This window comes from Dama dama, chromosome 15 (genome assembly GCF_033118175.1).
Source record: "Dama dama isolate Ldn47 chromosome 15, ASM3311817v1, whole genome shotgun sequence".
Lineage (NCBI taxonomy): Eukaryota > Metazoa > Chordata > Mammalia > Artiodactyla > Cervidae > Dama > Dama dama.
Genome location: NC_083695.1, coordinates 86,039,984 through 86,328,341, shown reverse-complemented (window position 1 = coordinate 86,328,341; position 288,358 = coordinate 86,039,984). Strand labels below are relative to the sequence as shown.

The 288,358-nt window shown below is 43.8% G+C and overlaps 1 protein-coding gene across 1 annotated transcript; it reads right to left on the bottom strand.

Annotated features, from left to right (window-relative positions):
- Positions 1 to 137,249: 137,249 nt before the first annotated feature.
- Positions 137,250 to 278,932, bottom strand: PLPP4 (phospholipid phosphatase 4). Its single transcript, XM_061163179.1, has 7 exons — positions 278,814 to 278,932; positions 221,626 to 221,734; positions 213,340 to 213,430; positions 208,556 to 208,619; positions 206,473 to 206,597; positions 151,421 to 151,591; positions 137,250 to 137,737 (listed from the first exon to the last, which is right to left on the bottom strand). Exons 1-7 carry the CDS (start codon positions 278,867 to 278,869, stop codon positions 137,538 to 137,540), a joined length of 816 nt encoding a protein of 271 aa, XP_061019162.1. The 5' UTR covers positions 278,870 to 278,932; the 3' UTR covers positions 137,250 to 137,537.
- Between the last annotated feature and the right edge of the window lie 9,426 nt (positions 278,933 to 288,358).

Below are 288,358 nucleotides of genomic sequence, written 5' to 3'. Positions count from 1 at the left end.
CTTGCAATAATGACACAATTTGAATGAAATGAGAGGATCATAACTGTTTGCTGCTCTCTCTGAACAAACACCGTCATCTTGTAACATCCCAGAGGCTCTGCCGAGAGAGTTTGATGATGCTCATGGAAGCACTTGTCGTGAGAATTGAGATGAAAAGACAAAGAATGGAGAACAAAGCAATTATTCCACTCAACAATAAGTGCCTTGAAATTAAACAATTGTTAGCAGTTAAATGACCTTATGGACCCGCACTCATTCCTATCTGTCACTGATGTGTGCTGTCTAATCTTTCAAATTGCTCCACTGAATTAAAATTTTTCTCTACACAGAATTAGAAAAATACAAAAATTAACATTAATTTTATAGAAATATTCTTAGATAGTCATTACTATGAAGATAATTATACTTTGTATTTATTCTTTTCTATTCTGCTCCAGCTTTGTTATTGTGGAAAACTATCTTCTAGTCTCCCTCACAACTAGACTCTCCCGTTAAACAGGACAGGAGACATCACTGAGTCTGGGGGAAAATGAAAGAGAAATGTAACACAGAGAATGACTAGCCTCCCAGCCTGCTACTACAGGGCATTTCCTGGCCCGCTGACCACGTGGACACCCCAGATGCTCTCTGGATTGATAGAGGGGAAAAGCTGGTTTTCATTTCCCCTCTTCAGTAGTATCTAAGTCTCCTTTCCTGAGTGTTCATTTCCTGGACCAATTTCTTCATAAAGTGATAGACAGTGGGAACCTCGATCCCACCTGCAGGGCTGAGGATGAATTCTCTGGCCTGCACAAGGGACCCTTGAAATTGTCCTATGCCAGGGTTGTTCTGTCTAAGTTGTGCAGCCTCACAGGATCTCACTGATGGGATACCTCTTAACCCAGGTGAGGCAAGATGGAGCTAAGTTCAGTCCAGTTTCTTTTCAGACCCTTCATTAGTGTTTAAAAATCTTGGGCTTCATCTTCATGAAGGTACTGTCACGACCATTTTACAGATAAGAAAACTGAGGCTCTGAGAAGGTAAGGACTTGAACAGAGCCACATCTCAGGAAGTGCCAGAGATTTCCGCCATTCCGACAAATTCGGAATTCCTAAAGTAAAAATCATCCTGACCTACCCCTCCAACCAGACAGGAATAGCCAGACTCGACCCTCACCCCATCTCAGCACACAACTCACCCTTCAGTGTCATCAAAATGAACTGACTCTCCAAATTCTAGAAGGAGGCCTCAAAAAAATTTCCAACCATCCTATCAGGACAGAGAAGTGTACATAAATTATTTTTAATAGCATTAATCTGTTTTATAATGACTCTCCAAAACATATCCATGGAGACTAATTCCATTCGAATAGTTTTAGAGTTTTAGATATATAGATATCTATATATCTAAATATATATATAGATAAATAGAATAGTTTTAGAAAACACTACTCTTAGATAAGGTAATAGGCTCCAGTTTAGACAATACAGGAGAAAAAAAAGAAAGAATAAACGATGCCCTAATGAAAGGGGCTGAGGATGGAGAAATGGAGAAGACACAAAGATTGGAAACGTTTACTGTGCAAAATGCTGATTTTACACTTGGGTAGGATCACTGATGTAACTGTGTCTTAAAACATCCCCTCCCCCAAAACAAACAAACAAACAAAAACCCAGCCATGTTGACACAGTCGCGTCACAATACACTGCTTTGGATCAAGGACTGATTAGAAAGCAGGAGGTGGGATGGATCACGGGGCTGATTCGGGATAGGAAGGATGAAGAAAGTGAGCACTGGGGGCTCGTTTGGATTCAGTGCTAATACATCCTTTTCTGTGGGGCTGCTGACCAGACACTTGGCCAGCAGGACAAGAGGACAAGCCTATCTCTGATCCAGGTCTTTTCTAGCACTGAGCCAGGGCACACAGTAGGTGCACAATGAATGCTTATCAAGTGATTGCATTTCAAGCTCGGTAAAAGGGTACCTATTTCTCTTACCAATTGCAACTAATATTTCTTACCCTCTCCTTCATGGTATAAGATATAATCAGTAAGAGTATTAACAGCAAGGGGTGAGTCCAGAGAGTAAATAAGCATGAACATGATGGGTTGAGGATACATTAGATTTAATTTTCTTTCTTTAATTATATGTGTCTATGGACATATACAGGGTTTCCCTGGTGGCTCAGAGGTTAAAATGTCTGCCTGCAATGCGGGAGATGGGTTCGGTCCCTGCGTCGGGAAGATCCCCTGGAGAAGGAAATTGCAACCCACTCCACTATTCTTGCATAGAGAATCCCATGGGTGCAGGAGCCTGGTACACTACAGTCCACAGGGTCACAAAGAATCGGACACATCTGAGCAACTTCACTTTCACATGGACATACAATTCATTCTTTAGAGGGAGAAAAGGAGGGAGAGAGAAAACACAAGTGAGAAATGCCAGGGTCCAGCCTCGGCAGGATCCAGGGGGTACCCTCAGGATGAACGGCGTTGGCGAGAGAGAGAGAAGACACGTGAGACTAGCCTTGATAGGGCCAAGTCTGCGAGGGAGAGAGAGAGGCCACAGTGCAGAGTAGAAGTATAACCTTGTTAACACAAAAATTAATCCTTCTGCAGAAGTTGTCAGTTGCGTTTATCTAAGAAGTTTACCCCACACAGACTCTGCGGCTTCGGTGAGGCAGCTTCTGCCTAGCATTCCTGGCTGACAATTAACAACCATCTCATTGTTACCACACTAGGGCTAAGCTCTTATTTCTCTAGATCTTTAACTATATTAACAGTGGTTTCTATAACACAACCTTAGCACATTAAAAGCAAAAACACAGCAAGCAAGCGTCAACCCAATAACCACATTTAGAATAATTTTTTAAAATATTTTCTAATAGGACTCCTTCACTCCTTAAAAAGGCTCTATATCTGTTAGGGCTTTTATATAATCAGGTTCTTTATGCTATTTTATGATTAAAATATTATAAGCAATCATGCATATTAGCACCAAGGGCCTAAATGCATTTGGCTAACAAACTACCAGCAAAGGAGCTTAAATTAAAACACTCTTTTCACCCTAAATAATCTCATAAAATACCACGACCCAAAAAACTTATAAAGTTCTAAATTGATTCTTATTTGGAAAGAAATCTGGGAAGGCCTTCTGCCTATGTTATAGAAATTAGGGAGTAATCTATTGAAGCAAGCATCAGAAAAACAGATATCCTCTTTAAGGTGAGTGCCGGGGCCAGCTTTGGGGCAGCTTTTCGGAATCCCTGAAAACCTGATCCGCCTTGCCCGTCAGGTTTTCTCCCCATGACCTTGTCATGGGTGGGATCTTATGAGCTAGCCTTTTCGGAATCCTTGAAAACCTGATCCGCCTTGCCCGTCAGGTTTTCTCCCTCATGACCTTGTCATGGGTGGGATCTCATGTGCCGGCTCCCGGCAGAGAAAGAAAGTGAATTGCTAGGAGTGGCCAACTTTGCGATTCCGCAGGGTGCTTTCCATCAGGAAGGAACCGAGGGGGAGTGCTGCAGAGAATCAAGAGTGAGGGTGTGAGTGGGGTTACAGTCTCTACACTTAGGAAGGTCTCAAACTGGCTCCCCACCTCCAAGGAGGATAAAACTGCCAGCCTTGTGGGTGGGATGACTCCATCCAGCTGGTTCTGCAAGCAGGTCCAGGACACGGAGGTAGTACCCACTCAAGGGTAAGCACGATCACTGGTCCACCCCATCACTTCCCCAAGGGCAAGGTCCCAATCTTGCTCATCCATCTACTTTCCAACCCTGCACACAGTTTGGTGCAATGTAGAAGCCCGTGAACCTTTGTTGAAGGAACAGATAAACAAGCGAATGAATAAATGAACACACTCTTTGTTCTTACACTTGTGGTTTGTAGAAACTGCTTTTTTGACTTTAGGAACCATTCTCTTTTGTTGTTCTTTGAATCATTTCCTCTGTGTTTTGTGACATTGCAACGCACAACCACCCTCACACCCCATATTCAAACCTCGCCTGAAATCCTTGTGCTGGGGACAAGTGCAAAAACATTTTAAAAGACACTCCAACCCTAGACCAACTGAAGTCCACCCATTGTGGCATGGCTTGAAGGTCTGTGGGAGGGAATTGATGTTTATTTATGCATCTATGATGTGAGAGGTTTATAACTTGCTTTATCCTCATTAGAAAAGACCCTGATGTTGGGAAAGATAGAAGGCGGGAGGAGAAGGGGACGACAGAGGACGAGATGGTTGGATGGCATCACTGACTCAATGGACATGAGTTTGAGTAAGCTCTGGGAGTTGGTGATGGACAGGGAGGCCTGGTGTGCTGCAGTCCATGGGTTTGCAAAGAGTCAGACATGACCAAGTGACGGAACTGAACTGAACTTATCCTCAGAAGTTTCTGACTAGAAATCTATCTTTTAAGATATTCTCATCCACAGAAATTTCCTCATTATACACAGACATTTTGAATGCCTGCCCTGACCACCTTTATGGATTTGATATCCTTATAGCCATAGACAGCACTTCTAAAGGACAACAGAAAGAACATAATGGGGCTTGACCACCTGGTATGCAGAGAAGGGTTCAGTGAAGTCAGTCTGAGGGTGTGCTGGGGCTGAGAAATGGTCTTTGGGGCCAGAAGCCCATCTCCACCCTCTCTTGATAATGACATCGGGTGAGTGATGAGAGGTGAAACCAGCTGAGTTTATCCACTAGTGAAGCAGTATAAAAGGCCAGCCGGCCAGCCTGAACCTATTACATAAGCTAACCTATGTCACACAGCATTGATTATGTGCCCAAGCTGTTCTAAATGCTTTGCACATTACCTCACTTAATCCTGAGGATCTGATGGGCTTGTCCACATCATCATGCTCATGTTACCCGGAAGACACTGGACCAGGAGCACTTAGTCCATCTTTCTGTCCTATGGCTTGTAGGCAATGGGGCCAGGATGGTGCTCGAGTTAGGTCATGGCAAGGTTGCAGTTCAGCTCAGTTCAGTTCAGTCGCTCAGTCGTGTCCGACTCTCTTGTCAAAGGCTGTATTATCTTTCTAGCTACAACCTCCTGGCACGAGACTTCACCTCTGACATCCATTACTTCTGTTACATGGGAAAATAATTTGACAATAATATCTATTTCATTAGGTTGAGCTGAAGATGAAAATGAATCACATCTACTGATGCTTGGCCCATAGTTTCTATTTGAAAAATGGAGCCATTTTATTAAGCGAAGGGTTAGGAATGGGAAAACCATGAATTTCAACGTTAATTTCCTTTGTATATAAATACAGGTTGGACTAACTAAAAATGCAAACCTGCTTATATCCATTCTCCTTTAAAAATCACTTTTATAAAATAAATGTCTCAGGGCTATTTCTTAAGACACATAGTTCCCAGGACAACTTTGGGTTTCCATAACTATCAGTCCAATGTATCAGTGTATTCATCCATTGGCAGGAAAGTTTAGTACTAAACTTGCTAGTCAGGTCTCTCTGGGAGGCTCTTTCCTAAGAATTTTTTTTGTACACTGAAAAAAATATTAAATATCCTTCCTCCTTCCCCATCAGAGACTATTCTATTTGTTGATTGTCTAACGTGTCCCAGGCAAGCTCCTTAGCCCTAGTATTGGGTATTCTCCCCCTCACAGCCTTGTGAGGAAAGCATTATTAACCCCATTTCGTGGAGAGGAAGCCTGAGTCTCCACGTGTTTCTATAATCTGCTCAACGTCATGCAGCTGGTGAAGGGTGGTGTTAGGGTCCCAGCTCCCTGCCAGTACCCAAATCCATGTTCCCTCAAATGTCTCCTATGCAGTATGCCAGGCTTTCTGTATCTTTGGGTTTTGAAAATTGTAAAATCTTTGATGTTTAAGTCCATTTTTGAATAAAAGATTTGAAAAATTAAAAATCACACTTTCCTATCCTACAATAGTAAATAAGGCAAACACGAACCATTTCTTCATGATCCAAGTTTATTATTATTAATCATCATCTTATCTCACAGGGGGCCATTTCTTCTATACACAATGCCCCAGTTGCTATGATTTGGAATACTTTTGCCTTTATATTTTCTTTATCAATTTTTGCTGAATTATTGTGAAATGCACTAGAGACAATATGATGTATTACTCTTAAATATTTCTGTATATACCTCTAAAAATAAGAACATTTTCCTATCTAACCATACCACCATAATCAAAGCTAACAAAGTGAATGTCATCTTATATAGTCTGTCTATATATTCAAATTCCCAAGTTATCCCAGAACTGTCCTTCTATAGCTGGTCAAATTCTCTTTTGAAATTCTTACCCGTGGGAGAAAATAGCTGATCTTATCTGAAAACTGGCATTTAGAGTCATGCCCCCATGCAGGGGGAGGTCGGAAGAGGCTTGGGTGACCACAGTGAAAGCAGCTCGTTGAAACACAGCAAAACCAGACCTCATGGCCAGACAGGAGATGCACCTATAATTGGGCAGTGTCACGTGTACAAATTAAATTTAGTATTCAGAACTCAGTGGGGTTTTCCCTGGGCTTGTTACCTATTGTAGCTGGTGCTGAAATGTCTAACCACTCTGGCTGCTGGAAGCATGAGTCATCTTCCCCTCTGGTGGACACTCAAGGTCACAGTGAGGTGTCAACCAGAAAGGGAACAGCCCCCTCCCAGCTCTGACTGCCTGCAGGGAGAAGTTCAAGGACTGCCAAAGTTGAATCTCAGCGCTCTAGGTAGGCAGGTATAGATTCTGCAAAAACTCATCTGTCCACCCCACCCCCCACCCCCACCCCACCAGCATCTGGTTTCCCTGAGGTTGAATGGACATGGGACTTTTAAAAACAAGCAGGACCCTTTGGGACTCCTGGGCACAAAAGCCTTTCTGTGTCCCCTATTTCTTAGTTACAGGACATAGGCTTCATTCAACCTCCATGATCTTCCCTGGAATCCAAATGACAGGTTCAAACAGTTGCTAATTCTGGGAGGGAAGGGGTTCTAGAAAAGGCCCTGATGTTAGAAAAGACCCTGATGCTGGGAAAGATGGAAGGCAGGAGGAGAAGGGGACGACAGAGGACGAGATGGCTGGGTGGCGTCACTGACTCAATGGACATGAGTTTGAGCAAGCACGGGGAGATGGCAAAGGACAGGGAAGACTGGCGTGCTGTGGTCCATGGGGTTGCAAAGAGTCAGATATGAATGAGCAACTGAACAACAACAAGAACAAAGGGAGCTAAGACAAGGGGGGAGCAGTCAAGAAACTATAGAGCAGCCTCAGGGCAGGGTCCTTGTTGCCCCTCAAGGGATACACATAACAATATCTTTGAGCTGATTTACAGATACTGATTTACAGATACAAATAGGAAAAGGAGTACGTCAAGGCCGTATATTGTCACCCTGCTTATTTAACTTCTATGCAGAATACACCATGAGAAACGCTGGGCTGGAAGAATCACAAGCTGGAATCAAGATTGCCAGGAGAAATATCAATAACCTCAGATATGCAGATGACACCACCCTTATGGCAGAGAGTGAGGAGGAACTAAAAAGCCTCTTGATGAAAGTGAAAGAAGAGAGTGAAAAAGTTGGCTTAAAGCTCAACATTCAGAAAACTAAGATCATGGCATCTGGTCCAATCACTTCATGGGAAATAGAAGGGGAAACAGTGGGAACAGTGTCAGACTTTATTTTTTGGGCTCCAAAATCACTGCAGATGGAGATTGCAGCCATGAAATTAAAAGACGCTTACTCCTTGGAAGGAACGTTATGACCAAACTAGATAGCATATTAAAAAGGAGAGACATTACTTTGCCAACAAAGGTCCGTCTGGTCAAGGCTATGGTTTTTCCAGTGATCATGTATGGATGTGAGAGTTGGACTGTGAAGAAAGCTGAGTGCTGAAAAATTGATGCTTTTGGACTGTGGTGTTGTAGAAGACTCTTGCAAGTCCCTTGGACTGCAATGAGATACAACCAGTCCATCCTAAAGGAGATCAGTCCTGGGTGTTCATTGGAAGGACTAATGCTGAAGCTGAAACTCCAATACTTTGGCCACCTGATGTGAAGAGTTGACTCATTGGAAAAGACCCTGATGTTGGGAGGGATTGGGGGCAGGAGGAGAAGGGGACGACAGAGGATGAGATGGCTGGATGGCATCACCGACTCGATGGGCATGGGTTTGAGTAAACTCCGGGAGTTGGTGATGGACAGGGAGGCCTGGCATGCTGCAATTCATGGGGTCGCAAAGAGTCAGACACAACTGAGCGACTGAACTGAACTGACAGATACTGAAACCCCCAACAGGTGGGAGAAGTTAACTGTAAGCTGCGCACAAACAATGCCTGGTTCTCCAGACCAGTTGGAACCAGGAGGTTGATGATGCTTACTCTTACTTATCTCACCACAAGTGAGAAGAATGCCATTGAGCTGATCACACCCTCTTTAAAACTCTTCACGACCCATTCCGGGTTGGGACACACAGTTTTGGGGGCATTAGTCCACTGCGGCCCCCTCTGCGTGGCAAAGCAATAAAGCTATTCTTTTCTACTACACCCAAGATTTAATTCGGTGTCAGGGTACAGAGGTCAGATTCGCTTTCACTTTCAGTTTGGAAACTAGGACAAGGTGGTCAGTCCACTCCAGGGGACCCTCTGTTGGTTCCTGGTAGTGGAGTTTTTACCTTTCACTTGGGCTGACATGTCCATCAACCAGCAGTACTTACTGAGCCCTCTTTCAAGTGTAGTAGAGCATTGAGGGAGGTGTTGAAAGAAGGGGGATGGGAACTGACATTGTTGACAACTGCTGTAAGGCCCAGTGAGTCACAGAATCAATGGATTCACCCCAGTGTTACCCCCACGGGGAGGGAAGTGGGGCTGCTTCTTCCCTGTTCTTCAGCTAGTCTCCTGCCCACATGTTAGAGTCACTGGGCAGTTGTTTTAAATCAACAATTCCAGCATCTCATCCCCCAAGAGTTATTTTTCAATCAATCTGAAGTGAAGGCCTAAAAAGTGCATCCATATGATTCTGGATACTTTTTATCCATAGATTCCAGAATAGGCTTGTAAGTTTCTCAGTGCAAAACTCTAGGCAGCCAACCTAATTGGCATACACAAGATAAGTGATTGGCCCAACTGACATGCAAGGTAGCTCCCTTCGAATAGAACCACATAAGAGCAGCCTTGCCAGGGAAGGACAAGCTCATGGGTGAGGACCAGGTACCCTGTCTTGAGATACCAGCTCTTTGTAGACTGCCCAGAATCCTTTCCCCAGAAAAGTGTGGAGGAAGCTCTGGGTCCAGCTGGCTCTTTATCTGCTGCTGCTGCTGCTAAGTCGCTTCAGTCGTGTCTGACTCTGTGCGACCCCATAGACAGCAGCCCATCAGGCTCCCCCGTCCCTGGGATTCTCCAGTCAAGAACACTGGAGTGGGTTGCCATTTCCTTCTCCAATGCATGAAAGTGAAAAGTAAAAGTGAAGTTACTCAGTCGTGTCCAACTCTTAGCGACCCCACGGACTGCCTGCAGCCTACCAGGCTCCTCCGTCAATGGGATTTTCCAGGCAAGAGTACTGGAGTGGGGTGCCATCGCCTTCTCTGGCTCTTTATCTAGCCAACTCCGAGTGAGCTACTGTGGTCATTCTCAGACAAATGAGCTTGTCACTCCACACTGCCTTGTAGGAATAACTGAAGGTCACTGTGGGTACCTGTTACCTAATAGCCACACACGTGTCTTGAATAAAAGTCAGTAAAATATGACAAGTGCTTATGAAAATATAATCAATACAGTCAGATAGACAATAAACAATATAGAAATGAAGCACAATTGATTCCTTAGAGCTGGGGTGGGCTTGGAAGTCTTCCTGGAGGAGGTGGTACAGATAGGAGAAGTCAGGTCCTGCTCAGAAGAGAATGGATTTCCCCATCATTACAGAAACTCATTTGGAGGAAAAAATATGGGTCTTCATTTTCAGACTCTTATATTTTAAGGTCACTGACATTACCAGTGACTATAACTTAGAAATTAAGAACATAAACTTCTGAGATGAACCACCTAGGTCTAAGTCTGGGTTTCTGGTTATGGGACCATGGGTAAGACAGAGTCTTTGTCTATAAAACTGGAATAACAATAACAATAAAATCTGCTTAATGTGATCGTGTCTGACTCTTTGTGACCTCATGGGGTGTAGCCTGCCAGACTCCTCTGTCTATGGAATTCTCCAGGGAAGAATACTGAAGTGGGTTGCCATGCCCTTCTCCAGGGGATCTCCCCAATCCAAGAATCGAACCTGGGCCTTCTGCATTGCAGGTGGTTTCTTTACCATCTGAGCCACCAGGGAAGCCCTAGTATGATTGCAGTGATGGTGATGAGATAATTCATATGGGGTGTGTATTACAGATTGTGGGACATAGAAAACTCCCAATAAGGACTGGTGATGACTATTGCTATTATTATTTATCAAGTGCTTAATAGGTTACATATGGATCCCATATCATCTCTCAAAAATATTAAGGAATGTTCGTGGTGAAATCATTACTCACAGAAGATGGCTGTCCATTAGGGGGATGGGGACTTAACTGACACTGACATTTTTGCCATGTTTTGAGGGTCATCAGCATAACTCTAGATCTATTTGATGTTTTAGTTTGCCAAGAGGAAGAATGAAATACCACAGACTGGGTGACCTAAACCACAGAAATTTATTTTCTCATAGTTCTGGAGGCTGGAAATTTAAGATCAAGGTGTTAGCAGGTTTAGTTTCTCTTGAGGTCTCTCTGACTTGTAGATGGCTGCCTTCTCACTTGGTCTTTCTTGTGTATGTGTGTGTCCACGTCCTAATCTCTTCTCATAAAAACATCAGTAGGACTGGACCAGAGTCCATGGTAATAGCCTCATTTTAGTTTAATAAGCTCTTTAAGGACCCTATCTCCCAATACAGTGCTGAGGTCCTGGAAGTTAGGGCTTCTGCAAATGAATTGGAGGGTGGGTGGGTATATACAGTCAGCTTGTAATTACTGAGATCTGTTTTCCATTCTGCTTCTATTGATACAGAGCAAAAGGAGGTTCCAGTGACTTTTTTTTTATTTATTGCCTGATTGGCAGGAACATCTGGGCTCCTTTAAGCACACATAACACATGGTTCAATATGCCCACTCAGCCTGGTGAGTCTGTCTAACGCGTTCATAGAAACAAACCAGCAACTATTCCCAGCATAAACAAACCACTCAGTACTAAAGTGCTTCTGAAAAGCGAAAATGAGTTTTTAAATATGAATCATTTGTTGAACACAGCCACTATTATCTGGAGCCAATATATCTCATTAATGGATGGGCTAAAAAATGAATTTATAGCCAATCTTGCATAATGAAATATTTGTACTCTTTATAATTACTAATGATTTAAAGCAGATCATTCCCTTGCTTAGTACATGGATTTTTCAAGTCTTTTATCTTAAATTAAATAAAAGAAAATCATGCTGATGATATTCAACCAAAACGAAAGGCAGAATAAAGTGATCTTAAAAAAAAAAAAGGTTTGGGGTGCACATGTGTGTTATGAACATGTTTTTTCAACTTTTACATTGCTGACAACCTGGGAACTTTTACAATGAATCATTCACTTGTGGTGTTCAAATGCAGAAGAGCTGTTCAAAATTGTTGAGTTACTAAAATTTAGCCTTCCCCGGTGGCTCAGACAGTAAAGGATCTATTTGCGATGTGGGAGACCGGGGTTCAATCCCTGGATCGGGAAGATCCCCTGGAGAAGGGAACGGCAACCCACTCTAGTATTCTTGCCTGGAGAATTCCATGAACAGAGGAGCCTGGTGGGCTACAGTCCATGAGGTTGCAAAGAGTTGGACACAACTGAGCAACTAACACACACAAAATTTAGTCTTGCAGAATTTTTTAGAGGTTTTTATCTTTTTCTTTTCTTTTTTTGCTTTGTTTTGTTTTTAAGGTACTTGGGGCTTCAAAATGTTTAATTTACATGACTATTTTCTTCAAGGCAGCACAAGAATGAAAATTAAATTCATTAAAAATAATTTTATGCCACAATAGCCTGTTTGCTTTATCTTCACCAACACACATGTACACACACACACACACACACACACACATACACACACCTCTTAAGAGCTTAGAAAACCCAGAAAGTGAGATTTGATTCCAAGATTATTTTGGAGATGCTGTGAAGTTTTTCAGTAGCTTGAAAAGGTTGCCCCAGTGAGGACAAAATGGTCCACCTTAGGCCTTTGGATATTTTGATTTACTTATGAAAAGTATTCACTATTGATTATTTTATTCTTCTATCAATTTTCCTTTCTGAGAATGTCTCTGACATGGATTTTAAGTGTCCCATTAACTAGAATCTAATTTATGGCCAGCCATGAGGATTGGTATCAGCAAAAAAAACTTTGTGATATAGGCTTAATTTACGTGACTTTATTGAGTTATAAAGTATAGATTAGACCTTAAAGCATAAATCTGCCCAGTAATAAGATAGCCATAAAGAATTGCTGTGTTCATAAGAGTAATGATATTCCCTTTCTTCTCATTTATATTATGTAAATTATTTTATGCCATAGCATCACTGAATACACACACACTAAAATGTTGGGATATTTAATCAGGAACTCCCTTTCTTTCTTGGCAAACAATTCAGTCTGGCTTGCAGTAGAAAGGCTGGGGGAGTGATGGGAGCAGCAGTATGGGTGTTGGGCCCTGGGGCTGAGCTAGGCGGATGCTTCGATATTACATCCTTGCTGGTGACCTTTCAGGGGCTCCAGCTTCCACGAACTTCTTGACTTTTAATCTGTTTGCACTTGACCTCTCAAGTCCCCAGGAAAAGAATGAGTTTATCGATCAGCCACCTCCATAAGGTCACGTGTTTTGGGAGGGATTGTGTAGGGACGAGTAGGTGAAAGATAGGGTTTCCCAAGGCAGGTTCAAGGGTAACAGAACAGAATGGCAACCTCAAACCCAAGCCTCTGGACTAGGACCACCTTGGAGGGATTAAGAAACTCATCCAAAGCCACACAGATAATAAATACCTGCTGTATGAGGTAATGGGGCTTCCCTGGTGGCTCAGAGGATAAAGCATCTACCCGCAATGCGGGAGACCCGGGTTCAATCCCTGGGGTGGGAAGATGTCCTGGAGAAGGACATGGCAACCCACTCCAGTATTCTTGCCTGGAGAATCCCATGGCCGGAGGAGCCTGGTGGGCTATGTATATAGTCCATGGGGTCACAGAGAGAAAGAGGGTTAAATGCCACCATATTAGTGTCTGGTACACTCAGTGATGTGGCTTTATTTTTTTTATTTTTTTAGTGATGTGGCTTTAATACTGTGTTATTTCCAAGGGCACAGCTCTGTGGAAACTTAGCCATCATTTGATGTTAGCAACATCAATAGACAAGGCAGTGAAATCACCCAGTTTGTGATCAACGTGATTGTCTCTTGCCAAATTTCCACTTCATTCTGTGTGAGGTAGATACACTTAAGCACAAAGAACTAGAGATGCTATAATTTGTTAATGTCTGCAAGCTGTTCCAAGCCTTTCAGAAAACTTGATCATTTCCAATATTCACAAATTAAGCATCCTGCTCTGATGCCTATGATCTGAAGAATTTCACTTCTGGGCAATAGAAGCCAGTCGGTGATTTGTAGGACCAGTGTCCACCTGCTGATCAATGCAGGGGAAACAGCTTTGCCCAGGCAGCCTGTGCTGCTCGCTAATCTGAAGGCTGGATGGGAATCATGGTCCTTTTCATTCGGATCAGCTCTAGATTTTTAGGGCTTCACTCTCTCCTCGTCCCCCAGTGAGAGAAAGCTATTTTGCTTCCACAGTGAGGGGTGAATAAAGCAGAGAAACACATTCCTTTTCTCATGCACAGATGTTGACGTTGGGGACAAATCATGAAAGGGGAGTGTGGAGAGTTGGGGACATTAAAGCCATGGGGTTCCCAGCTGGCAACTCAGCAGTTCTTCCTCGCTGGGTCCTGCGTGGAGCCTGCGCAGTGTTACAGCAGGGCCCCCCAGAGCATCATTTATCAAAGCAAAGACTGCAGACCTCCTTCTCCCCGCTGCGAGGCTGGCTCCCTACAGCGGCCCCCACCATCCCAGGAAGACCTCTGTGAACAGCATTTCTCTCTGCTACCAAGTCTCAGGGTTCAGACAACTCAGCCATACTCCACAGAGGCCACCTCTGTGGCTGGAGGGGCTGCAGTTCCCAGCTCATGACACAGGTCCTGCTGAGGGTCCAGGGGCAGCTCTGGAGCCTTACAGCTCCTTCAAGGGACCAGGAACTAGGCAGCGATGCAGAGCTGTCAACACACCTCTTCCTGCCATTCCTTCTAGCTCTGCCCTGAAGCCTCACTGACATGGTTAAGACATCCTTTCTCTGTCCCTCCCCATACCCCACCCCTGGGGCCTCCTAAGGGAATTTGAATTCTGCCCCTCATGTACTTTGACAGGACCCTGGGAGCAGTGAATTTGAGGAGATGGAGAACAAGTCAACTTTTTATCATTTTTCTTGGCAGTCTACTTGTGTGTGCTGGAGATTACATCAAGACCAAGGGGGACAGCTAGAGCAAGTGTGGGAGCTGGGAGTGCCCCTAGGATGATGCTTTTGATGGCAAGGAATAGACCTCCTGAAAACAGACTGAACAGAGTTTATATAGTAAAGGTTTTTTTCCTCCCGTAATAAGAAATCCAGAAGGAGCTGATTTGTGGGAGTTGGGAGAGTGGCCCAGAAACTCAGTGGTGTCTGCACACTTAGCTGGTGTCCCTGTTCTTTTCTGAGTCCAAAAGTAAGAGTAGGGTGAAGATTCATCCTATATCTCTCAGGGAGGGAAATCTTTCTAAAGAGATGCTTAGTATATTTCCTCTAAAGTCTCTGGACTGGTTCAATAACAGACGGGTTCAAAATTGGGAAATTAGTATGTCAAAGCTGTCTATTGTCACTCTGCTTTTATATGCAGAATACATCATGCAAAATGCCAGGCTGGATGAAGCTCAAGCTGGAATTAAGGTTGCTGGGAGAAATATCAATATCCTCAGATATGCAGATGATACCACCCTTATGACAGAAAGAGAAGAGGTAAAGAGTCTCTTGATGAGGGCAAAAGAGGAGAGTGAAAAAGCTGGCTTAAAACTCAACTATCAAAAAACAAAGATTGTGGCATCCGATCCCATCACTTCATGGCAAATAGATGGGGAAACAGTGGAAACAGTGAGAGATTTTATCTTCTTGGGCTCCAAAATCACTGCGGATGGTGACTGCAGCCATGAAATGAAAAGATGCTTGCTCCTTGGAGGAAAAGCTATGTCCAACCTAGACAGCATATGAAAAAGTAGAGACATTACCTTGCCAACAAAAGTCCATATAGTCAAAGCTATGGTTTTTCCAGTAGTCATGTATGGATGTGAGTGAGAGTGAAAGTGAAAGTCGCTCAGTCATGCCTGACTCACTGCGACCCCATGGACTATACAGTCCATGGAATTTTCCAGGCCAGAATATTGGAGTGGGTAGTCAGTCTTTCCTTTCTCCAGGGGATCTTCCCAACTCAGGGAATAAACCCAGGTCTCCCACATTGCAGGCAGATTCTTTACCAGCTGATCCACAAGGGTGAGAGTTGGACCATAAAGAAGGCTGAGCACCAAAGAATTGATGCTTTGAACTGTGTTATTGTAGAAGACCCTTGAGAGTCCATTGGACTGCATGGAGATCAAACCAGTTAATCCTAAAGGAAATCAATTCTGAATATTCATTGGAAGGACTGAAGCTGAAGCTCCAATTCTTTGGTCATCTGATGTGAAGAACTGACTCTTTGGAAAAGACCCTGGTGCTGGGAAAGACTGAGGGCAGGAGAAGGGGGAGATAGAGGATGAGATGGTTGGATGGCATCACAGACTCAATGGACATGAGTTTGAGGAAGCTCCAGGAGTTGGTGATAGACAGGAAAGCCAGGCATGCTGCAGTCCACGGGATGGCGAAGAGTCGGACAGGACTAAGCAACTGGACAGCAACAACAACAAAGTCTCTGGACCAAATTAGGTTTTATGACTGCCAGCAGATGAAGAGCAGCTTAAAAGTGACTTTCTGACACATTCAGCCTCAATGTATCATTGATGCAGCCCCCACCAGAAAGGAAATACAGTAGGAGGTGGTGACTGTAGAAGTGACAAACAGCAACGGTGCTGGACACTGTCATTTGTTAGGTTTGAGTGATGGCATCATATTTTTGCCTCTTGGCCTCAATATGATCTAAGAAGAAAATGCTTGCAAATGCCTATCTACCTTTCCTCCTATCCTCTCATTAGGGACAATATGTATTAAATCATGCAGCACTTCTTTGTGTGTTCATGTATGAAAATTCCATGTCAGATGTGGTTTACATATATATACAAGAATTAGCTTCATTTTTAAGGAAGCAACAAAATAGCATCCATAACTAGTGGTAGTATATACATGCTTTTATCCTTTTATTGAGTCAGAGGATTTGGACCTGGGATATGCTACTAATTTAAATATTTTGGCAAATTTGTAACCACAGTGATGAGAAACTCCAGCATCTCTTCCCAGTTCCTTTTGCCATCAGGCAAGGAATCCAGCTTAACGTGGAGAAGAGTTACTTTCACATGGGTCAGAAGATGTTTGAAAGAAAATATAGAAATATGTAAAGCATAGAAAATATTTATAAGATGTTATAGACCATACCACTGAATTAAAGAGACCTAAGGTTATCCCTTGGATAGCAAGGAGATTCAACCAGTCCATTCTAAAGGAAATCAGTCCTGAATATTCACTGGAAGGACTGATGCTAAAGCTGAACTGATGTGAAGAACTGACTCATTTGAAAAGACCCTGATGCTAGGAAAGATTGAAGGCGGGATGAGACGGGGATGACAGAGGATGAGATGGTTGAATGGCGTCACCAACTCAATGGACATGAGTTTGAGTAAACTCCGGGAGTTGGTGATGGACAGGGAAGCCTGGAGTGCTGCAGTCCATGGGGTCACAAAGAGTCAGATACGACTGAGTGGCTGAACTGAACTGAAGGTTATCCAAAGAAGGGAAAAGGAACCTACTTGGCAACCATTTTACAGATGAACTAACTGAAACTCATTGGCAATAAGTATTCAGCCAAGAGCCAGTATGTTGATCTGTCTGGTTCCAAGTACTGTATTTTTAATCACATCACCCAACAAAAACTCAACACCTTAGGAATTAATAGAGATTTTCTTTAAGTTTCTGAAGTGTGTAGTGAATGTTCTATTTTATGTAAATTATATTTGAAAATTAGACCCAATAACACCTGCTGTTATTTTTTTCATTTTTGCATGTGAGATGCTTGATATTCCTGAAGTATGCAAATGACAAGGCACTTCAGGATATGGAATCTACATCTGAGTCTGCATAGGCTGTTCAGTCAGGCTCAAGTCACCAAAACTACCTTGGGACAGAAAAGCACTCGGCATTACTCACCAGACAGGGGATGGGCTCAAAGGATGCTAACTCATCTGAAAGGTGCCAATTTTCCTTGATAGACCAGGCATAAATGCACTAGATAATAAATACCCACCTGCTCATGGCCAGAGTCACAGTTTGAGAGCTCTTCTATTTGCCCCAAATTTCCAAGACTCAAAATATCTAGCTGTCACTCTTTTGTTTATTATTTCTGAAGCAAGATGCATATAGTTGTTAACAAAATATGTGATTTTTCTATGGAAAGTCATCTGGCTGGGAAGGTAAAAGCTTTTTGGAATGGGTGACAATCTATTGCTTGTAAGTGAAAATTTCACTTTCTAGAATAATAGGGTTGTTCTAAGAAAGGTCCTCCTATAGCACATATTTGAATTCCATTGCTTTGAAGCTGAAGACACTAAAGCAGTGAAGGTGAGAAATTACCATAAAAGCACACACAAATCTAATACTTAAATTGTCCTGAGTATTCTTAAAACAAAATTGTTTATTGCCAAGATATTAAAATCTCATTGTGGAAAATTTTAATATGCAGAAAAAAGAAAAATAAACTCATCTTTAATTGTGTCACTCTTAAGTAATTATTTGGGATGTTTTTCTTGTAATCTTTTTTTTTTTCTTTCTATTTTTACTGTCAGGTTTTCCAAGACCTCTCATTCCTATGATATATTCTTACTTAGATCCCAGGATCATTAAATAAAAGAATATTGTAAAGTATGTAAAGCTACTAAAAGGCACTATAAATGGAATGACTTTTACAATTTAATTTTTATTTTATATTGGAGTGTAGTTGATTTACAATGTTGTGTTAGTTTCAGGCGCACAGCAAAGTGGTTCAGTTATATTTATACATATATCCATTCTTTTTCAGATTCTTTTCCCATGTAGGTTATTATAGAATATCGAGTCACGTTCCCTGTGCTATACAGTAGGACCTTGTTGATTATCTATAAACGGAAAGATTTTGATTGGAATTGTGTTGGGTTCCTAAGGTTCTCTCTCCACCTGGTATTGATAGACTTTTGAAAAGGCTTTCCCCAAATCAATTAACATAGTTGGGTATTAGCATGTCAGCAGGATGCGTTTTAAAACCCAAACCCTGAGGGATCACTGATCATATTGCTGTTTCCACACTAGGCCTCTCTCCCCTACACTGAACCGAGTGGGTCCTCGGTCAACATGTCGACTCAATCCAAGCGCACAGTTTCGAGTCTGTGCTGATGACTCGAGTCTGCGCTGTTCCTTCTGAAGCACATACAGTTCCGTCACGTCGTTCGGTCCTTTCGCAGACATTCTGGGCCCGGGACTGCTGTGATCTTTCTCCAGAAGAGGAACCTGAGGCTCAGGGAGCAAGACTGGAACACTCAATGAGTGTTGACAGGCCATGTCTTTGGACCCGGAGGCATAACCTTACAGGCATTAGGGAGGTTCTCAACCAGACCTGAGGTCCTCATTCTTGGAATCTTTCCAGCAGAGGTGATGTGAGGAGGCAGTAGGAGGTATCCTGAACTCAATGGGAGGCAAGACCAGATTATCTCTAATGGGTCTTTATCCTCTGAAAGCCTGTAATTGTATGTTCTCACCCTTCCTAATTAGTGCCGGTGAGGGATGATAGGTGAACACTGAATACTCGGCAAACAAGATGTTCTGCTCATAAAACTAGGACCCATGTGGACCAGTTTCAGAGGAAGATACTGCAACCTTATTGGAGATTCGAGATTGTTTAGGTCTTTTCCCAGTGGCACAGTGGGAAAAAGGCCACCTGCAATGCAGGAGACTTGCAGGAGATGCAGGTTTGATCCCTGGGTTGAGAAAATTCCCTGGAGAAGGAAATGGCAACCCACTCCAGTATTCTTGCCTGGAAAATCCCATGGACAAAAAAGCCTGGCGGGCTACAGTCCATGGGGTCGCAGAGTCGGACACAACTGAGCATGCACACAGTGCAATGAAAAACAAGCACTCCTGGGGCTCCAAGGGCAAAGTCCACACATTTTTATAACTTCTCTTGCTTCCTGCTCACCTCTGCTGCCCCCAAATGTTCAGGGCTTTCTTACCCTCCTATGCCAATGAACCCTTTCCCTGCCCCCATCCATATGGTCCTGTCTGTACTTCCACGTGCTGTCCCCCAGTCCTGACCCATTTGACCCGTCACATCTTTTCCTTTCCCGTGAAGCTATCTGAGGGTTGTGTCCTGTCTGATCTCCTTTCTCAGGAGGCCCTGCATAGATTTTGCCCTTTCTACTCTGAGAAATCAGGGAGAGGGGTGAGGACAGACAAAGCCACATGGGCAATTCTGAAATTGTTATCGGTTGGAGAAAGATGGGGCTTCATTTGTGGCTCAGCAGTAAAAAAAAAAAAAAAAAAAAAAAAAATCTGCCTGCAATACAGGAGATGCAGATTCGATCCCTGGATCGGGAAGATCCCCTGGAGGAGGGCATGGCAACCCACTCTAGGATTACTGCCTGGATAATCCCTTGGACAGAGGAGCCTGGCGGGCTATAGTCCATGGGGTCACAGAGTCGGACACAACTGAAGTAGCTGAGCATGCATGCAGGCAGGAGAAAGATGAAATCTGAAAATCCCCGCACGTTAAAACTTACGTGTCCTCTCACACAAAGGAAGGTACTGTCTCTGTGGTCTGTGTCCTGCAAGAACTGTCTAGTGCCCCTGAGTGCCTGTGGTACCTCAGAGTTGCCAACCTGCCACCATTAGCACGCAGGGACCTTCCAAACAGGCCGTCTCTGCAGTGATAATACCAATGGGAAGGAACGGGGGTGAGGGGGCCACGTGGGTGGAAAGGAAGTGGCTTTTCACTCTGAGGCTGGCCTCTGCAGCTCAATGGATGGTAGCACTGATGAGACCTTGATGTGAGGAAGACAACACGTGTGCAGAGAGGCTGCGTCTGTATCCACAGGGACCGAGATGGAGTCTAACTGCTCAGCTCCCATAGTGGCGTGAGTGGGCTTTGAAAGTCATCATTAACCGAAGCATTAAGGTAATGGAAAAATAATGACACACACAGGCCTACTGCTATCATTATAATGCAGGAATTAAATCAGAACATCTTTTTTCCTCACCCCCCTCTGCGCAGTTCAGAGAAGGCTCTTTGAGCTCTCTCTCAGATGGAGGCATGTTTAAATACTTCTGTAACTCTAGTTCATTATCTGTGCTGTGCTGCACTCAGTCACATCTGACTCTTTGCAACCTGCCTGAACCCCGCCAGGCTCCTCTGTCCTTGGAATTTTCCAGGCAAGAATACTGGAGTGGGTTGCCCTTTCCTTCTCCGGGAAAATCTTCTTCTTACATCTCTTGCGTTGGCAGGAGGATTCTTTACCACTGCACCCTCTGAGGAGCCCCAGGGTCATTATCTACCAAAGCTTAAGAATTCTATATGTGTGACAAGATGGGTTAGCTTCCTTCTCTGCCCTGTTTCTGCCTCCCTCCATCACCACTGACAGAGTGCCTGGGAGTCTTTGGCAAGATGAATAGAAAGGTGGAAAACTTATTTTGGTGGAGGTGGGGTGGGCCACACAAAAGCACATTTGAATTAACCAGGTAGGTTCCTTTGTTCTCTAAAAGCTCCAGTCTGAAAAATCAAAAGGAGTCTAAGCTTCCCACAGCTAAGTGTCTGCCACCTCCTCAGCAGAATGGAGCCTTGGGTGATGCTCAGACCCTGAAAACTCAATTTACAAATCTGGGATTGCAAATCTGGGATTTGCAACCAGGATACCTAGGTGAGAAAGGATGGCAGGGGAATCACCATGGTGAGACAAAGAAAGAGCCTGGAAAGAAAAGGAATGGCCAGCTGCTTGCCAGGTTGAAGTGACTGCACTGCCCTTTGGACACTGCGTGGCTAGTTAGCCAGATGTAAGGTGAGAGCTCTGGTGGTGCATGTTCCTAGAGCCCCTTGTCATTCAGTCGCTCAGTCATGTCTGACTCTGTGACCCCATGGACTGCACACACCAGGCTTCCCTGTCCTTCACCTTCTACCGGAGTTTGCTCAAACTCACGTCCATTGAGTCAGTGATGCCATCCAACCACCTCATCCTCTGCTGCCCCCTTCTCCTCCTGCCCTCAATCTTTCCCATCAGCAGGATCTTTTCCAGGGAGTTGGCTCTTCGCATCAGCCTAAACAGCATTATAACTAAGCATGTCACAAGTGCTCGACTGAGTCAAGTTTCACTCCATCAAAATGTTAAACTAGGGGAGCAATGAAGAGGCAAGGGAGATGGGATTGATTTTTGTGTGTGCCATGTTGTGCAGCTGCGGTATCTTAGTTCCCTGACCAAGGCTTGTATCCTCACCCGCTGCAGTGGAAATGCAGTCTTAACCACTGGACCACTAGGGAAACCCCAGGATTAATATTTTAACAATCACACTGTTTGTAGTGGTCCATTTTTGCTCTTGTGAAGGACTCTGGCCGTGAAAGAGTTAGTCATGTCCAACTCTTTGCGATCCAATGGACTGTAGCCCACCTGGCTCCTCTGTCCATGGAATTCTCCAGGCAAGAATACTAGGGTGGGTAGCCATTCCCTTCTCCAGGGGATTTTCCTGACCCAGGGATCAAACTTGGGTCTCCCGCACTGCAGGCAGATTCTTTACTGTCTGAGCCACAAGTCCAGCCCCAAATCTCTGATAACAGCTCTGGCTCTACACTAGTTGACTTTATGACCTCTTGCAGGTTCAACTGTATCCTCCTCTGGGAAAGATATGTTTATGCCTTAATCCCTGGTACCTTTGAATCAGATTTATTTGAAAACAGGGTCTTTACAGATATAATCAAGATAAGATGAGATCATACAAGATTGAGATTGGCCCTAAATCCAGGCTGGTGTCCTTATAAGGAGAGGGAGATTTGGAGTCAGGGGCCCACCCAGAGATAAAGGCCATGTGATAATGGAGGAAAAGATTGGAGTGATGCAAGCCAAGGATTGCTGGCCATCACCAAGAGCTAGGAAGAGGCCAGGGAGGATCCTTCTCTAGAGGCTTCAGAGGGAACACAGCCCTGCTGACACCTTGATTTCAGACTTCTGGCTGCTCAGCTGTCAGAGAATAAATTTTTGTTGCATTAAGCCAAGCAGTTGGTGGTGATTTGTTATGGTAACCCCAGGACACTGACACATGACCTTAAGGAAGCAGCTTAACTTTTCTGGTCTCCTGCCTCAAGCCTGTATTAGGAGGGCTCCCTCTTCTCTACGTCCTCATAGCTCCCTGTGTGAACTTCCCCCAAAGTCACATGCAGCATTCAGCAGTCTTTCTGTTCTTATGTGTTCAGTTTCCTTTCTGGAATCAGTCAATAGTTCTCTGATTGATGGGATAATCTATTGATCTCATTTATTTCTCTGTCTCTCTGGGCATCCCAATACCAGGAACACAGTCGATGGTTGGTAAATATTTGGGGGTGTGTATAACTATTGACAGCAATGCAGAAGAGTAGGTTGTAATGACAGTAACAGAACACACCTGGCTAATGATTGTCACAAGGAAGGTTAAACCAGGGCATGGGGCTATTGATTATCCTTGGGTGGAGGCTGAAACAAAGAGAGGAAAAAGAAGGCAGCAAGCAGTGAGTTGTTGGGATATGTACAGAGGTTGAAGACTCTAGAGACTTCTAGGCTGAAGACTCTAGAGGCTGATACAGAATGTCTTCTGTGGTCACAGAGAAGCTGCCAAGTGTTAGCAGCTTGGCCAGTTTTACCTCCACGAAGCCACACATTGTCAGGAGTCTGCATACACTATTCACCTCCCCAACCCACTTTAGCTCACCAACCTGCTCATAGCTCTCAGGAAAATGTCCTGTGGACACTAGTGATTATAGCACCTTCATCCCGAGAGTAAATCTTTTCCAACTCTACCACATGTCAGTTTTACTGAACACAGAACAGTGAAAAGATATGTTGGAAAGAAAATAGAAAGCTATGGGATGAGCAAGGGGTCTAGTCAAGGCTCTTCAATAGTATGAAACAGTTCAAGACGGTAGAAAGTGGTCTTGAAAAGAGTATATTACCTAGTTATTGTCTGTACAGGAAGGTGTGTGTGTGTGTAGGAAATACAGAGGTTAAGGATGAGGTACTGTGTCCCAAGCCTTTCTCCTTTAACTCTTGCATTGGTAGATATGTTTTCCTCATTTCATTTCATAACAATAGGGATAGAATTTATGCACAGAATATATTCTCTTAACCATGTTAATTCAACCTGGTTGCCTACAAAAAAAAGTGTGTTTTGGTTCCTGGGATAAGAATATATTTGATCTTTGCCCCCAGTTCCTGGCACAGAGCTAAAATTTCGATTTCCTGAGTGTTAAGGGTGAGAGGAGAGTCTTTTCTTATTCATAATAAGAATAAGAAACCATACCTGAGGGCTTCCCAGGTGGTGCCAGTGATAAAGAACCCACTTGCCAATGCAGGAGACATAAGAGACACAGGTTCGATCCTTGGGGTGCGGGGGGGGGGTGGGGAGAATCCCCTGGAGGAAGGGCATGGCAGTCCACTCCAGTATTCTTGCCTGCAGAATCCCAGGGTCAGAGGAGCCTGGTGGGTACAGTTCATAGGGTTGCAAAGAATCAGACTCAACTGAAGCGACTTAGCATGCACACACACGCACATGCAACAACTGAGCTTAGAATAATAAGGTGATTTTTTTTTTTGGTCCAAGGTTCATTGAAAATACTACAGTGCAGCAGAGTGATGCCAATGGCTCTGGGTGGTGTTCTGAAATCCATCCCAGCTGTAGGCCGAGTGACCTGCGGTTTGTTCAGACTGCCAAAGTCCAAGAGCTTCAGCTTTTTCCCAGTGTCAGGTCTGAGCGTGGGACTAACTGAAAGTGTCTGCTGCAACCAACGACACCGCGGGGATGGAATAGGAATCTCAGAATTCTCAGAAGCTTGGTCAACGTTTGAAAACAGGGATTTATACCTGCTGCATCTGCCTTTTCACCGCCCACTCACTCCCCAGCTTCTTTCGCTCTGTCTTGGATTCCTGAATTATCCTACTGAATTACTCCCTGGACGTCACACATGACCTCCTGTACATCCAACAGAACAACTTTTATGTCTGGTACTAATACAAGTTTTACTATTATCATTGTGATTTTCTTGTTGTTCCTGAGAAGGACAACACCTCCTCCTTCTCTTCCTCCTCGTCTATCCTCCTCTACAACTAAAGCATCCCGGGGTCTCTCACCACCCACCCAGGGCTTCCCACCTCTACTGCTCTGCCTCTTATTCCATGCCAGGCCTCCAGCCCTAAGCGCTAAGCCTTCTCCCGGTAGATGAGGTAAGCAGGTTCCCCAGCAAGGAGAACAGCAGCTCCAGAGCAGGAAACGCAGAAGCCAGAAAAGGATAAAGCCTCCAAGCTGAGATGCCAGAAACACCATCAGGGAAAGTCTGGGGCCCCAGTGACTAAAGACAGCATGGTAGTGCCCTGCTAGAGAGGGTGCTGGGGATAAAACCATCACACAGATCGGCAGGAGACAGAGGACCACATCTTGAACTGGGGCCTCTCCAAGAAGAGGCATCCTTGAAAGAGACAAACAGGGGGCCTTAGAAGTGATGACGACCCACTCCCATGCCTCTGTCTTGAGAAGTTTTCTCTGGGTTTGAGTCTCCTGGCTCAGGTTTCTAAAGCCCAGTGCTGGAAGGAGGGTGCTTCACTGCTCCAGACCCGGCCTGGACCTCGCAGATGGCACCCACGAGCAACCTTCTCAATCCTGAACATGTCTTTCTGCAAGAGGGCAGGGTGGGCTGGCAGCTGGCTCCTCTGCCAGTTCCTTCCAGCTCTGTACCTGTGTTGTGAAGATTCTCATGGAGTCTTGTTCTTTGGTCAGACTCTCCTTTTCTCTTTTGAAGCTGTACTAGCTCAGGTTTAGAATTTTAGCCCCAACTGTGTAGGACACTGACCACCAAGGAATACAGGGACTCCCAGGCCTCTCACTGAAAGATGAAGAGACCCGGCAAGGAAGGAGAAGATTCTGGAGCTAACCCAGGAAATGAAATTCAAACCAGGGCCCATGGTATAGTGCACAAATTCCACATCGAAGAACTCAGGCTCAGGCTTCCCAGGTGGTCCAGTGGTTAAGAATCCACTTTGCGATGCAAGGCACACCAGTTCGATCCCTGGTCTGGGACGATCCCACATGCTGCGGGGCAAGTGAGTGCATGCAGCACAACTCATGAGCCCACGCCCTAGAGCCTGTGCTTGGCAAGAGGGGAAGCCTCCGCAATGAGAAGCCCACTCACCGCAACTAGAGAGTAGCCCCCGCTCGCTGCAGCTAGAGAAAGCCCGCATGCAGCAGCGAGGACCCAGCAAAGCCAAAAAGATATAATTTTTTTTTTTTTTTTAAAAAGGACTCAGTCTCCTGCCAAGCCATGATTCTGTCCCAAACTCCAGAAGAGCCCAGCTCTGGCAGTTCGAATGAGGCACAAAATGCATTACTGAATGCAGAAATGCAGGATTCTGGTGTATTGCCTGTTTTGTAATGGCGGGGGATGGTCAGTTTGTGTTCAAATATATTCATCTTCAAACTCTCTGGGATGACTGAAACAGCTCAGTGGGGAGCTGAGTTGAGTCAAACTCAGATTAGAATTCCCATTCTTGTCCCATGACCTCCTTCCATCTAATTGTACCATCTTGGGACATTCTCCAAATTTTCTAAACCAATACTTTTTTAATTGCAAAATAGGGGTGATTCTCACCTCATAGAGATCTTAGGGAGATTTGATATAATAACATTATGTGATGATACAAGGCTATGTACTGCAAACATGGGAGGCGCTCAACAGCCAGGACTGTTCTGTACAGTTGCACAGGTTGTACACTGTGTGATGCCAAGGGTGCCACTTACACAGTTTTCACATCACCATTTGCTACAGCCTTGCCCCCTAATATTAGTTGCCTTCATCTCCTTTCCTCTAAATTAGAGTAAAGATAGAGTGAAAAGATTATAGAGAAGAGCCAGGGCAACTTTATAACTAAACAACCAGAAGAGATATATTAAAACAATAAGTGATATCCTTTAGATTCCTTTACTTGACAAAAGGGAGTCCATTCATTCATCAGCCCAACGTTCAAATATCACTTACTAAGTACTAGGCATGCTAGACCCACAATGGGGGTTTCGGTCTCATTTCTATAGTTTTTTTTCACACTGCCTCCCTGCACCTCACCACAGGATGAAAGTGAAAGCTATGTCCATCCAAGACCATGTTATTGGCTCCATGAGGGGTCTCTTCCCAAACTCAGTCTGCATCTCTTCCCTGATCACACACCAAATCCCCTACTGTTTGCCCAGTCTGTCAGTGCTCAGAGAACAGACCTTTGGTGCTTGTTAATAAGAGAGATTTTGGGGTCACTGAAATATTCAGAGCTACAGAATCTGAGCACCAGGAAAGTCTGCAGAATTCCACACAGCTTTGACTTTCCATTTGTCTCTTATGAGCCTGGCCATCTGCACTTACTCATGTTTCTTCCTAAAGCTGTCAAGAGATGCTTACAGCCAGGACTTTCCTTTTGGACATTAGTCAAATGTGTGAGAGCTGAAAATAAATAATATATTTTGGAAGCAGGCTTCTCTTCGCTGCGAGATAAAGTAGGAAATTTCCACTTAGCCCTGCACTTTGGGCATGGAAAAAATATAAGCAATTATTTTTCCTCCATTTTATACATGCTTTTCAAAATCAAATACATATTGCTTTCTCTTTGTCTCAAGTGCAAAACACACTTATAAGATCAATAATTCTTACCATTAATAATCAGACCTTTAGTTTTTCATTTCTACTAATTTTTTCAAAATTTTATTTAATTGAGGTTTAGTTGATTTATAGAGCTTCCCAGGTGGCGCCAGTGGTAAAGAATTCACGCCAATGCAGAAGACTCAAGAGATGCAGGTTCGATCCCTGGGTCAGGAAGATCCCCTGGAGGAGGAAATGGCAACCCACTCCAGTATTCTTGCCTGGGGAATTCCATGGACAGAGGAGCCTGGCAGGCGGTTGATTTATAATATTGTGTTAATTTTGCTGGAGAGCAAAGTGATTAAGATATATAAATATAAATATGTATATACATTCTTTTTCATATTGTTTTCCATTAGGGTTTATCACAGCATACCAAGTATGGTTCCTTGTACTGTACAGTAGGATCTTGTTTATCCCTCCTATACATAATAGTTTGCATCTTCTAATCCCAAACTCCCAATCTATCCCTCTCCAAACCCCTCTTTCCTTTGGCAATTGCAAGTCCCTTCTCTATATCTGTGAGTCTGTTTCTGCTTAGTCTGTAAGTTCATTTGTGTTGCATTTTAGATCCCACATATAAACTATATCATAAGGTATTTGTCTTTCTCTGCCTGACTTACTTCACTTAGTATGACAATCTCCTAGATCCATCCATTGTGCTGCAAATGGCATTCTTTCTTTCTTTTTTATGGTTGAGTAGCTTTCCTTGTATATATGTACCACATCCTCTTTATCCATTCATCTGTCAATAGACATTTAGATTGTTTCCACTAATTTCTGTATAACAATTTAAAAATGCAATTAACTGCATCAATACATAGAGATGTAGAAAGACATCACTCAAACCCACCTGGAGCGTGGCAGGTAGTGCCACCATGCTCAGTCCTTCCTAGTAATTTATCAGAAACTCATGTGATGGAATATTACACAGTCATTAAGTAGGATGAAGTGGTATGCATGCATTTATGCAGAAAAATATGTACAACACACTATTAAATAAAAAGCAGGCTATAAAACAGTATATAAAATAAAGTCTCACTTTAATTGTATATTGTTGTTTAGGATGTAAACAGCTAATATTTACTGAACACTTACTAGGTACTAGGCAATTTAAGATTTTACTCATGTTATCTCATTGGATCCTCCTAAAATACTGTAAGGAAGATACTGTTTTTATCCCAATTATATAGATGAGAAAATTGAATCAAAGTTTAAGTGAATTCTCCAGATCACAGAATCTGGAAGTGATGATCTCTTACTCTAGACCCCTATGTTCCTAGCTACCAGGCTATATAGATATATAAACCTCCTGGAAGTTTAAGGCAAGATTAATAGTGGTTATTTCTTGAAATGGGTCATTTTCTTTTTTAAGCTTATCTGTTTTATATATAATGTGTGTGTGTCTGTGTGTGACTATTAAAACATGTGAAAATATATATAATCCATATAAATGGATAGAGAGAAAATTATATATGTATATATATAGTTATGAAATGAATATCTTACATTGGAAAAATAATAACAATTAGGAAAAATAATACAATCTGAGGAAGGATTTTTATAAATCTTTATTTCTGTCTATTGACTCCTAGATGCGTTTCAGGGTCACTGTGTAGCACTGTATTTCATCTACCCGTAATCTTTTTAAATACTCCAAAGCCTAACTGTTTAGTTGCTTAATGAAAGAGATTCCCTTTGAGATTCTCTAACAAGTTAATAATGCCTTTCAGAAAGAGCTGAGTAACCAGTTAAGGGGAATTACAAAGGCATGACCATTTGCCGTTATAAGTCAATTTTGATATTTTCAGACTTTGTAATTGGCGGTGCTTTTTCCAGCTCTGGGGCAAACGAACATCTCACACTTCTCAGCTTGTCAGCACAAAAGAAAATTGTTGTAAAGCTTCGCATCCTGATATGCATTTCATTGTGAGAGGCTGGAAAACATAACCTTTCAAATGCTGAACAGACATTTTTACAAAAGGTCATGCTGACCATTGGAAAATTAGCTGATGTATATAACTCTATTCATCTTGGCAGTTCAATTAGTCTTACAGTTTTAGGGTATGTGAGTGAGGTGGAAGGGAGCAAAATCAATATGATGCCTAGAGTACAATCTCTGAATTTGAAGCAGTGCTAGCTTCCGAAGATCAGAGGAAAATGACTCGTGAATGAACCAGCACTGTGACTTTATGGAATGTTATCATCAGTGAGTCTGTCCGTGGCCATTACCTAATAGCTAGTCATCTCTGTGTGAGCTTGGGGCTTAGATCCAGGAGTCTGGCATCATCCTTGGGCAGGTTACACTTGGAGACAGAGTTCTCTTTCTTTGGTCCATAGCTTTAGCTCATTTATCTTTAAGGTTTATTGCCAGAGATATAGGACAACTGTATATTTTTAAGAGGATTTCAGGGCATGAAAATAAGATTCTCAGGATTACTGCTCTTTATCACAGCAACTGCCTTCTTAATGCTGGAGGAGATGTGGGCACCAGCTGGGACCCCCAAGCAAGAAGCCTGCCCAAGCTGCATTTATACTTCCGTCGTAGAAGTCATCACAGCCTGCCTAGTATTAGCTGTGCGTAGTTGTGGATCATAGCTTTCATAACAGTAATAAGAGTGGCTATAATGATTTCCTGCTACGTGCCACATGCTAGTAAGCTCTTTACATATGCTGCTTCATTAATTTCATCTCATCACCTGATGATACACTCCTCCTCATTATCCCCATTTGTTCTTGAGAATGTGGGGGCTCTGACAAGCAAAGTCACTTGCCCAAGGTTATCAAAGCTGCTGCAGAAGAGCAGAGTCGAGACTCATAATCACGTCTGCCCAAACCCAAAGCCCTGAGTGTTAAATCTCTATGCCGCATTGTCTCTGCAGAGCACCCAGGTGTGGTATGCTACGGCACAGCTAGTGGCAGGGGGTGATGTGGTGGGTGGGAGAAGAAGGGGTCATCATAGCAGCAAACCTGGGAGGTTTATTTCCAATTTATTGTCCCCTACCTCCAGCTCCTTCAAACCCAATACAATTCTGGGGAGAAGTTAGGGACTGACAGTTACTTTTAAGCATAAGAGAAAAGTTCTGCTGCCCTCTGTAGGAGAGGAATAGCAGAATAGGGAGATCGATTAAGATGTGTCTGTGTGTGCTAAGTTGCTTCAGTCATGTCTGACTCTTGGCAGCCCCATGGACTGTAGCCCGCCAGGCTCCTCTGTCCATGGGATTCTCCAAGCAAGAATACTGGAGTGGGTTGCCATTTCCTTTTCCAGGGGATAAGGATCTTCCCAACCCAGGGATCGAACCTGCGTCTCCTACATCTTCTGCATTGGAAGGTGGGTTCTTTACCACTAGTGCCCCCTGGGTTAAGACACCATGTTGTTTAGTTGCTAAATCATGTCATCGTGTCCAACTCTTCTGTGATCCCATAGACTGTCGCCCATCAAGCTCCTCTATCCATGGGATTTCCCTGGCAAAAATACAGGAGTGGGTTGCCATTTCCTTCTCCAGGTGATCTTCCCAGACCAGGGATCAAACCGACATCTCCCGCATTGAGAGGTATGTTCTTTATCACTGAGCCACCAGGGAAGTCCAAGACACCATGTGCCTCCGTTAAAATGCAACTATCAAATGTGATGATCTTGAGCAATGGTTTAGCAACATGACTGTCAAGAACCATGAAGAGCCGAGATTTTTCTCTGCTTGTAAATTAACAAGTCTCCATCGTTTAATGGTTGTTGGCAGAAGATACATACCCCTGGGTCAGAGACAAGGGACTTTATTACTCACAGCAATAGCAATAGCCGGAATATCAGGATTTGCTTTCCCACCAACTTCCCGAGCCCTGATTCCCAAAGGCTGACAGAAAGAGCAGAGATGATGCCTGCACTGCCGTCAGCAGTGGGCTGCATTTTCCTAGGAGAATTCTGAGTTTAGGAAACCCCTGCTCTCTGCTCCAGGGAGAGAAACCACCTCTTTCCTCCAAGGTTGTAAGCAAACTTGATCTTTGCTCTGAGGAGAGACACTATCTCTGTCCTCCAAGGTTGTTTGATGTATAAATGTCCTTGAACAAATTATCTGGGACAAAAGAACAAAGTGCCTCTGTTACCAAGATGAGCAGAAACATGAGAGATTCATGGGGAATTATTTCCCAACGATGAAAACACTGACAATATAATGTTTAGAAGGAAGTCAGAGAGCAGTGTAACTTATTTTTTGTAAAATGTTTAAATTTGTGTATATAGATATGCAGAAAAGTATGGAAGAAAATTCATCCAGATATCAATGGAAGATATTTTTTGTTGTTATTTTTTGTTAGTTATAAACTCAAATTTTTCTAATGAACATGGATTACTTGTGAAATAAACAAAAAATTTAAATTTTAAAAGGTGCCTCTGAAATGTCAATTTAATAACTGAGGGAGCCCCTAGCCTGTCCCTACTCATTTCCATTTGGGCATATAAAACATAGTGTCTAATCATGTCTTAGGGGAGGTAAGTATGCACTTAATATTTTTACAAAAGACCTTCCTGTTGACAGCACAGCTGGGGAGTTGTTGGCAAGAGAACACCTCCTCAAACAATGCAAATCACGTCCACATCAGAGCTGCCTGCGGATTCTTGTTTTCCGTGATGCCCTGTTACTTCCTGCCTGCCTGAGAGAGTAGCAAGTATAATGCAAATGTATTAAAGGGCTTTCTCTCTTTTACCCATTTTTGCCAAATATGGCAGAAATGTTTAGAATCTTTTTCATATTTACATTGGCTTCATGAATCTAAATAGATTTCTCCAAAGTGTGCTTTCCTTTTCCTGCATGCATTTGCTCTGTATGACTGTAAGTGTTGTGAATTGCTTTATAGTAACCATTACCGTTTTCCACATTTTTTATGCTTAGTCCACACAGCAAACTTTGGTTTGATTTAATGGTTTGGACACACACACACACACACACACACACACACACACACACACAGAGTTTCTCGTATTTAAACGGGAATAATAATTATCTTATAAACAGTGGGTAGGATGGGAAAAAAAGAGCTAAATTCTCTGGCACAAGGTCTGGCACATAATTGCTACACAATTCCAAACTTCCTACAGCAACTAAATAGTATTTTATAACTGACAGAAAATAAATGCAAACTCTTATTTTAAAATTTCTTTAATTATTCCACAGTTGACAATTCAGTTAATGGGTCTGTGTGTGTGTCCCAGTTGTTGCTGTTCAGTTCCTAAGCTGTATCCAACTCTTTGTGGCCCCATGGACCGCAGCACACCGGGCTTCCCTGTCCTCCACTGTCTCCCAGGGTTTGCTCAAACTCATGTCCAATGTACAAATGTATACACACACACACACACGTATGTTGTTTAAAAGCATAAAAAGTATATTTTCTAGTAGCCGCATTTAAGAGCTATCAAACTCTTTATCTCTAGAAAAGAGATTACCTCTTAATAAGCATTTCAGCTTATGATGGGTACTTGCATAAATTGATCAGACGTTTTTAAACTGATTTCCTGGGATCAACCAGCACTTAATTAACTTATTCCATCACAGAAGAGCATCGGGAGAGAGAGTGTGTTTATCCTTTTCCTGGGGCTCTCTCACAGTTTTGTTAAGATATTTGGTGGCAAATGTCAGAAACTGAATTAGCTAAAGTACAGGGTGGGATTTACTTGAAGACGCTGAGGTAGTAACCTCTGAAATCAAAGAAAAGGTCAAGCGACACAGGGGTCAGGAGGGGGGAGAAAAGGAGGACTCTCTCAAACCCCAGTTCGTGGGCTTCCCTGCTGGAGCCTCTTCATCCTCATCACTCAGCTACCTTTCCCATGTGCACTCTTTCTCAGTTTCAGTTCTCGAGAGAGAGGAGCTGAGTGGTCCAGCTTGGGTCGGGTGTCCACGCCTGCTCCATCATCTGTGACCAGGAAAGCAGGGTCTCATCATAGAACCATGGCTCCTGGGGGTCCCAGTGAGTGTGTAAGTGTTTTTGGGTAGGTGTGCTTAGGTGTGAGTGACCAGGGTGCTGTGATGCAGGGATGGTTCTCGGGGATCTGTGACTGGACTGACGTCCCCAAATGTCTTCTCCGCACACACAGTTTTTGCTCTAGAGGGGTAGAAATTTCCCTTCCTCCTATAATTTAATAATATTGTTCCGAGGTCACCTCCCCTCTCTGGATCTTGGTATCCTAAGAGGGAAGTTGCATAGGTGATACCTAAGCACCCTTTGAGCTTTAACACAATAGTTCACCCAGCACCTGGGGAGTCTGTCTCAGTGGAAAATTCAGCTGTTCAGGGTGGGTGACAGGTCCCACTTGGAAATACCTACTGCCTTTTGTAAAGAATGAATCATGTTTCAATAGATATTCTTTAAAAAGAATAACCTTTAAATTGCTTCCATGTCCTAGCTATTGTAAATAGTGCTGCAATGTACACTGGGTTGCATATGCTTTTTTGAACTACGGTTTTCTCAGGGTATACGCCCAATAGTGGGATTGCTGGGTAAGACAGCTAGTGGAAGCTGCTTATAGCACAGGGAGCTCAACTCAGCGCTCTTTGATGACCTAGATAGAGGGTGAGATGGGGTGGGCAGGGAGGGAGGCTCAGGAGGGAGGAGATGTGTGTATACATATGGCTGATTCACTTCATTGTACAGCGGAAACTAACACAACATTGTAAAGCAACCACACCCCAGTTAAAAAAAAAATAGTACTTCCCTGGTGGGTAAAAATCTGCCTGCCAATGCAGGGGACACGGGTTTGATCCCTGCTTCCAGGAAGATTCCACCTACCGTGGAGCAACTAAGCCCATGCACCACAACTACTGAAGCCCTCGCACCCTAGAACCAGTGAGCCACGACAAGAAAAGCCACGACAACGAGGAGCCCGTGGACCATAGCAAAGAGTAACCCCTGCTTGTCGCAACTAGAGAAAGCCTACGTGCAACAATGAAGATTCAGCACAACCAAAATTAAAGTTAATTAATTAAAAAATGATAGTAAAAGAATAATCTGCTGTAGTATGCCTGTGATTGCCTGCATGCCTGTACCGGTCATCTCTGCCATAGTCCACTTCCTGCAATTAATTGACCCCGGCCTGCAATGGGCTGGAAGGAGATGAGTGAGACTTAGGGCTGGAAGGAGATGAGACTTAACCACTGGCCGGGAGTCAGGGACCCAGATATTGATCCTGCATCTGCCTTTACTACCGATGGAGACTCGGGTACAGAGTATCAACTGTCAGGACTCTGATTTCCTCATCTTTAAACTGGGATCCAAATCCCCATCTTCTCAAGGAGCTGGGAGAAGGCAGATGGAATGATACATGTGGACATACTTGTGACGTCGTAAAGTTCTATGCAAATGTTAAATATATTCTCCATTTTTAAATCTGCCTATCATGTCTCTTGGGTGTGTTAAACCACACGCATCTGTGCTTCTAATCAACCAGAGACCCCACTTTCTCTGGGCCATGTGGCAGAGGAACAAAATCTGTGGTTATTTTCTTTGAACTACACTTTGATTTTAGAAACTGCGACATCTTCAGAGAAAATAAATATTCTGTGATATTCACAGCTGTACCCCTATGAGAGTAATTAAGAGAATCTCAGAGGCAAAGTTATGTATAAAATATCCCCAGGAGAGTCATTTTTCCACTGAACTATTCCATAAAGATGAGAATCACTCCTCACACACTCCCACCTGCCCCAGTCTCGTCCTGCAGACACAAAATACTTGTAGTATTATTGAGGTTACTTGCATTTTGCTACAAATATGAATATTACTTAGTGTTCTAGGCCCTTAAGATTTAATATTTACACACACAATGTCAACCTTTCTGATGGCTCATTGGGGAAAGAATCCGCCTGCAATGCAGGAGACACAGGAGACATGAATTCCATCCCTAGGTCAGGCAGATTCCCCTGGAGGAGCAAATAGCAACCCACTCCAGTATTCTTGCCTGGGAAATCCTTTTGTCAGTGGAGCCTGGCAGGCTACATTCCATGGGGTTGAAAAGAGTCAGACACAATTTAGCAGCTGAGTGTGCACATGTATAGTGTCACCACAAATAATTAAATATCATTCAGAAACGGTAAATAATTTGTTTTCCTGCAAAAAGTAGCCTTAAATCTATAAAAGAAACTTCCCAGTCCATGGGTTCACAAAGAGCAGGACACGACTGAGCAACTGAACAACAGCTCTGAAGATAGTTCATACCTCTTGACTCTCAAAGGAAATTAACATTTCTGACCATGGACCTGAAGTACATCCTTGAGTGATGAACCCAACTGTCCTGGACCAGCCCATCTCATAGGGAGCACGAATGACCATGCAAATTGTTTCATAAGCCTCATTGTCTGGCAGCTGAAATTCCAAAGATGAGATCATTGGAATCATCAACAGCTACAGAGGGGTTAAGGAGGATTAGAAAGGGCATTTGTGGGACTTCCCTGGTGGTCCAGTGGTTAAGAATCCACCTTGAAATGCAGAGGACACACGCTGGATCTCTGATCAGAGAACGAAGATTCCACATGTGGTGGATTAACTAAGCCTGCACGCCACCACCACTGAGACCCAGGTGCTCTGGAGCCCTTGAGTTACAACTAGAAAGTCCATGAGCCGGAACAGAAGACCCTGTGTGCCCTAACTAAGGCCCGACACAGACCAATAAACAAAATAATTAAAAATATAAAGGATCTATCTTTTTTAAAAAGGCATTTGTTTATAGAAGAGGTGGCCATTGGTGATTTCAGTGACATCAGACCACATTGGCCAAATAACAGGGCACAGAAGCCAGAATGCAAGGACTTAAGGCTGGTTGGGATGCTGAGGAAATGGAGTCAGAGGTACCCACTTGCTTGATAGACACATTAGCAATGAAAGGAAGGAGAATAACACAAGAACACCTCAAGGGAGGTGAGGTATTTATTTTCTTAGTTACTTACAGCCAAAACATGCCCATGTTTCAAGGTCAAGGAGAAGGAGCTAATGAGATCCCCCAGCTGTAAGCTGTGCAATCTTGGACAAGTTAACTGACTTTTCTGAGCCTAAAAATCTGCTTCCTTCCATAAAGTAGGTATAATGATACTGCATATTGATACTATATGTTTCATTGGTAATGCGATAATTTGTGAATGCTTAGCTTTACATTGTATATGGCATCCTTTAAGCGATTGACAAATAAGGTGATGATTAACAAAGGGAAGGAGCTGGAGGGGGAAGAAAAAGAGGCAGCCAGAGCAGAAACTGAGAGGGAAGAGGAGAAGGAGATGGTACTGGAAAGGCTGGAAAGGATGCTCTACAACCAGATGGAAGAGGGATGGATGGCAGTTCACACAAAGAGGTGCTCTCCTGCCAAAGAGTGGGCAGGAGGGGAGCCTTCCGAGGGCCATTCCTCATTTCCTTAACAAAGGACACATGGTTTTCTTTGAAACAGTAGCAAGAAGGGGACAGTTAGAAGGAGAAAGTTTCAGGATTGCCGATGTGAAGCGCACACTAAGGCTCCACAAGAGGTGAACACGTTTATAGAGTAGCCACGAGAGTCTGTTCTAATCAGAAAGGAAGTCCAGGTCAGAAGTGCAGGTGAGGGCAGAGAAGAAGTGCAAGGGAGAGAGAGCAGAGTGGAGGTAAGGACAGTCTGTCTTTCCTTTTTTTGTCTTTTCTTTTTCTTCTTCCCTCCTTCTCTCTCCCTCCATCTCCAACCTTTCATTCCTTCTTTCCTTCTACCTTAAGGGGTAATAGATTGTAGAAAGAGTTCTTAATTGTTCCTCCTGTACTTCCTATCATCTTGTAAATCCTAAAGGATGGATGTCCAATGTATAGGTTCATGTGGATATACTGAGCTCTCTGGAAGAAGGAGCTGTAAAAGGGGAAATAATAGCAAAATTAATGTCAAAAGTTTATAGTATTAACATTATAATATACAGTCTGAAAATGGATCCCAGAGCTGGAGAAGCTTAGGTATCACAAAGAAAAATGCAAGCTTAGTGGGAAATCTCTCCCAGGCTGGGATCTTCACACACTGTTTACTCTGTTCTGGGGGTTTTCCTTGTGATTAGGTTATTAAAATGCAATGACTCTCCCTGTTCAGACTACTGAGGCAATATTTTTTTTTCTCATGCACAACATAGAGATAAAGTTAGAATTAAAAGTTAGAATTAAAAACATGACTTCACATATAATCTAAAATACCTTCAAATGAGTATACCAATTTATTGAGGAAACGTTTTAGTGAGAACCGGCTATATGCTGGGCTTTCCTGGTATTGTGCATTTAATGGGGAGATAAGTCTCATGGTTCCTATGATTATGGGCATCCATCATCTTCAGAAGAAATTCCAGTTCTGGACAACATGGCAAATTAACAAAAGTAAAACCCTACTCTACCAGGGCTTCCCTGGTAGCTCAGCTGGTGGGAGACCTAGGTTCAATCCCTGGGTTGGGAAGATCCCCTGGAGAAGGGAAAGGCTACCCACTCCAGTATTCTGGCCTGGAGAATTCCATGGACTGTATATTCCATGGGGTTGCAAAGAGTCAAACACGACTAAGTGACTTTCACTTTCAAACCCTGCTGTGGACACATGAAGGAAAAAAGCAGAAGACATGTGGATGGGTCCTAGCACTTGACATCAAAACCATGAAAACTTGTGGGAACACAGAAGGTGGATAAGGCCTTATGCAGAAGAAAAGTGACAGCCCAGATCAGGAGGAGCCCAGGGAGGCAGGTAGGTGGTGAGTCTGGCAGGGCTGGTGGAGCGTGCCTTTTCCGTCTCCCACCTTGACCTCAGTAGACACTGGCACTTGTTCCTTAGTGGCAAATCAGCTTCCCAGCTCAGCACTCATCAGAGGTCGCTGGGTGACACTGGGGCAGAGCCAGAGCCCCTCTGTGGTGATAACAAACATGGAGAGGCTGGCCACCCCCTGAATATGTCCTCCTCCAATAAGCAGTTCCCCAGGTTGTCTGAGGGTGGGGGTCCCTGGGGAGTATGAGGGTGGGGTGGGATAGGAGGAAAGGGGAGAAGTGCATTGGGAGTGGCTGATTTCTGTTTGCAGGATCTGCCAGAATCTGTCCAGAAACACTCCCTACCTCACAGCCATATCTTCGACTTTCCGTCTGGTACACATTACATCAACTGAAATTCCCTAGGCAACATGCATAGCCAGAGAGAAATAACAAGACTTCTGCAGAGCACATATACCCTGAAAGTCTAAGTACTGAAAACCTCTACTGGAGACTTTTAAATAAGTCTGAAAAATATTATCTTAAAAAAAAAAAAAGGAGGAGAGATATTTGAAACACAAAGTAAGAAGATGAAGTTGTGAATAAGAAGAGATGGGAGATCCAGAGCATGAAAAATGGAAGTTCCAAATGAAAAGCCTAGTAAATGAGTAAGAGAGCTGAATGGATACATCCAGTGAAGACAGACTGATTCAGGAAAGAGAAATGAGGTGTGGGAAGAATGGGTGAGGAAAGGAATTAACACATTTTCTGTGTAGATTTGCAGTGACTTCCTATTACTTCTTCCTTACAAAATAAAAAGCATAGCCATGAGAACCAAAACAAAGGCCTTAGACGAGACCAAGAAGACAGGATGAGTCAGGATGAGATGTATGAAAGTGTGTGAATGCTCTTCTAAGGGAAAAGACGTCAATAATAATCATACACATAGCAGATAAAATCTAATTAACAAATTATATAATAAAAACCATGCATTCTGGTAAGGGGAGGGGAGAAGGGATGAAGAGTGAAGTGGGAGGGACTGTTCCCACTTATTAATCTTTGGGGTAAAAAATACACTCTCAAGTACATACAAAACATGTAAATCATTGAGAATGTGTCCCTTTGGATCAAATAAACCTCCTCTTGGACCTAATTTCTGAAATCCGTGTTCAGTTTAAGGTCTTATTTCCAATGACTCCTTCTCAGAATCTGACCCTCCCATACTCAAGTCACACTTCCGGAATAGCTAAATGCAAATTATAGAGACATTCTTGGAATATCGTTTCCACTATTTTTTCCAAATCCTCTCTTGGATCATTAGATTTTGGGTTACAAACCCTCCTGGGGAAGTTTCCATGCCATTGGTGTTTCTGAGCCTGGTTCATTGACTAAGAGGACCACTCATAACTAGGATGATACAAGCGCCACTCTGCAGGATCACTTCCTCCCATCTCTCCAGTTCCTGGCCCTTTTCTCCACAATGGCTTTTATCACAGTGGTTCATCTGAATTCAGTTCATTGGTCTTCCTCTAACTAGCCGAAAGTGTCTCATTATCAGCCCACGCCTGGTCAATTATCGGATTACCTCCAGTATCAATCAACAAGACATCTCCTCTGATTTAATTTGTAAGCTCACAGCACCAAGACAGCATGGGGTGCTTTGCTGTCAGAGATTTATTAGGGAGAGAGGATTTATTGCCCTGTCAGTGATATTTCCTTCATCCTTATCAGCTTCTCATTAGAGTTGGTTAAACTGCTATTGTGATGCACACTATAGACTGGGCTTCCACTGGAAAGGTGTTTTGTACTCTGGGGGACTCAGTGACATCATCAGCGTGCAAGGAATAACTAGGAATCACACGGGAGAACACTGACCATAATAGGCTGGGGGAGGGTGATGGGAGGCTTGGAATCTCCTTCATGCTTTGGGGTAACTGAACTTAATGACTGATGTTTCAAAAGATCAAATTAGACCTTGAATTAATGTTTTCTCCACAAAAGTGATGTCAAATTTTTGATTCTTTTTTTTTTTTTATGTAGTCAGTAATTGGGCATGGTTGAATCTTTAAAAGGACAAGGTTTTTTAAACAAATTGTGTTTCTTCATTTGGTTACATTTCTTTTCAATTCAAGGTTATAAGAACTTTATGTGTTCAGCTTTTACTGAGCACCTATTATATTTAGAGTTTATGCTAGGTATTAGGGATATTGTTGCAATGAAAAAGAAAAAAAGAGGAATGAGTATTTCTTTTTCCCTCTCCTGAGAACAAAGAATGCAAAGAGAACAGTGAGCAGGCCTGAACATTTCTAGTTCTTTTACTTTAAATGCTCCTAACTCTGAAGGTCTGGAACTAAGTTTGCTTTTCTGCCCCCTAACTCTGCAGGAGCTATACTTTGCACTTATTTTCCTTTGATTCTATGCTAAATACACCCCCATCTGGTGTTTACCCTTACAACACCCTTCCCCTTGTAGGTACATATCAGAAGGGAGGCTACAGAAACCACCGAAATGTCAGACTCAATTAATGGATTACTGTTGCCAGTTTATGACTGTCTTTGAAACAATGCAAGAGGAAGAAATCAAGATCCTATCACCTTTGTTCTTCATCACTGACTCCTGAGTGCGAGCCCTTGCCTTATATAAGCCCCTAGACTCCTCATGGAGCAGGAATGGGGTAGGGGGTGGGCAGAGTTCAGGAGTCTACTGTTTACCCCTCTCCACTAGCTGGCTTGCTGAGAATAAAAGCCACCTTTCTATTCCTCCAAAATCTGTCTCTGTATTTTTCATTCAGCTTCAGTGGGCAGAGAAGGCCAAGATTTTGGCTAGCAACAATACTAGGCCAAGTATATTGATTTGTTTATCTGAAAACAGGAGAGTAATAGAATTCTCTGAAGCTCTTCTGGGGCTTCCCAGGTGGCTCAGTGGTAAAGAATCTGCCTGCCAATGTAGGAGATGAAAGAGACAGCAGTTTGATCCCTGGGTTGGGAAGAGCCCCTGGAGGAGGAAATGGCTACCCACTCTAACATTCTTGCCTTGGCAATCCCATGGACAGAGGAGTCTGGAGGGCTACAGTCTATGGGGTGGCAAAGAGTCAGTCATGACTGAGCAACTGAGTATGCATGCACGCATGATACCACAAAGTTCTTCTAACAGGTAAGATCTTTGATTCTGACTGTGCTCTGAAAAAGAATCAAATAAAAGCTGTACCTTCTCTTAGAAAAATTTCCTGAACAGATATAGTGCTGGATTTCTCAGGATATGCTCTTTGCTTATCTTCCCCCATCTCAACTAGGGAATGCCAGTGGGTCTTTAATTCAGACCCTGAATAGAATATATTATTTGAATTCTCTTTCTCAGCAGAGGTACAGGAAGCAGACCGGCCAAACCCATGAAAGAAACTACAGTTGACCTTTGAACAACGTGGGGGTTAGGGGCGCTCATCCTCCATGCTGTAGAAAATACGTTTATAACTTAGGTTGGTCTCTTCGAATTTGTGGTTCTGTCTTAGAAGATTCAATCAGCTCGGGATCATGTCATGCTGTAGTATTTCTTATTGAAAAAAAATCTGAGTATAAGTGGACTCATGTAGTTCAAACCCGTGTTGTTCAAGGGTCAACTGTATATTACTATTTTAGGTATTCACTTTTCTATTTTTTTTTTTTTTTTGGTTATGAACCTATCTCTATATTACAATTTTAGGTGGAAAAGCACCTATATAATAGCAACTAAATTGCCCTTCTGTCTTTCCAAATTGGATAAGTGATACTTCGACTAAAAAATAATCCTCTGGGACTTCCCTGATGGTCCAGTGGCTGAGACTCCACTCTTCCAATTCAGGGAGCCTGGGTTTGATCCCTGGTGAGATAACAAGATCCCTCATGTGGTGACCTGACACAGAAGAATAGATAAACTAAATAGATTAAAAAATCATAATCCCCCGAGGCAGAGAGGAGGGAAGGGGAAGGGAGAGTTAAATTCTAAGAGCAATATGCCAAGGGTCACATTTCCAGGCGTGAGGCAAATTCCAGGGACTAGCTCCCTGTTTGCAAGTAAAGCACATTATTGCAAGGTCCTGCAGTTAGAATTTTACATGTCTTTACATGCTGGCACATCTGCTTTCAAAAAGAGTTTGGCATTCCTTTTAGGTGTGAAGATACACCTGTTGAATGATCCAGAAAGTTTATCACCAGACAAATACCCTGGAGAAGCTTCTACGCAAGTATTCCAATGACCAGTAGCAAGAATGAGTTTAGCAGCAAACTGTAAACAAACCAAATATCCATCGGCTCATGGATAGTAGAATAGGTCCATCATGTTGTGGTTACATAATGTCTTACTACAGTAATCAGAAGGATACATTTCAATTATAACACCTGCATAAATGAAGTTCACAAGCATCAGAGGTGGTTTTATAACAGTGGATTTACACAACAGTGAAGAGAAGCAGACGGTCATGAGGGCGTCTCTGGTGACTCAGTGGTAAAGAATGTGCCTGTCACGGTAGAAGACACAGGTTTGATCCCTGGGTGGGGAAGACCCCCTGGAGAAGGAAACGGCGATCCACTCCAGTGTTCTCACCTGGACAATCCCATGGACAGAGGAGCCTGGTGAGCTACAGTCCTTGACGTCACATAGAGTCAGACACAATTGAGTTTTCATGCCTGTGCGCAGGCTCTGAGGAAAGTGATGGGCTTTGCTTAAAGTCTCTGAACAGAGAAAGGGTCAAAATGAAACCAAAATAGCAACAACCAAAACAACAATTATGTAATGATTGCCTTCTATGCCCAGGCATTGCACTAGGCATTTGAGATATATCAGTAAACAAAATAGATAATATATAATATTGGTGAAAAGAGACTTTTTTGCTTTAAAATATTGGAATTTATTACATATATATTTATACATACAAATATATATAAGTGGAATTTATACATATACATATATATATTACATATATAATGCATTTGTTAAGAGATCATCTAGATACCGTTATAGGTTAAGAATTAAATATATATAATGCATTTGATAAGAGATTTTCTAGATCTCATTTGTTTCTATTCAGACAGCAAACATAAAGAAATCATAGAGAAATTAAGGTGATACATAGCATAGGGCAAGGGGAGTCAGGAGTCTGGAAACGGGAGGCAGGTTTCGATGAGGGTGGTCAGCGTGGGTCTCATGGAGAAGGTGACAGGGGGGGCAAAATCTTTAACATCTAAAGAAAGAATGTTCCAGGCAGAGGACCATAGGTGCAAAGGGCCAAAGGCAGTACCTGTGTTCAATGGAGGGGCACGGCCAGGGGGTGGAGCAAAGTGAGTGGGGGAGAAAGCAAGAGAGGAAGTCGGAGAAGTCATAGAGAGATAATGATCACATAAGGGCTTATGTCTCAGGCCTCCGACTCCAAATCCAGAGTTATTTTTGCCATTTGCCCTAGAAGAAATCAGAAGGAGCGCTCGGCATCGAGAAACAATCATTACAGTTAAAGATGAAGTCCACATAAGAAAGTCTGGATGCCATTTAGATTCTAATTATTTCCATATTCCACTCATTAACTGTGTAAGTGAAAGCAACTTACACAGGAGACACAGGTTCGATCCTTGGGTCAGGAAGATCCCCTAGAGAAGGGCATGGCAATCCACTCCGGTATTCTTGCCTGGAGAATCCCATGGACAGAGGAGCCTGGCGGGCTACAGTCCACAGTGTTGCAAGGGGTCAAACACAGCTGAGCGACTGAGCACATAAACCAACTTATGCATTGTGGCTAAGGCACCAGTCACTTCAGGGTAGCTTTTAATGAGCTTGACCTAGAGTCAGCCTGTATTTTCTCCTATAGTGAACACTCAGTTTAAATCTTAAGGGAAAAGTAGAAAATACTTTGAAGTTTCTCTGCCAGTCATTAAAATAGCTTATTGGGTCCTTCAGTTTTCTTCCCTGGGCGTTACTGGTTTGAACCAGTTCCTCCCTACGTTGCAGAGGAGAGGGATGCATCCTTTGGCTGAAGCCAGAATTGGGGATGGCCATGACCTTCACTTCAGTTTCATTTCCCCATGGAAAGAATTTGCAGACACAAAACTTGCTTTATCATGGTGATCACAAATTGGCAGGAAGATTCTAGCTCTTAATGAGAAGCTGGAATAAAACAACATGCGTGTGTCATTGGAGAGGAAGGCTTTTATGCACAGGCCCCAAAGGGAAAGACAAATGTAAACTCTCTCAGAGCAATACCAGGGGAGAGTGGCTGCCTCCCAGCTGTAATAAGTTTTACTTTGCTGCCGGGCAGCCCCAGTCCAGCCACTGCACAGGAAGTCTTTAAATAAGCATTTGCACAGAAAGCACATGAAATCATTGCCCTGAGTATTGACTTGGAGGTTTATGACGGTCTTAAAGGCCAGTCACAGCACACAAACTCCAAGATTCTCTGTTGGAAAGGGAAATTTATAGGCCAAGAAACAAGCAGAATGGGGGTAGTTTTATAAACCTTAGTCTCAAGTATAAATAATTGATAAACTTCATCCTATGTAAAAGTATAGTCTTTATTTCTGCAGGCATGGGCTTTGAGGTCAGACATAAGTTCAAATCTCAGCTCCATATTTATTGGTAAAGAAGTCAGAGTAGTGGTGACCTCTAAGAGGCGAATGACCCAGAAAGACCACAGGCACCTTTCTGGGAGTGATGGGAAGATTCTATCTGGGTCATTGTTGCAGGGATTCCCACATATGTTTAAAGTCATTGAGTGGTACACTTGAGAATTGTGTAACTTACTTTACAGAAGTTATACCTCGATTAAAGGGGAAAAAAAGGAGAGGAGGAGGTGGAGGAAAGAAGTGGAATGAACTTCCCAGAGCTCAACATGTTCAGGTAGAATACAGATCACTATTAGGAATACTATAAATGTCTCTTTACTTCAGGAATTAGGATTCAAAGATCCACGTTGGGTTTCTCACCTTGGTAAACATACAGAGGACATTCAGACTGGAGCAGTGCTTCAGGAAGAATGGAGTAATGCTGGCTATTTCGTAAGGAAGAACTCGAGAGAGATTGACTGAGCAGGAGGAGATCTCTGCAATGGTCTAGAGGTTTCTGTAAGAGTCTTGAACAGGGTTTCTTAGCCTCAGCTCTATTGCCCTTTTGGACCAGAAAATTCTTTGTAGTGTGGGACTGACTGTACACTGTATGCTATTTAACAGTCTCACTGACCTCCACCCACTAAATGGCGGTATTACCTCTGCAGTCAAAACAGTAAAAAATGTCCCCAAACATTTCCAGTGGAGCAGTTGGGGAGGAGCACACCAGAATCCCCAGGAGGGTCTTTAAAACTAAAGATGCTCTTCCTCCAAGCTGGATACCAAGGTCAACCAACTTCATTCTCAATCCCTTTCTCTATGATCTAACTTTAGCCAGTTAGATATAACTGGAAGTCTTTCTACAAAGTGCTTCCCTTTTTTCACTGAAACATACACATGATGGCTGGAGCTTCAGCAGCCATCTTGCAACCATGAAATCGAAGTCAGGAGAATTCTAGATACTTTGGTGCTGACATGTGAGTGACTGGATCCAGTGCCAGGTAGCATCCACCTGCAGCCTTTGAAAAATGTAAAAAAAAAAAAAAAGCAAATAAACCTTTTTTGGTTTAATCACTCCAGTCAGGATTTTTGTTACAATTTTTATAGTCAAAAGCATTTGTGATCAATATAGCTTTTTCCAGTGTTTCCAATGTCCTTCTCTATTTTCACCATGAGGATCACTGAAGTGATCCACAGTTACAGTTAAGAATGCATTATATGTCTCAGAAATGGCAAAAATCTTGGTCTAGTTTGAATTCTCCTAGCCCTAGCTGCAATTAGAATCTCCTTGGAAGTTAAAAATAATACTAATGATGATGATGCCTGGGTCTCACCCCAGACAATTTAACTCAGCCCATGTGAGTGAGATTCCATTTCCATTGTGTTTAGTGCATCTACTAGCTACATCCTTCTCTCCAGATGTATGGAGGGTCCAAGTGGGGTGAAGATACAGTCTTATGACAAGGTGAGGTGCATTTCCCCTGTCCCCAGACCCAATAGGCAATATGATGCCCTGGCTGGTCCATGCTCTCCTTCTCAGCTGCTACATATTCTTCCCCTTGTTGCACTGACTGCATTCTCCTCAGTGTCAGGGTAACATTCTCCCATGTGTCTGCTCCAAGAGTGTATCTTTACTTCATTCATCACCATTCCCTGGCACATAGAACATAGCATCTCACTGAGAGTGATCAGGAGCCAGGTACCAAAGTTTGAATCGGTCTTTACAACCAATGCTTTTAACCCCCAAAAAAGATGCTCAAAGGGGAGCCCCCCTGGCACAAGTGATGTTCCCATGAACCCCGACTACAGGGACCTTATTTCTGCACTGCAGCCAAGAAGGTCTGATATCTCAGAAAGAGATGAAGGAGAGCAAAGTGGTTATGGGCACGGCATGTTCGGATCCTGCTGTGAGCAGGAGACAGTAGTTAAGAAAAGAGGCTGAGATTGGGCTTCTCTGGTTTCAAATCCTTCCTTTTTGTCCTGGAGCAAGTTACTGAACTCTTCTAAGCCTCACATGCCGAATGGGAATGGATTACATAAATAAGGCATATTAGGGCAGGTATATAGTAAGGACCTAGGATGATACCACTCCCAAGGGCTGAAAATGTGTTCTTGGAGGACAGAAATCTTATAGGTTACAATGATTTGTGGTTCTCCAAAAAGGCCAGGGAGGACTTCCCCAGTGGCTTAGAAGGTAAATAATCCACCTGCAATGCCGGCGGTGCAAGAGATGCAGGTTTGATCCCTAGGCCAGGAAGATCCCCTGGAAGAGGGAATGGCAACCCACTCCAGTATTCTTGCCTGAAGAATATCCATGGACAGAGGAGCCTGGTGGGCTACTGTCCATGGGGTTGCAAAGAGTCAGACATGACTGAGCGACTATCACTTTCACTTTCAAAAAGGACAGGGAAGCCTGGAGTGCTGCAGTCCATGGGGTCTCAAACAGTCAGACACAGCTGAGCGACTGAACAACAACAAAGGGTCACAGTACATAAACAGCAATTTAGCACATCTATGGGATTAAAATTTCATGTGGAGGGACAGTTAGGAAAAATGCTGCCTTAAAAGGCTCCTTAAGGTGTGGGAGTCAATAATGGAAAAAAAAGGCCCAGCAACATTGGATCAGAGCCTGTTGATTAAGGTGTCTTTGGTTCTGAGCCCTGGGTCCTGCTCTCCCCCTCTCCCCTCTCCCGCTCCCCTTCCCTCCCCCTAAGGCAGGCAGGTGCAGGCATCCGCAGTGGTGAGCTGGCTATGTCGGGTACCAGGTTTCACATCTCTCTTTGCTTCTTGATTCGCAAACTGATGACCCATGAACCAGCAGAAAAAGCACTTACTTCAAACCTGATGGATTGTAGCTTTTCTAGGATTTCTTTCCAGTCCTTCATCCACATCCTTCACTTCGTCTCATATTAAGTTCTTTAGCTTGTATTCTTTCCATGGTTATCTTTTCTCCTGAGACTTTTGATTGTTCTTAAAATGGCCTTTAAAAAGCCCGCAAGGATTTATTGCTCTCTATGAGGAGCGGTCCCCAGAGCTCTGTGAAGTTAAGGAGATTCTTCAACTCTCACTTCTCCAGGATGCTACCTCCATCAGTAGGTGGAGGTCTGCTGATTTTAGAAGTACAAACTCTTTCCAAAGCACGGCCCCCCTGCTGACTCATGACTTAAACCAGAAAAGTAGAAATCAAATGATACCCCAAAGTCAAGAAGAATAGATATCAAAACTCCTGCCCTGTCTCTGGTAGGAATATGTGCATTTAATACAAAGATATGAACCCACTCATTCAACAGCTCTATCCAATGTTCATGCTAGTGTGTGGCTTTACTTCCCTATTTGCTGCTTTTCCCAAACTTTTTTCTTTGTACTTCATAAATCACATTTATCTAAACACCTTATGACTTTCCAGGCTCCCACTCATACACCTTGTTGGGATGGTGTTAGCTATCTTTCCATGAGGATATTTTAAAATTCAGCATTAATTACAGTAATTCCTTCTTCCCATCCATTCAGGCACTTGCAGAAGAAGTAAAAAGTTTGCTTTCTTTCCTCCATGAAGAGCCTAAAGAAGTTTTTTTAATTAACTACCAAATTAGCCAAGATTGGATTTAATATTTCGATTTGGGAGATTGCCTCTGTGCAAGAATATCTGTCTGCAAGTTAAGGAAGTAAATAAGAGTAAATGTAGCATGTTTAAACATTCAGAATGACAGAGTTCTCCTTTATCATTCAAGTCAAAAACCAACTTCCCCCAAAAAACCACATGAGGAAACTGGTAGAACTATCCCCCCATGAACTCTGTCCTAGTCCCAGAGACCCAAGCAGCAGAGTAAATGTTAAATTCTGGAATGATGTAGTAGGTCCTTTTTTTTAATGGGCTGTTTATGGAGTTCTCTGAGGATGCTCATTCCCCGAAAACAGCTACTACCAGCTTAGAACCCTCGGCGTGCACCGTCCATGCTGGGCTCTCTGCCAAGTGCTTTGTATGAATGATCACACTGCACCGAAGCCACAAAAATTATGGCAGAAATTCTGTTCTTGTCTCTGCCTCAACGGTGAGGAACTAAAAGTTAAAGACGTTAAGGACCAACTTGAAGGTAGCTGAGGGATCGTTTCTGTTTTTCTTTTTTTTAGTTTTATTTATTTATTTTTGGCTGCACTGGGTCTTCATTGATGCATGCAGGCTTTCTCTAGTTGTGGCAAGTAGGGTCTACTTTCTAGTTGCAGGGCAAGGGCTTCTCTTTTTGCCGAGCACAGGTTCTAGACACGTGGATTTCAGTAGTTGCAGCCCTCGGGCTCTAGAGCACAGATTCAGTAGTTGTGCACCAGCGTTTTGTTGCTGCATGGCGTGTGGGATCTTCTCAGACTAGAAATGGAACAGGTGTCTTCCACACTGGCAGGAAGATTCTTTACCACCAAGCCACCAGGGAAACCTGAGAGATCAGTTCTTTTTTTTTTTTTTTTTTCATTTATTTTTATTAGTTGGAGGCTAATTACAATATTGTAATTGTTTTTGCCATACATTGACATGAATCAGCCATGGATTTACATGTGTTCCCCAACCCAATCCCCCCTCCCACCTCCCTCCCCATCCCTTCCCTCTGGGTCTTCCTAGTGCACCAACCCTGAGCACTTGTCTCATGCATCCAACCTGGGCTGGTAATCTGTTTCACCCTTGATAGTATACTTGTTTCAATGCTATTCTCTCAGAACATCCCACCCTTGCCTTCTCCCACAGAGTCCAAAAGTCTGTTCTGTACATCTGTGTCTCTTTTTCTGTTTTGCATATAGGGTTACGTTACCATCTTTTAAAATTCCATATATATGTGTTAGTATATTGTATTGGTCTTTATCTTTCTGGCTTACTTCACTCTGTATAATGGGCTCCAGTTTCATCCATCTCATTAGAACTGATTCAAATGAATTCTCTTTAATGGCTGAGTAATATTCCATTGTGTATATGTACCAGAGCTTCTTTATCCATTCATCTGCTGATGGGCATCTAGGTTGCTTCCATGTCCTGGCAATTATAAACAGTGCTGCGATGAACATTGGGGTGCATGTGTCTCTTTCAGATCTGGTTTCCTCAGTGTGTATGCCCAGGAGTGGGATTGCTGGGTCATATGGCAGTTCTATTTCCAGTTTTTTAAGGAATCTCCACACTGTTCTCCATAGTGGCTGTACTAGTTTGCATTCCCACCAACAGTGTAAGAGGGTTCTGAGGGATCAGTTCTTAATGACAAAGCCTTCAGTTCAGTTCAGTTGCTCAGTCGTGTCTGACTGTTTGCGACCCCATGGACTGCAGCACACCAGGTCTCCCTGTCCATCACCAACTTCCAGAGCTTGCTCAAACTCATGTCCATCGAACTGGGGATGCCATCCAGCCATCTCATCCTCTGTCATCCCTTTCTCCTCCTGCCTTCAATCTTTCTCAATATCAGGGTCTTTTCCAATGAATCAGTTCTTCGCATCAGGTGGCCAAAGTATTGGAGCTCCAGCTTTAGCATCAGTCCTTCCACTGAATATTCAGGACTGATTTCCTTTAGGATGGACTGGTTTGATCTCCATGCAGTCCAAGGGACTCTCAAGAGTCTTCTCCAACACCACAGTTCAGAAGCATCAATTCTTCGGCACTCAGCTTGGACTGAAGCTGATGGTTCGTTCTCAAAGGCCAGGGCTGATGGGGATGTGGCCCCACTTACTCGGGCCTTCTGGAACCCCCACCCTCTCTCCCCACTTTGGCAGCCCACGTAAACAGGGAGACCAGCACAATCCTGACCAACAGACACGTCACTGCCATGCTGTCCTGACCAAGCAGGATCCGCAGTACAAGCTGTCCAGGTTTTCACTTCTCAGATCCCCAACCTCCAGACTGCACACCATCCTCCTCTTCATTCCAGGTAATCAGGAAGGGGCTGCCTCTACCTGCTGCCCCACACCTGCTCATGTATCCAGGCTGCTGCCACTCTCAAGGCTCCAAGACACAACGGTGACAAGCCTGCCCTTCACTCTGCTTCTGGGAGCCACGAACCACATCCCAAAAGTCATCACATTCTGCAGATCCCATCTCAGAACTCCTCCCCATATCCCTACCCCTCTCCGTCACAAGTCTGTAATTCAAGCCCGCATCCATTCCAGGCTAGACGGCCGTCTCACGCAGCTCACGGGATTCCTCCCCTGGCCTCTCCTCGCACGACACCAAGTTATTTTTCTGCAAGTCAGCTCTGGTCCCAGTGTTTCACAGCTTACACCCCCGTGACTTCTGGACACCAAACCTCAAACCATCAGCAGTGACAGCAATGTCTTTCCCAACCTGGCCATGGCACTGACCTTGAACCTCTCTCTGCAGCCCCAGGGGAGCAATCCATGTCCAGGGTGCAGTGGGCTCTTGCACACTTTCCAGCCCTTACCCACTCATCCTTTTGCCTCATTCTACTCTGTTTGGTAAATTCTGATTCCTCCCTGGAGACCCAGTTTAAATTGGCTTCAGCAGATGGGGAGTGACTGTTAGGACTAAACTGATTTCCAGAAGGGAATGAGGAGGCAACAGACTTCACACGGCTCAGTGGATTTCAAAACAACTTTGAGCACACACCACCTGACTCTTGAGAGAAGAAGAGTTTAGGATAGTGGGGGTGAAATAATCTTCGAAAGACCACTTTGATCATCGGAAAAATCTCTTCTCCATCCACTAGATGGCGCATCTAAATTTTCAAGGCACGCATCAGAGCAAGCCCTTAACTCAAAGCATGTATCATCTACATTTTCTTTACAGTGATTACAGAATTTGCCACACACCGCTCACTACAGTGTAAACACTAATCATGTGAATACTTATTCAGAATACAAATTCATATACAGAGATGGGTGTCAAGGATCCATAAGACCGATATTAAGATATGAGCCAGAACTAGACCTCACTACTCCATCCATCACCACCCCATTTCCTTTGGTCCTGGGAGATACATTTCTTAGCTCTCAGCCTGCAGATGCCCAAAGTTCAGCCAATTTTCTAACCACTTTTAAGTAAAAAAAAAAAAAAAGAAAAAATTGAAACTAATAATGGCTCTGCTTGACCCAACTGTGGAATAAATGGGTATGATCTTGACATTCCTTGGGTCTCTTCTCTGATCCCGAACTTCCTCTCCCTTCATACTAAAACCAAAAGCCTCTGTCTTCAGGGAGGCAATAAACTCTCAAGCTGGGGCAAGCACAACTATTTTTATTGTATATTAAATGGTATTTATGGAACAATGGTGATCACTCACATGGTGATCCAAGACAAAAATCTTTTCAAGTGATAATGAGACTATTTCTTTATAGGTGGAGATGCATATTTGACTCACTCCCATGAATTCTGGTCTGATTGTATCCTATTCCCTTCATTTTATTTTGGTGCTCACAAGAGTGTTATCTGAAGTCCCTCAGCCTCAGCACAGAGCTGTGCTGAATAAACCTGAGTGCTTATTTATGGTCACTTGAGGAGAGAAAGTTTCCCTATTCCCTCTTTAAAGGCAGACATGGTCCACTGTGGAAAGTCCACACATTAAATAAGCCAGGTTTGCAAGCATCTGCCCTAAGATACTGGCAACAGAGAAGCCCTGTGCAGTCAACAGATTACTGAAAGACATTCTCATCCAAGTCATCAATTTTCTCCAGCCATCACAGGGCTAGAGTTCACAGTGAGGTCAGCCCATCAACCAAGTTTTGCCATCTGACCCCGGAGGGTCACAAAGATTACCCATAGTATTATAGGGTACTACTATAAGTTGTATTTAGTTGTGACTATTAGCTGGGCTTCCCCAGTGGCTCAGATGGTAAAGAATCTCCCTGCAATGAAGCTAGACCCAGGTTCAATCCATGGCTCGGGAAGATTCCCCTGGAGAAGGCAATGGCAACCCCTCCCAGTATTCTTGCCTGGAGAATTCCATGGACAGAGGAGCCTGGTGGGCTACATGGGGTCACAAAGAATTGGAGCTAAAATTAGTATTTGTTTTTCTTTAAAATTCAGCTTAGATGCCAATTCTTCCAGGAAGTCTTCTGTGAATTCCTTTCACAGATAAATGTTTTCTGAGCATGGTTTGATGATCTGCTATTACACCTAATGCAGTGGATTATAACTATTTATGAGGTTGGTTAACCTCCTGAGGGCAAGGATTGTGCATTATTCATCCTGTTATCCAGCAAAATGCTTGATACATAGAAGGAAGTACAATAAGCAAATGGATGAATTATTCAAGCAATAATTTTAAAAAATTGAACATTTTCTGGGGGAGAGCATCTGAGTTCCCATTTTTGTGGTCTGGGACATTTCCCAACCTTAGTTTCACAACTGATTTGTGTTTACAGGTAAAAGAAACTACTGGATTCCGTCTATGTGGCAAGAAATAATCAGGTGATTTAGTCAGTTTAATCAACAACTGAGCAAAAAAGTAAAAAGCATCCTGTAAGATCTCAAAAATTAACACATGAACCTTACACGACATTTTATATTATACAATTGTTTGATTGTATAATACAATATTTTTTTTGTTTTTTTCTTTTTTTGCGCATGGGGCTATTAGTTCCCCCCACCAGGAACTGAACCCATGTCCTCTGCAGTGGAAGCATAAACTCAACCACTGGACCACCAGGGAAGTCCCACAAGTATATTATTTCTTGCTATCTCAGGACAGCTCTATTGAGTGGGTTAGATCAGGGGGCATTTACATATGAAGGAATTGAGACTCAGAGACATTAACTGACTTGAGTTAGTGAAGGGCTGAGTCAAGATGACACCTTTGATTCCAAATCAGTGTCCCCCGTGGGATACCACTGAGCTCATCGGTCCTGCCCCCGCCCTTCCCATCATTGACCACTGGCTGTTTGGCTACTCTGGCCAGTGGATTGGCTCGTTGAATCCTTAGTGTGACCATCCTGGGCAAATAACTCTCTTTTTGGCTCAGCCCTTTACTAGCTATCAAACCTTGAACAAGTCATCAAGGTTTTTGTCTAAGCCTCCTGAAACTGGGATAAAAGAGTAAAATCAAGGAAAATGTGTTATCTAACTCTCAGGGGGTTAGAGGGTTCAGTGTCATCCTTACCATCAGCACGATCACAGCAGGAGCCGCCATTTATTCCATTCTGGCTAGGTACCCTCACTGTTTCAGCCCTTGACATATCGTAACTCATTTCACCTACCAAATAGCCAAAAGTAAAGTAGGTATACTAAAGGAAATCCACCCTAAATTGGAAGGACTGATGCTGAAGCTGAAGCTCCAATACTTTGGCCATCTAATGTGAAGGGCCAACTCATTGGAAAAGACCCTGATGCTGGGAAAGATTGAAAACGGGAGGAGAAGGGGACGACAGAGGATGAGATGGTTGGATGGCATCATCGACTCACTGGAGGTGAGTTTGAGCAAATTCTGGGAGATAGTGAAGTACAGGGAAGCCTGGCTTGCTGCAAAAAAACCCCTTGCTGGGGTTGCAAAGAGTCAGACATGACTAAGTGACTGAAAAACAACACTATCATTCTCATTTTACAGAAGTAGAAACTGAGGTCTGAGGTCACATCAAGTCAGTGGAGGAGGAAGGATGAAAGCTCACATAGTGTGGATTCAGAGTTGGTGTCCTATTATATGGCAAGCACTTGGGCACATCTTACCGGTTTACTGTGGGGGGTGTGTGTGTGTGTGTGCTGTACCACACTCATATTCAATGCAAAGAAGGCTTAGAGTTCATTTACCTGGAAAGATGAAAATTTGGGACGTTCTCGTGGAAGCTGAGTCTTCATCTAAGTACGCCCGAGCCTGAAGCTTAAGGGCAAAGTTGATGTGATAATTCCTGCCAGTGCTGCAGAGGCATGCAAGCAATTAGTTCATATCAAGCTGTTATTAAGAAGTTATTTTTGTAACAAAAATACTGTCTTCCTTTAATTTCTATGCAAATGCAAGGAAGCCAACACAAGTATAGTTTATTTAAAGATGTTCTTGTAGGAATTTAATTTATCCTTTTGAAGAAGCTACAAAAAGGAAAGGTACAGGGATGAGCCAGACAACTTGGACGTGTCCTGAGCTACTGATAAAAGAAAGGGCAGCTTCTTTCTCCTTTTAGGTTCAACACCAAAACCTCCCCCTCACCTTGACCAAGGACAGAGCACACAAGTCTATTGTGTCCAGTGACACTTGGAGGTAATATTCCGGGCATCAGTCCACATGGTGCAGAGTTACCATAAAGTAAATCCCAACACACAACCAGTCCCTGAAATATTAGGACAGTGGCTGCAAACAACACCACAACAGTGTGTGTATAGAGTGCCCTAGAGTGGGGCTTGTTAAAAGCAGTGGGGGAAGAAACACTCAAAAACAATGTTGGGAAAAGCAATATGGTATAGAAGAAAGGACACCGTACTTAGGTAGAGGGGGCAGAAAACAGGAACCTGAGCCCAGTTCCACATTTATAGATTGTGTCCCCTGGATGTGTCATTAGCTTCCTTGAGCCTCAGTCTCTCTCAGGAAACAGAAATTGTCTTAACTATTTCTTAGAGTTGCTATTTCTTTGGAAAAGCATGCGATGGAGGTCATGAAAACTCTTGGCAAACTAGAAAATACTGCTTGAATTGTAAGACATCTTTCATTCACTCTTCATATAAAAGGAATCACCTCTATGAAGGGGTCAGAACACCTCGGAGGAGCAGTACGTGGGTGACTATATGAATCCAGACATCCTTTATGTAGGTATCATCTAATTCTTATTATACTGATTGGACCATGTACTTGAAATTACATTCAAGTTATGCCATACAAATGGTGGTCAGGGACAAAGTGTTGAACAGAAAATGGTGTGGTTTCATATGTATTATGTAACAGATCTAAACTGGCAGCAAATACTTGGAGGGGCTGCATTAGGTTATTATAGCAATGAAAAATATTTCAATCTCATTGTAGCTCTGGAACAAAAAGTTGAACTTCAAACATTCATTTCTTAATAGCTTTTGATTAAGGCCTGATCAATGATGACTGATTTTGATGCAAATAATTGACTGCTTAAAGGTTAAGCTGTATTATTCATCAACTTTTATAATAATTTATCATATGGAGTGATATGCAGAATCAGGATCTCCTTGGATTCTCCTTTGAAATGTCGAGGAGTCAGAATGTAGTACAAGAACAGGTGGGCACTGGATATTAGTGATTCCCACTCATGCACCAGCATGGTCTTGTGGAGGATCTGCTGTACCCCAGCTGAAATAAACATGGGTTATGGAAATAAATGTGCATATGGGCAAACTTGATTCACTGCAGATGAAAGATTTATCAGCTTCCCTCTCATGACCCATCTGGTAGCAAAATTCATGGCTGTTTAGAAGTTATAAATTTAGAAAAGGGCTGTGTAGGTAGGAACTCCTGTTTACCCAGGCTGTATGTTAAATGGCCTATGAAACTGCTGAGCCATTGAGAAGCATCTTTCCAGACTTTAATTTGTACACACTGGTCCTATTTACTTGAAAAGTCTCTTTATTTTCCGAGGAATAAATCCATTGTGATACTTTAATAAACAAACAAAACAATACTACTTAGACCCTGCAGGATGAACCATCCCAGTGCCAGTAACTGGGAAAAGTTTAGAGAATAGGGATTTACTCCTTGTGTAATGGAACTGCAAGAAAAGCCTGGTCCAACTTGTTTTTCCCCTTAAATTCACTGCAATGGCATTTTTAAAAGATCTTGTACACTTAGTAAGAATTTGGGGGACCATTAGGGAAAGCGACTTGGAGTGGAACAGCTGACTGGCCCCTCTGCAATATGGCAAGTGGTGACAGCAGTTATTCCCAGATTCTTCCAGCTCTGATGTTTCATGATCTTATAATCCCATGAGACTGAAGTCTACCTGTCGGGTGTACAACCTCCTACACCTTGCGATTTTGGATCCATTTCACAAACTTAAATGCCCTAATGGGTTAGGGAGCAACAGAAATGAGTAACTGACCATATGGTAACTGTGGGGAACAGAAGGATGTGTGTTCCTTCTGAAGGGAGTGTGTGGGTTAAAGTGTGCTCCTTATAATTCGTATGGTGAGGTCCTAACCCCCAAGTGCCTCAGAATGTGATCTTATTAGGAAATATGGCTGTTGCAGAGGTACATAGCTAAGATGAGGTCATAACAGGGGTGGGGTGGACTCCTAGTTCAGCATGACAGTTTCCTTACAAAAAGTGGGAATGTGAATATAGACACAGGGAGAACACTATGTGGACATAAAGGCAGAGATGAGAATGATGGGTCTCCAAGCCAAGGAATGCCAAAGGTCTCTAGCAAACCACCAGAAGTTAGGAGAAAGACATGGAGATCTTCCTTGTAAAGAAGATCTGTTGGCTGTAGCCAACAGAAGGGACCTACCTTGCCAATATCCTGTTCTCAGACTTCTAGCCTCCAGAACGACAATAATAAACCTCTGTTGTTTAAGCCGCCCAGTTTGAAACATTTTTTATGGCCCTCTCGGGAAGCTAACATGTGACGTCAACTAAACTCCAACCCAACTGTGTGTGTCAGAAGTGCCGGTGTCATTCTTTTAATTTTCTAAGACAAGTCAGAAATATGGATTCTGTTCTATGTATAAAATCTCCCAATTTAACAATGCTGGTCAGCAATATAGAGAATTAAAAATGCAATGAAAAGGCAAAATACATCTGGTCCACAAGCTACCAGCTGGGAACCTCTGCTCAAGGGCTTGCTAAACCTGTTGCAAATTATAGTCTTTAAGATCACTTCAAGAATTATCTTGACATTCTCCCCCATCTCTACTTTGGAGTAAGGTCCAGGAAGGTTACCAATACCACACTCGTGGGTTAGGTCATGTGCTACCACACAGAACCAAAATCATTTTTTTTTTCTCTTAAGCTTAAGTTAGTTGGTTAGATTCATTTACTGATTTTCACGCTTCTGAGCATGGAAATCCTATTTTCAAAATTGACATCATGAAACTCAAAAACAAAAGTGGAGTCTCTCTGGCATATATTATTTCATGTGTTTAAACTTATAACATTATTTATTATAAAGGTAATCAATGAGAATAAAAAAACCCTTTGATTAACAGGAATATCTGAAATTAGGATCTGTGTAATTCTGTCAGAATTTATCATCCAAATATTTCCTGTACTTTTTTTTTAGTTTTGAAAAATCCTTGGTTCAGACAGATGAAGTTGTTGCAAAAGATAACAAAAGTATATAAATATGTCCTCTGAAATCTTTGGAATCTTTTCAATTTAACTTATTCAAGCTTGAAAGAAGAAAAATAGGAGATATTTACCACTCATATAATATCTCATGTACAGAAATCAGAGAAGCACAAAACTTTTGCTTCCAGCAAATGAGTGCTACAGTATTTTAATAAAACTTTATTTATAAATAATGAAATTTGAATTTCAGTGAGTTTATGTCATGAGATATTATTCTTAGTCACAGGCTGTACGAAAACAAGCAATGATCTGTGGGGTGCTGCTGCTCCAGGGCATCCACTAAAATTGTTTAAAAGCTTATAAAAAAGGTGGGGGGAGATGGAGCAATAAAAAATTCTCAACCAATCTGAAAGAAGATAATAAAGAAAAGAAAAGAGAATGGAGAACAGACGGGACAAATGGCTGCAAGTAAGATGGTAGATTTAAACACATATTAGCAACTACAATAAATCTAATCTAAAAGATACACCATTCTTTTTTTACACCGTTTTAGACACTATAAAAAGAAAACTGTATTCAGATAATTAAGGCAAAATGTTTCATGGATGATAAAAGGAGACATTTCATAATATTCTGTTCAACTCATTGGGAAGATACAACTATTCATAATATGCGTGTACCCAATAGGATAGATTCATAACTATAAAACAAAACTTGACAGGGCCACAGAGCAAAAGACAAACCATAATCACAGGGGAGAAATGAATATAGCTCTCTTGGTTGCCAACAGAACAGCAAACCAAACTTCAGAAGAGATTCAGAAGGCTTCAATAGCATCATTAGAAAACAGGATTAAGGTATACACATAGAACATTGCATGGAAGAACTGCAGGATCCATATTCTTTTCAAGTATATACAAAACATTACTAAAAATTAAACTAATGATAAGCTGTACCGTAAGCAAGAATCTACCAATTTCAAATAATTATCACCATTGACTATGTTCTCTGATCATAATACAAAGAAACTGTAAGACTATAAACCAATCATAAGATAGACAACTATAAACTCTGCATGCTTGAAAATTTAAAAATGACTTCTAAGTAATCCCCGGGTGATGAAGAAATCCCTCCCCCCAAAATTACAAAATATTTCTAACTGTATGATCATTTAAAATGCATGTAGAACTTGGAGGATACAGCTAATGGCATGCAGAGGGGATGTCAGAGTCCTAAAATCACACCGTTACAAAAATAAGAAAGTTTGAAAATTAAGACACTAAATATCCATCTCAACAAGTTATTTTTTTAAATAAAAAAATTAAAATCAGGGAAGTATTATCCATAAAGGTTTTTATAGATACATTTATACATGGGTTACATATACTCCTGTATTTCCTTGTTCCACAAGCTGAAAGACCCTAAAAGCAATGTCCCCCAATAGCAACAAGAACGAGTACCAAACAGATCTTGATTTTTTGATACCATTCTCCAGTGAAAGGAACCAGAGCTCCTTTGAGAAATGCTGATTCTAGGACTGAGGCAGTGAATATATAAGATGAGCCTGGAACACTGTGTAGTGCCAAAACGTAAGGAAGAGCTTAAAAAAATCCAACAAAACTCACCATAATGGGGTATGTCCAAAGAGCTGCAGGAGCCTCTGAAAGAGCTCTCATGGCTAGAGCTAGAAAAATTGGAGAAACAAAATAAAGTAGTATTAGATAACAGCCCAAACCATTAAGCAAATATCCACAAGTCCATGTTGAAAGAAATAAATGATTAAATAAATAAATGGGAGAGAATTTATTCCTTTTTTCCAAAGCACAATATATGGAAAAGAGTAACATAACAGTGGAGGAAATGATACACTTTTCCTTAGCCAGACGATCAAGGTCAACAGTAAGGTGATAAGTCATGTTAATAGCATGTATCTTTGATATGATGTAATGAAAATGGCAATTTACCTTTGCAGTCTCCACCTACAGATGCTTCCACCTCCATGTAGAACTTCCAGAGTGCCCGTGAAAGGGGAGTCATCAAGACATCCTTCCTGCTCAATGTCTCGGATTGGAAGTGACACCTGTTATTTCCCCCTTAGGGCCCAAACTAGTCACATGGTCCCAAACTCCCTACACTGCAAGTGAGGAAGGCCAGGGAGCTCATGGAGACCCGGCAAATAGGACTGCTTCTGCATTTTTGGGTTTTGGAAGCAAAAGAAACGGATCTCATGTGTGACCATCTTATAAAACTGGCACATTCAAGCCAAATACAATAAGTTTAAATATTAATGGCTTCAAGTCTCTCGGGGGAACAACAGTAAATCAGCCTGATAGATTTCTTTAATCCACCAGGCTGCAAACATTTGCCTCTTCTTCACTTCATAATCTCCTGGCAGTGATGTATGTATTGCCACCACCTCACAGTCGCCTGCAGGGGTTGATTACTAATGATGTAATTTGGGATTTCAATTTTTATTAAAATCCTTACATATCTATGTGTTGGTGTTCTTCAGAGAGATTCTGATAATTCTGAAATAGGATTGATTTTCTTTGAAACAAAAATCCAGTTTTAAAATGGATTGAAGTCTGATCCTAAAGTGTTTTGTCAATCAGCCAATAGCAAACATCACTCTCTTATTTCTGTAAGTTGCATTTTCAGAATGTTTGAGGAGCCTTGGATAGCTTAAATTTAGTGCTTTCAATACTTTTCAAAAAATGATCTTCCACACTTCTTTTCTTTCATCCCTTTCTTCTAGAATTGTTTGCTGTTTAGTTGCTAAGTTGTGTCCGACTCTTTGCAACCCCATGGACTATAGCCCACCAGGCACCTCTGTCCATGGGATGTTCCAGGTGAGAATACTGGAGTGGGTTGCCATTTCCTCCTCCAGATGATCTTCCCGACCCAGGGATTGAACTGCATCTCTAGCATTGGCAGGCAGATTCTTTCACCACTGAGCCACCAGGGAATATTCCAGTCTAAAAGTCAGTGGGGCCGGGGACATACAAGAAGGTGCACCCAGAGGGTACAGTGGCTTTCCAGAGAGGTCCTGGGGCCACGTGAGGAAGATGAGCTGAGCAAGGGTGCTGACTGCCTGGAGGTGGGAGGGGGCCCGAGTGCCGAGACCTAAGGGAAGAAAGCAGACATGCCTCGGACACCAAACAGCGGGTTTCACTCTCCACACTAGGAAAACCATAGCTCGGTGCCCTACAGATCCACGTCAGTAATGTGCACTTCCACCCCACACGAGCAAACATCGTTCACCACTGCAAGGGAGAGGCACCAAAGGAGAGCAAAACGACTTAGCTGAAGCAGGCAACAGGAAGAAAGAAAATCTAATGCATTGTCCAGAGCATCATGAACAGTTTCAGCCTCCTAAGGATATCACACACATTCATACGCACAAACACACACACACACGTACACACCCATGCACATACACACACACACACATGCTCACAGAACCGTTAAACAACAGCAGGGTTTACTGGTATGAGCCTACGTGAAAAATAAAAAATGCTATTAGAATTCAAAATGTTAGTAGTTAGAAGGTCTAGTCAATCACCAAGTTGCAGGAGTTAGACCTGAGATAAGAGACTCAAGATTTCCTTTAGGGTATTATTTTGCTCAGGTTCACGAAGCCACAGGATGGATCCATAGCCACATGGTTCCTGATGGATGTGGGAATAGACACTGAGGTCCTGTCTTCCAGTCTGATGCTCTCTTAACTCAGCTATCGCTACCCTAAGAAGGCTCGTGCAGATAACTCCGGGGGAGAGAGATGGTATGAACTAACCGACTTGAATCATAGGCAATGACCCAGGCACAAATTTCTCTTTATCTCTCCTGCTGTCAGACAAAAAGCAAATCAAAACTTAAGTAAGAAGAGACTATGTTCCAAAGGATGATAGAAAAGAGAAGAGGGTAGAGCTGAAGGAAAAAGGAAAGGGAACTATTGCCGTATGGGACTTCTGACCAGATCTATAAGCATCTCAAAGGTCATACTGTAAAGAACTTTTCTTTTATGGTGAGGAATAAGCATATCTCGAAAATAACAGTTGTAGGGCACTGGGATGAGCAGAGATGGTCTGACTGGTCAGCAGATCACAGGATGTTTTACCCCACAGTCGGCCTATTTCTCAGGTCGGGCCATTAAAGGGGGGTTGTATGCTGGTGCAGGAGGATGGTGGGACCAAATTCAGGGGCTTAGGGCACCAGAGTGATCTTAGCTGAAGTTTGGTTAATAAGCGTTTTGTTCAGATCACAGATAGTTCAGTTAATATGAAACAAAGAATGGAAATTTGGAGGGCATCTGTCTAGTCTTGTCCCAGGGAAACAAAGGAGGCATCTGTGAGTCTTATCTAAGCCCTGTGGGGAGGGAAGGTTTCTTGCAGCAAGTCAGTTCTGGAACACAAAGGACTGGGGCTTTCTCAACCATCTCTGCTTTCTGGGACCACAGGGTACCAGTAAAATCAATGTTGTCATAGCAAAGTGGGGCATTCTCTGGCGCCCTTTGCAATCACTTGTCTTTATTTCCCTACTCCACAGCCCACTCTGCGAGGAGTCTTTTAAGAAGAGGAACTTATTTCATAAGATTCTTCTTATGAACCAAATCTAAAGGTGGAGGCTGCAACGGCCCTTATGGTAACTGAGACAGGATATCAGTTTCAAAATACTGAGACCCAAGTCACCCCATCCACCACTTCTTTTAATTGATTGTTTTAAAAGTTTTCATGCTGCCTTTTTCTCTTCTCTATGAATAAAAGACTCTCAGGACTTCCTGGTGGTCTGCTAAGTCGCTTCAGTCGTGTCCGACTCTGTGTGACTCCATAGATGGCAGCCCACCAGGCTCCTCTGTCCCTGGATTCTCCAGGCAAGAACACTGGAGTGGGTTCCTGGTGTTCTAGTGGTTAGGAATCTGCCTTTCAATGCAGGTGGGATCCCTTGTCAAGGAACAAAGGTCCCACATGCAGCACTGCAAGTAGAGAAAAGTCCATATCCGGCAATGAAGAGTCCACATGTTGCAATGAAGACCTGATGCAGCCAAGTAAATAAATGAAAAAAAGACTCTCTACTATGACAAAGCCAGAGGTGGAGATTCCTAAATCCTGTCCCACCTAAGACTGATTTTGTGGGACCTTAGTAGTCCTTACCCAGATATCAGCTGGGGCCTCCCTACCTCTCAGGTATCTTGTTTACTTGATTTAAACTCTCAGTTTTACAATTTATGTGAGTCCTGATACCTCCCCATTCCACTTTTTGCAGACTCTGAGAGCCTTCTGCCTTGTGGACATTTGTCCTTTCCCAAGCAAAACCCGGGCTCAGAGCTCTGTGTTTTCAGAAGTCCTGTAACAGCCTCACGTCCACGATGCCCTGTGCTTGACTCACAGTTTTAGCAAAAACAAAGAGGTACAACACACGTCACATGGGCTTCCCCCAACTTGCTGTTTCTCACTCTGGGAAAACAGTTTGTCCCACACCCAGACTTCTGGGTACTTGTTTTAATATGTACATAATTAATTTGTAGATGGAATTTTTTTAAGTATTCACTTTTTCTAAGCTTCACTGTAAACTTCACATTAACAATCAGTCCTTGAAAAACCATAAAATCTTAGAGTCATAAAGGATTCTTAACATCATCTTGTGTTACTTCAGTTGGGAGAAGAGTCATACAGGGAAATATCAAAATTATTTCTCAACCTTTACTTTGTCAGACACTTGACAAAACTGGGTCTTTCTACTTCTTTCTCTGGGTTGAGTTAACTTATTTTCTCTTGAAATAGGCAAAAAAGAAGGAAATTCCATGATACCAGGAGACCTGGAGAACCACCAAAGGATTATTCCGCTGCCCACTTCTTCTTAACAAAATAATATAATCCAATTTCTATACCACACAGATTTCAGCCTTCCGATAGTGAGTTAAATAGCCTCATATGTCCCAACAGAACTTGACTCACTCATTTTTAAGGGATGGACAGAGCGTCAGGATGCTATTGGACAGCATGACATAAACGACAACCCTATTACTTCATCTGAGACAGATGAAAGGCAGGTCCTGCTCCATCTTTCCTGGCAAACAGCTGGCACAGCTTTGCAAGGATTTCTCGTAGGAACCTTACAAGCATCATGTGATCCATCTGGTGAGATAATGAGAAATTTATACTTCAGGGAAAGGTGGGCATGGGGCCTGATGGGACTTATTGAAGAATTATACAACAGTCACAATTTACTGCTTCAACTTGTCTCTCATTAGCAAGGAAAACTCATCAATTTTATGATGTGTGTTAAGAGGCCTATAAAGTGGATTGACCTCGGTCTCCTGGATTCATTTTTATTTGCACAGAAATGGGAATTCCCAGCCTTGTTCATTGCTCTCTGATACTAGATGGTCACTCCCTTTGTCACTGGCTTTGGTTTTTGGGTTTTGGGTGGAGTTGGAAGAGAATATAGGCTTTGCAGTTCAGAGGCTCAAGCTGAAGTTATTACTAAATTGCCTAACATTTTTCTGCCATGGAATGACAAAGTTTTACTTCTCCGAGGGCTTTCAAGAGCTGGAACCTCCCAGATCATGTCAATTTGAGCCCCTTAAGTGCAGAGACAGGGTGTTGCTTGGCTCTGCATCTTTCACAACCCCCTCGCTGAAGGTTGATGCTCACAAGTTTTCTGAATCAGATTCTGTCCCACAATCCTGCTTGATAAAGGAGGATATTAGGCTCAGAAGAACAAGAGACTCTTCAGCAGATCAGCACTGGGAAAGTGCATTCAGTGTCCACCCTGCTAGGGACGATTTTTATTCCAAGATTCAGCTGAAGCTCCACAGCCTCCGAGAAGTATCTGCAACTACCCCAGGTCTATAGCTCCTCCCATGAGAGGACTTTTGCAGCTTCTCCTCAGAGAAATGTTTTTGGCCCTAAAATGCAACATTTGCTAAGTGACTACCATTTATTTTTGTCTTTTGCAACAGTCTTTTCTCCTTCCTGCTAATTCAGCACATTCTCATTAAAAGGCAACACTTTGCCCTCATTTCAGATTTTTGTCCTCTCACCACCTTCCTTTCTGTGCCACATGCTAAGTAAGGATTACTCTCCCAGGGCAGGGAATCCTGTCTCTTCTCCAGCAGAGGGTGGGCTGCCTTCTCGCCCACAACAAGCCACTTGTTCAGAGTTGATTCTCCAGAGCTGGCATCTCTCTTGAGTAGCCTCTGTGTCTCCCATGCCCCGCTGGCTGGCTTGTCACACCAGTCGGCTCAGAGTGCTTATCGACCCTAATGTTTGTCTTCCCACCTCATGGTTCTTTGCTCTTAACACTGTCCCAGCGCAGCAGGCCGGCTGCCCTCGGTGGGGGTGGGAGGGGGAAGGTTTGATGCTCTCCTGCTCTGCGTCCTGGGAGCCTGGGGACTTGTCTGGCAGAGAGCTTTGTGTCTTAAAGCAGGAATTTTCCGCCTCAGCACAGCTGGCGTGTCGAGTGGATCCTTCTTCGCTGTGTGGAGCTGTCCTGCATGCTGTAGACTGTTGAGCTACATCCATGGTCCCTACACGGGCTTCCCAGGGAGCTCAGTAGTAAAGAATCTGCCTGCCAATGCCGGAGACATGGGTTCAATCCCGGGATAGGGAAGATCCCCTGGAGGAGGAAGTGGCAACCCACTCCAGTATTCTTGCCTGGAGAATCCCACGGACAGAGAAGCCTGGTGGGCTACAGCTCCATGGGGTCTGAACGAACCTAACACGACCGAGCTACTGAACACAAGCATGGTCCCTACGCACCTGATGCCTGGGGCACCCACCCACCAAAAAGGTCTGCAGACATTGCCAACCACCCCTGGGGGCAAATTCACCCCCGTCTGAAAACCACTGCTTGAATGGAACAGGCCAGCGGCTCATTAAACCCGAGGACAGAAGACAGTGCTCTGTGATTTCCTACCTGTGTGGAAAGGACTGGGAACCAACCACCAGAGTCATGGCAGAAGAATCAAGTTCTGTGTTCAAGAAACCCACACTCAAGTGTAAGCTCTCTGTTGTGGAAACTACAGGGTACTTTCTGAAAACCTATAAAAATCTTTCGTTAGTTTCTTAGTATACACTGAAGCATGCTGAGGAAAAGAACCTGACTCTGGGGCATAATAATAAACTTTTGCATGTTAACAATATTTTAGAGTTTAATACAGCCTTCCATATGTATCATCTCATTTTGGCGTGTATCTCCGAGGTACTAAAGGGAAATTTATGATGGTAATGACACTGCTTCGTTAAAGCCATCTTCTGGAAACTGAATTCAGCCAGTTTTTTTAAGTTCTAGGAATTCCCTGGCAGTCTGGTGTTTGGGACTCTGTGCTTCCACTGCAAGGCATGGGTTCCATCCCTGGTTGGAGAACTAAGATCTTGAAAGCTTCAGGGTGCAGCCAGCAAACAATCCCTGCCCACTCCCCCAAAAAAAGTAAAAAAAAAAAACCTCCCTTGGATTTATTTCCATGTTAGACAAATTAAGGGCAAATACATATTTTCTTTAATAATAAAGTATAGAAAATAAAAATAACTTCAGGAAATAACTGAAAACTTAAATGGCAACCCACTCCCGTATTCTTGCCTGGGAAATCCCATGGACGGAGGAAACTGGTAGGCTACAGTACATGCAGTCGCAAACAGTCGGACATGACTGAGCGACTTCACTTTCTTTCTTTCTGTGAGGTTATATCCTGACTGTTTCTCACTCTCTCTCCTTCTTCCTATCTCAAATGGAAAAAATAATTGAACTACCTTTTGTTGGTGGAAAAATGTCCCCTTAGCAGAGTACAAGCAGGAAGTTGATTTTTGCAAATCCAGAAGTTGCTTGGTAAGCGTTTTGCATCCATAAGGCCTCTTGGTAATCAGAGTACAAAACAGCAAGTGTCCCAGCAGCTCATCATTTCCAGGGTTCTCCTATTATATTCCTTGGTTTCTTGACCTTACAAGCTCATCACTGACGTCCAGTGGGATTTTAATGTGTTCTCTCCCCCACTGCTTCCTATTCCCTTAATAAGACTAAGTGATGGGCTTGGTTTGATGCTTCTCACCCAGGAGGGGCTGTTGGTTATAACCATCTGTATTCTGAAATGGCCTTATCTTTGGCCCAGTGGGCCTGTCTGCTACCTATAGCCCAGATCACTGGTGAGATGATGCGCAAGCCCCTCCCAGACAGCCATGTGTCATCAAGTTCCCTCTGATTGTAGGAGGTGCATCTATGGGGGAAATGGCTTGATCTGTACTATGAGTTGGTTGAGGTCACAGGCAGAATTGTAATGGGACTCTAATGGACGCAAAGCTATGCTTGGAAAAAGCTGTGTAATTGGCTGGACATAGGCTGGACATAGGCTGTGTAATTTTGCTGGACATAGGTTAAGCACCTGTAATTCAGAACTTGGAAGATCAAATTGGGCTGGCTGGTACAGATACAGGGACACTCAAGAAAAGACGTTAAGTGTATGCTGGGTGGTTATGTGAAGGATGTGGGAACCTGGAATGTGACACAAATTTGTCCATGATGGGCTCCGTCTTCTTGATACAGTGGGCACTGGATGCTTTACTTACAGTCAGAGGCAGTGGGGCTACACTGGGACAGCAGGCTGTCCAGCCTCCATTTATTCCCACAGATTCTAGCTGACCCAGAGGGTCCTGCCGACAACTAAAAGGACAGAAAGACACATCCCAGCCACGTGATGGACACCATGATCACCTAGAGTGAACTCTGGGTGGCATACAAAGTGAAATTCACGACCTAAATATCTGAAACTGCTTTGGGAATCTGCAAAAACTTTCATACGTCAACATTCCAGAAATCATTTTTAAATTTCTTGGATGACTAAGGAATCCATTATGAATCCATTTCTTTCTTCCCAACAAACTGAATTCCCTGAAACTAGCTGTCCTAACAGGGGGTTAATTTTCATTTCCTTTATTGCATTTTCAACCAAGTGATTGTGAGGAGACTGGGAATAACCAACAATCCAGGAAGTTCCTCCAGACTGTCTTAAAGCTTCAGGGACCCCCACCTCCCCAGACTTCAAGCCATTGCTGATATGCAGTGGACAATCATATCACGCAATGAACAGTTACTTGAATTTGACTGTTAAGGAAGCAACGGGGTTTAGGGTGAAAGGAAATCAATCTTGAGAGATCACAAAAATGCCAAATTGCAAAAATAAGTAAATAAATAAAACCCCCAAAACAGTACGTGAGCCGCTGCTTTCTTTGCACTTCAGTCCAAGCTGGAGGGAGGAGGGGTTCTGGTGCTTCTCAAAAAAACTTACTTCTCATCAGAACTTTCCATTAATCATGCTGCCTGCGGTCAGAAGCCAGGATGCTGTGAACGAGTGCAAAGTCTGCCTGAAACACAGACAATCTTCCAACTTGGGGATGTGCCCTCGGAGCTCTGGATGCCAACCACAATCACCTCTCACATTTACAAAGCCTGGTTTGGTTTGCAGAGAGCATCCTGGAACACTCCATCATTTGAAATGTAATCTGGGGAGTAGGGTTTGATGGAGCTGTGGGTAAATGAATGGACATCCAAAGAGGGGGACTGCGTGGCTCTGCTTCTCTGAGGGGGAGATTCAGACAGCTAGGGCGTCCGGAAGGTGAATGGATTAGACTCATTAGTGGCTTCTGCTCCCAGGTGCAGCGTAACAAGCAAGTTGCCTGTTGTTCCCATCACTGTCTTCTGGAAGCCACTTTAGTTTTTAAATGAAAGAGCGTTTTCACAAAGCAAGAGCTGGTGTTTCACCTCTTGGCTTTCTGAGGCCACCAGGTGAAGCTGGGAGCAGCTGCAGAGCAGGATTTCCTGATCTCAGTCTCAAGCAACCTCATTGCCCTAAAAGTAGAGTGTGCCCACAGGTGGGTACTAATCACCCTTGGAGCCAAATGCTGGGTGCCCTGTGTGCATTTTTACACCGATTCAGGAGCTGGTTCAGTGTGGGTTCTCACCACTGTGGAAGCACTGCCCATTTCCCCCTCACCCCACCCAGCCTGCAGAGTGTGTGGTGGGACGTGGACTCTTTCTTTCTAAAGCACAGAAGGGCATGTTAGACCTGGGTGGAAAGACAGGTCTGATGTGGCTGCCCGAGACTCAATGGGTCCTTTTCCTCACCAGCAGAAGTGCAGAGTCCCCAAAACACAGGACATTAATCCACCAGGAGCAGTCACCATGCAGGACATTAGCCTTGCCTCTTATAACTTCTCCCAAAAAGATGTATGAGGGGGGTGGTCCGCAAAAAAAAGAGTGGGTATCATAAAGCTGTCTTCTCTTCTTCTCTAGTATATATGTTTCTCTGGCCTTATTCCTTCTGTTTTATCTTTCAACTAAAGGAAGCTCACCATGGAAAAGTTTAAAAAATACAGAAAAATCAAAATTAAAGAAGGATGTGCTATGCTGCTCCCTATAGAAAACACAGGTGGATTTTCTTCCTGTCTTTTCTCTATATGTTTATATACACTTCCCAGGTGGCTCAGTGGTAAAGAATTCGCCTGCCAATGCAGGAGCCACAGGAGACATGGGTTCAGTCCCTGTGTCAGGAAGATCGCCTAGAGAAGGAAATGGCAACCCACTCCAGTATTCTTGCCAGGATAATCTCATGAACAGAGGAGCCGTTCAGGCTACAATCCATGGGGTAGCAAAGAGTTGGACATGACTGAGCAACTGAGCATATATTTTATATAAGCATTTTATTTATAGTCTGTCTTTTCTTCATCTGCATACATTTATGTATTTCTGAATGCTCTCATGGGATACGTGTTCTTTTAACCTTGCTCTTTATAGTTTATAAATCTCTAGTATCTCCCTACATCTTTAACTTTAACATAATATACAAAGCTGAGTGACATTTTGAGAGATTAATTTCTGCTTCTCCTCCCTATATTTCCCCTTCCTTCCCTCCCTACTCTGGCCCTACCCTTAAAGTAGAGAGTAAGCTCTGTTTCCCCACCCAGTAAGAGTTTACAGATAGACAGAAAGAAGTTGCCATCAAAATGCCTCCTGTCCTGGAATTTGTTTCAAAAAGTCTGAGCCCCCTGGGGGTGGGGGGGAATAGTGAGCTGAGTCAGTTGAAAGGAGAGTCTGGGAGAGAAAGATGGAGGGAGGAAGGGGTGGATGTTAAGAGGCCTCTGGGATGTGTAAGAGTGAGCCTGAGGAGGTGGCCAGGGATGAGAGGAAATGGTCTGATGACGTGTCCAGAAAGACAGGATCTGGGGACAAGCTCCCAGCACCAGCAGAGACCTCATCCCCGGGGAGACTGAGGACAGTCAGGAGCCTCCCACTTGAGGGGATCTGTGTTCAGGGTAGAGGATGCTTGTGGTCACTGCTGTGAAAAGACGACTGTAATTACAGCCCCTACCCTTTCATTATCTCCCCAGCCATAACACTGAAGATGATCCAAAGCTTCATCATGACCAAGAGGTAAAATGGGTGGAGCCTTCAAAACAACAAGGGACTTGAATCCAACACATAGGTTGAGTCAATAAAGAAAATGGGCTTCCCCGGTAGCTCAGACAGTATGGTAAAGAATCCGCCCACATTGCAGGAGACCTGGGTTCAATCTCTGGGTTGGTAAGATCTCCTGGAGGAGACCATGGCAACCCACTCCAGTATTCTTGCCTGGAGAATCCCCATGGACAGAGGAGTCTGGAGAGTTACAGTCCATGGGGTTGCAAAGAGTCTGACATGACTGAGCGACTTTCACTTCACTTCAATAAAGAAAATGAGGCTTTTTGCAGAGCTGGGCTTCAAAAGTGGAGTCAGGCTCATTCTGTGTACTTAACCCACCCTTCCCACAGAGTTTAGCACAAAGTATTTCTAATTTCCCCACCATTTGATCTCCTGAATCTTAACTGTCATTTTGTTATCAAATCAATGTCTTTGTAAAATTTCACTTATCATTTTCCCCCTAAGTTTTTGGTCTAATTTTATCTGTTTAATGCAACATTTTTTATGTGTATACAGCCCTTGTGTGCATGCGTGCTCAGTCATGTCTGACTTTTTGTGACTCTGAACCATAGCCCACCAGCTTCCTCTGTCCATGGGATTTTCCAGGCAAGAATACTAGAGTGGGTTGCCATGTCCTCCTCCAGGGGATCTTCCCAACTCAGGGATCAAACCTGTGTCTCCTGAACTGCAGGCGGACTCTTTACCCTTGAGCCACTGGGAAAGCCCATGGCAAGTGGGAAGTGTCCCCACCAGGCAGCCCGCAGGGAGGTTGATCTGTGGCCTGAGCAAGCCAGCCAGGGCATCGCCTCCTCCCTGCCGCTGAGCCAGCAGTGACCATCCCCACCTCCGGGAGCAAGTCACATCACGTTCTCTGCAGACAGGAACAAACAGGAGAGGCCGCCTGAATCGCTTGTGAATCTGGACAGTCCAGGCAAAGCCCGGATCAGAGTTCTCCTTCACAGTGAACAAGTCCTTCTCTCTTTGCAGGTTTCCCAGGTGGTGCCAGTGGTTAAAAAAAAAAAAAAAATCCAGCTGCCAATGGAGGAGACACAGGGCACCTGGGCTGGGAAGATCCACTGGAGGAGGGAATGGCAACCCACTCCAGTAGTCTTGCTTGGGAAATCCCATGGACAGAAGAGCCTGGCAGACTACAGTCCATAGGGTCACAGAGTCAGACATAACTGAGTACGCACGCAGCAGCAATCTTCTTTTGGTTCACAGGAAACCTCAGTCAGGAGACAGCAGCTCCTCCTATGCTATGAGCCTGGCAACCACTGTACTTGGATTTCTGCTGATCTCTAGCAGCGGGGTGTCTGCGTCTTAGTCAGGAACACACTGTGGCCTGGGTGAGGAAAGGAGGGGTCACAAGAGTCAACTTTTACTGAGAGGATCTCTCTGAGTGGAGACTGCAGAAGCAAAGACTCCTCTTTGGGGAAGTTGAAGAGAGAGATCACGTGGTAATTGTGGCAGGCATGGTTCAAAAGAGGATTTGTTTGGATCAAGAGAGTTGTATGCATCTAGACTGAGAGGAAACAATATAGGCAGAGAGAAAGGTTGAAGTGGTAGGATCAGGGGAGGTCTGAGCAGCGAGGCACTGGGGAGAATGTAAGAAAATGGGGTCGAGAAACTCATTTTTCAGAGTCACCCCTGAATCTTATCTGAATGACCGCTGCCCACTTGGGTCACTTTCTAATATCTGCTATTTAAGAATATCATAATGAACAGGAAAAAATAACATTTAAAAGTCAAAAGAGACGGGCTTCCCTGGTAGTCCAGTGGTTAAGAAATCTGCCTTGCAGTGCAAGGGACACCGGTTTGATCCCTGGTCCGGGAAGATCCCACATGCCACAGAGAATTAAGTCCATGTGCCACAACAACTGAGCCCGAGCTCTAGACCCCACAAGCTGCAACTACCGAGACGTCATGCTGCAACTACTGAAGCTGGCGCTAGAGCCTGTGCTCCGCAACAAGAGGGACCACGGCAATGAGAAGCCCACGCACCGCAGTGAAGAGTAGCCCCCCCACCCGCCACAACAAGAGAAAGCCCGCATGCAGCAAAAAAAGACCCACCACAGCCAAAAATCAAAAAATAAGTAAATAAACCTTTTAAAAAAATGGTCAAAAGAGAATAAAAATCTACCTCTCTTCTTGTTGTGAATTGTGGTTAAACCAATTTATATGATTGTCAAAGCTTATTGAACTGAATATTTATAGTTGGTGTATTTTATTTTATGTGTCCCAAGGTAAAAAAATAAACTTACCTCTCCTAGGAACTATAAAAATATTAATTAGGCATTCTATTGACAAACATGATTACAGTATTTAGGGACAGTCAGAATTATAAGATTTGAAAGCAAGAGTAATACAATGCTTTCATTTCCCAAATATGATTCTAAAAACGCATATAGAAGCTGGAAAATCACCATTAATTCTGCCCTTATTGGTGCAAATTAGATGGGAATCTGTCCCCATAAGTGCTGAGCTGAATCAATATATGGTTTGCATTTTGTGATCAATAATACTGATAGCTAAGATTATAATTATAACTAACATTATTTACCATTTCTATAAGCCAAGCGTTTCAAGAATGTTATCTCATGTCATCCTCATTATGAGCCTTTGAAGTAATGGCATTTTTGTAATGGCATTTTCCCAATGAGGAGCCTGAGGCTCAGAATGGCTGTACTATCTGCTCGAGGAAAATAACAGATCAAGGGTTCAAGTCGATCTCTGCCTGTGTCCAGAGCTCAACTTTTGAATCACTTTGTGGCACTGAAATTAAAAAAAAATAAATCATTTTATTTCTGACATATTATTGTAAATGTAACGGAGTTAGGCAGGGAGACCGGATATTCAAAGAAACCAAGTGAGTAGTATTTTGGGTGAAATGAAACACTTTGAAATGTGATGAATCAGGGCATCTGTCCATTTCCTCATGATGGGTATGCCCATGTGACCAGGGCTAAGGGGAGGAAATGTCTCAGCCAGGAGTCTTTCTTTAATGAGGCAGAGACATGAATACTTAAGAGAGGAAGGCCACTTCTTTCATAAACATTAGTAAAAAAATAATCTACCTACAATTTCTGCTCACACCTCCTTGGTTCGAACTGTGGCACATGGCAAGGGAAGTGGGGAAATAAATGTCACCTTTTGCAGCGTATACCTTCATTCCCAATTAAATCACTTGTTCCTTAAGCAGAAGGATACTGAGAACCCAGCTAGAAGCCCCCACCAGAGAGAAAGTGAAGCCAGGATTATGGGAAACCTGAGCCCAGACTCAAGAGCAGGCACAGTGGCAAGGTGGGAGGCAGGAGTGTCTGGGGTGTGAAGGTGGGAAGAACTCCTCAGCCCTCCACCCTGGTGCCAGAGCTGGAAGGGAGGCCAGCTCTGCTTCTCGTGGCTTTGCTCAGCTCAAAGTATGGAGGCTGGGAGAGGAGTCCTGGGAGCACGTGTGGATGAAGAGGTTGCTCCTGGCTTAGACACACAGCACCTGATGGACACACCAAAGCAGGTCTACAGGACCGTGGAGGGAAAGCCTCCCTCCTCCAAAACACATCCACGGTGCCTCTAGGAAGGAATAATGATGCCAAGCGGCCAGAAATCACAAATATTAACACCCAGTGCACATGTCTTGCTGGTATATCAGGATTGGAATGTGTGTGTGCGCTGACTGCTACGTGGGTGTATCTACTGGGGGAGGAAGAGTGGCCAGGACCTGTCTTCTTAGCAGGTCAGCAGGGCTGTAGCCCTGCCCTATGATGCTGCTGTCACGTGGGTTGAATTGAATGGACTAAAATTGAGGACTATTGATTTCAAAAAGAAGCAAAGAAAATACACTGTAGTATTAATCAAAGTGTTCTCGGTGGACAAATTGCATCAGAATCACCTGGAAGTCTTGTTTAAAAACATTCATTCATTTATTCTTTCACTGAACAAACAGATATTGATTTCATGTGTGTGACAGGCATAGTGCGAGCAGCTGAGAACAAAGCAGGAAACAGGGCAGACATCATCCCTGACCTTCTGGAACATTCCATTTAGTGAGGAAAATTTGTTGTTGTTTAGTCACTAAGTTTGTGTCTGATTCTTTTGCGACCCTGTGGACTGTAGCCCGCCAGGCTCCTCTATACATACTATTTTCCAGGCAAGAATACTGGAGTGGTTTGCCGTTTCCTTCTCCAGGGGATCTTCCTGGCCCAGGGATCGAGCCCATGTCTCTTTCTTGACAGATGGATTCTTTACTGCTGAGCCACCTGGGAAGCCCAGTGAGGAAAAGAATGAAAAGCAGAAACTGTAGTAATAAGAAAGTAAAGAAAGCAATTGCACATTGTGATGTATTTCTGTGAAAGAAGCAAATCCTCGTGGTGACCACAAATTTCAGAAGTCTATGGGCTGTCTTCTATTATTCAGATGCCGACTAAGTCCTTGAGCCCTCTCTTGTTAAGCCCTGGGGAAGGGAATGAGACCTTAACACAAACCGAGATCACTTATCTGACCACTTTGGATACCCTATAGGCAGTGTTAGTTTGATTTAGAAAACTAAAGGGACTTTTCAAAAAACATGACACATGAACTTTCCATGTTTATCTCCTTCACCAAATTCACTAAAACTGCAGGTATTAACCCACAAGTTCTGAGAGATTAGGAAGGAGAAAACAGCTATCGAAAGATGTCAGTGTGTTTTGGAAGACAGAATGCAAATGAAATAATGACAGCAGACGGCAGGAAGTTACCACCCGTGTGTGTGTGTTTCAGGGGAGAGGTAGAGAGACGGGAGGATGCTGATGACAAGAGATTCAGTTCATCCTACAGAACTTCAAGAAGCTCAAGCTCGGCACCACAGACTGTGGGAAGCATATAGAGGAGGTCGATCCAAAAGAGGGTGGTTGGTTGTCTTCGCAGTATGCAATTGTCTCCCCACCTACCACCACCAGCTCCTCTCTGCCACCCCACACAGCCACAAACAAGCTCCACCTATCTTCCTTCTATAGAAAATGGACTGCTTAGTATGTGGAGAAATGTATACAGAAACCTACAAGATCAGGGACATCAGAAGGAAATTCCAGGAGGCACAGAGATAAAAGAGTAAGACAAGTCAAGGTCTGCCTTCTGAACCCTGGAATTCCCAGCTTACCTCCCAAATTCTGCTCCTAGGACCCTAAAGCAAGATATACACTCCCTAAGCCAGAGATGAGCATGTACATTTAGGAAAACACTTACTGTAAAAAGACTGTAACATACCAAATATTCTGAGTTGCCCTGGGGATAGCAGGCTGGCTGATCACCCACACTGGAACCTATCAATTAATCAGCCCTCTGCCCTCAATCTAAGGCAGAGATCCACATGAGTGTTTTTAGAGCTTATCATTTAATAAAGGTGGAAAAATAGCAATTTAAGGAAAATGGAAGATGAAAGAAAGTAATCTGAGGAAAATAAAGGTGGAAGGAAAACAGGATGAAGCAGAAACAAAAGTGTTTTTTAATTGTTATAGTTGATTTAGAAACTATTTTTTTTTAATACAGTTATTACTTTATGGTCCTTGGGGGAGATGAAGAAGCCATTCTACCCATAAAACAAGAACAAAATGTTTTTAGAAAATAACAATGGAAAATAAGATATAACTCTTAAAAATACAAATCTGTTGTTGTTGTTTAGTGGCTAAGTCATGTCCTACTCTTTTGCAGCCCCATGTACTCTAGCCTGCCAAGCTCCTCTGTCCATAGGATTTCCCAGGCAAGACTATTAGAGTGGGTTACTGTTTCCTTCTCCAGGAGATCTACCAGACCCAGGGGTCGAACCTGCATCTCCAGCATTGCAGGTAGATTCTTTACCACTGAGCCACCGGGGAAGCCTAAATTTTTTAAAAATCTGAGAGGTGTTTAAAGATAGTTTTAAAGAGTAACCCAGAAATCACCCAGGAAAATAAAACCAAAATATGAATAACAGAAGAGAGGAGAAATGCAATGAGAGAATATATCTGCGAGAGTCCTAGCAACAGGAGTTCTAAAGTGTGAGGTCAGAGAAACAGATAGGAAGAAACTGTTAAGAAAATAATGCAAGAAAATTTCTCAGAACTAAACTTGGGTCTCTTGACTGAAAAGGTTTGTTGGGTGTCCAGTCCTATGGACAGCAAAACATCCATAACAAACCTCAACATGATAATATTTCTGAATACTAGAATGAAAAGAAAACCACACATTTCCAGGGAACAAAAACAACAGGCTACACGCAAAGTAGCAGGAATCAGAAAGTTATCAGTCTTCTCTGTAGCAAGACTGGATGCTAGACAATGGTGAGAAAGTCCTTTAAAAGAAGATGAGGGAAGGTTATTTTCAACCTAGAATTCTACACTGCCTGAAGGGTGAGAGTAGAATAAAGACCTTTTTTGAAGTGTAAGGACTCGAAGCTTTACCTAAAAGGCACATTTCTTTAGAAAGCAACTGAAGAATGTGCGTTCACAAGATGAGAGAGCAAACCAAAGAAGACATTGGAAACAGAAATTCAATCCAGGAGATGGTGAAGAGTGGTCTAAGATCCACTGGACAGAGTCCTAGAGAACAATCCATGGACACTAGGACCAGAAGGTAGAGGGTAGTGGGGGAAAGGTCCCCAGCTAAAATTGGGACTGGCAGGTTTTTGTTATGGACTGAATGTTTGTGTCCCCTCCCCCAAATTTCATCTGTTGATGTGTGGACTCTAATGTGATGGCATTAGGAGGTGGGGGCCTTTGGGAGGTATTTGGGTCATGAGGATGGAGCCCTCATGAACTGGATTAGTGCCCTTATAAAAGGGACCCCAGAGGAGTTCTTTCACCTTCTTTCTGCCATTTGAGGACACCATGGAAGTCCTCAGGCTGGAACTTGAAAGAGGACCCTCACCAGAACTGGGTCATCCTGGAACCTGTCGCAGACTTCCAGGCTCCAAAACTATGAGAAATAAATCTCTGTTGTTTATAAGTCACCAGTCTCTGGAACTTTGTTATGGCAGCTCAGACAAAGATAATTATCCAGTGTGTATGGGTATTTTATTTAAACATGGTAAAAATTTTAGGTGAATTTAGGAAGGAATTGACAATAGAACAATAGAAAATTATGCAAATTATCAACTATAAGGAAGACAGAACTATATATGAGAGAAAATAGTCATCATGCAATTACTTGGTACAATAGTAAATAATGTAGATGATAGCAATATAAGCATTTTAATATATATGATATTTACCAGGAATTGTGATACAATTCTATTGGTTAACTGGTAGTGATGGTAAGAGTTAATAGTCAATTATACTACAGTAAAAAGTCAGTAAGCAGTATCGCCTAACACTGATAACTGAGAAAATAGTACTGTAAATACATTAGAAAAATAAAATTCCCAAATATTATGTCATCTAAATGCATTTTAAGTATTTGATAAATGTTATCACCTGACAAAGATAGCTGATATTAAGTTTATATTCAATATCTTTAAGCAGTAATTTCAAGATGTCAAATTGCACTTTATTATCATCCCAACTTACAAGAGCTGGAAAATATTGACTACCATTGCTTTCCTGTGTTGAAGTGGTGAAATCTAATTTTGTTAGCATTATGGAACAATTTACCAAGTGCATGATAACTATGAAATGGAGATTTTATATTGTCCCTCAAACCAATTTCATTTTTCCCTATTCATGCTTCTGGGTATAATTTAAAAGGTCTTAAAAATGGAATCACCCTGTACTATTTTCAGGCCCTATAATGTTAAGAAACACAAATATATACTTGACTTCTATTTTCCATTTGTTAATTTTTTTTGTCATGAGAAAATCATACAAACAGAATGAGGACAGATTGAACATTAAGATTCAATAGACTCATTTTAATGAGAAAGGTTATAATAGGAAGAGGAAATAGAATACAATTCACCCCGAGACAGCAAATGATCTGATGCTAACTCCTTCTTCTGGCTGCTTTATGCTTGCAGTCATCATTCTAGACGCCTTGGCCTGAAGGATCTTTTAGGTAATTTAAACATATCCTCTGTTCTCAGAACTGAGATAACCAATTTCGTATTTTCCATTTCGCTAGCAAAGTGGAAGAGCCTCTGGGTGGAAATGAGAGGAATGCTTAGTCTAGGCAAATATATAATTGCTCTGTTAGAAACACCTTCATCCAGAAAGATAAATTAATGTAATTCATTTTGGCGGCATCTTCTTGAGCCAAATACATTTCAAAGTGGGGACAGGATAGGATGTAAGCTCTAAAATTAAAATGCAGAGGTACATTTATATCAAAATCATTTTCTCTCCATCCCTGTAAAACTGCCCAGAACGACCAGAGAGCACTTACCCACAGAGGTGATGCAAATAGAAAAATTCAACACTTCACATTGCTATTCTGATGCCAACCCTCACAAGGGGAGAAAAATCCACACTATATCCTAGACCTATCTCTACCAGGACTGCTCCAGGTTATTATCACATCTTTGGAGCCTTAACTATAATTTTCAACTTTTTTCCCACAGTGGGGAAAGGACTCAGTTGACTAGATGTTCTAATGAACTAAATGAAAAATCTTCATGAAACTAAAATAAAACAATTTTTATTTAAGACTACTTTATTTAATGAAAATAAAATAAAACTAAAGTTAAACTAAAAGTTTAAATGAAAATAACAACTGAAAAACATTTGGGGTGGGGGGATTATTTCTCAAAGGCAGGTAAGACCCATGGATGAAGAAAATACTTTTGGCAAAGTTTGAATGGTCTCATTTGAACTCAGTGAAAATGAAAATAGTAATTATTTTACTGTCATTATTGTATTTTTGATTGAGAAAAAACAAACTGCAGAATTTGTGTTTGTGTAATTCAAGAGATGGTTGCCAGCTGTCAAGTATTAAGTCCACAGGTAGAAATCTCAGTTTTGCTAAATTTTGTTTGACATTCGCTACTGAAAATACTGACTTAAATGTGCTCAGTTGCTCAGTCATATCCAACTCTGTGCAATCTCAAGGACTGTAGCCTGCCAGGTTCCTCTGTCCATGGAATTTCCCAGGTAGGAATACTGGAGTGGGTTGCCATTTCCTTCTCCAGGGGATCTTCCCAACTCAGGGATCAAACCCAGGTCTCTTGCATCTCATGTATTGGCAAATAAGTTCTTTACCACTAGCGCCACCTGGGAAGAGCAGCTTTAAAATATACTACATCAAAGGTGGATAAAAACATTCATCAGTATTTCAGACGGGCATGTTATTGACAAGTTTCCTTCTGGAAAGACCTTGCCCCGAAACCCCAGGAGAAACACTGTCTCCTATGAAAATACATGGGATTACTTGACGACATCACATTGCCTCTCAGTGTCTCAAAAAGCCAGGTGCACAAAGACCAAATGCCATGTGGTTGTCTGCCTTGACTTAAGATGGGGAAGGCATGGAGCATATGTGGGACACCCAGGGCCTGGAGTGCTGAGATAAGGAGCCAGTTTCCAGAGGGGCCAGAGAGGCGGGCTGAGGACGATTCCAGCATATGCCTGGTGATGTGACCTCTCCTCCTGCCCACTGCGCCCCCCAGAGGTGACCTCTAACTTGGCTGAAGGAAGGACGTCCCCTCCCCATCCAGCCCCAGGGCATTGCCTCTTCACCTGCTCTCTCCACAGCCTTTGGTCAAGAGCTTTGTACTCAGGGGCCTGGACTCCACTCCGGTTGTGCCAACTGTAGCTGCTACGTTCCCAGCAGGGGACTTCAGCGCTCTTTCCCCCTCTTTTCTCATCTAACAAGGAAGGTGATTCCAATACCTATGGCCTGGGGTTAATAGGCGCATCGAGGTGTTGATGTGTTTAGTCCTGAGCCTGTGCACAGTGTGTGAGGAGTGGCAGTTACTCATTGTTTGTTGATCTACTGATGCTTTTAACATCTGTTGGCCCCCTACAAGGGATTACCTAGTGGTGCTAGTGGTAAAGAATCCGCCTGCTAAGGCAGGAGACGTGAGAGACATGGATTCAATCCCTGGGTTGGGATGATCCCCTGGAGAAGGGCGTGGCAACCCACTCCAGTATTCCTGTCTGAAGAATCCCATGGAGAGAAGAGCCTGGTGGGCTACCATCCCTGTGGTCACAAAGAGTTGGACATGACTGAGCAGCAGAGCACACACGGGCCCCTACTGAGTGGCCATGCCCGGGGCACAGAGATGAATCAGACACAGTCATCCCCCAGAGAGACCACAGTTCCCACGTGGCTGCATGCCTGATATAAGCCCTCTGACTGTTTGGGACAGAGACTTCAGACTCCGTTTCAGGGCACACCTGTGATCCTCTGCCCCAGCCTCCACCCAGCCTGTGTGTCCCACCCAAGATGTCACAGCTGCATGTCCCTCTCTATAATTGCTATCTGCTCTCCTAGCTTCAGAAAATCTTTTATCCAAGGGCTTTCTGTCCTCTCCGTGTCCTGTGGGGACGATGATAAACAGGTTTTGGAATTCATAAGGTGGGAGAGGTACAGTTTCACGAAGAGAAGGGATGAGAGAGAGACAAAATAGCAGGGATCCACTTTCCTAAGTGCTTGGCCAGAGCTTGTTGATTGGATTTAACAAACAGCTCACAGAGAGAAAGTTTTGTTCCTGACTAATGGCATTCATCCCACGCCCCAAATAACCAGGAACCATGAATACAGTCAGCAATCAAAGAGCAAGCAGGTAGCCAGTCCCCACCTACCCTGTTGTGCTAAAGGCATAAAAGGCCACTAGCCGAGCATGCCTTGAGCATTTGGCTGAATGGAAGTGGACAGCAATCACACCCCCCAGGAATTTTGCTGCCTGGTGACAAGGCTTCAGAATCGATCCCAGCTCTTAGAGCTCCAAGTCCTCAGGGTCCTCATTATTTTATGCTGCAAAAGCATAAGTGCCCACAGAATAAGAAACGAGCAAAGGAGGCAGAATGGGAATGAGGAAGACTTGTGCTTGCAGGCGAATGCACAAGTGGTTAATATCATTTAACTCATGGGAGCCAAATGCTTTTGGAAGCTGGATCTCTTTTCAGGATGCAGGGAGCAGATGGGTGTGCCGAATCCACAGAAGGATCCTTTAGCGTTTGGGAGGCACTCGGGCCCAGAAGATAAGACTGGTTTTCCCTACAGATCTTCATCCTCAATGGCCCCACCAAGAGTCATCTCACAGAAGGGGGTCATTGAGGGCTTTCAACAAGCTTGCAGGAAGTCGGCCCTCCCTCCCCACTTGGCATGCTGAGATTTGCCTGATTACAATTTCCTTCCTTTCTTTTTAAAGAACTATATCCAACATATTAACATCCCAGAGAGAAAATGATCATATTAGAAGTTTAAAAGTTATAAAGATATCTTCTAACTTTACTTAGTACAGTGTTTTTCAAACTTATTTGAACATTTGAATATAGACTTGTGTGTATGCGAAACTCCCACTAACACCCCAACTCTAGAGCCCTATGATAGCCTGCCTAGGAGCAAGAGCCAGGAGAGGGGGCTGTCCGTGGCCTCACCCCAAGGAGTCTGCACTCACTGTCGGTCACTGTTACATCCACCTCTCTGATCAACCCATTGCCTGCTGCCCAAGTACCATCTTGAGAATCACTAACAACAGCTTGCTGAGCAGAGAATCCCATACAGTGTACAATTCTAGCCCTGTAGTGATCCTTTGCATTCATCTGATACAAACCAGTAATCATTCAGATGAGAAAACACCTAGAAAGGGGAAGCTGTTGATAGCTAAGATGGAAATCAAATTTGGATTCTCCAGCTCTTTTTCCAGTGTTACTTTGTTCGTTCTGTTCTTTCCCCCACCAGTTACCCACCTCTGATTCACCTTGTCTAGGAGACTAGCAGTCCTGGTTACACACCCCAGATCATCTGACAACACTCTTCATTCCAATCCTGAGCTCTACTTCTTATTGAACATGACCACCATTCTTGTAATTACTTGCACTTGGAACACAAGAGCCATCTGGGATCCCTCTTATTCCTAAACATAATCAAAGACACAAACTTACATAAAAGTAGAAACATGAGGAGGTTTGCACGTTAGAACAACCACTCAGGCTGCAGTAACAAAATGGATGGGCCCGAGGCTGGTCTCTCTGCCAGGAAAGTCTTTCTCCCAAGTACCCACATGATTGACTCCCATCTCTGCTTAAATATCAACCTGTCATCTTCTCAGTGAGGCCTTCAGATGGCTACTTTAGACAAAATAGCCACCTCTCCCCATTCTTTTTAACTTGGTTTTTCTAAATGTCATTTATTAGCCCCTCCCATTACACACTATTTTTGTTCATTTGTCTTTTCTCTACTTGCTTGCATGACCTTATTAAGTACAAGGCTTTGCTTTAAAAAGAAATACATTGCCATGTATCTAATGCCTAGAACATAGTATCTGCTCATTAAATTTTTTGAACAATGTTCTAAAAATATTTTTGTACTTAGCCTCTTTTTTAGGAACATCAGGGTTTTTCTCAGGTATAAATCTAGAAATGGAATTGCTGGGTCAAAGAGCTTGTGCAAATCCAGTTTCTCTTATGATTTCCAAATTGTTTTTCAGTGTGGTTGTATTAAGTTACATGCCTACAGGTTGTGTTGCCAAATTCCTGCATCTTTATCAACCATTGATATTCTGTCTTTCTAAATTTCAGCAATAAGGGTAATGATTTTTAGTTATATAGGAAGAATGATTCCCAAGTATAGAAAATATATATTTTGTAATACTGGAAGGAAATGTATCAAAATATTAATGAAATAGTAATTGCTGGGTGATGGCTAGTGGGGCAGTGAAAGTGAAAGTTGCTCAGTCATGTCTGACTCTTTGCAATTCCATGGACTGTCCATGGAATTCTCCAGGCCAGAATACTGGAGTGGGTAGCCTTTCCCTTCTCCAGGGGATCTTCCCAACCCAGGGATGGAACCCAGGTCTTCCACATTGTGGGTGGATTCTTTACCAGCTGAGCCCCAAAGGAAACCCAGTGGGGCAGAGTTATACCTTGTTGTATAAATTTCCCTGTTTCTATGTGTCTTCCCCATCTCTCTTATCCCTTCGGACCACAAGGGCCATTTTTCCTTATGTTAAGCCATACTGAAAAGGAGCAAAGTCTCAAAACGGCCTCTTAATAAGATATGGAAATAACGCCAAGGTCCATCAACAAATGAATGGATAAAGACATGTAATACATATGTACAATGAAATATTATTCAGCCTCAATAAAGAGAGAAATACTGTCATTTTTGAAAATATGGATGTATCTTGAGGACATCATACTAGGTGAAATAAACCAGATAGAGAAATGAAAAACCCTGCATGATCTTGCTTATATGTGGAATCTAAAATCGTTAAATTCATAGAAGCAAAGAGTAGAATGCTGGTACCCAGGGGCTGAGGGAAGGTGAAATGGAAAGTTACTGTTCAGTGGGTATAAAGCTTAAAGGAGAAGGGGGCGGCAGAGGATGAGAGGTTAGATAGTATCACCGACTCAATGGACAGAAATCTGAGCAAACTCCTGGAGAGAGTTAAGGACAGGGTCGCCTGGCGTGCTACAGTCCACGGGGTTGCAAAAAGTCAGACGTGACTTAGTGATTGAACAATAACAACATGCAAGATGGGTTAGTTCTAGAGATCTGCTGTACAAGATTATGTCAAATCAACAAAACTATACTGTGCACTTAAAAAGAAGATGGGTCTCATATTAAGTGTTCTTACTACAGAAAACAAAAAACTACAAAAGCCCCAAAGGAACACAAAGGAAACTTTTGGGGGTGACGGGTGTATCTTTTACTTTGCTTGTGGTGATGGTTTCACAAGTGTATGCGTGCATCCAAATTGTTCACACTAAATATGTGCAGTGTGTTGCATATCAATTAAAACTCAGTAGAGCTGTTTCAAAGATAACACAGCATGGGACAAAGATGCAGTACCGACTTGCAAAGCCAGTTTCTCTCCCGCAAAGATGAGGCAAGGCTGAGGCAGAGGGAGGAGAGATGAGGCTGGAGAGGGAGGAGTAGGGACAGCAGAGTCTGAGAAGGGGACTCAGACTCTCAGAAGGAGAGCGGAGCTGCCTCCTGTCCTGAAATCTAGCAGCCGAGTAGGAGAGGGAGGGAGTCAAGCTGTCATAGCATATGGGCAGGTGACCTCCTCACCCAAACCCTTTTGTGACCAATTTACAAGCTAACAGCCCTCACGTGGTGATGGTTCCAAGTAATACGTGGTGATGGACCTACAAATAATAATACATCTGCATTTCTTCTGAGTTTTGTAAAACCTCCTTGGATCCCCTCTCCCCCCAGGAGGACCTTTCTCCTACATTCTGCTTTAACTAAGGCACATTGCCCCCACTAAGCAGTGATCACCCTGTTGTTCTTGTTTTAGTGACTGTCTCCTCACTGGATTGCAAGATCCCTGAGGCCAGGGATCATCTGTGTCCACCGCGGTATCCACAGACCCTTGTGCAAGTTTACACTTCAGGCTCTTGATAAGTTTGGGTGCGTGCTCAGTCATATCTGACTCTTTCTGACCCCATGGACTGTAGCCCACCAGGCTTCCCTGTCCATGGGATTCTCCAGGCAAGAATATTGGAGTGGACTGTCATACCCTCCTCCAGGGTATCTTCCTGACCCAGGGATTGAATTCCCGTCTCCTGGATTGCACGTGGATCTTCACCATTGAGCCACTGGGGAAGCCCTTGATAAGTACATGTTGATATAATTATCGCCTCTGATCTCAGGAACCAGAAAACAGTGGTGCAGATGGTTCTGAAGAAAGTCATGTTTTTAAAAAAAAAAAAAAAAAGAAAGTCATGTTTTGTCCAAGATTTCTTTTACTATCCTTTTTGAAAGAGACATCCCAGACTCTGTAGGTGCTACAAACGAGTCTCCGGCAGCAGCTAGAGGGTGGGAACCAGGCAGCCCTGGATCAGACTCAGGTTATGAGAGGACGGCTGTGACTCGGGAGTTGTGGACTCTGGAAGGATCAATGCAAATCTCTCCCTACTCCAGAGAAATAGCACAAAGCCTGTGCTTTTCAGGAACTTCCCCACAGGCTCAGCAGTAAAGAATCCACCTGCCAATGCAGGAGATGCAGGTTCAATCCCTGGGTCAGGAAGATCCCCTGGAGAAGGAAATAGCAACCCACTGCAGCATCCTTGCCTGGGCAATGCTATGGACAGAGGAGCCTGGCAGCCTACAGTCCATGGGGTCACAAGAATCAGACAGGACTTAAGCAACTAAGCAACAACAACTGTGCCTTCCTAGGGGGTGGTCCACAGGGCACGCCCAACCCTCACTAGTGAATTATTCCAGAGAGCCAAGGCAATCCGAAGGGGAATAATTACACTTTTTCCCTGACATCACTTTTAAAATATCTCCCCCTGCAAATAATCAAATGGAATGAAGCTGCCCCATTTTAAAGCCAGATCTTGCAAAAGATACTTCTGAGAGAAAAACAGCAATTTTCAGACTTTACCACTTACATATTGCTCAGATGAAGATTGTGTAAAACCTGCCCCAGTAAGTAAGAAATAACTTTTGTGGCCAAGACCTAAGCCTCTGGGGCCTAAGCTTCCACTGTGTTTACCTCCTAATGGGTTCAGAGGGGACTGTGTTCTAAGAACTTGAATAAGCACAGATTCACGGTTTGTTGTTGTCACTGTTTAGTTGTTCTAAAAGGATAATTTCTGCATGTTAAATCTGCATATGGATTTCAGCGATGTTACTATTAAGATTTATGTAGGTTTAGTTATGGAACCAGCTTAGAACAGAACATATGCCTGCTCTGAAGCAATAGTCATCATCTTCATATATCACTTTATCAGGGCAGAGAGGACCTACCAGATTGCCATAATTTGTAAAAGCCTAAATATGTATTTGCATTCCCTCTGGGACTTGAACTGGGAAGGCCCCTTAGAGGGCTTCCCTGCAGGGATGAATTCACTCTATTATGGCCACGCAAGCATATTCCAGAGCCTTTGGCCTCTTCATCCCAGCATAGGTATGGGTCTTTGACAAGTCAGAGGAAACTCTGATTGCTTTCAAACATTATCATCCTGACTGTCCCTAAATACTATAATCATGTTTGTCAATAGAACCCCTAATTAATATTTTTTATAGCTCCTCGAAGAGGTAGGTTTATTTTTTTTAATGTTGGGATATACAAAATAAAATGCACCAACTGTAAGTATTGTATTTAGTTCAATGAGCTTTGAAAATCATATAAATCTGTATAACTACAATTCAAAACAAGAAGAAAGGTTGGTTTTAATTCTGCTTTCAAACTAGAGCTTGCCTAGGAGACTTGTTACAAAAATATTGTTATACCCATCACCAGAGTCTCTCATTTTGTGAGTAAAGTAAGGTCTTGAGAACTGGCATTTCTAGTAAGTTCCAGATGAGGGCAATGTGCTTCTTGCAACTTTCCAGGTGATCCTAAAGCTGTTGGCCCAATACTTGGAGAACCATGGTGTGCCTGATACTGCTCAGCCCTGACTCTGCATTAGAACACCCTGGGAAGTCTTTAAGGCCTGGCAACCCTCTTCTCCTCCTCTTGTGTCTGATTTAGTTGGGGCTAAAGGAGACGGGGGCTTCCCAAGTGGCACTAGTGGTAAAGAACCTGCCTGCCAATGCAGGAGACATAAGAGACGAGGGTTCGATCTCTGAGTCAGAAAGATCCCCTGGAGCAGGGTATGGCAACCCACTCCAGTATTCTTGCCTGGAGAATCCCACGGACAGGGGAGCCTGGTGGGCTACATATAGTCCATGGGGTCATACAGAGTCGGACACAGCTAAGCAAGTAAATAGCAGCAGCAGCAAAGGAGACAGAGTAACCTGCCCCGCCTCTCTGGACTAAATGCCAGCACCACCTTTAAAAAATAAAAATAGAGAAGCACACACAACAAATATATAGCTCAGTGGATTATTAAATGGTGAGTATCCGCGTAACCACCAGACAGGGCAAGAAATTCAACTTGGTCAGCCACCCAGAGCTGTCCCTTCTCAGTCACAGCGCCCTCCATTCTGACTTTCACAGCAATCACTTTGGTTTGTTTTTAGTTTTTTTCATACTTATGAAAAAGTATGTATACTTGTATTCATCTTGCTTCATTAAAAACGTTGACACATCTTTTAAATTTCTTTTAATTTTCAGAATTACCTCCATCCCCTTCTTTTCCTTATGCGTATGTGTTGAAAAACCCAAGTGATTTAACCTGTGGCTTCCAACAGTGTGGATTTTGTTGGTTGTGTACTTGTCTTGTTGTTAGTATGTCCCTCTTTCTTACATGTTTCTTGAAAATTGCAGCCAGAGCCAAAGGCTTGAATGGACTCCAGTTTGATTGCAAGCATGCCATATTCTCTCTTTTTGTGAAGTTAGCTGTTATTATTCCATAATGCCTAGATCTGCTCATCCCTTGGGGATTTCAAAATGGTGGTATTCTAATTCCATATTTCTTTTTATGTTTTTAATTGGAATGATTTTGTAACAGAGAATGTTGTCCCTGATATACTATTTGGAGACCCAGTAGGACAGTTCATATAGGGAAAAGATGAATAAATGCATCCTTCTTTCTCAGTTTTTAAGAAAATGAAACCCCATGAAGTTAGCCAGTTAGTTTGGGTTAAAACTATTAATGATAATTCATGGACCTAAAACATATTTGATGGATTTTAATTCCTTTCAATTGTTATCCTTATTGGAGCAAAACTGGGTCTTATATGTCAATTGGGAGCCTATTCAGGTTGGTCACTGAATCTTTTTGATATGACCTTAGTGGTTTTTGATAACTTTTTTGCCATATTCTAGGCTTATTGGTTGTTTTTTTTTTTTTTCTGTCTCAGACTTGGGATCAGCCATAATTTCTTTTAACAGGAAATGAAATCTGAAGATCACTTGTGGGTGGGTCATTGTTTCTAGGTTTTAAGTGAAAAGGGTATATATATACACACACACACACACACACACACACACATATACATAGTCCATGGAATTTTCCAGGCCAGAATACTGGAGTAGATAGCCTTTAAAAAGGGAGGGAGTAAGAAGAGCATACAGAAGAAGGGGTAGCCTTTCCCTTCTCCAAGGGATCTCTCCAACCCAGGGATTAAACCCAGGTCTCCCACATTGTAGGCAGGTTCTTTACCAGCTGAGCCACAAGGGAAGCCCAAGAATACTGGAGTGGGTAGCCTATCCCTTCACCAGCAGATCTTCCCGACCCAGGAATTGAACCGGGGTCTCCTGCATTGCAGGTGGATTCTTTATCAATTGAGCTATCAGGGAATTCCATATATATGTATATATTCCATACATATATATATATTCCTATTTATGTATATGTGCTGAAAAGATAAAATGCTTCATGAGGTGATACAGCTATGTCTAATTTAAATGAAGGACTACAGGTCCCTTTTACACGTTAGACCTGTATTTCCATTGTTCCACCCTAAGAATCCTGATGAAATCCTTAGAACCAGAGGATTACTTATTTGTTCCATTTCACAATACACATCCACCAACTTCAGAATACCAATATCAATACAACAAATACAAATATGATTATGAAAAATAATTAAAGAAGTTCTTACGTATGCTCTTCTTACTCCCTCCCTTTTTAAAATTGTTGTACCATATCTACATTGTCACAGCAGATACATACCTCTTAATACTTTCTCTTTTTTACCTTTATTTAGAATTTATTCTATAAATAGCTGTATATGCAATGTTCACTGCCAGGCTTTATGTAAATATCTCTCTAGTTCCTTTGAGGATCTGAAGCTCATTCTCTGGTATATTTTCTGAGAAGGAGCCTGTAAACAATATTCACTGAGATCTTGCTTGTTGATAATACATTATACCCTTTACACTTATTTTATTCCTAAATCTTTCCTGAGTTGGTGTTTCCTTTTGAGTTTTTCCAATTTTAATGGATATTGTTATTTCATGTCATGTATCATTTTCCAAATGTCATTTTGCTCATTTTGAAATAGTGGATTATAGTTTTCTGGGCTTGTATTTCTGGCATGCATTCATCATCTTTAAGGATATTATCCTGCTCCTTATTCTCAGTTTTTCTATTAACTCTGAATGAACATGACTTTGAATCATACTTGCTGCTCATTTTTGTATGAATTTATTTTCTCCTGAACTTTTAGCGGGAGGCAAGGTTCAGAATAGCTTTTCTCATTTCTCAGAGTTCCTGCTTCTGCTGTTTTTGTTTGTTTTAGGAAGTGTGCAAAAGTCGCATAGCTGACTTCCTGAATTTTCTTGGTGTTTCCCCCCTCCTCCTTCTTTTTTAAAGTTTTTATTTATATTTAGTTTTGGCTGTGCCGAGTCTTTGTTGCTGCAAGGGCTTTTCTCTAGTTTCAGTGAGCAGAGGGTACTCACTAGTTGTGGTGCCCAGGTTTCTCATTGCTGCGGCTTCTCTTGTTTAGGAGTACGGACCCTCGGACACGTGGGCCCAGTAGTTGCAGATCCTGGGCTCTGAGCACAGTTTAATAGCTGTGGTACATGGGCTCTGCAGTATGTGAGATCTTCTTGGATCAGGAATCGAACCCGTGTCTCTTGCACTGGCAGGCGGATTCTTTACCCCTGAGCCACCAGGGAAGCCCTTCCCTCTGCTCCTTCTCTCTGGACTTTCTCTTTCCTTTTTCTCTGTTGTACATATCCTGCTCAATTTTGTTTCCACTCCCAGATGTTTCTCTTCCATTTGAGTTTCTGTCCTGGAAAGCAGTTCTGATAAGTCAATTTCAAGTTCATTCAAACTGCCTGACCTCCTTTCAAAACTTGCCAAAGAAAGCCTTCATTTACTCACTAACAGTTTTATCCACTGTTCACAAATCGATAGAATTTCATTTTCCAGGGAATACCCCCTGGGTATTTGGAGTTCTCCTCCTTCACAACCTTCAGATGCCCCATTGCCACCTTCCACTTCCTTCCATAGAAAGGGCTTTTAGACAACCTTCTTAGAACATTGGCATACTTTTCTTTCCTCTGCTGTTTCAATCAAGAAAATTCACCATGACAGTGTGAATTTTACAATCTATCCCTCCCTTGGAAAATATTTTAAAATATGATTAAGAAGGTGGTTACACTATAGGATTACAACAACACTGTGGGACATTCATAGAATCTACCTGAATCTCCACCAAAAAAATACATGAAAGAAATTAGACACTAAACTAAAAACTCATGGACAATATATATTTACACAATCATTAAGTGATGAGATATACCCCCTGCCCTGCACCCTGTAATAAAAGGAGAGGGGGACAAACCTGAATTGGTCAATACATGCCCCTTGTTTTTCCAAGAGAAACTTGTTTGTGTTTCACATTTTAGAAGAAATGAAACGTTTCAAGACGCTTCCTTTTAGCTGTGACTAAAGAAAATTACATCCCACACCCAAATATACACAGCTGGGTATGGGGGAGGGGGGAGTAAGAGCTTTAATGGAGTTATTAAAGCTGCAGCCTAAGAAATAAAATTCTCAATGGAAATTCTTTTAAGCTCATGAAATTTGAGAGAAACAAAAAATTTAAGACCCAGTTTATTATTTGATTTCACAAAAATGCCTGGTGTGAAAGCAATTACCCATTTTAAATGCTTCAGCAGAGAAAATATACACTTCCTCATCTGAGATTTGGGGGGAAGAAGGCAGACAGTAGCTGGTAGCATCATAAATCTTTGAAGGATCTGAACAAGCATCTTCTGCACACTTTAAGAGTTTAACGAGTGCTAAACTTCGGCCCTGAAGAAACAAACCAGAGAGCAGTTTCATCTTTAGTAAATCTCAGCTTCCATCTGGAGCCTTTCTTTCAGGGGGGAAGTAAACATCATCCTTTTTAAGAAGAGATAAGATCTTAATTGCCTGTTTGACCCTCACACAGCTTTTCCCCATGAGCAAAATTTAATGTAGCCTGTTTGGATATTGATAGCTTATCATGAATATTCCTAGTGATATAAAATCAAGACAGATCTGTGAACACTTCCGAAAAACGGCAGTCTATCTTTGGAGAGAGGGAGAAAGTTGCACTATCATCAAATACAAGCTATGTTCCCAATGACACTAGAATTTTTTAAGTTATATTAATAAAGATGATGGCAAATAATCATACAAATCCAGTTATGACACAAATCAAGATAGTAAAGGAATCTCTGGCATTGATATTTTTTAAAAAAGACTATAGTCTACGAAGGGCAGTATAATCTAATTTTCTGAGTCGGCTGCACCAGAGAATTGCTTGAAACGGGATCCACTTAGAATTCACATTTCCTGCCACAGATTATTGTCAGGGTGTTGAAGAGTAGTTTCCAGTATGTTCTTTCATTTTTGTTCCTTGAAACCTTGGACAAGGACTATCACATGATTAACAAAATCTTTCTGAAGCAGAATGATGGCCCAGGGACAAACTATGTTTAAAGACAGAGGAGCAAGAGCTAGATAAGTCAGTAAAAGCCACACGTGATAAATTTGCAAATGATTGTCACTGCCAGATGGAAAACGACAGTTGGCTTATTAGGATTCGACGGATACATAGAGGAGTCATCAGAAAATTATGAGAGGTGCCACAGCATGATGCTTCAAAGCCTGTGCTTTAGATAGATGCACTGGGGTAGAATTTTTGTCTACCAGTTGTGTGATCCTGGGCAAGTAACTTAACCTGATCCATCATATTGCGCTAATGATAGTATCAATCTTGTAGTGTGTGTGAGAATGAAAAGAGATGATGCTCATAGATGCTTAGCACTGGGATAATCTCATAAAATTTTTACACATCACTCAAACATTGAGGAGGGATAAGGCTGACAGTACAAGTTGACATCCTAAGCTAGCACTAGATGCAATTTGGTAGGTGAGCTAGTCTTATTTGGAAAGTAGTGAAGTTGCTCAGTCATGTCCGGCTCTTCACGACCCCATGGACTGCAGCCTACCAGGCTCCTCCATCCATGGGATTTTCCAGGCAAGAGTACTGGAGTGGGATGCCATTGCCTTCTCCCTTGGAAAGTAGAGACTACCCCAAATGCCAAAAACATTGCAGCTGAAGAACTGAAAAGGAAATTAGGAGAATAAATTGTCTTATGTATAACAAAGCTGATTTTCAGACAAGAGCATAAGAGAGTGGAGAGTTTGTCTCATTAACTTCCTAAGAATCTGGGGTCTATTTGACTTTCCCTAGGTGAAGTAGACATGTTTGGGGTGTCCACTACTTTTTCCTTCCCTTTCTTCAAGGACACACAAAGGTGAGCCCTTGTGGTCATTTTTGTGTCACATCTCCCTACTCCTCCCTGAAACAGTCATTGAGACCAGCAATGGATGCAACCAAGCCCAATGAGGCCAATCTGATCCTCTTTCCAGGAGAAACTTGTCTCATGTCTGGATGCCATGTTATCTCAAGCCATTTTGCAAAATTCATCAACAATTTCCAAATAAAATTAATTTAGATTTATAACTTTAACAATACATACTTGTAGTGTGTGTGTGTGTACGTGCACGTGCGCTTAGTTGCTCAGTCATGTCCAACTCTGTGACCCTTTGGACAGTGGCCACCAGCTCCTCTATCCATGAGATTTTTCAGGCAAGAATACTGAAGTGGGTTGCCATTTCCTTCTCCAGGGGATCTTCCTGACCCAGGGATCGAACCTGTGTCTCTTGCATTGCAGGTGGATTCTTTACCTGCTGAGCCATTGGGGAAGCCCACTTGTAGTAGAGCAGTCTTTGGGATAAGAAAGAAATTGTAATATTAGATCAGAGATGAGGAGTTCTAAACCTAGGAAGCCAATAAACTCAGTGCTGTCAGAGGCATTCTGTGGGTACAAGGAGTAAGAGTCTGGCTGGGAAGAGCAGAGAAGGCATAAAGCGATGCAATGCCAAGAGTTAAATTGACGCACAAAGAAGAAGTGAAAGATGGAACTCTGCTGAGAAGTGTTCTAATTCTCCTGGTTCCAAAGCCCTTTGCTTATTGAGATGAGTAGCTGGAAATGGCTACTGGGAACACCCAATATCTTCTACTCCTGCAGTAATTTCCAAAGGACATTTGCTTATTTTTGTTCTTGGTTCTCTATTTTTTAATATCTCCATCAGCACAGTAGAGAAATATTTTTAAAATTTGAAGAACTGAGAAATGGAATTTTCACTTTGACCGAGGAATAACAAACTATAGAGGTTAAATGAAAACTCTTAACACCATTGAAGGCCAGTCTTCTCCTTTACTGCCTTTTATATTTTTCCTTTCTTCTTCCTAGACAGCTACAGGAAACTCACTTCAGGAACCAGGAAGGACCGTGTATGCGAGGCAATCTGGCTCCTTCATCTCTCAGACTGACAGAACCAACCCATTGTATCCTGTTCCCTCTTAGAAAGCTGGCAAGGTCCTTCACCATGGGTGAGCAGAACCATTTTGCAACGCAGTAGCGCAGCCTGAAGGCAGCTGGCAGGGTAAGCTATCTCTTCCTTTCTTTCCTTTGGCTGAGTTATGACTCATGTTTTCTATTCCTTGCTCCCCTTTAGCTATAGCTTTGGGCCAGTGATCTTGTTATGATATCAGCATTATGACACAATGTCAAGGTTTCACCGTGGCCCTTGGGTTCACTTAAGAAGAAAGCTCTGAGCATATCTTCTCTGGGAAAGTTTGACACAGTAGAATATGAGGAGCAGGAATGAGGACAGGAAAGCCTACTTATTTATTAAATATCCGTAAACTCACTGAGCTGGGGATGGCCCAGTCCGTGGGGTTGCAAAGAGTTGGACATGACTGAGTAACTGCACTGACTGACTCTTCCTTCTTTGTCAGGGATGAATGTCTGTGTCCCTCCCACAAAATCATATGTTAAAGCCTAATCCCCAAGTTGATGAAATAAGCAAGTGAGGCACACCAGGCCACCCTGTCCATCACCAACTCCCGGAGTTCACCCAAACTCATGTGCATCAGGTTGGTGATGCCATCCAACCATTTCAGCCTCTGTCATCCCCTTCACCTCCTGCCCCCAATCCCTCCCAGCATCAGAGTCTTTTCCAATGAGTCAGCTCTTCGCAAGAGGTGGCCAAAGTATTGGAGTTTCAGCCTCAGCATCAGTCCTTCGAATGAACACCCAGGACTGATCTCCTTTAGGATGGACTGGTTGGATCTCCTTGCAGTCCAAGGGACTCTCAAAAGTCTTCTCCAACACCACAGTTCAAAAGCATCAGTTCTTCTGTGCTCAGCTTTCTTCACAGTCCAACTCTCACATCCATCCATGACCACTGGAAAAACCATAGCCTTGACTAGATGGACCTTTGTTGGGAAAGTAATATCTCTGCTTTTTAATATGCTATCTAGGTTGGTCATAACTTTCCTTCCAAGGAGTAAGCGTCTTTTAATTTCATGGCTGCAATCACCATCCACAGTGATTTTGGAGCCCCCAAAAATAAAGTCTGACACTGTTTCCACTATTTCCCCATCTATTTCCCATGAAGTGATGGGACCAGATGCCCTGATCTTAGTTTTCTGAATGTTGAGCTCTAAGCCAACTTTTTCACTCTCCTCTTTCACTTTCATCAGGAGGCTTTTTAGTTCCTCTTCACTTTCTGCCATAAGGGTGGTGTCATCTGCATATCTGAGGTTATTGATTTTCAGGCTTATTCATGCCCAAATGGAGATCACTAGGCTGTATAGCGCGGTTTCCCTTATAGTTTAGTTGGTAAAGAATCTGCCTGCAATGCAGAAGACCTGGGTTCGATTCCTCGGTTGGGAAGATCCTCTGGAGAAGGAAATGGCAACCCACTCCAGTATTCTTGCCTGGAGAATTCCATGGACAGAGGAACCTGGAGGGCTATAGTTCATGGGGTCACAAAGAGTCAGACACGACTTAGCTACTAAACCACCAACACCAGGCTGTATAAAAGAGACTGAGAATTGCCAAATATCAAATTATTCCTGATGGTCAGATTCGTGCAAAGACTATATCTATTGAAAAGATATGTGGGGCTTTGAGAATTATTTGACAATTAGTATTAGAAAGAAAGAGCATTTAAATACCTAAGGTTTGTTCCCCACTTACACAAATTCATAAAACGTGCAGTTTTCCCCTCAATTAAAGAGTGATTTTTGTCCACAATGAGACATCACGGCACACTGATTAGAATGGCTAATAGTTTTAAAAACTGGTCATACCTACTGTTGACAAGATGCGGAGAAACTGAAACTCATACATTCCTTGTGTGTGTGTGCTTAGTCACGTCTAACTCTCTTCGACCACATGGACTGTAGCCTGCTGGGCTCCTCTGTCCATGGGATTCTCCAGGCAAGAATCCTGAAGTGGGTTGCCATTTTCTACTCCAGGAGATAATCCTGACCTAGGGATCGAACCCACGTCTCTTGTATTTCCTGCATTTCCTGCATTGGCAGGCAGTTTCTTTACTACTATGCACTTCCTGGTAGAGGTGTCAAAAGAATATAACTAGTTTGAAAAACAGACAATTTCTTAAAAAGTTAACCATATAGCTGCCATGTGATTCAGCCATTCTTATTCTAGATATTTACCTAAGAGAAATGAAAGTACACTTCTATATAAAGATTTGTGCATGAATGTTCACAGCCGCTTTAGTTGGAATAGCCAAAAACTGGAAGCAATCCAAATGTCTATCAAAGGAGAAAGAATCAATAAGTTATAGTTTGTCCATACAATGGAGTACTACTCAGCAATAAAGAGGAATGAGTTATTGAAAAATTCAATGTTGAAGAAGCTCAAAATAATGATCCTGAATGAAAGAAGTCAGAAAGAATAGAGCACATGCCATCTGATTTCATTTACATAAAGTCCTAGGAAATGTAAATTAATCTGTCATGACAAAATATGCATCAGTGGTTGTTAGGGATGTGAAGGAGAAGAGGGGCAGCAGAAGGGATTACCAAGGAGCAAGGAGAAACCTTTGGAGGTGATAATATTTTCAATGCCTTGACTGTGGTGATGGTGTCACAAGTATATAAATGAGTAAAACTTTATCCAACTGAACACTTTAAATATGTGCAATTTATTTCTTGTCAATTTTGTCTCAATTATTCAATTTTTTTAATTAAAAAATCATGTCATTATGTTTAACATCTGTCTCTCCTAGAGACATAAGCTCTTTGTGGATCAAGCCTGGTATGATCTGGCTCACTACTGTATCTGCAGTTAACTAAAACAGTGCCTGGCCCACAGTAGGTATATAATAATTATTTATTACATGAATTAATGGATGAACTAATCCCTACTTAGGCAAGAATTTGATATTATTAGGTCTTCCATTGTCAAGTTGAAGTTTACATTCCTAATGATTTTTTAAAGAACCTAATTGGCTATTCTTAGTCTGGCATTGAAAGATGTGCAAACCTTACAGGTTATGACAAATATACCTTTGAATTCAGGGATCCTGACTTTAAAATAATTCTTGCTTCTACTTATAACATGCTTATCATAGAAAATTTGGGAATATAGAATAAAATGGAAACCTTTTTTAAAGGCTGTGTCCTTGTTTCTTACCCTGAAATGTGACTAATTGTGAAGATAACATGTTTCAAAGAATGAATATAATGAACTTCAATAAACTTTTTAAAAAATGGTTCTCCAGACTCTGTATGATTTCAGTACCTTTAGACCATGAAATTTTTGCACCTTGCTTTATGTCCCTGGATATGCTCCAATGTCTCCTGGTTTGTAGTCTACAGGAACCCAATAGAATATGTATCCTCCTGTGTGTGAAAATTGTATAAATCTTAATTATGTTGAATTGGTTCATAGCGCTTTTTAGCCTTACTATATACCCTTCTACTTTTCTGTCTATTCATTCTACTAATTTTTAAGAACTTGATATTGAAATTCCAACTAAAAATCTTAATTTATCTACTTATAAATAATTACACTATATAGTAGAACTATATGTAATTTTGTTCTATATTTAAGTTTCTGTAAATGTGTTATCATACTTTCATGTTTTAAAGAATAAAGAAGAAAGAAAAATAATGGTTCTCATCTCTAAGTTATATTACCAAAACCTGAGTGGAGTGAGCAAAACATACCTAATTTTCCTTTTTATATCAGATCAAGTCAGAAGGTTGACATGACTTCACTATTGACTTTGATAATCAGATATTACAGTTTATTCCTTAAAATACTTGAAAACAGGATGTAGGACTTTCATTCATACTGGAAAATAAAGTCAAACAAATCACAATGAATATGAGACAGAAGACAAGACCAATGAAATAGCAAAGATACAAATAGAATCTCCCCCCATCCAAGAACATTCTCCAAAGAGTAGAGAAAAAGATTAGAGAATTAAGACCAAATATACAGAAATTACTTAAGTAATTCTAAACAGTTTAACTTCGGCTGTTAAAAAACATATGGAACCTAAAATAAACAAACCAAACAACCAAGCTCAGAGTTACAGAGAACAGACTGGTGGTTGCTTGGAAATGGGGTTTGGGGAGTGGAAGAAACAATGGTTTTTGCTTTTTTTTTTTTTAGTTTAAATAAATTGATTCATTTTTTTTAGAAAATGACTTAGTTAAAAATAATTGGACACTAGACTCAAACAGAGTTGGGCGCTAAGGAAAGAAGAACGTGTAAGGAGGCTCACACACAAACTTTTTTTTTCCCTTTTTTGTTTTTCGTCACACCCTGAAGCATATAGGGTCTTAGGTCCCCAACCGGGAATCTCACCCATGTTCCCTGCATTGGAAGCACAGAGTCTTAACCACTGGACTGCTAGGAAAGTTCCACATACACATTTCTACCCTCAATTTATCTTTCTTCTGCATTTTAAAATTTGACTCTCTTCTATGTGAGCCACATTCCAGAAAACTTCTACAAAAAAAAGTTAGGGTCTAGGAACCTAAATTAGAGCTTTTCAGTCAAAGCTGTATGACCTACAACCGCAGGAAGAGGATTCCAAGCTCATTTGGAATGAGGCGGGTTTCTCTACCTTCTGAGCTTTAGGTGACCTTTGGATTCAATGACTGGTGGTTAAACCAATTTTTTTTCCCTTTTGTCTTCCTGCTGAAATTCTACAAGGAAGAAAAAAAAAAAAATAGGGAAAAGGGACATCCATTTAAAACCTGGTCCTGGACTCAGCACATTTTACAAATTCCTGCATTGACGAGACTAGTCTCATGACCACAGTTCCACAAAAGGACGGCTGGCCAAAGCAGACTGGGGTGGGCATTTACCTCCCAGAAGTAACATCATCCTGGAGTGTGTTTGGGGGGGGTTGCTTTTTGAATGGACAGCCAGTTGTCCAGCCTCAGTGCCAAGTCGCCTAGCTTGGGGCCTGTCACACAGTAGGAGCTCAACAACTGAGCAAAAAGTCTCCCCATTAGCTGGCTTGATCGTCGTAGACAAATTATTTGTTTAAAGTGAGGTTTCAAGCTGTGTCCTGGTAGGAACTGCATATTTAAATATAACGGGTTTGATTACAAGTGCTTCTTAATGATTTAAGTATTTAAGCTTTGTATTAGTTGTAAATCTCTTATTTTGGAAAAGGAAAAGTAAAAAATAACAGGCTTCTGAAAGCATGATGGGGAATGTCTCATATTTTTGAGTTGGGTTGGGAGGGATATTTGAGTCACTTTCTGGGGTCTGACTCCAGATAGACAACATCCCTGTGGTGTAAATGACCCCAGCTGGGCTAGTGGTCAGTAGTGTGTTCTTTATAGACTCAAAGCCTTCGGCGTTTCACCATGTGTTAATTTCCTATGCCATGTCATGAGCAGAGGTAGAGAGTCAAACAGAGGTAGTCCCTGTGAAAGAATGCCTGGTAACCAGGGTCCAAGTTTGATTTCAGGTGCCCAGAATCCCTAAATTATCCCCAGGGAGCTTGGCCAAGAGGGCAGGATAGGAATGAGACTTTGCCTGAGTGGTGAATTCCTCCTGTGGTGAAAATATTGAGCCCCAGCAGGACCCTTGCCAAATGCAAAGCCCCACGGTACTTGAGCACAGTCAGGAGGACTTGGTTTTGCTTTATTCCTCTTCTCGCCCTCCCAAAAGGAGTTCCCATGGAGCTGGGGCTCCCAGGCAGGGCTGGGTAGAGATGAGCCAGCACCATCTCCTCTTTGAACCAGGACAGATACTGGCTGGAGCTGTCCTTCCATGCTGCCTGATGAGCCCACACACCAGCCCAGAAGAAAAAGACCATGTCTCTGCTAGGATGGCCAGGAACCCAGCACACACAAAGTTAACTCTCAGCCCAACGCTTTGCTAAATAGTCTTAAACCCAGGTGTCTAAAAACATCTGACTGGGATTCAAAAGCAGGTAGAAAATGCTTGGTGGAGAGTTAAAAAAGCTGTGGCTGAAGTCACCTTCATCCCATGCTGCTTTTTGGGGGAGGGCATTACAAAGCCAGCCTTCATAATCTAGGCTTGTCAGCTAATCTGTTGTAATTTATAACTCACGTCTAATTTTATAACTCGGTCCTCTGTCCCATGCCTTCCCCCCACTGTTCCACTGTTTGTCATCTCTGGCTCTTTGTCACTGTTTGTTTGTAAAATGACACTTGGGATAATAAAAGAGCATTCCTGCAATCTCCCAGGCAGACCCAGTGAGGTGTAAAGGGTTCTGGATGGATGTCAGTTAAGTTCAGTTGCTCAGTCGTGTCCGACTCTTTGTGATCCCATGGACTGCAGCACACCAGGCTTCCCTGTCCATCAACAACTCCTGGAGCTTACTCAAACTCAAGTCCGTTGAGTTGGTGATGCCATCCAACCATCTCATCCTCTGTTGTCCCTTTCTCCTCCTGCCTTCAATCTTTTCCAGCATCAAGCTCTTTTCCAATGAGCCAGTTCCTCACATCAGGTGGCCAAAGTATTGGAGCTTCAGCTTCAGCATGTCCTTCCAATGAGTATTCAGGGTTGATTTCCTTTAGGATTGACTGGTTTGATTTCCTCGCAGTCCAAGGGACTCTCAGGAGTCTTCTCCAACACCACAGGTCAAAAGCATCAATTCTTCGGTTCTCAGCTTTCTTTATGGTCCAACTCACATCCATACACGGCTACTGGAAAAATCATAGCTTTGACTAGACAGACATAAAGTAATGTCTCTGCTTTTTAAATGCTATCTAGGTTGGTCATAGCTTTTCCTCCAAGGAGCAAGAGTCTTTTAATTTCATGGCTGCAGTCACCATCTGCAGTGAATTTGGAGCCCAAGAAAATAAAGTCTGCCACTGTTTCCATTGTTTCCCCATCTATTTGCCATGAAGTGATGGGACTGGATGCCATGATTTTAGTTTTCTGAATGTTGAGTTTTAAGCCAACTTCTTCACTCTCCTCTTTCATTTTCATCAAGAGGCTCTTTAGTTCCTCTTCACTTTCTGCCATAAGGGTAATGTCATCTGCATGTTTGAGGTTATTGATATTTCTCCCAGCAATCTTGATCCAGCTTGTGCTTCATCCAGTCCAGCATTTTGCATGATGTACTCTGCATATAAGTTAAATAAGCAGAGTGACAATATACAGCCTTGACGTACTCCTTTCCCAGTTTGGAACCAGTCTGTTGTTCCACATCTGGTTCTAACTGTTGCTTCTTGACCTGCATACAGATTTCTCAGGAGGCAGGCAAGTGGTCTGGTATTTCCATCTCTTTAAGAATTTTCCACAGTTTTGAGATGGGTGTCAGGAAACAGGAACTCTGAGCCCTGTGACCTTCAACAATGCACTTAACCTCTTGGGAATTCAATTAACATTAATAAAAGTCAGCCAATGCAGGAAACACAGGTTCAATCTCTGGGTCAGGAAGATCTCCTGGAGAAGGAAATGTCCACCCACTTCAGTGTTCTTGCCTGAGAAATCCCATGGACAGAGGAGCCTGGCAGGGTACAGTCCATGGGACTGCAAAAGAATCGAACACAACTTAGTGACTAAAGAACATCAAATCTCTAAGGTCCCTTGTAGCCCCTAAATATATAACCCTATGTAGGGGAATAGGAAATGTCTGCAAAGAATAATACTAGGGAAAACTGAAAATCCATTGCTGTGGAAGAATTCAATGGATTTGGGTATGCAGGGTTGCGTGTGCATGCTTGCTAAGTCGCTTCAGTTGTGTCCAACTCTTTGGGACCCCATGAGCTATAGCTTGCCGGGTTCCTCTGTCCATGGGATTCTCCAGGCAAGAATACTGGAGTGGGTTGCCATGCCCTCCTCAGGGGATCTTTGCGACCCAGGGATGGAACCCGCATTGGCCGGCAGTTTCTTTATCACTTGCACCATCTGGGGAGCCCATCCAAGGTTACTAAGGAGGAAATATTTGCCCACTGAGGCATTCCATGAGCTGTATGAATTACACATGGATAGTCTCCAAGGGCAAGTTCATACTTGCCATTCGCCACCAGTACAGTGAACTCAAATCAGTAATGCACAAAGCTCCAAGGGTAAATTTAATTTTGATAGAGAACAGGAAATTAATGCTCTGCCCTTGCTCTCTAGAAAAAGAAACAGATCCTGTCGTGAATGAACCTCTTACTACATTTTATGAGAGGGAAGCTGAAGAGTCTTGCTTCAGAGCTTTTACAGGCGTGCCTCTTTCCTGGTGAGGGTGTGCGCGGAAAGCTATTTAGTTCAGACTGGTTTCCCCAGGACTGTGTCATGCTTGGCTTCTTCCTGCCTTGGTTACTTTTCCATGAGATTGTGATGAGGCTGTCATGTCTGCAGGTTTATAGTGAAGGATGACACTAACCCACATGTTCCCAGACTGTGAGAACAGCAAGACACTGGCTCTTCTTATCAATAAATGATGAGTTGTAGAGGTTTAAATGAAGTTGACACGGGTGACTAAGTGTTATACCTGAAGAACCAAATGTCCTGATAGATGTCAAAGAACTTTTCATCCTGAAAAGAGGGTTGAGAGGTTAGTCATTATTTGGGGCTGGTCTATTCAAACCCCTTCTTATAGATGAAGAAAACAAAGGCCAGAGAGGGGACTGCCAGCCAGAAGTCACCAGCAGGAGAATGGCAGAGCCACGCCTGGAAAGCAGGTCTCCAGGGAGAGCCCAGAGACCCAGACCAAGCTCTGTCCCTGCGTAAACCACATGTGATACTGAGGACAAATTTTTTTTCGCAGCTTAAAATTTTTGACTTCAAAGAATTTTAGATGCTTTCTTTGTGATCCCGTGTGTGTTTTGCAATTAAATTCTAGGAATTAAAACAACTTAAGAAAGTAAAGCCGTGGTTTGCCAGAAATCCTACGGAGTGGGGAGTTTGGTCTAATTGAAATGTACAGCACTTTTATTTCACAATTAAAAGCTCCCATTTTGGAGTACTTTCATGTCACTGACTTGTGTGCAAGATGCATGGTCCTGATTGGCCCAGCATCCTCTGCGCACTGCTAAGCCCATCCACTTCCCTGACTTCATACCCTTTGCCCAGCAGGACTTAAGAAGTTCAGTTCTCCCAGGATTAGATGGCATCTGCGATTTTTCTGCACAAGTGCATACTCTCTCACCTATCCCTCCAAGTGGGCTGGAAGGTAACTCTTGAATCTGAAGAGATGGACTGGTTCCTTATGCTCCAAGATGACTTTGATGGATTTGACTGCTCAGTGGTAACTGTAGCTGCTCCACACACCTCCCCTCTGCGAGGAGAGGCACCCAGCCTTGCTCACATGTGTTTCAGATGTATCCTGAGCACCCGTCCTGAATGCCAGGTACTGAACTAAGTACTGAGGATGCCGGAGTTGACAAAACACAGACCCTGACTTCAAGAACTCCAAAACCAGCAGATATTCCTCCTGGTCCAGTGGTTAAGACTTTGCTTTCCAATGCAAGGGGGTGCAGGTTCGATCCCTGGCTGGGGAGCTGTGATCTCACATGCTTCAAGTGGAAAAGCCCAAACATAAAACAGAAGCAGTACTATAACAAATTCAATAAAGACTTAAAAAAGAAAAAAAAAGAACTTCAAGACCTGGAGGCAAGAGAGGCAAGGAAGAATTCATTACACAACTGTGGGCCACGTGTGTTGGGGATTCTGACACGTGGGCTGCAAAATGGCCAAGGGGATTCTGGAATTCTGGAGAAATTTTCCTCTTCTGCCTTCCGGCCTTATGTGTGACCTGCTGAGGGCCAGTTGTTCTAAGGAGAGAGCTGCCACCCATCACTGATTTCCATCACTGTTACCAGTTCATGCAAAATTCAGGTGAGGATCTCAGCTCTCTGCCGTGAATGACTGATCAGTGGGTGCATATGAATCAGTCACATCAATATGCCTCGCTCTCCCTCCGAGAGGAACCATGGATGAGAGACCTCATTTAGCTGATGGGACCATAAGCCCAGATTTCATCAGGAAGCATCCCAGGCTGCTCTGAAGGAAGCATTGGACCTCGTGAGGAGTTGATGTGGGCAACATCATTAAGTGATTCATTTTCCAACTGCTTCATCATGAGTTCCTTTTAAACACATGAGGCTAATAAAGAGAGCTTGCCGTTTGGTGATTTTTCTCGTGGTCCCTTTAGGCAGCCTACGTGAAGACACTGGTTATGTAGCTTCCTCGCTTAAACCATGGCCTAAGGTAGGAACAGCCTCTGGAGAGAGGTGGGCTGGTACTGCCTCTGTGACCACCGGGCCTGTGTCTGAAAACACACACAGGTGGGACAACCAGGCAGGACTCCAGAGAGGCCCTGGGCAGAGGACAGAGTTCCCACTCTCTCTGACTCCTCTCCTCTGTGTGAAAGTTCAGAATAAACCTAGTTTCCACAATGTTCCTGCTTTCTTTTCTCATCCCTGAAAAATGGAATGCTCTCTGCTTGCTCTCTCTCTCTCACCTTCCTTCCTCCAGCTCTTTGGTTTAAAGTCAGCTTCTTACAATCAAAAACATGTTCCAAAAGTATCTCCTTTGCCCTCTGCTGTATCCCAGCAGGTCCCAAAGTGCCTGACACCTAATAGGTAAGACCAAATAGTTGTTGAATGAATGAGTGACTCTTCTTCACTCTTCAATTTCCGCACTCCTCTGTTGGGGACAACTCCAGCCTCAAATTGTCTCGTAAACAAAGTCCCGCATCTCCAGCTGTTTGTCTGCATTTCTTTCTGCTGCCTGCTCACATTCAACATGCTTGCAACAGAAACCTTTTTCTTTTTCTCCAAACCAGCACCCCCATTTGACCTTCCTCTTTCTGCCAGCAACACCATCATTCACTCAACAACTCCAGGACCAAACTTCCGTGTGGGGCTGCCTCCGCTCCTCCTTCTGTCCTAAAGCCACAGCTTGTCCTAAAGCCTGCTTACCTGTCCACCGCCCAGTTTCCAGCCACCTTCCCTTTCCTACCAATCCGAGTCCAAGGTCTAACTCGGAATCTCATCTCCTTAGATTTACCCTCTTACAACAGCCTCCTAACTGGTTTCATTGCTTTCTTCATTCATTGGAAAATTCTTCTCCAATCAGTGTTCTCCAAGTTCTTTGTTCATCTTCCACTTCTCTATCCTAATCAAAATTCATCAGCCACTCTCTCATGCCTACTGCATTGAATTTGGCATTCAAAATTCTCCACGGTCACTCTTCAAATATTGCCCAATCACACCTCCAGTGATTCCCAAGATAGAACCTTCCTTTGATCAAGTATTATTTCTGAACATGTTTTAAATCTTTCTCCATCTGGATTCAAGTCCTCTCCTGTCCCTCCCCCAGGATTCTCTCTCCTCAGCTCTTTCCAGGGAACTCTGACCCAGCTTTCAAGACCAGCTCAGATCACACCTCCTCCAGGAAGCCTTCCCTAACCCGTTGAGCCCGCAGTTGTTTCTACTTCCTCTGAGTTCCTATAGATCATGTCCTCGGTGTCCTTACTTGATCTTAGCATCAGAGCTACGTGGATATAGTGAGTCATTAGTAATTTTGTCATGCGTATTAGTCTTATCTCCCCAGCCAGCTTGTAAACTCCTTTTGAACAAAGCTCATGGCTCATGTTCTCTTATATTCCTACAGCAGTTAATCTCCTTGTTTTCCAAATCAAGACCTTGCACAGAGTAGGAACTCAGCTGATACTAGTTGATTTTTAAGTAAGATTAAGACTGAAATAAATGAACATCAGGGTAGGAATCAAACTATGCACATTTAGGAAATGGCTTTCCTGAGGGTATTTTAACACATTTTCCCCTCAATAAAACTGAATATTTTAAACAATATTAACATCACATATTAGAGGTGAAATACACTAGCTTATGTTAGAGTTTATTTCATTGTTATTCATTTACAGAAGAAAGAAAAGTAGAGAACGTTTTAAATTCCAGTAACAAAAGTAGGTCATCTGCAAATTGATCTTAATTTTCCATATTTAAATCACCCACTTTCAACAATAATATGGTAGATTTAGTAATGACGAAGGGTTCACAAAGTAACTCTTTTGTAGTGCTTGTGTTTTAAATCAACACAAAAGTGTTACTCATGCTGTTCTGATTCAAATTGGTTAAACTACATTGACTCTGGATTTTAGGAAAAGTCTACAATATGGTTCTTGACTCTAAAGCCCAGATTTGGCTCTCCCCCTTTTCCTCTCCCTAGTGTTGAAGAAGACTCTTGAGAGTCCCTTGGACTGTAAGGAGATCCAACCAGTCCATCCTAAATGAAATCAGTCCTGAATATTCACTGGAAGGACTGATGCTGATGTTGAAGCTCCAATACTTTGGCCACCTGATGTGAAGCACTGATTCATTGGAAAAGACTCTGATGCTGGGAAAGAGTGAAGGCAGGAGGAGAAGGGGATGACAGAGGATGAGATAGTTGGATGGCATCACCAACTTGATGGACATGAGTTTGAATAAGCTCCAGGAGTTGGTGATGGACAGGGAAGCCTGGCGTGCTGCAGTCTGTGGGGTCACAAAGAGTTGGACAGACTGAGTAACTGCACTGACTGACTCTTCCTTCTTTGTCGGGGATGAACGTCTGTGCCCCTCCCACAAATCATATGTTAAAGCCTAATCCCCAAACTGATGAAATAAGGAAGTGAGGCATTTGGGTGCTGACTAGGTCATGAGGGTGGAACCCTTATAAATGGGATTAGCGCCCTTATAATAAGGGACAGGAGAGAGCTTCCCCTCCCCACTCTGTTCTCCACCACCTATGGATAGAGGACAGCTGTGTGCAAACCAGGAAGCAGGTTCTCACGAGACACAGGCTCTAGCAGCACCTGGCTACCTTCATCTTAGGCTTCCCAGTCTCTGAAACTGACAAATAAGTGGTTTTTGCTTAAACCAGTCTGTGGTATACTTGTTATACCAGCTTGAAGAGTCCACTTTTCTACAAAGAAAGTCTGACCCCCAAATCTGACCAAATGCTGCTCTCTCCTGTTCTTTCTATGTGAGGGCCATTAAAACGTGAAAATCTCATCCTCAGTTTTCTGATTAATTTCCCTGGTTAGACTCTGACCTGATTGATCCCAGAGGCGACATCCTATTTAGCTGTGTATCCACAGCTCCCATACAGCGTCTGTCCCACAGTTGCTCTTTGAATGCATACATGAATAAACGATGACCGCCCAGAGAGGTGTACAAGGGCAGTGGTGGCACAGAGGAGTAAGGGCTCTGAGCTGCTAGAGGGCTTTCCAAAGACTCTACAAAGGAAGTAATGTTTCCCTGGCTGGCTCTTCCCCTGCCCCCTCTCCTCAAGTCTGTCCCCAATCTGTCCATCTGGGCATTTTCTGACAAATACAGTTTCCTGGCTCCAATCTCAGAGCTACGGCTAATACTCTCTTGGATGGGGCTAGGGACACGCATGCCAAAATGTTCCACTGGTGATTCTGATGAGAAATCAGCTTTGGGAATCTCTGATCTTCAGGCATGGGGGCTTCCCTGTTGGCTCAATGCCAAAGAATCTGCCTGCAATGCAGGCGATATGGGTTCAATCCCTGGATCAGGAAAATCCCCTGAAGGAGGGCATGGCAGTCTGTTCCAATATCCTTGTGGGGAAAACCCCATGGACAGCGGAGCCTGGTGGGCTCCATTCCATTGGGTCACAAAGAGTCAGACATGACTGAAGTGACTAAGCACAGCACAGTACAGACGGACTGAGCACAGCAGAGCACAGATCTCAAGCACAAAAAATCTAAGTGGCTTCTACAAGCAAGAGTGGCCTACAGTCAGTTCAGTTCAGTTACTCAGTCGTGTCCAACTCTTTGCAACCCCATGAATCGCAGCACACCAGGCCTCCCTGTCCATCACCAACTCCCAGAGTCTACCCAAACCCATGTCCATCGAGTCAGTGATGCCATCCAGCCATCTTATCCTCTGTCATCCCCTTCTCCTCCTGCCCCCAATCCCTCCCAGCATCAGGGTCTTTTCCAATGAGTCAACTCTTCGCATGAGGTGGCCAAAGTATTGGAGTTTCAGCTTCAGCATCAGTCCTTCCAATGAACACCCAGGACTGATCTCCTTTAGGATGGACTGGTTGGATCTCCTTGCAGTCCAAGGGACTCTTGAGAGTCTTCTCCAACACCACAGTTCAAAAGCATCAATTTTTTGACACTCAGCTTTCTTCACCGTCCATCTCTCACATCCATACATGACCACTGGAAAAACCATAGCCTTGACTAGACAAACCTTTGTTGGCAAAGTAATGTCTCTGCTTTTAAATATGTTATCCAGGTTGGTCATAACTTTCCTTCCAAAGAGTAAGCATCTTTTAATTTCATGGCTGCAATCACCATCTGCAGTGATTTTGGAGCCCAAAAAGTAGTCAGCCACTGTTTCCGCTGTTTCCCCATCTATTTCCCATGAAGTGATGGGACCAGATGCCATGATCTTAGTTTTCTAAATGTTGAGCTTTAAGCCAACTTTTTCACTCTCCTGCTTCACTTTCATCAAGAGGCTTTTTAGTTCCTCTTCCCTTTCTGCCATAAGGGTGGTGTCGTCTGCATATCTGAGGTTGTTGATATTTCTCCCAGCAATCTTGATTCCAGCTTGTGCTTCTTCCAGCCCAGCATTTCTCATGATGTACTCTGCATATAAGTTAAATAAGCAGGGTGACAATATACAGCCTTGATGTACCACCAGGACAGCCTCATTTTGAACCACTCCACTCTCTCTAAGAGGGTGTGTACACAACACACACCTACCTGTCTACTCACACCTCTGTGCCTCTGCTCAGCTCTCCACATGTCTGGGTTACCCTTTTCTACCTTGCCTATTCACCCAGCCCCTCCAGAGGAAATATTATTTCCTTTGTAAGGTGTTTTGGAAAGCCCTCTAAAGCAGCTCAGAGCCCTTGCTCTTCTGTGTCACCGCTGCCCTTGCGCACCTCTTTGGGAGATCATCATTTATTCTTGTATGCATTCAAAGAGCATCAGTGTAGCTCCAGTTGTGTACCAGGCACTCTATGGGGGCTGTGGATACACAGCTAAATAGGCGTCACTCTGGGATCAAGCAGGTTAGAGCTTAACCCAGGAGATTAACCAGAAAACCCAGGATGAGATTTTCAGGCTTTAATGTCCCTGACATAGAAAGGACAGGAAAGAGCAGCATTTGGTCAGATTTTGGGGTCAGAGTTTTCTTGTTGAAAAGCTGGCTCTTCACCTGAGGTTTTCTACAATATTAGGTGGCCCTAGTGGTAAAGAATCATTCTGCCAATAATACACCATGTTATCATCAATAATTTAAGATCAAACTATTGTCTAAATATCCTTTCTAGAAGTCCAGATGCATTCAGTACTTTTTCAAGTCCATCTTCCTAAGGAAACTCTCTCCCAGGGCCTTCAGCCAGGCTCCAGGCTGGCTGGTGACCCTGTGTGCCCAGCACTCAATGGTGGTCCTGGATCTCCTTATATCAGCATCCTTGGGACTCCCTCCCCTCTGCCCTGTGTACCAGGGCAGTAACCAGGCTGCTTTCTGCATCCCATGTCTTCCCCTTCTTTGGTTTATGGCCCTGTTTTGGAAAAGCACATTCTCTGGTATCTTCCTAAAAAGTGCCTAGAAGGTACATTTTTTGAGGCTTTGCATGTCTGAAAAAAGTTTTTCTTGTAACATGACACTTGGTTAATTGCTTAGCAGTTGGGTCTCCAGCTCTACTTTAAATGGCTCTACTCAGGCCAGTTTTCACAGTTCAAATGCTTCAATTCTTGGGGAAATGTGTGTAGGAAGTAATTCATAGTATAGTGACAACCACAAAATCTTGGGATAACTCAAATGTCTTTTTAACAGGCAACTCTTAAAAATAATCAAAGATCATTAATTAATCCACTTAGTCATTTCCCCAGCTAACACTTACTGAGCAGCTGCCGTATGTTGGGCCAGGTTCTAAGTGCTACAGACATAACATAAGTTCCTGTCAGCAGGTACTTTATACTATCTGCCTTTTTCTCACACTTAGGTGTATCTTTCTACATCCTAAGTGGAATCTGATTCTTGAATCTCTTTCAAGTCAAGGCCACCTGGGACAACACAAGAGTTAACCCTATTTTTTTTTTCACAATTAAAAGACCTACTTAATCCACATTTCTGTTTATGTAAGCATATAAGAGTCAGATATGACTAAGCGATTGAGCACACACACAAAACATAACTTCAGTAGTTCAGTTCTGTTCAGTTACTCCATCGTGTCCGACTCTTTGCAACCCCATGGACTGCAGCACACCAGGCTTCCCTGTCCATCACCACACACTCACTTAAATTCATGTCCATTGAGATGGTGATGCCATCCAACCATCTCATCCTCTGTTGTCCCCTTCTCCTCCTGCCTTCAATCTTGCCCAGCACCAGGGTCTTTTCCAATGAGTCAGTTTTTCACATTAGGTGGCCAGAGTATCGGTTTCAGCTTCAGCCTCAGTCCTTCCGATGAACACCCAGGACTGATTTCCTTTAGGATGAACTGGTTGGATCTCCTTGCAGAAGACTCTCAAGAGTCTTCTCCAACACCACAGTTCAAAAGCATCAATTCTTTGGCGCTCAGCTTTGTTTATAGTCCAGCTCTCACATCCATACATGACCACTGGAAAAACCATAGCTTTGACTAGATGGACCTTTGTTGGCAAAGTAATGTCAGTAGTAAAATACCTAATACTGCCATTCTTTGGTGTCTTTTCAAGGTCAATTACCTTTCAATTACTGTTGAAGCTAAAGACTTAGTAAAGATTTAAGATAATTTACCTAGTGTTTTTGTGTAGAGTGAATTTTCAAATCATAGACTCAAATTGCTAATTTATAATTTATAAATTATACATTATTATAAATATATACTTATAACATATAAATATATAATTTATACCATAAATTTATAAATAAATGTATAATTAAATTAATTTATAATTAATAATTTAATTTAATATTAAACAATATAATTTAATATTAATTTAATTTAATATTAATTAATTTAGGTTAATTTATAGCTGAATTCACTGCATAAAATCTAAGTATCAATTTTAAAATTTTCTTTGTAATTTTAACCTGAAATTTACTAAGGGGTTATTATAAGTTTGGAAAGCCACAAGAAAGAAAGAACTGAAGCAGTATCCTTAGAGGCCCCAGGTTTCAGGCTTTTCTCTGGAATACCTGGAGACAGTTTTGGCTGTCGCAGTGGAAGAACAGGGTGAGAGAGTGGTAGGGGTTCTAGTGGCATCTAGTGTGGAGGGGCCAGCCTTCTAAACATCTTGCAATGCACAGGACAGCCCCAGAGCAAAGGACTTCCCAGTCCCAAATATCAGGATGCTAAGCCTGAGAAACCCTGGTTCAAAATATTAGCCATAATAATAACAATAATAATCAGATAAAACAAAATAAGTATTTATTCAGGAAGTGGTAGCAAAAGTTTAAATCATGGTAATTTTAAGAGATATTTTTGAACATTAGATTGGAACCCCTGACTCTTTCTGTGCCTCTTTGAATTGTGAGTCTGCTACTGTAGGACTTTCACCTTTGGCCAGGAGACTACACTTTCATTCTTTCTAACCCTAACCCTAACCCTAACCCTGGAATATTTGGAATATTCCAAATGCCCTCTGAGGGAAGAGGACAAGCTGGTTGAGTAACACTGTTCTGAATAAAGACTTTGACTGTCATCTACTTGTTCTCCGCAATTGCATGTCCTGCTGGTACTTAGAAAATAAGACTGCCATGTACAGTTGGCCAGGTTACTCACTCTGTAAGGGCAGCTGGCCAAAGATGTAAGGAAAAGCCAAAATCCAGCCCTTGTTCTGCTTTCCACATCATGGTCCCTGTAATGGGTCTCTGTCCTGGAGGGAGAGACTTCTTTAGAACTCACATATTAGGTGCCTTGTGGGCTATCTTCTTGTAGCAACATTAAAAAGTAATAGGAAGACTAGAATGTCAGATGGAAAACTCATCTAGCCCAACTCCTTCACTCTTAAATATAGAAAAACTGAGGCCCAGGAAATTATGGAAGGATAACTTTGAGAAATGTATTCAGGCTCTAATTGAAAACTTGGGAAGAGAAGGGAGACGCTGATTATACTTTAGGGAGCTTGAGTATCAAACGGGAAAATCTAACGTATATCTTGGAGAAGGGCCCTTGCATGGGTGGTGGGGAGGAAGCACAATCCAGTTTACAGGCAGACACAAGACAAAAAGATAACCTTTCATATGAAAGGCAGTGTAGACAGGAGCCATGGGATGTAATGAGCCACACAGAAAAATGTCCCTGGAGAAGAACATGCTGATGGTCACTGCTGCTGGGGGATCAGCTCAAAACCAAGACCAGAGTCTGATTCATCTTTGCGGCCTTTGGGTCCATTCCTGGCCCATATTGGCACAGAGCAGAAGCACAGCAAAGCACCAGCCTGGGTGAAACACTATTGCCTGTGGAGACCACGGAGGTAGAAACAGGAAGCCCTCCTGGTGGAAAGCACGGGTGGTCCAGGAGGAGAATGTTCCAAGAAGCCACTGCCTCAGTCTCCCTGACCCTCAGAGAGTTCTCCTCTCTGTCTCTACGAAAGCATGGCTAAATATGACACCCTCCCTTCTCCAGATGGCCCACTCACTGAAGGTGATACAGCAAGCTGTATTTTACCACCGTCTGCCCTGGTGAGTCCAGCTGCACCCACATACCCTGGACTCACCCGTTGAACCCACCCTCCCCAGGACAAGCTGGGCTCTGGGGCTCTGAGCCCACTGACCTCCTGGAACTTCAGCATGTGGGGATCCGGCCCAAGCACACGCTGTTCCCCTTGCTCTTGTAGATCAGCTTAACCTTGGCCAAGAGCTCTGTCCCTCTCACAGTCCCAGCGAGAAACCTGACAAATCCATGACAGAGTTAACAGAAGCTGCAGTAAACAGCACAGATGCTCAGAAGCCACCAGTAACACATCTCTCCTCCCTGGGCTTCTGGATGCAACCCCGCAGCGGGTCTCCTCCTTTCTTCCAGTTCAGGGAACTCACAGCTTCACCGGTTCCTGTCTTTCCTGTTCCTCAGGGGCAGTAGTTGAACACTGAGGAAGCAACTAGAACGCATCAACTAGGAGCTTCCCCAGTGGCTCAATGGTTAAAGAATCTGCCTGCAATGTAGGAGACGTAGGAGATGCGAATCCGATTCCTGGGTCAGGAAGATCCCCCAGAGGAGGAAATGTCAACCCACTGAGTATTCTTGCCTGGAAAATCCCATGGACAGAGGAGCCTGGCGAACTATAGTCCATGGTGTCGTAAAGAGTCCATGCCTAATGCACCAATTAACCAGGAGAGATGCCCAGAGGCCCCCTTCTGGGTCAGGTGTTAATTACTAGGGACTGGATCACCTGGAGGTGTTGGGTGTTGGGGACCGTCTCCACTGGCACAGGAGTATTTCAAGGTTTTTACCCCTGGTGGGGTCTTCCCAGTGGCTATCAGACCCAGTATCTCTCTCCTTCTTGGAAGTACAGTTTGACTCTGCTGGGCTCTTTGCAAACACAGAGAAGCATCTGTGGCTTTTAACAGGTCCCCCGAAGGCAGTTCAGATTAGCAATCCACACACTTTCGGAGGTGATGGAGTCCGGCAATAACCTGTGTCTCCCCTTGCAGGTCTCCTTTCCACAGAGCACCTACTGTGGCACTTTTTCAGGAGGAGCCTAATAATACAGTCCAGGCCACTAACTCCTCTACTTTGCTGCCAAACTTTACAGATGTTTCTGCAGGGTCTGACTCTGTAACAATCCATAAAGCACCAACTACAGCTATAATTAAATTGTAAAAATCAATCCAGACACGGCACGCAGCTGGGGAGGAATTCATCTCCTGCGATGTCCCCAGTGGGCCATAACCCTCCTCTGGCTGCCATGGCAGGTGGCAGAGGGCACTAAGTCAGCAGCACGGGAGCCCAGAGTGCACCTGTGGCTCTTGTTTCCATGGCAGGGTTTTGGGAACCATCAGAGACTCAGCAGAGCTGCAGCGACAATGACATGGAAAAATAGTCCATAGGATATGTGTTGTCAGGTTGAGAGACACTCCCACTGGAGCTCATAGAACTCAGAAATGATGGTGTAAGATCTGGTGTCTGGAAGGGACCAGCCAGGGTTGGATGTGCGACTGGGCAGAGAGGGTGGGAGACCCGGAACCAGGAGAATGAAGGAAGAATGTGATCCAGGCTAAAGCAGGGGCAGAACCCCTAGCGCTTCAGACAACGGTTGTCATTGGTAGAGATTGCCAGCCAGACTAATTAATTAAATTTCTATGGTATTTAAAATTTTCTATGTATCTGCTTAAGTTGCGTGTGTGTGTGTGTGTGCATGTGTGGCTTATTCTACAATGTAAATTTTATTTTCAACAAGTCCATCTGTTATCTATATGAAATGTTGGAATTAAAAGGAATCGCCTTGGATATTGTCAAGATGAAGTACTAAACTGAATTTGCATTTGGAACAAGTCTTTGGCAGCCTGGGCTGGAAACAGCTGGTGACCACTTGCCTCACGTCCACTTTCTCTTTTATGTGGGTTGAATGCTGCCCCAACTCCCAATCCCCCCCTTTCAGGATATGTACTTCCTATTCAGGAAAAGTCTTTCAGGAGTAATTAAGGATCTCAATTAAGGATCTCAACTAAGGATTAGGATGGATCCTAAATTCAATGACAAGTATCTAGAAGAAATAAGAAGGGAGGGACTTCCCTGGCAGTCTAGGGCTTAAGACTTCACCTTCCACTGCAGCAGGTGCAGGTTCAATCTCTGGTTGAGCTAAGACTCCCACATGCCTCACAGTCAAAAAACCAAAACATAAACAGAAGCAATATTGTAACAAATTCAGTGAAGACTTTTAAAACCATCCACATTAAAAAAAAAAAAAAAAAAAACCTTAAAAAGAAAGCAAAGGAGAAACTACAAGTCTACAGAGTTGGACAGTGGTAAAGAATTCACCTGCCAATGCAGAAGACGCGGGTTTGATCCCTGGGTCAGGAAGATCCCTCGGAGGAGGAAATGGCAACCCACTCCAGTATTCTTGCCTGGGAAATCCCATAGACAGAGGAGCCTGGTGGGCTACAGTCCATGGGGTCCCAAAGAGTCGGACGTGACTGAGCATGTGCTCATGCATATATGCACACATGAGTCTACAGGCCAAGGAACCCCAGCAATTGCCAGCAGCCACCAGAAGTTTAGAGGAGAAGTGTGGGACGAACTCTCCCTCAGAGCCAATCTGCCAGTACCTTGATTTCAGACATCTGACTTGCAGACTGTGAGAGAATAGATACCCTGTTTTAAGCCCCCCAGTTTATGGAAGTTTGACATGGCAACCACAGGATTATTGTAATATACATGGTCACTCATGACACGGTGACATGGGGAGGAGCATCTAATACTAGTTTTGGAGTCACATTACCTGAATTTGGATTTTATTTGTGTCTCTGCCATTTTCTACTTATATGATTTTAGTTAGTTAGTTCAGTATTTTAGACAGATGATTTCTCAATGTTCCCCTCTGTGCAGTGGGCTGGTAATATTTATTTTACAAAGTTAGAAGAATGAAATGAGATGCAGCCACATAGCATCTGGCACATAATAACAACTGGATAAATGTTAGGTCATTATCATGCCTTTATTATTAGAAGTTGGTTGGACACCCAAGTTAATGACTAGTTAAGGGGAAGACAGGAAGTTCCTTTTTTTTTTTTTTTTTTTTTAGGAAGTTGCTTTTGAAATAGGCGTTCCAGAAAGAGATGATGGCTCCTCTTCTGGGAAGAAGTAGGGAGAGAGGACATTTGGGAGAAAAACTAAGGAAGGGAGTCTATTGTCTGTATTTGAAGAGAGAAAAGAGAAGACAGAGGAATAACTAGGAAAGACATGGAGGAGGACTGGTTTTAAAATAAAACAACTATCGCTATTATGGAAGATGAATGGAGGGTGTTGCTCTATGTTTAGGAGGAGGACGGAAATAGAGAAATTACTCTTTTAGAGGACAGAAGGAGAGAGGCTGTAATTATAAAGGGAATATATGTATCTCTCATGCTGAGTGGTTAAATAAATCAAGTCTTTATGGAGGATTCTCTCATTATGGAGAAGCCAAGGAAGAGTGAACTTCCTTTTCAGGATGCCACCAGGTATCAGAAGGGGTACCTGCCCATCTCCTGGGCTGTGGGTGATAACAAGAAACAGAGACGTTTCCAGGCAACTGCCCAGGATAGGGGAAGTGCACTGCCTAGGAACTCATGTTGGGCAGAAATTTAGATCCTCTCCCCTTTCCTCCTATACCACCAAAAGGACAGAGAATACGTTCATTAGTTCGCATCAAGATTGAGCTAGTCCTGTGACCCCATGGGCTGTAGCCTGCCAGGCTCCTCTGAATCCATCAGAAATTCTCCAGGCAAGAATACTGGAGTGGGTTGCCATGCCCTCCTGCAGGGGATATTCCTGACCCAGGGATTGAACCCAGGTCTCCTGCATCATAGGAATATTCTTTACCATCAGAGCCACGAGAGAAGCCCTGAGCTAGTCCTAAAGGGGTATTTTTGACAGCTGAGAGGGTGGAGTATGTTCTGGGAGGAAAAACAGGTTCAACAAAGACAGCAAGTGAATAAAAAATGAAGGTGGTACAGGAGGAGGGCACAAGCCTGCAGGATATATACAGGGGAGGAGTAGGAAAGAGAAGAGACACTGGGGCACCCATCACCCCGAGCAAGGGGGTACCATACCACGAGCACTGCTTGGGAAGGCCAATTAGGGATCTCCATGTAGAAATGGGAGGGGAAGGAGCGCTCAGAGTGTTCTATCAACAAGTTTAAATTAGCCAACATTTAAGAATCGGGAGTTTTTCCTTGAAAAGCCAGATTACTAGTATCAAGAGAAAACAGAAGTTCCGGCAGTTCTGGCTCTTTACTGTGATGTAGTCGAAGGGAGGCTGAGGCAAGAGGCTGCTGATGGAAGGCTCAAGCTCTCTTTGCCATGGCCCCACCTTACCCTGCACTTCACACATTCACATGACCTGCCCAGGCTCTGGTGGCCAGAGGCAGCAAATGTAGATGACTGCAAGGGAGAGACTTCCCACCCTCTCTCCCTCCAGGCCCTAGTGCTAAAATGCATCTCTGATGTTGGCAGTTGATTGACAGCATTAATCAGACTTTCTTTATCCTTAACTATTTTTTATTTTGTCTACTGGTTCTATGAATTCTTGAGAAAGCAGTGTGTGTGTGTGTGTGTGTGTGTGTGTGTGCACGCACGCGCGCGCGCGTGTGTGTGTGTGTATGCATTTTAACCAGCTTCTTAGGAAGGAAAAACTAGTCAGAAATTAGAGCTGTCACACATAACCTGGCACATAAGTAGTCTATTGACCTGCATCTAGTTCTCCTTCCAGAGTGCAGGTTCAGACGTTCTCCTGGCAACTTCATGATGTCTTTAGCCAAGTGTGAAGATACAGTCTCCGGATGGATCCTCTTAGGCTTAATAAATCAATATTCTGAAAGTCAGAGTTGGTTAAACCAGGCTAACTGCTACAAATACTGTCTAATAAGGCTTCTTTTTTTTTTTTTTTTTTTGAGTAGAATACAGGATGTGAAGACAAAGTATGGTTCTTTTCTGTTTTTTTCTGTGGTTTCAAACTCAGGGCAGGTATATCTACAGGCCACATTAACTGGATACCAGACTTTGTGTCAATACAGGCATCACCTCCAGGGTGATTTTTCCCAGGGAATTTCTTTGGAAAGCTTTCTTAATGTGAAGATGCTACAACACTCTTCAGTCAGCCTTGGGAGTTGCAAATGCAACCCAGAGATGGAACTAGCACTGACTTTCTTTAAAAAGACAGAATCCTAATGCTTATAGCTTAAACTGCAAAGAACTAACAGTCATCATGCAATTCCATTTGATGGTAATTAATATCTATTATTTCTACCAATTCATGGAATTTCCTCAGACTTATTTTCATCCTTTGAGCTAAATTTTGTTTATTCTCCATGAAAGTTGCTGATCCAATTTATGCAAGTCAAACAGTGACACTCCAGTGGTCCATGCTTTGACTTGACTAGGAATCAGTTCCAGGAGCAAAATAGATGCTGGCAAGAAACACTACATCCCAGCAAGGATCTTGGAACATATGATAAAATGAGATTATAATAAGGATGGACTGGAGTTGAGCTTGAAGTCTAGAATGTAGGTAGGCAGAGAGGACAGATGGGGTCTTCCTGATGGGGGTTGGGGAAGGAGTATAGCCAAAGAAAAACCACCTCTAATGACCATCTCCCCCACTGACCTTGACCTTCCTTGCTGCATGATGGCATCATCTTTCACATACACGTTGTTTAGGCTAAGTGCCCAGGATAAGACAATAATACACAGTCCTAATTAGCACCTGTTGTCACTGCTCAGAAAATAATGACTGGGATGGGATGGGTCAATATTGACCACAGGAAAGGGGAAGAATTTTTTTAAGCCAGGCTTAGATGGTACCCGAGTGGAAATCTCTGTTCTAAACAGAGAAGATCAGGGCATGGCCAGCCTGTGCATCTCTACTGTTCTACCCCTTGGGGAGTCACTTATATGACTGTCTTCCCATTGCGTTATGATCTTCTCCCACCACAGGGTCCTACTTTCCATTCAATTGCTTATTTTCTGATAAACTGTTGGTTGCAGAAACAGTGCAAAAATGCACCGGAGACTAGGAAACTGAGAATGTCTATTTCTGGTCATGACAAGTGAACTGGTAGCAGACTTATCTTTCCACCATGAACTACTAGAAAACCAACAACTGTTTTCAGGTATTGGATAGCAGACAGCATAAGAATATGATCCCTAGAGACAAGAGATAAACAAGGTTAAAAAGATAAGCTCTACAATGACCTTAGTTTTCTGCCTGGGAGCACTTTGCAGATCTCAGTGTGAGGAGAGAGATGCCAAGCAGAACACGCTGTGCTTGTTAAATTGAGAAGTGAAAGGGAAAGTTTTAGTCACTCAGTCGTGTCTGACTCTTTGCAACCCCATGGACTGTAGCCCACCAGGTTCCTCTGTCCGTGGAATTCTCCGGGCAAAAATATTAGAGTGGGTTGCCATTCCCTTCTCCAGGAGACCTTCCAGACTCAGGGATTGAACCCACGTCTCCTGCATCGCAGGCAGATTCTTTACCATCTGAGCCACCAGAGGATCACTCTAAAAAAGCTTAAACACCTAGGATCTTCCAAAGGAACAGTTTGCTCTCCAAATAAATTGCCTGCCTGCCAGAGCAAAGGCCAACTCTCTTTAAAAGAAAGTGACAAAATCTATATGATCAACAAGGTAAAATTTACAGTGTCCAGCATACAATTAAAATGTTCTAAGCATGCCATGATGTAGGAATGGTGGACTATAACCAGGAGAGGGAAAAAAATTAGTTTGTAGAAATAGAGAGTAAGAGCCTAAAGCTTTTAGGTATATTTGGGTCTCATATCCAAATTCTCCTCTTCATAATTAGCAACTTATTTTACTCCTGTCAGACTCTGAATAAAAAGCTACTCCTGTTTACCTACCATCTGATGTGCTTGACATCTAATTAACTAAAAATTTATAACAAGTCCTCAGAGGCCAGAGGATAGTTTCTGCCTTGGAAAAAACAAAGGCTTGGCTTGTTTGGGTGAGATAAAGAAAAGTTGCTCACCCCAGCACATGAGAATAAATACTAGATAAATTCTTTTCAGGGAAGTGATGTGCCAATTTGCTCTTCAGCTTCTCTGGGTTTTAATTGTCTCCGCTTCCTCCTTGCCCATCTCCACGCCTACAGTGATCTCAAAACCAACGAATGAGAACACAGACATAGCAAATGTTGGCAAGATCCCAAAAGATGAACGTAGAGAAATGAAAAATGAGACTGTATTTGGATGGTGCCTTGGGTTTCTCTATTATTCTTAGGGAATTGTGCCACATTATTTCTTCTCTTTAACAGGTACATTAAAAAGCAAGCCAATGTTCAATCACTATGATTTTACAAATAGCTGCCTAGTACAGCCTGCAGAAGTGGCCATCACCGAGTATGTAGCATACAGAGTGCCAAGTACAGGTGGGAGCAGGGCAGGTTTTCCATCTCCACTTCTATGTGGTAGTTTAGGAACTCCGCTTCATTTAATCAAGTGATCAGTTCAAATTTAAGCATTTACTTTGAATGTCAACCACCCCTACCACCACCACACACCACACAAAGCTCTTGATGTGTGGATTTGAGTGTGACAGCAAATTTTTAAACATAAGACGGATATTTGTCCACTCTTTGAGTGGGCTTCCCTGATAGCTCAGTTGGTAAAGAATCCTCCTGCGATGCAGGAGACCCCAGTTCGATTCCTGGGTCAGGAAGATCTTCTGGAGAAGGGATAGGCTACCCTTTCCAGTATTCTTGGGCTTCCCTTGTGGCTCAGCTGGTAAAGAAGCCGTGTGTGAGTAGTGAGGTCCTGGCCAACAATGACCACGCATGGGTTGGGACTGAGTGACTTTTATAACCATCTCATCACTAGGTTCTGAGAGCTCCCCAGAGCTGACAGCACAGGGCTAATTAGAAAGGCAACTCAAGTAATTGACTAGGTAATGAGGGGAAATGCCTGTGATTTAACTTGTACCTACTATTGCTCCCTGTGGGGTTTTTGAAGGGAAGTAATCACCTCCTCATTATCACAAGTGTTACTTGATGTGTGTTTTGCGGTTGCTGCCATATTTGTTTCTTCTTCTGAACTCTCCAGGCGCCTGAGGTACAGGCAGACCTGTTTAGCATGCCTCACCTTAATGTGTTTTTCACAGATGGAAGGTTTGTGACAACCTTGCATCAAGCAAGTCTATTGGTACCATTTTTTCCAACAGCATTGGCTCACTTCCTGTCTCTGTGTCACATTTTAGTAATTCTCACAATATTTCAAGCTTTTTCATGATTATCTTTGCTATGGTGATCTCTGATGTTATTGCAAAAGACTGACTCACTGAAGGCTCAGATGATAGTTAGCAGTTTTAGCAATAAATTATTTTTAAATTAAGGTACACACATTGTTTTTCTTAGACATCAAGCATACTTAATAGACTATAGAACTGTGTAAACAATATTTATATGCATTGGGAAACCAAAGAGTTTATGGATTGTGATATTCACTTTATTGCGGTGGTCTGGAACTGAGCTCACAGCCTCTCTGAGGTGTGTCTGTATTTGCTTCCAAGAGGTTTGAGCTTCTCTTAGGGATCCTATTAAGATCACTTCAATTTTCAAGCATCAAACGTGAAACATAGACTCTAAGCAGTGAGTTAGTCTTACTTTTCCCCCAGTGAATGAATTCCTTCGTTGACACCCTGTAGGTGTCTGGTCTCTGCTTGCACATTCCCTGAGAGGGAACTCACTACCTCACTTGGAAACCCATTTCTCTACTAAGCAAGTTCTTAAAATTGAACTGAAGTCTCTCTCTTACTATTGCTTCTAATTCTTCCTTCTGTCATGGAAGAAACAGTCTACTCGGGTTTCCAAATGATGGTTCTTATGTCATACTCTGCTCCAACCCTTCAACTGCTTCCCAAACCCCATCACCTACCAAGTGTCCTCCCCTCAAGTGACACTACAATAGAATTGGCCCTTTTAGTTTCCTTTTCTTTTCCCTCTTTTTCTGTTTTTCCTCTGTCTTCCTTCCTTTTTCCCCTCTTTTTTCCCTCCCTTCCTTCCTTGTTAAAAAAAATCAGACAAAGACAAATATATATGATATCACCCATACATGGAATCTAAAAAATACAATAAACTAGTGAATATAACAAAATAGGAGCAGACTCAAAGATGCAGAGAACAAACTAGTGGTTATGGTGAGGAGAGGGGAGGGTGGAGGGGCAACAGAGGGGTAGAGGATTAAGAGGAGAAACTATTAGGTATAAAATAAGCTACAAGGACATATTGTACAACACAGGGAATATAGCCAATATTTTATAATAACTACAAGCAGAGTATAACCCTTAAAAATTATGAACCATTATATTGTACACATGTAACTTCTATAATATTGTATATCAACTATACTTAAATAAAAAATACATACACACACACATATATATCAAAAATATATGCACAATTTGAAACATTGTTCAGAAACACCAATCACATACCTCCAGTACTCCCCAAGTCTCTTTGGAAGTACTAAACTCAAATCTGCTCCTAATCTAGTAGCTTTTTGCTCCATGAAAATATACTCACGGATCCTATTTACTCAAAGGATCATGGTGAAAATTTTGCTTTGGGATCTTACTTTTTCCAGAGTGCCTATATCTACCAGCCTCAGACCCCCAGTTTTCATTTCACTACACATCTCCTGAGCACAAAATAACTGAGGTTAAGACAATAACTTGATTCAATTCAGATGACAAATTTTTGGTCCCATGTAGCAGCTGATAGAAGAAAAGGAATTTCATGAACATGAGGCCTTTGGTGAGTGTCCTAAGCCTGCACACCATCACACAATGTAAATAAAGACACTGTCTCTGGGGTACACTAAGCATAGGGACTCCTCTTTTCATAACCATAATCTGAGACTCTCGAAACTCCCAGCTTGCCTGCTGGGAGACAAGTCATTCACAAATCAAGGCAACTGTCCCAATGCTTGATGAAAGACGAACATCATAATTGTAAAAATAATTCTCAAATAGTATTTAATGTGTTTCATTATTCCTTGTGATATTGATGGTGTATTAACCTACTTTCTTCTTGTTTCTTTGGGAAACAAACCACGGGGACTGCCTTTTCTCTTCATGTCACATCAAAGTAAGGGTGGATTTAAATGTGGAGTTATTGATTTATATATACATATTTGGAAAAATTGGACAGCTATTTTCCTACATTTTCTAAAATGACATAGCAGGTATCAATAACAGGGTGAAACCGTGACTCTGAGCTGTCAGAAATGGAAGTCTCAACCCAGCTGCGTGTATACACTCAGGCTGATGAAGTAAGGCCCTGGAATTCTAACCAACCCGCTGAGATGCTCTGCATTCAGCCTGCATCACCCGAGGCAGAAAGCAGCGTGCTGATGAGGGAGAAGGGTGAATAACACAAAGTTCCACTGGACAGGCTCCAGGCATCAGCCAGAAAATGGAGTGCAATGGCTGACTCAAGGGCTGAAGGTGAGCCAGAGAAAGGACCAGGAGCAAATGAAACATAAAAGGAATGCAAGCTTCAGAAAGACTCCCGCTCAAAAGAAAGGAGACCAGTGAACAGGGAGGAAGTGGGCGCTGCTTGGGTTTTAGGGCTTGTATTGGCACTTGCTGAAAGCAGTGTCTGTTTTATTTGGTCACCTGGGATGCAGAATGAAACTAAACCTGGCTAAAGCAGAAAAAGGAATTCATTGGTTCAAGTAACTTAAAAGTCAGAGGTAGGGTTGGTTTCTGGAACAGATGGTGGAGAGGCCCAGACAATGTCTTCCACTTCACTTTCTCTGTCTTTTGGTTCTGAATTCCTCTGTGTGGGCCCCACTTACAAGCAGATGCCTTCTTCTGGTAAGATGGCTGCAGCTGTTTGAAGCTTCCATTCCATCCTGACAGCAATCTCAAGCAACAGAGAACTTCTCTTTTTCTATGGGTCCCACAGAAGTTCTGAAACTGAGTCTCAACAGCTCTGAGTGGTCTGCTTTGGGTCACATGCTTGCCCCTTTACCAATCATTACACTCAGAAGCATGCGGCACACTGATTGGCCAGGCGCAGTCACATGCTTCACCCCTGAAGCTAAGATGGGGCCAGCCTCTTACTTACCACTTGGACAGAGAAAAGAATGGGTAGTTTTCCCCCAAAGTTGAGAGCTACCAAGGAGAAAGGCTGCAGAACAGGACACAAAATTACGTAACCACTTCAAGGTAACAAAAGTGATTGAAGGGGCTGGGGCAGAGTCTATGGATTACATGAAACTGCTAAATACAAGACTAAATGGTGACTTCATCTGCTATCATCCCAGATGAGCCTACACCTTCTGGGGATTCTGTTACCCATTAAGAGTCTGGTCTTTCCAGCCACCATTTTGACCATGGCCATTACTAAAGAACCATGGTACCCATCATGGTCTTATCTGTGGAAAAAAGCATGAGATTATCCAGGACAGTTAGAAATGAATTTGTTCACATCAACAGTCAGTCAGACATTTTGAGGACTGATAATGTTTAAAATATATAGGGATTGCCTTTAATTATTCTTGACAAACTTATTCTTGTAAGTTTCCATGTTTCCTCTTGTTGTTCAGTCACTCAGTTGCATCTGACTCCTTGTGACCCCATGGACTGCAGCATGCCAGACTTCTCTGACCTTAACCATCTCCCGGAATTTGCCCAAACTCATGTCCTTTGAGTTAGTGATGCCATCCAACCATCTCATCCTCTGTTGTCCTCTTCTCCTCCTGCCTTCAATCTTTCCCTATCAGAGTCTTTTCTAATGGCTTGGCTCTTCGCATCAAGTGGTCAAAGTATTGGAGCTTTAGCGTCAACTACAGTCCTTCCAATGAATATTCAGGTTTGATTTCCTTTAGGATTGACTGGTTGGATCTCGTTGTAGTCCAAAGGACTCTCAAGAGTCTTCTCCAACACCACAGTTCAAAAGCATTGTTCTTCAGTGCTAAGCCTTCTTTATCATCCAACTCTCACATCCATACATGACTACTGGAAAAACCATAGCTGTGACTATACTGACCTTTGTTGGCAAAGTAATGCCTCTGCTTTTTAATATGCCATTTAGATTTGTCATAGCTTGTCTTCCAGGGAGCAAGCGTCTTTTAATTTCATGGCTGCAGTCACCATCTTCAGTGATTTTGGAGTCCAAGGAAATAGTCTGTCACTGTTTCCAGTGTTTCCCCATCTATTTGCCATGAAGTGACAGGACCAGATGTTTTCTTCACTCACTCTTAATAGTGAAATACTGACTGTTAATAGTTATGATTCATTATTTATAAGGTAGGTTTCCAATGTAAACTTGTAAAGTCATAGATGTTTCTGTTAAAAAAAAAAAATTCAACCAAGTAAATTTGAAGTTTCAATTGATTGTGTTCATGAATTCTTGAGCCAGGCAGCATCCAACTCTTTTCAGAGGAGTTGTACAAAATGAAAAGTTTTAGAGGATAAGGAAAGAAGTTATTAGCAAAATAAAAGAAAGAATTGTTTCAGGCCAGGCCACCTTCCTTTGGGGGAAAATAACAGGAGGGGTCTTTACTGTGCAGTTAACTCACCGGTATTAGTGTTGATCCTTGATCAGGAAATTTTAGATTAACTGTTTTAAAGGTCATTTCTGGGAGGGACTGAAACTGCAGTGAAGTCTTGGTTTGCTCTCGGCGGAGGGCGGGAGATGATATTATTTTGACTTGTTATTTCTTTCTAACATTTCCCTGTTATTTTCTGTCTTATTAGAAGTTCAGGGATCATCATTTCTAAGTTTGTTCATTATGTTGATGTCTCTCCCAAGTGTTCTATTACTCTTAGTGGTAAACAACTGGGAGAGATCATTCTGAAAGTCATAGTGAGCAGCCTTCTGAGTGATGAATTCATTACGAGGCCATGACACATCAACGGCTTCCCTCTAGAATCTCTCTTAGTCACTCCTACTGGCTCAGAGCAGCTCCTTCTCGGAGTAGAAGTTTCCCTGAGGCAAGTCCCCACCATTTGGCTGTTTTGACTAGTGGAAGAATTCAAAGTGATGCTCACAAAGCAAAGAGGTCTTGTGACTCCCAGGCAGCAGATCATTGTCAAGTGGAAGGGAGCAAGCTTGACTACTGAGCTAGCACTGCCAAGGGTGTCATTTTAACTTCCATACTCTGCTTCATGACAACCCAAGATGCTTGACTACAGATGGAAGGACATAAGTGAATAAAAGAGAGAACATGAAATATTGTCCAGTCATATTGTAAGCTTCCATACTCATTGTCTCAGATGAGCTGGAAGGAAATAAAAATATGTAACCCCAAAATATGAACACTTTGGCAAAAAGACTATTTTTGAATTGAAAGCAATGAAGACAAAGCAGTTACTAAAAAAAGAGTGTTCTGCCTTCTCACTATTTGCCTAGAAGCACAACTTTCTATCTAGAAGGACAAAAGTTTGTCACTGGACACAACTTTGTGTTGTCTAGACACTACTTTAGACAACTTCATATCCATCTGGAGACAAATTTACATAATAAACTTTACTAACTAGCTTTGATCTGCCACTGGTTTCCAATAGATTTACCTTCTTGCAGTTTGCCATCCGTGGAAGCCTAAAATCACCTTCTATGTTCTGTTATTTCTCTACAAATTTATTGTCTGCTGAAGATGTTACTTCAGCCTGAGTTCCAAGCCACCTCTCTTAGTTACTCACCTGTTGATGTTCCCATGTGCTACATGTACTCATGTTGATCAACTTGTTTTTCTCCTTTTAATCTGTGCTTTGTTTCAGGGCTCCAGCTGAGAATATAGAAAAATAAAAGGGAAAGATTTTCCCCTCTGCTTTATTCTTGGTCATTATCTTGTTGAGTTTACTAGGGCAAGTATTGCCACATTACAGATAAGAAGACTGAGGCTTGTACTATGTAGCCATCTTGGATCCACTACCTAATGGTACTTGAGGAATCCATCTCAAAGGGATTGAAGACATGGAAGGTCTGGCCTGCAGACACTTAACAGTCAAGATCATCTGCATATTGAGGACAGTTACCACCCTTGCTCTCCTACCACTTCATATAGCTCATTCCCAAGCTCTAGGCCTATTTGAAGCCACTGTCCTTCATCCCTCCCAAGGGACCAAAAGGTAAGGTAACCAAAGGGACCTTGAATAAGCCCATTCCAATAAAGACCCAGAGTTTATGCAAGTGAAAAGCCTTGTTAAAGTTCTAGCCCCCTTCTAGCAAATTATTTTCTGGGAGTAAGATGAGCCAACTTATTTGTTTCAATGTCTTCTCCACTCTTCTTTTTCTTTTTCATTTATTTTTCAAATTAGCCATTCACTCTTTGGGGCAATTTTCATCACCTACTGGAAAGCAAATGTTGCAACCAATGTTGCAACGTAGGGAAGATGTGTTTATGAACCAGGCTGAGAATGCTGCAGTATACACAACCCAAACACTGCCTTATCTTCTTTCTGAATGATTCAGATGGTTGATTGGTCTTTTGTGAACCCCAGATCTTCCTCAATAAAGCATCGAGCCACTGTATTCTTAGTATTCTTAGTCTAATTTGCAATCATACCTTTAACCCAGTGTTAGTTAAAGGAAGAGAGGAGGCTAAACCATATGAGATGCCATTGTCCTTGAGAATTAGAGAAGGACAGAACTTTAGACGTAATCTAGTTCAAAACTTCATGATGGGTGATCTCTAATGGTCCCTTTCTCCAAGATTAGTCAGTAAGAAAAAGTAAAAATTAGAGTCAGTACTTCTCAGCTACTTGTCAGATGCCAAGCACTTTTACCTCCATGCTTTACATGTATTGATTTTCTTAATTCTCATATAACATCTCAGATAAATACTACCATGATCACCATTTTACAGATGCAACAAACTGAAGGTAAGAGAATCTATGTAACTTGCCCTAGGTCACATGATACAAGTGAGATATAAATCTGTGGGTGTGAATCTGTGTTTGAGCTAAGGTCTGAAAAATTCTAGAGCTGTCACTCTTACCCACTCAACTATGGTTGTTTTTTTTTTTTTTGCAACCAAAACATAAGACTGAATTAACAGATATAAAGGGAATAAGGGACAATAGTCTGTAGAGCAAAAAATTCATGTATCTGTACAATGCCGTGGAGCACACACTTGCCACTGAAGCCTGAGTCAGACTTGGAAGTTATTTACTTAAGTGGGGCAACACAGGTCAAATTACTTTATTTTCTTTAAGTCAAATTAATTTTGATTTTGAGTCCCCAACTCAATCCTTCTGGCCTGGCAGGGAACCCAGGCTGAGTGACCTGGGGGCTGTTCTAACCCAGCTCTGGAAAGGGCTCTGGGGGTCTCAGAGGAGAACATTCAGGGGCAGGGGAGCCCATGGTTTCCAGTCCTTGCCAAGCCACTCTGCCCAAGCCTGTGCAGTCCCTCAGGTGCAGTGATTCTGCTCCTTCTTGCGGCTCTGGTGTCTGTCGATCTGGGTTGAGGTTCAGGGTCTTGGTTAAGGTTGAGGGCTCCAAGGTGTAGGCAGGGTACCCCCTCTTCAGGAAGGTCACACAGCCAAACCTCCACTTCTCTCCCACGTTACTCAGGAAGCCCTTTTCCCTCACTGAGACCATCATTCTCGGTCTCTACCCAGTGTGGGCTCCACACGTGCAGGAATATCTGTCTGTTTTGTGTACTGATGTCTCCTCAATGCCTAAGTGGCAGCTTGACACGTGGACTTGTGCTGCTTCTGCCCCCTCTCCCTCCACCCCCCTCCCGTAGGAAGCCCTTCCTGCCTCCCTGCTCCCCTGGAACACCCAGCACCATCCCCACAGTAACCCCAGCAGGTTCTCGGGATCTGGAGGAGTGAGAAACCCAGAGAACAGGACAAAAAAGCCTCTCATCATGTTGATTTCCCCTGCCGCAAAGATAGAACCCAAACTAATATCTCAATAAATCGCTCTCCCCTTCATGGATCAGCCAGTGGGCATTCAGCACTGTTCACCCGCATTTTAACTGTTGGGTAAAAGTAGACAGGAATGTGCAGATAATTATAAAGATTTCAAAGGTCTTTCTTACTGAAATGACAAAGTTTGAGACGTTCCTCTCTCCAGGCCCCGGATAATGCGATAGCATTCCTACACTTAAAAGGATTTCTCTGTCTCCTGGGTGGAACAAAAGAGCTCAGCTTTCAGTGTGAGGGAGGCTGATGAAGTTTTACACAGACTGTCAGGCTCTGCACCACCAGAGCAGTGGCCAGAGAAAGTGAGAGGGAGTGTGGGAGCAGAGATACACTGGCAGAAGGAAAGATAAGTGTAGAAGTCACAGACACACATCAATGTACAGAAACCCAGAAAAGACACTCTGAAGGACACAGAGACAGAGAAGGAACCGTTAAAAAGAAAAGAGCAAGAGTTAGAACACACCGTTGCCGAACTGCAAATTAAATGCTCTATTATTCCCCAAACTTAACTAATTTCCCATTAAAGTGATAGCTATATCACTTAGGCACCATGAGAAAAAAAGACTTCCCTTAATGAGCTGTCTCATTGCAAACCTGCTTCAGGGTTCAGCCACTTAAAGAAATAATATATTTGCTCTCCTTTGCCTGCCCTCATTTCCCAGACACTTTTCCATGTGTACAAGCAGACTTCAGAGATAATGTGGGTTGGCTCCAGACCACTGAAATAAAGCAAATATCGAAATACAGCAAGCCGCTCCAGTTTTTTTGGTTTCCCAGTGCCTATAAAAGTTATGTTTACACTATCCTGCAGTCTATCAAGGTGCTTCCCAGGTGGCTCAGTGGTAAAGAATCCATCTGTCAAGCAGGAGACACAGGTTCGATCCCTGGGCTGGGAAGATCCCCTGGAGAAGGAAATGGCAACACACTCCAGTATTCTTGCCTGGGAAATCCCGTGGACAGAGGAATCTGGAGGGCTAGAGTCCACAGGGTCGCAAAGAGTCAGACATGACTTATTGACTAAACAGCATACACATATCTTACTTTAAAAATGCTTTACTGCTAAAACACACTAAGCATCCTTTGAGTCTCAAGAGTCACAGTACTAGCATCCAAGACCACTGATCACAGATCACCATAACAAATATAATAATAATAATAAAGTTTGAAATGTTGCAAGAATACTAACATGTGACACAGGGACACAACGTGAGAAAACGCTGTTGGGAAAACGGTGCTGATAGACTTGCTTGATGCACGGTGGCCACAGACCTTCAATTGGTAAAAAGTACAGTATCTGCAAAGCATGATAAAGCAGAGCTCCATAAACTTGGTGCTTTGAATTTGCTCTCTCGCAGTTCTTCGGGTGTCAAATTAAGAGCTACCTGTCCTCTTCTTTTCTAGTCTTTTTGGCAAATACCTCTTGGTTTTGTGAAAAGTTAACAAAGAGATGCCAAGTCGCTTCAGTCGCGTTCCACTCTTTGCGACCCTATGGACTATAGCGTGCCAGGCTCCTCTCTCCATGGGGATTCTCCAGGCAAGAATCCTGGAGTGGGTTGCCATGCCCTCCTCAATAAACAGAAGCTTCAATTAAATTCAGTTGGGAGACCAGAAGGGGGAGCTCTCACGCCCTGTGAGGATAGGAGAGCCCGACAGGAAGAAGAATCTCCTTTCCTGACAAGGACTCAGTGGAAAGCCTAGACTCTGTTTACTGTAATCTGCCCAGCTTCCTTTCCCCTCTATACCAGTGTTCTCCTTCTCTTGCCAGGGGGTGACTTGCGTGCTGTGATTGCAGACCCTGAATGGAATTTTCTGCTGATATCAAATAAACCCATCTTTGTTGGAGAAGTATCTGGTGGTCTATTTATCTCAGGTCAACAGCTTATAGGTATGTTTTAATCAACAGGCAAGTGTGCAATAGATAGGTTCTTGAGAGATCTTTGTAAATCAAATTGTAATATAGCAGTACTATTTACAACAGCCAAGACATGGAAGCAACTAGTGTCGGTTGACAGATGACTAGATAAAATATATACAATAGAAAATGACTCAGCCATATAAAGAATGAAACTGCCATTTGCAGCAACATAGACATAGAGATTATCATCATAAATGAAGTCAGACAGAGAAAGACAAATATCATATGATATCACTTACATGTGGAATCTTTAAAAAATGATACAAATAAACTTATTTCTAAAATAGAAATAGAATCATAGACCCAGAGAACAAATGGATGGTTCCCAACAGGGGGAATTAGGAGATTGGAATTAAAATACACACACTACTAAACATAAAATAGGCAACAAAAAGGACCTACTGTACGGCATAGGGAACTAGACTCAGTATCCTGTAATCACCTCTAATGGAAGAGAATGTAAAAAAAAAATAGAGTCTATAGATAGATAAATAGAGATATATATAGATAGATAAATAGAGTGAGTCATTTTTTTTTTTTTTACATTCTCTGGAGTGGGTAGCTGTTCCCTTCTCCAGGGAATCTTCCAATCCCAGGGATCAAACCCAGGTCTCCCACATTGCAGGTGGATTCTTTATCAGCTGAGCTATCGGAGAAGCCCTTATATATATGTATAACTGAATCATTTTACACCAGAAACTGACAAAGCATTATAAATCAACTATATTTCAATAAAAATTTAAAAATAAAATTGTAATAAATTAGATCATATGAGGATGGGTTGGGATAATAGTGTGATGTTCAATACTTAGGTTAAGGAAAGAAGTCTTTTGTTAAGTTGGTTGGTTTGCTTTGTTTAATGTAAACAACCTCCTTCAAGGTATCCAGTTTTGGCTGATACGTTGTTTTGTTGTTATTTTTGCTTCTCCCTCCACAGCCCAGGGGCTTCCTCAGTGGCTCAGTGATTAAGAATCTGCCTGCAATGTAGGAGACCTGTGTTCAATCCCTGGCTCGGGAAGATTCCCTGCAGGAAGAAATGGCAAACCACCCTAGTATTCTTGCTTAGAAAGTTCTCTAGACAGAGGAGCCTGCTGGACTACAGTCCATGGGGTCACAAATAGTTGGACAAGATTGAGTAAGCAGGCAGGCAGGCCACAGCCCAAATGTAAACCTTCTGAAGCACTTCAAGGAGAACTAGCATTCCATATTCTATGAGAAGGGAAGGCTGGTCGATTTTCTTTTTTTTTCAAGCTGGCCCTCAGGGAACTATGGAATAATTGGAATGATGCAGGACCAGGAATCAAAAATTCTCTTGCTTTTAGCTGTGTCACCTTGAGCAGGTAACTTAAACTTCATGAGCCAACCTTAGAAGGATAACCGTGAGAAAGAATAAGAGGATGTTCCCATTCACTAATTCAGCAACACATCAAGGGCCTCCTCTGTGCCGGGCCCTGGGAAGAGAACTGTGCACGAGACAGATGGGTCCTTCACCCACCAGACCTACATGCCGGTGAGGACAGGATGGAAAAAAATCTATTTGATTGCTCAGGCTGCAGTAACAAAGTACCACAAGCTGGTGCCTTAAACAACAGAAACCTATCATCTCACAGTTCTGGAGCTAAAAGTCCAAGGCTAAGGTGTCAGCGGGGTGGGGTCCTCTGAGGGTTGTGAGTGAAGGGTCTGTCGAGGCTTCTCTCCCTAGCGTGTCCATGGTGGTTTTCACTCAGTCTTCCCTCTGTGTGGCCTATCTCCAAGCTTCTCCTTTCTGTAAAGACATTGATCATATTGGATTAGTACTACCCTAATGCCAACTTGTTGGAAAAGACCCTGATGCTGGGAAAGATTGAAGGCAGCAAGAGAAAGGGGCGACAGAGGATGAGGTGGTTGGAGGGCCTCACTGATCCAATGGACATGAGTTTCAGCAAACTCCGGGAGACAGTGAAGGACAACAAAGCCCGGCATGCTGCAGTCCATGGGGGTAGCAAAGAGTTGGACATGACTGAGAGAATGAAAAACAACAATGACCTCATTTTAACTTTGGTTACCTCTGCAAAGACCCTCTCTCCCTAAAAGGTCACATCCTAGGATACTGGGGGTTTGGACTTCAATAGATGAATTTTAAGGGAGGCAATTCAACCTGTAAGAATACATGAATAATATAATTGTGACATGAAGGAACTTAATAGGGGAACCTGAGGGGAACCTGTGTGTGTGCATGCGAGTGAAGAGTAGAAGACTGGCCTGGTGAATGATGCTCAGAGGAGAAGGCATCTGAGTTGAGACCAGGAAAAGGAGAAAGAGGAAGAGCCAGGCAGAGCTGCTGGGTGCAGAGGGCACAGAGATGCAGAGACGATAAACCACTCAGCTGATTTATGAACCAAGAGGAGGCAGCCAGAGCAGATGTGAGGGAGGAGGCTAGATGGCAAAAGCAGACAGAAGTCAGAAACAAAAGGCCACATATTATGTGCTTGTATTTATATGACATTCTAGAAAAGGTACAGAGCTTCTCAGGTGGTGGGGGTGGTAAAGAATCCACTTGCCAATGCAGGAGATGTAAGAGACGGAATTTCGATCCCTGGGTCGAGAAGATTCCCCTGGATAAGGGCATGGCAACCCAGTCCAGTATTCTCGCCTGGAGAATCCCAAGGACAGAGGTGCCTGGCGGGCTACAATCCATAGGGTCACAAAGAGTTGGATATAACTAAAGCTACTTAGCATGCATGCATGCAGAAAATGTATAACCTTACAACAGAAAGCAGATCCACAGTCATCTGGGGCTAGAGATGGAGAAGGGCGTGGAAAACAGAGACAAAAAAGGAACCTTCCAGGAGGAGAGAGCACTTCTAATCAGTGGTGGTGGCCACATAGCTATGTACAGTGATCAAAACTCAAAACACTGGACATTCAAAAAAGGTTGAGTTTATTCTATATAAATAGTATTGTGGTTCAGTCATGTCCGACTCTTTGTGACCCCGTGGACTGTAGCCTGCCAGGCTCCTCTGTCCATGAGATTTCCCAGGCAAGAATACTGGAATGGGCTGCCATTTCCTCCTCCAGAGAATCTTCCCTACTCAGGGATTGAACCCACATCTCATGAGTCTCCTGCATTGGCAGGCGGATTCTTTACCACTGAGCTACCTGGGAAGCCCAATATAAATAATACCTGAATAAAAAAAGAACACAGTTATGATGTGATTTGTTTTCTGTGAAACTTATAGGGTTTAAGCCATGTTTTTAGGACATGTTAAGTAGCCCGAAACAGAGTCAGAGTGGTCAATGTGAACGTCCACGTGAGTTGTTTTGAAAGACCTGCCGTAGGACTGTGGGTGTCCATGAGAGATAAACTAAGAGGGGAACCTGAGATAAGAAGTTTGATGGGCCACGTATATCACGGACACAGAAGGGACAACTGTTAGAGCCAAGAACCCTCCCCTGTTCTTCCTTAAAAAAATGACCCCCAAGTCATGTGGCTACGAGGCTCTTCTGCTGAAAGGCCCCGACTCCAGGCTGCTGGCAGCTGTTCCGGACAAAGCCGCCCTGCGCCCTGTTGTCTGACTGCTTGTGCAGAGTCATCTCCTTCTTGGACTTCTCCTGGGAGGGCTCACTACCCACTTGTTCTATTTTCCCTACTCTGTCTAACCTGTGTCGTGTGCTAATTGGGTGCAATAAACCGTGTGAGTTGTGAATTACATATTGACTATATTTCATACATCTCCTGCCCCAGGATATTCACCTGGTCTCAGGGCTGGGCCCTGCAACACACACACACACATATACACACACAGATACTTTGGCTCCTGAGTGGATCATGGATTAGGCGGCAGAAGTGGACGTGGTGAGGTAGGTAGGAGGCATCACAGCGGTTCACGTGAGATAGGGTGACCCCCTGGACTAGGGTGGCCACAGCTAAGGTTGGGGGGTGGGGGCGGGAAGTGGGTGAGTGAGGCATGGGCAAGTGTGGGGAGTATTTTGAAGGTAAAACCAAGAAGTGTTGCTTATGCATCGGACGAAGGGAATCAGGGAAAAGAAACCATCAAGGGAGACTCTGGGGATTTGGACTTCAGAGGATGAACTAACTGTGGCTCCATGGGACACAGCACGCAGCACAGATGGAAATACCAACAGAAAATAAAACAACATGATCATCTCCGAGACCCTTCCCTCCCAGAGAAGAAGATGCCCTGAGAACAGCTCCATAGACTAGCCCCCTGCCCCTCCAGCCTGTCCCTCTGGGAGAAAGGGAGGCAGGAGAAAGACTTTCAGGCATGGGGTCTGAGAACTGCTTGTGAGTCCTCACTACAGATTCAGGGTTGTCTTTCCCCAGTGTCCACCTCAGGAGCTCTGGGGTGGCACCTGGGAATCAGTAACCAGATGAACAAGAAAACTACCACGCCCCCACGTGCAAGTAACCTGAGGACCTGGAGAAAGGGAGCGGAGGAAAATGATGCGGACTCTCCCCTGCAAGCCCCCTGACTTCTGGTTGGCCACAGGACAGAGTTCTAGCCAGTGCAGATGGACTCTGAGCACACTCTCTCGGGGAGGGAAGAGCCTCATGGATTACAGCTTTTGGCTGGGCTCTGTGTGAACCGTCTACAACCTGCTTTGCCAGAAACTGAATTAGTAACCCCTCACATCCAAAAAAGACCAGGGGCTGGGGAACACATGACTTCATTCTCAGCCATTTTATTAGTGCTTTGTGATGCTACATTTCCTTCATCTTAATAGAGCATGAAATTAAAACACATGCACCCACAGAAACACCTGCCTTTTGTGAACTGGCTCATCCTGTTAATTATGTCTCCTAAGGATCCTGCCATACACTTCATGTTATTACATCCTTAGTGATTTTAATTACAATTTAATGAAAGCTTTTACATGACCTGTCTTAGGACTTTCAATTTAATAATCATCAGCAGTAACAATGCTCTGGGCTTTGTTACTTTTCGGCGTCCTTCTATTTATCGTTAAAGGTAAGCTTTTATATTAAATTTACATTTCATGGTCCAGAGTGCTAAGTCATCATCATGAACTGAAGTGTGGTTCTCTCACTTTCCTCCTGCTTGCTATGCAGAGTAGGGGGAAAACCAGAATCAAAGAAATATACGGGTGGCTTTGGGTGGATTGTTTTTAACAGCAGGTAGCAAAAGGATTCCTTTCCTGTATTTTTATATTTGACTTTAGTTTCAAAATTATGGAATTTTTAGTAAGATAAGAATACTGTTTCAATTTTTATATTTTATATGAATTTTGGCTCTGGATTTAAAATTGCTGCATGCTTGGTCTCTTTAATCATGTCCAACTCTTTGTGACCCCATGGACTGTAGCTTGCCAGTTTCCTCTGTCCATGGGATATTTTCCAGGCGAGGATACTGGAGTGGATAGCCATTCCTACTCCAGGGAATCTTCCTGACCCAAGGTTCAAACCTTCATCTCCTTTGTCTCCTGCATTGCATGTGGATTCTTTACCACTGAGCCATCATGGAAGTCAGATTTAAAATTGTCTTATGAATTGCTATGATTTAGCTTTTAAAGTATCTCATACATGTTTTCAAAGTTACTCGTGAATGTAACTGCTGCAATTTAAAAATATATGACTTTGGAAGGACTTCAAGACGTCCCCTCCCCTTACCCCACAATAGGATAGTTGCTCCCTGTCTGGTGTGGACACAGGGTTGAAATGATCATAGCTCTAGAGAGCTGCACTGGAGCTCACCTGATAAGATCTTTACAAGTGGTACAGGCACTCCTAGGCTTAGCCCACAGCCGAGGTGGCTGATCAAAGACACCCTGATGGTTCTAACTGGCATGCCCAGGGCAGAGCTATAAGGGCGACTGCGTCGACAGCCACTTGAGTCCCTACAGATGCAGTCTGTTACAGGGACTGCTGGAAAGGGACAGTCTTCAGACATCGGAAATGCATCCCGTGGTTGGAGGATCTGGAGAACCACTTGGCACGTCTGATCAGAACCGAACGGAAGGTTCCTCGCTGCTTTGAAAAGAACAAGCTGGCTGAGGAGTGGCAGGCTCTGTACTCAGAGTGCACACAGTTCTCCTCTGGCCACCTTTAAATAGTGAGAAGAGCTGAGCCAGAGACAGCGTATTTCTGTTTCTGTTCTGGTACCTTCTGCAGGAGCCCCATCATGCTGAAATGCCACCAGCCACACAGGATTGGGGACCCGCTGCTGCCATGTGAAGAACCCTTCGAGCACCAGGATCCTAAAGGGGAAAACCTCCTACCCAGGGGTAGTTTTTACTCCAGCATCACCCACCTTGAAAGTATAGGGTACCTTCTGCCCTCAGAACACTGCTTTGACCCTCTCCCCATACTCTCGATCTTTATTTTCCTCCTGTTTGGTAGAAACCTATGTGTGAGATGATTCATCTCATTTCCTTCTAGATTTGTAACAGAGAAGAACAAAATCTGACTGCACCTTGTGTTTCTTTTACTTTAACCTTTGCTTTCTGTTGCTTTTGTTACTCTAATCACTGAAAGGATGCTATCTGTAATTATAAGCACACATAATGGCCTGCCTCAGGGAACCCCGCCCCTCAGCCTGAATGTTAAACTAAAGTGTCTTTGTTCAGCTCACAGGGAAACTCCCTGCCCTGCCCATGTGTGAATGGCTGTGGGAAAGAAGAAATTAATACATCCCCTCCCCGAGGATGACCAAACCAGGAGATATTCTGCAAGACTTATGGCCTTGTTTTTCCCTGACCTCCTTCCTCTCTCTGTTCCATAAAAAGAACTAGCATCCAGACCCCATCAGACAGTGCTGTAGGGCATTAGTCCACCATTTCCTTGGATGCCTGACTTTCCAGATAAAGTCACTATTTCTTGCCTCAAAACCTTGTCTCCCAATTATTGGCTCAGTGGGATGACCAGATTGAGCTTGGACTTGGTAACAGATTCAGTGATTCGAAGAGCCCTAGAGATATCAATGGAGAAGGCAATGGCAACCCACTCCAGTACTCTTGCCTGGAGAATCCCATGGACGGAGGAGCCTGGTAGGCTGCAGTCCATGGGCTTGTGAAGAGTCGGACACGACTGAGTGACTTCACTTTCACTTTTCACTTTCATGCATTGGAGAAGGAAATGGCAACCCACTCCAGTGATCTTGCCTGGAGAATCCCAGGGACAGCGGAGACTGGTGGGCTGCTGTCTGTGGGGTCACACAGAGTCAGACACGACTGAAGCGACTTAGCAGCAGCAGCAGCAGAGATATCAAGGCTGCAGCTCCACTCTGCAACTCCATTTCAGAGCTGTGATCAGCTGACAGTTCTCAAAGGTTGTCAGCCTCCACCCGCAGCTCAGTACCTAGAACAACCACAGCTAGAGCTGGGCCGGTTCTCCACCCTGGGGGTGGATGTGAAACTCACCACGGCCCGGAATGATCTGTGCACTGAACTGCCAACACCATGTCTTCCAGGTGGGATGTTTTATTATGTTTTACAACCATGAAAACATAGGACAGTGGCCATGACAGCAAACATTTCGGAAGGAGGAATCAACAAGGCTGCACCCACCCACCCTGGCAGCCTCCTTCCACGTGTCTCTCACAAAATGTTCCTGGGCCCTTCTCTTGACCAGTTCAGGAGAGTTGAAAGTAGACATGGAATGTAGCAGGATCACATCGGCAAAATGGGAGCAGAAGGAGAACTTGGAGAAACAACGGATGAGAAACATATTACAGAAAACTCTTCTACTGTGTGATGAGGTCAGGGTGGAAGAGCGTGGTCTGAGCTCAGAGTCCATCCCCCGAGGTCTGGGTCATACGGGGCCCTCGGTGATCCCCTCCAGGGGCAGGCTGGGCGCACTGTCGGTCGTGGGCCTCTCATCTTTCTTCAGGGAGGGCGGGACTCGGAGACTGACATAGGGTTTGTGACAGGCTGTGTTGGCCAGAGGTGGGTAATGCTGTCTGTAGCAAATGTAGGCAAAAATGAGGCCAATGACTCCTCCAACAAATGAATCTAGGACAGAAGAGCAGAACCGGGAGAAATGCATTATGATTCATTCAAATGAGGCCAGTTGTGATTTCCAGAAAGCACTTTCCTACTGATTTTGGTGACTGGTTTGCTGAAGAGACCCTTCGAAAGACTATAAGGGGAGAGAAACGACCCTGGAGGTGTACATCTTGGTGGCCTCCGCAAACCCTTACCATTTCTAGAACTTAAACATCCCCTTTTCAGGGTGTACCTGACTCTTCTCGTTATTGATGGGATATGCAGCAAAGCACAGCACAAACTCAGAATTGCATTCTTGATTTTGAAAATCAATTCTGAATTCTGGAAGAAGAGTTCCAGCCATCTCCATGGGATGTGAATACCCTCGGGGGCTGTCATTTTTCTTTAGCAAGTTTCTGCTGGAGTCCTGCACTGTTGCTGGTGCACCACGGAAAGCCAGCGGGCATGCTGGTCTCCTCCTCAAAGTTAAGTGATTTCCCAGGGATGGAATGAGACTTCTGAGTCACAGAGTGAATACAACATTTTATGCTGCACCAGGGTGGGCAAAGTCGACATTCCCAGTGGGAGGGGCCTAAACCCTCCAACAAGCTGCAGGTTTTATCAAGTCAGAGGACGTGGTGGGGGCCCCCGCAGACAAGGTAGGAGACGGAACCTGTGGGCAAAACAGGCCCTTCCACCACCTCTGGCGACCCCGTGCTAAAGAGGGCATTCAGCTAGTGTCCACCAGAGACCCCATGAATGTGGCCCACCCCAACAACCCTCACTCGTGTGTGTGTGTGTGTGTGTGTGTATGTGCATGCCCTTTAAACTGTGTCTATGGGTTTATTCTTGCCAAAAAGATCCTAATGCAATGGAGAAACCTCCCCTGCCAAGAGAAACTGATTTCTCGTGAAGGGTGCTGCCAGGCTGAAGTGTCATCCTCCAGTGGGGGGTTTCCACTTTCACCATCATTATCTTGTTGAATCGCCCACACTTCCTCTGGGGAGGGATATACTTTCTCATCTCCCGGGGATGAGAATGGCAAGTGGTGTGTCGAGCTGTGTGATGATGTAACATTAACACTGGAATCTCTGCTCCACCAGGGCAGGGGCTCTGTGGGGCTTGCTGGCTGTTGATTCCTCAACAGCTGGAATAGCACTTTGCTCATCTACTGCAGAATTAAGCTGGTGAAGGGAAGTAGCTGAATGAATGTTGTTGCTTAGTTGCTAAGTCATATCCGACTCTTTTGCAACCCCATGGGCTGTAGCCCGCCAGGCTCCTCCGTCTGTGGGATTGCCCAGACAAGAATACTGGAGTGGGTTGCCACTTCCTTCTCTGGGGATCTTCCTGTCTCAGGGATCAAACCCATGTCTCCTGCATTGGCAGGTGGATTCTTTACCACTGAGCCATCAGGGAGGCCCGGATGAATGAATACATGCACAATAATTGGGAGCTAGGCTCTGGTTACTGTCCTGTGTTGTCCCTATTCCCCTCTCTGAACCTAAGTTCCCTCACCAGGAATAAGTGTTTGGCAGCTGAGGCTCTTTCTCATGTGAATGTTCTAGGAATTTGGTCCCCAGGGTCAACCTACTGAGAACAGCCTGTAGATCATTATGAAACTCTGCTGAGCATCTTCAGAAAATAGGTCATATTCTTCATTGGGATAAAATATCACTTGCAAACAAAACTCATTCTAACAGGCCAGAGAGACTGAATAATTGTGGCTACTTCCTCTGCATAGGAGTGCAAACACGGTGCAACTGTGGCCACCACCTGGCAGAAACAGGAGGGAAAGAGATTAGTGGCCACTCAGCCCTGATGAGTAGCCACCAAGGTGAGAGCGGTGGAGAGGACCACTTGTGAGATACGGTAAAACCCAGGTGCCCAGCTCTGCTCCTAGAGCAGATGCCCGGGGCTGCGGTAAGTTATCCAGCCTCTATTCTCACCCCGGACCTGAGAATCCTCTTGGCTGAGAAATCCATCACAAAGACACTGTAGACCCCACCAGGGCAAGTCACTGCACCTCTGAACCTCAGTTTCCCCAGCTCTCAAGTGGAAACCTCAATATCCAAGTCATTTAATTGTGACAATGATTTGATGAGATCTGCTTCTGAACAGTGCATGCCACAAAATAAGACCTTGAAATGCAATATCTAAAACAATAGTCTTAGACTTCTATGGCAGTCCAGTGGTTAAGATGCTGTGTTTCCAATGTAGGGGACAAGGGTTTGATCCATGGTCAGGGAATTAAGACCTCACATGCTATGTTATGTAGCCAAAAAAACTTTTTTAATTAAAAAAAAAAATAGCGTGCATCACTGTTACTCTGTTCCTCTCCAGCACTGTGTGCTGTCGCTTCAGACGTGGCTGACTCTTTTTGACCCTAGAGACCGCAGCTGACCAGACTTCTCTGTCCATGGGATCCTCGAGGCAAGAATACTGGAGTGGGTTGCCATTTCCTCCTTCAGCAGATCTTCCCAGAATTACTGGGGACTTTCTAATCCTTCCCCATCCTTCCCTTCACATAGTAACTCAACAGTCTATAGTTGTCATCTCTTTGGCATGGCCACACTTTCACAGCATTTTAAATAAACTCATGAACTTAAAAAAAACTTCACCCAAGAAATTAGAAAGTAATGCCTACTATGAATTCCTCCGTGGGGTCATGAGGCAGGGGTCACATTAATTATGTGATTAAATCAAGTTCCTCATATTGAGAAACTTTATGCCTCCTATGGGCAGGAGCCTGTGCCAGGAAATGTGCCAGGCTTTTTCATATACAAAGTCTTAGAGACACACCATTGTTTTGTTTTTCCAATAACCCCAGAGAACAGGCCCACGGGGTATTACTTTTATGAGTATCTGAAATGACCCAGGACAACTGTGCTTGAGTCATTGACTATTGAACAGACCACACAGAGAAACCTATAAATAATGCCACTTGACTTTTATTTTCTGTGACAAGGCATTTGTCACACACACGAGGTGTATCATGGACCAAAAGATACCAAATCGTTCTGAATGTACATTCCCCAACCAAATCGTTCTGAATGTACATTCCCCAAGCTTACCGACGTGGCAGCAAGCCAGAGCACGTGCCTGCTGTCAATGCTGTTTTCCCATTTAACGGAGTGAGCAAAAAGTGGTATTGTAGGTGCCACCGTAGTTATTAGAAGCAACTAGGGCAATGGAAGGTCTAGCGAAGGCGCCTTCTCAGCAGTTATTCAGGGCTTTGTTTATCACAAAGATGGTGAATCAGATTTAAAAAATGACTTACTTAAAGAGAGAGACTCTCATTAAGTGCCACTTAATGAGATCCCATTCCCATCCCGTACAGCATGTGCTCAGAGAAAAGCAGGCAGGAGACAGGCGGCCCTTGTTAGGGAAAAAACTGCTTGGGATTGACTTCACCCCAAATATGGTTGCATGGAACTAGAGGGCTCCAAAGGGGGGGTGTGTGGACCTTCATGTCCCCCGAGTACACAAGTTGGGCTCTCCTCACTCAGCATCGATGTCATTCATCCATCACGTATTTTGCAAGGGGACCAGGTGTCAGGAGTGATGCCCAGTACCAGAACACAAGGCTGAACCAAAGAGATGTGTTCCCAATCCTAGGGGCTAAGACGGACACTGAGAAGCGACAGTCTTATCAGTGAGCGGCAGCTGTGGTGAGCACCGTGAAGGAGAAGGCGGGTCTGTGAGATTAGCCAGCTGGGTGGTCTGGCTTGTCTGGATCAGGGGAGTTTTGCTGAGGACAAGACCCAAGGGTCAGCCTTGCAGGATGAGCAGGTGCAAACCAGCATGGTGGGAAGTGGAGGCAAGGATGGGCAGAGGAAGGAGGGGGCGTGGCAAGTTTGAGAAACTGAAAGGAGTGGTCCATCTTCTCCCAGAGAGGTGTGTCTTTATAGTTCTATAGGACATAAGTTGACCAGGCTTCTGGTGTGGGCTGGAGAAGATGGTTTTCCATGTCCCCTTGGGACTTTGTCGAGGACCAGGGGCTCCACTAGCTTTCTAGGCTGCTGTCTGTGCACCTCTCAGCTCACATCTACCTGTCAGTGTTAACTGCCCCTTGAGTGCCTCATCTTCATTTCCCCAGAGCCCAGCAGTTGTGTGCACTATGAACAAAACTAGTGGAGGTGATGGAATTCCAGTTGAGCTATCTCAAATCCTGAAAGATGATGCTGTGAAAGTGCTATACTCAATATGCCAGCAAATTTGGAAAACTCAGCAGTGGCCACAGGACTGGAAAAGGTCAGTTTTCATTCCAATCCCAAAGAAAGGCAATGCCAAAGAATGCTCAAACTACCGCATGATTGCACTCATCTCACACGCTAGTAAAGTAATGCTCAAAATTCTCCAAGCCAGGCTTCAGCAATACGTGAACCATGAACTTCCAGATGTTCAAGCTGGTTTTAGGAAAGGCAGAGGAACCAGAGATCAAGTTGCCAACATCTGCTGGATCATCGAAAAAGTAAGAGAGTTCCAGAAAAACATCTATTTCTGCTTTATTGACTATGCCAAAGCCTTTGACTGTGTGGATCACAATAAACTGTGGAAAATTCTTAAAGTGATGGGAATATCAGACCACCTCTTGAGAAACCTATATGCAAGTCAGGAAGCAACAGTTAGAATTGGACATGGAACAACAGACTGGTTCCAAATAGGAAAAGGAGTATGTCAAGGCTGTATATTGTCACCCTGCTTATTTAACTTATATGCAGAGTACATCATGAGAAACGCTGGGCTGGAAGAAGCACAAGCTGGAATCAAGATTGCCGGGTGAAATATTAATAACCTCAGATATGCAGATGACACCACCCTTATGGCAGAAAGTGAAGAGGAACTAAAAAGCCTCCTGATGAAAGTGAAAGAGGAGAGTGAAAAAGTTGGCTTAAAGCTCAACATTCAGAAAACTAAGATCATAGCATCTGGTCCTATCACTTCATGGGAGATAGATGGGGAAACAGTGGAAACAGTGTCAGACTTCATTTTTTGGGCTCCAAAATCACTGCAGATGGTGACAGCAGCCATGAAATTAAAAGATGCTTACTCCTTGGAAGGAAAGTTATGACCAACCTAGATAGCATATTAAAAAGGAGAGACATTACTTTGCCAACAAAGGTCCTTCTAGTTAAGGCTATGTTTTTTCTAGTAGTCATGTATGGATGTGAGAGGTGGACTATGAAGAAAGCTGAGTGCCGAAGAATTGATGCTTTTGAACTGTGGTGTTGGAGAAGACTCTTGAGAGTCCCTTGGACTGCAAGGAGATCCAACCAGTCCCTTGTAAAAGAAATCAGTCCTGAATATTCATTGGAAGGAGTGATGTCGAAGCTGAAGCTCCAATACTTCGGCCACCTGATGCGAAGAGTTGACTCATTGGAAAAGACCCTGATGCTGGGAGGGATTGGGGGCAGGAGGAGAAGGGGAAGACAGAGGATGAGATGGCTAGATGGCATCACTGACTCGATGGACACGAGTTTGCGTAGACTCCGGGAGTTGGTGATGGACAGGGAGGCCTGGCATGCTGCGATTCATGGGGTCGCAAAGAGTCGGACACGACTGAGCGACTGAACTGAACTGAACTGAATTGTGTATGTGCAGTCACTAAGTTGCGTCTGACTCTGCGACCCCATGGACTGTAGCCTGCCAGGCTCCTCTGTCCATGGCAAGAATACTGGAGTTGGTTGCCATTTCCTCGTCCAGGGGATCTTCCCAACCCAGGGATCAAACTCGGGTCTCCTGCCTGGCAGACTGATTCTTTACCACTGAGCCACTTGAAAGCCCAACCCAGCAGTTATTACTCAGTAAATGTTGAGAGGCCCTGAACAACATTTACAAGATGCACTAAAGAATAGATACCACAAGACACAAAAGGCCACATATTATGTGATGCCAGGAATATGCAATGTCCAGAAGATGGAAATCCATAGAGAAAGAAAGTAGATTTCTGGTTGCCAGGGGCTGTGGTGGCCGATATGAACATTTTCTAGAATTAGACAGTGGTGATGGTTGCACAGCTCTGAATATACTAAAAACCATTTAATTGTACATTTTAAAGGGAGAACTTATGCATTATGAGTTATGAATTACACCTCAACAAAGCTATTTGAAAGGGGAGTTTAGAATCAATACCTAGTGGGCTCCAATGGTAGTAGAAAGGGGGATAGACTTTGAATCAGGTGACCTGTATTTCAATCCTTACCTGGAAAATGAGCATGACCTCAACCCCTTCTCATGAGGTTGAAGGGCAGGAAAGGATCTCGTGGAGTCTGGCCTATTGAGGTGCCACTACTCAGCTCTGGCACCAACAAGCAGAAAGTGTTCTGATGACATGCTATCAGGTCCCCAGGAGGAACACATCCCTCCCTGTTGCCATGGCAACATCCAACATCACTCAGCTGGCTTACTTGCGACCTTGTATGCCTTGGGCTTTATGACCCAAGACCCTAAGGGTAATGACCATTTCTGGAAAACTCAACAACCTCACATGATTGTTTCTGTTCTTTTTATTTTACTACTAATAACACATCTCATTTTTGTGACTTTGAGCTTTTATAAAAGAACTTACACAGCACAGAGAATGCAAAATCTACCTGCTACACTGTAAGCTGGCAGGGCAGTACCAAGTCTGTCTGCATCAATACTGTGCCTCCATCAGAGAATATGCCTGACACACAGGTACAAGAGATATAACGAAGGAGTGAGCGGATGGTTTTTGAAGTTCATTTTTTGGTTTATTTTTGAAGAGAAAGAACTTGCAAAGAGTAAGAATAGTTTTAGTAAAACCAGTGCATAGAGAAGATAAAATTAGAAAGGAATATGATTTAACAAAAACTATTAATTCCTGCATTACACACTTAGGTACTAAGCACTGTTAAACATTAAGAATTGTTCCTCCAAAAGATACGCTTAAGTCCTAAACCTCAGTACCTCAGAATGCAACCATATTTGGATATAGAATCTGTACAGAGATAATCAAGCCCAAATGAGATCAGTAGAATGGGCTCTAATCTGACTGGTGTGCTTACAGAAAGGGGAAATTTGAACACAGAGACAGATACACACAGAGGGAAGGTGATGTGAAGAAACTCAAGGGAAATGCCATGTGAAGATAGAGGCAGAGATTGGAATTATGTTTGCAGAAGCTGAGAACTATGTGGGGCTGATCAGCTGCAAGACACAAGGAAAGCTCTTTCCGGTGCAGGTGTCAGAGGGAGAGGGGCCGCCAACACCTTGACCTTGGGCTTCTGGCCTCCAGAACCATGAGACAACCTTTATTCTTCTATTCAGTTTGTAGAATCTGGGAAACTAACACAAGCTCCTACTATGTGCCATACCAGCAAAAGAGACACAAATCCTTCCCCACGGGGAGAATATATTCTAGTACAGAGAGCAGCAAACTATGTGAACCATTAATTTATAGGCTGGTGTTCACACCACCATCACCAGCTCGAGCAGTTACAATACAGACTTTATGGCCCACATAAAGCCCTAGGTAGTGACTATCTGATCCTTCACAGAGGAACTGTGCAGACTCTTGTTCAAGTGGATAAGAACAGACAAAAATCAATACCTAAGAAATGACTGGGATTTCCCCAGTGGCTCAGTGGTAAAGAATTTGCCTGCAATGCAGGGGACATGTGTTCGAACCCTGGGTCAGGAAGATCACCTGGAGGAGGGCATGGCAACCCACTCCAGTATTTTTGCTTGGAGAATCCCATAGACAGAGGAGCCTGGCAGGTTACAGTCCATAGAGTTGCAAAGAGCTGGACATGACTGAAGTGACTGAGCAAGAAATGACTGGGTTTGTCAGAAGGTGGTAGATGAGCAAGGTGAGCACCACAGACAGTGTGGGGACTGGGTTGCAATTTCAACAGAGTGGTCACTATAAGACAGCCTCACTTGAGCTAAGATCAGGAGGAGGGAAGGGAAGAGCCATACACACATCTGAAAGAAGTGAATTCTGGGCATAGGAGACAGCCAGTGCAAAGGCCCTGGGGTGGGAAAGCACTGGCATGAACAAGGAAGGGCAGCGCAGAACACCATCAGAGAAGCAAGAACTGCAGGACCAGGTCTCATAGTCGCTGTAGGACCTGGGCTTTGATGCTGATGGACACAAGGAGTCTCCAGGGGCGGAGGAGCAGGCACCACATGTGACAGGGTTTAAAGGTTCTTCCTGGCTGCAGTGTAAGCGGCAGAGGAGAAAGGAAGGGAGATGGTAGCAGGGCTTCAGCAATAACCCAGGCAGCAGGTGATGGTGGTCTGGACTACAGCGGGAAGAAGAAGGTGGCTTCTGGAATTATTTTGAACATAAAGCCAACAGCAGAAAGCACAGTTAAACGAAGCCAGGTTGTCAAGAGACTTGGGAGCAGCCAACGCCTGTCTTCCCTGGGAACTAAGCAATAAGGGAGGTCAGGGCAGAGGGCAGGGGGCCTGGCTGAGAAAGCCTCTCAGGGCCTAATGCTCTCTGCCCAGTGGATTTTTTTTTAAAAATATTTACTTATTTGGCCGCATTGTGTCCTAGTTGCAGCATGTGGGATATTCGTGTGGTGGCTGGGCTTCTCTCTGGCTGAGGCGCATGGACTCAGCAGCTGTGGCATTCGGGCTTAATTGCCCTGTGGCATGTGGGATCTTAGTCTCTGACCAGGGATCGAACCCGCATCCTCCGCACTGCAAAGCGGATTCTTAACCACTGGTCCATCCAGGGAAGTCCCTGTTTGGTGCATTCTGACCCCAGAAAGGGAGTGGCCTGGGCCTGCTCAAGCCCTCCCGCAGGGATGCCCCCGGTATGGTGGCAGAGACGGGTGGATTCACGGGCAGTCAAGGCCAGAGGTCCCAGACCCCAAGCAGCATTTGGCAGCTGATGATAAATGTGAATGCAGACACACCACATGGGCAGCCAGTTGTGGAAGGAGGAAGAGATGAGATCGGTTCACCTGGGAAGGAGGATCTTGGAGGGAGGAATTTAGCGCTCCTGTTCTATGTAAGGCTGGTGGGTTTTGGTGGGAACCCTGATACCATTCCAAAGTCTTCTTTTCAAGTCACTTCATTTAGAGAATCTAGAGATTGTTTCCGACTGCCCAGGGAGGCCTGGTGAGCAGGGTGTGTCCCTCACTGTGTGTGTGTTGGGGGGTGAAGGGGACTGCGCGAGGAGGGAGCAGACTCCGCCTGGCTTTTTAGTGTGGTTCAGGTACTTAGGTGCAGGGCGCTCACTCTGCTGCTCAGTCATGCCTGACTCTTTGTGACCCCCTGGTCTGTAGCCTGCCAGGCTCCTCAGTCCATGGGATTTTCCGGGTAAGAATACTGGAGTGGGTTGCCATTTCCTTCTCCATGTAGGCGCAGTGTCTTCATCCTCAAACACCCCATCTGCAGGGACCAGAAACTACACCTGAACTCACTGCATATCACAGACCCTTCACGGCCAAGTCAGGAAACCGGCAAAAGTAGTGGCACCATCTTGAAATTTTCAGGCCAGTCAGGCATGGCGCCTGTGACTGACATGGACGTGTCCCGGCCTCAGGCTGGGTGGGAACAAACGACTGCTTCCTCCCTTGAGGCTTGTTTGTCTGGATTACATTCAGACCTAGGTGCCCTTTCTTATGACGAAACACTACCTGAGGTACCCAGGGCTGCTTAAAATGGGCTATGGTTAGAGAATCAGTGTTGGTTAGAAGGTTACTTGCAAGCTGGAGTCACATAAGGAAACACTGGAATCAGATACAAGGATCTGAGGGCAGAAGGAGCTTGTTATGTCCGTTCATGAAGAAACCAACACACTCCTGCCACTTCCGGCTCTAACTGTCCCCTTACAGGAAGCATAAACCCACGAGACTATGAACTGAGGCGGAAGACAGTTCAGGGAGGTACTCTCTTCTTCCTGTGCATTTTTCTTCACAGATGTTCCCCCTGGCATGGGAGTTCTACAAGTCTTAATGCTAAAAACATACAGTTAATCACAAAGCTAGGCTTCTTTGTGAAGCGTTGACAATACCCAGGGATTCTCAAGTTTCCAGCTGGCCCAAAAGCCAGCATGTCACAGAGACAAGGAGAATTTCAGGCAGAGAAAGATTTATAATCTATCCAGCGGTTTTATTTGTGAAGAAGCCCTGTTACGTGTCTTACTGCCCCTCCAGACCATGGCCTGTGCCCTCCAATGTTCCTCACTTAATAAAACAACAGACTTGAGTGTTTGGAGTGGAGCTGGGAAGGCAGAGAAGACCGAAAGGGCGTCGATAACCATGATAATGAACAGAGCAAAGCATTTGAGATTATGGGTTATTTACTGGATATGAATATGTAATCGAGTAATTGGATATACTTCCACATTAGACACAGTTGCTTAAATCAAAATTGAAATGGAGTCATAAAAATCTCATAATATTAATGTTGTTAACTAAAGTCTATAATGAGAGGTTCTCAGGTTGTACTGCTGCCTAGGGGTCTCCCCATGAATTTTCATCATGATGGATGGCCCCTGCCCACGGTCACTGGGCAGCTCAATCCACCAACAAACAATACCTCCTTAAGCTCAGCCAAGCATCCTGCCTCCAACACCCTCCCACACAGCAGCCAAGGGCCTCACCGTCTATCCCTTCTCCAAGCCGCAAACCTCTCCAGCCTCCTTGATTACTTCCTTAAAAAGTGAGTGTTGAACGAGTAAAATTTTCCACTCATTGAGCACTGCTGCTCTTAACGTGTAATAAGGGAAAGAAAGATGGAGCTGAGAGGTGGGGTGTGTGTGTGTATGCACTTAGTTGCTTCAGTTGTGTCCGATTCTGTCCAATCCTAGGGACTGTAGCCCACCAGGATCCTCTGTCCATGGGATTCTCCAGGCAAGAATACTGGAGTTTGGGTCACCATGCCCTCCTCCAGAGTATCTTCCCAACCCAGGGATCGAACCTGTGTCTCTTATGTCTCCTGCATTGGCAGGTGGTTGCTTTACCACTAGCACCACCTGGGAGGCCTGAGAGGCGGTGTAGGTCAGGCTCTCTCAACCTCAGCCGTAGATGTTTGGGGCTGAGGAGTCTTCCCTGTGGAGGAGGTGCTATCTTGTACGCTGTAGGATGTTAACGAGCATCCCTGGCCTCTAGCCACTAGATGCCAGTAGGCACCACCACTCCCACCACCCCATCTGTGAAGATGTCCCCAGACATTGCTAAATGTCCCCTAGGAGGTTCAGTTGCTCCCCATTGAGACCACTGGTATAGACAGTGGCAGATGACCCCCTAAAGGGGAATTCAGATAAAATGAGCCCAACCCAGGGCCCATTAGAGGATCCAAGGAAAGGCACACTCTGCTCCTGGCTACCTCCGGGGTACAAGCTGAACAGGTGATGGCACAGATGAATGGGTAGCTGGGCCACATTCATGACCTGTAACCCACTCAGGCACATTCAGTTTGGGCTGCAGGATGGGTCTACCATGATGCAACTTTGGCTTGCCCCTCCCACCCCCAAAGTAGGGCCCTACATATCACTGATCATAAATTCTCTTGCTTTGTTTTCCCATCAGCTCATAGAGCATTAGTATTCTCCCTCTACTGCTCCAAGTTCCCTTCTGTGCCAGTTGGATAGGATGGGCATGAAGCTCCGCTGCCAGCAGGGCTTGGGGGCACCAGCTGCATCAAGTCCAGCATCTCCCCAAAGCCAAGAATTGCGATTCTTCATCCTTTCATGATGCACCAACCACAGATCAATAGTAACAAAGGAGCATTTAAGACAGGCCAACCTCTCTTCCTAGGTTTTCAGGACAAGATCACCACACAAACGTTCTTACTATCTTCCAAGATGAAGCCAAAATGTCAACTCTGAAATCCTTCATCATTTCTCAGATCCAATGTGGAGGAATAAAAGTGGAAACTAGGGATTCCACTAGGGAGCTTACAAACGGACCATGTGCCAAAAGCATGTCTACCTCAAAATCAGTGGCTTGGGAGACACAACACATCTTTCTTTAGAAATGATGCACTAAGCAATTTCAATATCAATTCACAGTTGTGCAACATGCTTTCATTTACAAGTACACTCAGATCCATTATTTCATTTAGTCTATAAAATGGCTCTGGGAAATGTTGGGGGATTATCGTTCCCATGTTCAGAAGAAGAAACTACAGTTTACAAGGGATAAATGAGAAGCAGTTCATGAAATGCCATCCAGCCCATAACAGTCCTCATGGGGACATGCTCTAATCATATGCGTCACCATGATTCTGTTGGAAAATATTCCTAGTTCCAAGGGTGTGATGGGTCTGCCCTTGTGGTATTGGCTCAGCGATTCTCTTCCTGCCTACTCCCCCCTCCCCCACATTGTGTGGCCTCATTATCCAGAACTTCATCCAAGTCACTGATAAAAGCGAGAACAAGGGAAGGCTCAGGGTGCAGCTCAATGGGCCTCTACTGACCACCCCCATCAGCAGGGCCTCAAACCTCCTTGATGCCTCCACCTGTCTAGACCATGCATCAGCCTCCTTTTCTCCCAGACCCTTCACCCCCAGGTTGAAGCTGCTGCTGGAAGCTCATGACACTCAGCGTGTGAGTTCCAGGAGGGTAGAAAGTGGAGCTGAAGCCAGAGAAGGAGCAGAAGGCCCCTGGAGAAGATGGGGCAAAGGTACCTCCAAGCAGGAGTTCCCCTCATCTCTGTCCTCAACTGCTGCCTCACTACCACTACCACTGGGACAAACACCTGGGAAGAGGGGAGAAGAGGGTAGTCAGAAAAGGGGGCAGAGGAGAATGAGCCCGGGGGACAGCAGGAGGACAGGAAAGGAAGAGGAGGGTCTGGCTACAGACATATTATGGAAGGCCATTCATCCAGGGAAGCCGGATTAGGATTAGGCACATTTCATTCAGTGTGTTTGCTGAAAGCTGACACAGTGGAGCTCTCCATGGTGCTTCTCAGACTTCATCAGAATTAATGGACTGCCTTGCTAACAATGCACACTTTTGGCGGTCACTCCGAACCCACCTCCAAGAGTCCAATCCCTAGCTCGGAGTGGCCTGATCAAGGTGATCTGAGTATCGGATTCTGGGAAACAGCCCTAAGCCCTGCACTCCTGGAGGGCACACCTGCTATGGACACTGCCTCTGTCTCTGCTCCCTTTCTTGCTCTGGCAGATGCTGCTGTGGTTCAGGCAAGCTGAGAGCTGCAGCTGATCTGCAGAGGGGTATGGCACGGTTTTGCTTTATTCCAGGAACAAGCACCTCACTTGTCCTGTGTTATTCTGACTTGGCACAGACACCCCCAGGGCTGAAACATACAGGTGAGCCTCACCCAGCCCTGCAGTGGCTGCTGGCATCCATCCCTGGGCTGGAAACCTCTTCTGGAAGAGGATCGCTGGTGAGAAACACACCTTTGTAGGGTGGATGTGATAGGAGCCAACCACCACTTGGCACCAAGTCTGAGAACAGAGGCAAGGGATCCAGCAGGGAAGTCACATCTGAGTCTGTGACTGAGGTCCTGCCTTCCTGGTAAGACTCGAGCCACCTAATTGAGCATGAAGGAATGGGAGGAGCTCTGATTCTGTCCCCTGCAAGGCCAGAGCTCACCTGAACACGTGCATTTTCTTTAAAACTGTGCCTGCTCTGTTATTTCAGCTAGCTCTAGTTTCTCACAGCAGGAACTTACTTCTCCCCGCAGAAGGTGCAAGTATCCCCCCACCCCTGCAGGAGAGTGGCAGAGGGCATGTGGACCGGGTGGGCCCAGGGCAGGGACTCACCTTGCCAGTGATGCTTGTAGTCACACATGCGGGACAGGGCGATCATCATGGCGCAGTACAGGGGCAGGATGGCAGCACAGAGCCGCCAGCTCTTCCCCCGCCCACTCTCCGTGAAGCAGTGCAGCTTGCCAGCCAAGTAGAACGTTGTGAAGCCAAGGCCTGAAAAGGCAACTGCCAAAGAGAAACAGCAGGTGTTACCCTAGCAGGTGGGAAGTGGCAGGGACACAGGGCACCCTGAGCATCCTGTCTGCCATCTTGCAACACCCCCAGGGTCAAGACCATGTTGGCACCAGACACCATCTCAGCAATCTGTGCTCTTGTTAGAACCATGCTGGTGTGAAGCTTTCAACAATGAGAACAACCTTCCAGGCTTGCATGTGATCAAAATCTACTCAATCTCATTCATTCATTCATTCAACAATGATTTGAGGGGTGGCTACTGTGTGCTAGACAGGCACTCTTCAAGGTGAGGGAAATAAAAAGTTGATTCAGAGGCTGTCTCTGCTTTCAAGGGGCTCATGGACTGATTGAGGGTCACGGTTGTGCTAACAGAGAGTTTTAATACTGTGTTTGGAGTTCTATATGAAAAAAGTGCCTGCAGAACAAATGACTGATGACAGCTTAACTTTGAAAAGCGAGGGAAAGAAAGGGAGATTTAGCTTGGAAGATGGGACCAGCAAATGCTATGGAAAAGTGGGTTTGATGGAGAAGCCAGTGGTGACAAATTTCTTATTTTCTCTCAGAAATTACGGTTATTAGTTTTTAGAACTGCAAAAACAACTCATAGCTTCACTGGATCCATTGTCAAAAGTGTGGAGTCAGGTGGAGTAGGTAAGCCCTGAGCTTTTCATCTAGTCAGGTTTAATACACAGTTGAAGTCAGTGAGATTTAAGGTGAGTTTTCTGCAGACTTACAACAACAGTCCTCAACCCCGGGCGACATTCGGGCCACCTTTAAAACCTGGGAAGTTTTCAAAAATACTGGTAGTCAAACCTCATTATAGGACCTTCTACTTGCACTAGTCTGGAGTGAACCCTAATGGTGCACATGTGCATGCATGTGTGTGTGTGCATGTGTGTTTGTGTGTGTATATGTGTGTGTACTCCCTGGGTGATTCTAATGGCAGCCAGGAGTGAGTTTAGATGCTTCTCTTGAGGACAGGGGCTACAGCCCTCACCTCCTCTGGACACCAGCCTACTCAAAACTTTCCTCTTGATCAGAAAATACTCCTGAGTGGCCAGGCTCCTAGGCAACCAGCCTGCACAGTGATTTGACAGAGTCGGTAGGATGGGGCTAAAGCTAGGGCATCAAGGACTTTAACAGACTGTCTGAAGCCTGAGCAGCAGCCTCGGCGCCAGTGAGTTAGTCACAAATACAGAACCTCAGACCTGCCCCGGATGTACTAAGTTAGAATCCCCTTTCACAAGATCCACAAGTGAGCTATGTGCACCCTGAAGTCTGAGAAGGCCTGGCCTATAGAACATCCATCCTCTTGATATGATGTGTCTGAGAATCCATCTTCAGGAAATAATAAAAAACCATGGGGAGATCTAGAAGATATTCTGCTTAAAATTATTTGTAATTATGGGGGGGAAAGTAAAGATAAAGAACTAGAATACTTCCATTCAATGAATTATGATGCAGCCGCGGAAATTATTCTGACTATGTGAAGGAGATCACACCAGTCAGTCCTAAAGGAAGTCAAGTCTGAATGTTCATTGGAAGGACCGATGCTGAAGCTGAAGCTCCAATACTTTGGCCACCTGATATGAAGGGTCGACTCACTGGAAAAGACCCTGATGGTGAGAAAGATTGAAGGCAGAAGGAGAAGGGGATGACAGAGGATGAGATGGTTGGATGGCATCACCGACTCAATGGACATGAATTTGAGCAAATTCTGGAAGATGGTGATGGACAGGAAAGCCTGGTGGGCTGCAGCCCATGGGGTCACAAAAAGTCAGACATGACTGAGCAACTGAACAACAACAAATGTAGCACTACAGACAATACTTAGGATACAACGTTAAGTGAAAGAAGCAGGACTCTAAGTTGTAAGTTCATGATACTCAGGGTTATAGTACATAAAGATGAATAACCTGCAGTTTTAATGAATTATCTCTGATAATAATGTGTCTTCTTAAATAGGGTTCCCCAAGTATGAACACAAGCTTATGCCAAAGCAGAACTTTTTCAGCAATCAAATTAAACAAGGTAACAGAGGATTGCTTGTTTTTATTTTTTATTAATAAAACAATATTAAGCCAGGTTTATCTTAGGAATAAAAATGAAGCACTTAAATATTTTGAATAATGATTTGTACTCAAACAGTAAAGCAGAGCCAACATATATTGAATATTCTGTTTAAAGTAAAACTCTGTGCAAAACTGCATTGCCCAGGCCAGTTCTAAATTGTTTGCTATGATGAAGGGTATTATTAATAAATGGTTTAGAGAGTGTTCCAAAGAGGCCCCATTTGGCCACCATCCTAGCAAGTGCAATGGGCTCTTAATTCCCCATCCTCATCCATTTTACTCTGTTTCGTCTCTTCCTTCACTCTGCCCTGAGGTATCAGAGTGGGCAGAAGAGGCTGGACACTTTGCTTTGGCGGGTACTGGCCTCATTCTGAGCTCTTAAGGGAGGTGTAATAGACTTTGTTCAAACCTGACAGCCTAGCCGTCTACCCACCTACCTACTACTACTCCATTTATATAAGGATCTTGAGCATCAATGGATTTTGGTGTTCACAGGAGCCCTGGAACCAATCCCCTGAAGAATACTGAGGGGCGACTGTACATTGAATGTGATGAGCATAAAAGATCTGCCCTGAGGCTTTGTAGGGTTATGGATGGAAGTTTTCATGATTTGAATCGGAAGAGAGGCAGTCCTGAGTGTTGCCAAGTTGTCAATATTAAAAACAAGGTCAATGGATATAGGGTGGATGTTGAGCAGGAATTTCTATGTGTCCCCATAATCAATGGTTTGGAGACTTTAAGATAGATGAGTCCAGACTCAACAGCCAACAGTCTTTGGGCAGATTCACAAGATGAACATGAGAAGGGGCTGCTGAAAATTCATGAAAGTCAAGTCCTGGGGCATGTGGTCCAAGGCCAGACCCTTGACCTCCACCCGGTCACCTCCCTGCCCCCAGGAACTCATGGGGCTGTGGCTCAAAGGAGAGCAGGCAAAGCACATACTCTCTCTCACAGTGGGGCCCACGCTGCAGGTGCTCCAAAATGGAGAGTTATCTGCTTCTTGGAAAAGAAGTGAAGTGAAGTGAAAGTCGCTCAGTCGTGTCCGACTCTTTGCAACCCCATGGACTATATAGTCCATGGAACTCTCTAGGCCAGAATACTGGAGTAGGTAGCCTTTTCCTCCTCCAGGGGATCATCCCAACCCAGGGATCAAACCCAGGTGTCCTGCATTGCAGGCAGATTATCAGCTGAGCCATAGGGAAACCCTCTTGGAAAAGAAAGAAGGGTTCAAAGGAAATTTAAAGGCTGAGTTCAACAGCCTAGATCCTGTGGGCACCCCGCAGCAGCTGATCTCTTTCAACACATCCTATTGGTCCTCTGGGCAGCATGTCTAAAGCAGCACGCTGTGTCCTCACTTGTCTAGCTGACACGACAGACTGATTCCATGTTAAACCTTATGCTTGTCACTTTCTCACTGATACTCCTAGAGTTATTGAACTGGCAAGCGGTCCTTTGACAAAAGGCTTCTGAGGCACCTCCTTCTGGCCCAGCCATGGGCAGCTCAGGTGCTTTGCCAAAACTCCTGTTTCCCCAAATACCAAATGAATGCGAATTAGGCTCTACCAAACCATAGCATCCTACAAACTCATAGGATCCCACAGTTTTCTGCCCCCTCCTCCTTTGAGGCTGGCAGTTTGGGACCGGGATGCTCCTCATGAGCATCTCATGAGCCTTTTAGCTCTGAGATCCTAGGACTCAGAGGTAATACCAAGGCTTCAATTCAAGTTCAATTGGGAGAAAAAGAAAGCAGAAAGGTTTTTAAAGAAATGCTTTCCAACTCAAGCCAAACAACACCCTCCTGTTCTCAAAGAAATGAGCTTGTGAGACACTGAAGGGCCACAGAAGCTTGTACGCTAGTGAGGAGCAGGGAGATGACATTTGTTCCAAGGGTCCGCCTTCCCCCTAAAACATGGTCCCTGCTTCCAGCATGATTAGGAGATAAAACTGAGCATTCAAAGATACAGGCAGAGTATCAGACATTTTGGAAGATGGAGATGATAAAGTATGATAAATGCCTTCATATTTTGCTAACATTATTAGCAACAGAAATACGATTACAACAATGGTATGAGAGAAAAGAGTCGACCTCTCCTGGGGGCTCAGAACGTGTTTATTTGCTCTCCAGAGTTTAGAACACACACACACACACGCATACACACACACACACACAAGCACTCACATGGATCAAGGTAAGACCATACGCCCCTTGTTTTCAAAGTCTGTAGCAGGTTTTCTTGACAGGAAACAGCTGATTGTAAATATTTCTCTGTTGGACTGGCTGTGAGAAGTAAAAATACTCTTGAAACCTCTAAACTAGGAAGCAGATGAAGGAGGGTGGTTTCCCCACTTGTTTCTGGCACTTTCGGGGCTCACTTGGCTGTCATCAGTGAGAGTCGATAACCAAAACCTCATAATACAAGTTGCTGGTCCAAGTGGTGATGCTAGGCATGTGGTCTGAACAGGGCTATCTGCCTGCCTGGTGATTCTGAAAGGGAGTTACTGATTCATCTCTCCGACTACGCAGATGAACTGTCACAGGTTTACAACATTCCCTTTGCAAGAAAGGTCTATTTACTGAGTCAGCTTAGGTGGCAACTGACTAGTATCCTTGCCTGGAGAATCCCATGGACAGAGGAGCCTGGTGGGCTACAGTCCAGGGGGTCACAAAGAGTCAGACACGACGGAGCTACTAACACACACACACACACACACACACACCCCTAGGTGAAATAAAGTCATTTTGCCTTTTCCTACCCAGCTGACTTTTAAACCAAGTGAAAGAGGTTTGGACTCCAACGACTGCAAGAAATGAGGAAACTGGCACCAAAGAAAAGGCTTTAAACATAAATGCGATAACAATCAGGGGGACAGACTCAGCTTTGGAGGCTGTATTTTTTACTCTAATTATAATGAATTTCCCCAAACTGATTAGACCTGACACCGCAAATGGAATTGTGTTATAATGAGGTAATTGTACAAATTTTCCACATGATGCTCAAAGAGTAGGTATTTTCTACTCCAAGAGGGAGAAAGGTGATACTGGGTAGTGGAATAAATTTTTTTTGATTAATTAATTTATTTTTGGCTGTACTGTGTCTTCATTCTGCACGCAGGCTTTCTCTAGTTGCGGTGAGTGGGGGCTACTCTCTAGCTGCAACGCCCTGGCTTCTCACTGCGGTGGCTTCTCCTGCTGCAGAGTGCAAACTGTAGGGTGCGTGGGCTTCAGTAGTTGTGGCTCACAGGCTTAGCTGCTCTGCAGCATGTGGGATCTTCCTGGACCAGGGATCGAACCCATGTCCCCTGCACTGGCAGGCGGATTCCTAACCACTGGACCACCAGAGAAGTCTCTGAATAAATCTTAATGTTGAAGGGTGTTTTGAGGCATTTGCCAGTACATCTCCACAAGACCACCCAAAACCAAGGATGTAGAACACGCATGCCTGGTCAGTCCCTGCAGACTCCTAACAAGCAGTAGGGTACTGTTGAGAGCATGGGGTACAGATTCCCATTCTGGCTCTGCCATTGACTGAATGCATGATCCTAGGCAAGTCTCTTTCTCACTCTGGGCCTCAGTTTGCTCTGTAAAATAAGAGGCTGATCCACAAGGGGCTACCACAACGTGACTGGAAGAGCCAGGTAGATAGGGAGCATGAGTTAAGTAGCTGGATGTTGAGTCAACATTTTTGCAATAGAAAGCCTTCTTGGTCTGTCTTCTGTTACTCCTCTATTGCTGGACACTCAGATCCAAGAGATATTTTCAGAAAAAATCTCAATGGTTCATTTGTGATGATAAATGGCAACTAATACCTGGCCTCGCCATTGAGAGACATTTGAGAGTGGTGAGGACTGGGGAAAACAGGAACATTTGCCTATTTAAAGATGCAGCCCCTTCCCTCTGCTCAAGGTGGTATCTGCCACATGGGTTCAGAGTTCCCAGAAGTTTTGATCTTCTAACAGAAGAGGGAAACCCTGATATTTGTGAGAAGTGTCTCAATTTAAATGTGAACAATTTATCAAAAATGAATACAGTACAGACCACATGAAACTCATCTGTGTACTAACAGGGTTGGGTCAGTGGGCTGCCAACTTGAGATCACTTAAATCTTGCTTCCAAGTGCTAGTGGTCCACTGTCAAACTGTGCTAAACGTGATGGACATCAATTTATCCCTTCTCTCCACACTAGAGCAAAGAAGCACTTGAAAAGTTTTAGAGTTGGTCTTGCTTAAACCAATAGCAACAACAAATTAAGTGACACAGGAGATTCAGGGGATGAATACTCAGTTCAACAGGAGGGAGTACTGTGTGCTGTTGAGAAAAGCAGACCTTTCAGGACTCAGCTCTGCCACTTTCTCCCGTGTGAGCTCATCTCTGGGGGCCTCAGTTTCCTCATCTGTACAATGGGGTTAGTAGCACTCAACTCACAAAGCCATCTTGAGGATGAGCTCACAAGGAATTTTAACAGGCTTTTAACAGGTGTTGAGTGACTGCTCTCCTAACTCTGTCAGCTCTGCAGCTGCTGTTGAGTCCTGCCTGGTTCTGGAAAGTTTCATCCTCAAAGAAAAGCCTTCCTAAGCTCTATTCTTGCAATCTGCAGTTCATCAGTTATATAACTGCATGCTTGCTTACAGAGAATTCTGGAGCTGGGTTCCTAGCCTCTTAGCATTTTGTAGCCCCTGCAGCTCTCAGCAGATGTAAAACGATCTCAGCTGGTAAAATGAACAAACTTACAGACCCGGTGAGAGGAGCCAGCAGAGACACTGTTCCCGCTCTACTCGGGAGATGCCTGAAGCTCTCTGATGAGAGGGTCAGACAGCCAGGAAGCATTCTAATGGCAAATGACCCATCATGTAGCTTGTCTCCTATGAATCTGAGTTTCACCATGTTGACACCTACTTTTACATCCCTTTGGCCCCAAATTTCTTAAAAGGACTAGTTTCTCATTATAGTTTCAGTTTCACAGTTTCTTAATTCATAGTTCATTCTAGCTAAGATGCTCACTCTGTTTTCTTTATATGACAAGCTATATCTATTAATATTCTAAGTTATTAAGAGATTTCACTTTCAAAAAAAGGATGAGAGAACACTGCTACAAATCTTAGAGAGACTGTGGATCCACAGGGCATCTATTGTCTAAACCATTCAACTGAACAAGAAAGACAGGTATTTATTCCTCACGAACTGACTGACAGAAGATCATTAGCCTCTGATGTAGCTGTCGAACCAGAATCATAATTTCAAGGGGAAATTTTGATAAAAAAATAGAACAAACTCAGTAACACAGTGATTTTTTTTTTTTTAATTTCTCCTTTCTAATCCAGTGGTAAAGAGATGTTTTCGCTATGATGTAGGAGACGTGTCTAGCTTTGCTGGAATGAAAAGAATTCTCAAGATCTAGGAAATTTTCTAAATCTCACACCAATGATACCTCTTGATACAATTACAAAGAAATTGTAATAAAATTTTTTTCATTATAATTGATATAATCCAAGGGTGTTGGGGAGGAAGGGTTAAAAGTATTCATCCATGCAGTAAAGTTGCCTGTGATTCCAGAAACAGTCAGAATGCCCAACAGCCTCAGGTAGAATTACTTTTTCCAGTACCATCAGTCATAAGAGTTAATAAGAACTGCTCTGCTGGTGAGGAGCTGAAAGTCACCTGCTGAGACAAAGAAGACTGGATGGGTCCTAAGCACCTTGGGGAAGGCAGGCGGAATTTGAGCTGTTGAAGCCAAAGCCCTTCGACCACCTGATCCAGAGGGATGGAGAGAGCTATTTCAACCCACCGGAGGGGGCCAGGTAGCCAAGAAGACCCATGGCTGCAACACCAGAGATGTCACATGAATTGAGACCCCACAGCAAGGCAAGGGTGGTGTGGGGACTGAGCACGGGTGAGATGCTCTTGAGCACAGCTGGAGGGATCCGGGTAGGCACACTGACCCCCCACCTCCTCCCTATGTGACCTAGGGTCAGGTGCGTAACTTCCGAAGCTCAGGCTTGTCATCTCTAAAATGGACACGCCAACAGTTGTCCACAGAACCACTGAAAGAACCAATGATAGAGTGTCCAGGGCACACTGGACAAAGTGTCCGGCACGCTGTAAGCCCTAAGTTAAAATCTGATCTCTTTCCCCTCCATTTGCTTTTTCTACTTATTCTCTTCCTCTCTACTTATTCTCATCCCTGCAGTGAATCTGAGAACGTGAAGAGGAAATAAAGCAAATGCGCATAGAAAGCTAAAAGGATGTGAGTTCTGGGTTGGCTCCACGACCACGCCACCAAGATGGCATCTGTGTCTGTTGCCATTATATGCCCCACATCAAAAACTGGTGCTCGAGATGAGTGAATGAACAAATTAGTGACAGGAAGGATAATATGAAAACTGGACCAGATGGTGTGTACTCTTGGGGGCTCCAAGGAAACACAGTGATGAGCCTCCCTTTTCTGCCCAACGAACTTCTACTCCGCCCTGCAAGTCTTTCTTGGTTTACCTGACACTGCCTCAGAGGTCTTCCCCAGCTCCACCAGCAGGTGTAATGGGCTCTGACTGCCCTCTGCACCTGCCTTCAGAACACTTAACACCACTCCTCTCATGTATGTGACTGTCCAGCATCTCTCTCCCTTCCACTAGATTCTCAGTTCTGGGGGCAGAGGCTGTGTCCCCTGTGTCTGCACTCACGAGGGGCTCCACCAACTCACACATTGAATGAATGGCTGAAGACCTGATAATCAGGGAAGGTTTCACCAAAGAAGATAGGGATGTACCTAGGGGAGGAGAAGGGCTAGAGCCAGGCTTGAACTGCACTGGGTTAGGATAACGTGTGGGAGGAAGGTGAGTTGGGCCTCCATTTAATTCTTCCTTATCACACCCCACCCTTCAGACATACACAGAGAGTGTGTGCGTCTCTTTTAAATACACTCACACACTTCCCTGCCCTCCTCCTGCAAGAATGACCCCAGAGCTCTCCTGGAGCCTTCAGAGCACGGGTTTCTCTATTTTTCAGAGACTGGTGGCCACCTCCCAGATATCTGGGCTAGTTTCTGAGGAACAATGTAAAAAATTCTACAAAAGGAAGCCATGAAATTCTCAGAGTCTGAAGGATGGGTGGGTGGAGCAGCAATTTCAGTGAATGAGTAAAGAAGGAAAGCAGAAACTGTCTACTCGAACAGGTACCAGGAGTGTTCTCTCAGAAGGAGGACAAGGCCATCAGGCACAGAGAGCCGCCCTCTGTCAGACTCTGTGCTAGAAGCTTCCACAACTTGGCTTCGCTGCATCCCCAGAAAAACACAATGACAGAGCTATTGGGCCATTACCTGGATGAGAAATGGAGGCTCAGGTCGAATTATCTACTGAAGGTTAATGCAGTCCTTAACAAACTGTGAATTAAGTAACTAGCCTCCAATTAAAATAAATTAATTTACAAAAATAAAATAAGGAAAAAAAGAAACTGAATTATTTCTAAACAGAGCAAAAAAAAATCACATATTTTCTTGGCATGGTTGTACTTACAGCACTTCTAGCTGCCTATTTGTTTTATACTCCCTGTAGGCATGTGACGATCAGGGTCACTGTTCAAGCCTTAGAACCCAGCACACTGCCTGGGAGGAGAAGTCAGCGACACATGGTGACTGAATGAATATATAAATGGCAGAGATGATTTAGTCCTTTCACAAACATAACTTCACTCGAACAAGTACTCTGGCAAGAGGCCAAGCTCCTTAAGAGAGAAAGACATACATGGCCATGAAAGGTCATGTCCTCCACCCACTGTTTCAGGCAGCGTGATTCTGCAGCTACCTGAGCCAGAAGATTATTCCCACCTCATGATGGAAAGGATCACACCGCTTTGTTTGAGAAAGAGCCATGGGGAAAAGGAACTGGAAAGCTCGTAATTAGTCTGAATGCAAATGTCAGAGGCAGGAAGTGCAAACAGAGAAAAGCAGACTGTAAACTCCTTGCATAACCTTGGTTTGCATCCCCAAAGAGGACATTGTTCTGGAAAAAAAAAAAAAGAATCAACTCAGGCACAACGCACACAAAAAATGCAGAGGAAGCACAAGGAGTAGGGAAGAAACTGACTTTGGGAGAAGAAGGTGGTGGTCCTTTTGTCAAGCCCCAGAGGTACCAATCCTGGGAAGGGAAGCAGCTCAGCAGAGGAGGATTAAGGATTTCTAAATGACAGAAGTCACTTTGTCTCTCCCCCATCCACCTTCTACAGCTTGATGAAAAATTATCATTAGGAATCATAAATGTTACTCCTCGCTCCAGAGAGAGCTAAGTAAGAACAGGCACCAAGATGGAATTGGTTTTGCATATCACTCTCTCCTAATCTATCGGAGGTCTAAATCCCCAGGACAACTTTTGTTCTTTTCAGTCTTGATTATACACCACAATGACTTGAAACATGAATATAAGAATAAACCTTCAAAAGGGAGAGATTACCTTTTTCCATAACACTATTAGAGGAGCCGATAAAAGCATGGGCAGGATTCAGATAAAGATAACATTTTAATGGAAAATCATTTTATTTTACTTCCAACGGATGGCCTTAGCAGAACATAAATTTGATGGCGAGACTTGAATAGTAATGTACATATTTGAAAAACAACTAAAAAGAAACAACTAAAGGTAGCCATTAACTGGCCCAAGGTACTCATCTGATTGGACTTCTCAGGTGGCGCTAGTGGTAAAGAACCCACCTGCCAATGCAGGAGACATAAGAAACCTGGGTTCAGTCCCTGGGTTGGGAAGATCCCCTGGAGGAGGGCATGGCAACACACTCCAGTATTCTTGCCTGGGAAATCTCCATGGACAGAGGAGCCTGGTGGGCTACTGTTCATAAGGTCGCAAAGAGTCGGACATGACTGAAGTGACACAGCACACACGTGCTCATCTGATTAGCCTCTTCCCAGGGTGTATGGTCTTCAGGAGAAACCCTGGAAGTCTCACCGACTGATACTGCCCAGCTATCTTCTCAAGATGTGGCCTCAACAGCATCTGCCTTTTGTGAAATGTTGTACCACCTGCAGTGTGATTTGTCAGTGAGAACACCCTTAGAACATGCCCCTGGCAGCCTTGATTGGGGCTCTCAGCCCAAACAGGAAGGGCATGTGTGAAATAATAGAAATATAGCTCATGACACAGAGCTCCTAAAATCCTTGAAAATCCCAAGGAATGACAAGAGTATATTGTTCCTGTTAAGTTGCTAAGTCGTGTCTGACTCTTCTGCGACCCCATGGACTATAGCCCACCAGGTTCCCCTGTCCATGAGATTCTCCAGGCCAGAATACTGGAGTGGGTTGCCATTTCCTTCTCCAGGGGATCTTCCCAACCCAGGGATTGAACCTGGTACTCCTGCATTGGCAGACGGGTTCTTTACCACTGAGCTACCAGGGAAGCCCGATAAAGAGTATGAGGAGCATCTTTTGTTTTATTGTGGTGACTCTGGGTGGGCTCCTGGAGCGGGGCTGGTCCAGAAAGATCAAGCCATGATGAGAAGCTTAGAATTTTCATCTCCCATTCTCCAGAGTGGAGAGAGGGACTGTAAACAGAGTTCATGATAGATCAGACCTACATGATGAAGCCTCCACAAAAATCCCAAAGGTACAAGATTCAGAGAGCTAATAGGCTGGTGAACATGTTCATATACCAGGAAGGTGGCCTTGACTCCATGGGGACAGAATTTCCTGTGCCCAGGACCCTCCCAGACTTCACCTTATTATCTTTCTTATCTGGCTATTCATTGGCACTGTTTATCACAGCCCTTAATAGATTGGTAAATGTCAGGAAGTTTCCCTGAGTTCTGTGGCTGCTCTAGCAAATGAATCAAACTGGAGGAGGGGGTCACGAGAACCTCAGATCTGCAGCTGATTAATGAGAAGTACAAATGACAACCTGGACCTGTGAAGGGCATCTGAAATAGGGGAAGTTTTGTAGGGATGAACCCTTTACCATGGGATCTGAGACTCTTCAGGCAGAGATGTTGGAAATGAGCGAAACTGTAGGACGCCCAGCAGAGAGCAGCTTGGTGGGGAAACCCCTGCACCTCTGGTGTCAGAGGCAACGTAAGTGTGATAGGCATGTGGGAGGAGAGGAAAAACACAGGAGGAAGACTGGGTTGTAGCCACAGGCTGTAAACGGGCTGGCATTAAGAGGATCTACTACCTCCAAGGTGTTCGGCTCAAATGCTGGCCTCTAGGGCAGCTGGTGATGAGTGCTGACCACACAGTCCAACAAAACCTTCCCAATACTGTGTAACTGGAAAAGGGGAAGGAGAATGGACTTGACCCTTCTGTCCTAAGCTAGGCTTGACCAGTGTTTTGGTAACTGAAGAAAACCACAGCATCTGTCAGTTTTAGAACCAAAGTCTTAGGTGACTGGGTAGCTGGTGAGGCGGCTTCCCAGCTTTCTCCGACATCCCTGTCTCTCTGACAACAAACTTCCATCAACAAAGACCAGCTCAGTTCATCTCTCACTTACACCTCTAATGAAACTGATCGTAAACAGGACAAGAGCTTCATTTATTTGATGTATGCAAAGACTCTCTCTCTCTGTTACTTCAAAAGAGATTTGTTTGACGTTCATATGAATCGTGGATTTTTTTTTTTAAGTTATGATGGCCATTTAAATTTTGGAAAGCAAATATATGGCAATTCATCTCCTGTGGTCTTGGCAACAAAGGACTTTATGCAGAAGCCAGCTTTGGACTCACAAACTTCCTTAAGGCAGAGTCCATGTAGTGACTTGCCCCACACAACAAGGTGAAATCCACCTTGGCTTCTTTTAAATCACTTCATCGAGGACTGCACAAAACAGAACAAAAATAGGACACTTCTGGGTGTTAGAAGATCTGGTTCTAGCACAGCGTGGGGTCGCCCTCGGTGGTTTCACCTGTTCACCAAATGGGGAACATCGTCCAGCTCTCCAAAGACATGGTATTGGTGAAAATACTTAGGAAACGGAAATTCAACATACAAATGGAAGGCGTTAGTAAAGTCGAGGAACGGGTAACTAGAAATGCTGAAGCTGGATTCAAGCCCAGACCTGACTGCTTCTAAACCCAAGTTTAATCCTCTTTCTCAATACAGAAATAGCTGTAATTCTCAAACCCAGGACTTTATTTCCAGCTATGTGGCAGACTATATATCCTGATGGAAATAATTACATGTTCGATGAAATATAAATCAAACAAAAAGCTTTTAAACCTATCACTGAGTTGACACCAAGAGAAGAATTAAGGAAATTAATCCTTCATTAAAGAATTAGTGGAAACAAGGTTTCCCCAAATGACAGGAAAAAGAGGGTCTTAGATGCAAGGAAACAGCATAGCCAGATTGAGCCCTGAGTGTTTACGGAAATCTGCAGACCCTGGGTTTTGCAGGGTTGATGTCTCCCTGGGGCACAGGAGTGAAGAGACAGAGTCTCAGGCCCACCCAAGGTGAAGAATGTAACACAAGACCCCTGAATAAACATGAAATCCTAAAGCTTCAGAGCGAGTAAGAAAGGAAGCCTGATTTTCAGAAGAAAAGGCAAGGGAACTTGTCTGTCTCCATTTTCCTACTGGGTACAGAGATTCCATAAATATGACTTGTGTATATTTTTGCTGTCCCATTCATGCTTCTCATATGGTCGCCCAAAAACCTAAGGGGAGAATTAATTTTGGTTGGTCCTGGAGTTGGTAGAGGTCTCTGGAGGAATTCATTTCAACTCAGACATCAAAATACTCCCCAAAATAAAGTTCTAGGGGAAGTTAAAAGCCCAGTGTAAGAAAACTCAAAACACAAAATATTTCAGGGCATATATACAAAAAGCAGATTCACAACAACTTTAGATGTTGTTAAGGCACAGAATATAAAATAGTTATTTGCAATATGTTTAAGGAAATTACAGGGAAGTATGAAAATGAGGACAAAGAAGAAGCATTAAAAAATAATGAAGCAGATTTTTTAAAATCCCAAATAAAATTTCTATAAATAAAAAATGAGTCTGGAACTTAAACTAGGGTTAAATGATAACCTGACAGATAAAATGGTAGGTGAGACAAAGCTGAATAGAGAATTAGTACATTGGAAGATAGATTCAGAATTTTTCTAGAGTAGAAGGAGGAAGAGAAGAGAGGAGAGAGAGAGAGAAAAAAAATATGAAGAGAGGTTATGGTGAAAAATTCTAATAAGTGTATAACTGGAATTTCAAATTAGAGGAAAAGATAATTGAGAAAAGAGGGAAGAAGCAATATTCAAATAGCTAATGACAGAGGATATCTCAGCATGTAGAAAGATACAAACCTAAGAATTAGAAAGCCCAGTAAATCTCATACAAGATGCAGAAAGGAAACCCACACCGAGACACAGAGTAATAAAACTTAATCACACACAAAAAACCAAGATGCTAAAAGCATCTCGACAGGAAGAACAGAACACCAACAAGGGGCAGCAGGGACACAACTGGCTTCAAGCAGAAAATGATAGAAAACAGCAAAATAACACCTTCAAAATCCAGAGAGACAGTAAGTGCCAAATTAGAACTCCATATTTAGTAAAGCTATCTTTCAAGAATGGGGTCAAAGAAAATTTAGAAAAGTGAAAAACAGTATTTTCCACAAAAGATGTATCCAAGAAGGAAATTTAAAAGATATATTTTTGGCAGCAAGTAGAACAACTGAGATGGAAAAGAGAATGGTATGTACATGGCTAAACTATGCACAGGTTAGTGGTTTTGTTGGTGGGAGAGAAGAATCAGGCTAGAATTAAAACACCAAAGAAAACTACCAGATGTGTTAGAATGTGTTCATCAGAGCTAAAATATTCAAAGTCTTTACATTGCTTAGAAGAAGAAAAACAAAAAATTAATTAATTTGAGATTTCATTAACTACATATGTTAACCAAGAGTCTTAGTACAACTTGCAAACAAAAAGAGTAAAGTAATGGAATATGAGGATGAAAATGGTACAAGAAGTAAGGAGAACACAGTACATAATGAATGATGTAAATAAGTCCTAATATATGAGTATTAACAACTATAATTGAAATTAGCTCCCTAGGTAAATGTTTAAAAAAATACATAGCTAAAACATAGAACATAATCAGTATAGGACAGAAAAAGATATAAGAAGCAGAATTTAATCAACAGAAAGTTTGTCTCAATAATAAAGTCAAATTGTAAAAAATAACACTAGAAATAAAGATGGACATGAACTTCATTATAAAGGTAGAAGAAGCAGTAGAAGGTATAATAAGAAGTAGGACAATTCTAAACTATATTTACACATCACTTCAAAATATATATATCAAAAATGGGCAAAAGAACGAAAACCACAAAACTACAAGATCTACTGTAAGAATGGAATTTTTAATGTACATTAAAAAATTAAGCATAAATTAATACTTTGATTAATTGTATGAACTAAGCATTAGGTAATCAGAGACAGAATTTAGAGAGTGTATGTTAAGATTTGAACAACACAATTAACAAGTTTAGTCCAATGGACATATATACAGCTTTATTTCTAGCTGTTAAAAAATTTACATTCTTTTTAACCATATGAAACATTCATGAAAATTAAACATATGCTAAGCCACAAAACTAGCCTCAAGATCAAGAGTGATAATTTTTGTAGATCATATTATCTAACCACAAGTAATTGAACTATTAACCATTTAAAAAATAGAGCAAGAAAAAATCATGCTTAGGATTTTTTTTGAAAGCTCTTCTAAACAACTTATGAGTCACAGGAGAAAAATTAAAATTAGAAAATTTTCAAAAGTAAATTTAATGAAAACAATATGGGGACTTCCCTGGTGGTCCAGTGGTTAAGAATCTGCCTTGCAATGCAGGGGACATGGGTTCAATTCCTGGTTGGGGAACAAAGATCCCCCCTGCCATGGAGCAACTAAGCCAAGTGCCTGCAACTACTGAAGCCCACAAACCACAACTAGAGAGCAATACTACAGAAGACCCCGCATGCCGAACTAAGACCCAATGCAAGCAAATAAATAATAAGAAAATTGAAAAAAACAACATGTATTAAAATTTATAGAATGTAGCTAAAGGAAGATTTATAGGAAAATTTATAGCCCAAATTGCTTAAGTTTAGAAAAGAAGAAAGGCTAGCATTATCAAGCAACGCATTTAAGTGAACTTAGTAAGTTCAAAAAAGAACAGAGTATACTTAAAGTTGATAGAGGGAAATAATAAAGGTAACAGCGGAAATAATGAAAAATAAAACAAGCACATGGTAAAGAGGTTCATAGCAAAAGTTGGCTCACTGAGGAGACTAATAGACTAACTCAGTCAAGACTAGCAAGAAAAAAATTTAGGAGAGAGAGAGAATATACATATATACAATATAGAAATGAACAATGCAGATAAAACCTGAAAACAAATGATATTTTAAAATACTATGTCAATACATTTGAAGGTTCATGTGAAAGAACTAAGTTCTAAAAATAAATTGAAGTTGCCAAAAATTTCTCAAGAAAAAAATTTTAAAACACGAAGAGTTTTATAACTTTAAGTAAATTGACTCAGTGTTTTAAATCTAGGACCAACTACTTTAAGGCATATCTGCCAGATATCCCAAAAGGAAATAAATTATCTTACACAGACTCTTTACAGAGAATTAAAAATAAGGGAGCACTCATTTTGATGAAGCTTGTTAACTGTGCTTTTCAAATCTTATATATTTTCCTATTTATATTTGATTTGTTAGTCACTGAAATGAATATTTAAAATTTCCAATCATTTTGGGGAATTTTCTAAGTCTTGTACTTCCTTTTTGTGCTTCCATCTGGTTTGATAACACTGATTATCAGACAACTGTGCCACAAGAAATGAGAATTATTGACCAACATCACTCAAATATATATATACATATATACATAAACATCAAACAGAATGTTATCAACCAAAGCTAGTAGTAAATTAAAAGGAGAATACATCTTCATCAAAGGGTGTTAATTACAGAAACTAATACTGGTTTAATATTTTTTTTTACTGGAGAAGGCAATGGCACCCCACTCCGGTACTCTTGCCTGGAAAATACCATGGATGGAGGATCCTGGTAGGCTACAGTCCATTGGGTCGCAAAGGGTCGGACACGGCTGAGCGACTTCACTTTCACTTTCACTTTTCTAATGTTTTTAAAGTTACTCACCACATTAACACATTAAAGGGAAAGTAAACAACTTGTTGGAGGCACCAAACTTAATATCCGTTCTTAGCAGACTAGAAATAAAAGGACCTTTATAAAGAATGTCTACTCAAAAAAGCTATACTTAATGGTAAAATGTTTAAAGCATTCCTTTTGTATCATTAATAAGACATGGATGCTTGCTATCCCCACTTCTAGAACCTTTACAGGGAGGTCCTCGCTAATAAAGTGATACAAAAACTAGATTAAAAGCTGAAGAACTGGAAAGGAATAAATAAAACTGTCATTTGTAGGTAATATGATTTTCTTTGTAGAAAATTCCAAATCATCTATGAATGAGAAATGAGAATTACTAGGAGAGTTCAGCAAAATATCTGCACTAAAAATCAATATACCAAACTCAACTGTATTTTTTGACACTAAGAAAAAATCAGACAGAAAATGTAACAAAGTATTGACAATATAAACAATAATATAAAGTACCTATGAATTACTGTAATAAGTAATAGTTAAGACCTTTAAGGAAGAAGTATAAAATGACTAAAAGATACTATCACCTAAAGTGACAAATATACCATACACTTAGATAGGAAGATGCCATTTCTCCCCAAATTAAAATCTCAATAAGGATTTTCATGAAACTTCACCAAGTGATTCTAAAATACCAATATAAGAGCATAGGGCTGGGAATAACCAAAATACTACTGAAAAAGAACAAAGTCACAAAGGGCAAACGATTCTCTAGTTCCAACTATAGAAGAATTGAATTGCCTTACACCTTTGAAATCAGGGTGGTCACGTGACTAGTTCTGTCAATGAAACAGGAGCAGAACCTACGCGTGTCACTTCCGGGAGGAGGCGTTAGCAGCTGACTCTCCACACTCTCTTCTCCCCTCTGGAAGCACATGTTGAGATGGTAACAGAGCCTCAGTTTGTCTGGGTCCCGAGTGACTACAGTTCTATGTGTAACGTGAGTAAGAAACAACCTTTTTTGGTTTTAAGCCACTGAGATTTATATTCAAAGGTAGCCCACCTATGCTAACAGGGAGATTTTCCCTATTAAATCTCAAGTCCTTATAAAGCTGTAACAATAAAAACACTGCAGCGTTGGTACAAAAATAAGCAAACTGACACATGGATTAGAACAGAGAGAGCCAATTAAAAGACCCATCCTTGAGTGGACACAAGACAGGCCAGAGGTTGTGTTATAGAACAATAAATAGTGTTGGGAAAGATAAGTCCACAGGGACAATAAAACTGGACCAGTACTGGACACTATTCACCATCAGCAGCTCCAGATGGATTACAGACCTAAAAGAGACCAATGAAATGGAAGAGCAATTAGAAGATAACACAGCCTGAGGAGTGGGAGATAAGTCTAAAAAGCCACAAAAAGTACTGACCATAAAGGAAAAAACAGATGAAGCTGACTACACTTAATACTGAACATTTGTTTTTTCCAAATATGCAATAAATTCCAGATTGGATATTGGTTTGACCACATGTACAAAGGATATTGGTAGTAGAGGGAGGAAATCTGAAGATGGTTTGCATATGCCATGTGATGAAAATTTACTGAAAGGCAAAGATGGAAACTGTTGACTGAACTTGCATTTTGATCACATACACACACACACACATACACACATACACAAATGCAACTCAGTAGAATATTCACTGAGATGTTTAGGCTGATGACTTCTAGGCAGTAAAAATACAAAGTTCTTTAAAAAAATTGTTTGCATCTCTGTATATCCTAACTTGCTACAGTATGCATGTACTGCTTCTATGATAATAAACAATTATTAAAATAAATGAATGAATAAGTAAATGAAACAATGAATAGACAAACTGTGGGAGGCTAAAACCAACACATAAAGATAATGAAAAAAGCAGAGAGAGGGAAAGATGTTTGCCTCACAAATAACCAACAAATACCTAATATGGAGAATTTCATTAACCCTGTAAGTCAGTGATATAAAGGCAGACAACCTATTTGAAAAATCAGCAAAATACATGAGGAGTAATGTCATATAAAGAAAAAATCTAAATTGCATTAAATTTATGAGAAGATGGTCCAGCTCATTAGTCATCTATAAGAAACATATCACAACCCCTGGGAGCTACTATCACACCCTCCAGATTGGCAAAAATTAAATTCTGATGATGCCAAGTCCTGGCAAGACTGTGGGTGATGGGCACCCTCATAACTTGCTGGCAAGAATATATATAAAGTATGACATTATTTGTTAAAGTCGCAGATGAGCAAATGCCCCAGAAATCTCATTGCCAGGAATACATCTGAGAATTATTTTTGCAGAGGAGAGTTCGTAGCAACACTGTTTATAACTGGTCCAAACTGGAGATGAGCCAAATTTTCATTAACATTAAAATGATTTTTAAAAAATTGTGGTATTATCATGTCTTGGAATACCATAAAGCAGTGAACATGAATAAATTCCTGTTACATATATCAATAAACAGAAGAACCTCAAAAACAGTGGTGAGCAAAAGTAACAAATCACAAAAATACATTCTGTATGACTCCATTTAAGTCCAAAACCAGGCAAAACCAAGTAATACATTATTTAGGAATATGTGTGTGCATGTGTGTGTGTGTGTATGTGTAAAACTGTCTAGAAAAGCAAATAAATTAGTTTTAAAATGTCAAGACAATAGCTAAAGTGTGAGTAAAAACAATAAGCCAGGGGGTGGGGGCAAGGGTGGCAGGAGGTTAGACAGGATTTCTAAGACTATAGTTAGATTCTATATTTTAATTCCCAGTGGTGGGTACACCAGGGTCTGTTTTTCATTATTACTTAACATTTATTGATATTATTTAATAATAACAATAATATCTTTCTGTGTGTTTGTGTGTGTGTGTGCTCAGTCATGTCCAACTCTGTGTGATCCCACAGACTGTAGTCTGCCAGGCTCCTTTGACCATGGAATTTTCCGGGCAAGAATACTGGAGTGGGTTGCCATTTTCTTCTCCAGGGGATCTTCTTCATCCAGGGATTGAACCCACGTCTCTTGCATCTCCTGCATTGGCAAGTGGATTCTTTACCAGTGCGCCACCTGGGAAGCCTTAATAATATTACATAATATTATACAGATATCAATTATTGCAGATTATGTTTCATGTGTGATTTTGTACATGTCTTTCATGATTAAGTTATCCCTACAAAACAACAGCAGGATATCAAGAAATGTATACAGTCCAGGGGGAAATGCAAAATTAAAACCAGTCACAAAGCTGTACTAGTCGCTGTAACAGAGACTATACGGCTATTCATCTGGTCATCAAGCAAGTCAGGCCGTTAAAAGAGGAACAAGTTCAAGCACCAACCCTGGTCTCCTTTCTCTGTGACGCTTAACTGTAAAAGCTCCATGTTCCCAGGCAGGCACTCTGGCTGCCAAGGCTACATGCGCTGGCTCTAGCAGCTCACTAGTGAACCTGAAGTCCTGGATTTGGTTTTAGGAGACACTGAGTGTCATGATCACGCAGGCTATAAATTGCATTTTTATGATGACAGTGATTGTTTAACCAGAAAAACAGAAGCAATGCGCCTGAAGAAAAAACAACAAAGGAAGCCTACCCAAACATCACCTCATTATTCAAGTGCAATGAACTCCGACTAATACTTAATTACAAGAGGCGCGTGGAGGCTCTGAGTAGAATAAGACATGGCACTCTCCTGAGGCACTTGATTGATTTCTCAGATTACAAAATTCAAGCCACTGAGAATTCTGAAAACATTGATTTAGCAAGAGTGAGCCCAGGGAACACTCAAGGCTTCTAATGGGAATAAATACGGAATAAATGAAACTGGCCAGGCTGCCTGTTACAGATCTTATACCAGGATGGATTTCAAACTTCGCTGATACTTTATTGTTCTAATGTAGCTATTTCTTAAAGGGGAAAAGACAGACCTCATCCCTTTTACACCTGTTCAGTGCAACAAAGGCCTGCGGCTCTGTGCCATCTGTTGTGATGTTCTGCACGGTTTGCATAGCTCAGAAATATGCTAAGCCAGGACTTGGATTATTTGTTTTTCTTTGAAAATTATTACCAAGGAAGCATGCCCTACACATATGAACATAAAATACTTTGGTTACCAAGTTTTCAAGGAAAGAAATAGCTTCTTCCTGCATGAATCATCAATGGGAGATTTCTTCACTAATATCTTGAATTAAATATCAGATAGAGTGATAGTTGGGCAAAAGCATTAGTCGTTCAGTCGTGTCCGACTCTTGGCGACCCCATGGACTGTAGCCCGCCAGGCTCTTCTGTCCATGGAATTCTCCAGGCAAGAATGCCAGAGTGGGTTGCCATACCGTTCTTCAGATGGTTACGCAAAGTCACATCAAAATGCCTGGGTTTGAATCCTAGCTTCACTGCTTACTAGCTGTGACCTGGAGCAAGACACTTAACCCTCTGGGTCTCACCTGAAAAATGGGATTAATAAGAATATCTACCTCCTGAGTTTTTCCTGAGGACTAAATAAAATAATGCATGTAAAACATTTGGTGCTTGTCCAGAATACAGTAAAAGCTCAACAAACAGGTGGTATAAAGTCAGTAGAAAGACTCAATGCTTAGTTCAAGATGCTCTACAGGAGACTGAATCTTCTCTGAGTCCCCACTATTGCAAATGGCAAGCTTAAATTTTATCCTCATGTCCATACCATTTGACATTCTGCTCATGCCATGTGAACACATCCTGCATCTACAAACAGAAGCTTGGGCCAGAAATAGTTGAACAGTTCCCGTGTCCTCGGTGGTTACCCACATGAGAAAGAGAACAATTTCTCCCCAGGACAAAAGAGCCCCTCCCCAAGTGACCAAAAATTACTTCTAGGGATCTCTGTAAAAGCAGGGGCAGTAAGAAAGGTGCTGGAAGCCTGATGGCAGGGGAATACCCTCGTTTGTCTTTTAGTAAAGGCTTGGGGCTTCCCTGGGGGCTGTGGTTAAGACTCTGCCTGCTAATGAAGGAGACATGGGTTTGATCCCTGGTCCGGGAGGATCCCATATGATGTGGAGCAATTAGGCCCACACACCACAACTACTGAATCTGAATGCCTAGAGCCTGGGCTTTGCAACAGGAGAAGCCACTACAATGAGAAGACTGCGCCCTGCAACTAGAGAGCAGCTCCTGCTTGATACAACTCGAGAAAAGCCCACGCAGCAATGAAGACCCAGCACAGCCAAAATAAATAAATTAAAAAATATATATATATATATTTTTAAACCCTAAGGAAGCAATGAGACTCTGGAAGTTAAAGACTGAAGTATCTTCTATCAGTCTCTGGAAATAGTCACAGAAGGGGGTATTATTTCCTCACAGGGCTCACCACTTTCCTAAGGCAAGGACGGGAAAGGGCACCAGCCTGCAGAAACAACAGATCGGGGATAACTGCACCTCTAACTTGGTCTCCTGGTACACTGGGCCAGTGAGTCTCCTGCAAGAATCCCTCCCTTACTGTCTTTACCATCTTACAAGACCTTGAGGAGAGATGCTGTCTTATTCACCTTTGTAGCCTCAACACTTAATTTAGTGTCTGAAACCCAGGAGGCAATCAATAAATGGCTCCTGTGTGAATTAAGAAGTCAATAACTTGCTAAGGGTCACTGCTGGAAGTGATAGGTATAGGACTCAAGATTCCATCCATCCATCCATCTATCCATCTATCCATCCATTCAGGCAAAGAGGTGCTAAGTTAGTCAGACCTCTCAAGTCCCCTGCTTTCTCCACCTGCCACAGTGACACTCAGTGGGTCTTAATTTTAGTGAGGCATTTGCCAAAGTCACACCTGAGAACTTTACCAGAGTGCTGTTTTGGAGTTTTGGTAGCTGGCTGAAAAAGCAACTAAAAAAGTACAGATGCCAACCTAACCAGGAGCCCTTGGTCTTGTTTCTATCAAAAGTCTTCCTGGATGATTTGGATAAGAGATTGAAAAGGGAGGTGCCAAGTAAAGTCCCTGTGATGCAGACAAGAAGTCAAAGTGCTTTCTACCCAAGCAGCTCCACATGCCCTGGGTACAACGCACAGACAATATAAAATCTGATTCAAACACTAAGGAAAAAGTCAATCGGGGCCAGCTCACCATTTGGAAGTTTCTGTATTATTCAAACCAGTCAATCCTAAATCAACCCTGAATATTCATTAGAAGGACTAATACTGAAGCTCCAATACTTTGGGCACCTGATGAGAAGAGCCAACTCACTGGAAAAGACCCTGATGCTGAGAAAGATTGAAGGCAGGAGAAGAAGGGGATGACAGAGGATGAGATGGTTGGATGGCATCATCGACTCAATGGACATGAGTTTGAGCAAGCTCTGGGAGATGGTGAAGGACTGGGAAACCTGGTGTGCTGCAGTCTATGGGGTCGCAAAGAGTCAGACATGACTGAGCAACTGCATAGCAACAACATTTTACTCAGGTCAACTACAGTACAGAGTCAATTTTTTTTTTTCAATCTAACTATGAGAGTAAAGGTTGGATTTGGGTTTTCCCTTTTCTTCTCTAGAGGCAAAGATCAATGCTTTGCTATTTGGGTTCTACTTGGTTTTGGTGTCCTGGATTTGTTTTTGCCTTTCTAGAACTAATCTCATTCCCTTCTGTCCCTCAGATTTGGCACTCAGTGTAACTACCAGCCTCTGGAAGGTTATCAACATTCCCAGGACTTCCAGAATATAGGTTTGAGGGTCCTATGCTGCCCAGAGGGGCAGGCAGAGCTGTCTGCTATGGATCTAGGGGTGTGTGGGTGCTGGGGACAGCAAGGGGAATGGTCAAGTCTGGGTCACAGCTCCGTCCACCACACTGGTCCTCTCAGACCTCTCTCTCTCCACCTCTGTGATTCTCAAGGAGTCTCACATACTCATAGGCATCAGGAGGCCCCAGGTACACAGCATCCAGATTACTGTCAGGGACAGGCACCCTTGATAACAGAAAGTTACTTAAAGCAAGTCCACTCAAAACCAAGAGCAAGCTTTCATATTAAAAACTGAAAAAAAAAAAAAGCTTTTATTAAGATTCAACAAAAAAGTTAAAACTCATAAAAATAAATTAATTTTATCTTATAATTAATAAAATGCGAGCTATAATTGCAATTAAGCTAATTTTTAGAACAAGAGAAATAAAATTTCCATGATTTTTTATATGTGTGTGTTAGTTGCTCAGTCGTGTCTGACTCTTTGCAACCCCACAGACTGTAACCAGCCAGGCTCCTCTGTCTATGGGATTCTCCAGGCAAGAATGCTGGAGTGGCTTGCCATTTCCTTCTCCAGAGGATCTTCCCGACCCAGGGAATGAACCCTGCTCTCCTGCATCGCAGGCAGACTCTTTACCATTTGAGCTACAGGGAAGTCCCGGTTTTTCATATAATTAAAATAAAAACTGGTCTTCAGTTGCTAAGTCGTGTCCAGCACTTTGCAACCCCATGGACTGCAGGACGGGACTGCAGGACACCAGGTTTCCCTGTCCTGCAGCCATAAAATACAACCTGCACCCCTCAAAATCACCAGGAAGATCTTTTTTGAACAAAAATAGTAGCAGTATTCATTACTTTTTTCTCAACTACCTCTCATAATTTGCTGACATTCATATCGGTCTTTTCTGAAGCAACTCTACTGGCCTCATTCTATTGCATTTGCCTCCTTGCAGTTGTTAACTGGTCTCATTGTCTGAACTGGCAGCTCTGCAGCATCACTTTCACTGACTTCATGAAAGCCTGCATCTTTCTCAAGATGTGCAGTTTGACTTCATCACCACCTTGCAAAGTGTTTGTGTTGTACTGGCATATTAAAACACCCAATAATCAGTGAGAACTGAGCGAGAAGGAGGAAAGAAAAGGGACAGATGTTTGACAGCAGGTTAATTTGAGAGATGGTCAGGTCATTACTCTGCATTTCCTTTCATGGCATATTGACTTCGCCTTTCCTGTGCAACTTCATAAACTTGGTAAAGAATCAGATAATAATGTAAATGCTGAGAACCCCAATGTCTGCACCCTTCTCAAATGCAGTGGAGCTTTGTCTACACCATATAGATAATCAGAAGAGAATTTTGTAGGTGGGAGCCCAGCTTCCTATACTGCAGCATTCAGAGACTTTTTCCTGTATCGATTCCATCAGCTCCAGCTTTTGTCACTCAGCTCCTTGAAGAGATCTGGAAATCAACAGTCAATTCCTTTCCAACATGCCTTTGCAATCACTGATGCAAATCTACAGCTTTGAGGAAATGAAGCTCAGAGGTGAAAGCTGGTTGGTGTTTTGCAGTGCTGATATGGGTCATGGAGTTAGTCAGTTGACTAACTTTCTTCTTAAAAAAAAGCAGAAGGAAAAAGAAGCTGCAGCAGTCACTTATTAATTCAGTCCAAAAAAAAAAAAAAAAAAACCCCGGCCAGACTGCTTTCCTGAGACTGAACACAGAAGTTTGTGCACTTGGAATGCAGGAAATGATAAAATTCCTAGACTTCCCAAGATACTCTTTGATAGTCAATGGTGATAGAATGCAGATAGAAAATGTCAAAGACCTACAATTAAACCAGATTTCAATTTTCTACTCAGAGAAGGGATGATGATGTATTGCCCTGATTTTGGTTTCATTGTTTCATCCATTAGATAAAGAAGCTGAAAGGTCACCTAACTTCTGTTATTGTTGTTCAGTTGCTATGTCAAGTCTGACTCTTTTGTGACCCCATGGACTGTAGCTCACAAGGCTCCTTCTGTCTATGGGATTTCCCAGGCAAGAATACTGGAGTGGGTTGCCATTTCCTTCTCCAGGGGATCTTCCCAACCCAGGGATTTGAACTCAGGTCTCCTGCATTGGCAGGCAAGTTCTTTACCACTGAGCCACGAGGGAAGCCCATCTAACTAGAGGCAGCCAAATAATCCAAGTTTAGAGAAAGGTGATTTTATTCCCTATGATAATGTAAGTTTTTGTTGGTAAATAAGAATTTAGTCTGCCAGGATTTTGAAAAAATATGTAGGCTTCATGAGACACACACACAATCAAAACAATACCACCTGGCATGATAAGGTTGAGAGTTTTATAATGAAGCCATTATTTCAACAGATATTTATTCAGTTCCTCCTATGCACCAGGTCAAGTGTTAATGTTCAAGTCTAAGATAATGAGACAAATTTGGTTCTTGGCCTTACGGAACCTAGAAACAGAAATAACGACAAACTACAAAAAGTGTTAGGAAAGGAATAAGCAGGCTTTTGGGAGAGTGTGGCTGATAAGGCCAGGGAGGGGGGCACCGCCTTATGTAAATCAGAAAGATGAGAAGAAGCTAGATATGCAGGGCATTAGAGAGTATACAAGGTGGAAAATGGGCTTCCCTGGTGCCTCAGACAGTAAAGAATCTGCCTGCATTGCAGGAGACCCAGGTTCAATCCCCGAGTCAGAAAGATCCCCTGGAGAAGGGAATGGCAACCCGCTCCAGTATTCTTACCTGGAAAATTTCATGGACAGGGGAGCCTGGCGGGCTACAGTCCCTGCAGTTGCAAAAGAGTTGGACACAACTGAGCGACTAACACTCACAAGGCAGAAAACAGCAACGGCGGCCTCAGAGAGGGAGAGATGGATACAAGCAAGGAACTGTCAAGTCAGTAGGTTGGCATGGAGCACAGCTGAGATGAAGCTAGAGGATTAGGCAGGGGCTAGATTTTTACAAGGCTTTGTGGAACATGAAAATTCATTTGACTTTTATTCTAAGAGTTGAAATTTTATGCTAAGACTTCTAAAGAGAAGAGTAGCAGAAAATCAATTCGTTGCTATGTGAAAGATCAAGAAGTGAAATAAAAGAAGGAAGACAGACTAGGAGCCCACTGGTCTGGACAGCCATATCAGTGGACAACAACTGACCTCTGGTTATCTTGCTTTGTCACAGTGTCATTTCAAATGCCACTGAAATGGAATCACAATCTACAACTTGCTTATCTTTCAAGTTAAGATAAATGCTATGTGAAAATCCTCATCAACTACTAAGTTGTTCTTAAATATCCTTGAGATTCACTAATAAATACGTAGACAGTATGTTGAAAATTTTTCTTTTTGGTTTAGTTTTTTTTGAAACCGAGCTTAAATTTATACACAGTGAAATGTACAGATCACAAGTCCTGAAAAACACAGACATTCTTGGAAGCACTCCCTCCACCCCTGCAAAAGATAATGTTACAGCCTTTCCTAGTCAGTCCCACCCCTCTCTACAAGCCCTCCCCTGATCAGAACAATCACTCTGATTTCTACTGCATGGACTAGTTTTGCCAGTTCTTGAACCTCATATAAAGAGAATGCTACAGTATATATTCCTTGGTGTCTGGCCTTCTCCTCTTATATGCTTTTGAGATTCATCTCTATTGCAACATATATTTGTAATTTGTTCTATTTTGCTATCTATTCTCCTATTGATAAACATTTGAATTGATTCCAGTTTAGGTCTCTTGGAGGAGAAGGGGGTGACAGAGGATGAGATAGTTTGATGGCATCACCGACTCAATGGACATGAGTTTGTGCAAACTCTGTGAGACAGTGAAGGATAAGGAGGCCTGGCATGCTGCAGTCCATGGGGTCCCAAAGGGTAGGAAACGATTGAGCGACTGAACAACAACAAAAGAAATAAAACTGCTAAAAACATCTGCACAAGTCCTCTTATGAATATGTGTTCTTCTGTTGGGTAAATACCTAGGAATGGACCTGCTGAATCATAGGGTAAGTATACGATTGATTTCATTAAAAAGACTCCCAACTTACAAAGTCATTATATCAATTTCTACTTCCATAAACAGCATATGAGAGACCCACTCGAATCTACATGTATCAACATTTGATGTTGTCCGTCTTTTTCAATTTAGCCATTAATAAATGGCTGTGAAGTGGTATCTTAATAGGGCTTTAATTTGTATTTCTCTAATGAACAATCATCCAACATCTTTTCATATGCTTACCAGCCACTCATATTATCTTGCTTTATGCAGTCTCTGTTTAGGTCTTTTGCCTACATTCTTATTAGATTGTCTTTCTGTTGCTTACCTGTAGGAGCTCTTTATATACTCTGGATGTGAATACATAAGTCTTTTGTGAGATATATGAATTACAAGTATTTCCTTTCAATAGGTGGCTTGCCCTGTTGCTTTCATAATGATATCTTTGGCAAAGCAAAACTTTTAAACTTTGGTGAAGTTCCATGTATCTTTTTTTGTAATTGTTGGTGCTTTTATATTCCTTTTAAGAAGTCTCTGGGGCTTCCCTGGTGGCTCAGTAGTAAAGAATCTACCTGCCAATGCAGGAGACACGGGTTCAATCCCTGGTCCAGGAAGATTCCTGGAGAAGGAAATGGCAACCCACTCTGGTATTCTTGCCTTGAAATCCCCATGGACAGAAGAGCCTGGCAGGCTTCAGTCCATGGGGTCACAAAGGAGTCAGACACAACTTAGTACTGAACAACAATAAGAAGAAGCCTCTGACTATCTCAAAGTACCAAAGACATCCTTCTGCATTATCATCTTGATTTAAGTCTCAGTATACCATTTGTTTTGAGTTATTACATATAGTGTGAGGTAGCTGTCAAGGTTAAATTTTTTCATAATTTTATTCAGGTTTTCTGGTCTATTGATTTTAAACTTTTACTTTTGCCACTGAAATGCCTTGGCACCTTTGTCAAAAAGTTTATTCCTATGTATTCATAAATTGATGCTACTGTAAATAGGACTTTTAAAATATGCATTTTCTATTATAATTGTTTCCTGTTATACAGAAATAAAACTGATTTTTATATTAACCTTTTATCCTATAACCTTCCAAAATTCAATTGTTGATTCTAATATATTTTGTAGATTTCTTAGGATTTTCTAAATAAATAATCAAATTATTTAAATATTTAAAAATTACTTCTTCTTTGCCTATTACTTTTTTTCTGCCTAATTGTACTGACCAGAACAATGATCACAATTTTTAATAGATAAAGTTTTATATTTTTACATAGATAAAATAATTAAATGAAAAATTATAGTAAATGGACATCCCTTTATGATACCAATCATAAAAGGAAAGCTTTTGACTGTTAAGCATGAAGTTAGTAGTAGATTTTTCACAGACATCTTTCATCAAACTGAAGAAGTTCCATTTTATTTCTACTTTAATGAAAGAAGAATTTTTGAAAATTATGGATGGCTGTTGTTTTTTCTATGTCTATTGATAATATGATTTTTCCTACATTTTGATAATTTAGTCAATAACAATGATTGATTTTTATTTTTAAATCAACTTTGCATCCTAGGATAAATTCCAATTCCTTCTTATTTATTACTGGACTTGACTTGAAATTTTATTAAAGAATTTTGTGTCTATGTTCATGAGAGATATTTGGCCTATAATTTTTCTTCCTTGCAATGTCTTTGTCAGATGTTATCAGAATTAGTCTATAACTTTATCTATATAGTCTTAACAGAACCAGTTGGGACATGTTCCCTTCTTTTCTACTTTTTTTTTTTTTAAGTTTTGTGTCAGATTGCTTCTCCTTAAATGTTTGATGAAAGATACCAGTGAAACCATCTGAGCCTGGAGATTTCTTTCTACAGAAGCATTCAATTACAAATGTGATTCCTATTTCATCTTTAAATCAGTCTTGGTGAGCAGTGGTTTGCAAAGAATTTGACCATTCTACATACATTGTTGAATTTATTGGCATAAACCTGTTCACAATATCCCCTTAATGTCCTTTTAATGTATTTAGAATCTATAGGAGTCTTTTTTTCCTGATATTGATAATGTGTGTTTTCTCTCTTTTTCCCTTGATTAGTCTTGCTGGAAGCTTATCAATTTTATTAACCTTAAAAATAACAATAAGGGCAAGTCCAATACCAGTTTCTCCCTCATGGCTAGAACTAGAAATTCATTATCCAAAAATTTTGGCATTCCAAACAACACTTGGTATCTAAATCAATCCCCCAGGTATAATACCAACCATCTTGGACCATATGTACTTATTACCCTTAAATTTAATAGAATGTGGCTAAAGCAAATTTTAAAATTAGCATATTTTAAAAGTTCAATGATACAATCCTCACAGTAACATTATGAAATATTATTGCATCCATTTGAAAGATGAGAAAACCAAAGCTTAGAAGAATTAAGCAATTACCAAGGTCATAAAAACTAGTTCGGATTCACAGTCATGTCCTTCTGATTCTAACAGTCATGAACTTTCCAACAGTCGTGAACTTTCCACTCAACCATGAAGTTTCCATGAACAAATGATTCAGGATCATATTATCAGCACTTGAGCAGCCTGCCTTTAGAAAGGTATTGTCCTCATGAAACTGGCCTAAATGCAGCAGGAAAAAGGAAAGTAACAGGAAAAAATGTCCCTTGGTTTTTTTTCACATGGCCAAGAAGCATCACATAGCACTGAATAAAATGTTTCTGCTGATGAAAATTACAGAAAGCAATATTTTGACCAAATCTACATGAATGTAGTTTTTTTTTTTTAACTTATTGATGATCAATCATTTTCCTACTAGGTTTCTTCTCTAAATTGCCAATTGTTTATTTTTTAATAAAATTTTTAACCTTCACTTTAAAAATTATGATTGATGAGGCTGGGAAATGTCACTTACAAGATTATGCCATGCTATATTTAATAAAAAATCATGCCATTTCTGTTATCTAATAATGGGTCCTCATACAGCTATGCTTTCTCCTCTAATTCCTTGACATTTATTTCCTTATTCAAGAAATACTAAAGTTCACAGAGATGTACTGTAGCCATGAAATTAAAAGACGCTTGCTCCTTGGGAGAAAGGTTATGACCAATGTAGACAACATACTAAAAAGTAGACACGTTACTTTGCCAACAAATGTCCTTTCTTCAAAGCTATGGTTTTGCCAGTAGTTATGTATGGATTGGACTATAAAGAAAGCTGAATGCCAAAGAATTGATGCTTTTGAACTCTGATGTTGGAGAAGACTCTTGAGAGTCCCTTGGACAGCAAGGAGATCCAACCAGTCCATCCTAAAGGAAATCAGTCCTGAATATTCATTGGAAGGACTGATATTGAAGCTGAAACTCCAATACTTTGGCCATCTGATGTGAAGAACTGACTCATTGCAAAAGACCCTGATGCTGGGAGGGATTGAAGGCAGGAGGAGAAGGGGATGATGGAGAAGGAGATGGTTAGATGGCATCACCAACTTGATGGACATGAGTTTGAGTAAACTCCGGGAGTTGGTGATGGACAGGGAGGGCTGGTGTGCTGCAGTCTATGGGGTCACAAAGAGTTGGACATGACTGAGTGACTGAACTGAACAGAACAGAGATGTAGAGAACAGGCTTGTGGTGGTTGGAAAGAGCTGAAGCCTGCTAACCACACTGGCATCCACCCAGGCAGGAGACTCTGTGCCAGGCAGCGGTGAGGGTGCCAAGGTCACCTGGGCTCCACCCCTCCTCTGCCTCCACCATCTACAGGTAAGTATCAGTTCAATTCAGTTCAGTCACTCAGTCATCTCTGACTCTTTGCGACCCCATGTACTGCAGCATGCCAGGCTTCCCTGTTCATCACCAACTCCCGGAGTTTACTCAAACTCATGTCCATCAAGTCAGTGATGCCAACAGGTAAGGTCAGTGCTGTCTGAACAGAAAAGACATACAGACTGCCTCTAGGGGAAGAAAAATTCAAGCCAAGTGAGCGTTACAGATGCATGGAAGAATTTTTGAAGACTCTGGGACATGAAGACATCATTTACCAACAATCAGGGTAGTCTAGCAGTGGTGGTTAGTTTAGTTGCTAAGTCACGTCCATCCGACTTTTGCGACCCCAGGGACTGTAGCCCATCAGGCTCCTCTGTCCACAGGATTTCTCAGGCAAGAGTACTGGATTGGGTTGCCATTTCCTTCTCCAGGGGATCTTCCCAACTCAGGGATCAAACCCATGTCTCTTGAACGGCAGATTTATTCTTTATTGACTGAGCCACCAGGGAATCCAATCAGGGGTCTAACTGTAATGTCGGGGACGAGATAAAGCATTGAGGACAGCCACATGGCAGTGAGTTTTGTGGTTATTGTTTACATATGAAAAGCTTTTACCAGTTAATTTCTCAGCAGCAATTGAGAAAAAAAAGGGCACATATGGGCTGGATGCATGAAAGGAACTAAATATACTTTTACAAAATCACGAGGCTTATACATTCCCGTATTGGGCCGAAGGCCTCCAAAGGCACCTCTTCTCTCCTTGGGGAGGTGGCCAGCTCCTCTGCAATGAACTTACACTGCAAGCCTGTGCTATTGCAAATCCCATGTCATAAAGAGACTGAAGGAGGCTGAGTAACAACCAGCGGTTCCCAGGTTGTCTCTGACTGGTTAGGACAACCATCCCAGCCCTACCCAGAGGCTTCCTTGCATCTCAAGCGACTGCCTCCCTAAATCACATTATTAACTTCGAGAACTGAGTGGTACTTCTGTGCTTCCGCTTTAGCCACCATGCAATGAGGAAAACAAGGGATGACTTAGCAGATGATGACTTCCAAGCCCGTGGTCTAAGGTCAGGCTATGTCTCTGGTGGTTTGTACTTGGGCCCATGCTGGCTGACATTCTGGCTGATTGCACTCCAATATCCCTGCCACTGTGAACTTTGTAGATGTGGGTGCAACTGTTCACCAACCTTCTAGGAAATGAACCTCCAGCAGGCCTCCCACTTCTCAGTCTGCAGCCATCAGGCAAGCGTGCCATGCTGTGGTCACTGATTTGGCCTGTCCATAAGCCTGGCTCAAGGGAGGCTCTTCGAAACACACACTGGTTTTTAAGAAGGGTCTAAGTGGCATGCCATAATTCTTAAATACACAGGAGGCCATGATCAGAGAAATCTTTTTTTAACTTTTTACTTTTGTTTTAAAAAATTGTAAGACAGTGAGTTTCTGAAGTGTATAGATCTGTTGTTAAGTCACTCAGTCGTGCCTGACTCTTTGTGACCCCACGGACTGCAGCCTGCCAGGCTCCTCTGGCCATGAAATTTCCAGGCAAGAATACTGGAGTGGGTTGCCATTTCCCTCTCTGGGGGATCTTCCTGACTCCAGGATCGAACTCGTGTACCCTGTATTGCAGGCAGATTCTTTACCACTGAGTCACCTGTGAACCCCAGATAGATCTGTACATAGAATCAAATTAATACCATAGGTGTAGACAGGAGAACCACTGCAAGAGGAGTATGTTGACTGAATATACTACACGAATCTCACAGCAAAACACATGCCATGAAGGACATTATTAAGGATGAGATAATCAAACACTCACCTTTCAGTAGGGAACTCAACTTGATGCATCTATAGTCTGCTGTCATACAATGTAAGAAACAAACACATTTGAATCAACACATGTTGGCCAGATGCTGTTTTGTTTCACTCTTGCTTTTCCATTGCTGCCAAAGGGGACAGAGACCAGCGTCTTCTGACCTTTCCCAGAGTCAGAGGTCAAGGGGGAATGGGCACTAAATCATCACATTTAATTTTCCCCACACCTTGAAAGGTAGGGATTAGAAATCCCATTTTACAGATGAGTAAACTCAGGCAGAAACTCATGCAGCAACTTGCCCAAGATCACATCATTACAAAGTAACAGAGCCAGGCCAAACTCAGGTCTGTCTGAATCTGAAAATAATTCTTCTGTTTCTATCATAACTAATACTAAAGTGTTCTTAAGTATGAATTTCCTTATGTAGAGAAATCAAATGATTACAAAAGCAAATTTATCATTTTTTACCCCATGAGAGGTCTTAAAATGGCATTCTTTTGACACCTAGCAATGGGTAGTTACGGACGTATAAAAAAAAATAAATGAATGCTCTAATCGAATAAGTGGTTAGACCAGAAATCCACAGGTCTTAACTTATCTAAGTGCCCTGGCTCTCTTCTCCACAGGCACCAAGACGACAGGTGGGGATGCTTGGGGTTCTTCTGGTGAGAAATGTTCTCATGCACTCCTCCTTCGGAATTGTCCCAGACACCTCTGATTATGTAAGAGACACTACTTAATAATTACGTATTAGGTCCTTTCCTTAATTGTATATGTCAGGCTTGTAATTAAATGTCTATTTGAGTAGTAATTTGTTTAATGTCCACTGCTGTCCATCAGGGCTGCCAAGGATGTTTGTTCAGAACACTCACTGCCCAAGGGCTCCCACCTGATAAAGGACACCTGCTTTCTGCAGATGATGCTTCGTAGCCAGGACTGCATCTGCAGGGAGCAAGAGACACCTTATCCTAATGGGCCTAAGACAGCATATGGCTCGCTGAGGCCATGCTCTGTAAAGGCTGCTAGGACGGGATTGGTGTCTGCCTCCTCTCACACAGACCTGGCACATAGAAGGTCTCCATGAAACACGGGTTGAATAAATGGCTGAATTACTAAAGAAATGCACAAATGAATATGTTCTGCAATACTTACAGGGTATTTGGAGTTCTACCTAAGCTATTGTGACAAAGGCCAGATCATGAAATATGTGGCAGCGTCTCACTTGTTTTTCTTTCTTGGTTTGGTCATGTCATACAGCATGTGGAATCTTAGTTCCCTGACCAGAGATCAAACTGGCACCCCCTGCATCCCTGCATTGGAAGCATGGAGTCTTAACCACTGAACCTCCAGGGAAGTCCCTCTGGATTTTATAGCTAAATCCTAACAACAGGAGGAGACAACACTCTGAACATAAGACCAAGTAATGAGGAGACATGGGCAGTTCTTCACTGGGCTCCCTGGCTCTATGCAGTCAGCAAATGCCAGTCACTTTTCTTCTTTTCCAGAAGGGAGTAATTTTGAAAGAAAATAAATGGATTTTTGCCTTATTTGTAAGGTGTGGTAAAGAATACCATGTTCATGGATTGGAAGAATCAATATTGTCAAAATGACTATACTACCCAAAGCAATCTATAGATTCAATGCAATCCCTATCAAGCTACCAATGGTATTTTTCACAGAACTAGATTTCACAATTTGTATGGAAATACAAAAAACCTCGAATAGCCAAAGCAATCTTGAGAAAGAAGAATGGAACTGGAGGAATCAACCTGCCTGACTTCAGACTATACTACAAAGCCACAGTCATCAAGACAGTATGGTACTGGCACAAAGACAGAAATATAGATCAATGGAACAGAATAGAAAGCCCAGAGATAAACCCACGAACCTATGGACACCTTATCTTCAACAAAGGAGACAAGGATATACAATGGAAAAAAGACAACCTCTTTAACAAGTGGTGCTGGGAAAACTGGTCAACCACTTGTAAAAGAATGAAACTAGAACACTTTCTAACACCATACACAAAAATAAACTCAAAATGGATTAAAGATCTAAATGTAAGACCAGAAACTATAAAACTCCTAGAGGAGAACATAGGCAAAACACTCTCCGACATAAATCACAGCAGGATCCTCTATGACCCATCTCCCAGAATATTGGAAATAAAAGCAAAACTAAACAAATGGGACCTAATGAAACTTAAAAGCTTTTGCACTACAAAGGAAACTATAAGCAAGGTGAAAAGACAGCCCTCAGATTGGGAGAAAATAATAGCAAATGAAGAAACAGACAAAGGATTGATCTCAAAAATATACAAGCAACTCCTGCAGCTCAATTCCAGAAAAATAAATGACCCAATCAAAAAATGGGTCAAAGAACTAAACAGACATTTCTCCAAAGAAGACATACAGATGGCTAACAAACACATGAAAAGATGCTCAACATCACTCATTATTAGAGAAATGCAAATCAAAACCACAATGACGTACCATTACACACCAGTCAGGATGGCTGCTATCCAAAAGTCTACAAGCAATAAATGCTGGAGAGGGTGTGGAGAAAAGGGAACCCTCTTACACTGTTGGTGAGAATGCAAACTAGTACAGCCACTATGGAGAACAGTGTGGAGATTTCCTAAAAAACTGGAAATAGAACTGCCATATGACCCAGCAATCCCACTTCTGGGCATACACACTGAGAAAACCAGATCTGAAAGAGACACGTGCACCCCAATGTTCATCGCAGCATTGTTTATAATAGCCAGGACATGGAAGCAACCTAGATGCCCATCAGCAGACGAATGGATAAGGAAGCTCTGGTACATATACACCATGGAATATTACTCAGCCATTAAAAAGAATTCATTTGAATCAGTTCTAATGAGATGGATGAAACTGGAGCCCATTATACAGAGTGAAGTAAGCCAGAAAGATAAAGACCATTACAGTATACTAACACGTATATATGGAATTTAGAAAGATGGTAACGATAACCCTATATGCAAAACAGAAAAAGAGACACAGATGTACAGAACAGACTTTTGGACTCTGTGGGAGAAGGCGAAGGTGGGATGTTTCGAGAGAACAGCATCGAAACATGTATATTATCTAGGGTGAAACAGATCACCAGCCCAGGTGGGATGCATGAGACAAGTGCTCGGGCCTGGTGCACTGGGAAGACCCAGAGGGATTGGGTAGAGAGGGAGGTGGGAGGGGGGATCGGGATGGGGAATACATGTAAATCCATGGCTGATTCATGTCAATGTATGACAAAAACCACTACAATATTGTAAAGTAATTAGCCTCCAACTAATAAAAATAAATGGAAAAAAAAAAAGAATACCCAGGCCAGAAACCTGAACATTTGATCAAAAGGCCATATTAGTGAAGGACAAAAATATGACCCATATCTATATATGTGTGTATATATATATATATATTGTTTTTAACAAATTTACTAATCACCATGGGATCTGAAGTCTGTCGAGTTTCCCCTAGCCTCTAGCTAGTAAATGAACCATAATCAAAAAGCAATGTGTTTTTCGTCCCTTCCTCCCCTTCCTTCCTTGCTTTTGATGAAAAACTGTTGAGACTCTTAAGGCCCGGAAACTGAGGGAGATAATCCTATGAGAGAAAACCAACTGAAATTGAGTTCATTTATTGGCAGAAATAAGCACAAAGACACTCCCAAATAAATTTTAACTTCTGAATATGTTTGCTTACAAAAACAAGCAAAGACTCAGGAAGGCCAAAGCTCTGGAGTAAAGAAGCTCATTGGTCTCTCCTCCCAGGAGTCCCCAGTTCCCAGCCCCCAGGCCCCACTCCAGGCTTCCAGGCAGAAAGGACCCTCACCCACAGTATCATCTGGGTTTCTGCAGGCATTAGCAGGATTAACCAGCTCGGCTGGAAGAGTTAGAGAGAGGATCTAGTCACAAAGCACCTACTGGGTGCTCAGCACAGTACAAGTGGCTTCACAGCCTTTATCCCTTTCAATATTCATCACATCTTTGGGAGGTTTTTTTATTTTGTTTTGTTTTCTCTTTCACTTTAAGCAAAGCCTTGATTTTCAAGGCAAAAGTACATTTTTTTTCACTTTCTGTTCTTGGCATAAATTTTAATTATTTCCAGTAGAACCAAAACCTCCTGAACGCCTTTCACTGTCATCTAAAGCTTGAACTTCCTCAATTTCTGGGTAAAATATCCATTTACAAATAAGTTGTGCAATTCAATCACCCTTTTTTACTTCAAACTTTTCTTTGCCAAAACTAAACAGAACAACACTAACATCTCTCTAATCTTCATCTATGACACTCCTACTTCTTATGAGATGTTTTGCCAAGTCAGAATGTGGAGCTTCTCTCCCATAGCACCCAGAAGGAAGAGCTATCTGAACGTTGGTTTTCAGAAGGACTTTCTCCATCAGTGGTATTGTATAATCATGGACCCTGTACAGGTCATAGCCCGAGGCACACACGGAGGTTGGGGCAGTGGTGTGCTCCCAGAGCTGGGCAAAGCAAAGCCTCATGCCTTCCTCCTCCACAACCAGGGGTCACCTGCTGGGGGAGATGACTTGAGTCTCTTGAGAGCTGGGCAAGGGGGGCAGAACATGAGCACAAGAGGGAGCAGGGGAAACAAGAGCCTTTGGGAGGTATTTTTAAACCCTCTTTCAAAAAGTATTTTTGAAATAGTATTCCATCATTCAAATGAGTTCTGAAACCTCATCTCAACTATATCTCTTCATCTCTTTAAAGTGAAAGGGAAGACTGAAAAGTCAAGTATTTGCCGTGAAATGACATTGCTGATTAGAAGGAGAGCTGACCACATTATTCTAATAGCTCGGGTCCCTTTCTTACTCTAGACAAAGGAAGGCAGGGGAGCTCTGAAAACTCAGTGTTGGTGGTGAATTTGGGGTCCTGAACACACTTTTGGAGCATAAATGTAGGTTCAGCTGAGTCTTTATTCAATTAAGTTAACAAATCAATTAGTTCAATAAATATCTGGGGGCACCTATAGTGAGCTATTCACTGAGCAGGCCCTGGGAACATCTCAGTTCTGGGGATAATCAAGTCTCTGCTCTCATGGAGTAGATGCAGATTAAAAAAAAAAAACAAAACAGGTAAACAACCAGGATAATTACAGACTCAACCATGTGCCATGACAAGAATGATAAGAGTGTCAGTGTATTCAGGGTGGTTTTCCTGAACAAAGTCACCTTCAGGCTGAAACTCAAGAATAAGCAGGAGCTAGCCATGGTGGTACCTTGGTCTGGGTACCCTCAGGATGAGACCCTGAGATGGATTCGAGTGCAAGTAGCTGCCTAGGAAGATGATCCCAGTTAACACTGGTGGAGAGTGAGACAGGGATGGGCAGGAAGCCGAGAAAGCATACGACATCAAACAAGTCATTCTGTGGGCAGCAAGAGCTCGATCCCACTGGGGAACTCTGGGAGACAGTGTAAAATACACAACTCAGACCTATCCCACCTAACGGACAAGGGAGCTGGGGTATTTATACACCATCCCCCAGAAATCACTGGCTGAGGGCTGCTCCAGAGAACAGGGTAAGCATTCACCCCCTATGTGCCCAGTCTGTCCTGAGCACAGACAGAGAGGGTTCTGGCAGCCAGCAGAAGCCTCAGAGAGAGAAGCAGGTGTTGATAGTTGGAAATCAATGTGCAGGACATAGTAAGTGCTAAAGAAATATGAGTGGGTTCTGATAGCATTTGAGAGCTGTGGGAGAAGGGTAAGTTCAAAGCCAAGGAAGAAACAAACAAGAATGTCTCATGTTGAGGGGACTGTCAAGAGTTGGGCTCTGAAATCAAGAGTCTGGGTTAAAGTCAAATGATTTGGGTACAAAGGCCAGTTTGGGGACACATTGGCTGTGTGACATTGGGAAAAATGATTATCTTCTCTCAGCCTCAGTTTCCTCATCTGGATAAGAAAACTAATAAGAGTTCTGACCTCACAGGTATGTTGTGAAGATTCAATGGGACAAGTCCTTTACAGCCACTAACACAATCCCTGACATGCTTGACATGATCGATGAATGATATCCTTTCACATTATCATCAAAAGGATAGAGTTGCTGGAATGTAGGAAGTAGGGGTTTGGGGGAGGGGAGCAGGACATGAGGGGAAGAGGCAACAGGGGTCAGATCACGCAAGGTCTGAAGACTCTGGATTATCCCTGAGATGTGCTGGAAGTCACTGCAGAGTTTGAAGCTATAGAGTCACCTGATATCATCATTCTAGAATGTCCTACTTGTCAAAGGACCTCCCTGGTGGCTCAGTGGTAAAGAATCTGCCTGCCGAGCAGGAGACAAGAATTCGATCCCTGAGTCAGAAAGATTCCCTAAAGAAGGAAATGGCAACCCACTCCATATTCTTGCCTGGGAAATCCCATGGACAGGGGAGCCTGATGGACTACAGTCCATGGAGTTGCAAAGAGTTGGACACAACTTAGCGACTAAACAACAACTCTTTAAAGGCTTGAAATGCTTTTTCTACTTCTGTATCCCAGTGCTAACTCTACTGCTGGCATAAAAGGAAGGTGCTATTTAGCAGTAATTAGCAGACTCCAGAGGCAGATGGGTGGAAAGAAGCATTGGCTTGAAGCACCCAACAACTGCACACACTTGGCTGTGGAATGATCTGCTTCCTTTGCCTTCAGCAGACTTAACTTCCTAATTAAGTTGGCTCCAGCCAACATTCAAATGACTTTGCATTTTCCAAGTAGATGCCAAAAGAGGCCAGAGAGACGGCCCCCAAAACCAGTGGCAGAAATGAGGAAGCAGGTCTGGAATGAAATGCATGCTGTGGAGACCCTCATGACAATAACTTATATACATACATGAGTTCTATCCAAAAGGGAAAAGAAACCACTCTGGTTCTAAGGATATGCACACTAGATATGAATCTGATAAAACACAAAGAAAGGACTTGGTGTGGTTCTAAAGCCAGAAGATAATGTTTCCATGGCAGGTGCCCAGATGAGGCTGGGACTGGGACAGTTTCCAGAGAATGGGATTGTAGAACAGTATTATCTTATATTTATCTACCTATGTCCCTTCCTTCTTTCCATCTATCTATATCCCAAAAGATGTCCACTGCAGAAGACATGTGGTTATCTGAATTTTTATTTTTAGAACATATCTAACATCTTGAATGGTCTCTGGGCCCAAATTTGGAAGACTGAGTTAAAAGTCAATGATTTGAAACAGTGATAAAAAAAAAACAACACCCACACAAACTAGCTGCCTATCCAATAATTCTTCCTTTATAATTCAAGTCCATTCTACCATCACGGGCCAAGAACAAGATCTCTGATGAGCCCAGGGCCCTCACATCCACAAGAAGTCATTACATGCAATGGGAGAGAGAATGGAGAGCAGAGGACATTTCATAATGATTAAGGAAAGGGTCAGACAACAAAAATAAATAGCAATCATAAATGTGTGAGTGCCTATAGAAAGAGCTCCAAAACACATGAAGCAAAATCAGCAAAACAAAAAGGAGAAATAGGGAAAATTTATAATCATAGAGAACACTATCAAACTCTCAACTGATGACAATAGACAAGGAAAAAGAATGAGAAATCTCTGAATAACAACATCTTAATCGGCACATGTGGAATGCCACACCCAACAAGTTCAGAATATGTTTTTGGGTGTGAATGAAATAGCCATCAAGATAAAGAATATGCTAGGCAATAAAACAAATCTCCATAAATTTCAAAAGACTGAAATTTTCATGAGTATGTTTTCCAGTCACAATAAAACTAAGTTAACAATTCATTACATTAAAATAGCTGGGAAAGTCTCCAATATTTGGAAATTTAAAAATTCACTTCTGAATAACACATAGATCAAAGAAGAAAGCACAGGGATGTAGAAAATATTTTAAATATAATAACAATAAAAATACAATATAACAAATTTTGTGGGGTAAAGCTAAAATAGAGACATTTATAGCTTTAAATGCTTACATTAGAAAGGAAAAAATCTTTAAACAATTGTTATTTAAATTTCCAACTTTAGCTAGAAAAGTATGAGCAAATTAAACACAAATTAAAAGGAAGGAAATGATGATAAGAACCAAAATTAACAAAGCAGAAAAGACATAAAAATAGACAAAATAAAGACAAAAGTAGGTCTTTTGAAAAGTTTAATAAAATTGATAAACTGCAAGTAAAGTTAATCAAGGAAAAAAAGGATAGGAAAAAAATTACTATATCAGAAATGGAAGAGGGCTTAGCACCACCAATCTTAACAGACATTAAAAAGTCAATAAGGTAATATTATGAACACCTTTATGTTAACAAACTCAACAGTCTAGACAAATGTACAAATTACTTTAAAATCACAATTTATCAAAAGTGACATAAGGGAGTTTCACTTCCACACTGGCATATGAGAAGCTCTGGGGACCCCACTCCCAAGCTCAACAGCAAAAAATTACTAAAAATATAATCAAGTCTCTGGAAGTGATCATAAGAGCATACAGCAAATGAAGAAATATTCATTTAAGAAGACACTAAAACTCAGTAGGGACAGTGAAAATCTCTGACATCTGAACCTCGATCCATTCTTGCTCCTTCCCTCCCAGCCTAGAGTGAAGGAAGGTCCATCCCAGATGGATACGGCCCAGAACACAGGGCTCCCCTTCCTTCTTCTCACAGCTCCTAGTCGAGGCCAATGGTATCATGCTAGGAGAGACAGGCTGTTGGTATTCATCACCCTGAAGATCAGAAGCTACTGTGCTCCCCTCCTTCCAGGGGCCAAGTCCTAGGCATGAGCATCACTCAGAAGGAACCTGCCATTGCCCCTGCCTTCATCTCCAGAGGCAAGGTTCAGGAAGACACATCTTAAAACAGAGAACTCTGGAGCTCTTCTCAAAGGAACTGACTTTATTTGAACATGGTAAAGTTCAAGCCTAAGGGCGCACTCAGAAACACTCGAGGTCGTGATAAAAAGCAATTAAGAGGAAAATGGGAGCTTCACTAGAGATGTGAACTAAATAATACATGTTAACTCTTCTTTTCAAATTCTGTTGATTGAGTGTAATCCCAATTATAATGCCAGAAGACTTTCTTATGAAAATTCATAAACTGATTCCACAGCATATATTTTGGAAAAGTAAAGAACCTATAATTGCCAAAGTAACCTTGAGGGAAAAAAAAAACAAAGGTGAAAGACTCCAGCTGCCTGACTTCAACAGACCTACCATAAAGCTACAATAATCAATATAGTGCAGTTCTAGAAAAAGGATAGGCAGACAGATTAATGACCATTATAGAGAGTACAGAAATAGAACCACACTTGTATGGTCTATTAATTTCTGCAAAGGCACTAAAGCTACTTGATGGTGAAAGGAAAAATCTTTTCAATAAATGGTGCTAAAAATGGATATAGATGCAAAAAATATTAACTTTTAAACACTGTCTCACACAATGAACAAAAATCAACTTGGTTTTAAATATAAAACCAAAACCATAAATCTTTTGAAGAAAACATATGAAGACAGGTTTATAACTGGAAGGTGGGAAAGATTTCTTACACAGAAAGCAGAAAGCAATAACCACAAATGAAAAAATGACAAGTAAGATTCAACCAAAATTTAAAACTACTACTTATCAACAGATACCATTAAGAAAATGAATAGGCAAGCCACTGATGGGAGAACATATTCACAAAGCATTTATTGGACACAAGGCTTCTGAACAGAATAGGAAGAAACATCACCAGTTAATCATAAATAGACAAAAATAATTAATGGAAAAAGGATTTGAACAGACACTGCACCAAGGAAGATATGTGAACAGCCAATAGGCAAATGAAAATGTCAGTGACATCATTAGTATTAGAGAACTACAATGAGACACTGTACATACCCACCAAAATGACTAAACAAACGAAAAAGACCAGTAACAGCAAATGTTGGTGAAGACCCAGTGTGGCTGAAATTTTCATACATTGCCGGGGGGAATGTAAACTAGCACAAGCTAGTTTTCACAAGATATTTTGTGAAAATATCTGGCAGTTTCTTCTAATGTTAAACATATCCTAATGTTTTTACGCTAGCAATATCACTCACAGATATTTAGCCAAGATAAATGTCAGCACAGTTCATTAAAAGAACTGCACACAAATGTTCATAGCAGCTTAACTCACAATTGAAATAACCAGAAAGACAAAAAACCTGTGGAGTATTCATCACAATGAAATACATTGCAGCAATAAAAAAGAACAGATTATGGATACTTATAACAATGTGGATGAACTTCAAAATCTTATACTGAGCAAAAATTGCCAGATTAAAAAAGAATACACTGCATTATTCCATTTAGATGAAGTTCTAAAGTAGGCAAAGCTAATCTAAAGGTTTGAAAAAAAAAAAAAAAACAGTACAGCAGTTACCTCAAGGGAGTGAAGATTGGAAGTGAACCTAAAGAACTTTCCGAAGTGATAGAAATACTTTACTTTGTGATAGGAATATGAGTTACATAAGGAGTCCATTTCTCAGGACCCAATGGCAATGACTTAAGCATTTAAATATAAATTTTACCTTAAAATGCTAAAATAATTTTAAAAAACATATACTACCATGTGTAAAATAGATAGCTAATGGGAACCTGCTATGAAGCAAAAGGGGCTCAACTCAGTGCTCTGTGACGACCTAGGCAGCAGGGGTGGGGCTGGGGGTGAGAGGGAGGGGATATATGTATACAGACAGCTGATTCAATTCATTGTACAGCAGAGGTGAACACCATGTTGTAAAGCAGTTATTCTCCAATAAAAAGAAACTATCAGCATTCTTCAGTGGTGGTAGGAAATGGGCAGAGAAAAACAGGAAGGAAGAAGGGCAGATTCTTGTACTTGGAGCATGTGGGGATTCATTAGTTCTGTTTTCTTTCACATGTCTGAATTTCTTTATAATAAAAAATTTAAAAAGAAAGACAGAAATAAAAAGGCATTAGGCTTTAATTACAACCTTTAATCTGACCGTGATCTTTTTTTCATGGAAGTCAAATGGTGAGCCAAGTCTTTGAGGGAGAGTATTTTTAATTAATTAAACAGTAACTATTTCTAAAAATATTCTGTTTATTCAGACCAAGAACCTGGAGAGTGGATGAATTTAACATATGAAAGATCAATTTCTTCCATATATTTATTTGCCTAATTAGAATCTTAGAATGGGATTCTCAGCCTGGACATCATTGACTTTTGGGGCTGGATCCTTTTTTGTAGTGAGGCCTGTTCTCTGCACTGTAGGATGTTTGGCAGCATCCCTGGCCTCCACGGAGAGATGCCAGTAACACCCTCTACACATGCCCTTGTGACAACCACAAATGTTTCTGGACTTTGCTAATGTCCCCTAGGGGGCAAAATTGTCCAGTGGAGAACTACTGCCCAAGAATACTCATTCCCAACAAAGACCATATAGCCCTCGTTGTTCAGTCACCCAGTCGTGTCCGACTCTTTGAGGGCCCATGGACTGCAGCATGCTAGGCCTCCCTGCTCCTCACCATCTTCCAGAGTTTGCCCAAGTTCATGTCCATTGCATTGATGACGCCATCCAGCCTTCTCACCCTCTGATGTCCTCTTCTTTTTTTGCCCTCAAACTTTCCTAGCATCAGGGACTTCTCTAGTTAGTCGGCTGTTTGCATCAGGTGACCAAAATACTTGAGTTTTACCTTCAGCATCAGTCCTTCCAGTGAGTATTCAGGGTTGACTTCCCTTAAGATTGACTGGTTTGATCTCCCTGCTCTCCAACAGACTCTCAGGGGTCTTCTCCAGCACCACAATTTGAAGGAATCAATTCTTTGTGGAGCTCTGCCTTCTTTATGGTCCAGCTCTCACAACGATATATGACCACTGGGAAGACCATAGCCTTAACTATAGGGACCTTTGTCAGTCGAGTAATGTCTCTGTTTTTCAACACACTGTCTAGGTTTGTCATAGCTTTCCTGCCAAGAAACAAACGTCTTCTGATTTCATGGCTACAGTCACCATCCACAGTGATTTTGGAGCCCAAGAAGAAGAAATATGTCACTACTTCCACCTTTTCCCCCTTCTATTTGCCATGCAGTAATGGGGCCAGATGCCATGATCTTGGTTTTTTTTAATATTTAGTTTTAAGTTGGCTCTTTCACTCTCTTCCTTCACTCTCATCAAGAGGCTCTTTAGTTCCTCTTCACTTTCTGCCACGAGAGTGGTGCCCCCAAGGGGACAAAAATTGGTTATTGGGGAGATGAGAAAATTCTAGATATTACAATTTTTTGTGGCCTTCCAAAGGGCCATAATATTAACACAATATATCCATGGAATTAATATTTCATGGTAGAGAAGAGCAGTTGAGGAGGAAGCCTACAAAAATGAGGATGGGTGATAATGAAAAAAGAAAAAAAAGATTGAAAAACATCACCCCATAAAGAGGTCTGATTCTTTTTAATGCCAACTATTTCCTCCAAGGATCTGGCATCCCCAAAGCAAGGCTTTCCAGCATTCAGGGGAGTCTTCATTTCAATGATGAAAAAGTTGCAAAATAAGTGCAGTTGCTTCCCAGAACCTCTGAAACTGTCTTGAAAGTTTGAGATGAAAGATAATACAAATTTAGGGGGAAAAAATAGGAGAGGCTCTTGCCAAGTGTGATGACATCCCATGACAGGACAGTGAATCTGGAAGCTCTCATTTGTCAGTTAGAAGGCAAACCACACAAATCGAACAGACCTCAGATAAGTGACCACCAGTTTGTCCTGGCTGAACATAACACATCAGCCCATGTCATTTTATACCATTTTTAAAAGAAGAAGATGGTCTTTTTCAAGCTTCCCATCCAGCAGCAAAAAGCCTGGACAGCAATTTCATTTCATTAAAAGATGCAAAACAAACGAATCTTGCATTTTCTTCAGCTCTCCTATTTCCTGTATCTTTATGCAAAAGCCTGTCTAACCACTCCAAAAACCAGCTGGCTTACAACATTAAATATTCATGCTTGATGGAGTTAAACCTGGCTGCTTAGCATAGATGATATCTTATGATAATTTTTCAATCCATATTTACAAACCCTTTAGATTTGTTCCACAAAAGCAAACTCCCAGACACTCAGCCTACAAAGACCCTTTGGTGTATGCACTTCACTCTCCAGGACTCTGTCATTGAAATAACACTGAGGTTATACGAGAATCTTCTAACATACAGTGCCCCCACACTAAGGCATCAGAACATTACCAAGGTATTCCTGAATTTAAAATGATAAAGGAAGGAAGGAATAAGAGAGTGATGACTAATTTTGTGCATCAGCTTGGCTAGGCCATAGCACCCTAGCACCATTGATGTTTGGTCGAACATCAGTCTGGAAGCTGCTTCAAAGACATTTTTAGATGTGACGAGTATTTATAGTCAGTTGACTTTAAGTTTAAGGAGCTCACCCTCTACAATGTGGGTGCGCCTCATTCAATTAGTTAAAGGCCTTAGGAGCAAAGACTGAGGTTTCCCAAGTAAGAAATTCTACAAGACTGCAACACAGGGATTTCCCTGCTGGTCCAGTGGTTAAGAATCAGCCTTCCAATGCAGGAGATGCAGGTTCGATCCCTGGTCGGAGAACTAAGCTCTCACATACTGCAGGGCAGCCACCGAGCCTGCGTGCTCTGGAGTCCACACACCACAACTAGAGAGCCCGCCTGCCACAACTAAGACCCAACACAGTCACAAAAAATAAATAATAAGAAAAGAGACTGCAACCTTGGAATCCTACCCAAATCTCTAGCCTGCAGGCCTTTACAAATTTCCAACCTGTCAGTCCTCGCAATCTCGTGAGCCAATTCCCTAAAATAACTGTTCCTCTCCCTCTGTATATACACACATCCTATTGGTTCTGTTTCTCCTGAGAACCCTGACTATGCAAACAGGGAGACAAATTCTATCTTCAGTGGAACGAAAAGCACCTCAACGCCACCCCACAATATACGAGGGTGGGAAGAAGCTGGCAGAGCAGATGCTGACTCAGAGAGGAAAGGCGCATCTCCACGTGGTTCTGTAGACGGTGATGCCCGTGAGAAGCCCTAGTTCACCAGGAGGGGCCCTGCAAGGGTTTGAACTGGAGGCAGAGGTACCACAGAGGGTAGGGGTCAGATGCCAGCTGGACAGGAAAGTAGGTGGGAAGTCCCCAGAGAGCAGCTGAACTCTCCAGGTCCCCACCTCATCCTGGAACCAGTTAACTGTCACCTCCTCAACTCTTGGAGAAGGTAGAAGGTTTAATCATCCAAGGCTGTGCGCTTGGAAAAAGCAGTCAAATGGAGAAAAAGGCTAAACAATCAGGCTGAAAACAGGGGGGCTTAGGGAAAGTCTGCAAGGTAACCTGTGAGAAAGCAAGTCCCTGGGCTTGGCTTCCAGAATGCCAGGTTCATATATACCTGGCCAGAGACTGAGGAGGGGGAGGGGAGTTCCTGCCAGTGAATAGAATAGCCTCTAAGTAAAGGCCAGATGCTACCACTCAGGGTCAACCAGTGAAACCCCAGCTCGCTTCCCACCCACCCTTCAGTGAAGCCCATTTAATGGTCTCTGTCCAGTTAGCTTCAGCACTCCCACCTTAAATAAGAACATCCAGCCAAAGATCGTCAGATATGCAAGGAAAGCTAGATACCAAAAAACATGCAGATAAAGAGAAGGCGAGGAGCAGATGATGCCAGCAGTCAAAGAGAAAAGAGAGAGTGTACCCATGAGAAAAAGAATCTGATGTTATTTTTTTGTTAAATCAGAGTTCAGGAAAGAGCTCTTGGAAATTAAAAATACAAAATTCATAATAAAACTCAATAGAAGGGTTGGTAAATAAAATTTTTAAACTCTCCTAGAGAGATGAACAAAAACACAAAGAGAAAGACAGTAGGAAATAAAATTAAAAGGTAAAGTCAACCCAGGAGATTCAACACCTGCCTAACACAGGATCCAGAGAAAAGAAACAGGAATACAGAGGGAGGGACACAGTTCCAGAGTAGAAGGACCTACTGAGAGACAAGAACAATAAATATAAAGAAAAAAATCCCAGGAAGGCACATCATTGTGAAACTTCAGACGACCAGAGATAAAGGCTCCTAAGAAGTTCCAGAGAGAGAAAGAGAAAAACAAGACAGAAGCAGAGAATGTCATAGGGTCTCTCTGATACACACAGTAAACTAGAATCCTGCACAGAACTGATTTTCAACCAAGAATTCTACACTCAGCTGGAGAGTAGCATAAAGATACTTCAAACATAAATGGCCCCAAACACCTGCTCATGTGTACTCTCCTGGGAAATGACAGAAGAGACAGCTTTACCTCCAAAGGCTTTCCCTGTCCCTGCACTGGAATTTCCAGCTCCCCACAGATCACTGTGTGAAAGTACCTGGCGTTTGCCCTGACCCCAAACAGGACATGGCCATTTCTGAGCATCCTGTACCCTAAATGCAAGCTTGTACCTGCGAAACACTAAGTGCCCAAGAAGAGTCTGTTAAATCACCATTAGTCAGCTTGATCTTGAAATTCTGTCATTTAAAGAATGCATCCCATAAGCACTGATCATCCTTCACGACTTAGAGACTGAACAACAACAACACCCTTTCTGTTCAGTTCAGTTCAGTTGCTCAGTCGTGTCCGACTCTTTGCGACCCTATGAACCGCAGCATGCCAAGCCTCCCTGTCCATCACCAACTCCTGGAGTCTACTCAAACCCATGTCCATCGAGTCGGTAATGCCATCCAACCATCTCATCCTCTGTCATCCCCTTCTCCTCTTGCCTTCAATCTTTCCCAGCATCAGGGTCTTTTCCAATGAGTCAGCTCTTCGCATGAGGTGGCCAAAGTATTGGAGTTTCAGCTTCAACATCAGTCCTTCCAATGAATACCCAGGACTGATCTCCTTTAGGATGGACTAGTTGGATCTCCTTGCAGTCCAACGGACTCTCAAGAGTCTTCTCCAACACCATAGTTCAAAAGCATCAATTCTTCGGCACTCAGCTTTCTTCACAGTCCAACTCTCACATCCATACATGACCACTGGAAAAACCATAGCCTTGACAAGATAGACCTTTGTTGACAAAGTAATATCTCTGCTTTTTAATATGCTGTGTAGGTTGGTCATAACTTTCCTTCCAAGGAGTAAGCATCTTTTAATTTCATGGCTGCAATCACCATCTGCAGTGATTTTGGAGCCCAGAAAAATAAAGTCATCCACTGTTTCCCCATCTATTTTCCATGAAGTGATGGGACCGGATGCCATGATCTTAGTTTTCTGAATGCTGAACTTTAAGTCAACTTTTTCACTCTCCTCTTTCACTTTCATCAAGAGGCTCTTTAGTTCTTCACTTTCTGCCATAAGGGTGGTGTCATCTGCCTCCTTTTTATTCCATAGTGGAGTTGTTTAAAAATGAAACACCTGTGTGCACAATTCAAGTGCACTGGTCTTGCTTTAGTAATGCCTTTTTCTTAGACTTTAGTTTCTGAGACCAGCATTAGGTATACAGCAAATTTTAAAAGGTACAGAGACTTCCTATAGATGCCAAGTGCCACGCCCCCACTGCCCCTTCACAGCATCCCTCATTATCAACATCGTCTAACAGCTGTTACAATTGACGAACCTGCACTGACAGACACTTCAGAATCACCCGAAGTCCACAGTTTACATTAGGGTTCACTCTTAATGCTGTGTAGTCTATTGGTTTCAACAAATGCATAATACAATGACAAGCATCCACCATTATAGTAGCATATAAAGCAGTTTCACTGTCCTAAAAACTCCTAAAAACTTGGCCTATTCTTCTGTCCCCCACCAGGAACCCTGAAGCAATGCTTTTTAATACTATCTGTTTGGACTATGGACAGTATGTTTGTGGGCCAGGTCTCTTTTGCAACTACCAACTCTGCCATTATAAAGTAAAAGCCTCCACACACAATATGTAAGTGATGGGCACCTCAGTGTTGCAGTAAAACTTTAAAAAACAGGCAGCGCACATGCTGTCATTTGCTGACCACGGACTACAGTATCACTTTGTTCATTCCCACCATTTTATAGAAGAAAGTTTCTTAATACCTTGACTTGGTAATAATAAGGTTTTTTCTTTTTTCCAATTTTTCTCTCTGAAGTCTATCCTGTTTCTGCAAGTTGAAACAACACCCAATCAAAAGCTGAGATAATGTGATGAAAGACAGTTCTCTTTACAGAATACCCTTGCTTTGAAGCCACATCGCCTTTCTCCACTTTAAACCCCAAGCTTCTCAAAATTCTGAAGGAAACCACTCGCCCTTTGAAGCTGTGCCTCACAGAGCCAGTCCCCTAACATGGCTGCCACGGGACACGCTGTGCGCTGAGAGGCTGTCACACGAGCCCTTCAGGGCAGTGCTGCTTGACTGCGTGTGGTAAACTAAGAAAAAGATCTCTGGTTTCCAAAAGACATTAGTGTTTGTTCTTCTGTTCAAAGGAAACCAACTGATCTGCAGGATGACATGTACATGTGGACGTCGACTACCTTCCAGTCACCAATTATCTGTGAACAGAGCAGAAGGACACCCATGTTTACCTAGAATGGGGGATTCCTCTCCAGAGGTCCTTGGTCCAGAATCCCTGGGTCCACTCACTCAAGTGCAACCCACAAAAATGGATTTTTATTGAAGGGGGAAAGAGCCTGTGTATCAAAAGTCCACTGAGGTCACCCCTTCTGAGGCCTGCCACCTCCTCTAGGGAGCAATGAGTCACACCAACCTCTAGGCTTCCTATCAGCTACAGTAAGAAATCCAGAAAGCAGCACTGATGGTTTTCTAAGTGGATATGGCAGCTGCCTGCAAGGCAATCACTGATCTGTCATAAAAAAGAGCAAAGGAAAATAGTCACCAAAAGCCTAGAGGCTAGGGAGGATTCTGTCAGCCAAATAGTAAAATCTTAACATTTTAAGCACATCTTAAGCAAAAGATAGTAATAGCCTCTGTCAGAAAGCTTGTGGAGCACAGAAGAGACATCAGCCTCCCAAGGGACAAGACAGCTGGTGGGCAGACCCACCAGGAAATGCATTTGACAAGGACAGTGTGCCTCTAAAAGAAACTTCTGTGGGCCTTGATTGCTACTCTTTGCAACCCAGCAGTCTCCTAGCGTGAGTCATTCACATGAGAGCTACTTCCTTCCCGAGTTCAGATGCAATGGTAGATACAAAACTGTGCTGCAGTCCTCAGTTAACCATCTGAAAACTAGGATGAAGGTTCCCCCAAAGGGTTTCACTTCTTACTGCTAATAACTTTTGAAGCCCCTTAAAGCTCAGCACCAAATCTTTGGGAGACCAGAACCTGCAGAGAACTTGAGTGACCCCACAAGGATACAGATGAAGAGCAGATGGAAGCTGGCCCCAGGTGAATACTATCCCAGTTTTATCTAAAAAAGGCCAACCAGGGAACTTATGATAACAAGGAGACAGGAAATCAATATAGCAGACCTTTCTCCAACTGGCACCTACACAACCTCCAAAACAGACTGACTTAAAACACGACTTCAGAGAGGAAGAAGCAGCTCAGAGAGGAAGTGATTATTCCAAACGGATGCTTGACCATAAATAACAGGAATGACTAGAGCCTAAAAACACCGTGATCCCTAAGCCTTCATGCATGCCATGCCCCTGGCCATATTAACCTCAGGAACGCACGTTCTGTCAATCTCCCCTCCCCACCTCCAAGGCTCTAAAGCCAGACCTCTCTGTTAACCAGTATGTGTTCAGTCTGTCTCCTCGTTCCTTACTCAGGGCTGCTGTTGAGAGGCCTGGGACCTGGGACCTTCCCTGCAGTGCCGTGATGCTTGCATCTGGACACACCTCTCCTTGAGCAACAAAATACAAAGAAACTGTAGGGTCTAAAAATAGCTGTGTGCAGGTGCAGGTGGGGCAAATTCTGGACAAAAGATACAAAGAGACCAAGAAATCCAGCGGCCACTTTTGAGGAGCCTGGAGCACAAACAGAGTGTTGGGAGCAGAAGCAGGGTACTGCACATACCTCCACCTGAGGGGTGGGCAAAACACCTAAGCCGCCCCTCGGCCTGATCCCTGGACACAGCCCGACCCTCACCCCGTACAAGGAGCAAGCTTGCCCCCTGCTCAGGGATTAAGGGGAACCTGTTGCTTGTTCTCCGGAGAAGGCAATGGCAACCCACTCCAGGACTCTTGCCTGGAAAATCCCATGGACGGAGGAGCCTGGTAGGCTGCAGTCCATGGGGTCTCGAAGAGTCAGACACGACTGAGTGACTTCACTTTCACTTTTCACTTTCATGCACTGGAGAAGGAAATGGCAACCCACTCCAGTGTTCTTGCCTGGAGAATCCCAGGGACGGGGGAGCCTGGTGGGCTGCCATCTATGGGGTCGCACAGAGTCGGACACGACTGAAATGACTTAGCAGCAGCAGCTGCTTGTTCTCTCTCTCCCATGCTGCAGTACAGCTGCCAATAAAACTTTGCCTGAGTTTCTTATCTGGCCTCTAGTCAATTCCTATTGACTGGGAAAGGCCAAGAAGCCTGATGGATACCACTGTGACAAATCATCACAAACATGCAGGCTGAAAATGAAAGAAATGTATTCCCTCCCAGTTCTGAAGACCAGAGTCCCATATTAAGGTGTTGGCCAGTCCACAGTCCCTCTGAAGGCTTCAGGGGAGACTCCTTCCTGCCTCGTCCAGCTTCTAGTGGCTCCAGGGCGCCTTGGCTTGCGACTATATCACCTCAATTCCTGCCTCCATCTTCACATGACTTCCTGTCTCCATCTTCACATGACCTCCTTCCCCATGTCTCTGAGTCTCAATATTCCTCTGCTTTTCTCTTATAAGGACATCTGTCATTGGATTTACAGCCCACCCTAAAGCCAAGATGAACTCATCTTGAGATCCTTAACTTAATGACATCTACAAAGACTTTTTTTTTCCAAATAAAGTCACATTCACAGGTCCTGTGGGCTAGGATCTAGACAATTTTTTTTTTTTTTGGTGCCATTATTCAACCCACTATAGTCTCCAATAAACTAGGGGAGGAAACGTTATTTATTTAAATGAACGTGGACTGTGAATCAATTCAGTCGCTCAGCCAAGTCTGACTCTCTGCAAGTCCATGGACTGCACCACGCCAGGCTTCCCTGTCCATCACCAACTCCTGGAGCTTGCTCAAACTCATGTCCATCGAGGCGGTGATGCCATCCAACCATCTCATCCTCTGTCTTCCCCTTTTCCTCCTGTCTTCAATCTTCCCCAGCATCAGGGTCTTTTCCAATGAGTCAGTTCTTCGCATCAGGTGGCCAAAGTGTGAATACCTTGTTGTATATGTTGCTTAACCATCAAAAGCTCAAGACACTATCACGTTAGAGGCTGGCATGAAGGTCAGCTAGTGTCCTTGAACAATCTGCTGAGTCTGTCTAAGCCTCCCTGTCCCTATGCACACGGTGGGGCCAGCTGGACCTGGCAGGGCTATGGCACAGGCTGACGGAGAGTCACTCAGAGTGCCAGGCACCCCGATATTGCTGACAGGCCCTATTCTCTAGTGACTCTGAGCAAAATGGCCAACAACCACTCTGCAGGAAAGGCCATCCAGTTACTCCTTGGTCCAGCCACCATCAGGGTGTGTATTAGCCACTTAGAAATAAGAAAAAGGATGAGGGTAACAGGCTTGACCAAGGTAAACAACGATCCGACCTGTGGGGAACCAAAGACTTCAAGTCATAAGAGCAGCTGGTTGTCTCCCAAGTGGTCACCTGGGGGCCTGGTTCCTCTCCAAGGAATTCAGAATCACCAACCTAAATACACAGCCTGCCACTGCCGAGGGACTCCCCAGGACACGAGCTGTGGCTCATTTATCTCCGTGTCCCCAGCACCTGTCACAATGTCTGGCACCTGAGTCACTTGGTAAACACTGATGGAATGAAAGAAGATGTGACCAGGACACTCTGACATGGATAACTTGGTTTATACACCTATATGCTATATATTGGTACAGTACACACACACAGACACACAAAACTTTCACTGAAGGAGTAAACTAGAGAGAACACTGAGCTGAAAGGCATGAGGTCCCAGGGAACATGGTTAATTCCCTTGCACTGTCAGGATCCTGAAGGATACTGCCAAAGGGTAAAGTGTCGCAAGTTTCACTCTGCTGAGTTGACAAGAGCCACACACACAATGTTTTGTAAACTCGAGTCTTGGTCTCAGGCTTATTTCTTCCTGGGGAATGTCTTGTTTGTAAGACAACCGCCCTACAGTGAAGAAAAGTGAACTACACTTGACATTCAGGTATCGACTCTTTTCCCTCCACCTGAATTCCCAAAAAGAGTGATCAGGAGACATGACCCAGAGTCTCCCAACCAGGGAACTTACAGGAGGAATGGATGCTGGGGAAGCTTTTGCGGCCCTCGGACACTAGATCAGGGTCACCGGTGCAGTGCATTTCCGAGTTCATCACTCCATCTGGAAAGCAGCGGTAAAAGAAATCGGGGCGAGGTCTACAAAAGACACCATGGACAGTTTCAATATAAAAGGCTGCCATCACAAACAAACCCCAGCTGACCCCGCCGACCCCTGCTGCTGCCCCAGTTCCTTCTTCTGCCGTCACCACTGCAGCCCCCACAGGAAGACACTGTGGGCTTGGGCAAAGCCTTCAGGGTCAGAAAGATCTGGGCTGGAATCCCCCACTCTGCCACTTACTAGTTTTATGACTTAGGTAGTCGCATCGCCACCCTCAGTCTCCACATATGTAAAAAGGGGATATCAATACCTACTCAAAAGTGAGGTACGGAAGGTCAAGTGCGATGACTTCCGGGAGCCACCTGAGCATAGTGCTGGTGAAATAAAGATGGAGCCATTGCTCCATCTACGGCTCCACTAGTCAGAGGCTGCTACCAGGATCCAAGCCTCCAGGCTCCTCATGGCCCCGTATCTTGAATCTGATGGCCAACTGCCTACACTTCCTTAAAGAGCAGGTCTCACTTAACCTCACTGAGAAGACCTGAAAACTCAGTTCCAAGCTTTGGCACACAGTCACCAGGCCAGCTCTCGGTCCAGGTTGTGGGGGAGGTAGGTAGGGGACAAGCTGGCCCCAAGGCCGAGTCGGCTGCCACAATCACGGCTAACATGTACTGAGTACTTACTGCATACCAGACCCAGCATTAAGTACTACCCATGGGTCACATCGTACGATTCTTACGACAACCCTGGGGCAGGTCCTGGAACTTCCTTCATTTCACACGTGTGAAAATGAAGGCTTAGAAAGATCACACTCCTGCCCAAGGTCACACACAACCAGTAAGTGCAAAGACAAGCTCTGAACCCTGGCAATTGGATTCCTGCACCTACACACCACACCCCACATGTGTCTACTTCACTCAAGTGCGGATTCTCACGCTGATGAGTGATGGTGGATTCTTCACATGAATTCAACTAACTTTTCCAGATGCCTGCCATGGACAAGGTTTTTCTAACACGGTAAACACAGTCCCCCTTTTCTGCACATACTGGGTTACAGCTCATATGGTTCTCACTGTGAACTATAAGGGCTCACTGGTCCTCCAGCTCTGGGATCTGGGCCCAATAACAATCTATCAGTATCTATAATGTATCGATTATCAATAATCTATCAGAACTGCTGGTGTGCTGTCTCTCCCCTATGTGTTTCTCCAAGTGTGGCTATTTACCTACTGAACCAGAGCCTCAGAGAGGACCTGGGAGTCAGCATTTCACTGGGCCCTCAGCCACTCTAAGCTCGGAAAGTTAGAAGGACAATGCAGCCCAAGGTCACTCACTAACCAATCTATATCCATCTTCTACCCCCTCAGTGCCTGACGAGCACTGCACACCAAGTACCTGACCACTAAATACTGAGGTTCCGAAAGGGAAACCAACCTGTTCAAGGCCAACAGCTAGTCAGGGCCTAAGTCAGGTCTCGAACTCAGATCTTTTGACTGTTTTTCTCTACAGAGACTAGCTCACTTCCAGAGCATTTGGGGGAGAAGGCAAGATAAACAGAAAATAGAAATCATCTTGCAGGAGGGTAAGAGAAATTTGTCATGAGTCACAGCTCAAATACTAATCCATATTGCTTATCCCAGAGAGAATGATAAATAAGCAAGATTATCTATTTTTCAGATGCCAAAACTGACAAGTGAATGGGTGTCTGGTGAGACCCTGGAATAGCAGTGGCTGGAAATGGAAATGGCTTTCTTGACTTTGGTCCCCAAAAAAGTATAGTCATTAGATTCTTCTTTACTATTGATGTCCTGCTTACTGAAATAGTGAGTTCCTCATTCAAAGGAGAGGAAAGATCTGAGTTGAGGACAGAAACCCCAGAAAGACAACAATTTAAGGGAAGACCAGATGAGCTCCAATCTGTCCCTCCTGTGGCCAAGGTTTCTATATGGCTGACCTTGAGACTCTAAGTCACTACTTGTTTCTTTTTGGAACTTACCTTCCCACTATCAATTTAATAGTGTTTGTGCAGACTCCATTCAAAGCAAGAGCCAAGGACACAGCTACAAAACAAAACCAACAAACAGAAAAATAACCAGCTGGCTCTCAAATCAAAATCATCATCATTACCATCATCATCATCATTACTTTTCAATCACACTATTTAATTTATGACCATAGAAATATGAACTAATGCTTTTAAAAAAGGAGGGAAGTTTGAGTGGCTAGAGTAAAACATAATTAGAACTGGACTTTGGAGAGTGAAAGCTCATAAAATTCCAAGCCCCTATGACATGAAATTCATCTCTCCTCCTAGAGTGAAATTTTCAATATCACAGAGAAGCCCATGTATCAAGTTCTGACCTGATAGAACAGATTTAATACTACAGCATGTAGAATTTCTTTTACTGGTAGCAAGAAACATAACATTTTATTTCCTTCTGGCAACCTTCTCAGACATAATTCTAATCAGAGCAGCTGCAGGAATCCCTCTGCAAACAGGCGTGCCCACTCAACCATCACCTCCTTGTTGACCTGTCCCCTGCTGATGGCTGTCCACTTGTTATCAAACAAATCACTATTTCTAAGAAGGTGAAGTGTCTCAATACCTCATTACTGGTGTTTGTAAAGGTTTGCCCAGGTGCTTCTTTCTGCCACCTAAAACAGTAGGTACTTCTGGATGACATTCTTCAAAAATAGACAGCCTGGGGAATTTCTCCAAGCAGCTTGGAAGGACTTTGCTAGATGAAGCACAGATTGTCCAAAGGAAGCAGGTGAAATGAGTCATGGAGTTTTCCCTGCGAGGCCCCTGCGTCCCTCTCTTGTGTTTATCAAGACTACACAAAAGGCAAGTCAATGCGATGAAAGGTCAAATGCTTTGCATAAGCAATAAAAACCTATCGATGCCCCATTCCATTGCTTTGTTGAATAATAAAGCATGTGAGTTACCATTTCCCTTTGGCAAGTATTAACTGTTCAATACTAGCTGAGATTTATGTAAGGAAACAGCAGTGGAGGGCCACTTTCGGGAAGGAGCTGCCTGGAGCAGTTGATGATCATCAGGGGAGACAAACGTGTTATTCTACAAATGGAAAGGAGAGTGAACAGTCAACACAGTCACTAAGGGCATGGGCCACTGAGATAGAGACAAAAAACCCACCTGCTTGTATCAAGTCACGGGGAAGCAGAGAGAATGGGAGGGACCAGTTCAAATGAGCACCTTTGTCAAAGGGAAACTAGTCCCCAAAGTGGAGGATGGGCCACATTGCAATAGCTGGAAAGGAGGGCGGGGCCCCCTGGGTGCAGAGCAGGGCATGAGTCAGCAACACCAGACCACCATTAAAACACCCAGCGTGCAACGGGGTGTGTAATCTGGAAGCAAGCATGGAAGAACTTGGAGAGATCTGCTGATTACACTCTGCATGCACAGACCCTTCCTTCCTAAAACGCTGGCTTCCCTTCTCTCTCACAAGCTTGGAGTACTGCTGAGAGGTTTCCTATGCAGAAAGGAGGGAGAATCCCCTGGGCCATCATTGCTGCAGGATTCTCCCAAAACCACGATAATTAATAGGCTGTGAGATTGTCCTGAGATGACAGGGGTCTTTTCTTGTTAGGGCTGGTCCAGCAGGCTCACTGCTGCTGTGTTTTCCCAGAGGGGCTGAACCTCTGCACAGAAAAGGTCTCCAGGAACAAGCATCACTAGCTGACCTCCCAGTGCCCTTGGGGAAGTTCAGAGACCACAACATCAATCCAGAACACCATACACGTCCCCAACCTCTGCCCTGGCTGGGTTTACTATAGTGCAGAGCAGTTCTCTGAAAAGCTTCAAGTGGCTGAGCTAGAAAAGGTGTGGCTGTGATGGAAGCACCAATAGCTGGCAGCTTCCCTCTCTGACCCAAAAGCCTGAAGGAGACAGAAGAGTGCGAGGACCTGGGTGGAAAGCGTCACAGCCTTCCGGAAGTAAGTAAACCGATTGCCACGTTCATCTGCATAGCACAACCTCCAGGGGACCCGGACAGGGGACCTCTCACTGACACCGCAGGGAAGGCTGGGCTGAGAGAAGAGGCATGAAAGGCTGGCTGAGAAGGAAATGGATGACCCCAATCATGGGGGGCTGGTTTGTTGATTAACAAGAACCCAAGGCATCTGGTTCAAAAGGGGTGTACCAACAGCATCCCACAGCACTTCGTGGTTGAGAGGAGAGTCAGAAAAATAAGCCAGACTGTGTTCTGATAAAGAAATGCAAAGCAACGTGTCATGTGAGTTGGCCTGCAAGTGGCCTGTATTGAGGGTGCTCCTGCTTACAAGCACCCCCAGAGGATTAGAGGGGTTTTATTGCTGTCACTTTTGCTGTTGTGGGAATTCAACATTGCAGGCCTTCCAAAACAAGTTTCGCTATTAACACCATCTTGGCCGTTCTGCAGCCAAATCCCTGGGTGGGGTGAGCCTTACTTGCACATAAACAGATGCACAAAGGGGGCTTCTGTGGACATGCAGCTAAGGGGTATTCTTAGGGTCCAGGTCTGTTGAAGACGCCTGGGTAAAGAAGGGACCTCAGACCAAACCACCCTCACTGAGAAAGTCCTGAATTCCAGATAATGGAGAAAAAGCTATACCTAATTTTCTGTCCTCGGTTTTGAAAGATCACTCCCGCCAGCCCCTTCCAAGACTTCCTAAAAGTGGCAACTTTTTTTCAATTGTGTACAAAGGGAGGTTCTTCATCATTTTTACAAGGCAGCCTCTCATTTATCTGGGCAAACAGAACATCCAATTAACTCCACCTTCTCTGTTAACATATAGGAGGCCACATATGGTATACAATTTTGTAGTGTCATCCTAAGGGAGATTTGACTGAGAATGAAAAGGTCTAGAGAAAGTAACTGTAAGCTCCTCAAGGCAATAACAATCTCCCAGCACCAAAAGCAGCCAGTAAATTATAACTGTAACCATGAAAGACAGTTCCTACCCACAACCATATGTTTCTGGACTCAGTGTCAGGGGAGCGGCTAGAATAAGTGAGGCAAAGAGATTTCCAGGTCAACTGAGAGAGGCTCCCAATGGGACATTTGGGGACCACAGTGATATCTGCCCAAACGCTGTCCCAGCTGCGTCAGCCTCAAGAGGGAGGGTATCCATACCCTTCCTGAAAAACATGACCTTTCCACCACCTCAGTTGAAGAGACACAGACCATGTGATGACCAGAGCCTCAAAGCACAGATGAGCAGCCTGGGGAACACAGCTGTCTTCAAGCAGAGCATCCACAGGCTAGCCAGAGACATGGGACTTTTGCATCCAGGCTTGAGACTTGAGTCAAGTCCAGAGTCTCCGCCTGGGAAGTCTGGACCACAGGATGCGGTGATGCTTGGAGGTGGCACTGGGGCTGAGCAGTCACGCAGGCGTGGGCCAGAGGCACCCACCACTGCAAGCCCAAGCCTCACACAGACCAAGATGCAGGCAGAAGAGGCAACGTCCTCACAGGAGACTGAGGCGGGGACTGAGCAGAGAGGAAGGAAGCATCACTGAGGCGGGGGGGTGGGGGGGCATAAGGCGACAGGGTGCCTCCACCCCTCATGGCCTGGATCTCTATTTCATCCCCACGAGGGTTTCCCCTCTGATTCCTGAAGGTCTGTAAGATTGCTTGTTATAGTCCTATAACCAAACCTCTAATTTACCCGATCCAATTAGAGAGGAATTCTGTTCTTTTCAACTACACAGAGCCTAACCAAAGCCTGGCTATGTAAGAAACGGCCCCGGTCCTTCCACTGCTCTGCACACCCTAGAACTCACAGCCAGCCTCCTTCCCTTACAAAGAACAGGGAAGATCGAAGTTTGCTACGTTTTTCATTTCCTCAAAGTCCAGTAATTAACAAACACCATTTTTAGTGAAGAATCTCATATTTCCAGATTTACTACCTTACTGAATGGTGAGCCTACACAACACACCAACAACACAATGTGTGTGAGGGTTTGGATAACGTCAAGGCATCATGTCAGAAAATAAACCCAATTCAGTATTCCTGATGATCAAAAAGCTAAAACCCTGGCTTCCGGGGAGCTTATTTTGCTAAACAAGCCAAATAGTTTTGCTTTCTCTTCATGCTGTCATTTACTTTGTCTTTTGATTAATATGCAGATCAGGGGAAAAAAATGGATTTAACCCTAAAAATATCAAACTCCTGTCACACGCAGATATGGCTCAGCTTAGAGAGAATTTATAAGCATTGTGTCATACTCAATGGCAAAGATTGTAGCATTCTTTATATAATAACAACTGATTAACTGCCAAAATGTCCCCACAGTGGCAATGAGTTATGGAGCCTGTTTCCAATTTATATTAAATTTTACATCTGCTTTTCCACATTTTTTGCTTCCAGTCAATGGTGACTGGTCAAGGAGTCTGTGGTTGATGTCTGAATTGCCCCAAATGGGGGCCTATTAATTACAAATGTGGGGTTGGACAGTCAGCGGTGACAAAGTTTCAGATTCACTTTGCTTTACAGCCAAGAGCTGTTCTTCCGGTTTGCTTAGGAAGCACAGAGCTCTGGTGAGGAGCCTGACACTTATTTTCAGCACAAGGGACAGCAGCAATGGGCTGGCCGGCAGATGAGCTACTTACCACGCACTGGCTCTTTAAAAGGGCTAAACGTTTACCTTGTCTTGTGTCTACCAAGCTTAATTTGACCAAGAGAAAAATCAGTTGGGTGCAACTGAGATTTTTCGAAATCTGGTGATCTAATGAAGTTCAGCCCCATCCCCTAAAGCAGGAACTGGGAATACTCTACCTAGGAAGGCTTCCTTAATTTCAGTCTTGTCTGTCCGCCGGATAATTTTCACCACACAAATAACAGCCAGAGGTGTGAGGAAAGAAATTGCCTGGAAGAAATAACAAATAATCCCTCATGAAGGCAGTAGTTTGCTATCAGAGAGCCGAGTGGTAATTAGTTCCAGTTAACTTCCTTTGGACTCACTAGTTGAATGATCTCACTGAACTCCTGACCTTACACTAAGAAGGATTTATATCTATACTGAGAGATTCCACAGACTTGAAAAATCAGAGGTCTGATTATGGGTTATAATTGATTTGTAATTGCTGGGAGTCACATTTAAAGTGGTGACTTTTTAAACAGAAACGAAGAGTCTATAATTACAGTGACATCTTTGCCAGTAACCCTCCTCCCATCCTCCCCTGGGGAGGGGTGGAAGAACCCTTGGCTTCCCATCCCCAGCGCTCTGGCAACATGGGGACACGTGGGATTTGCTTGGAGTCTACTGATTCATTCCCCTTCGGCATTCTTTGGTTGAATATTCACTTCCACTGCAAAGCAGAGGTTAGTCCCTTCACATGAAGTCTCTCCTCTTTTCTTCCTGCATCCCCTTTACTTCCCTAGACCAAAGCACTGGGGAGTACAGTATGCACTGCACTTAACGAATCAAGCTGGTGGGATTCAGATGCAAACAACTCTTATTACTGAACCTTCTATGAGGCAGGAGCCATGTTTGGATACCATCCAGTACTGGGGCCTCTTAAATCCTCATGCAGGCTTTGTGACAATCTTTGCCCGGTTCGGGGACTAGGTGATGTGGCCAAGGACACACATCTGGGAAACAGCAAGATGGGCTTCAGAGGTCAGGTTTTCTGCCTCCCATACCTAGTCTTTACGCAGCATTCTATAATTAGTATGCTGTTTGGTTTTTTTTCCCAACATTTCAATGACCAAGAAAAAGGTATTAGATTGGCCAAAAAGTTCATTCATTCAGGGTTTTCATCCTATCTTACCAAAAAGCCTGAACGAACTTTTTGGCATACAATATTTGTGTTACTTCCTTATGATTATAACATCTCAGGATAACAATCAAAAGGGATTAAATATCTCGCAAATCTACAGCTGGGCTCACAGATGATGGTGGGAGGGGTGGGCGTGGGAGATGGTAACTATTAACCAACAGTGTTCACAATTTGGGAAGTCTCCACCTGGGCTCTAATCAATGTTGCTTTTTGGAAAGGGGGCTTCCTAACAGGTCTAAGGCATGGCTGGAAGATACTTTCCTTTAAAAAAAAAAAAGAAAACACCAGAATTCCTCCAAATGCACACAGTCTATCAAAATTGGTGATGTCCTACAGACATGCAAGAGCCAGACCGTGAGAGCTCAGAGCATCTTGGGGACTCCTCTTTGGGAGCAATATTCACAGACAGCTCATGAGACATGAGAAAATCCTTCTCCTTACAGGCTGGTTTCTTTCTGACCACAAATGGTAGTAACCAGCTTGATGAGCCTCCTTATTGGCCATGGCCCTGAACGACTTAACATCAGTAAGTCCTGTCTCCATGGAGGGTATTCAGAAGAGTGTGGCCCAGGTCTTAGGGAAGCTGCACAAAAGGAGATTCAGAACTGGAGCAGAGAAGCAGAGGATTTACCCAGGGTGACTGAAAAAGGCAACACTCATTCGTGTGTTCCAGCAAGTCTGTGAGTCTCCACCAGTGCCTGGGTAGCTCTCACACCTGCAGTGTTTGTTACACGGCTGCATCCCTCAGACCCTCTTACAGGACAGGTCTGGAATCTACGTTGTGTAACAAGCATCTCAAATGACTCTGGTGACAGAAACACTGCATCAGTTCTGATTCACACATTCAGCGTTTAGAGAGTGATGGCTGAAGCCCCAGCTTACCTAAGTCCAAAGTTAAGCTTAAGGTCAAAGAAGTCCCGGGCTTTTGGTTTCCTCTCACTTTGGGCACTACAGACCAGCCGCTGCCCTCAAAGAGGAGAAAGCAGCTCACTGAACAGTGAACAGAATTGCAGCAGCCCCACCAACAGTCAAACCATAAATATGAGAGCAATAGTGAACTAGAGATATGCTGTGTGCTGTGCTTAGCTGCTCAGTCGTGTCTGACCCTTCACGACCCCATGGACTGTAGCCCTCCAGGCTCTTCTGTCCATGGGGGTTCTCCATTCTGGTGGAAGTAATGATAGCTTTCCTCTTCTTGGGCTCTAAAATCACCGTGGATGGTGACTGCAGTCATGAAATCAGAAGAATTTTGCCTCTTGGCAGGAAAGCTATGACAAACCTAGAAAGTGTGTTGAAAAGCAGAGACATTACTCTGGCAACAAAGGTTCACATAATCAAGGCAATGGTCTTCCCAGTGGTCATGTACAGTTGTGAGAGCTAGTAAAAAAGGTAGAGTGCTGAATAATTAAGGCTTTCAAACTGTGATGCCGGAGAAGACTCCTGAGAGTCTCTTGGACAGCAAGGACCTCAAACCAGTCAATCTTAAGGGAAATCAACCCTGAATACTTGCTGGAAGGACTGATGCTGAAGCTGAAACTCCAATATTTTGGTTACCTGATGCAAACAGCTGACTCACTGAGAAAGTCCCTGATGCTGGGAAAGACTGAGGGCAGAAGGAGAAGAGGGTGTCAGAGGATGAGATGGCTGGACAGCATCAGTGAAGCAATGGACATGAACTTGGAAAACTCTGGGAGATGTGATGGACAGGGAGGCCTGGCATGCTGCAGTCCATGGGGTCGCAAAGAACTGGACAAGACTAGGTAACTGAACAACAACAACAACACACACACACACACACACACACACACATATGTATGCTATTGGTGGCTTCCCTGGTGGTTCAGATGGTAAAGAATCTGCCTGCAATGCAGGCGATCTGGGTTCAATCCCTGGGTCGGGAAGATTCCCTGGAGAAAGGAATGGCTACCCATTCCAGTATTTTTGCCTGGAGAATTCCATGGACAGATTAGCCTAGTGGGCTTGAGTCCCTGGGGTCGCAGAGTCAGATAAGACTGAGCAACTATGTCTTTTAGCACATATATGCTATTAACATAAAAGGAAAGGAAAGTGAAGTTGTTTAGTCGTGTCTGACTCTTTGTGACCCCATGGACTGTAGCCTATCAGGCTCCTCCATCCATGGGATTTTCCAGGCAAGGGTACAGAAGTGGGTAGCCATTTATTTCTCCAGGGGATCTTCCCAACCCAGGGATTGAACCCAGGTTTCCCACGTTGCAGGCAGACACCATCTGAACCACCAGAGAAGCCCGCTATTAATATAAGACAGTCCCAGAAGGCATAGTCTAAGGTTAGACAGAATTGGAACCCCAGAGAAAATATGATTTGGGAAGACTTCCCCTCCAAGGTTCCAGAGGCTGCTGCAGGGGATGACCCTGAGCTGGACTGTTCTGACTGAACAGGAGATGGGTTGCTGTGTAGGAGCCCCATGGCTCCAACCAGGAGCGGGAGCTGGAGGACGCAAGGGCCATGCCTTGTGCATCCACCAGTGAAGCCAACACAGGACGTGCCGTCCGTCCCCAGTCCAGAAGATGGGTGACCCCTGGATGCTGATACAAGGCACTGTGTTGCCAGGATACTTCTGGGAATCCACCAAGTATGACACCAGACACAAAGCTTGTCTCCAGGGAAGGGCATGAGTGGCCAAGGACTTTTAACCACCAAAGGGGTTGAAGCCCGGGCACCCAATGCTAGGATGTTTTAGCCACAGAAGAGCTTGTCACTGGGGGTTAGTCACATCAGACAAAACAGTGGGCCCAAAGCGACTGAATTTTCAGCATCCAACAGAAAGGCATGTGTGGTCCACGGTGCTTCTAACAACTCAAGACACACACCCACCTGGGAAGGGCCCTGTGGTGGGCAGACAATCACAGTCTGTCACAGAGCTGGGAGCAAAGACTTGTCAAAAGTGTCTAAAAACTAAACTACCATGAGCCAGCTTTGTCTCTTTTCCTTCCCTCCTCCCCACAAACTGATTTTATTTTTGTCTTCCTTAGAAGCATCCGATTACAGAATAGAAGCTCCTGTTATTAAATCAACACAATACCAGTAATACGCTATGGAAGTAAATCTTCTGGACACGTCATGGCCAGAGAAGAAAGATTGATCTTGGGCAGAGGATAGGTCTAGGGCAGATTTTTTTTAAATCAAGTTAAAAAATTGCAAAACACCTCCTCTTTCTGCAGTTCCCTGAATCTTGCCTGTTCTTCGAGGGTTTTCCTGGGAAGCCGAATGGTCTGACTTGTGTTCATGTCTCTGCTCCCACTAGGCTAGAGACCATACCTACTCAGCTCTGCACCTCCACTACCCACCACCATGCTTGGTTCTAGGAAGGTGCTTCATAACTTTCTGTTGAATTAAGCAATAATCAACTAACTTGAAGTTGTCCACACTCTGCCTGTACCCCTGCCTCCCGCTGCCCCCTCCACCATGCAGTACTCCAAGCAAACTCCCATTCATGGGGCCCGCATGGCCTGGCTCCACTATGTCTGCTCCTTGACACCTGATCTTCTGTGTGTGACAGGTTGCACTCACCACCTGTCCACCTCCCTTCGACCCCCAAGGAGGCAGCACGGCTGAATGGCTCCAAAAGTGTCTGTACTCTGATCAGCGGCATTCAGACCCTGGTCCAGCCACTGATGGTTGTAAACCTGGGATAAGCTGTTTAATCTCATGACAGTTTCATTTTCTCTACTGAAATGATGGTATCACAAAAGTGCCAACCTCAAAGGATTCTGAGAGAATTCACTGAGATGCTATTTGTAAAGTGATGAGCACCGTTACTACAGTCAAGAGATGCTAGCTGCTCTTGTGAATTACCATGGTGATGAGAAGGAGGAGGACAATGGTAAGGATGGGGACGAACATCCCTAAAAGTGCCCCTGAGCCTCTCCTCCCCTCTTTCTCAGATTACACTTTGCTTCAGGGTACCATCGCCCTCACAAGCCTGCAGGGGTCAAGTCTGATTTGACTTCACATCACCTGCAATTCCCATGGCTTTCCTCACCCTGGAAGTGTTCTCTGGACACACAAAGACACTACAGGCAACAACAGAGAGGGCACTGAAGAGCAATATGGAATACCAGCAGAGTAATCTTCCTACACCAAAAAGTAGGCTTTCAAAGATGCGCTGATACACTTTACATGTTCAGAAAGGAAGCATGGCCTCTTCTGAATAAGGAAGCGGCTGATAGCCTGTTAATATTTAACAGCAAATGTTAAAGTCAAGACCCAGTATGTGAGAACAGAGTTCTCAGGCTTCCTCTCTGGTCCACAGGAGCCCAGGGTCATCATGGGAAACTCTCAGAATCCATGGTCCAACCACACCCAAGTGTCATGTTGACAGATACCCTCACCTTGGCTGATGGTGCCAAAGACAGAGAAAATGCCAGGCAGTGGCTTCCAGGTGATGTCATTACCATTTACTCCTTACTTAATTCCCTAACCTTCCGATAATATTTTTGTAACATTTGACCAAGTAGCTCTTTTAAAACTGACACGCACACAAATAAGCACAACTCCAGAGACACTGATTTCACAAAGAAATCTGGATTCACAGCAGCTGCCTTTAAAAAACACTTTGGTTATTAGAAAGTTAGCAAGTTTGACTTTAGAGTAAAACACTCTAAACAAAAATAGAGGAGACCCCAGGATTATCTATGTGTTAACTAATGAAACTGGAGCTTTCTAAGGAAGCCAATAGATTTTTAAAAAAACATTGAAAATTATGTTCTCTTATACATTCTTTTAGAAACACCATAAGGTTTGTAAAGATCAAAAGCAGACAAATGATATCTTGTATTAAACTCTCAATAAAACCCAGGAGAACAAATCTAATTTATGTGGTGACAAAGCATTTTTCATCTTGCGTTGCACATATTCTAAATGTATCTACTGCTCTCCTTGTGTTATTATGGAATTGCACTAAATCTTGCAACTGAATGAATGAAATCCATCAACAACTATTAACAAAACAAAAGGTAGAACTTATTTCATTAGGAGATTAGAGGGTATGAATCAGTGTTTGTGGCTGAATACCCTTCTATTCTCTGAGAATCACAGCACTGAATAACTCCTTTACTGTCTCCTTTCCTCCACTGCCAACATGCAAATGTGCTCCATCCTATTTGTGTCTGCAGCCAGGATATTTGTGGCATTTGTATCTAGACTTCAAAACAATCCATTGTTCATAAATCTAGGACACAGCCACAGATTCATCACAACACCCCATATGAACAGTCATCTCCAAATTGGGTTTTACAGCACACAAAATGTGAAATCTTTGAAAATGGGGATAAGTGATAAACAGAAGCTCCTCCTACTAAAACCATGGAGTAAACTAGTGAGACACATGCTAGTTACTTTATTTCTAGGATTTATGGAAGATGTGAGTTGGAACAAAAACGGGAAAAAAATCCGATTTTAATACACAGATGTAAGGCAATGCCCAACTCACAAGACCCTACATTATTCAATTTCCCTGATATTTACAAAAACCTGATTTATTTTCCAGCAGGAAGGAAATTATGAAAAAGCAATAAAAATAAGACTGCAATGTTCATGTAGTGTTCTGGACACTTGGGGATGTCTGCAGACACAAAGATCTTTCCATCATCTTTGAGCCAATCACTGGTGATCTTTCCAATCACTGATGAACTTTCCAATCACTGATGAACAAGATTTCCTCCCCAAATCAGAGGGATTTCTTTCAAAGTGCAAAAATATCTCTTGTGTGCTCTATAAAAGCTCTGGAACACACACTTGAGTTCCCAGAGACAGGACACGTGATGGCTGGTCAATAGGCAAAGTCTTCGAGCTACAGCGTTGCCCATCCAAAAGCTACATTCTTGTTCTGTAACAAGACGGAGCTTCAATATTTCCTCTGCCACAGGAAGGCCTTAAAGCAATTCTCCAGGAGCTGGTGAGCCTTAGCAGAGTCCTGAACACTCAGCTCCAGACTGCAAGGCAACCTCCTGGCTGAGAGCGGGGCTCAGAGCTGGCTGCTCGGGTGCGAATCTGGGCTCTCCCACTCTCTAGCTTGTGTGGCTTTGGGCAAGCTCTCTCATTTCTCTGGGATGCAGGTCTGCACCTGCAAAATTCAGACAACAATGACATCCTCCTCACTGGGAAACACTCAGTTCAGTTCAGTCGCTCAGTCGTGTCTGACTCTTGGCGACCTCATGGACTGTGGCACGCCAGGCCTCCCTGTCCATCCACCAACTCCTGGAGTTTACTCAAACTCATGTCCATTGAGTCGGTGATGCCATCCAACCATCTCATCCTCTGTCGTCCCCTTCTCCTCCCACCGTCAATCAGGGTGGGTCTAAGTGAGATAATCCTTCCTGAGCTTTCAGCAAGGGACCAGGACGTAGTAGTGTTAGCCACTCAGTCGTGTCCTACTCTTTATGACACCATGAACTATAGCCCGTCAGGCTCCTCTGTCCATAGGATTCTCCAGGCAAGAGTACTGGAGTTGCCATTCCCTTCTCCAGGGGATCTTCTTGACCCAGGGATCAAACCCGGGGCTCCTGCTTTGCAGGTGGATTCTTTACCACCTGAGCTACCAGAAAAGCCCATGGTAGGGGAGTGTAAAAGGCTGTAATCAACATGGGGCAGAATGAAGAGGTAAAATAGTCCTAATATATCCACCAACTATTTGGGTGTTTGCCCACTTATCCTAGGATCAGAGACCCTACCCAGAGTTGAGTCACACACGGTGGTCTCATCACCGCTTAACTGACCAGCCAAGCCCAGAAAAGTGGATAACAGAGCAGCTTAATGGTGTCTGAGCATGGCTAAATCAAGGTCTACTTTAAAAGAAGATGGAGCGGGCAACTCTGTTCACTAGTTTCTCATCTTATTCTACTATGCTGCTGCTGCTAAGTCGCTTCAGTTGTGTCCGACTCTTTGCGACCCCATGGACTATAGCCCACCAGGCTCCTCTGTCCCTGGGATTCTCCAGGCAAGAGTACTGGAGTGGGTTGCCATTGCCTTCTCCACTTATTCTACTCTAAGTATTTGGAAACAGTTTGGGTTTAGCTAAAATAAGCAGGGCCCTTCTTTTCCAAAGCCTCGGGCAATTGCTTCTCACATGACCAAGCGGCGAACCAGTCCGATCTGGAATTAAATTTTAATTTGTCTGGCTACTTGCCTCTGTTCTTCAGGCTGCTGGCCGTCATCAGCAGGGGGTGGAAAAACAGAAGTGAAAACCCATGTGGCTCACACTTGGGGGAGTGGTCCCATCAGCCATGAAATCAGCAGTACTTACAAACATGAGGCGGGTGGGGATGTTGTCTGACTGCACCAGAGGATTCTTATAGAGCCAGATCTCTTCTGGCTGGATGACTCTCTGGAAGGGATCCAAAAATTCTGTAAAACTGAAAGAAAACAAAGAAAGAGGCGTGAGCACTGGGGAGGAGGTGGCCTACACAAGAGCTCAGAGTGGACGAACTGGTCCCTGGGGCGGGGGACAGGCTGCCCAACTGATGGATCTCGGGCAGCTCCAACCGGGGAAACATGGAAGAATCACTAAGACTGTAGCATCTTTCATCACCACCAGCCTGCTAGGACCAGCGGGGGGCATAAGAGAAGAGCAGGAGAGGCAGACATACAAAGACCCTAAGAACTCGGGGATCCAAAGGGAACTGGGAGTTGAAGTTCAGAATGGTGGCTCAGACTGGGGCAAGGCCAGGCCAACAGCTGTCTCTGGGGACAAAATGGACTTGAGTTGGAGCGAAAGGGATGGAGCAGCGGGCAGGACTAGAGAAAAGAACCGGCGGTGCTCCTTCTCCACATTACTCCAGATGGCGCCCCTCCACCATCACCACCACCAGGGGGCAGAGTGAGAGAAAGAAACTTCCAGAAAAGAGAAGGCTGGGACAGGAGAGACAGCAGAGGAGAGGAAAGAAGGAAGGAAGCGGGAAGAGGATGGGGGGCTGCTGTTAAGGAACCAGACAGCTCTAAGCCTCCACCTCCCGACCCCTCTCTCACCCTGGGAACCCACAACACCCAGGTGGATGAAAAGGATCACCACCAAGAGAAAACCTGCAAGGGAAGAACAACAGAGATGGCAGGCTTCTTTAGCCAGCTTTCAGCCCTTGGGTCCCCTCCCAGCTCTCTTGCCCAGTTCTCCACCTGAATTCGGTTCAGAGTGGCCTCAGATGTGGCCGGGTGAGTCAGCGCTTGAGTGCCAGACTGAGGAATCTGCCTTTTGAACCAAGGAGGAATTTGGCAGGAAAGCATGGAATGAAATGTCCAACAGTGGTGAACGCGGGGCATTGGAGCAGAGCAGAGAGGCAGAGACAGTGAGGAGGTGAGGGCAGCTGTCCCAACAAGAGATGCCTGCAGAGAGAAGCAAAAGGCAGGACTGAAAATGGAAGAACAGGCACAGGCGGGGGTAGGGGTGGTGGTCAGAGCTGATGCCAAGGGCTCTGGCTTGGCCTCTCAGGAAATGGGGTACCATTGCCAAGATGAGGAGGAGGGGAGTTGGGGAACGGGAGTTGGAGGTCAGCAGTCGTCTCATCTAGGAGACCAGCCAGGTGACCAACAGTCCCGGCCAAACCGGGACTCTCCTGGTTTTAGCACTGAAATTCCTATGTACCAGGAAAAATCTCAGTCTTAGGAGAAACCTAGATGGTGGGTCATCTTAGAGCCACTCCAGCCCCGGGACAGAGTCAGCGGTCTGAGAGTCTTGGTTTCTTCCCTAGACTTGGAGCTTTGTATGATCATTAGTCTGTGTGCCCAGTTACACTGGGAGGGTGTGGAGCGTGGGGTCACTCTCCAGGATTATGTCCTCAGAGTCCAGCAGGGTGGAACTCTCAGTGACTCTCCAAGTGACTGCAGAATCTACTCTCTATTCTGGATTTTGAACAGCTGCTACAGGTAAAAAAAATTACCCTGGGTCTGATCAGCCTCACACTGAATTCTATCATGTATATACATGTAGATATACATGTATATCTACATGGATATCTAAACGAAACCTAAAATTCAATCTGTCTCTTGTGCCTCTATATACCTGTCCCTCCCTCTCTCTGTCTCCCTCTGTTCCTCTCCTCCCCTCTCTCTCCCCACAAGTGAGATTTTTCAAGTCGTAAATCTCTGTCCTGTCCTTGTATTTATGAAATTTCAAGAAGAAAGTAGTGCTGGCCCCTGACTGTTTCACTCAGCACTCAGCCCAGAACACATCTACTATAGGATCTTATTGCAATGCCCTGAGACCCCTGCATTCGTGTGTAAGTTAATTTCTGCTAAGAGCCCTCCAAGCCTCCTCCAAGACACAAGGCTACATGCCATCTGGGTGCTGGGAAACCTGCTTTCTGCCCGAGCTCCACCATTAAGCTGCTCTGGGTCTCAGAACAACCCACTTCTCACTGGGCCTCAATGTCCTCACTTGTAACCTGGGTGCGTGAGTGCATGCATGCTAAGTCGCTTCAGTCATGTCTGACTCTTTGTGACCCCATAGACTGCAGCCCACCAGGCTCCTCTGTCCATGGGATTTCCCAGGTAAGAATACTGGAGTGGGTTGCCATTCCCTTCTCCAGCGGATCTTCCCAATCCAGTGACTGAATCCTGTCTCTTCCGTCCCCTGCATTGACAGGTGGGTTCTTTATCACTAGCGTCACTTGGGAAGCTCCCTGCAACACAGGAGGTTGGGTTAGGTCAGAGGTGACAAATAAAGAAGCGTTAGAACCTCTGGAGACACCCTATCCCACACCTACAGCCTTGGTATGGACTGGGCCTGGTATGTGAATTTTAAAATACTCCCCAGGTGATTCTGAAGGGCCCGGCATTAAAGAAAATTCTCCAAGATTCCAAGAACCCTTGTCCACAAGGAGAGAAGACTTAGAAATTTAGCTCTCAACATTAACAATTCTTCTATCTGCTGCAAGACAGGCACTAGAGTCAGTCTCATCCATGTTCAAGTCCCAGCCCCTGCTGTGGGGCTCTCAGTGAGTTCATTAACATCTCTGAGCCTCAGTCTCCCATCTGTAAAATGGGCACACCTTACACAGTGGAAATAAAACTTAAATGAACGAATGTAAAGTACCTAACAGAGCACAAACAGAAACCAGCATTTTGTCATTCTATCATTTTACTCTAGCCTCTAATTGCAAGTTTTTACTAGATAGTTTTCTAGTAAAAAACTGTTTTCTGGACAGTTTCCAGGCTTTTTTTGGAGGGAAGGGGAGCAGATTTCATTTTGCAACAACTTACTCACTGCACTTGGGTATTTTAAAAGCATTTTAAATATAACTAAGTAAAAAGAATTTTATTTGCAAGTTATTTTAAAGAATATATTGGCTTCCCTGGTGGCTCAGATGGTAAGCATCTGCCTGCAATGTGGGAGACCTGAGTTCGATCCCTGGGCCGTGAAGATCCCCTGGAAGAAGGCATGGAGGCCCACTCCAGTTCTTGCCTGGAAAATTTCATGGACAGAGGAGCCTGGTGGGCTACAGTCCACAGGGTAACAGAAGAGTTAGACACGATGAAGTGACTAACACTTTAAGAATATACTTATGAAACATAAAGCCTCCAGAACACTGCAATTACTCTGGATGCATAACAAATTACCCCAGAACCTAATGTCTTAAACCACTCGTTTTCTTTTGCTCATGATTTTGTGGATCAGGAAATTGAGACAGGTCCAGATAGGCAGAGCTCACTTAACGTGGTCACAGCAGTTAGACACTAGCTGTGTCTTCAGGGCTGCATCACCTGAAGGCTTGACCAGGCTGGACATCAGGATGGCCTCTTGCATGGGTGCTGGCTGTCAACCGCCACCTGGAGCACCGCACACACCTCCCCAGCATGACAGACTCAGCATAGTCAGAATTTTTCATGGCTGCTGGCTTCCTCCGGGATGCAGGTCTCAGGAGGTCCAGGCAGAAGCTGAATGGCTTTTCTGACCCAGTCTCCGAAATCCTGTAGCATCACTGGGTGGCAGAAGGTCAGCCCCGATTCAAGACAGGGGAACTGACTTCACCTCTTAGCAGCGGTGTGGCAGAGTCCCATTATAGGAAAGCAGGTAAGATGAGAGATAGGGCTGCAGCCACCTTTCAAATACAATCTGTCCCCCATAGGCTGTCATCATGATAATGGTCTTGCAGCCCCTACTCTCAGAGACCCCAGAACTCTGATTCCCATTTCCTCTGCACACAGCTGGCCCAGGGCCAAGGAGCTGGCATGGTGCTGAGCACATCCTTCCTCATCTCGTCTGTCCCCCAGGGGACACTGTCCTCATGGTGATTTTTTAAAGCCTCGTGCACCCAGCCTTTCACACAACTCCTCACCCCCCCCTGAGTGGCTGCAGCCAGAACACATCTGTCAAGGAAATTGTATCCTCTGGGAGCAGCACACCAGGAAAGATAGATGTCCCTTCTCCCCACACACCAGCCACTGGCGTCTGCCTCTGAGAATCCAGACAGTGAGGCAGCTACACAGAGGACAGGATGTGAGTCTCAAAATGCAGATGGGAGCAGAAGTGGGCATACAGTAGGATGTAAAGGTCTGGAAACATGAAAGGGTGCCCCCAAGAGAGGGCATGCCAGGCCTGGAAACATCCTTCCAGGAACTCTTTGTAAAGTGGTTTGGAACCAGGAAATGGAAACCTTGCTTCCAGGGGAGGAATTCAGGCATGGGATCCAACTGCCTGCTCAGCAGGGCTCACTACGCACTGAGGACCTCCCCTCGCCCCCCAGCAGCATGAACGATCAGGGCTTCCCAAACAAGAATGTGCCCAGAGACCTCCTGGGGACTGCTGATACAGCAGGTCCAGGGCTGGCACCTCCAGCAAGCTCCCCGAGGACGCTGATGCTGCTGGTCTGTGGACCAAACCTAGAGTCACAAGAGGCCAGCACATCAGTATCACCTTGGATGGAGCTGTTAAAAATACAGAAACTGGGCTTCCCTGGTGGCTCGGTGGTAAGGAGTCCGCCTGCCAAGTAGGAGGCATGGGTTTGATCCCTGGTCCGGATATATCCTACATGTCGCGGAGCAACTAAGCCCGTATGCTACAACTACCAAGCCAGTGCCCCACAGCCTGGGAACTGTAACTACCGAAGCCCACACGCCCTAGAGCCGTGCTCTGCAAAAGGAGAAGTCAGCGCAGTGAGAAGCCCACGCACCACGCACCACAACTAGAGAGTAGCCCCCGCTTGTCTCAACCACAGAAAAGCCCGTGTAGCAACTAACACCCAGCACAGCCAAAAAGAAATAAATTATTTTTAAAAATGCAGAAACTTGGGCCCCAGCCCAGATCCGCTGACTCAGAATCTTCATTTTTCACAAGATTGCTATGAGCGCTATAGTGGTACAGACAGAGTTCTTGGGGAAAGCCCATGCTTCCCAACTTTAGCCATTCAAGAACCAAGGGGGAAAAAAAAAAAAAGAACCAAGGGGGCCAGTTTTGCTTGATCTGCCCTCCACCTGCATTGTGACTTTCCTTCAGACTTTGTAATCTTCAATGAGTTTATTCTAGAAGAAACCTGATGTCACTGCTGATTTACAGGATTGGCATTCCTTTTATAAACCATTGGTAAATGTTAAAAGCAGGCTATTAAATTCTACCTTGATGCTTTTGCCTCTGGGCAGAGGCCGGCCTTCTCTGTGAGGTCAACAAGACCATTCCGTGCAAGATGGGAGGATAGGAGAGGAAGTGGGGTGCACGTGCCTTCTTCATGATACGGAGTCAGGTGGATCATGTCCATGGACAACGGAAATTCACTTTGCAAAGCCCCTACCATTATCTCCAGCATCACTTGTGCCACAGAAGAGGCAGAAAAAAGATGAAAAGCAAAAATGACAACTCAAAAGCACAGCAATCAGGGGCCATTCACTACAGAAGAAATAGCCCCACGGGTCTTAGGACCTCCTGCCAGCATCACCATAATGACTGACTATGCTGATAATCCCAGCATACCCCAGGCCAGTATAATGACCGATGTCCTTGCATTTTCAAGAAAATGCTGAAGGAAGAGGAGCAACTCTTTGGCCATTAGGAGGTGTGTAAACCCACTTCGCCTACTTTTATTTCCAATAAATATAATGCAGAGAAGAACATCTCAATGCCCAGAAAGGGTCTGACAGACCCACCAATGCAGAGTTCCTCATACTCCGAGGCTGAGAATCAAAACTATCCCCACTGTGAATGGCATTTCCGCATCACCGCAGAGACTTACGAAGAAAAAGAGTCTTGGTGTGATGATCAGTACCCCAATTCTGTGGCTAAATGCCCCACTTATCCATTTTAAATCCAGACAGGCTTAAGAGTGGAGGGGACTTCTAAGACTTCATCAGACTTGATGACCAAAAGTAAGCAGAAAGGAAGAGTGGGTGCTATGAGAGAAGGATGAATGTAAATCTAACAAGTCAGAAATATCATGTATTAATCATTTCAAAGAAAAAATGCGAGTTAATGAGATCCCATAGGTGTGAAAGCATTGGTACTGATCAACTCTGATTCAGTATCCAGGACCAGTCCAGTCTCAAAATAACTGACTTCTCCCCCCATCAAATGCAGTCACTGAATTTTAACTATTATCAAAAACATCATTGCCCTTAATCATGATTTGAAACTAAAATAAAATGACTAAACTATATAGGTCAACATGTTCTGATGTGAAAAGCATGAAGTTACTACTATAGGTGGTGATGGCTGAGTCACTAAGTTGTGTCCAACTCTTGTGACCCATGGAGCCTGCCAGGCTCCTCTGTCCATAGGATTTTCCAGGCAAGAACACTGGAGTGGGGAGCCATTTCCTTCTCCAGCGGATCTTTCTGACCCAGGGATCGAGTCCAGGTCTCCTGCACTGAAGGCAGAGTCTTTACCAACTGAGCTACCAGGGAAATAGGAAATGACTAATTTTCTCTCCTGAAAATGAAAACTGTCCAAAGTCAGGTGACTTGCTGTGGGATTTTGATCCTAGACAAGCTCCTTCGAATTGGACAATTATCTTAGTCTAACCTTCTCTTAATTTCTCCCTGCAAAGTTTAGACAGTGTTACTCATCTTCTTCAGTTCAGTTCAGTCGTTCAGTCGTGTCCGATTCTTTGCGACCCCATGAATCACAGCACGCCAGGCCTCCCTGTCCATCACCAACTCCCAGAGTTTACTCAAACTCATGTCCATCGAGTCAGTAATGCCATCCAGCCATCTCATCCTCTGTCATCCCCTTCTCCCCCTGCCCCCAATCCCTCCCAGCATCAGGGTCTTTTCCAATGAGTCAGTTCTTCACATGAGGTGGCCAAAGTATTGGAGTTTCAGCTTCAACATCAGTCCTTCCAATGAACACCCAGGACTGATCTCCTTTAGGATGGACTGGCTGGATCTCCTTGCAGTCCAACGATCTCTCAAGAGTCTTCTCCAACACCACAGTTCAAAAGCATCAATTCTTCAGCACTCAGCCTTCTTCACAGTCCAACTCTCACATCCATACATGACCACTGGAAAAACCATAGCCTTGACTAGGCTTGATTATACAGTGGAAGTGAAAAATAGATTTAAGGGACTAGATCTGATAGACAGAGTGCCTGATGAACTATGGACAGAGTTTTGTGGCATTATACAGAAGACAGGGATAAAGACCATCCCCAAGAAAAAGAAATGCAAAAAAGCAAAATGGTTGTCTGAGGAGGCCTTACAAATAGCTGTGAAAAGAAGAGAAGCGAAAAGCAAAGGAGAAAAGAAAAGATATTCCCATCTGAATGCAGAGTTCCAAAGGATAGCAAGGAGAGGTAAGAAAGCCTTCCTTAGTGATCAATGCAAAGAAATAGAGGAAAACAACAAAAGGGGAAAGACTAGAGATCTCTTCAAGAAAATCAGAGATACCAAGGGAACATTTCATGCAAAGATGGGCTTGATAAAGGACAGAAATGGTAGGGACCTAATAGAAGGAGAAGATATTAAGAAGAGGTGGCAAGAACACACAGAAGAACTGTACAAAAAGAGATCTTCTTAGTTCTCTGATTATACAGAAGAATTTGGAAAACAGACAATAAGAAAATCCAAAGATGTTCTTCTAACTTTTCAGTGTCAGTGTTAGTCACTCAGTCGTGTCCAATTCACTGCGACCCCATGGACTGTGCCCCGCCAGGCTCCTCTGCCCATGGATTCTCTAGGCAAGGACACTGGAGCGGGTAGCCATTCCCTTCTCTAGGGGGTCTTCCCAACCCAGGGATCAAACCTGGGTCTCCTGCATTGCAGGGGGATCCTTTACCATCTGAACCATGAGTCTATGCATAGCATAGATGCTTTAATCCTCCTTAGACCAGATCTTATCTACATATCACACACACACACACACACACACACACACACACACACACACACACACACACACACCAAAACAGAACTTAAGTGAGCAGAAGGCAAGCAGAAGCAAGCACGTTTCTAAGATACAAGAAGACCTTACCAAAACTAACTGAAATAGAAAAGGGGCAGAAGGAGATTGGATGTTGACACAGAGTGAAAAGCAGGCAGAAAGCTAAAGGAGAAATAAAGCCGAGCAGATAAAAACATCCTGGTGTTTTCCTTTTCCCCTCAGGGAGGTGACCAGTCACTGCTTCTTGCCAAATCACAGACACATGGCCTGCCAGCCTTCCGTGGTCCCCTGAGCCCTCGCCCAGGAGAAAAGAATGCAATTCCAGTGTCACACACTGTACCATGAGGGTCTCTCCAGGAAAATAAAAACATTTTTATGTTTTTTTAAAATGTATTTAATTGGAGGCTAATTACTTTATAATATTGTAGTGGTCCATAGCAGACAAATGGATAAGAAAGCTGTGGTACATATACACAATGGAATGTTACTCAGTCATTAAAAAGAATACATTTGAATCTAGGACGCAGCAGGGGACAGACAATCAACTTCCGCCTTTGCCTGCTATTTATTCATTCAACAAACATTTAGGTGAATGTGATGTACCAGATACTGTCCTATGAACCCTGGTGTATGAAACACATATGACCACACTCTTGTGGAGACTACAGGCAAGGGATGCTAAGCCCCACCTGACTGGGGAATTAGTTATCAAGGCCTTTAGTTACAGGTGTTAGAACTCTGACTACACAAAATCTCACCACCCCAGAGAGTGAATCTATTACCATCCACTTGCTGAACATGGCAAGAGATTCCGTCCAAAGCTGGGAACCCAGGAAAATGGCCAATCTTGACATCACAGTAGCAGGAACAGCAAGTCCCTAAACAAGGGACTATGATGCTACAGTCCTCTGGGCCTCTTCTGACTCAAAGTCAAGTTCTCAAAGCCCCAGGATCTCCCCATAATCTTCTAAGAGACTTCATAGATTTGTCAATGACATTTAACTCATGTTCCTTGATAATATGCTTTTTTCAAGATAGGTTAATATTTCTGCCACATACTTGACTCAGATTTCAACATCCTTTCCTCCAAACACGAGTAACACAAGATTATATGGAAATATGAACTTAGACCATTAAACTTGGTTCAAGTCACTGATTTGGCATTTGCCAGCTGGGGGACTTGAAAAAAGTCACTTAACCTCTCTGAGATTTCAGATCTCCTTCCTCGCTTCCCAGGATGGCCAGGGCAGGGCAGTAATAATACTGCTATCATTAGCAAAAAAAAAAATATTAGAATCTGGCACAGTGCCTGGGCCACCAAAGGGCTCGGTCAAAGCTGATTTGATTGGCTGCTCTTCTTGCAAATGTGGACAAGAATGATGCTGATGGCTGACATGACCACTGGGTCTAAGAAGTCTTCCCCTCTCCGTTTCTGCTCCACCCGGGACAGTGAGGTTTCATGTTGTTGGGGGGGAGATGAGACAGGACAGATGAGTGCCAACAACTACCAACCACATCCTTTAGCCATTCTTTGAGGAAACAATGGCCCAGAAAGTCACTTTTGAACCTTGCGAGAGCCGAAGGAGGGAAAAACAAGACACACGATAAAGCTTTCCAGGCGAGAGCAGAAAGCAGGGTGTGTTTCTTTATTGTACTATTGACTTTTCCTCTCTAGTGAGCCTCGCTCAGGCAAGAGGGAAAACACTTACAAATGGTCAGCAGAACAGGCAGGCAGCTCCAGTGGTATGGAGGAAGTGTTTCAGATTTTCCATTAGTCCTGGGGACAGGCCATTGAGAGAACATATTGATGGATTATCTCTGTGAGGCAGTAAACCAGAGACCTGCCACCAGGCAGGCTTTACCCTGGGTGGGGGAGCTTGGCCATCCCCACAAGTCCAACAAGTATAATAATAGTACCTAGTTATCACATTCGGAGCTGTCTTGTGCCAAGTGCTTTATTGGGTGTTTTCCAACATTACTTCATCTAACCTTCATAAGAATCTTATGAGGGTGAAATTACTGTTATTCCCATCTTAGAGATGGGAGCACTAAGGTTATAAGGCACAGGATGTCTTGCCTAAATCTGCACATTTCTATCTGTGCAGTCCACTGATGGAAGTCCACTCTTCCATGTCCTCCTTGGCACATATTCTGGAATTCCAAAGAGATCAAGGAACATGCATGCACGTGCACACACACACACACACACACACACACACACACACACACACACAATTCCCACCAATGTAATGGCATCTGCAATTATTTTAATAAGAGATAAAATTTTCCACAATTAGAAACACAGCCCCACCTGTTGGGAAATGCAGGATGTCGATCTCAATTTTCACTCAGTGTGAACAACTGAAATCAAATCCTTGTAAGGAGCAATTTGCTGTTTGTTGTGAAAGAGAAAAAGAGCAACACACCATGAAGAAGGTAAAAAGAGAAATGGAAGAAGCTGCTCCCACCACCTCCTTCCTTCCTGTCCTTCAGAAAAGCAGTTTCCCTCAAAGCAGTTGACTTAATCAAAGCTACCTGCCCTTTACCTGGATGGAGGAGAATTGCATCCAGGAGACCAGCCATGGACCAGGCAAGAAACAGCTCCTGGAGTTACCACCACCCTCTGCGATGGTCCCCCTTGCTCCGTAATGAGCTCGCAATAAATGGAGAGCCTGGGGCTTCAGCAAGTGTAACTGCCCCCCGAGGCAGAGCCTGGATTCCTGTCCCCCTTTCTTCACTCTAGATCCCATGTCCTTTTTTTTTTTTTTTCCTCCTTTATTTATTTATTTATTTTTCAGTGGGTTTTGTCATACACTGATATGAATCAGCCATAGATTTACATGTATTCCCCATCCCGATCCCCCCTCCCACCTCCCTCTCCACCTGATTCCTCTGGGTCTTCCCAGTGCAAATCAAGTGGACACAGCCTCCAGAGGGCAGCCTGGGTGAGCGTTCCCATCACCCCCTCCAGCTGCAGGATCTTGGTCAAGGCACTCCCCCTCCCGGGGCTGTTTCCTCATCTATAAAGTGGTGCTGCTGGCAGCACCTACCTCAGAGGGTTGGTATGACTGCTGAGGTCATCCCATAAGATGAACTGCTGGGGGCGGGGTGCCCGCGTGGATAGAGTACTGTGGGGTGTACTGTACTTCAGCGGAAAGCCAAAAACTAAGGCCCGATATCATGTCCTCCCTTGACATCTGAAACCACAAAGGCTTCTCATGTCCTAACCACAAGTTCCCTTCCACTCAGCTCCTTCAGCCAAACAGCCCCCTTTATCCAGGAGACCAGGCACAGTACCTGCCCATCCCCAAAGAGCAGGTTTCAGTCCCATGGACTGAAACGCCAGCCCATGGACTTATTCTAACACGTCAATCACATCCTCCTGTGGGAACCAGGGGGCACTGGAGCCCCTTGATAGTACAAAGCCTGCCTCCCACCACCCCCGGTTGTTTGCTGTGCCCCTGGGCGGCCTGTGTGACATTCAGTGTCCTGCTACCCTGGGCTGTGAGTCTGTTACTAATAAACTGCTTCAGTCTCATCTGTCCAGTGTTGGCTGTCATGAACGGTCGAGATCCCTGTAACTCCAGGCCAGGAATCCCTCCCTGACCAAGGGGAAAAATAGGAGGTGATTAAAAGATGCACTCCTCCACTATGCTCTCCTAAATTATGACGGGAAGGGATGGGGTGAGTGGTGCTGTGCTTATCTGTTCAGTTGTGTCTGACCCTTTGTGACCCCAGGGACTACAGCCTGCCAGGCTCCTCTGTCCATGGGGGGTCTCCAGGCAAGAGTACTGGAGTGGGTTGCCATGCCCTCCTCTAGGGGATCTTCCCAACCCAGGGATCAAACCCAGGTCTCCTGCATTGTAGGTGGATTCTTTGCCATCTGAGCCACAGGGAAGCCCAAGAACACTGGAGTGGATAGCCTACCCCTTCTCCAGGGGGTCTTCGATTCCCAGGAATTGAACTGGGGTCTCCTGCATTGCAAGTGGATTCTTTACCAGCTGAGCTACCAGGAAAGCCCAGGGGTGAGTGCTGGGACAGTGGAAATATACGGGTCAAGTCTGGAGGTGTTCTCATCCATCTAGAGACCAGGAAGGAAGACAGAGTGTTATAGCCACGCGTTCCGGGAAACAAACTCACTCAGAAGGACAATGCAGATAGTGGAGTGCAGTTTATTACACCGGCGGGCCCAAGGCAGAGTCTCCTCTTAGCCAAGGACCCCGACCAGCATTATGTGAAAATCTTTTATACCCCATGTATATATGTCCAAACCCACCAGCCCAAATCCCTTTAGGCTTACAAAGGAAGGATAAATACAATCACAATAACCCCATCATTCATGTGTTATGTGTTCAAACAGTTAGTAATCAATAAGCCCATGGTTACATTCTAACCAGTTAAAAACCGATAAGCCTGTGGTTACATTTCGTCCGGAGGCAGGGGTGATTGGTGTCTTCAAGATTCCCCTGCCCAGAGGGGGGTCTTATCCTTCCATTGTCATTCCCACAGGCGCTAAGCACAGAGTTCAGAGTCCACTGGAGAGGTGGCCGCGCACGACCAGCACGGACAGGCCTGAGATGGAGTCCAGGCCCTATGAATTCCTTCTTCAAGAGAACCAGGAACAGGCTGCACAGAAAAGGCAAAGCCCGGGACTCAAAGATGCTCTGCTCACACCAACTCTTCTTCAGCTTTTTTTTTTTTTTTTTTTTAAATGGCACAACCTGCACACCCAACCTCTGGTCACCAATGCTAGGACCACAGACCCCTGCAGATCCCTAACATATGGTTATATGAAGTGCATGGCATCCCCATGAAGCATTCTTCCAAATGTGTATACTCTGAACTTGATCAGGATTTTGGACTCAACTCCCAGCTTGTCAAAATACAGGGGCAGAGGAACAGACAAGTCCGGAAACAAAGTTGCAATATTCCACATTACAAGAATCTAAAGACATAAGACAACCAAATGGGACCACTGTGCACTGACTGGATCTTGGGTCAAAAAGGAAGTATTTTTTTAAACTATTAAAAAGAAACTTTGAGGATGACAGGAAATTTTGGAACTAGAGAATGAGCTGGATATTAGATGACTGTAAGGAATAATTATAAGGAATTATAAGGAATAATTATATATTATAATTTCCTTCAATATAGAAGAAATGTAGAAGAATATTTTTGGGGAAGCAGCTTAAACATTTAGGCTGTTTAGGATCATGATATGTCAGCAGCTTGCTTTCAGATCAGAAAAGTGTATAAATAAACACAGATACAGAGATAAAGCAAATAGGATAAAACATCAACTGCTTAATCTAGGTGGAGTATATGGTGAATCATTTTGGCTCTTTCTGTTTTTCTGAATACTTGAAATTTTCTGGATGAACACTGGCAGATGTCCCAGTGCAGGCCCCTGAGTGGGGGAAATAGCATAGAAGGTAGTGGCACCGTGAAAACGCAATGGGAGCATCCAGAGCTGTGGAGTGAAAACCTATTTTCTACCCTTGCCACTTTTTAGCTATGACCTTGGGCTAGTGGCATCTTCTCTCTGAGCCTTGCTGCCTCGTCTGGGAGTGGAGATAACCATACCACCTGCCTGGAGGGCTGTGATGAGGAATGGGTGTGTGGACTTAGCATGGACTCAGAATAAGATCAGGCTGTTCTCTGCTCAGTTGTCATCCCCTCCCCCAGAAGTCATCTCCAATAGTAGAGGCATATTCAAAACCACTCCTGCTTCAGAGGGAAAGCAGAACATATTCGGACACACCCGTGATGGAGCACAGGCATAAACGGAAGCTTGTTTTGCAGAAGCACAATGTTCATAAACCATATGTATCACCCCAGAAGTCCAAACATCCAGAGCAATTATTTTCAAACAATTCTACAAAGGGTGCCTTCCCTTTGGAAGGAGGCAACAGAAGACAGAAAATGCCTTCAGTGCCTGCACCTAAACACAAAATCCTGGCCTCCATAAACTCAAGCTGCAAAAACTAACACATCCGGTCCAGTCGGGGCTTCATGACCAGGGGCAATATAGCAGATGCTATACTCCCTTCTGCATCTGTAAAATGGGTAGAACACCCTGCTGGACATAGTGAGAATCTGGGATCATCGATCATCATCAGGGCCCACAGGAAGCACTCAACAACTAGCAAGGACACACTAACCACGGAAAAATTCTAAATTAAAAAGTCATTCCTAAAATATCTGTACACCAAGTAACCATGTGTGGACCTTATGTGGATCCTGATATGAAGAAATTAATGTTAATTTTATTGGGTGTTAAAAATGGTATTGTCGCTTGTGAGGGAGGGGCAATTAGAGAGCTTGTTTTTGTTTTCATTCTCACTAGGTAAAGTTACCTTTTTAAGTATTTAGATGTGATGTCATGCAATATTTGAAATTTGCTCTGAAATACTCCACAAAAAGACTAAACAAGGAGGACAGCGGCGGGAAACAATAAATAAAAGTGCTGATAACTGGAGGCAAGTGCTGTAAAATTCCACGACAAAAGGGGTTTTGTTTTCGGTTTTTCCTAATGATTTCATTCACTGGCTATAAAGACACTTAACAAAATTAAGTATCTTATCAGCCAAAGCAGCTGAAACTCTTGGAAAGTATTATTAGCTTTGATTGGATTTCAGTAAAGCATGACAGTGGGAAGGGTAATGAAAAAAAATCAGAAAGAAGAAGACAGATAAATGAAAAGAACTCATCAGGTCATTCACAAAACGAGCAGCCTTCAAAAACCCACACACCTGGACCTACCTGGAAACCTTCAGGTTAAATGTGCCCCAGAGCCTGGGGTGATGAGAAGCCCTCTTCCTGGCTCAGATGCTGCCTTGGCGAGTAGGTGCCTAATAAGTAATGAGGAGCCTGTGGAAGTGAGCCCTGCGGCAGCCGGTGACTAAGGGCAGAGCCAGGCCACTAAACTTGGGACTCGGGGAAACTTCTTGGAGCCCAGACCCCACCCCAGCACAGGGCCCTCCTCTCCCAACAGCGCCAGCAACACCAAGCCCTCTAGGACTGAACACTCTCTGGGCCAGACATACTTCCCAGTGGGAAATGATGTTTGGTGCAGAGAATACTGTGCTCGATCTGAACCAGGAGCAAACAAAAGCCATTCCAACAGCAACAACAAAAAGAAACTAGTAAGAAAAGAGGGAGAAAAGTGTACGTTTCTTTGCTAAGAGACCTCAGTCTCCAATTAATCTTTGACACTACAATGCCCAGTGAACCATTCATTCCTAGATTAATTGGGAGCCTTTAGGCACTTACCAGAGCTTAAAGTACTCTGGAACATTCTATATACCCATCCCCAGACCAGGTCACAGAAAGATCCTGGGACTCATCACTGAGCCAAGAACTGGGGCAGAAGAAATGCCCCTCAACACTCAGGGCAAAGCACAGTGAAGACAGACCTGAACTTGAAGATAGGCTTCTGAGCTATAATTTTAATTAACCACACCAACCAGAGAGCACTTATTCCTAAACGGGAGACTGCGACATGTCTTCGCGATCTTTCTTCCTCCCGCTCCCCCTTACAGCCTCATCTGATTTTCCCTGGTGTCAGCAGTGGCAAAGGACAGTACTAGGCCTTTCTTACCCCAGTCCTTTGCAGAAATCTGCCAAGTTTTGACCTGGACTAAGCCCCTGACCTTTCTCTCCATGACCTATTTTCCCCAGTGGAGGTATCAGGTCACCTTCTCCTAAAATGATCTTCAGTGGGGCTGGCAGGTGAGGGGAGGCTGATGAATGAGATGGAGAAGCCACCAATCTAAAGGCTCAGGGCTGGGAACAGCTGTGAGAGGTGAGAGGTGAGAGGTTGAGAGCAGGGCCCAGGCCACAAGTGAGAACAGAAACAGCCAGGTCTATGGCTTTTAAGCAGATTGATCCTTATTTTTGCCCCCAAAGTTTGTTGCTGATGGTAAGCATCACTAAGTGTTTTTGTGGCCATGTGCCCTGCAAACCCCGAGCTCCTCAACACAGAGTCACATTGAGACACAGGCCTGTGGATGTGGGCTTGACCTTGAACAACTGGAGACATGCCTATGCTGGCGTCTGTGGCCCCAACAATGGCCAGTATCTAAATCAAGAACCAAGCCATGGTTGCCAGTTGGTATCACTGGGCTCTGTGGCTGGGATGTTGTTCAACCAAAATCTTCCTAAGGAGGGGATGAAGATAACCAGGTCATCATCACAGTTTCAAAGATACAGCAGCATGACGCAGAACGTTAAGGCTACAGTGGAACGGCAGCTCCAAGAGGCACCCAGGGTCCCTGTCTATATTTAATGAGAGCTGCATTCACAGATCTTAGAACAACACCTGGTATGTAGTTGATGCCCCCAAAATATTTGCTAAGTAAAGGAAACCATCAAAAAAAGAAAAAGACAACCTACTGAATGAGAGAAAATATTTGCAAATGATATGAACAACGAGAGGTTAATATCCAAAATATACAAATAGCTCATTCAACTCAATATAAAAAAATGACTAAACATGGGTATAAGATCTGAGTAGATATTTTTGCAAAGAAGATATATCAACAGGAGATGGTCAAAAGACATATGAAAAGATACTCAAAATCGCTAATCATCAGAGAAATGAGAATCAAAACCATGAGATATAACCTCAAACCTGTCAGAAAGGCTATCATCAAAAAGTCTACAAATAACAAATGTTGGCAAGGATATGCGGAAAAGGGAGCCCGAGTATACTGTTGGTAGGGTTGTAAATTGGTGAAGCCACTATGGAAAACAGGATGGGGCATCCTGTAAAAACAAAAACAAATAAATAAAAAAAAACAGAACTACCATATGACCCAGCAATTCCACATCTGAATAACATCCAGAGAAAATGAAAGCGATCATTCAAAAAGATACATGAACACCAATGTTCAGCTTTATTTACAATAACCAAGATGTGGAAGCAACCTAAGTGTCCCTGAACAAATGAATAGATAAAGAGGATGTGGTTTACAATGGAATATTACTTGGCAGTCAAAAAGAATGTGATCTTGCCATTTGCAACAGTGTGGCTGGATGTAGAGGGTATTATGCTTAGTAAAACAAGTCAGACAAAGACAAATATTGTATGTTATCACTAATATTTGGAATCTAAAAAAGAAAACAAAAGACATATATAAAACAAAACAGAAAGAGGCTGACAGATATAGAGAATAAACTAGTGGTTACCAATGGGAAGATGGAAGTGGGAGGGGCAGGATGGGGTAGAGAATTAAGAGGCACAAACTATTGACATTATGTATAAAATAAATAAGCTATAAGAACATATTGTACAGCACAGGAAATATAGCCTTTATTTTGCAATAACTTTAAATAGAAGACCATCTACAAAAATATTGAATCACTGTGCTATACACTGGAAACTAACATAATATTATAAATCAACTATACCTCAATAAAAACAAATAAGTAAATATTTGCTGAATCAAGACTTAACAAATAAGTCCAGCTGTTTCGATATAGATCCAATCCTCCAACACATAGAACCTTAAGTCAGAGGCTGGTAGCTGGTTATCCTTAAGACTGAATTTTTTTTTAAATGTATGATTTGTAACCAATATTTAAAAGCCAGGAGGTGTTGCAGCAAAGTTTGTATTTCTGGCTTCCACTGAGGAATTTGGTCTGGCAACCTGGGGCCCACATCCCTGCAGGGCAACAGGGAAATGGAGCTGAGAAGCACCCTGACTTTCGGCAAGCAGAGTCCCGTCCAGGGTCCTGCCCACCCATCTGTTTGTGACCCCCCATTCTGGCCGTGCTGTGTGGCATCTGTGCTCCCCTCTCGTGGAGGGAGACCACCGGCAGATTGCTGGTCAGCCTGAGAGTGGGGGGCATTTAAGCAACCCTAGGACCTCTCGGACCCACTCTGTGAAGTCGGCTCCCCTGTAGGTGATGAGACCCTCTCTCTTCAGGAAGTGGGGCTTTTCAGAGTGCTCATCTGCTGAGTGGTATGTTAGGACTAACCAATGCATAGCACTTGCATATTTATGTTTCCTACCAGCACCACCATCACCACCAATTCTGCACTGAAAGGTCAGCGTACAGACCTTGCACTCTTCCTCATCTGTCCCAAGTGGTAGAACCAGTCCAGGACCACTGAGAACTGGATGGGAGATGTCACGGGCTGCCTGAATGGTTCCTTCTTCCCCTGCTAAATGAGATGCTGTCTGCGGAGACATCTGGAGGGAGGAAGGGAGGAAGAGGAGAAGGGAAAAAGCGAATTGAGGGCGGGAGGGAGGATCCACTGACCCCTTTCTCAGCGCTTCGTACCGGCCAGCTGCCTGCCAGGCGCATCTTACACCTTCTCTCGATCGGTCCTCACAACGAGAAAAAGCAGGCCCTGTTATCCCCATATTCCAGAGAGAGAAACTGAAGCCAGACAGGCTTCTTGACCTACCCAAGATCATTCAGCCAACCTGGAACCCAAACCCAGATCTTCTAACCATAATAATCCTGGGCTCTTTCCACGGCCCCCACCTTGGAAACACAGGCAAGTACACTCTAAGGGGGACGTGGGGCCACGGGTGGGCTGTAGATGACAACTCAGCTCAGTAGAGGGGGCGCTGGGAGGGCCCAGGGCCTGACTAGGTGGTACAGAGCCACAGCCTGGCGCTAGTGAGCAGCTCGCTGGACTAGGAAGCAAAAGAGCTGCTCGCTCTGACTCCACCACTAATGAGTCTGTAATTGTAGGAAAGTTACTCACCTTTAACGTCATTATTTCTTAACAGGTAAGATGGAAATGCCCTCACTTACTCATCCATTCATATGCAGCACAGCAAGGTAGTTAAATGAAAAGCACAGATTTCGAAAGGGGTCTGACCTTGGCCAAATCACTTTACTTTTCTGTGCCTCATCTGCAGAAGGACTACTATAAATGAGACGACTGGCACATAGGAAGCAGGTTCAATACTCATCATCCACTCTTCCAACAAGCATTGATATCGCATCCATTGAGTGGGTACTGCGACCCTGGGTTCCTGGGGCACGTCCTCCTGTTCTTCCATCCGTCTCGCTGCTCACATGCTCTGTCCCAAGTGCCTCTCCTTCCTTCTAGGCCCTTCATGAATAATGTTGGCCCTTCAAGACCAAGGCCATCAGGCAGTGGGGACCACACGGCTCCCACAACCAAGCTCACCCCTGACTTCTTGTCTTCCCAAATTGAGATCTCCATCCCTGAGTTCTCACTCTCCCTCCTGGACTGAATCTCTAGTTGCTTATGACCTGACAGCCATGGGTTTCCTTTTGGCTTTGGGAGCAAGTCCCGAGCAGGCAGTAGCCACCAACTCAGGCAGCCAGAATACCTAATCTTGGCTTAGCTGTTAAATGAACTCCAGTAAAGGTTTTCCTCATATTTTTCAGTAAGGAACTGGACCGTCAGAGTTTTCTGTCTCAGTTCAGTTCAGTTCAGTCGGTCATTTGTGTCCAACTCCTTGCGACCCCATGGACTGCAGCACACCAGGCCTCCCTGTCCATCACCAACTCCCAGAGTTTACTCAAACTCATGTCCATTGAGTCAGTGATGCCATCCAACCATCTTATCTCTGTCATCCCCTTCTTCTCGCGCTTTCAATCTTTTCAAATGAGTCAGTTCTTCACATCAGGTGGCCAAAGTATTGGAGTTTCAGCTTCAGCATCAGTCCTTCCAATGAATATTCAGGATTGATTTCCTTTAGAAAGGACTGGTTGGATCTCTTTACAGTTCCCAAGAGACTCTCAAGAATTTTCTGTCTAAAATGCTGCAAATCCTCCCCCTTCCAAACAATGGGGAATTTAACAATTATGCAACACCTATCTTCCAGTTGTGGAATTATGCACTTACCATATTATTTCATTCTACCATACCCTACAAAATAATTTTTACCTATTAAAAAGCTGAGTTTGGGAAATGCAAATTAAAATCACACTGAAGTATCACCTTACGCCTATCAGAATGGACATCATCAAAAAAAGAAGAGAGAACAAGTGTTGGCGAGGATGTGACAAAAAGAAAATCCCTGGGAACCGTGGATGGGACCATAAATTGGTACAACTACTATAGATAACAGTATGGAAGTTCCTCAAAAAATTAACAATAGGACCATGATATGAACCTGCCATCTCACTTCTGGATATTTATCTAAAGGAAATGAAAACAGGATATCAAAAAGATATCTGTCCTCTCAAGTTTAGTACAGGATGATAAAGGCAAGATACGGAAACAACCCTCATCTGTCAGTGAATGGACAAAGAAGATGCGGTCTACACATACAATGGAATATTATTCAAACATAAGAAGGACATCCTGCCATTTTCAACAACATGATGGACCTTGGGGACCTTAACCTAAGTGAGAAGAGTCAGAGAAAGATAAATGGCTGAGTAGTCTCACTTACATGCGGTATCTAAAAAAGTCAAACACAGGAACAAAGAGAAGAATGGTGGTTACCAGAGGCCAAGGAGGTGAGTGAAAGCAGGTGATGTTGGTTGAAAGGTGCGTTCAGCGTGTGTGCAAATTCAATCACCCAGCTATGCCTGACTCTTCGCAACCCACCAGGTTTCTCTGTCCACGGAATTTTTCAGGCAAGAATATTGGAATCGTTAGCCATTTCCTTCTCCAGGGGATCTTCCCAACCCAGGGATCAAACTTGCGTCTCCTGAGTCTGCTGCATAGGGCAGGTGGATTATTTACTCCCGGGTGGCTGAGTGGTAAAGAATCTGCTTGCCAAGCTGGAGACGCAGGTTTGATCCCAGGGTCAGGAAGATCCCCTGGAGGTGGAAATGGCAACCCACTCCAGTATTCTGCCTGGAGAATCCCATGGACAGAGGAACCTGGAGGCTCCAGTCCATGGGGTTGTAAAGAGTCAGACACGACTGACTGAGCATGAGCCACCTGGGAAGGCTGGTCAAAGGGCACAAACTTCCAGCTGCTAAGATGAGTAAGTGCTGGGGGTCTAACACACAGCAGAGTGATGGCAGTTAGTAATACTGTACTATACACTTGAAATTTGCTAAGAGAGTAGTCTGAAATGTTTTCACCACAAATAAAGAAATATTAATTATGGGATGTAAGGCAGGTATTAGCTAATGCTGATTACTTCCCAATATATAAGTGTATCAAATCAACACATTGTATACAATGTTACATGTCAACTGTCTGAGTCAATTGCCTGGTGGCTCAGATAGTAAAGAATCTGCCTGCAATGCAGGAGACCTGGGTTTGATTGCTGGGTTGGAAGATCCCCTGGAGAAGGGAATGGCTACCCATTCCAGTATTCTTGCCTGGAGAATCCCAAGACAGAGGAGCCTGGCGAGTTCTAGTCCATGGAGTCACAGAGGCAAACACAACTGAGCAACTATCACTTTCATATATCAATTGTATCTCAATAAGCTGAAAACAGGAAACAACTTGAGTTTAAAGGTCAAGTAGCATTGGGAAAAGGAGGCTAAAAGTATGTTACTAAACAAACCAACTGATGCTTCTGGCCTTAAATGACTTCCTAAACTTTCTTTAATTTTTTATTTTACCAACAGTATCATGTGTCTTCAAATGAATCATCATCCAGTGCAACTGGCAATATTACTAATCAGCATGACAACCTTGCAATATGCCAACAGTGAGTCTGTATCACTATACGCCCAATCAGCAGAAGAGTGGGTACCTTCCCACCTGCACATGTAACATGACAATACAACTCCCTGGCTATCGATGAAATATAAAAACATTCAAAGCAGAAGAATTGTCCTCACCATCCTCAACCTGTTGGCCAACTGGCTAGACTTACAAGAGCAACTTCCCTAGAATCTGCAGTCATTATTGGAAGGTCTTAATTGGCTTTCGGGATTTTGTACAGCCTTGCAAATTTGGATAATCAAGTTTGGGAAAGTGTGTAATCAAGCTGATTTATCCACAATTATCTCCCCCTATTATCCTCCTTGTTACCCCATACTGCAATTACTTGAATGGAAAATTTTTATGTACTGGAGACACACAGGAGAAGGCAACAGGTCCCTTCTGAATACTAGAGTGAGTGAGGGGCTCAGCTCCATCCACGGAGCCTGGGCCCCTACAGAAGACGGCCCTGAGCAGGCAGACCTCAAGATGGGGAGGATAAATAGGAGTAAATGCCCAGTGAGCCCTCACTTACACTTGCTTGGAAACTCACAATTACTTCCTCCAAGAGAAGACTCTCTCTCGTCCAGTCAAGGAGTGACCCACTGGGCACTGTCCAAAATAGGCTGAAAAGCAACAGTGAAAAATGATGCATCCATAGACACTTATTACTGGCTCTGATGCTTGAACTCCCATTCTCTTCCCTCTATTAATAGTAATTTCATACAATAATATTACTTATAACATCTGGCATTCACAAACCACACACTGTTCTGGGCACTCTGAATGCACTGTATGTCTTCTTTCAAACTTCACAACCCCGCGTAGTATTATTACTACTATCCCCATTTTACAGATGGTCAAACTGAGGCTCTCAGAGGCCATACAATCTTAGTGCTGCCAGATCTCAGAGCCTGTGCTCATACTCATCAAGTGGTCCTGCCTCATCAAGGGACGGATGGAGAGAGACAGGCCATGTTTGCATCAAAGCACCAGCTGATCTCTTTAAAAAATTACTAGCTTCTTATATTTTTTTATTGATTATTTTTAATTGGAGGATAACTGCTTTACAATATTGTGTTGGTTTCTGCCAGACATCAACACAAACCAGCCATAGGCAAACTTATGTCCCCTCCCTCCTGAACCTCCGTCCCGCCTCCCATGCCGTCCCACCCCTCTAGGTCGTCACAGAGCACCAGGCTGAGCTCCCTCAGTCATGGATCAGATTCCCACTGGCGATCTATTCCACATATGGTAATGTACATGTTTTCAACCTAGTCTTTCCATTTGTCCCACCCTTTCCTTCCCCTACTGTGTCCACAAATCTGTTCTCCATTGCTGCCCTGTAAATAGGTTCATCAGTACCATCTTTCTCGGTCCCATATATATGTATTAGTATATGATATTTATTTTTCTCTTTCTGACTTACTTCACTCTGTATAACAGGTTCTAGGTCCATCCACCTCATTAAAACTGATGGACATCAAGGTTGCTTCCATGCCCTAGCTATCGCAAATAGTGCTGCAATGAACATAGGGGTACATATGTCTCTTTCAATTATGGTTTCCTCAAGGTATATGCCCAGTAGTCATATGGTAGTTTTATTTCTAGTTTTTTAAGGAATATCCTTACTGTTTTCCATAGTGGCTACATCAATTCCCATTCCCACCAATAGTGCAAGAGGGTTCCCTTTTCTCCACACCCTCCCCAGCATTTACTGTGTGTAGATGCGTTGATGTTGGCCATTCTGATCAGTCTCAGGTGATGCCTCATTGTAGTTTTGATTTTCATTTCTCTAATAATGAGCGATCTTGAGCATCTTTTCATGTGTTTATTAGCCATCTGCATATCTTCTGTCAGCTGACATTTTAAAGGCGCATTTGGCACAGATATAGAAAACAGGCTTTGGTTACCAGAGAGGAAGAGAGGGAGGGAAAAATTGGTACATACACACTACTACATATAAAATAGGAGACTAATAAGGACTCACTGCATAGCACAGGGAACTCTACCCGATACTCTGTAACAGCCTCTATGGAAAAGAAATCTGAAAAAAAAAAAAAAGTGGACATATGCATATCTATTGCTGATTCACTTTGCTGCACAATAGCAAATAATACAGTTTAGTTTTACAACATAGCTGCAAATCAACTATGTGCCAATAAATGTTTTTTTTTTAATAAAGGAGCATTTGGGAAGAAGTAAGAAAAAGTGTGAAAAACTGAAAGAAAGTCACTCACAGATGGAAGCTGGTGGGATCTTTCTGGTTTGAGGCCATCGACAGCACCAGCTGGATCTGTGGAGGGCATGCGCAGCCCCCAGGTGGAGGCCCTGGTCTTGGGACCTTGGTTTCTCCATTTGTAAATGCTTGAATGTAATACCAAGTAATAACACTGAATGACTTTCAGGGTTTGGAGGCTTCTCACAGGAGAACAGAGCAAAGCAAGAATGCCCAGGGGCATTGATTCTCAATCCCCTCCAAGTTCACTCCAGGAACTTCTAAAAGTCTCCCTGCCCTTGCCCTGCCCCAGACCAATTAAATCAGACTCTCTGGGCATCCAGCGTGGGGCATCCCTGTTCTGGGGCCTCTATACAAAGACAGGCAGGCAGGAGGCGGCTCGGAAGGTCAACGGCCACATCTCTTCATTCTTTCAGCTCTTTTAGTCCTTTATTCTTTTGTTTGGCTTTTCTCTTCGATTTGTCTTTACCTCACTTATTTCCTTGCTGAATGAATCAATAATGGTCCTTTAAAAAATGTGACAAGGAAGCCACAGTATCCAGCATCAAAAAAAAGGAACACGTGCATGTTTTGAGTTCTGCCCGTGAATTCTTCTCCTTTATAAGGACGTCCCTTTGGGAGGAGGCCCCATTAGCTAGGAGCTGAGCAAGCAGGCCGTGCTCTCTCTCCATCAGCGTCACCTGTTCGGGGCTGAGAGTGGCCTGGCCTGACAGCTGGTCCCTAAGCCTTGGAGCCTTTTCCCAGTGGGTAGCATCAAGACTAGAGTTTGGATTTAGGGAAGAGAATCAAGGAGGCCATTCCACCCTTAATTCCAAGGTATAGCTCTTGATCGGGTGCAGAGGTTAGCTAAAGTTTGTTTAGCCTGAAGGCAGTGCCCGGCACTGGGGTCCAGAGTGAATGAGGCATGGCCCCTGCCCTCAGGGAGCTCACGGTCCAGCGGGGAGGCCGTGGGCTTAAAAATCAACCATAGGGAAGTCCCTGGTGGTCCAGGGGTTAGGGCTCTGTGCTTCCATGCCAGGGGGCCGTGGGCCTGGGTTCAGTCCCAGGTTGGGGAACTGAAATCCCACAAGCTATGAGGCACAGCCAAAACACAAAAAGTGACTAAATGACTATAGTATTAGGTTCCTTTCACCAATGTAACAAATAACCACAAGCTTATTAGTTTTAAACACATGTTCCAGAGGTCAAAAGTCTGATGCAGATCTCATTGAGTGAAGATCAAAATACTAGGCGGGACTGCATTCCTTTCGAGAAGCTCTAACTGAAAATTTACTTCCTTGCCTTTTCCAGCTTCTGGACACTGCCTGCCTTCCTTGCACAGGGGCCCTTCATCTTCAAAGCCAGCAACAGTAGGTCCAGTCCTGTCCACAGGAAATATTTCTGCCTGATCCTCTGATTCTCTTTCCATTTTTAAGGACTCATGGAATGAGATAGATCCTAGCCGGATCATCCAGGATAATCTCCCATCCTCAAGGCTGACTGATTAGCAACCTTAATTACGTCTGCACACTTCATTCCCTTTGGTGTGTAAAGTAACATACTCACAAGCTCCAGGAGTTGGGATGGGGACACCTCTGGGGGAATATATACTGCCACACACTGGTAGTGATAACACACTGGTAGGTGAAGGAGTTTCCTGGGCTCTCCCCTTTTTGTTGCTGATGTTATTTACATGACATGCGAACACACACAGGAGAGAAAGAGAGATGTGATGAAAATCCCCCACATGTTAACATATTTATATCTGCTCAGGCACTATTACATCACACTTTGAATTTCCAGCATGGCACTTACATGCAAATATTTGCTCACTGTTGCTGGGGCCTGCCAGGCTGGAAGCACCATGAGCGCACAGCATACTGTCTGTCTCTCTGTCTTCATCCTGGGACCAGGGCAGTGCCAGGCCCCTGCTAGTGACCACAGCGGATGGTGACCAAGGGTCCATGATGTACCCAGCACATTTTGAGTGCTTCTACATGCATTAACTCACTCAGGCCTCGTGAGACCCCTCAAAGCATGAGCTTATTAAGCGCCACTGTCTGCACAAGAGCAAACCACTTCACCTGCCTCTCTCAAGGCCACCTCACGGCCCTGGAAAGGGTCACTTGGCACTCTTACCTGCCCCTGCTAATGGAGGCCAGGACCGACTCCGTGTCCTGTCCTCGAACAATAATTTCTAACGCCTTCCAATTCCAGCCTAGATAAATACAATTCCCACAGAGTTTCCACAGGGATGAGGCTGAAACCTGGACAGGGAGTGCCCCACAGGGCGGAGGAGGAAGCAGAGCTCTGTTCCTGGCTGGTGCTGTGGACACCTGCAGGGGTTAATAGTCAGCCACATGTTGCTCTGGCTAAGCCATGAGAAAATCACCATGGGAAAAGAATAAAAGCACAATACAGCAATACAGCGTAACCCAAATAAAGGTACATGGGGTTGATCAGTTGGGGTTGTCACGCCCTGCTCAGCTAAGGAAAATCATAGTTTGCACCTTGGAACGCCAGATCAGTGCAAGTTCAGAACACTGCTTGTACACACCATAAGATGTTTTCCCAAGGCATATGCGGGTCTATGACCTCCAGCTAGGTGATAGCCCTTGTACAAGAAAATAGCAAAGATAAAGTAATCAATAAAATGGGAGACATGACCGGGGACACAGGAGGCTGACTTCATCGCAGCACAACAGATGCTTTCTGCTTGCCGAGATACTAAATAAAAGTGATGTGGCTTCAAGGAACAGGGCTCTTGACCCAAGAGGTCTTGAGTACCCCGGTCCCATCTTGAAAACTTTAATTCTGTCTCTAGTTTCTTTTTCCCAAACTGTGGGTCGACCCCTTTCGATCCCCACCTGCTGCGCTGGCTGCAGCGGACACCTCTGCAGGGCTCGAGCCCCCTAAGTTGAGCGTGTACCCAGGGTGACTCTTCAGAGCAGAGGGAGAGTGGGGTCTCCACCAACTCAGCCTGGTGCGAGCTGCAAGGACTTTAGAATCATGTGGATCTAGGTGAGAATCTGGGCTCACTACCCAGAGCTAAGATTCTGGGTGTGTCACCGCCCCACACTACCTCTCAGCGGAGAAGCAGGACTTCTGGACAGTGGGGACCAGCGCAGATGCACAAGGGCAGCTGGACCCAGGGCCTGGCATCTACTGCCCAGGCGATCCGTGCGCTGTCCTCTCTCTCCATTCTGACCACACTGGCCTCCTGAGGGTCCTTGACCTTGCCAAGCAAGCCTGACTCTGGAATTGCGTCCAGGTTTTTCCCTCTACTGGGAATGCTCTTCCCCAGCACCTTCCTGGCTCCCTCCTCACTTCCTTCAGTTTCTGCTCAAGTAACATCTCTCCATCAGATTTTCTCAAACATTTTTACTTGAAATAGCAACACTGCATCCCAAATCAGCTCTTTCCTCCTCACCCATATAGCTTTTTCTACTTTTTGTCACCCTCCAATTCACTACTTTTACCTGTGTACTTACTAATCTGGTACTTCTCACCCAATTAGGATTTAAGTTGCAGGAGGGCAAGGTCTCTGTTTTGGTCACTGATACATCATCAGGGTCTGGAGTTCTGCCTGACATCTAACAAGTGTTCAGAAGAATTTGTTGAGTTAAAAGATCCTTCTCTATAATTTCAGAGAAGAAAAACTACGCACCTATTTACTGATATTCCCTCGAATAAATGGTCTGTAATCATCTTCCTCGCTACAGAAGAGAGTTATAGAAAACACCTTGAGAAGATACACACACACACACCAGACAACTGACAAGGCCAAGGACAGTCAGGATGACAAAGGGCAGCAAGGCCTGGATACAGAATATACCCTGGGTTACATGAGGCCAACAGAGTTCAACAATCTATTTCTGCCCCTTCCCTCTGCCCTGATACCTACTAGGCAGGAAAAGTTCTACACAAAAGTTCTACACATACACACAGTGTGGACATATTAAGTCCATTTTGTTTTCCTGGACATTCTCAGCTTATCTGGACAACAGATTTCTAACCACTTCAATACATGAGCAATACAGCCAAGAATCTGATGGCAGATGGGAACACAAGCCATCTTTTGCCAGGGGGCCCCCTGCATCAGGTGCTTTACAAAACTGGAGGCTAACTCTACATTTCACAGCTGAGGCTCAGAGAGGTTACGTGACTGGACTGGGGACCCACAGCCAGCAAGTGGCAGGGGACACTCAAACCCAGGATTGTCTGACCTCTGGATCTGAAGGTCTTCCATCACCCTACTATGCCTCAAGGCCCACAGAAGTCAATGTCTGCACATCAACAATGCAGCTGACTGAGCCAGTGAAGGGTTGACACACACACATGGATGGAGGAGGTGGGGAGGGGCTTTAGGAAGCCGGCCCAACTCTGAGGCCACGGAATTTCTACACTTCCCAGATCCTGGAGGAGATGCTACTTCACCTTCAGACAGCAGATTCCCAAGATCAGAGGCCCTTAGCATGGGAACAGGCTTTGGTGATCTGCTGCTTACTAGCTGGGTGGCTTGACACAAGGTCTTGGAGTCTCATCTGCTCAGCAGAGATAGAGGACCACCAAACCCCACAGGGAGGCCGTGAGGACTCAGTTACACAAAGTGCCTGACACCTGGGAAGGCTCTGGAAGGGTTAGCTGTTGTGATGGCTGTTATTATCATTAGCTTTCGGCTTCTACACTTGCAATCTCACCAATTCAGTATTCACAGTTAATGAGTGGCTCCTAGCAAGTCAGCGGTCACATGTACTCGGACAGCTTCAAGCTGTCTTCATGCTCTGGCATTCAAGGAACCGAGGCTTTCTCCCTGTCGTTCCCTGCACTACCCTGGAACTCCTGAGATGGTCCACACCCTCCTTTCTCGGAGGCTTACACCTGGGCATGGTCTGGCTGAGCATCTGCAATTCTATTGCCTGTTCCTCAGGGGACAAAGTCTGCAAACCAGTCACTACCTGGTCCAGGACCCTACCCATATTCTGAGAAGGTATACACCCCCAACCAGGGCATCCACTGGCCTCTGTTGTGCACCGATCACAGTGTTACTGCTCAGTTCAGTTCAGTCGCTCATTCGTGTCCGACTCTTTGCAACCCCATGGACTGCAGCATGCCAGGCCTCCCTGTCCATCACCAACTCCTAGAGTTTACTCAAACTCGTGTCCATTGAGTCAGTGATGCCATCCAACCATCTCATCCTCTGTTGTCGCCTTCTCCTCATGCCTTCAAATCTTTCCCAGCATCAGGGTCTTTTCCAATGAATCAGTTCTTTGCATCAGGTGGCCAAAGTATTGGAGTTTCAGCTTCATTTATCACTCCTTCCAATGAATATTCAGGACTTATTTCCTTTAGGATGGACTGGTTGGATCTCCTTGCAGTCCAAGGGACTCTTAAGAGTCTTCTCCAACACCACAGTTCAGAAGCACTGCTCAGAATGGGGCATCCAGGGAGCAGATACAGTCCCTGCCTTCCAGGAGCCCTGGGTCCAAAGAGGAAGATGGACAGTCAGACAGACAGCCACATGGTGTGGGGAGACTGCAATGGGATGCTATTTGAGCACCCAGGAGAGCATAACTCACTCCATCTTACTGGCTCAGGGAAGGTTCCTCAGAGAAGGAGCCCAGCTGGGGTCTGAACACTGTGTGAGTTGGGTGAGGCTGTGGGGAGATGGGCAATGAAGAGAAGTTCTTCTGTGGGAAGGAATTCCTATGAGGCAGTTTGCCATCCTTAGATCTGGAGGCCATACTGCTGTTAACAGTATATAAAGCATACTTAGCTTTTTTAAATGCTGCATCTAAGAAACCCATAGACCTTACGAGGTCTTTGCTACCCAAACGGCCTTCAAATCAGGCCCCTCCCATCACTGGCAGCTGCAGCCGACTCTGTTGAAGTGAGATGCAGGACTTCACACGTAATCCTGTTAGGGCTTACCTTGTTAGTTTCAGACCCATCATTCCTGCCAAGATTTTTATGAATCTTGATTCTATTATCCTACGTATTAGCCTTCCATCTTGGTTTTGTGTTATTCACAAATTTGATAAGCCTGCTTTTTCTGTGTCCTTATCCAAGTTGCTGATAAAAACCTTGGACAGAGGCATGGCCCTTGAGAGCATCCCCCAACCACGGCCCGGATGCACAGACACTGACAATATTCTCTAGATACACTTGTTGTTCAACATCTAACTACTATGTTAGCCATGCTTCCCCTTGTACTCAAGGGAAAGACAGCTTCAGTAACAAGAATTGCAATGCTTTGCTCATTTGAACTCAACTATCAACACTATCCTCCTATAGTAGTAGTGCTAGTCACTCAGTCGTGTCCGACTTTTTGCGACCCCATGGAGTGTGGCCCGCCAGGCTCCTCTGTCCATGGGATTCTCCAGGCAAGATTACTGGACTGGATTGTCATTCCCTTCTCCAACCCTTCTATAAGAACCAAAAAAAAAAAAAAAAAAAGTCAAAAAAGCCTCTGGGCACACAGAATATTCAAGCACTTAAACACAGCAGAGCTATTCAGACCTTCACGCTAAACCTATTCATTCTTATTTTATACACAATGTTAATAAGGTGGCTTTCTCCTTTCAAAACTTTAGCAGACTAGTAGCTGCAAATCAGAAGCGGAAACATAACTTGGATAACTGTCTATAACCTTTCAAGAAGAGAGAAAAATTAAGCTAAAAGAAACAAACCACGATAATAATAAACCCGAGTTAGGGCTTGGGAAAGGGGCCTTACCCCTCAGTACACCAAATAGAATCATGGCATCACCTGAGGGCCACTGGTCACCAGCAAGGGGTTAAGTGATGCTTGGCATCCTTTCTTTTAGAATAAAAGTAACAATTTTAATGCATGATGATACAAGTGTCATTGACATTATGGGTAAACATATGTTCATTCAGCAAATTTATCCTGCACACCAAGATGCACAAGTGTAGTGGAAACAGCTGACTGGTTGAAAGGCACTGCCAAACAGCAGTGACCCCCTACAGGCAAGGTCCCTGCACTCACAGAGCTTACAACCTGCCAAGTGAGTTGCCATTAAACAGGGATGCCAATAAATAATGGACAGCATCATTACAGATTAAAATAAGTGCTATTAAAAAGCAAAGGGGGTGATATGATACAGTGATAGGATGAGACATTGAAAAGAATGTTCAGTGAAGACTTCTCCATCAGGAGACAGTTGAGCAGGAATGGTAAGGAGAACCAACAGATGATACACACTGCAAGCAGCAATGTTAATTGGTACAAACTTTCTGGATGGTAAGCTAATGAAAATAGATGGGAAAAAATGCTTTGACCCAGGAATCCCTCCTCCAAGAATTAAGCCTATGAATATAATTAGAGATGTGTATGGCAAGGCATGAGCCATAAACCCTGTTCAACACAGGAGTGTCTCTAGTTCTAGTTCAATCACTCAGTCGTGTCTGACTCTGTGACCCCATGGACTGCAGCATGCCAGGCTTCCCTGTCCATTGCCAACTCTCGGAGCTTGCTCAAACTCATGTCCATCGAGTCGGTGATGCCATCCAACCATCTCATCCTCTTTTGTCCCCTTCTCCTCCTGCCTACAATCTTTCCCAGCATCAGGGTCTTTTGCAATGAGTCAGTTCTTCATATCAAGTGGCCAAAGTATTGGAGTTTCAGTGTCAACATCAGTCTTTCCAATGAACATTCAGGACTGATTTCCTTTAGGATGGACTGCTTGGATCTCCTTGTAGTCCAAGGGACTCTCAAGAGTCTTCTTCAATACCACAGTTCAAAAGCATCAATTCTTTGGCACTCAGCTTTCTTTATAGTCCAACTCTCACATCCATACATAACTATTGGAAAAACCATACCCTTGACTAGATGGACCTTTGTTGGCAAAGTAATGTCTCTACTTTTCAATATGCTGTCTGGGTTGGCTATAGCTTTTCTTCCAAGGAGCAAGCATCTTTTAATTTCATGGTTGCAGTCACCATCTGCAGTGATTTTGGAGCCCAAGAAAATAAAGTCTCTCACTGTTTCCATCGATTCCCCATCTATTTGCCATGAAGTGGTAGGACTGGGTGCTATCATCTTAGTTTTCTGAATGTTGAGTTTTAAGCCAGCTTTTTCACTCTCCTCTTTCACTGTCATCAAGAGGCTCTTCAGTTGCTCTTCACTTTCTGCAATAAGAGTGGTGTCATCTGCATATCTGAGGTTATTGATATTTCTCGCGGCAATCTTGATTCCAGCTTATGCTTCATCCAGCCTGGCATTTCCCATGACTTACTCTGCATATAAGTTAAACAAACAAGGTGACAATATACATCCTTGATGTACTCCTTTCCCAATTTTGAACCAGTCTGTTGTTCCATGTCTAACTGTTGCTTCTTGACCTGCATTCAGATTTCTTAGGAGGCAGGTCAGGGGGTCTGGTATTCCCATCTTTTGAAGAATTTTCCACAGTTTATTGTGGTCCACATAGTCAAAGGCTTTGGCATAATCAATAAAGCAGAAGTAGATGTTTTTCTGGAACTCTCTTGCTCTTTTGATGATCCAACAGATGTTGGCAATTTGATCTCTGGTTCCTGTGTCTACATCAGTTAAAAACCAGAGACAGACCACTAATGCCCAACTCCAGTCTGTTTACTGTATTAGATTATTTGCCTGATTTAATGGATTGTCTTACAGCTGTAGGAGAGGAAAAAAACAACATTCCCTCTACCATCCCGAGTTCTTGGCTGGAACTCCTATAACAAAAGGCAAAAAATTAACAAGAAAAAAAAAGAATCCGAAGTTTATTAACATGGATATCTCATGTATACAAAGGGGATATCCAGGGGAAAATGAGTAACTCTAAGCAGTGGCTTAGAACTCCAGTTTATATAGCACACCCATGAAAGAACAATGATTTAGTGAAGAAATGACAGGACAAAGGAAAGATGTTTTAGGCTTCCAAGGGCAGCAAACTGTGGGGAGGTTAATACATAGAAGGAAATATAGCTCAGTTGGTAAAGAATCTGCCTGCAATGCAGAAGAGCCCAGTTCGATTCCTGGGTCGGGAAGATCTCCTGAAGAAGGGATAGGCTACCCACTCCCATATTCTTGGGCTTCCCTTGTGGCTCAGACAGTAAAGAATCCACCCACAATGTGGGAGACCTGGGTTTGATCCCTGGGTTGGGAAGGTCCCCTGGAGCAGGGAAAGGCTACCCACTCCAGTATTCTGGCCTGGAGATTTCCATGGACTGTATAGTTCATGGGGTCACAAAGAGTGGGACACAATTGAGTGACCTTCACTTTCACTTTCAAAGGTCTCTGGCCTTCTTGGTACGGATGGGTGGAAGGACACCCTTGAAAGTTAATGCTCTGCTTTTAGGAAAATACGGGGAGGGCAGGAAGCCCTTCCTGCATCTGCTTCCTATCAACTGCCCTCAGCCCCAAATAACCTTTATGCCAGAGTGGCATATTTGGGGGCAGCATATTCTGCCCATCACTCCCCTGCAAGTTGGGGAAGAATATTTATTGGTATAGAAAGATGCTGAGCGTATAATGCCAAATGAAAAAGGCAGCCTACACAATTTTATTTCAGACAAGGCATACCTTCTCTGCAGAAAAAGTATCATGTATCATGGTATGAGTCAGGGTGGGGAAATGGAAGAAGACTAAAAGAATGCAAAACCAAAATGTTAACTCTGGCTTTCTCTGGGTGGTAGGATGACAAATAATTCCATTTTCTTTCTTTCAATTTTTTTTCTTTCTATTGAGCTTTCTGCACTGAGCCTATATTTGTTTCATAATTTAAAAAAAAAATCATTAAAGTAAAATGAAAGAATTCTAACAAAGATGACTTGTTTAAAAGCTGAGGTCCCGGAAGAGGTAAACCTCAGGTCAGAGGTAATGCAAACAGACGAAGTAGCTAACCCCCAAGAAGGGATGGGAAGTAACTGACCTCGGAGCCTGCACCTGGGGAAATGAGCGTGATTCCACTAAGGACCCCTTACCAGAAGGTCGCCCGGACAGTTGTGGGTGTGGGCCCTGTTGGGGGGCGGGGGAGGCGGAGATGGAGACCTGGCAAAGCCTGGTGTGTGTCTGGACATTTAATCAAACACACACATGGCCACACTACCCCACTGCCACTTTGCCACCTCCCTGCTCACTCCCACCCTGCACGGTCTCTAAACGACAGAGCCCAAGGAGGGCAGACCAGGGGTCTGCCAGGCTCCCCAGGAAGCTGAGAGAGTTGCAAACCCACAGGACATCTCCATGCAGCTCCTGGCCCTTTGTGCACTGCACTTCTTCTTGGGGTGGAAATGTTGTCTTCCTTTAGTGACACATGTCCTCCTACAACTGTTCCTCCCAGCTTCTCTGCACTTCTGAGGACAAGCCTTGACTTCTGACTTCCTGTCTGCAGGCCTGGGAGGCCCCGGCTGGAAGAGCTCCTCCTCTAGTAGCTGATAAAGTGACCGGAAATCACCTCACCACAGTTATATCATTCACTCCGCATTTCCTGAGCATCTACTATGTGCCAGGCACATATCAGGGGCGGGACAGAGAGTGGTGAACACAAAAGTCCAGACTCCTCTTCTTGAGAAGCTTATAGTCAAATGAGGAAATGCTTTCAAACCCAAGGCCACACGGGGAAGTTGTGCCAGGACTTGTTTATATCTGACATTGATTTGTACCTAGGACTTGACTCCGTTCAGTGTGAAATCAAACCCCACTTAGTCCGGGGCAAGCCCTGCTTCCTGATTTCCTGAGGTAAGCAAGGACTTGTGATTTCCAGCACAGCCAGCAGAAAAACGCAGAGTGATTTTTGAAACATTTCAGACACAAGCGAACAAAACTGGCAAGGGGGACACCTCTTTCCTGAGCACAATCTTCACAGAGTTCTTTTCCCTTCTTTTTTACAAACTTGAAACAATTAAATTGAATCTAAAAATTATTCGACACACCTTCAGATGCTCTAAGAAGTTCAAAGAAAACCCTCAGGCAATAATTCTGAGTGCTGACACAGCAGTAGGGAGATTTAAAACAAAAACAACAAAAAACACTATATTGCTGGATTAATTCAAAGCAGGCAACTCACATTCTTGAGAAGAAAATGAAAACCATGATTCACGCTTTAGGCATAAAAAAAGTACACAGAAAATTAATCAAGCTTCATCGGATGCTTTTTATGTTTGCCGTTCCGAGGCAGGCACTGTTTTCCAACAATGCCTGCTGACATCCAGGGAGAGGTTCTACTTGGTCAAGAAAGAAACAATGATCACAGTAAGGTGAGACACATAATTCTTACAAACAAATGGCTCTCACAGGCAAGATAAGGTCAGAGTGACAAGAAGACCGCCAGAGAAGGGTACAGAAAAAGACATGTTGTTCTGAAGACAGGGCAAAAAGGAGGGTAGGAAAATTTCTAGACGAGCGCTTGTGAATATGACAATAATGGGCATTGACACATATGCACTATTGATACTACGTATAAAACTGGTGTGTGCAGTCCACGGGGTCACAGTCGGACACGACTGCGTGACTGAACAACAACATAAACCAGACCACTGATGCGAGACTATCGTGTAGCACAAGAACTCTACTTAATGCTCTGTGTGACCTGAAAGGCAGGGAAATCCAAAAGGGGGAGTAGCTATGTATATGTACAGCTGATTCATTTTGCTGTACATACAGCAGAAGTTAACACAACATTGTAAAGTGACTATACTGCAGTAAAAAATAATAAAAAATACACTACACCAGGGCTTCCCTGGTGGCTCAGCTGGTAAAGAATCCACCTGCAATGCAGGAGACCTGAGTTCCCTCTCTGGGTTGGGAAGATCCCCTGGCGGAGGGAAAGGCTACCCACTCCAGTATTCTGGCCTGGAGAATTCCATGGACTATACAGTCCATGTATAGTTGCAAAGAGTTGAACATGACTGAGTGACTTTCACTTTCACATTTAAGCAAGAAAAAAATAATAGGTTACATTTGTGCTCCCTACTTGCCAGGCATCGCTCGGCCAGTATTTATCCCCCGACAGGTTCCAGCAGGTACTATTTCTATCCCCATTTTACAGGTCAGTAGACTGAGGAAGGAGAGGTTAAAGTAACCTAAGCCGAGGTGGAGGCAACAGTGGATGCCAAGCAGCCTGGCTCCAGATTCTGGGACCTCAGTGCTAGACTCGGCTACATCTGACTACGGGTTTGTTGTGACCAAGATCCACACCAGACAGAGCGGGCAGCATGGCATCATGCGGGTGGTGGTTTAGTCACTAAGCCATGTCCGACTCTGTGCGGCCCCATTGACTGTAGCCCGCCAGGCTCTGTCCGTGGAATTTCCCAGGCAAGAATACTGGAATGGGTAGCCATTTCCTTTTCCAAGGGATCATCCCGACCCAGGGATCAAACCTGGGCCTCCTGTATTACAGGCGAATTCTTTACCAACTGAGCCACCAGGGAATCACGTGGGTGACTCAGGGCAAAGCTAATCCCCCACCCAAGTGCAGGCACAAAACAATGGGAACAGAGAGCGATAAGAGCCAGGCGGGCCTGGACTCCAATTCCACCTCCACCACCTATGAGCAGACAACCACAGACAGATCACACCCCTCCCCGCACTTCACCCCTCCACCCCCTGTAAGGTGAAAAAAAATCACAACACTCACATCATGTTGTATGGATGAGATGAGCTAATTGCCCACAAAGCACAGAGTAAGCACTCAGAAAGAAAGAAGCTGCTATTTCTCGTGGCAAAGCAGCTCCAAGGACAGTCCCTGGGGCTGGAGGGCCAGACGCAGGTCTACCTAGAGAAGGACACGGCTGGCCCCAGGCAAAGATGCTCTGCGGAGTCCTCTACGCTACTTTGTCACCCGGCTCTGAGCACTGTCGTTTTTGACCCCCAAGGCCCTGACCCCACTGCAACCTGCTAACTCCTGGCATGTCCTCTTGCACTGGTAAGTCCCCAAGCCAGAAAGACTGGACTGGCTGTAACCCAACATACAGAGGCCCTGCTGTCCACTGGCCATGTGACAGGGGCTGGCGTGTGGCATCCTTCATCTCTGTGCCCTAGGCCTGGCACAGTGGGACTCAACCCAAGCATGGGTCAGGCTGCAGAAGTGAAGGAATGGAGGGGATTTCAACAGTATCTTCAGTGAGGGCAGTGCCTCCCTGTGCTTATACGTCATCTACTGCTCGCAGAACAAGGGAACTGGGCCAGAGACAGCGACGTGTCAGCAGCTGCAGACACCCTGCCCAACACACACACACTCTGAGTGTGACACATGGTGCCCCTTGGGTTCTAAAGCTGGACTTTGGGGAGAAAACACCTCCAGACACACCCACCCCGGAGCTTCAGGTTGCATCCCTTGTTCTGACACTTAGAACAAAGTCCACAGGAAGCCTCAGGTCAGGCTCACCACCAGGAGTGGGCACCACCCTCAGTCATGGCTGGCTCATCACCTCACCTTCTCTCGGCCTGGAGACACCCCTCTGCTGTGTCCTATGGAAGTGTGGCGAGCACACGGGAGGGAACTGTCAGGACTTCTTTTTCTCCCAGCTTGATGGAGATAGAGTCGACCTCATGTGTGTTTAAGATGTGCGATGTGCTAGTTTGATAAGCATGTGTTGCAAAATGCTCACTGCAGTAGTGCTAACTTACACTTGCATCGTGTCACAAAACCACCGTTTCTTTCTTGCGGACAGAGCAGGTACGACAAACTTTCAAATATATAATAATCATTAACCATCATCACCACGCTGTACATTAGATCCCCAGAATTCATTCGTCTTATAACTGGAAGTGGCGGTGGTGGGCAGAGGGAGATGTTGGATCAAGGACTTCCTTTAGAGCAAGAGCGTGTGTGGTTTTTTTTTTTTTTTTAGTTTATTTATTTATTTTAATTGAAGGCTAATTACAATATTGTAATGGTTTTTGCCATACATTGACATGAATCAGCCATGAAAAGCAGCTCCCCAGGTAGCTCCCCACAGAGGCTATCAAGAAAGGCAATACTGCATTCACATGATCCCAACAAGATGGGAAAAAGAGGAGCCCAAACGCAAATGCGCAGGACCTATGCCATATTAGAAGCAGAGGAGGTCACATGCTGAGCAGCCCCTGGGGCCAAGAGTCAAGAGACTGGGGGTCTAAGTGGGCCTTCGCCGCTAAACAAGGAGGACATGATTGAGGCCCTCTGTTAAAGACAGGGGGGGAAGAAAAACAGAGGGGGAAGACAGATGAGACAATCCCTCGAGACTCTCCCAGGTCAGACACAGGGTAAGATATAATTCACTCTGTGGTGCCTTCTGGTAAAATGTCAGAGATCCATTTGCTCAGCGTACGTCAATCCCCTTCACGTCCATGACTTCAATGAGGATGTCAGGGTCATTTAATTACCAGAAAGCCACCAGACCCTCTCTCCCCTCTCTATCCAAATCTGATGCAACTGTTCCATCGCATTAAACACTCAATTTAAATGTTTCACGGAAGGCACTTTCATCTCACTTATTAACAGTCTGACACGGGGTGAGCTCTTAAACCTCTCTAAGCCTTGGATTTCTCATCCAAAAATATGAAGAATTATAAAATTCCTACCTCATAGGATTGAAGACTTAAAGGGTAAACTGCCTTGGTGCACTGCCTGGCATACAGTGGGTGCTCAGTAAATGCTAGCTATTATCATCATCATCACCCCTGGAACCAAACAACCCCAATCTGCTCCTTTTAGGAAACAGTGAAAGGATATTTTGCATTTGGAAAAAAAAAATCAAAGCATAAGTATCTCTGTTTCTTGTGTTTTTCCATAAATAAGGTATTTGTATTTTTTTATATCTGATTTAATATGTTCTCATTATATGGCTGAAGACATTTTCACTTGTCCATAAGACTGAATTAAAACCTAATACACCCAGAAAATCAAGTATTTCCATCATTAAAAAAAAAGACATATGTGGGACTTCTATGTAACTTTATCATCAGTATTATATACATTCAGAGTTAGTATATTTAAATAAGATACCACAGAAAAGCAAATTCTGAGTCATGTCTTGGAAAATAGGTAGGATTTTAGATTAATAAAGAAGAGATCACTTACTTGATGACTCAGAAAACCATAAAAATATTCACAAGTGTAAGAATCAAGTTTTAATATAATATTAATATAAAATATAAACACTGTATCAAAGAAAAATTTGAAAAATGTTTTTGAAAGAGCCATCTAATTCAAGAAAACTAATTGAACCTGCACATTTTGTCTTTTTTCCCTCTCAGAAGTCCACTCAAAAGAATGAAAAACATAAAATCCATATCCAGGCTGAAGAGCCTCAAGGGGTACCAGTTAGCAAAGCAGAATACAAAAGAAAAATTATGGAAAACACAAAGCATATGGGGAGAAAATACTGGATAATACAAGAAAGGAGACACATCCCTGTTAAGGAGTTTAGACAGAGAGCGGGAATCCAAAATTCCATGTCCAAATTTCTTTCGAATCATTGGCAAACTCAGAAATTCCAACATGCAGGAGAAGAATACAAACTACAACAATGGAAAGTAACAGCCACATGGAGATGGAAATGGCAACTTACTCCAGTATTCTTGCCTGGGAAATCTCATGGACAGAGGAGCCTGGCCATCTACAGTCCATGGGGTTACAAAAGAGTCAGACATGACTTAGCGACTAAACAACAACAATCTAGTTAACCAGTGGATCAAACTCAATATAATGTTTACTTTGTGTTCTGGGGTAATTCAAATTTTTAGTAATGAGTTGTCTCAGGCAAAACTGGTTGTTTAAGAAGCCTATAAACACTGGCCTTTGGCCACAGAAGAACTAAGCTTGCTACCTTAGGTTTATTACGATTTGCCCCATAAAAACTTAAATTTAATTGAAAATCCCTATGCAGTATTTGAGAGGAGAGTGAAAAAGTTGGCTTAAAACTCAACATTCAGAAAACTAAGATCATGGCATCCGGTCCCATCACTTCATGGCAAATAGATGAGAAGACAGTGGAAATAGCGGCTGACTTTATTTTTCTGGGCTCCAAAATCACTGCAGATGGTGATTGCAGCCATGAAATTAAAAGACGCTTATTTCTTGGAAGGAAAGTTATGACCAACCTAGACGGCATATTAAAAAGCAGAGACATTACTTTGCCCACAAAAGTCCGTCTAGTCAAGGCTATGGTTTTTCCAGTGGTCATGTATGGATGCAAGAGTTAGACTATAAAGAAAGCTGAGCGCCAAAGAATTGATGCTTTTGAAGTGTGGTGTTGGAGAAGACTCTTGAGAGTTCCTTGGACTGCAAGGAGATCCAACCAGTCCATCCTAAAGGAGATCAGTCCTGGGTGTTCATTGGAAGGACTGATGTTGAAGCTGAAACTCCAATACTTTGGCCACCTCATGCGAAGAGCTGACTCATTTGAAAAGACCCTGATGCTGGGAAAGATTGAGGGCAGGAGGAGAAGGGGACGACAGAGGATGAGACAGTTGGATGGCATCACCGACTCAATGGACATGGGTTTGAGTAGCTTCTGGGAGTTGGTGATGGACAGGGAGGCCTGGTGTGCTGCGGTTCATGGGGTGGCAAAGAGTCGGACACAACTGAGGGACTGAACTGAACTGAACTGATGCAGGATTTATTTTAGCAACTGTAGCTTGGGGTTTAACTAAGTTTTCAAATCTTCTGTGGCTGTGGAAGATAGTATTTGAGGCAAATGGCTGTAGCAACAATACTTCCTAGTGCTATTATTTGGCTACACCTGTTAGTGACAATATTTCTAGGGGTAGAATATCCAGAAATCTCAGTTTGGGCAGTTTTAATTAGTTAAATTGTAAATATGGCTGGAAATGTGAATTCTTCTTCTGAAAAATATATAATTGTTTAAATAATAAGGAAATGCCACCACCTCCATTAAAGGCTTGGTCTTATTAAGTGCTCTCTCTCACAATGTGGGCAATCATGAGTTTCTGTGGTACATTTGACATTATTAACATATGTGCTTGTACTGGAAACACACACACAGAGTAACACCATAGTCTAAAGAGTGACGGACAGACTTCAGCAGCCTCTATCTCCTGATAGAGTTTGGAGTTGAAATTTCCCCAAGTTATACTTTCTACTGAAACCTCCAAAGGGTCAAACCACAGGAGTAAGAAACACATCCTAGAACTTAAGGACACACCCTAGTATCTAAAGCAAAACCAATACAGACTTATCCAAACACAGCCTAGAACCGAGGCTTCAAGGATTAAGGTGACTCCACAGTAAATTAACTGCACACAAGGATAAAACTCAACATTTTTCAGAGGACAGTAACAGTCAAGTGTCTCCACAATGTGTGACTCATAATATCCAACATACGATTAAAAATTATGACACAAGCAAAGAAACAGGAAAACATGATCCATAATTTAGAGAGAAAAATACAAAACCATGGATCATCCTAACAAAGGAAATAGCAGAAAAGGACTTTCTACTGTAAAATATGTTTAATTCTAGGGGAAGATGAAAAGAATATGTGAACCAGTGGAAAATATCACAAAGAAACTAAAACTCTATAAAAAAGAATCAAAAGGAAATTAGCCATATATAACTGAAAGAAATAAGCATTTGAAATAAAACATCTGTTGCATGGGCTTACCAAAAAAACAAAAAACAAAAAATAGATATAGCAGAATAAAGAATTAGTGAATTTGAAGTCAATAGATATTATCTTAAACTAAGTCACAGAGAGGGAAATTAAAAAAAAAAACAGAAAGAAGTACCCAAGACCTATGGAATAATAAAAAAAGAAACTGTCTGATATATGTATAACTGAAGAACCAGAAGGAGAGGAGAGACAGACTGGGGCTAAAGAAATATTTGAAAAAATAATGTCTTGAGAATAACTAATTGATGAAAGATATCAAACCATTGCTCCAAAAATCTCTATGAACCTAAGCAGCAAAAATACAAATGTGCCACTCCTTTGGGGATGGCCTTCTCCCTTGTCTCAGGAGTGTACTATCTACTGTCTATCTAATAAAAGATCTGTCTACTTGAGCTGTAAAAAAAAAAAAAAAATACAAATGAGACCACATGAGACATATCATAGACAAATTGCTGCCAACCAAAAATGAAAATAAAGTTTTAAAATCAGCCAACTGGAAAACATGTGGCATTCAGAAGAGTGACAGTAACAGTGACTGCTGACTTCTCATCAAAATATTAAAATCTACAATTCAAAGCCATCTCTAAAGTACCGAAAGAAAACTGTCAATCTAGAATTCCATAGCAAACAAAAATATCTTTCCTAAGTTAAGGCAAAATAAAGACAAATCCAATAAAGCAAAAGCCAAAAGAATTCATTCCTGGCAAACCTTCCCTACAAGAAATGCTAAAGGAAGTTATCTAGGCTGAAGGGATATAATCCTAAAGGGAAAATCAAATATGCAAGAAGTAATAAAGAGTACTAGAAATGGTAGATGTGTAGGTAAACATATATTTAAAATTTAATTTCTATAAAAATGTATTAATTGCTAAGACAGAATAATGTAAATATTTTATGGGGCTTGCACATAAAAGTGAAATCTAAGACAATGTACCAAAGGCATGAGAAAAACATGTTTTTTAAAGATTCTTACATTGTACATAAAATGGTGTAATATTGACTTAACAATGACAAGTAAAAAATGCATATTGTAATGTATAGAGAATCATATGAATTTTTTAAAGAGGTATAATTAAAATACAATAAAGGAGATAAAGTAGAATACTATTAAGTATTTGATTAGCTTAAAAGAAGACAGGAAAAGGGAAACAAGAATAGATGGAAAAAAATAAAAATCAAGTAAGAAGGTGGTAGGCTTCAACTCAACCATATCCATTGCATTAACTGTAATGGCTTAACCGCTCCAACTGAATGGCAGAGACTGGTCAGACTGGATAAAATTAAAAGGCACAACTAAAAGCTGTTTATAAGACTCATAGTTTTATACATTAAACATAAAAATACAGATAGGTTGAAAATAAAAAGACTGAAAAATACATTCTGTGCAGACATTAATCCCAAGAAACCTAATGTACCTACATATTAAAAGTAGATAAAGTAGACTTTAAGAATATTGAAACAAAGATAGAAACTTCGTAATGATAAGACGTTCAATTTCATCAGAATGAAAGATAATTTAAGAAAACTACCTAGAAATGGACATAGTAATTTCACTTACAAATCACTAAAGGAAAAAAAGGGAGGTAGCAAAGAAAACCTGAACTATTCAGCAAAGCAAGAAAGAAAAGGGGAAAGAAAAACACAAAAATGAGCACCACTTAAAGAAAACAGAATTAAGTTGGCAGCAATGCAAAAGAAATATTAGTTATCTCAAAAAATATGAAAGCTTTAATTACCCCAGTTTGACATAGGGAGCATATCTTCACATTTAAAAGAACAAATTTAAAAGAGTGAAAATACGAGGATTTGAACAGCACAGCTAACTTGCTTTAATATATTTAGAGCTTTATATCCACCAAACAGAAACTATTCATTATGTTCAAACTATGTAAATTTACCAAAATTTACACTGTGTGTGAATTTAAAAATTGACTATGTATATGACCATACAGAGAATCATAACAAAATTTTTTAAAAAATCATACAAGCCACAGTCACTGATCTCAATTCAATGAAACTATTTTAGCACTGTGGTTGTTGTTCAGTCGTTAAGTTGTGTCTAACTCTTTGTGACCGCATGAGCCCTCCAGGCTCCTCTGTCCATGAGGTTCTCCAGGCAAGAATTCTGGAGTGGGTTGCCATTTCCTTCTCCAAACACTGTAATCATCTCCATATTTAAGACTAGGGAGCTGAAACACAGAGAGATAAAGCAAACCACCCAAGTTCACATAATTAGCCAACGGCGGATGAGTATTTTGAGCCCCAGACTTCCTGGTTCTGGATCCTACAATCTAAACCTTCTCAGGAAGAAGGGGCCGTTTCCCTTCAGATAGCTCAATAAACTGTAAAGTTACAATAATTGAAATGTTATATTGAGCCACAACCAGGCAAACAAATAATCACAATAGAATTCACTTGCAATCTACGGACATACAGAGGTTTGTTCCGTGATGAAGAAGTCACTGAGAAAACAATGGCTATTTTGTAATTGAAAAACCACATGTCAGAAAAATGTTAAATCCTCCACTTCACTCCATAAGTTTAAAAAATTCTCATACAGAATTAAACTACTAAATCTCACACAGAATTAAAATTGCCATAAAGAATTAAAATTAAAGAGTGAAAGTATAAAATACTAGGCAATACAGAGAAAAGAATGTTTTAGCTGAGAAAAGTGAAAGTGAAAATGAAAGTTGCTCAGTCAGGTCTGACTTATTGCAAACCCAATGGACTATACAGTCCATGGAATTCTCTAGGCCAGAAAACCAGAGTGGGTAGCCTTTCCTTTCTCCAGAGGATCTTCCCAACCCAGAGATTGAACCCAGGTATCCCAAATTGCAGGCAGATTCTTTACCAGCTGAGCCACCTTTCTAAATAGGACAGAAACTCTAAAACCATAAAGGAAAAGGTTGATAGATTTAACTATATCATTGAATTATGCGCAATAATAGAAAGTGCAAAGAAACTTAAAAGTCAATCATAGAGGTGTAAAAGTCTTGCAACTTATGAAATAAAAGGTCAATAGCTATTAAGAATAAAGCATTCCTACATATCAGGAAGATAAATGTGAAGATCCAATAAAAGCATGAATAAAGGAAAATGGCAGATATTTTAGTTAAAAATACAAATTTCCCATACATGAGTGAAAAGATGCAAATGTTATATTCCCTCTCATGGTATAAATATAAAATGTTAATAACATCCAGCATTGGCAAAGATGTTAAAAAAAAAAAAAAAAACAGATACCTCTGAACTATTGCTAGAATGTAAGTAGGTATAGCCATTTGGGCAGCAATTTGGTAATACCCAGGGCTTCCCTGATAGCTCAGTTGGTAAAGACTCCGCCTGCAATGTGGGAGACCTGGGTTCGATCCCTGGGTTGGGAAACTCCCCTGGAGAAGGGAAAAGCTACCCACTCTAGGCCTAGAGAATTCCATGGACAGTCCATGGGGTCGCAAAGTGTCAGACACCACTAAGTGACTTTCACTTTCCCTTCTGGTAGTACCCATCAGAATTTATAATACACGTGGCCTTTGGCCCAGAGATTTCATTTATTGGGTTTATCACAGCAGTAATTTAGCAGGTACATCACAATATATGCACAACTTCAACGTTGTCTATTATAACAAAAGATGAAAATACTCTTAAAATTCCGTGAATAGGTTAATACAACAGAATACTACACAGCCAGCAAAAAGAATCAAGTAGATCTATAAAGATAGAAAATATCTCCAAGGTATATTAAGTTAAAAAATTAAGCTATAGATAAAATGTATTTTCTTTTTTATTATATAAATATGTGTTTAAAAGTTTAACTTTAAAAAGTGAAGGGAATGGAATTGGCAGAAGTGCAGGAGTTCTGGGAAACTTACACCTTTTGTATTGTTTTAATTTTTAAAATAATGTTCAAGTGAAGGGGAACATTCATTCCCATCCACCTTCATTTTTTGTAATCTTTTCTAACATTTGTCTGAATCAGACCTATTTCCAAGTCTGGAAATATATATTTTTTGTGTAGTGCTTTCCTTAACATTACTTCATAAAATTTTACTCTGTTTCTTCATGATTTTCAAAAATGCTACTTTAATAGCTATATAGTATTTCTTTATATCCATAACTTCTACAACTTTTCTTCAAACATTGACCATTTGAAATTTTTTTGACCATTTGAACTTTAATTTATTTTTATTTGACAAGTGTATTTGCTTGGCATGGAACATAGCAATGAACACCTTTATATATGAGGATTCTGCATCTTTTATATCAGTGTTTCAACATATTTTTTAAAGCATTCTAAGTCAAAGAACAGGAATAATTTTTATGGCTATCTATGCACTGTGTTATTACTCTTCAAAAGGCTTATGTCCATTTATAATTCCACCTGTAGCATCTGATCATATCTGTTTTACCATGATCTCACACACCCTGTGTGTTAATCCTTACTTTCTGATTTTCCTTTAAACATTTTACTTGACATGAAATATAGTAAGGTTGATTTTTGACACATTCCTACTTCAGATATTTCTAAAGCAATCAGAAAAGAATCATCCAGTGCCCTGTCTATGGATATTTCATTAGCTTCTTTTTTTCCCCCATAACAGGAAACATCTAAGTCAATTTCTAATTATGTATGAAAGTAATAAATGTTTACTGTAAAATAATTATACAACAAATGATATAATGAAAAAAAGCAAATATTATATAATCCCATCAGCCTGAAATAACCACCATTAAGATTTCGTTGTTTATCTTTATAGCTGTTTTCTTACAGACATAGATACAAATTGATTTTATTCTATTACCACATTACAGTAGCTTTATACACACTTATGTAACCTGCTTTTTATCACTTAACAACAGTTTATGGATATCTTCCAAGCTAACAAATAGTTATCTACATTATGTACAAAACTAAGTTCAATGGCTACACTTGTTCATCGGAGCCCATAAAAAGCTTGTGCTAATCTGTATGCAATGTATTTTATCATTTTTAGATGCATATCTTGAACTTCTATGGAAACCAAAGGTTTAAAATAGATTATTTGTATTTTTATTAGTTCTCTATTCCTGTCCACTGTCCTTTTTGTTTGTTTGTTTTTGGAAGAGCTCTTTTCTTCTCATACTGATTGGTAAGAGTTCTCTGTTTTTGAGGAACATTGAACTCTGTAAATTAGGACAACAGTATCACCTCCTAGAGTAAAGGATTGAAAAGATTAAGTCATCTAGGGTGTGACAAATGCCTAGTATGAACACGGCATATGGTTAGTATTAAAACTTTTTTCCTGTAACCAAGACGGAGAGACAGGTCAATTAAAGGGTACCCCACACACACATAAGCAGTCTCCTGCATCACAGACTGATTCTTTACGACTGAGCCACCAGGGAAGCCCCTATCCACGCATATAAGCCTCTTCTTCTTCTCAATGACTTCTTGGACAATGATTCAGAACACCCACTCAGCCTTCCCAGATACCAGCTCCAGGTTCATCTCTGCTGTGGCACTGAGAGCTGCACTCGTTATTATCATCACATTGTGACTCCGTTCTTGTCGTTCAATTGTTCAATCGTGTCTGACTCTTTGTGACCCCGTGGACTGCAGCATGCCAGGCTTTTTTGTCCTTCACCATCTCCTGGAGTTTGCACAAACTCATATCCATTGACTCCATAATGCTATCTAACCATCTCATCCTCTCCCACCCCTTTCTCCTCCTGCCCTCAATATTTCCCAGCATCAGGGTCTTTTCCAATGAGTCATTTCTTTGCATCAGGTGGCCAATGTATTAGAGCTTCAGCTTCAGCATCAGTCCTTCCAATGAATATTCAGGGTTGATTTCCTTTAGGATTGACTGGTTTGATCTCCCTGTTTGTGACATTAGGTATCTTTTATTTACCTCTATCTCGACCTCCCCCTTTTCATACTGTTCATGGAAGAAAAGCTATGATCAACCTAGACAGCATATTAAAAAGCAGAGACATTACTTTGCCAACAAACGTCCATCTAGTCAAAGATAGGGTTTTTCCAGTAGTCACGTATGGATGTGAGAGTTAGACCATAAAGAAAGCTGAGCCCTGAAGAATGGATACTTCTGAACTGTGGTGTTGAAGAAGACTCAAGAGTCCCTTGGACTGCAAGGAGGTCCAACCAGTCCATCCTAAAGAAAATCAGTCCTGAATTTTCATTGGAAGGACTGATGCTGAAACTGAGACTCTAACACTTTGGCCACCTGATGTGAAGAGCTGACTCATTGGAAAAGACCCTGACTCTGGGAAAGATTAAAGGCAGGAGAAGAAGGGGACGACAGAGGATGAGATGGTTGGATGACATCACCAACTGGATGGACATGAGTTTGAGCAAGCTTTGGGAGTTGGTGATGGATAGGGAGGCCTGGTGTGCTGCAGTCCATGGGGTCACAAAGAGTAGAACATGACTGAGCGACTGAACTGAATCTCGACCTCCCCACTGGAGGGAAGAGAGGCGGAGGAAGGAAAGGAGCCTGGCTTTAACACATACCATGTGTCGCAACATTACATCCCTTTGCCTTTAAGCCTCCTCAGCAATGATATCTTGTTCCCACTTTACAGATGAGGAAGCCTGGACACATCTCTCTCACCAGCAATCAGGATACAGCTCCAATGCCCACGAGCAGACTTTGGTGCCAAGCTATCCCCCTCCTGCAGAGTAGAGACCCAGGCTCTGGGCATCCTCCTGTCATTCACCACGTGCTTTACACAAAGTGACTGATCAATGGATGGAGATTAAAGCAGCATACAGACTAGTGCTCTCTCTCAGAATCTGAGCCAGACAAAAAGAAGCCAAATCCTCTTTAAAAAACCTCAGATGAGTTACTGAGCATTTCCACTCCTCAGTATATAGCCCACAGGAATTACAGATATGTTCATTAAAAACAACAGCAGCATTATGCTTAATAGCCAAAAATAATAAATAATCCAAATATCCATAAATGATATCCATATAATGAGTAAACAAAAAGGTACCATCATTCAATAACAATCAGAATTAACAAACCAAAACTACACACAACACGGAGAAGTCTCCAAAGCATGCCCCAAGCAAAAAGCCCAAAAAAAGCTACAGAAAACAGTATACACAGTGCATGATGCCATTTACACAAAGCTCAAAAATGTTGTTAGAAGTTTAGAATGATAGAGACCCTCAGGGTGAAAGAAGGGACTGTGAGGGTGGAGGGTGCTCTGTACAATCATGAATCATGCACTTTTCTTTGTGGATATTATTTTTAGTTTGGACTGAGATGAAATTCCTGAGTCTGTAGGTCAAAACAGTCAAGTATCAGCAATTCCACATGGCTCAAACTGATACTTCAATAAAAACACATTTTAAAAACCCTCTGGTAAAGGAGAAAGATATATCTAGTGCTGATCGGCAGACTGTTTCCTTTCTGCAAACCAGCCTAGACGCTCCTGCAGCTTCTGACCCCGTTTCTCACTCCTTTGTCTTCGGTGGAGAAAGAATAACAACTCGTCCCTCACCTCGACGGGACAATTTTTCACAGTCACGTATTAAAAGATTGTGATGAAGCAGTCCTTGGTCTCCACAGCCTCAGCCCCTTCTGGCTTCCTGCTCATCCATCCCAGGCATTGCCAAGTCCTGTACGAATTTACTTCCTCACGGTGAACCAGGGTTTCTAATTCATCCACATAACACCAAGATTATATTTTTTAAAGAAACAATATTACTGAGACAATTTTCATATTTAAAAACACTATCACAGAAAAACAGAGATATGGAGCTTTTACGAGCCTTGTGTGGGTCATAAAAGGCATAATCTTTATAACTAATTGAGATAACTTTATCCCGAAGCTATAAAACTAATGATCTCTTTTTGGGGTGTTGTAAGCATTTATCTCCCTGTGGGAAAACATCACCAATTCTCAGAATTCTGGGTACAGCCAACTCATTCTACAGTGGCAAATAATATTTCAAACAGAAGGATGCTCCATTTATCAGAAGACAGAGCAGATGCCCTCCTGGGTGGGGGAGAAGCGCTGGGTAGACTTGGTCTGGCATGCAGAGACTAGAGGGTACAAGGGGTGTCTGATTGAAGAATTGTCTGCACCAGGCTTCTAGCAGAACTCTGTGTGACAAGCACAGACTCAAAAGTCAATGATGGGAACACGGCATTTTCCTTACATATTAGCGAATGCCGATAACACTTCTGATTCAGTGTCCTAGAATCACTGCTGCAAAAGGGCAGTGATTTGTCACTGCTGAGAAGCTATAGGGCTGAGACGCCATCAGAGAGACAGCACCCCATGCTTTTATATGGGGGTACAGCTCACTGAATGAACTCATGGCAATCGTTCGAAATATAAAGGAGTTAATTATTTTACAGAAATCTTGTAGTAAATCATTTGCAATAAGAGTATCATTAGCTACCTATGGCAATTTCCTCAGTGTGTACATTACAGATTCATCTCAATAAAAGGATAATAAAAATCATATCACCATTTGTTGAGGCTCTCTCATTTAGTACTCACAAGTCTTACATCCAAGGGTGCTGTTGATGGAGATCAGATGGAGAAACATGGGCTGAACTAGGATAAACGCTTTGCTAAAAGGTTCACACAGATAAGTGACAAAACCAGGATTCAAGCCCCAGTAACCCGATGCCAAGGGCCTTGACTGTGACCACTATACTACACTGCCATGTTCTGACACTACATATAATAAGGATTCACGAGAGTGGGGAGCAGACACCTATTATTGGTGTATGTACTATAGGCACTTACAGCACCCTAATAAAACCCAGTGAAGTAGGAACTAACCCGTTTCACTCATGAAAAAACTGAGGTTTTAGGCAATTTGCTAGTTGGTAGCAGAGTCAAAATCCCATTCCAGCCCCGATCCATCTAGCTCCAAAGCCCACAGTTTGTCATTTGCACTTTGCCTCAAACAACCCTTTGTTTCTAGAGAGTGAGCAAAATTATTACAGGTATATTAGGTAGAATAGATTTCTGCTACAGTAGCTAAAGTGAAAGTCACTCAGTCATATCTGACTCTTTGCAACCCCATGGATTATACACAGTCCATGGAATTCTCCAGGCCAGAATACTGGAGTGGGTAGCCTTTCCCTTCTCCAGGGGATCTTCCCAACCCAGGGATCGAACCCAGGTCTCCCGCACTGCAGGGTGGATTCTTTACCAGCTGAGCTACCTCAGTCCGCAAATCACAGTTAAGGAAAAAAAGCTTCCTTCTGTCCCACAAGTCCACCTCCAATAGCAGCTGGTATCTGGCAACTTTGCCATCTCAACACAGAGCTCCATGCTTGCCGCCAACAGAGAAGGACAATGACAGGTCACCAAGGTGGCCTGATGCTGCCTCAACCTGAAGCTGACCCCTATCACTCTGCCCATGTTTCCCAAAGCCCCACCTAAAAGCAGGGATTTGGGAACAGTTGTCTCCCATGTAACCAGAGGAGAAAATAACCAGAGGCAACCCTAGACCACAAGAGGGTCTCAAGCCACTGTAACTGCACATCAGTAGTTCCCAAATGTGGTGGACAGAAGGATCGCCTGATGAAAATGCAACATTCCACAGGCTGATGGGAGTGTTGACCCATTCCAGGGTGGGCTCCACTCCGAAGGTTGATCCAGTTAGGCCTGAACGGGGCCCAGGTAATTCAGGCGCAGGTGGTCCGCAGGCTGCCCTTCAGGAAGCCTTGCTCTCCATGGATGCTGAACATTCAGAGGTCTGTAAACATGATCTTCACAAACCAAGTGCCAGCTGGTGAGCTCTGCTGAGCACCAACCTTGCAAGGCCCAGGGGAAAGAGCAGGGAAAGCAAAGGAGACAGGGATGTGGATTCCTGCACAGAAGGCAGAACAAACCTCAGGCTCCCCGAAAGCACAGAGGAGCCCAGAAGCAGAGCCGCACGTGGTCACTGACAGAAGGACCAGGGCCTCGGTGCCCAAGGGAACTGCTGCACCCCTCCACAGTGGCCACATATCTGTTCATGGTGCTTTTTTGTTTCAAACTTCCCAGGGCTCCCCAGGGACGTTCCACACAGGGGACTATCCAGGCTTCACGCAGGGCACTAAGACGTCCTTGTGCCAGGCTCATTTCCTAACCCTCCTACAACCCAACTCCCCAACCTCGAAACCCACACTTTGTATTGAAGCCACACATGGTGAGCTTAGTTAGTGTTAGTCACTCATTCATGTCCTACTCTTTGCAACCCCATGGACTGTAGCCCAGCAGGCTCCTCCGTCCATGGGATGCTCCAGGCAAGAGTACTGGAGTAGGTTGCCATTCCCTTCTCCAGGGAATCTTCCCAACCCAGTGATCAAACCTGGGTCTCCACTGTAGGCCGATTCTTTACCATCTGAGCCAATTCCACCCAAAATGTGCCTCCAGGCTTTGGCTCCAGGACTCTGTCTGCAGGAATGTTCTCGGGCCCAGGCTCTCTGCACATTCCATGCCCTGCTCAAGACTCAGGTGAGAGATGCCAGCTCTAAGCAACCTTCCTTAGCACCTGTCTCTTCCTTGTCATTCCTCCCAGGGCTAATTAATTCCTCCTTCTAAGTAAGACCGAGCAGTCTGCTCCAAACACCATAGCCCTCCCCAACCTCGAGTCTGAAACCAGAATCCTCGGGGTAATAAAGATCTATTAGCTACTGCCAATATTCCAAAAATCCACGTCACAGCCAGGGCCCTCGAGCAAGTCACCTGGATCGGCTAAAGCGCCAAGTTACCCTGTGTCTGTTTGGAATTACACAAACGGAGGTTTACTAATGAAAGAGAAAAAAAATAACCACTATAACTGCAGGCAACTACAAGATGCCAAACATGCACCTACAGACTGGATGGATAATAAAAGGGAAATGTTTGGAGGCAAAACTTTGAAAACCAGTGATTGCAAAGTGACGGGGGTGGGGGGTGGGGGGTGGGGTGGGGAAAAGCAGTGTGTTGTATGATTGCTCTGCCAGGCTGCGTGCTCCTTGGAGTCCCCCTGGTCTTCCTTACCCAACCATCCCTGCCACTGCTCAGGCCTCCAGCATAGGAAGTGCTCAAGGAGGGAGGCTGAGTTGATCTGAAGTGAAGCAAACACCACTGTTTGGCATCCTGAGCACTGGAGGGACATCCCAGACAGGGACCCTCCGGGAGCCATAGGGAGGAAGAGAAAGCGGATGGAGGGACGTGGGAAGGAAAAGAGAGGTTGAGGACCCCAGACTCACAAATGAAGTAGGCAGCTCATCTGCGCCATCCCCCACCCACCCCGTTAGCATTTCAGGTCATCATCATATTTCCAGGGTCCTTTCTGCAGCGCTATAAATAAAGGTTTCTCCCATTTAACTGATGCCCCAGCAGGGAACGGCCAACAATGGCAAGAGAAAGCAGCGCTAGTCCTTTAATGTTTTTACCGGCAACTTCCTCACCACATCATGCTCTCTGGGCTCCAGAGACATAAGGAAGACCCGTAAAATCTGTAACAAGCCCAACCCCTCCTCTTAGGGAAGGTGAACCACAGCTGGCCCCCTCCACCACTGAGATGTCAAGAGAGTCTGGTTTTAGAACTAGAGTGACATTAGTCCAGACCGAGCTTCTCTAAAGATAAGGAACCACATAAAGGGATGGCTTCTAAGAGGTGGTCACTTTGGCTCCAGTCCGGAAGCCTGGAACTGGACACAGTTCGTCTCGGCAGCTTTGGGAAGGGAAAGCAACTGCCTGAAACCATGTTATACCTCTTGCTGACTGAGTACCTGCAGACAAGTTACTTAGCCTTTCTAAACCTTGGTCTCCTTATTCGTAAAGTCAGAAAAATTAAGAAGATACCTTCAAGTAAAATGAGACTTAAAGGAGAAATCACTTGGAGTCCCTTTGGTGGACAGCGAGCCCTCAACAGACCACTGCTGGCTGTTGTTGGGTTTTTTTTTTTTTTTTTTTTTGAAGCTGTACAGCGAGCTGACTGAGAGCTGGGGCATTGAGATTTAGATCTCTGTACCCTTACCAGCTCTATGGCAGTTCCTTAATCTGTGTTCCAGATCCTTCATCCATGATTAGAAATGTCAGCACACCCACCTCATCAGGTGCATATAATGGTTAAATAGTACATGCGGTTGTCTTTATTAGTGCCTGGCACATAGTAAGCCCTGAATAAATGGTAGTTATTGGAGTGGCCACGGTGGAAAAGTAGAAGTAGTGCACCACCGGTAGTACCCACACCGTGGGCTCTAGGGCCATTGACTGACCACCTTGTATCCACGCGGCACTCACTCAGCAATATCCAGTGCTGGCTTCAGCAGGTGCAGGAACACACGGTACCCCTGCTGGCATCTCGGGTGATGGCACAACGGAGGAGCCTGTGGGCTCCTTCTCTCTGCTTTGCCCACAGCCGTTGCCGGGCCACACTAAGTCACTTCAGTCATGTCTGACTCTTTGCGGCCCTCTGGACTGCAGCCCACCAGGCTCTGTAGGGTTATCTAGGCAAGAAAACTGGAGTGGGTTATCAGGCCCTCCTGCAGGGGATCTTCGTGACCCAGGGACTGAACCCACATCTCACGTCTCCTGCATTGGCAGGCTGGTTCCTTACCACTAGCGTCACCTGAGAAGCCCTCCCATGGGACCCTTGAGGAAGAGCAAAGCCCACAGCCTCAAAGTACTAAATTCAGCCTCAAAGCTGCACACTGTACTTCGATGTTTCCTAAACACTGATTCCCCAAGCCAATTTATTTCCTGGTAAGTTAAATTTTACATACCAACCCTGATGGGCATTACTTGTTACTAATTTTCTCCTCGGAGATTGAGCTTCTCAGGCAGGACAAGCATTTCTCGGGTGCTCTCTGGAGAGTGGTCCATGAAAAGCATCCTCTTAGAATCCTGAGTCATCAAAGTTCAGTGCTAAACCTGGTTTAGAGACAGAGAACCAGTTCCCTAAGAGAACAAGGGAAACCTTGTTTCCTAGTCTATCCCCACTATCCAGGGATCCACAAATGCACTGTAATAGCACTAACCTCACACCTCTAGGGGGGGCTTCCCTGGTGGCTCAGCCATAAAGAATCCACCTCCCAATGTCAGGAGATGCAAGTTTGATCCCTGGGTCAGGAAGAACCCCCTGGAGAAGGAAATCACAACCCACTCCAGTATTCTTGCCTGAGAAATCCCATGGACAGAGGAGCCTGGTGGGCTACAGTCCACAGGGTCACAAAAGAGTCAGACACGACTTTGGGCACCAGGAAGTGGGGTTCTAATTTCATGCAGAGCAAATCTGATCAGAGAACAGGTACATCTACAGGTGATGTTCCCCAGAGGCACAAGTCTGCAAAGAAATAAAGTATCCCCCAGCAAAAGATTATTCCCTTATCCTCAGAAATAAGGTAGATACATCAAGCAGAACCAGATAGTGTCATCTAAGTTGTACCCAACAGCAGAGAAATGGATTTGGCTTGTCCAGAGGGACTTTCTAAACCTACTAGGATGAAGCCCTCCTACTGAGACCACCACCTTCATGACTAGAGGTGGGTTCAAGCCACTGAAGCCTGCCATCAGACCAGCATCAGCGAAAGGAAGAATAAAACTCCCCCCACCCCCGAAAGCCAGCATCTGTCATCTCGCCAGAAGCTTATCTAAGAAAACAAAGGGTCATCTGTATCTCCACACCAGTCCTTCCGGAAGTCAGTATCTGCCTGATGATAACAGCATCTGAGTATCCAAGATTCCCACCCAGGGAGTTGAGCACAGATACCAAAGCTGGTCTTTGCAGGTAAAAGAGCCACAAGTTGGACACACTGTTAATATTTCCAATTTGATACAAAACCAGGGAATCATACAAAAATGCCATCAGCGCCCAAGATTTCGGGTGATAACAGATCCCCTCTGGGTGATAGCAGATCCCCCATTAAGTAAGTAATACAAAGGGGAAGCTGGAGAAAAAAATACATAAACTGCCTGGTTTTTACATAACATCTTTAGAGGAAGCAAGAAGCACATAAAATGATAATTATCAAATTTCCAAATCCACTGCATGGACCATTCATTACATATTTGTAAACATCGCATAAATGTTTGGTTGGGGCAGATATTTGAAGGAGTGTTACTTTCATAATACAAATATTAACATATCATTGGATCTTTTTTTTAAAAATTTGATGATTGCCAGTGGCAAACAAAACTAGCAGCCGAAAAGCCTATCTCACTTTATTTCAACATCACTCACACAAACATTCACCCAACAAATGGTAAATTTTGCTGTGCACTGAACACTATTTTATCATTTCTATCACATAATACTTTAATGGGGCTCAGACTAACTGCCAATTGGAAGCTGTCCCCATCTGACCGCAGGGCAAGTACTAGTTTGAATGTATATTCCAAAGGTAGAAAAATAGACTAAGAGGAGGGAAAAGTGTTTTCTGTTTTTTTCTTAAGTGCCTCAGGAACCACCCGAGTTCTTCTTCCCACTGAATAACACCAGTGTTTAGTCAGAAGCTAGGAGAGGGGGTTTCTGCATCTGGGGGAAGCTCACGGATGTTTTTCTAGCAGTGTGAATAAACACGCTGGATGAATTTAGTCACTGGTAAAGAAAAACATGCCAGAAAGGGCATTTCTTCGCATTTCTGGATGAACAAAACCAAAGTCGTCTCACAGCCTTCCCACCTGCCACCAAGGACTCCGGATTCGGGGCAGAAATCCAGAGAGAGGCCTCCTGTTTGGAATGGCTCAATGGGCTTTAAAAAAAAAAAAAAAGCAAATCCAGAAAGTTCATGCAACTTAAATATTTAAAATGTGTCTGAAAACAGCCCTGCGCAGAGGAGGAGAGAGAACCTGAACCCCTAATGGAGGGACAAATGTAGACATGGGCGCCTAGGTGACAGGAGATGACAGAAGGCTAGGAATGGGTCTGAGCGGATGTTCTGGGCTTGAATCTGAAGGGCAGAGACGCGACAGATCGCTGCTGCTTGGGCGCGGGGGAAGCTGGAGGGCGGCGGGTCCCCGGGGGTACAGTGGGGCTCAGACGTCTCTGAAAAAACCCATTGCCAGATACCCCTCCTCCTGCCAAGCACCCGCCGCTCAGGGCCCCCGGGGCATCTCGCTGCTGCCCTAAGTGGACATGGACTCCGCACAGAGCTCTGGGCGTATGGAGCCCACATTCCCGGCTGCCGGCCCTTCGACTTCTCAGCCGCAGCAGCAACAGTTTTCCAGCCGGAGAAGTACCGCAAATGCCTCCAGGGGAAACGCTCACCAGGACCCACCCCCCCAACCCCCCGCGGCGCTAAAGCCAGGGGCGCGAAGGGAGACCCAGCCCGGCCCTGGGCACCGCGCGGATCCAGGAAGGATGGAGCCAGGAGCAGAGACTGCAAACGTCGGGCTCCGAAGATCACACACAGGAAGAAACTTCCCCAGGGCGCCAACGAGGGTGCGCGTCTGCGTTCCCGGGAGCATCCAGAATCCCCGGCAGGTGGTGCAGGGCCGGGGAAAGGCGCCGGCCAGGGGACCTGGCGCTTTGGGGTGACGGGAGCCGGCTCAGTCTCGCGCGCGGGGGTCCCTTCGTGCGCAGAGTCCCAGGAAGAGGGCCAGAAGGGTCTCTCTAGGCCCCCTAGGACGCACCCCTGGGCGGGGAAGGGGCCCTCCAATCCAGGCCCCGGAGGGACGCAAACAAACTTGGGGTGCCCAGACTCTCGGTCCGTGGGTCCCCGAGTCCTCGCGCCCCGACCTGCGGCGCGCCACTACTTACACGAAGACCCCGAAAAGCAGGGCTCGGACCCCGATCTCGATGGCCAGTTCTCGCATGGTGCGGCCGGAACGGCTCCCGCGGCGGCGGCGGCGGCTGATGCTCTCGGTGGCTCCCGCAGCTCGGCGGGTGCCGGCTCGCCAGACCCGGGGCGGCGAGGGAGGCGCGCTCCAGGCCGCGGGCGGGGGCGGGAGGCGGGCGCCGGGAGGGGCGGGCGGGCGGCCGGGAGGGCTCAGCCCAAATCTCCCGCCCGAGGCTCCGGGGTTCGGGGACACCGCGCCGACCGCCCCCGACGCTCCCCGCCCCGCGGCCCCTGCGCCGAGCGGGAGGACGCCTCGGGGACTCCCGGGTCCCCCGCGCCGGCACCGCCTCCGCGCCCTGGGCCGGCCGCGCCTTGCGCTCGCGCCGGGGCGAGGGGAAGCCCGGGGAAGCCCGACCGCCGCCGCCTCTCCTGCGCGCTCCCCGGCTCCCCCGCCCGTGGGCGGCCCCTGGGCTCGGCGCCCGGGCAGCGCGCTCGCTGGGTCTCTGCCTGCAGCCCCTCTGCGTCTCCTCGCTCGGCCTCGCCTCTCGCTGCTCCCGGGGCTCTGGCTCCTTGGCACACGCGCTCACGTGGGCAGGTAGTAGCGGAGCGCTTTGAGGATTCTCTCGGACTCCAGACAGCCCTGGCAGCCACTGTTCGTGCAGGGCAGAGCTCCTTCCTTCCTCTCTGTTCTCCGCCCTTCCCACATTTTTCTAACCTGGATTCCCTCCCCCCACCCCCCACCCCCGCCAAGAAGTTGCCCGAGATTACTCTCAAGCTTTGCTTTGCCCCCCGGAAGAGCCGGCCAGATTCCAGGGTCCTGGCACAGACTGAGGGCCAAGGGGAGCCTGGCTCTTCGCCAAGCCAACAGCGCCAGGCCAAGGGAAACCGCCCTCACCCCCGACCCCGCGCAGCCCCTGCGCAGCCCTGGACTGCGCTGTGAAACGTGAGAGAGACAGAGAGACTGGTACAGACCCTACCCCAGCCGGTGGGCAGGGTCGCTCTTTGCTGACACAGCATTGTCATCAGCAGCTGGGGCAGCAGGGGCTGCTGGGGGGACCACGAGCCTCATCCAGAAGGTTCGGGGTCAAAGGCCAGATCCTCACCGGTTACCCGAGGGTCAGGACTCAAACCAGAGCCCAGCAGGGGTTAGGTTTGCTTTCCCATCACCTGTCAGGATTATATGTTTCTCAGAATTTGAACTTCTTATGTTTATTAATTTAAAACAAATGGACATTCAAGATGCAAAACTCATATTAACCATAACCATCAGGTTGTCTCTGGGGAGCCCAAATCTCTCCTGGGTTTAGAGATCTGGGGAAATGGTAGTTACTGGGAGGGAGAAGCCAGAGCGCTGCCTCAGACAAGAGGGAGGGTAGGAAGAGGAAGACCTTAGAAGGAGAGCTTAGGCATCAGCAGAGGGCAAACTGACTCTACCTCAGAAGGGACCCATGACAGATCCAAGATTCTGGAGCCAAGACATCTCAAGGACTAGGGAGAGAAAGGCAGACAGACGAGGAACAGTCCTGGCTGGGTGGAAGGGACGCCATCCTGGAAGCCCCAGAGGCAGGCACTGCATCTAGTTAGCCTGTCAATGTATACATTGATGCCTGGCACATTGTGCTTGGTAAGTCTTCGGCGAATGAATGAAGACTATATATATTACGCATGTGGAGTGTCAGGTGTGGGTAGAGTAATGAGGACTTGGAGGAAGGAGGTCTGTTTTCTCTGTTCCCCAGGCCTTGCAACTACCCTGAACACACTGGACTGAGTTGGGGTGTGGGAGAGTCCATAGTCAACCCAGTGAATGCTAGGAACCCAGATCCAAGAGGATCTGGTCAGGTGGCCAGATTCCAGATTACTAACAAGAGCCAATGATATTAATACATCACTTACCTATGAGCATCAACGGAGCACAGCCTCTGCAAAGCTATGTGTTGGGTACGAGGACTCAATCTAAATCTGCCCTCAAGCAGACAGACAGACAAGGAACCGTGAAGAAACATTAAGGAACTTGGCAAAGCAGTACCAATCAGTCCCAAAGGAGTGCTTCTGAAAACTGGATCACTCTGAGATCAGAGGTTGGAGTCCTCCCTTTGGTCTGGGGTGGTCAGAGCACAAAGCCTTGTTGAGGAGAGTTGGTTCTTAAAAGGTCAAGGAAATTCCTAGTGAGGGCAACAGCATAAATAGGTGAAGGGAGAAGAGGTGGAAGGGGTCTGGAGGGCAGTGGATCAACCTCTCTGGCAGTCAGAAGGGCGGACCAAGGTTAAGTTCGTGGTCAAGACCTAACTGTGTTGGTGCTGCCCACCAGGGACTGTTTCCAAGATCGTAGATTTAGAATCTTTGTGCCACATGTTCCTGATCATTGCTTGCTTGTGTGAGAGATGCCTAGAGAAAGAGTTTGAAAGGGCATGTGACCACACTGCTATCATCATTAAAAAGGGACTTTGAAACACAGCTCTAAAGAGATGCCCAGGTAACCCCCTCTTTTGATGCTTGAATTGATTCTATGTTCTCCCCTCAATGTGGTCATTCTGTTTGGATCAAAAATCCTGCTCCTGATAAAGAATTCACCCTTGAGGGAGCCTGTACCCTCTCCAAACAGCTCTGTCAAAATCTCTCCCCTATAGGGAATTAAACAACACACCGTCCTGTAACATATAATGACGGATTAGTCCTACTTCACCTGTTCCCACCCTAGGCCTGCCAGCTGCACCGAACTGATACCATTTGAACTTCTGTGGAGCAAGGAACAGATGGTTCAAGCCAAATTCATTTTAAAGAAGAATTGTAAAGTTCAGAAGAAGATCAGGCTTCAGGCACAGCTGGATTCAGCATCCCAGCAATGTCACCAGGACTTGATTCTTTCTACCTCTCCACTCTGTGTGTATTTGTATTGGCGTCAGTCTTGGGTTCCTGGTGAGCTCCAAGGTGACTGCAAGAATCCCAGCTTTCCATGCTCTTAGGATCAAATCTGATGGGAAAGACCTCTACCTTGAAGCAAGCAGCCCCAACAAAAGTGTCATTGAAGGTCACTGGCCCTGCCCAGCCCTGAACCAGTCACCATGGTCTGAGAATTATGATTGGATTGATTGTCTCAGGCCCGGGCCACATGTTTCATCCCTAAGCTGGGAATGGAAACTTCACCCACAGCTTCTGAGCTGAGAATGGGAAAAGGTAGACCCACAAATGATGCTTTGGAGGAGGAGAAATGTTTCATGTAGAGCAAATGAACATGGACCCGGATACCCCCTTCCATGCCACAATCGTGCAGATTAAAGAATGCTAGCGTGCCTCCCTGAGTTCTTGTCCAGCCCCTCCATCTTTAAGTAGTAGAAGAGTTACACATGGTAAGGCTATCTTGCCTTTGCTTTGCCAGGCAGACTGGCAGAACTGCCTTTACACAAAGCGGTGATGTCACCCAGGGTCTCCTCCTTCTCCACTCCCTCTGGTAACTCTTGTCATCTGCTCTAATCATCTCCTTTCTCGTTCACCAAAGTCAGCTGTCAAGGGAAAGCTCTAGCCTTCTTCATTACCTGGTGACTCAGATGGTAAAGAGTCTGCCTGCAATGCAGGAGATCTGGTCTCAATCACTGGGTTGGGAAGATCCCCTGGAGAACAGATAAGCAACCCACTCCAGTATTCTTGACTGGAGAATCCCAAGGACAGAGGAGCCTGCCGGACTAAAGTCCATGAGGCTGCAAAGAGTCAGACACGACTGAGCAATTCACACTTTCACTTTCTTCATTACCGATCCTGGATCAGGATATTCCATGGGCTCTCTCTCTGACACACACAGAACAGATTATTTAAGGCGGGTCCCTCTTGAAGGGCAGTTCCCAGAAATGGCCTGAAGATGGCATCCTCTGTGTCCCAAATTGAGCACAATAGGAGGCCACTCCCTTGTGTGGAGGTGGCCGCCTCCAGCAACTGTCCAGCTGTGCATGAGTGGTCAGTCACTTAGTCCAACTCTTTGTAACCCTAGAGATTGTGTAGCCCACCAGGCTCCTCTGTCCATGGGATTTCCCAGTCAAGAATACTGGAGTGGGTTGCCGTTTCCTCCTCTAGGGGATCTTTCCAATCCAGGGATCGAACCCAAGTCTTCTGTGTATTGTGCATTGGCCGGAGGATTTTTTGTGTGTGTGTACCACTGGCACTACCAGGGAAGTCTGGTCTAGCTGTGACTATGTGCCAAATAGTAGAGCCCTTCAAAGTGCCATGATGCTACTGCAGCAATGAGTTGACAAGGGAGTGAAGTAAAGCAGGTTAGATAAAGCTGTCCAGCCAGATGCCCAGCTTGACAGCTCTGCTGGGTCTTCAGAAGACCCCCATGGAACATGATGAGTTCTCCCATGAAGGAAGCATGGGTCAGAGGTTCTAGCAGTCTCAGAAACATTCTATCACAAGAAATGAAATAAACATGCCAATTCCTTACCGAGATAAAGTGAGCACCGTAACTGTAAAGTGTGAGATTGATCTTTGAAAAAATCACTGCAGGACACAAACTCTCAAATGAGTGCATCTTCCTTTGGTGCCTCTGTGGCTGCACACCTTTTCAAAGTGCCACTCGGGGGAAAATCTCTCATGTTCCATACTGAGCTTATGGTCATGCCAAGGAAATCACCTTTGTCCCTCCATTGTCATGCCTCTGTTGTTGGATTATTTTTTAAATCCCCAAATGGTGTCCAATATGGTGATCCCATATTGATCAGATTTGGGGCTATTTCTAAGAACCAACGCCACTTTCAGAAAACACAAATCTGCAACAATTTCTTATCATTTCCAAAAGTTATACATTGTGATTCAATGACTGCTACCTAGCTGCCCTACGAGTGTGTCCTGGAAAAAGTTAGCCATCATAGCGATCCTTCCCTATAGAGACCCACAAATCCAGTCTTTCCACTCTGGTTGCCTGGTGTGAACTTGCTGATGTGCAGAGATTGAAGAGGAATTTCAGAAGAGGTCATCAAGTTCAACTTGTTCCATAAATATCTTCCACAAGGGTCTCAATAAATATCTGTCTGCTTGAACACCTCCGGGGATGAAGAACGCATTCACTCATCCACTGCTCACTTCACCCCTGAAGAGATCTATTGTCCTTGATGTCTGAGTAGAAAGAGACTTGCCTGTAGCCTAAGGCATCCATGGGTCCAGTTGTGCTTTGAGGACCACACAATATATTTAATGCCTACTCTTGTACGTTATGGCCCTTTAATTATCCCTCAACTGGAAACAAAGATAGAGATGAGAATGGAGGGAGGGAGGCAGAGAAACAGAGGAAGAGAGAGTAGGTCTGCTCCTAAACAAGTTAAATATTCTCAGCTCTTTCACCTTCTGGTAGTAATATTTATTAGACCTCTGAGGATACAGAACTGCAGACCCAACACTGAAGTGCATTAAGCCAAATTCCACATAATAAAAGGGAATTTTTCTACTTCCTGGAAGGAGATAAAGCACACTGAAAGTGACTTAATGCGTTCCTGTCTTCAGAGCAGCTGTTAGGCCATCAAAGCAGAAACCGTACGAATTGATGGAGCCTTCGGGAGAAAATGTTACTGCAGTTCTTAGAAAGCTTTAAGTTAGAAACTTTCTTTTTTAGCAGGATGTTGTCTCTTATTTTCAAACTCATTGTGTGAAAAGTCTGAGTATCCCTACCTTTGGGTATGTGCCAAGTCACTTCATGGGCTTCCCTGGTGGCTCAGATGGTAAAGTGTCTGCCCACAATGCGGGAGACCTGGGTTTAGTCCCTGGGTTGGGAAGATCCACTGGAGAAGGAAATGGCAACCCACTCCAGTACTCTTGCCTAGAAAATCCCATTGATGGGCTACAGTCCACGGGGTCGCAAAGAGTCGGACACGACTGAGCAACTTCACTTAAGTCGCTTCAGTTGTCTGACTCTTTGCAACCCTATGGACCCTGTGGAGCCCGCCAGGCTCCTCTGTCCATGGGATTCTCCAGGCAAGAATACTGGAGTGGGTTGCCATGCCCTCCTCCAGGGGATCTTCCCAACCTAGGGATCAAACCCACATCTCTTATGTCTCCTGCATTGGCAGGCAGATTTTTTACCACTAGCGCCACCTGGAAAGCCCTACCTTTACTTTGCCCCAAAAGAAATCTTTATGCAGGAGCCACCAGTAGGATTCTCACTAATATTCCTAATTAGAAACCTGGAATATTAGTGCAAGGGAAAGGGAAAAGTGAAAGTGAAAGTTGCTCAGTTGTGTCCGACTCTTTGCAACCTCATGGACTATACAGTCTATGGAGTTCTCCAGGCTATAATACTGGAGTGGGTGCCTTTACCCTTCTCCAGGGAATCTTCCCAACCCAGGGATCGAACCCAGGTCTCCCGCATTGCAGGCGAATTCTTTACCAGCTGAACCACAAGGGAAGCCCTCCAGTGCAAGGGAAGGAAATTCAAAATTAAGAAGCCTTTGTTCTTAGGGTGCAGCGATTTCTGCTCCTTCTCTTGTGGGTGGTCCATGGCCTTGCCAGGACCACCACCCCCACCCCAGGGTGTCAGGGACATAGCCAGGAGCAGGACCCAAGTCTCTCATTCACAGTCCCGTGCTCTTGAAAGATACTCAGCTGCATCCTGGCTGACATCTGATTGTGATTGTGGTTTGTGTCTCCCTGATGGTTAACGATGTTGAGCTTCTTTTCATGTGAGTTTTGGCCATTCTTTCATCTTTTCATGTGAAGTATCTCTGTGTTTCTGTTGCCCATTTTTAAATTGGATTTTTGGTTTTTATTATTGATTTGAAGGAATTTTTAATATTTATCTCAACCCCAGTTCCTTCCTAGATGTACATATTACAAATATCTCCTACCTCTGCCTTAACTTTTTCTTTACAGTTCTTTTCGAAGAGTACACATGTTTAATTTTGATGAAATCCAATTTATCAATTTCCTCTTTTATACTTGTTCCTTTTGTGTGCAAAGAAATCTTTGCCTGTTCAGTATCTGTGAATATTTCCCTTTGTGTTTCCCTCTAGAAGCTTTATAAATAGCTTTTACATGTAGATCTATGTTATGTCTCAAATTAATTTTTGCATGTGGTATAAAGTAGGGGCTGAGGGACTTCCCTAGTGGTCCAATGGTTAAGAATCTGCCTTACAATGCAGGGGATGTGAGTTCAATCCCTGGTCGAGGAACTAATATCCCATGTGCCATGGAGCAGCTAGAGAAGCCTGCTTATTGCAACAAAGACCCAATGTAGCCAAATTACAAAAATAAAATAAAATAAAGTAGGGGCTCTCAGTCAAATAAAAAAATAATAAAGTAGGGGCTGAGATTCTTTTATTTGTAGATTAGTCCAGCATTGCTTGTAAAGAATACAATCTTTTTCAGCTGAATTGCCTTGATGCCTTTGTCAAAAGCTGACCATTGTATGGTCGGCTCAATTCTTTTCATTTTCTCCACCCATCTCTTTGGGGTCCAGCTCAGTGCTAGCCAATATCAAGGGACTTGTACCAATGTTCATTACAGCTTTACGCATGATAACCGAATATTAGAAACAACCCAAATATTTATTAACATAAACACAGATAAAGGATAAATGGTGGCATATTAATACAATGAAATACAGTGCGTGTGTGTTAAGTCACTTCAGTCGTGTCCAACTCTTTGTGACCCTATGGGCTGTAGCCCACCAGGCTCCTCTGTCCGTGGAATTCTCCAGGCAAGAATACTGGAGTGGGTTGCCATTCCCTCCTCCAGTGGATCTTCGCAACCCAGTGATCAAACAGACGTGTCTTATGTCTCCTGCATTGGCAGGCATGTTCTTTACCTCTAGCACCACCTGGAAAGCCCACAATGAAATCCTATTCAGTGATAAGAAGGAATGAGCTACTGATACCTGCAAACACAAGAATAAACCTGAAAAGCATATTTTGAGCAAAAGAGACCAGACATAAAAGAGAGCATATCATACGATTCTATTTATATGAGCTTCTAGAACAGGCAAACTGGGCTGTGGCAATAGAGAGCGAAAGGGTGGTTACCTCTGAACACCGTTGAGAAGGTGACCCAGCGGAACTTCCTGAGGTGTTAGGAATATTCTATGCTTAGTTGAGGTGCTGGTTTCATGGATACATTCAGGCTTGATCCCTGGGTGGGGAAGATCCCCCAGAGGAGGGCATGGCAACCCACTCCAGTACACTCTTTGCCTGGAGAATCCCACGGACAGAGGAGCCTGGTGGGCTATAGTCCATAGGGTCGCAAAGAGTTGGACACTAATGAAGTGAGTTAGCATGCATGTACTTATCCGGTTGTATATTTTATATCTGTGTATTTAATTGTGTACAGGTTATATCTTAACTTCTTTTAAAAGAGGAAGAACACAGGAGAAGAATTAGGTCACAGGATGTGGAGGAAATTCTCAGTGGGATACCTCCAAGCAAACAATGCCAACTCCTCAGTTCGTTCAAGTATTGTGTGTGCCACGGGGTCAGACACACTCAGCAAAACTGCCGTGCTTGTCTTTCAGAGACTCAGACAGAAAGATCTCTTCTGGGGAGTCTGGAAGCTGCCCAAAGGCTCCTTGTGAGGAGGCACTCAGATAACGGTGAAGGTTGTTTCCCTGGCCGCTGACCTGACCAGTGAACTCAATACTCCAGCCCGTTCTTCCAGGTCAACTCCTCATTTGTTTTCAAAATTTTAGCTTTCATTAGCCAAAAATCTTCTTCCTGGGATCTTCTCATGCTGGTCACCTCTGTTCCCTCACTCGGCTCCCCACCTGCATTCTTGTCCATCAGGAAACCAGGCTGTCCAGCTGGTCCTTTCTCTCAACACCGCCTCTTCCCTTATGTGTGCATGCTATTGCAGGCATGCTCAGTCACGTCCGACTCTGTGACCCCATGGACTGTAGCCCACCAGGATCCTCTGTCCATGGAGATTCTCCAGGCCAGAATACTAGAGTAGGTTGCCATTTCCTCCTCCAGGGGATCTTCTCGACCCAAGGATGGAACCTGCGTCTCCTGACTCTTGTGTCTTCTGCATTGCAGGTGTATTCTTTATCATTTGAGCCATTGAGGAGTGCTGCAAAAATATCTACCAACGAGAAGAAAAATGTTCTCTTTAATGAACAGATTCTTCCAGGTCCTAACTGCTGTCCTGGGAATGAAGTCGGCTGCAGGGTTGGGCTGGGGAGCACATGCCTTCACTGGATAACTCAGTTATCCCCCCAAAACTGTAACCCTGGCTAACGGCTATTATTTCACCATTACAACTTCATTTGTGGGGCCAGGAAATCTTCCCTCCTCAAAGATCCCCTATTAAAGTAGACATTCTCCCAAGCAGAGTGAGACCTTAAGCTTTATTGTTATGTTTATTAACAATGATATCTTCTTTTTCACATGTCGACTTGCTGTTTACAACATCATTCCCATGCATCATCTCCTTGATCCTCACCACAAGATCACATGGAAGAAGAGGTATTATTATTGTTAGTATTATGATCTCCACTTCTTTTTTTGGAATAGAGAGTTCATGGTTATGTGTTCACCCAGACCACCTAGATGGTCCAGAGCAG

Excerpts from the sequence above, each read along its gene's own strand:
- PLPP4 (XM_061163179.1), bottom strand. The coding sequence starts at position 278,869 with ATGCGAGAACTGGCCATCGAGATCGGGGTCCGAGCCCTGCTTTTCGGG. Across the intron at positions 221,735-278,813 it reads CTGCTTTTCGGGGTCTTCGT|TTTTACAGAATTTTTGGATC; the intron begins GTAAGTAGTGGC and ends GTTTTCTTTCAG. Across the intron at positions 206,598-208,555 it reads ATTAAATTGATAGTGGGAAG|ACCTCGCCCCGATTTCTTTT; the intron begins GTAAGTTCCAAA and ends TGTCTTTTGTAG.